We start from the raw sequence: 288,358 nt of genomic DNA, 5'->3' as shown, positions 1-288,358 counted from the left end.
TTTTATTTAATTTTTTAAATTAATTAATTTATTTATTTGAGAGCAACAGAGACAGAGAGAAAGACAGATAGAGGGACAGAGAGAGAATGGGCGCGCCAGGGCTTCCAGCCTCTGCAAACGAACTCCAGACGCGTGCGCCCCCTTGTGCATCTGGCTAACGTGGGACCTGGGGAACCAAGCCTCGAACCGGGGTCCTTAGGCTTCACAGGCAAGCGCTTAACCGCTAAGCCACCTCTCCAGCCCCTTAAGTCTTCTTAAACGGTCTCATGCACACATTTTCCCAAATAGTACCATCCTTACCCAAGCATGTGTATTACGTAGAAGACAACTTTAACTAATGGACAGAGTACAAATACATTCCCATAGGGCTGGAGAGATGACTTAGTGGTTAAGGCATTTGCCTGTGAAGCCTAAGGACCCAGGTTCGATCCCCCAGTACCCACATAAGCCAAATGTACAAGGGCTGCATATGTCTGGACTTTGTTTGCAGTGTTGGAGGCCCTGGAACACTCATTCTCTGTCAAATAAAAAAAATAAAATAAACAAATATATTCCCATCTATCCACCTTAATTTTGTACTTATTTTTTAAAATCTGACTTTTTCTACAGCTTAAAATAAGTGGGCCAGGGCTGGAGAGATGGCTTAGCGGTTAAGGTGCATACCTGCAAAACCTAAGGACCCCAGTTTGATTCTCCAGGTTCCACGTTGTTAGCCAGATGCACAAGGAGGCACATGCATCTGCAGTTCATTTGCAGTGGCTAGAGGCCCTGGTGCAACCATTCTCTCTCTCTCTCTCCTTCCTTCCCTCTCTCTGCCTCAAATAAATAAATAAAATTTGTTTTAAAAAAGTAGGCCATTAGGACATCATCTCTATTTCTGACTTTCCAATACAGTTCTTTGAAAAATATTTTAATTTTTTTCCCTTGGAGTTTGTTGTACAAGCATGAAGAACTCAGTTCAATACCCAGAACCCATGTAAAAAAAATAAATAAACAAAAAACTAGGTCTAGGTGTGATGGCGCATGCCTGTCATCCCTGTACTGGGGAGGCAGACATAGAAGCCCAGGGCTTGCTTTTGAGCCAGTCCACACTGATTGGCAATCTCTAGGCCAATAATAGAACTTGTCCCAAAAAGATGGTAGATAAAAGCCAGGCATGGTGGCGCATTCTTTAATCTCAGAACTTGGAAAGCAGAGGTAGGAGAATCACTGTGAGTTTGAGGACACTCTGAGCTGGAGCAAGACGCTTCCTCAAAAAAGCACACACACACACACACACACACACACACACACACACACACACACACAGATGGCACTCCTGAGAATGACAGCAAGGGTTATTCTCTGCCCTCCTCATGTCTGCACACAAATGTGTGTGTACTGCACACACATGTGCATCACACACACGAACACATGGCATACATATGCACCTACAATACTTTTTGAAGAGATGGGGAGGCTGCATGCATGGTAGACAATACTTGATCACTGAGCTATATTCCTAGCTCCTAAAATAGCTCATATGCATACAAAAGTATGGAATGTAATAATCTAGAACTTTAAAAGTACATACATTATTACATATATTTCATATATTCTGCTTTTTTATGTCTTGAGGTAGGGTTTTGCTCTAGCCCAGGCTGACCTGGAATTTACATATGCAGTCTCAGGGTGGTCTCAAACTTACAGCAATTCTCCAACCTCTGCCTCCCAAGTTCTGGGATTAAAAGTGTGCACCCCCATTCCTGGCCATATATATTTTTTTGTTAGAAGAAATAAAATATATAGTTGGTAACCCCTTTATCATTTCCTCCCTATGTCTCTTCCTTTCTTCTTAGGGGCAAATAAAGACCAAAAATTGGTGTATTCACTATTCAGCTCTCTCCCTGTTCTTTCCATGATCAATAATAGTAATGTATGTGTTTTTAGATATTTATTTATTTATGAAAGAGAAAGAGGCAGAGAAAAAGAGAGAATGGCTGCTCCAGGGTCTCCAGCCACTGCAAACAAACTCCAGATGCATACACCACCTTGTGTATCTGGCTTACGTGGACCCCAGAGGATTGAACTGACCTCCTTTGGCTTTGCAGGCAAACGCCTTAACTGCTAAGCCATCTCTCCAGCCCCTGTGTGTGTCTTTAAGTTACAGCTAAATGATACCTTCACACATCTGGACTTTATTTTCTCCATTCAGAGACTCTGTACACTTTAACCAGCAGAGACAGCACACTTGTGTTTATTGTGATCATTCATATGTATAAGGTTATGTCTAGCTTCTACTTGAAAATTTTTATTTACCAAAATCTTCCAGTACTTTTTCTTCTTCTTTCGTCATTTTATCTTTCTTTCTCTCTCCTTCTTCCATTCATTTGCTCTTTTTGTTGCTTTCCCCGCTGGTTTAGAGAGAGACGCACCAGTGGAGCAACATCATAGAGAGGGAAGCAGCTCCCTTTGGGGACATACTGGCTTGTGTGCAGGACTAGTAAGGATGTTGCTAGAAGCTAAGGTCAGACCTTAGCTAACAGCCAGCAGGTAAACAAAGTCCTCAGTCCCACAACCACGAGGAACTGAGTTCTGCCAACAGCTGAATGAGCAAAGAAACAGATTCTCCTTGGGCTCTAAAGGAAGGAACTCAACTCCACCCCCACGCTGACTTCTATCCATGCAGAATCCGACCCGCTGAGACGACGAGTTTGTGTTGTTTTCCACCTCTGACCTTGTGGTAATTCATTATGAAAAAATGTAAATAAGTATAAGAAGCTGGGCTGCCAAAATGACTTAGCAGCTAAGACTCTTGCCTGTGAAGCATAAGGACCCAGGTTCGATTCCCCAGAACCTATGTAAGCCAGATGCACATGGTGGCCCACGCATCTGGAGTTCATCTGCAGTGTCTAGAGGCCCTGGTGCACCTATTCTTTCTCTCTTTATCTGCCTCTTTCCCTCTGTTTTTCTCTCTTTCAAATAAATAAGTAAAAATATTTTAAAAAAATGCAAGAAGCCATAGCTAATAAACTGCATGGAAATGGGAAATTAAGTTTAGCTTGATTCCAAGGTTATGTGTGCATATGAAATAATTTATATATAATATATATGGCTTACACATATCATCAGTACATAATTTATATATAATATATTACAATTTATTTAACCAAGTTCATATTGCTTTTAATTCCGAGTATTTCTGACAATTGAACAATGTTCCTCACACTGGGTCAAAGGATAGGTACATTAATCAGTTTTAAAAATAAATATTGTCAAATCACCTTGCAAAAAATGTTCCCAGTGCAGCCCTTAGACAAGAACTGAAATTAGTAGGAAAAAGTTTTAGCAAAAAAAAAAAAAAAAGGCTGGATGTGGCTTGTTGATGTCCATTCCACTAACACACAGGACTGCAAAGAAACAAAGAACGCCTTTCTCCTTCACTTTGCTGGAAAGTCTGCAGATGTCCGTCCTAGAAGAGTCCCTCTGGCCCGTCTCCTCTATGTGCGTTGTGGGTGAATTCATGTCTTTGTGCCTTTACTTCTGGTTCATGCTATTTGACCCATGAAGTAATAAAGACTAGCAAAAAAAATAAACATCCTTGTGAGTATCATTTATGTTACATATCCATTCAAGAAGCTGGGTTACTTCAACCAAGGCCAGAGGTGCCCACGTGTACCATCAGCCTCGGATACAAATAACATTTCATTAATTTTGAATGATGGCCTTTCCAGCAGGGCCCTGGAGCCCAACTGCTGGAGAAACCACTGATGAAAGCAAGCTAACAGGGCAGCCAGCTCAAGTCTGAGGGCTCGGTGACCAACGAACACTTTACAGAAGTCAGAAAGAAATGTCCCGTCAGGGTCAATGGACACTTCCTCACAGCTCCATCAGAATAAACCTCTTCACCTTAGTAGACTTCAGGCTTTGAAAGACAAGAAGGCTTTCTTACTGGCAATAATTTTTATTTTCTTTGGTCATCTTAACTTGATTCTTTGAAAAAATATTTTATTTATATATTTTTTTGAGAGAGAGAGAATGGGTATGCCAGGGCCTCTAGCCATGGCCAACAAACTCCAGATGCATGAGGCCACCCAGTGCATCTGGCTTTATATGGGTTCTGGGGAATCGAACCTGGGTCCTTAGGCTTTGCAGGCAAGCTCCTTAACCACTTAGCCATCACTCCAGCCCCGTTAACTTTATTCTTGTATTTGGGGAGCGATCTCTCTCTCTCTCTCTGTGGTAGAAAGCTTTATATTAGAACTAACTAGGTATTTTAGTTTAGAGGAGCTGATGGATGTTGGTAACAGCTCAGTGTCCCATCAGGAGCATGTGAGGCACATACCTTCTTCACAGCGTCAGGACCTGCCGGGAAAGTGACGGGCCAGCAGCACGGAGCTTCTCCACCTGTTCGGCCTGGTGACCATCGAGCCCAGAATTCATGGTGGAAACAGCTTCTTGCCATCTACCATGTTCTTGGCTGGGTCCAAGGAAACTTAATGACACTGTGGTCATGCCTGTTTTACCATGGGGTGTACTTCGGGGAAGGTTTGGTCTACCTCAGGAGCCAAGTACATCTCAGGATACAAAGAAGGTAGGGGTGTGTGTGTGTGTGTGTGTGTGTGTGTGTGTGTGTGTGTACCTTCCGGCAGTGCCTTTATGGCCTTTAATACCTTTTCTCTGGCTTCTGCCTTGGGAGGGGCAGGGCTTCCTTCTGTACTTCCAGAACCATCTTGGTGGGAAATCTGGGAAGTGGCTGGTCTCTCCGTCCCGGCTTGCACACTATTTTGGCTGAACATGTAGATCTGATGGCATGCTTTCTCCCTCATCCACCTCCCCATGCTATTCCTTTGTATCAGAACTTCCTTTCTTATTCTGTTGTCCTGGGGATTTTAGTTTGTCCTTAGGCTGTGATTTTAATTAGTGGAGTTGTGAGACCCTTTGACTACATTGTCATGTTGTCTTTGCCCTGTACTCAACTGCTTCCTCTTACAGCTATCCTCTTTTCTGTGAAATGGAAAGATGCCTCATTAGCAAGGTTTGTATGCCAACTAGTTTTGCTTTATTTTACATAGAAAATCTGAATATAAATCTTGAATTCTGGCACACTTCAGCTTATTACAATGAATAATCGATTACACCTTCTATATTTGGAACACTTACCATGTGCTCAAAACACTCTTGAGTTTTGTTTTTGCATGCATATGTGGGGGTGGAATGTGTGTGTGCGTGTGTGCATGTTTGTGTATATGTGAATGCACATGTGGGGTGGGGCGTGTACAGGTGTGTGTGCATGTTTGCATATGTGTGGATGCACGTGTGGGGTGGGGCATGTACAGGTGTGTGTGCATGTTTGCATGTGTGTGGGTGCACGTGTGGGATGGGGCATGTATAGGTGTGTGCATGTTTGCATGTGTGTGGATGCATGTGTGCGGTGGGATGTGTACAAATGGGTGTGCATGTTTGCGTGTGTGTGGATGCACATGTGAGGTGGGGCATATACAGGTGTGTGCATGAGTACTTCACCAGAGATTGATGCCAGGTATGTATCTCCTTCAATAGCTCTCTCTTTTACTTCCTGAGGCAAGGTCTCTTATTTGAACCCAGAGATTGCTGATTCAGCCAGTCTAGCTTGCCAGCTTGTCCTGGGATCCCCTTTCTCTGCCTTCCCAGAGCTGGTGTTACAGGTGGGTAAAAAATCCACCTTTGACGGTTACATGGGTGCTGAGTATTCAAACTCTGGTCCTCAAAGCTGCACAGCAAGCACTTTATCCATGAGCCACGCGCCACCCGTCTCTCTATGCAGTACTTTTTTTCCCTCATAGTTGAGAAAATTGAGTTTTTGAGACATAAGTGCTCCGGGACCTACAGTAGTAGAATGCCACAGCTGCGATCTGCACCCTGACTTGTTCGACCAGTCTGTCCTCCTCAGCACTGTACCAAAATGTTCCTTGGCATTTCATGTTATTTGCAAGCAATACTTCCAGGAACATTTTTAATCAGAAAAATGAAACCCAGGGCTGCTCAGCTGTGGTAAAATAGAAAGAACGCTGGGAGGGAAACCAGCGAGACCGAGTCCTGGCTCCATCCTTAACTAGCTGAGCAGGTCCCCGAGCCAACCATGCCGCCAGCCACAGCCTGTGTTTTTCTCGTTGGCAAAAGCATTGGTCTTCGAAGGTCCTTAACGAAATGTGGTTTACCTCGTCTTCAATTTTTCCTGAAATGAGATAGAGTAAACTTGCCATGCCCCTATCATTTGTGACAGTCAAACTAGTATCAGATTATTCAGTTGGCACACGGCTATTTGTCCTTAAGAAAGAAAGAGAGAGAGAAAGGAAGGAAGGAAGGAAGGAAGGGAGGGAGGGAGGGAGGGAGGAAGGAAGGAAGGAAGGAAGGGAGGGAGGGAGGGAGGGAGGGAGGGAGGAAGGAGAGAGGGAGGAAGGAGGGAAGAAAGGAAGAAGAAAGAGAGACAGAGGCTGAAGAGATGGCTTAGCAGTTAAGGCATTACGTGCAAAGCCAAAGGATCCTGGTTCAATTCTCCAGGTCGCAAGTAAGCGCATGGGGGCGCATGCATCTGGAATTTGTTTGCAGTGGCTGGAGGCCCTGGTGTGCCCATTCTCTCTCTCTCTCCCTCCCTCTTTCTGTCTCTCAAAGAAATAAATTTTTTTTTAAAAAAAAGAGAAAATAAAAAGAGAGAAGCCGGGGATGGTGGTGCAAGCTTTTAATCCCAGCACTTGGGAAGCAGAGGTAGGAGGATCACCGTGAGTTCAAGGCCACCCTGAGTCTACATAGATAATTCCAGGTCAGCCTGGACCACAGTGAGACCCTACCTCAAAAAAACACACAAAAAAAAAGAAAGGAAAGAAAGGAAAGAAAGGAAAGAAGGAAGGAAGGAAGGAAGGAAGGGAGGGAGGGAGGGAGGGAGGGGAGAAAGGAGGGAGAAAAGAAGGAAGGGGAGATAGAAACGGCATTGATTAAATGTCACCTCTCTGACAGAAAACAAGCTCAGCATAATGACTCAAGTCTATAGCCTAGAAAAGTCTTGGTAGAAACAGGGTGGATATACAGGGTGGGTAGATGTCAAGGGTGGATATATTTCTCTGTCTCCAGTTTTCTCTATGTAAATTCATCAGTGACTGTGCCTGCACACATGACTCAGCATTAATCACCATCATGAACATGTTCAAGCTGCCACAGAGTAATAATCCTACCAAGTTCATCCAGATAAAGATGAGACCAGCCACGGAGAAGACTGGCTAACTCTCCCAAGCAGTTACGCTTATCACACAGCCTTTCCCTACCCTGTGTGTTATATAGGCTGAGCAGTGTCTGCCCCATCCCTAAATTCCCATGTTGCAGTTCTAATGCTCAGTACCTCAGAACGTGACCTTGTTTGGACATAGGGCCTTTAGAGATATTATTAAGGTAAAATGAGGTCATATGGGTGACTACTAATCAATTATGACTAGTGTTTTTATAAGAAGAGGAGATTATGGAATGGAGAAATAGATCAGCGATTAAGAGTACTTTCTGGGGTATAGCCACAGATATTTGTAACCTCAGTCCCTTAGGGGAGCAAAGACCCCAAAATCTCCAGAGCTCACAAGCAAACAGCAAGCTCTGAGAGCCACAAGAGACTCTGGTTCCAGTAGGAACTGAAGGAAGCATGGTAGGGCAGGAAGGTGAGTGCACCCTGATGCAGGTAAGCACATGGCATGCCACATGGGAACATACATGCATATATATCACACATACCACAACACACACACACAGAGATAGAAAGAGAGAGGGAGAGGGCTGGCGATATGGCTTAGTAGTTAAGGTGCTTGCCTGCAAAGCCAAAGGACCCAGGTTCGATTTCCTAGGACCCGTGTAAGCCAGATGCACAAGGGGGCGCATGCATCTGGAGTTCGTTTGCAGTGGCTAGAGGCCCTGGCATGTCCATTCTCTCTTTTTCTGTCTGCCTCTTTCTCTGTCTCAAATAAATAAAATATAAAGAGACAGAGAGAGATTAGAATGCAAACACGCACCTAGACTATGGGGCAACTGTAGGAAGACAGGAAGTGGACACCTACAAGCCAAGGAAAGAGGCTTCCCAAGGAAACAAACCTGTTGTTTCCTCCTCCTTGACCTTCAGTTTCTTTTTCTTAATTTATTTATTAGAGAGAGAGGGAGAGAGACAGAGAGAAAGGAAGGGACATAATGGATGCGTCAAGGCCTCCAGCCACTGAAAAACAGCTCCAGATGCATGCACCACCATGTACATCTGGCTTATGTGGGACCTGGAGATTCGAACGTGGGTCCTTAGGCTTCACAGGCAAGTGCATTAACCACTAAGCCATCTCTCCAGCCTGAGAAATAAATTTCTGTTTCATCCACCCAGTCTGGTGTTTTATGGTAGTGCTAGTAAGGTAACAGACTGTGTTTCAATTTGGGATTGTGGTAATGTTTCTGACTTTCCAGAAGGTCTTCAATTTCATTTTGTAAAACTTATTTCCTCCTTTCCTTGAGCTGGATTTCCACATCCAAAGAAGTCATGTCGGTGCATTTCCCTTCATCCATGTACTGAGGCCCAGAGATCTCACAGGTACTAGTGGTGTGGTAGTTTGAATAGATGGCTCCCAATATATTAAGTTGTTTATTTGTTTGTAGTTTGCATCTTCAGCCACCTGGCTGGAGGCAGTGTCACGGGGTGGATCTTAAGGTATGGTGGTGGGTTTCAGATTTCAATCTAAAGACATGCTAAGTGTGCCTAGCTGGAGTTCCTGAAGTGTGCTGTGTGGCTTTTGGCTTGTCTTTTCTCTCTTTCTGCTTGGTCCTGTGAAGGCAGGCCAGCTTCTTCTGCCATTTATGGAACTTCCCCTGGATCTGTAAACTTCAATAAATATCCCTTCCTCCATAACCGTGCCTGGTCTGGAAGTTCATCTCAGTGAACCTGAAGCTGTCTGCTACAAGTGGTACCTGCCTGACAAGTACCCAGCACGGTAAGTACTCTGAAGATAGCTTTCATTTCTACCCCTCCACAGCCATTGTTCACTTGTATATGTCAGTTCTTAAATGGGTTCATTTCAGAACTAATAAAACAAATCACCGGTTATGGTGGTGCATGCCTTTAAATCCCAGCACTTGGGAAGCAGAGGTAGGAGGATCATCATGAGTTCGAGGCCACCCTACATAGTGAATTCCAGGTCACCCTGGGCTAGAGTGAAACCTTACCATAAATAAATAAATAAATCACTGAATAATATATGTTCTTTTTCTTGCTCAGTTTCCCCACTCTGTGAATTATTCTCTTTATTCTCACTCCCTGTCTCAGGTAAAATGTCAGAAGCCTGGCTTTTCTCAAGCTAGGAGTTTAGGAAGTCATCTTGATCCTATCTCGTTCCTTGCCTCTTACATCTCACACATTCATTTTGTTCCCTTCTATTATGCAGGTCTTGTAGGTAGCGTCAGGCACTGGGAAGCTAGGAATGCCACACCGCTTTCTGTCTGGAAAGACAGTATTACAAAGTGCTCTCCTTCCTTTCCTTGGGCTCTTACATTCTTCCCACCACCTCTTCCACAATGGTCCCTGAGCCTTGAAGGGTGTGATAGAGAAGTCTCAGTGCTGGGCACACTCCACTTCTTCTCAGGACCTGGGTAAATTTTGAGTCACCCCAGTGGTCACTACCATCTGAAAAGAGAAGCTTCTTTAATTAAACGTGACAGTAAAGGGCCAGAATAATTGCTTAGTGGTTAAGGCACTTGCCTGCAAAGCTTAAGGATCCAGCTTTGACTTCCCAGAATCTATATAAGCCAGATGCACAAGGTGGCAAGCACATGTCTGAAGTTCCACTGCAGTGCTTAAGCGGCCCTGGCGTGCCAATTCTCTCTCTCCACCCCCCTCTCCCGCCACACACAAAGAAAAAAAATGCTAAGTGAGGGCTGGAGAGATGGCTTAGCGGTTAAGCGCTTGCCTGTGAAGCCTAAGGACCCCGGTTCGAGGCTCGGTTTCCCAGGTCCCACGTTAGCCAGATGCACAAGGGGGCGCACGAGTCTGGAGTTTGTTTGCAGAGGCCGGAAGCCCTGGCGCGCCAATTCTCTCTCTCTCCCTCTATCTGTCTTTCTTTCTGTGTCTGTCGCTCTCAAATGAATAAATAAAAACAAAAAATAAAATAAAATAAAATGCTCAGTGGGACTAGGAGCTAGAAAGATTGCTCAGTGGTTAATGTGCTTGCCTGCGAAGCCTTATGATCCAGGCTACATTCTCCAATACCCACATAAAGCCAGATGCACAGAGCAGCTGGAGTTTGCAGTGGCTAGAGGCCCTGGCATGCCCATTTTCTCTCTCTCTCTCTCTCTCTCTCTGTCTCTGCTTGCAAATAAATAAATAAAATTTTAAAGTGTCAGTAGCACCAACATATAGGCATAAATGTAAGTATTTAGAGGGTAGTTTGGCACACATAATAAATTCATTTAGCTAGATAACAGTAGTAATTCCACCTCTGGGGCCTATGACCTCCCCAGTAATAAACTTTTGATTAGGTTTTCTGTACCAGACAGAAATTCCCTCCTGTGTAATGGGGAAAGAAATCAATTTTAATTGATTTGTTTGTTTGGTTCTTTTTAGTTTCCTTTTTGAAAATTAATAGGATTATATACATATAAGAGGCATTTCCAGCAAACTGGACGCCAGTTAATGAGACCTTGTTTTACAAAAGCCACCGCCAGGGGGAATTCAACCCTCTGATCCGTGGTTGTGGACAGCAGAAAAAAAAAAAAAGCTGGCAGAGGGAAAAAAAAAATCTTCTCTGACCCAGGCAACCAGTTACAGGCAGACCAGAGGCACCAGCATGTCCCAGCAGCATGCCTGCCCCCTGAATCTTCAGAGAGGCAGGAAGGAGGAAGCAGGGGAGACAGGGCCACCACCTGGGGGACAACAGGGGGGGACTTGCCACTGCTCAGGCTGCAGCAAGATGCTTCCCTTCCAGCGGCCCCAGTGAGGCAGGAGGGGCGGCGGTGGCAGTGGTGGGTGGTGGAATGGTGCTCCAGGACACCCTGGCGTGTGACACTGCCTCCCACCAGGTCACCAGCAAGGGACCTGGGAGGTCAGTGAGCAATGACGACAGTGACAGGTGGCTGGCTCGCACTCTCCCAAGCGACAGCAAGGGCCTCAGGCCCTGGGCTTGCAGCAGCCAGGCATGGGCATGGGTGACGCCAGCCACACCGACCGGCTCTGTTGTCACGTGGGTTGACTGACCTGCCACTGTCCCTCTCAAGCAGTGAGCAAGTTAACCTGTGACGGCATCTTGATGTTGTTTCTTCTCACTGCTAAGCAAACATCTGCGTCACTGTCGCTCAACACGATGGGTTCTCCTCTTGGTTACACAGCCAGTGGGCAAGACCAGAAAGTGAAGAAATGGAGAAAGATTGATTGATTACCTGGGAGGAAAAAAAATAACAAATAGAAGCGGAGTACTGAAGCCGGGTGTGGTGGCGCACACCTTTAATCCCAGCACTTGGGAGGCAGAGGTAGGAGGATCGCCGTGAGTTCAAGGCCACCCTGAGACTCCATAGTGAATTCCAGGTCAGCCTGGGCTAGAGTGAGACCCTACCTCAAAACAAAACAAAACAATAAAACTTACCTTGAAAAAAAAGCGGAATACTGGAAGTATTCCAAAAGTCAGGCCCTCTTTAAACAAAGAAACACAGGGATGTTATTCAGTGGAGCTACACACATTTGTGTAGGAAAGCACTTTAGGGCAAGTCCTGAGCATGCTCAGTTTAAAGTATAAAGTCCCGAGCATGCTCAGTTTAAGGTGTACATTCCTGAGCAATCAGATTAAGGGGTGCTTTCCTTAGCATGTTCACTGTGAAGAGTACAGTTCTGCGCATGCTCAATTTAGGGTCAAAGTCAAGGAAAAATGCTGCATCCACTTCTGGACATGCTTAGCTCGAGATCACGGAGCACGTGTTGAAAAGTTAAATCAGCAGATAGGAAGGCTTCTTCGTAAGCTCAGCTTGCGTTAGAAAGGTGGTGTCGAGGAAAGCTCTGGGGGCATTCTTGGTTTCCATTAAAAAAAAAAAAATTCAGGGCTGGAGAGATGGCTTAGCGGTTAAGCGCTTGCCTATGAAGCCTAACGACCCCGGTTCGAGGCTCGGTTCCCCAGGTCCCACGTTAGCCAGATGCACAAGGGGGCGCACGCGTCTGGAGTTCGTTTGCAGAGGCTGGAAGCCCTGGCGCGCCCATTCTCTCTCCCTCTCTCTGTCTTTCTCTCTGTGTCTGTTGCTCTCAAATAAATAAAAATTAAAAAAAAAAAATTCAGTCGAAGCCAAAGGAGAGGACTCTTTGAAGGTTGCCCATATAGAAGTTTTCCACAAAAGCACCTGCCTCGCTCTGCACTGCATCAGAATTGGAGCAGAGTAGGTAAATACTGTGTTAATATCATCAGGGGAAAAAAAAAGGTAAGTTAGACATCGTCCACATCTTTGAAGAGTTCACAAGGTGGAAGGGACAAGGGTATCTGTGGTGGTTTGAGTCAGGGGTCCCCCATAAACTTAGGTGTTCTGCATGCTAGGTCCCCAGCCGGTGACAGTTTGGGAACTGGAGCCTCCTGGAGGGAGTGTATTCTTGGGGGCCGGCTTATGGGTGTTAAGACCCAGCTTCCCCTTGCCAGTGCTTGGCACACTGTTGGCCAGGAGGTGATGTCCACCCTTTGCTCATGCCATCGTTTCCCCTGCTATCATGGAGCTTCCCTCAAATCCATAGGCCAAAATAAACTCTTTCCTCCCACAAATTGCTCATGGTCAGGTGTTTTTCTGCCAGCAAGACAAAACTGACTACAACAGCGTCCAAGAGGTGTCCAGTGTCCAGTGCTGTCCCCAGTGTCCCCAGCGTCCAGCATGCTTACGTGGGCGGCCCAAGCTCCAAGGAGGGGCCAGATAAGCCTGCAGACGAGTCGTGATTCTCAAAGAGTAAGTATCTGTTAGGCAGGGAAAGAGCTAGGTAAAGTACAATTCTAAATCAAAGACGCAGTGTAAACAAGCCAGAGAGGAGAAAAGGAGATAGTCTATGTAGAAAACAACTCTGTGGGCTGACACATAAGGAAAAAGAGGAATCCTGAGGAGGATCACAAACCCAGAGAAGGAGGGGCTGTGGCAAAGTCCTCGGTACGTTGCAGTGTTCTGTGCGTCAGGAAATCTGGGGTCTGGTCAACTTCTATGACCTCAAATACTGATTTCATCTCTGATTTTGGTTTGATTAGGGGCCAAGTAGGATTCTAGCATTGGGTATTTACATTACATTTTGCTACCTTATTTGTATGGTAGATATTGAGATAGCCTTAAATCTGTCATATTGTGTTGAAATTGTACTTGACATCGTACCACAGGCATGTACTTATTAATCATCTATTTATAATAACTCTGTGTCTCAATTAAAACATGCTCACATCCTTTGTTCTTTTTAAAAAATATTTTATTTATTTAAGAGAGAGAGAGACAGACAAAGAGAAAGAGAATGGGTGCACCAAAGCCTCTAGCCACTGCAAATGAACTCTAGATGCATGTGTGATATATGGCATTTGGTGGGTATTGGGGAATCAAACCTGGGGTTTAAGGCTTTGCAGGCAAGTGCCTTAGCTGCTGCTGAGCCGTGTCTCCAGTCCAACATCATTCTTTCTCTCTGTGTTTCCTCTGATTATTCTCTTTGTCTGTTTACCAGTGCTGGGATCAAACTCAACTCCCTCCAATACTATGCAAGCTCTCTACCACAGAGCTACAATCTCAGCCCCTGGGTATGTTTGTATTTTGTAAGACTAGAAAGCTTATCGGAGACTTTTCTATAATGAAAAATGAGCACCTTAAGAACAAGGACAGAAATATTGTCAACATATGAATCACACCGTATTGTGAAAAAGAAAGTTGGGGCCATCTTAATGGTACCTATTATTTCTTTAATTTTTGTTTATGTGGCTAGAGAGATGGCTCACTAGCTAAGGCATTTGCCTATAAAGACTAACGACCCAAATTCGACTCCCCAGTACACATGTAAAGCCAGATGCACAAGGAAGTGCATGCATCTGGAGTTTGTTTGCAGTGGCTGGAGGTCCTGACACACCCATGCTCTCCCTCTTTCTCACTCTGCTGGCCAATAACTAAAAATTAAAATTAAAATTTTCTTTATGTGTGTGGCAATGCATGCCACAGAGCATGTGTGAAGACCAAAGTCAATTTTGAAGATAAATGTGCTCCACCTTCTTTGAGACAAGGTCTCTTGCTTAAAAGGTTTTCTTTTTATTGACAGCTTCCATAAATATAAACAATGAGCCAGGCATGGTGGCACACACTTTAATTCCAACACTTGGGAGTCAGAGGTAGGAGGATTGCTGGGAGTTCGAGGTCAGCCTGGGATTACAGTGTAAGATACAGGTCAGCCTGAGCTAGAGGGATACCCTCGGAAAAAAATATATATATATAGATAATATATATACATATGTATATGTATATATATTATATATGTGTGTGTGTGTGTATAAAATCTCCAATTATCATCCTCCCATCCCCTGCTCCAATGAATCCCTTCTAGTATTTTTAATAAATTTATTTTATTTTATATATATTATAATAAGTTATAATCTTTGATTCCCTCACCCCTGCTCCCATTTCCCTGGGGCCCTCCTCAGTGGGGCAATAGCATTCACTGCAGGTCAAGAAGGCCTCAGTCAGTCCCTGTGGGATTTGTGTGGGGGGAGCAGTGCCTCAGGAGGTCTCTTGTCACTGCAGGAAAAACATAAATAAATAAAGCCTGTCAGACTGCAAACAAATGTCAGCCAAGCTGACCCTTGAGTCTCCTGGCTCGACCACCCACTGTTGTAGGTGCTGTTGGGATCACAGACACATGTCACTTCAAGTCCAGCTGTAGGTGTGTGCTGGGGAATTGATTGAGCGTGAGCTGGCAGGCTTCATAAGCCAGCACCTTTAACTGCTGAGCTCCCAGCCCAATAGTATACTTTCTGTTATTTATTTATTTATTTTTATTGCTTTGTTTTGTCCAAGGTAGGGTCTTGCTCTAGCCCAGGCTTACCTGGAACTCACTCTGCGATCTCAGAGTAGCCTCAAATCCACGGCGATCCTCCTAGCTCTGCCTCCTGAGTTCTGGAATCAAAGTTGTACACCAACCACCATGCCCAGCTGCAATGGTACCCTTTCCGAGCACTGAGTTGGCAGAGAACTGGTGTGGAGAGGGTTGCTCTACTACCTTCAAATTCTTACTCAATCCCATAGTCCTGCCTCTTTGGAAATACTGTGGTTTGGGGGACCCTGGCTGAGTGTTCCACGCCAGTAGAGAGCACAACTCATGGTCATTCTTTGCATTCTTTTTTGTTTTGTTTTGTTTTGTTTTTTTCGAGGTAGGGTCTCACTCTAGCCCAGGCTGACCTGGAATTCACTATGGAGTCTCAGGGTGGCCTCGAACTCACTGTGATCCTCCTACCTCTGCCTCCCGAGTGCTGGGATTAAAGGCATGCGCCACCATGCCCGGCTTCTTTGCATTCTTAGTGATGTGCAAGGCTGTCTTGTTACCTCCTGGGTTGTGTGACACTTTACATTTAAATGAGGTTTCATATTTTGGTCATCTGTGTGGCAAGTTATCGGTCTGTGGCCAACCTTCCAGCCCTTCACTGGTGGCCTGCACTTGCAGGAGGAACCTTATTCAGTTATCAGTCACCGTTCTGTTCTCTTAGGTCAAATCATCCTGGTGGTATCCAAAAGAAACCCCTTTCTGCGCAAGAATCACCTTTTCTGTCGTGAATTAATAAAACAGCAAATGCAAGCTATGGCCTATAAATACATTTTGTCCTTTTATGTAGAATGCCTCCAGTGTTAGCACCTGGAAGAAGATAGTCTGTGTTATATTAGTTTTATTATTAATCTTTGCAGAGTAATAAACCAGGTTTGATTCCTTCCTGGTTAGAATTGGCTGGGGATAGTCCTGTGGGAGCTTATGGCATTAAGTTAAACCTTATGAAATTGCTATTTGTGTAGAAAGTTTGCTACGATCCAAGCTAAGAACAAGCAATACAGGCTCAGTTCTCAAAGTTTTAATTAATTCTGTCTACATCATGATGGTCTGTTACAGGTCTTTTTTTTTTCTTTTTACTAGGTAGGGTCTTACTCTAGTCCAGGCTGACCTGGAATTCACTATGTAGTCTCAGGGTGGCCTTGAACTCACGGTGATCCTCCTACCTCTGCTTCCTGAGTGCTGAGATTAAAGGTGTGTGCCACCATGCTCTGCTCTGTTACGGACTTCTTTTCCATTTTTTTATTATTAGATATGGACATTTTTGTATGAAAACATCACATGTTGGTACCATCCTTTCCCTCCTCCCTGCCCCTTTTCTGAAGAGGCCTTCCTCATTGGGGATGCCGGTCAACCCCATGGGGATTGTGGGCCACGCATTAAGGGGGCGGGATGAGCAAGAATGCTGCTCTCTAAGCTGGGCGTGGTGGCGCACGCCTTTAATCCCAGCACTGGGGAGGTAGAGGTAGGATTGCTGTGAGTTCAAGGCTACCCTGAGACTCCGTAGTGAATTCCAGGCCAGCCTGAGTTAGAGTGAGACCCTACCTTGAAAAACAAACAAAAATAAGAGTGCTTTGTTATAGATATTTTTTTAAAATTATTTTTATTTGTGAGTAGAGCCAGAAAGAGGGAGAGAAAGAACAGGTTTACCAGGGCTTCTGGACATTGCAAATGAACTCAAATTTCATGTGCCATTTTGTGAAATATTAGATATTTTGAATGAAAACATAATATAAAGTTGAAACTTGAAAAACAAGACTTACTTTTTCTCATTCTTTTCAAAAAATTATTGATTTGTGGAGGGGGGCATGCCAGGGTCTTGCTACCACAAACAAATGCCTGCCCAGCTGTATGTGGTTGGCTGGGGAATTGAACCCAGGTCTACAGGCTTTGCAAACAAGTGCCTTTAACCACTGAACCACCTTCCAAGCCCAATTTTCTTCTCAGTCTTGTTCTTTTGTGTTCAACATCAGTGCTCCCTTACTCTTAAGAAAATTGCAGGCTGTATATGGAATATCTCCAGGCATATGCCATCTATGGCCCCTTGAGATATAAACAATAATAAAAAGACACAAATATCATGTATTTGATTGAGTGTTAAAATCATCTTTAGCTCTCTCTAACAATAATTTATATTTGCAACTATTCTTTTATGGATTTTTATGATTTTTTTATAGAGATGATAATTTTATCACAGACATATATTAGCAATATTGCTATGCCTCTCTCCCTGCCTCCCTTATATTTCTGCTTTATCTGTACTGAAAGAGAGTTCTGGTAGCTTCCGTTCAGACTTTTCAGTAGGAAATGCTTCAAAATAAAAGCTTGGGATGGAGAGATGGCTCAGCAGTTAATGCACTTGCTTGCAAAATCAAAAGACCCTGGTTCAATTTCCCAGTACCCATGTAAAGCCAGATGCACAAAGTAGTGCATGCATCTGGGGTTTGTTTGCAGCAGCTGTAGGCCCTGATGCACCCATTCTCTCTGTCTCCTCTCTATCTCTCTCTCTGCTTACAAATAAATAAACAAATAAACAAAGGTATTTTTAGAAAAACCATAAAAACTAAGGGCTTTAAAAAAATTTTTTTTTTTGGTTCATTTTTATTTAAGAGTGACAGACAGAGAGAGAAAGAGGCAATGAGAGAGAGAGAATGGGCACGCCAGGGCTTCCAGCCACTGCAAATGAACTCCAGATGCGTGCGCCCCCTTGTGCATCTGGCTAACGTGGGTCCTGGGGAATCGAGCCTCGAACCGGGGTCCTTAGGCTTCACAGGCAAGTGCTTAACCACTAAGCCATCTCTCCAGCCCACTAAGGGCTTTTTTAAAAAACGCATATCTTCTAACATGGCATTTGGGTAAATTACATTTGAGATGTCAGCCCTTATAGCTAAGGTAAGCATTTGGTTTAATCATGTAAGTCAAAATGTGCTTGTATTCAAGTGTTCTTCTCGATTAGTACTCCTGGAAGAATTTAAATTATATTGACAGAAAACATCCATTTCCCCACATTTTCAAATACCAAGCAGGTTTCAGAATCTTCTCTTTGACATGCTTGTTTTTTTTTTTTTAATGCATAATTCTTTTTCTTGACAACTTCTATAGTTACAGACAATAAACCATGATATTTCCCTCCCTTCGCCCACTTTCCCCTTCACAGCTCCACTCTCCACCATATCCCCTCCCTCTTTCCATTAACCCATCTTTTAACTCGATGTCATCATCGTTTTCTCCTATTACGAGGGTCTTGTGTAGGGATTGCTAGGCACTGCGAGGTCTTGGATATCAAGGCCAATTTCTGCCTGGACAGTTGCATTGTAAGGAGTGGCACCCTTCCTCTGGCTCTTACATTCTTTCCACCACCTCTTCAGCAGTGGACCCTGAGCCTTGGAGGGTGTGATAGAGATGTTTCAGTGCTGGACACTCCTCCGTCCCTTCTTCTCAGCACTGTGTTGCCTTTTGGGTCATCCCAGTGGTCACCGCCATCTGAAAAGAGAAGCTTCTCTAACCAGAAGTGAGAGTAGCATTAACATATGAATATGAACATTAAGTGTAGTGCTTTCAGGGCAGTTTGGACATGCTTGTTTTTTTTGAGAAGAAAACAACATGTAAATCAGCCAAGGCTGCTCTTGTTTTTCCTTTATTCTTTCAGCCAGGAGCCATTACTCTTCATTTCAGGATTAAGTGCTGCAGCGCTGCCGTCTGTCGCTGAGCTCGAGGCCCTGGTTTCAGCTTGTCGCCCTGGTTCCTTGCCAGCCTGGCTGTGCAGGTAGCAGCTGGTGCTGGGAGTGCCCCTCCAGCCTGCATTCCTTGGCCACGAATTTTGCAGCCCTGTTTATCTGATGAAGACCTCCTGGTAGTGGATTGCTCATGACAGAGTCACACAGACCTTAGTGAATGATATGGAAATATACTGAATATTTTCCCTCATGGAAAGCCAACCGATGTTGACTTTCCCAGCCCCTCTAACACAGAGGCCTGGTATGGAGATCCACAGAGACTCTCCCTGGGTACCTCAAATTCCAACAGGACCCCTCTGCAAGCTCCCTGCCGTGAAGCCTGTAGGGGAGTTTTCAAAAATTACATTTTCCCCCAGTGAGCCTCGCTTCCCTTTACTATTTACTTCAATTTATTCAGGGATCCTGGGGAGTCTTCAAAAGATGGTTCCAGGAGCCCCTCAGATACCAGAATTGGGTGACTCTCAAGTAAAATAGTATAGAAATGGTATAGGAATTGCATATAACCAAAACCTATCCTCCCCTGCAGTTTAAGCCATCCGTAGATTACTTATAAGACCTAATACAGGGCAGGGGGATGGCTTCACAGTTAAGGCACTTACCTGCAAAGCCAAAGGACCCAGGTTCAATTCCCCAGGACCGACCTAAAGCGATATGCACAAGGTGGCACACGCATCTGGAGTTCGTTTGCAGTGGCTGGAGGCCCTGGTGTGCCCATATGACCTAATACGTTAATGCTATGTAATTCTTTATATGCTGTGTCGTGTGGGGCACAGTAACAAGAAAAAGGCAGATCACCATTTCTTCTGAACATATTTGACCTGTGGCTGCTTGACTCCGACCATGTGTTTGGACCGATGGTGCCTTTGATGCACACGTGCAGAGTCCCTCTTCCCTCTTGAAAACCATGGCTCTACATGCGCTAGCCGGGGTGGCTCTGTGGCCCGGCTCTCTCGTTCTTTCATGTGTTTTCATTGTGTTTTCTCAAGCCGCCTTGTCAAGTACCGGAGAGCTAGACGTTCATAGCCACCCAGACAGAGGGGCAAGCGGGCGGGAAGACCTCTGTTGCCCTAAGTAGCCCGGGACACTGGCCTGGCACGCTGGGAAGCCACGGGAGCCCGTGGGTACTCCTTTCCCTGGCTGCCCTCTGCTGGAGCTGCTGGTGAGCCAAAGCAGGGCCTGGCAGGGGCAAAGCGGGAAGAAAGGTGCTTTTCTTCTCTGTTGGAAGAGGCAGTTGGAAATCTGCGGCTTGTGGCTCCCCAGCCTAGACCTTGGGGTCCCATCGCGTGCCTTTCGTAACTGGCAACATTAAGTGCCTAGCAAGGCTCCTTACTCAGCTGTGAGCAGCAGTGCCACTCTGCCTACCCACAGGAGAGGACCAGATGACCTTGGGGTGTCCTCCTCCTCCTCCCCTGCTCTTGTTTCATCCCCACAGCCAACCAACCACGACGGCCAGCGGAACCAGGCCCTGCCTCGTCGCCAGACACCAACATGTCCCCCCTGTTCGCCAGTCCCTGGGGTGTCCACCAGCCCCACCAGCAAACCGCGATCTGCAAGGGTCTGCCCATCTGGTAAGGCGATGCAGCACATCAGCCTGAAACTCTACACCGCTTTCCTGTTTCGGGAGGTGTCAGCTGCCCAGGAGGCCCATTTGTCCTTGAGAGGAGAAGCTAACGAGTGTGACCACTCGGTGACCTCCCCCTTCTGCCATCAGTAGAGGGGACAGTCCTACCCCCCCTACCCGCTCCTCATCAGGTGGCTAGATGGCATGAAAAGAGGAAGAAAAACATGGTTATTTTTTCATTTTAAAATTATGATTATTAGGAGAGTGCTCTGTGGGAAGCAGAACCCATTAGCTGAATTCATGCCAGTATCTATGGTTAATTAATTTAGGCAGCTTTAATGCAATTTTATTCTGTAGCCTTTAAGAGCTGTTCTGGTAAATGCCCATCCCAGGAATATTAGCCCTGCTTTATGTGCGCGATGTCCTGTTAGGAGATGTGTCTAGCCCCACACTAATCCGCTCCAGACAACACAGCGATGTCTCCTCCTATCTTGAACACTGCTCAGTACGTTTGGAAGTAAGGGAAGAGTGTGCAGAGAGACAACACTGATCGTTTTTAGGTAGGTCTTGTTGGCTCCGCAAACAACTTTGACAACCAGTTTCCCCACAGGAACGAAATAATTGGCTTCCGCATTTTATTCTGCAAGTTAAACACTAGGCCTTGAATTACCAGAAGAAATAGCACAGTTAGCCAATAAACCTTTCTTCCAAAATGACAGCATTTTAATTTATTATATGCATTAACATTTATCCATGCCTACAATCTCATCAATCAATTTTCCATTTACAAAGGATGTTTCTGGAAACAACAGCAGAGGAAGGGCTTGGTTCCAAAAGCAATGTTGCGAGGAGCAGCGGGCCACCCTTCCAGATCCACGTCTAAGCCAGTTCCCCTCAACAACCCTGTGCTTCAAGTACAAACCTATGGTTTTGAAACCCACATTATGAACTGACCCCCTTGGAATGTCAGATTTTTTTAAAAGAAAATATTTGGATTTCAATATTTAAAAGGTGTACTATGTTGGTTAATATTATAGCAAACTCTGATATTATTTTAAAAATATTTATTTTAAGGCCGGACATGGTGGTGCATGCCTTTAATCCCAGCACTCAGGAGGCAGAAATAAGAGGAACGCTGTGGGTTCAAGACCACCCTGAGACTACATAGTGAATTCCAGGTCATCCTGGGCTAGAGCAAGATCTTACCTTGAAAAACAAAGCAAAACAAAAGTTACTTTACCAGTGTGACAGTCTTCTACATTGCTCCTGAGCTTTAATTTTGTTTATAGTACTACATTTCTTTCTTTTCTTTCATTTTTGGTTTTTCGAGGTAGGGTCTCACTCTAGCCCAGGCTGACCTGGAATTCACTCTGTAGTTTCAGGCTGGCCTTGAACTCACAGCGATCCTTCTACTTCTGCCTCCCGAGTGCTGGAATTAAAGGTGTGTGCCACCACGCCCGGCTAACAATATCTACTTATTTATTTGCACAGGGAGACACAAGTGTCTAGAGTTTGCAGCAGCTAGAGACCCTGGTGTGCCCCTTCTTTCTCTATCTGCTTCTTTCTTTTACATTTTCTCAAAAAAAAAAAGAAAAGAAAGAAACCTCCCATAAATGGATTAATGCTGCTTTCATGGGAATGGGTTACTGATAGCAAGAGTGGGTTCCAGGTAAGAAGGGTGACTTGGTCCGTTTCCATTGCTTGCACTTTCACCCCCACTCTCTTCTCCGGCTGGGCACCAGTAGGATGCGCTTGGACTTCCCATCCTCCAAAATGATGGGCTAAATAAACTTTATTCTTTAAAATTGTCCAGTCTGTGAGGCGATAGACTGGACAATTTTAAAGAATAAAGTTATGATGATGATGATGATATATATCATCAGAAAATGGACTTAGATGATAGAAAAGAAGATAGACATAGCCCCTTGGGGACCACAGGACTCTTCGTGACCGTGATGGTTAACCTCAGTTGTCAAGGTGACAGGATTTTGAATCATCATGCAAACAATTCTCCAGAAAGGTCTATGAGGAATTTTCTAGAGTAGGTCAATTATGGCTGGACCACCCATCTTAAATGTGGGTACAGCCATTCTGTTTTATGGGCTGGGGTTCTGGACTGCATAAAGGGAGAGAGCTGGCAGCACTCATCTCTCTGCTTCCTGATCGGGAATGAAGGGCGACCAGCTGTACCACAAGTTCGCTGCCACCCTTTCCCTACCATGATGGACCATAAGCAAGTTGGAATAAACCCTTCTTTCCTTAAATTGCTTCTGGTTAGGCGGGATTTCACAGAAAAGAGAAAAGTGCTATGGTGGTTTGATGCGGGTGTCTCCCATAAACTTACATGTTCTGAATTATAGCTCCTCAGCTGGTAGCAATTTGGGAATTGAAGCCTCCTGGAGGCAATGTATTATTGGGGACAGGCTTAAGGGTTTTATAACTAGCTTCCTCTTGTTAGTGTCTGACACACTCTCCTGTTGCTGTTGTTCACCTGATGTTGGCCAGGAGGTGATGTCCACCCTCTGCTCATGCCATCTTTTCCCTTGAGTCTATAAGCCAAAATAAACCCTTGTTGCCCACAAGCTGCTCTTGGTCAGGTGTTGTCTGCCAGCAATGTGAACCTGACTGCAACAGTAAAGTTGGTACAACAGGAGTGGGATCATTACCTCTAGAAACCTGATTCTGTGGTTTTGGCCTTTGGAACTGCTTTGCAGGAGAAATGTGGATGAATTTGAAACCTTGGCCTAAGCAATGCCTTGCAGTGCTGTAAGTACAGCTTGATGGACTATTCCAGTCAGGGTTGAAAGACCTGAATGCAGTAAGAACTATGGACTGTGAGGTTTGGTTGATGAGGGTGAGAAAGAGCTTTGCCTGGACTGGGCTAGAAACAGTTTGTGTGAGAGGCTTGCTGTTATGCCCATGTCCTGAGAATTTGTGTAGGTTTGCATGGTATAGAAATGGACTGGTGTGAGCAGAGGGATATGGCATAGAAATGAAATCTTTGGGCTGAAATTTCTGCCCTTTCATCTGCAGTTGTAGGAAAGATTATAACCTTTGAGATTGGGCCAGGTGACCTGCATTGGGACAACAGGAAGAATTTAGACTCTTTGGAAGGGGCCTGAATCCAAAAGGAGTGGCCTGTTCTTTAAAGTCTGCTTTATTCTCCTCTGGACTAACAAATGCAGGAAAGAGAGAGTCATTGAATTTGCAACACAGTCTTGTGTTTTGGAAATGGCCATGGGCAATGTGAAGCAGGATTGATGGATTACCTGTGTAGAGACCCAATGGAGTCATGAGGATGAATCATGGGTGGCAGTGTAGACCCAGTAGAAATGCCAAGACTATAAGATGGTTGCCAAGGGAAACTGTCCGTACCAGATGAAGTTTTCTGGGACTGTGAATATCCTAGCTAGAGGGGTGAAACTGCAACTCCAAAGACTCATCACTGTTTAGAACTAACTTGGAGACTCATCACTGGTTAGAGCTGTTGGACTTGGATCTAGAGTTTGATGTCTGCCCTGTTTAAATCTTGTATTGGTTGAATATTTCTTTGTTATACCCAATGCCATCTTTTGCAGTGTGAATGTTTACTCTGTGCCATTATGGGTTTTTGGACATTTTTTAATATTACACCTAGGTTAAAAGACCATGGACTATGGGTATGTTTAAGCATCTTTGGGATTGTTAAAAATTATGGGGACTTTTAAAGTTGGAATGAATGCATTGTATTTAATACCATGTATGGTTATCAGTTTATAGGACCTAGGGGCAGAATGTGGTAGTTTGATTGAGGTATCCCCCATAAACTTAAATGTTCTGAATTGTAGCTCATCAGCTGATGGCAATTTGGGAATTGAAGCCACCTGAAGGTGGTATATTTTGGAGGGCAGGCATATGGGTGTGATAACCAGCTTCCTCTTGCCAGTGTTTGACACACTCTCCTGCTGCTATTATCCATATGATATTGACCAGGAGGTGATATGCACCTTCTGTTCATGCTACCTTTTCCCCCTGATATCATGGAGATTCCTCTTGAGTCTATAACCCAAAATAAACCCCTTTTTCCCACAAGCTGCTCCTGGTCGGGTGTTTTCTGCCAGCAATGTGAAGCTGAATACAACAAGTACCTAATACAAGGACTCGTGTTTTATTTTCATTTTTTAAAATATTTTATTTATTTATTTGAGAGAGAAAGAGAATGGGCATGCTAAGGCCTCCAACTGCTGCAAATAAACTGCAGATGCATGCACCATTTTGTATATTTGGATTTATGTGGGTACCAGGGAATCGAATCTTGGTCCTTAGACATTGCAAGCTAGTGCCTTAACCACTGTGCAATCTCTCCAGCCCTGTTCTTAATATTTTTAATGGTCTATGAAAACTCAAGGTCAAGAAAAGATCACAGTGCAGCCCTGTATTCTATGTGCAAAATGCTGCCTGTACCAGATTCTAGGTATAAAATAATGATTAAGATATAGTTTAGTAACTCAGAACACTCAAAGTCTAAGGATGGAAATGAACATTGATAGTATTTGTTTTCTTGAAATTGTTTGAAACAGCAACTGCAGGCTGCAGAATACAAATATTTTACTACAAAACACCTTTTAACACTGTTGCAGTTATATTCATGTTGCTGGGTGTTGCAGTCAGGTTCACATTGCTGATAGAAATCACCCAACCATGCTGGGCGTGGTGGCCCATGCCTTTAATCCTAGCACTCAGGAGGCAGAGGTAGGAGGATTGCCGTGAGTTCAAGGCCACCCTGAGACTAGTTAATTCCAGGTCAGCATGGACCAGAGTGAGACCCTACCTCAAAAAAAAAAAAAAAAAGAAAAAAAAAAGAAAAGAAAAGAAAAGAAAAAAAGAAATCACCCAACCAAGACCCAACCAAGAGCAGCTTGGGGGAAAAAGAGGCTTATTTATTTAGGCTTACAGGCTCGAGGGGAAGCTCCACGATGGCAGGGGAAAACGATGGCATGAGCAGAGGGTGGACATCACCCCCTGACCAACATAAGGTGGACCATAGCAGCAAGAGGGTGTGCCAAACACTTGCAAGGGGAAACTGGCTATAGCACCCATAAGCCCGCCCCCAACAATACACTCCCCCCAGGAGGCTTTAATTCCCAAATCTCCATCAACTGGGGATCTACCATTCAGAACACCTAAGTTTCTGGGGGCACCTGAATCAAACCACTACACTGGGGGTGGGGGGACAGCCTAAAAGCTGCTGATGGAGGAAAGTTGATCATTCTGGCTTATAGTCTAGAGGGAAAGCTTCATGATGGCAGGGGAAACCATGGCACGAGCAGAGGCTGGGCATCACCTCTGCCACAGCAGGGGGCAAACAGCAGCAGGAGAGTGAGTGGGCTCTGGCAGGGAGTTGGTGATTACACCCGCATGCCCGCCCCCAACAACACACCTCCCCCTGCAAGACTCCACTTCCCAAATTGCCTGCAGCTAGAAATCAAGCATTCAAAATACATGTTTCTGGGGGACACACCCCCAATACAAACCACCACATATATATAGACAGATCTTGTATTTTTTTTTTAGCTAAACTTATACAAAGAGGATTTGCTTATGCAAAAATATGCTATACAGAAAACAGCTAAATGTTTTTTCATTTCAAACAACACTGATATTTCCGTGCAGATTTGTTTGTCAAATGTTAATATTTATAAGATTTTATAGCAATGAGGCCACAAAGGAAATTCTGGATACTGGGTCTTGATGGTTCAATGAGAAAAATAAGAAATGAAAGTTGGGTCTCCTTTGCTGAGCACAGCTGACTCACTGGGGTTTGTCTGATTTTACTGAGCCTTCAAACATGGAACGGAGGACTGGAGAGATGGCTCAGTGGTTAAGCCACTTTCTTGCAATGCCTAAGGACTTGAGTTTGATTCCCCAGAATCCACATAAAGCCAGACGCACATGTGTCTGGAGTTCGTTTGCAGTAGTCAGAGGTCCTGGCACACCTATTTTCTATGTCTCTCTATATGCCTCTTTCTCATGCCCACTGTCTCTCAAATAGATTGATAAAATATTTAAAAATGGAACAGAATCTTGGCTTCTCTTTCCTTCTTCATAAAATTACTCATAGGAGTCAGCATTTTCCCCAATTTCTCTGTTTAATACAATAATGGGATAATGAGTACATTCTTCTTAACCGTAAATCTTCCTTGCTAATATTTTTCACACTAAAAATATTTTTATTTATTTGTTTGCAAGCACAGACAGACAGACAGAAGAGAGTCAGACAGAATGGGTGTGCCAGGGCCTCCAGCTACTACAAATGAACTCCAGGTGCACGTGCCACTTTGTGCAGCTGGAAATCAAACTCCGCACATTAGGTTTTGTAGGCAAGCACCTTAGCCACTAATTGCTCTAGCCCATTTCACATTTTCTTGATTATCAAATAAAAAATGATTTTAGGGGCTGGAGAGATGGCTTAGCAGTCAAGACACTTGCCTGCGAAGACAAAGGATCCAGGTTCAATTCCCCAGGACCCATGTAAGCCAGCTGTATAAGATGGTGCATGTGTGTGGAGTTCGTTTGCGGAGCCTGGAGGCCCTGGTATGCCCATTCTGTCTTTCTTTCTTTCTTTTTTTTTTTTTTAATTTTATTTATTTATTTTTTATTTGAGAGCGACAGACACAGAGAGAAAGACAGATAGAGGGAGAGAGAGAGAATGGGCGCGCCAGGGCTTCCAGCCTCTGCAAACGAACTCCGGACGCGTGCGCCCCCTTGTGCATCTGGCTAATGTGGGACCTGGGGAACTGAGCCTCGAACCAGGGTCCTTAGGCTTCACAGGCAAGCGCTTAACCGCTAAGCCCTCTCTCCAGCCCCCATTCTGTCTTTCTATCTGCCTGTTTCTCTCTCTGTGTCTCTCAAATAAATAAACAAAAATTTAAAAAAAAAAACAGACTGATTTTAGAACACTTTATTTTCATAGCCATTTTACCTGCATTACTTTATTACACACATAAAAACTGTTTGGCCATGCCTTTAATCCCAGCAGTGGGAAAGCAGAGGTAGGAAAATCACCATGAGTTCGGGGCAAGCCTGTGACTACAGAGTAAGTCCCAGGTTAGCCTGGGCTAAAGTAAGGCCCTATCTCAAAAAAAAACAAACAAACAACAAAAAAAAAAACAAGCAAATCAATCAATAAGCAAAGGCCTTTGGATGTAAGTGGGACATTATGGGACACTGGAAAGAACAGACTCAGGTGAGTCTGGTTCTGCCCATCAGCTGTGTGACCTTCGCCATGTAAACTCATTTGCATCTCATCTATAAAGTGGGGGTCACTGGACATGCTTCACAAACGTGTCGTAACAGAAATGTTGTTAATCATTAGGCCCAGCCCCCAGAGTATAGTTAGATAGTAAATTTATTATTATCATTATTATTGGTCACATTTTACAAATTATGAAATGGAAAAACATATATATCAAATACTTGGACCAATAATTGAAAGTGAAGGTGTCTTATTATACAAGCAAATTGCACCTTTATTTTTTTTTAAATATTTATTGCTTTTTTAGGAAGTAGGGAAAGAGGATGAGGGAGAGAGAGAGAAATAATAAGTATGCCAGAGCCTCCTGCCACTGCAAACGAACTTGACACATGCGCCACTTTGTGTGGTTGGCTTTACGTAGGCCCTGGGAAAGTGAACCAAGGCCGACGGGCTTGGCCAGCAGGCACCTTGAACAGGTGAGCTGTCTCTCTGACCCTGCGGCCTTAGTGTTGACCAAGATTTAGTGATGCTGAGGGCAGGACAGAAAGACACCGCAGAAGCAAGGGTACAGACAAGATGCCAACACCCGCCTCAAATCCAATACTCTCTGTGTGGGGGACATTTACTGAGCACAGCCTAAGTCCAAGGCTTTCTGTGAACGGTCACACCACTGTGAACTGCAAATGGCAGACATTCATCACTCCCACAGAAGGGAGCATTGGCTGCTTGACAACATCCAGATTCAGAATATGAACTTCGCCTGGTGACATCTACATTCAATGACCAGAACACTTTTGGGAACCTATCAGAGGCTCTTGCTCACAAAGCCTGATGGCCTGGGTTCAATTCCCCAGTATACACATAAAACCACATGCTCAATGTGATGCATGCCTCTGGAGTTTGTTTGCAGTGGCTAGAGGTGCCCATTCTCTCCCTCTTAAGTAAAATATTTTCTTTCTTCTTTCTTTCTTTCTTTTTTGAGTTTTTGAGGTAGGGTCTTGCTGTAGCCTAGGAATTTACTATGTAGACTCAAGGTGGCCTCAGACTCACAGCACCTCCACAGCTGGCTTCAAATAATTCTTTTTTTTTTGGTTTTTCGAGGTAGGGTTTTGTTCTCTAGCCCAGGCTATCAAATAAATATTTTTTAAAGTAAAAATATAAAATAAAATAAAATTTGGGGACTAGAGTTCAGCAGTTAAGGCACTTGCCTGCAAAGCCTAACGACCCAGGTCTGATTTCCCAGTACACACGTCAAGCCAGATGCACAAAGTGGAGCATGTATATGGACTTTATTATAGTGGCTGGATGCCCTGGCATGCCCGCCCATTTTTTCTCTCTCTTTCTTTCTCTCTCCTTGCAAATCAATCAATAAAATATTTTTAAAAGTAAAAGGAACTTTGGCTCTCCTCTCCAGTGGTTCCATGTTCACTCACTACAGGGAAAATGTGACACCAGCGACTTTGACACGCAACGTGAAGCCTGCTCTGTTGCCTAGTCGCACAAGCGTCCTCCCGTTAACAGAGAGGCGAGCGGACACTGAACCACTGGAGACGTTCCTAACAGACATCTTTCCAGGAAAGCACAGAAAGTTTCCCTATTTTTTTTTCCCCACAGCTGTGCAGTAGGCTGTTGTGATATCACACATTCTAAACCTGAAAGTGTTCTTAATCATTCTTTGTTAATAGGATCTGCAGCAAGAAAATGAGAGGAGTCATGTCCCAGAGATTGAAAGGTAGTATTTCTGACGAGGTTAGACATAAACTGGAATTATACCCTGATGACTGGTGAGAAAAAAAAAAAAAATCAAAGCCGGGAGTGGTGGCGCACGCCTTTAATCCCAGCATTTGGGAGGCAGAGGTAGGAGGATCACCAAAAGCTCAAGGCTACCCTGAGACTACATAGTGAATTCCAGGTCAGCCTGGACTAGAGTGAGACCTTACCTCAAAAAACCAAACAAAAATGTTTAAATATCAAATTGAAGCAGTAAGCGCTTGTTTATTAGCATATCATTAGACCCTTGATGGGCATGAGTGCAAACACACACATACACACTCACACACACACACTCACACTGGCCCACGCACATGGAGACATCAAAGTGGATGTGAGATTGCTTGGAAAAAAAGGGGTTCAGCAGGAGTGGGAGAAGGAAAGAAAGTAATGAGTGGGTGAATATGATCAAAATACATTATTCAGGGCTTCAGAGATGGCTTAGCAGTTAAAGTACTTGCCTGCAAAGCGAAAGGACCCAGGTTTGATTCCCCAGTACCCATGTAAAACTGGATGCACAGAGTGGTGCATGTGTCTGGAGGTCATTTGCAGTGGCTAGAGGCCCTGGTGGGCCCATTCTCTCTTTCAATCTTTCTCTTTCTCTCTCAAATAAATAAATACATAAATAAATATTAAAAATACAAATGTGTAAAATTGGCAATAAAATAATTTTAAAAATCTGTATATATGTATTTATTTGTAAGCAGAAAGAGAGAGGAAGGGAAGGAGAGAATATGGGTGTGCTAGGGCCGCTTCCCACTGCAAATGAACTCCAGATGCATGTGCCACTTTGTGTATCTGCTAACATGGGCACTGGGGAATTGAACCTGGGTCATCAAGCCTTACAAGCAAGTGCCTTTAATGGCTAAGCTATAATCTTTAGCCCACTAATTATTTTTTTTAATCATGTCTTGGGGCTGGAGGGATGGCTTAGTATTTAAGGCACTTATCTGCAAAACCAAAGGACCCAGGCTCAATTCCCCAGGACCCATGAAAGCCAGATGCACAAGGGGGCACATGCGTCTGGAGTTCATTTGCAGTAGCTGGAGGCCCTGGAGTGCCCATTCTCTCTCTCCTTCTCTCTCTCTCTCCCCCGCTTTCTCTCTGTCAAATAAATAAATATTTAAAAATTAAAAAAAAATCATGTCTTAAAGTCTGAAACCCAATGAGACATTTGGGAAATCATTAGGGTTAGATGACATCATATGCATGGGCTCGTGACAGGAGTTTTGGCTCTACAAGAAGAGACAACAAGAGCTCACTGGTGTCTCTCCACCAAGAACACAGCAAGAAGAAAGCCATCTGCAAACTAGTAAGAGAGCTCTCATTAGAACCCAACCATGGCTCCTTCAGCCTCCAGAAATATGAGGGAAATATCTTCTTGTTTAAGTTGCCTAACCTATAGTATTTTTGTTTAATTGGAGAGAGAGAGAGAGAGAGAGAGAGAGAGAGAGAGAGAGAGAGAGAGAGAGGGAGGGAGGGAGGGAGGGAGAGAGGGAGAGAATGGGCATGCCAAAGCCTTCTGCTGCCACAAAAGAATTACAGACACATGTGCCACCTTATGCATCTGGCTTGACATGGGTACTAGGGAATTGAACCTGGATCCTTTGGCTTTGCAAGCAAATGCCTTAACTTCTAAGCCATCCCTCTAGCCCTGCAGTATTTTTTTTTTTTTTTTTTTTTTTTGGTTTTCTAAGGTAGGGTCTTACTCTAGCTCAGGCTGACCTGGAATTCACTATGTATTCTCAGGGTGCCTCGAACTCTCGGCAATCCTCCTACCTCTGCCTCCTGAGTGCTGGGATTAAAGGCATGTGCCACCACGCCCGGCTTGTAGTATTTTTTTTTTTTAATGATAGCATGAATTAACACAATCCCCAAGATTTTCTTTTATGTAGATAGAGAAGTGCCAAAATAGTGTACTGCAATTGGGGCAAAAATAAAGAAAAAAATGCCTGTACTTGTTTTATCTTATCCAGATATTTTTGTTTTTAAAATCTTGGGCACTATGGATGAGAAACTAATAAGACTGGTTATCTATTCTGTAGGGACAGAAACTTGGCAGATAAATGGTAGAGCTGGAAAGGACTCACTGATAGACATCTTTTTATACTTTTTGATGTTTAAGCTATGCTAATTTGCTAGCAGTTCAGGAAATTAAATAAATGAAATTTACCTAAAACAATAACAAAAGCATTTGATCTGGAAAAAGAAGATTATATTAAAAGAAGAAAAAGAAAGCTAATTACATTGAAAAGTGATCACTGATTAACAGAATGAATGCTGCAGAAGTTTACATTGGATGCTGGTATAATGTGAAAAAGATGAATGGGGAGAAATTGCATTAAATTGCATTTTTGGCTTTTTAATAACTTCCATGACGCTGTAGGCAGTTTCTTATCATCTGATCTTCTTTCCTTGGATCTGTAGCGGGGGTTGGGGTACCCCACATGACATAGTGATGACCACAAGATCTCAAGCACTCTCTCCATAATTCCCAGGTGGCCTTTGACGATGCAACCTTCTCCTTTAGTGCCCCTTGGCTGGTGATCTCACATTCAAGGACAGCAACTGCTGAAAAAAGACTGGTTCATTCACTTGACAGAAGCTCATGTCTCCTCTAGGGAGACAGATGTAACTCCTTTCGTGGCCTCCTTTGGTCAATTAATGAATCCAGTTGTTTTAAGGACACTGTGTGGTCTCCAAGCTGTTCTCCTAATTTGTAATTCTGATCATTTCTTTATTTTTGAGGCAGGGTTTCATGGTTTCCCTGGCTGCTTGTTCTGTAGGCAGGCTTCAATGCACAGGGATCTTCCTGTTTCGGCCTCCCAAGTGCGGGAATTATGGACATGAGCCACTTTGCCCTGTATTACTCCTTTTTTAAATTTTTTGATATTTTATTTATTTTGCAAAGAGGGAAAGAGAGAGTAAGCGTGTGTGCACACCTGCATGGGTGCACCAGGGCCTCTTGACACTGCAAATGAACTGCAGGTGCATGTGCCACTTGGGCATCTGGCTTTACATAGGCTCTGGGGAATCAAACCTGGGCTACCAGGCTTTGCAAATAAGTGCCTTTAACCAACTAGCCTCTCCAGCCCCCACCCCAATGTCATCTTGGTTTTAACATTTTTAAAAATACATATTTATTTGAGAAAGAGAAAAAGAGGCAGATAGACAGAATGGGCCTCCAGCCACTGCAAGTGAACTTCAGATGCACACTTTACATCTGGCTTTCCATGGGTACTGGGGAATCAAACTTGGGTCCTTAGGCTTTGCAGGCAAACACTTTAACTGTTCAGCCATGTCTCCAGCCCTGTTGTAACGTCTTGTGGATGTTTTCTTTCCCAGTAGTTTCAGGATAAAATTCAAATACCCAGCCAAACGTGGTGGCACACGCCTTTAATCTCAGCACTCAGGAGGCAGAGGTAGGAGGATTGCCATGAGTTCAAAGCCACCCTGAGACTACATAGTAAATTCCAGGTCAGCCTGGACTAGAGTGAGACCCTATCTTGAAAAAACAAAAAACCTAGTACATCCATTATTCAAAGATCCTGATCATCTGGCCTCTTTCTGTCTTTCTTTCCTCCCATCTATTCATTTTGGGATGTTGCACTGTAACCCCCCAAATGCCTCTTTCTAAAGTTCCTGTGCCTTTGTAAATACCATTTCAATTCCCTGGACCACACTTCTGTTTGCTCCTTTTTTAGATTTATTTATTTATTTATTTTTATTTTGGGGGCAGTGTTTTCAAGGCAGGGTCTCACTCAAGCCCAGGCTGACCTAGAATTCACTCTGTAGTCTCAAGTTGGCCTTGAACTCAAGGTGATCCTCCTGCCTCTGCCTCCCAAGTGCTGGGATGAAAGGCCTGCGCCACCATGCCTAGCTGTTTGTTCCTTTAAAAAAAAATTATTTATTTGAGAGAGAGAATGGGCACACCAGGGCCTCTAGCCATTGCAAAAGAATTCCAGATGTGTGTGCCCCCTTGTGCATCTGGCTTACGTGGGTCCTGCAGAGTCGAACCGGGATCCTTTGGCTTTGCAGGCAAACGCCTTAACCCCTACACCAATTCTCCAGACCTGTTTGTTTCTTTTGATAACACTCTCCAGGCTGAGGTGAATGTTCTTACATCAGCACCCTGTAATTATCGCGCAACACTGAGGCTCTGCGTGAGCCTTGCTCCTTCATTTCAGGCTTAAGAACTGGAAGAGATGTTGCATACTCATGTTACATTTCTGATGCTGGCATCCAGTAGGCACTTGATGGTTCGATGAATGAATAAATACACAGTCTGGCAAGTTTTAAAGACAGAAGTATTGTGGTCTCCTATGACACAATCCAAATCAAGGTTGGAGTGGAAAGGCTTGGCGGGAGGGCTTTAACTCTGTGCACTGAAGAGTTATGGAAGTGTTACTCAGCCTCAGACTGATTTGAAGAGATGAAATCTGTCAGTGCAATTCTTCATAAGTCTTTAGACTTTTTGCAACGCTTTCAATATCGGAGGTTCTTGTGGGTGTGGTTTGAAAACTCGGCCATGCATCCCCACAGCAGGCAGCACTTTGACAATCTTCTATGCCTGAACATTTCACTTCTCACCTTGTAAAGCGTGAATGACAGCTCTCAGTCCGAAGGCCTTTCATCCTTATCTCCAGAAGTGCACGTTTCTTATGCTTCATGGTAGTTACATATCTGTCAAAATCACCCCATGGGCGTGAGCCTCCAGCTGGGACCTCAGATCCGCATCTGCTCGCTGGAGGGCATGAGGGACCGCAGAGCAGACTTTCCCACTCTGTGCCTAGATTTCTTCTCAACCATGCTCTTAAGATTTGTCTGAAGTGTCAGAAAGCAACTGTAACAATTTCTATCCAGGAATATCCACTAAAGGAGCTGATTTGGGCAATTTTTAGCTGAATCAGTAAGATGTTACCAAGACAGATTTTAGAGACAGCTTCATTATCATTGACTAATTCAGTTTATCCTGAACAAAAGAGACAAAAATGGGGCTGGAGAGATGGCTTAGCGGTTGAGCGCTTGCCTTTAAGCCTAAGGACTTCGGTTCGAGGCTCGATTCCCCAGGACCCACATTAGACAGATGCACAAGGGGACACACACGTTCGTTTGCAGTGGCTGGAAGCCCTGGTGCGTCCATTCTCTCTCTCTCTCTCTCTCTGTCCTCCTGTTTCTCTCTCTGTCTGTTGCTCTCAAATAAATAAGTAAAAATAAACAAAATTTTTTTAAAAAGAGAGACAAAATGTTGTTCCATCCCCAGCTATTCTGACATGCTTGAATAAACATTTCTTCTCAATGTTTTGTCTTCATAGTGTATTAACTTTATTTTATTTTTATTTTTTGGTTTTACAAGGTTGGGTCTCACTAGCCCAGGCTGACCTAGAATTAACTATGTAGTCTCAGGCTGGCATCAAACTCACAGGATCGTCCTACTTCTGCCTCCCAAGTGCTGGGATTAAAGGTGTTCACCACCATGCCCAGCTAAAAATAAATAAAAATATTTTTAAAAACAATGATATATTTGTATACTTGAAAGAATTTGTATGTGTGTGTAAGCACAGGGCTGGGGAATCAAACCCAAGACCTTGGTCATGCAAGGCAAATGCTATATTATTGAGCTACATTTCCAGTGGATGAGACTTTCTTTATAAAACAGTAGCCGTTGCCTTCTCATTTCTGGGACAAAACACCCAACCAGAAGCAGCTTGTGGAAGGAAGGGTTTATTTTGGCTTACAATCTTCACAGGAAGTTTCAACATAATAAGGAAAACATGGTAAGAATAGGCAGCCAGGAACTGGAGAGATGGCTCAGCAGCTAAGGCACTTGCCTGCAAAGCCTAAGGACCCAGGTTCGATTCCCTAGTACCCACATAAAGCCAGATGCACAAGGTGATGCATGCATCTGGTATTTATTTGTAGTGGATGGAAGTCCTGGCATTATCTCTCTCTCTCTCTGTCCTTGCAAATAAAATAAATAAATAATTTTTTAATAAAAGAAGAGGTAGCTTGGTGTCACATCTTGTCACGTCAGCTGGGACAAAGCAACAAGAGAGAGCTGGGCTACTAGGGGAGTAATGGCTGCTGTTGTCTCGCTGGATGCATAGATTATGCCAACCAAACTGCCCTCTGAGCACTGTTTTATGTTTATGCCCATATATTAATGCTACTCTCACTTTTGGTTAGAGAAACTTCTCTTTTCAGATGGCGGTGACCACTGAGGTTCCTCAAAAGTCACCATAGAGGGAGACAGAGAAATCACCAGTGGAGATACTCAACAGTAGACACTGCAAGCCTTAAATTTGGCCAGTCAGGCCAAATGAGCCAACAAATGCAATAGTGGCATGTCTGTTACGGGGAAAACTAACTGCCCTCTAATTTGACTGGAGGACTGCTCCATGGGAGGGAATACATCCCTGATACTGAAAACCTACAACAGGGGTAGTCATGAGCCCTAGGGGTATAATGTTTGCTGGTGTCTGGCTAAGTGCATATGCTATGTTCACCAAACTGCCCAGTAAGCTCTTCTTTTAATGTTCATACCCATATATTAACGCTACTCTCACTTTTGGTTAGAGAAGCTTCTCTTTTCAGATGGCAGTGACTTTGGGATAACTCAGAAGGTACCATGGTGCTGAGAAGAAGTGATAGAGGAGTGCTCAACACTGCAATATCTCTATTACACCTTCCAAAGCTCAGGGTCCATTGGGGAAGAGGTGGCAGAAAGAATGTAAGAGCCAAAGGAAGGGTAGGACTCCTTACAATGTGCATCTCTAGACACAAAATGGCCTGGATAGCCATGACCTCACAGTGTCTGACTCTATCTACCTAAGACCATCTTAATAGGAGGAAAAGATGATGACATCAAAATAAAAGAGAGACTGATTGAGTAGGGGAGGGGATATGATAGAGAGTGGAATTTTAAAGGGGAAAGGAGGGGAGAGGGAGGGAATTACTATGGGTTATTATCTACAATTATGGAAGATGTCAATAAGAAAAAAATTTTAAAGTCACCATAGTGCTGAGAAGTGCCAGTGTTCAACACTACGTGAGCCATCTCTGTTACACCCTCCGAGGCTCAGGGTCCATTGCAGAAGAGGTGGTGGAAAGAATGTAACAGCCAAAGAAAGGGTAGGACTGCCTACAAGGCTGTCTCCCAGACACAAAATATCTTTGATATTCATGACTTCACAGTGCCTGACACTACCTACATAAGACTTTCATAATAGGAGGGAAAAATGATGACATCAAAATAGAAGAAAGACTAATTTGAAGGAAAAAGGGGTTCAATGGAAGGTGGATTTGGGAGGGGGAGAGGAGAGTGGTGGGTGGGAATTATGGTCTATTATCTATACTTATGGAACTTGTGAATAAAATGATTTTTTAAAGAGTGAGCTGGTCTAACACGAACAAGTGAGGCTGGATTATAAAATCCTAAATCCCCCCGCCCATTGACACACTTCCTCCAGCAAGGCTCCACCAGCTGGGGCCTGAGCATGAGGCTTAATTACAAGCACACGAGGCTGTGGGAAACTGTCCACATTCAAACTATCACAGAAACTCATCACCATGTGACATGAATATACACCCATGAAAAAGTAAAATAAGTAACATACAAGAAGCAGTGTTCATTGATAAGCCTAATGTGTTTGCGCTTGTTTTCATTGGTGATGAGAAACGTCACAGCCCTGAGATGAACGCAGGCTTTATGTTCGTCTCAAAAGCAGGAGACCATTTCATTACCATGCCATGAAGCTGAGAGAAAAGCTTAAATTCAACAGAATTCACTGCACTTCAGTCCTGATGTCATTTATTACATAGTTCGGGGTGAAAACAATAGGGATACTGGGGTATTTCTCCTAGTTTAGTTGTTTCACAATCACCAAATCTGCAAAGCCTCCAGATTTTCTGTCCTTGAGAAAATATTTTCTTTTCTTAAATTTAATTTACTCATTTATTTCTTGGTTTTTCAAGGTAGGCTGACTACTTTGTCTCAGGGTGGCCTTGAGCTCACGGTCATCCTCTTACCTCGACCTCTGCCTCCCAAGTGCTGGCACCAAAGGCGTGTGCCATCACACCCAGCCTGGCAGGACATGCTTTCTTAATTAAGTAATTGTTAAGCTCTTTTTGTTGCTGTTGTTTGTTTTGTTTGGAGGTAGGGTCTCATTGTAACCCAGGCTGACTTGGCATTCACAACGAACTCTCAGTGAGTTCAGGCCTTGAACTCACAGTGATCCTCCTAGCTCTCTGCCTTCCAGAGCTGGGGTTAAAGGCCTGCACCGCCACGCGTGGCCATAATGAAGCGCTTCTAAAGCAGTGGTGCTCTTGCGACCTGCTCCCTCTTTCCTTCTGCAGTCACGAAGTACAGGATGACCTAGGCTAGCTGTCCCGATGCTCTTCAGAAAGCGGCTTACCTGCTTCTTGTCATTGCCTGGACAGAACTGAAGGAAGGAGCAGGGGAAACAGCAGCCTCGTTTTTGTTAACAGAAGCTACACAACACTATGGTATTAAACGGGTAACATTTATTTATTTTTTTAAAAAGCTTTAAAAGTATATTTTATTTACTTATTTATTCATTTGAGAGAGAGAGAGAGAGAGAGAGAGAGAGAGAGAATGGGTGTGCCAGGGCTTCCAGCCACTGCAAACAAACTCCAGATGCATCCGCCCCCTTGTGCATCTGGCTTACGTGGGACCTGGAGAATTGAACTGGGATCCTTTGGCTTTGCAGGCAAACACCTTAACAGCTAAGCCATCTTTCCAGCCCAAAAGAACATTTCTCATCACAAATGAAAACAAGCGCAAACACATTAGGCTTATCAATGGACACTGCTTCTTATATGTTATGTTTAAGAGAGAAAGAGAGAATGGGTGCACCAGGGCCTCCAGCCACTGCGTATGAATTCCAGACACACGTGTCACCTGGCTTTCATGGGTCCTTTGGTATCACAGGCCAGTGCCTGAACCACTAAGCCATCTCTCCAGCCCAGTAACATTTATTTTAATGTCATGATGATGAAGGCAGGAATCTATAGCATGCTGATGAAATGTGAACTTAACAATAAAATATGGTGACCGCAGCTCTGCTTTGCCTGTTCATAACCCTCACAAATCTAAATCAATTACTAAGAAGTTTAGTATCATGCTAAGCAATGATGGAAATGTTCAAAATTGCCTGCTTCCAACATCTCATGGCATGCATGTGTCCTTTTATTGCTCAAGAGTGACATTTATTTTTATAATGCCAGTTAGAGGCAAAAAGGGTGTTCAGGAGAGGTCAAATTAGCCTCTTTCCCTCCCCTCTTTGCTTTCTTTTCTGTTTTTTTTTTCCCCCTCCAATACTGGATATTGAGCTCAGGGCCACACACATGCTAAGTAAGCACTTTATCACTGAGCTATATCCTTAGACCGCCCTTTTTCCCACTGCTTATTTTGAGATAGGGTCACACTAATTTACTCAAGCTAGCCTTAAACTAACTCCATGGCTCAGGCTGGTCTTGAACTTGGCAATCCTCCTTCCTTAGCCTCTGGGCAGCTAGGATTACAGGCCTATCGCCCAGGCCTGTGGAAAGGAACCAGTTGCCTACACATGAGTGGCAAGTGAGGCTGGAGTTGGTTTGCAGTGGCTAGAGGCCCTGGCGTGCCCACTCTATGTGGGCAGTCCTGGCAACAGGGGAATAGAGAGAGAGGAAGCAATGCGTCTAAATGCTGCTTGAGAGATTATTGCGGAATTTAGGTCTTAATGGTCAGCTTACATCAACGTGCATTGGGTGATTGTTTGTAGGCCATGGAGAAATTCTCATTTCTTTGTTAGTTTTGCTGTTTGGTTTTTTGAGGTAGGGTCTCACTCTACCCAGGCTGACCTGGAATTCCCTATGTATTCTCAGGGTGGCCTCGAACTCACGGTAATCCTCTGACCTCTGTCTCCTGAATGCAGGGATTAAAGGCGTGCGTCACCACGCCTAGCTAAAAATTCCCATCTCTGTCCAAAGCCCTCTGTGTCCAGTTTGCTGGGAGTTCTGTGCATGTGAGAAAATGAGGCGGTTCATCCCCATGGACGAGTGGGGCTCAGAGGAGCAAGACTTCATGCCAAAGCACACGTTTCAGAGCTGAAGATTTTAACCTTTGTTCTAGTCTTCTCTGCCTGTCTTGTCAGCAGGAAAACTGTCAAGGTTGATTTCAAATGAGTCATTCTTGGCAGCGTTTTTGCCCCAAAACCGCTTATCTGTCACTTCATGGGAATTTCTACTTGTCCTCCGTGGTATGCGATATTAGCTCAGACACAGCATATAATCCATTATTCCACAAAAAATAAGAAAAACACTTTATATTACAAAGTGTCTATCTTTTAGATTAAAGTAGGTAGATATATATACACAGACAAGACAGGCATAACAATTTCTCCTGAACTAGAGCTGGGCGTGGGGGCACACACCTTTGATCTGAGCATTTGGGAAGCACGGGTAGGAGGATCGCTGTGAGTTCAAGGTCACCCTGAGACTACATAGTGAATTCCATGTCAGCCTGGGCCAGAGCGAGACACCTCTTGCAAAACGAAAAAAATAAAAAATAAAAATTCTCCTGAACTGGCTAAGGCATCAGTAAACTCAGCAGTCTTACTTTTTTTCTTTCCTTTTAAAAATTATTTTATTTATTTATTCATTTACTTGAGGGGGGGGTTATATGTAGGGAAAGAGAGAATGGGTGTGCCAGGGCCTTTACCCACTGCAAAAGAATTCCATACGCGTGTGCCCCCTTGTGCAGCTGGCTTACATGGGTCCTGGGGAATCGAACCAGGGTCCTTAGGCTTCACAGGCAAATGCCTTAACTGCTAAGCCATTCACCAGCCCATTTTTATATTTTAGTTCTGAAGTCACATCTTCCAAGAGAGATTTGAAATGTTTGATCTAAAGACAACCTTAAAATGCACCAGGAACTGCATTTTCTCAGTTCTATTCATTCTAGTTTTGCATAGATGACCCACATATTTCTTGACATGTTTTTAAATACTTGCAAATCAGTATTTCCTTTTCCTCCAACAAAGCCCTTGGCCTTTTAGTTACTTGTATCTTCAAGACATAGGATTAAGTCACTGTTTTCTCCTGGTGCATGTGTATGTGATCAAATATGACCACATGTTGTAATAAGTGTTTTAATTTTGTCCTTTAATCCCAGCACTGGGGAAGCAGAGGTAGGAGGGTAGAGGTAGAGGCCTTTAGTTCAAGGCTACCCTCAGATATATAGTGAATTCCAGGTCAGCCTGGGCTAGACTGAGACCCAAACTCAAAAAAATTAAATAAAAAAAAATTAAAACAAAAAAAGTTTACATTCAGCCAGAACAAGAGCTGGGTTGAATGAGTAAGGAGTGAGAGTGATAGGAAAAAATGTGTCTCCATAAGCTCTAACCCCCCCCCACACACACACATACTTTTCCCAAAAGTTCCCAAAATGCAAAGGGCTCTGAAATGCAGTGTGTTTTAGAAACAAGCTTGGATGTCCAACATTGATATGAACCCTTATAATCCTCATTTATCTCCATGGGTAGTTTATTATGTTTAATCACAGACTGGTGCCCCAGAATCACCCGGGTGTTAGGAAAACAGGTATACTTACCACATTATTTCTGTAAAAATTAAAAATCCTTGAGGCTGGGGAGATGGCTCAGTGGTTCAAGGTGCTAGCTTGGAAAGCCAGTTGGCCTGAGTTCAATTACTCAGCATCTATGTAAAGCCAAATGCAAGACGTGGTACAAGCAGCTGGTGTTCTGTTTGCAGTGTGTATGGCACACTTACACACACACACACACACACACACACACACACACACACGTACACATAAATAAAAATAATTTTTTTAATGATTAAATTTGGGGGCTGGAGAAATGGCTTAGCAGTTAAGGCATTTGCCTGCAAAGCCAACAGACCCAGGTTCAATTCCCCAGAACCCACATAAGCCAGATGCACAAGGGGCGCATGCATCTGGAGTTTGTTTGCAGCAGCTGGAGGCCCTGAAGGGCCTATTCTCTTTGTCTCCCCCCCCCCTCTCTTTCTCTCTTTCTCTCTCCTCCCTCCCACCTGTTTTTTTCTCTCTCTCTCAAATAAGTAAAGAAAAATTAAAAAAAAATAAATGCTTAAATTTTTCAGTACATGTGGCCCTAAAGATTTTTTATAAAAATTGGTTAACTGCTCCTTTCTTAAAACACTAGAAACTTCTGAAAAATCAAAGGTGTTGGTGATGGTATCACATTAAATCTCCAATAATCCATATAGGTAGATAGTTCTCATGACATGTTGTTGTACATAACACTTAGGATAACATAGTAATAATTTGTTTTCAATCTCTCAAGTTGGACTAGACTTATAACCTTTCCAGAAAGAAATTTTGTTTGTTTGTTTTGTCAAGACAGGGTCTCACTGCAGCCCAGGCTGACCTGAAACTCATTCTGTAGCCTCAGGCTGGCCTCGAACTCACTGAAATCCTCCTACCTCTGCCTCCTGCTTGCTGGGATTAAAGGTGTGTGCCACCACATCTGGCCCTCTCGAAAACATTCTCCTGTAGGGTTATTGGTATTTACTGTGAGTACCAAGAGGTCTTAGTGGGTGAGGTGGGGGGGGGGGGAAGGGGACTTTTCCCACCTACTCTGAGGCTCTTATAATCTTTTTGCCTCCCCCCACCCCTACCCTTTCACAATGGTCCCTGAGCCTTCGTGGGTCAGATAGGGACCTGATTTAGTATTGTTTTCTCTGTAGCCTCTGAATCTGTTTTGATGACGTTTGAATGACTACAGTGTTTGTCACCATCTCCCTGGAACTGGTTTTCAGGCTAGTCCAGAGAGCTGGATTTGTGTCATCACGCAGGTAAAGTGATTTTGGGGTCCAGGCAGATGAGGTAGATGAATTAGGCAGTTGGCTCTTCAAGAATAATTCTTTTTATTTATTTACTTATTTATTATTTTTTGGTTTTTTGAGGTAGGGTCTCAGTCTAGCCCAGGCTGACCTGGAATTCACTATGTGTCTCAGGGTGGCCACGAACTCATGGTGATTCTCCTACCTCTCTGCCTCCTGAGTGCTGGGATTAAAGGTGTGTGCCACCATGCCCAGCTTATTTTATTTTTGAGACAGAGAAGGAGGAGGGAGAGAGAGAGAGAATGGGTGCACCAGGGCCTTTCAGCTGCTGTGAACAAACTCCAGATGTGTGTCCCCCTTATGCACATGTGTGACATTGTGTGCGTGCATCACTGCCTCGGGCTACATGGGACCTGGAGATTCAAACATGCATTCTTAGGCTTCACCTGCAAACGCCTCAGCTGCTAAGCCATCTCTCCAGCCCTCAAAAGCATTTTTTAATGGCTACAGAATGTCTCATAGTAAGGATGTGCCATGATTTGTTGATCTATTCCTTTATTGTAGGGAGTTCCAGTTATTTCCGATTTTTTTAAATGATGAAAGTGAAAGTGTTCAATCATCAAGACTATTGGGCCACAATGCCTCGAACAATCACTCAACATGAAAGCCTTGAATTAACTATTTTTATCTAGGATTCCAAATGGGTTTAATAGGCTTAGACACTGAGGAGAATCTGAAGGAATGAACTCCAGAGGCACACGTTTGGCTCTTCCAGGCTGGCTGAGAAAGGCAACAATGAGGCTGGGGATTGCTGAGGGTGTGGGATGGAGCCGCGGAGCACGCGAGGATTCCAAGGATGAATTTTAACTGTGTCACAGTTTAATCAACTGACAGAAGTGTTGAGCCACCGACAATGGTTTAGTTCTCCCACATTTCTGCAAAAGTAGCTGTTTTGTCACATGCTCTGTTTTCTCTTCTAATTGCTCACAGTTGCTCCTACGAAAGTAGACATGCGCTCTTTGGATTTAATTCAACGTCTGTTCAGAGCAGTGTGATAAGCTCAGAGAAGGAGACGGACAGGAATAAGGAGCAGAAACGGTTCTAAATGAATGTATGTACTATGCTTACCAAACTGCCCAGTAAGCACTTCTCTTAATATTCCTACCCTTATATTAATGCCTCTCACTTTTAGTAGAGAACCTTCTCTTTTCAGATGGCAGTGACCTTGGGATGACTCAGAAGGCATCATGGCACTGGAAAGAAATGACAGGAGTGCTCAGTACTGCAATATCTCCATCACACCTTCCAAGGCTCAGGGTTTATTGCGGATTAGGTGGCGGAAAGAATGTAAGAGCCAAAGGAAGGGTAGGACTCCTTACAACGTGCTCCTCCAGACACAAAATGACCTGGATATCCATGACCTCACCGTGCCTGACACTACCTACACAAGACCATCATAAGAGGAGGAAAAGATGATGACATCAAAATAAGTGAGACTGATTGAGAGGGGGAGGGGATATAATGGAGATTCAAAGGGGAAAGTGGGGGGAGGGAGGGTATTACCATGGGATTTTTTTTTTTATAAACATGGAAATTGTTAATAAAAAAAGATTGAAAAGAAAACGAAAAGAAATGGCACCAGAGAGTAGTTCCCCTCCCACCCCCCCCCCCTTTTTTTCAAGGTAGGGTCTCACTCTGGCTCAGGCTGACCTGGAATTCACTATGGAGTCTCAGGGTGGCCTCGAACTCACGGCGATCCTCCTACCTCTGCCTCCCGAGTGCTGGGATTAAAGGCGTGCGCCACCACACCTGGCTCTTTTTTTTTTTTTTTTTTTTTTTTTTTTTGAGGTAGGGTCTCACTCTAGCCCAGGCTGACCTGGAACTCACTATGTGTCTCAGGCTGGCCTTGAATTCAAAGTGATCCTTCTACCCCTGCCTCCCCAGTGTCAGGATTAAAGGCGTGCGCCACCAAACCCGGCTCAGTGGTTCCCCCTTTTTGAGGGGCATGTTGCAAAACATTCTGTAGATTCCTGAAACTGTAGAGAGTGCTCAACATTACATATACTATTTTTTCTATACATACCCATATATGGTAGTGTTTAGTATACTATGAACAAAAAGACCCTACCTTAAAAACTAAACCAAAAATCATCTAAACAACCAGGTGTGGTGACACACACTTTTGGTCCCAGCACTCAGGAGGCAGAAGTAGGAGGATTTTCATGAGTTCAAGACCACCCTGAGGCTATATACTGAATTCTAGGTCAGCCTGGGCTACTGTGAGGCCCTACTGTGAAAAACTAAAGGGAAAACCTGTTTGAACTTTCAAAGGGGTAATAAAAGCATAAAGGATTTAAAGGATATAGTAGATTTTTTTGTTGTTGTTTTTTGGTTTTTCAAGGAAGGGTCTCACTCTAGCTCTAGCTGACCTGGAATTCACTATGGAGTCTCAGGGTGGCCTCGAACTCATGGAGATCCTCCTACCTCTGCCTCCAGAGTGCTGGGATTAAAGGCATGCACCACCACACCTGGCTAAGGATACAGTAGTTTTAAAGTCTTTCTTAGAACTAAGATTATAAAGTAACACAGACTTAGATAGAATGTAGTATTGTCTAGAAACGTAAAGTCTGGAAGAAGGCTGTGCAACTGTCGAAGGCCGCTTTTCCTCAACTGGCCGCCATTAATCCTCCCTGACAATGTCCAGCGGCTCCCTCAGTCCGCAGCCTATCTGCCAATGACCATCTGATGAGAATCAGCACTATTGTAACAAGGCGGGCACTGTTGTAAAGCTCTAGAAGCACGAAATAAATCACAATAAAAGAGGGTAGTTGCGCTGAAAGGATGATACCTAAATTAATTAAGTTGTCAGGATGAGCTCTTGGTAAAAAGCATATTAAAGTCAAGTTCTCCTTTCTTAAAGAAGCATGCCATGTGCGAACTTGTGATTTTTTTTTTTTTACATACAAGAACAATTTTGATTTTTAAATTTATTTTATTTATTTATTAGAGAGAGAGAGAGAGAGAGAGAGAGAGAAAACTCTCACTAGGGTCTCCAGCTGCTGAAAACCAACTCCACACACAGGCACTACCTTGTGCATCTGGTTTTATGTGGGTCCTGGAGAGTTCAACCTGTGTCCTTTGGCTTTGCAAGCAAGAGCCTTAACTGCTAAGCCATCTCTCCAGCCCAACAGTTCTGATTTTTTAGCATAATATTCTTGTCCAGTTTCCCCCTAAAATGGTCCATATCTGTCATAGTATTCTCATGAGGGAAAAAAACATTATTTCCAAGACAGTCTCTTTTCTTTTGCTTTATACTTTTGAAAACTTCTTTCATAAAAGAAGATCTTTCTGATTCTTTTTTTACTTTTACACTGGCAGATGGCATTGTTAATTAATCTTTCCAATTACAGCAAAAGCAATAAAATAATTTAATCTGCAGAGAGACTTTAAGGCCACATACTATAGGATAAAAGTATATTACAAACTGGGCTTGGTGGCGCATGCCTTTAATCCCAGTACTTGGGAGGCAGAGGTAGGAGGATTGCCGTGAGTTCGAGGCCACCCTGAGACTCCATAGTGAATTCCAGGTCAGCCTGGGCTAGAGTGAGACCCTACCTCAACCCCCCCAAAAAAAGTATAAAATATCCAGGGCTGGAGAGATTGCTTAGTGGTTAAGGCACATGCCTGTGAAGCCTAAGGACCCAGGTTCAATTCTCCAGGTCCTACGTAAGCCAGATGCACATAATGGTACATGCATCTGGAGTTCGTTTGCTAGAGGCCCGGGTGTGCCCATTCTCATTCTCTCTCTCTCTCCCTCTCTATCTCTAATAGATAAATAAATAAATAAATAAATATACATCTGTTTAAAAAAGTATAAAATATCCTAATAGAGTAAATTAGGGATAATCTGCACAGCCTTTTTTATTTTGCATATTTTAATGATGGTTGTGATATTAATATAGATTTCCAAAATATAGTAAAGTTTTATGTGAATGACCAGTGTGAACACAAATTGTGATTTTTATCTAGCTTTCAGATAAAAATTATAATACATACACAAATACACACATGTATTACACTTAGTATGGGTCATATCTAATGCCCAGAGAGTTGGATCACCTTGGCATGAGTTGACCTTGATTTACATTTAAGCTACATTCTATCATACCACCAGAGAGTGATGTTTATTTATTTATTTATTTATTTTTTGAAGCAGGGTCTCACTAGCCCAGGCTGACCTGAAGTGTGTTATGCGGTCCCAAGGCTGCCCGGCTGCCTCTAACTCACAGTGATCCTCCCGTCTCTGCCTCTCAAGGGCTGGGACTAAACAAAGGTGTGCGCCACCACGCCCGGCTCCCAGAGTGCGTCTTATTGTTTGCACTGCGTGCGTGTATAGTCTGCATTTCAGAGCTGGTTTCTCGGAATCTGAAAGACTCCTCCACAGCTTGTCATGACATCGTAGGGGGCGCTCTTGCAGTGATAGAGGAGGTGCACATAGGGCAGGTGGCATGTCAGGGACACTCCCCACCATCACCGGGAAGCCAGCCAGTGGCAGGAGTCTCAGCTGGGAGTGGACCCTCCGTCCCCTGACCCTCAGGTTTTAAAACAAAGCCAACAGTATCTCTGACTGAATTTCGGGTGTACGCCATGTACTTCTTTCTTTCTTTTTTTTTTTTAATATTTTTTTATGACAGAGGGAGAGAGGGCACACCAGGTCCTACAGCCGCTGCTCTTGAACTCCAGATGCATGTGCCACCTTGTGCTCATGTGCCACCTCGCCTCACCTTTGCATGTCTGGCTTGTGTGGGACCTGAAGAGCAGGGCATGGGTCCTTAGGCTTTGCAGGCAATGCCTTAATTGCTAAGCCATCTCTCGAGCCCTGACTTACTTTTTCACATGCAACCAATTCCCAATCTCCTTGTCTCTTTACTCCCTCAGACTGATGTGTCGTTTCCACTCGGAGTCAACACCTACCTTCCTTTCCTTTAATTCTCAGCTCAAAAGTCACCTCCCCGGGGGAGCTTTCTTTGATTCTTAAGACATATTGGGGTTTGTACATTATAATACATGCTCATGATATCCAGTCCTTTTCCTTTATAGAAACTTCTCTTATGAATATATATGTATATATAATTGGTTGACTAATAGCTATGTCTCTTTGTGGATGATTCTAGCACTGTACTGGTCAGTAAATAGCACTTATTGTGCAAATAAATGTGTCAGTACGGATCCTGATTTTACTATAGAAAAAATTAGTAAGCCGATCACGGTGGCGCTTCCTCTAATCCCAACACTTGGGAGGCCGAGGTCGGAGGATCACCATGAGTTCAAGGCCAGCCTGGGTCTGCAGGGTAAGTTCCAGGTCAGCCTGGACTAGAGGGTGACCCTAGCTTGTAAACAAAAACAAAACAAAATGAAAACAGAAAATAAAACTTCAGAAAATAGAAGAGAAAAATCTCCAAAGACAGAACTTAAATACTGTTCTAGAACACAATGGTAGAATAATAGCAGAAGTGTGCAAATGAGTGTGACGTGCAGAACTCCCATCAGGAAGGGCTATCCACGCCCCTCCCGCGGAACCCGCACAGAGTTGGGCTTACTCTGACCCTCATAAACTGGCAGCAAACATGTTGCCTTGATTGTACCTGAAGCTCGCCAGGGGCCTGAGAACTTCCTCGACCACCTTCAGGGAGCCGAGTGAGAAGCTGTGCTGCAAAGAGCGCAAGTCAGATGGAGAGGCCCTGCAGAGGACGCCCATGTTGACGAGAGGGCACGGAACACTGGGTGCCAGGATGAGGGAGGGAGCCACCCAGGAAACGGTTTCTCCAACTCTCTGCGTGGGTCAGAACAGACCTGCCAACGCGTGCCCTGCCCCGCCCTCCTGATCCGCGAACCACGCACTAAACACAGCGACTATCCTAAGCCAGTGTTTGGGGGCCAGGGATGATGGATCAATAGACCACTGGACCAAAGAGTGATTTTGGAAAAGTGAGTGTGCAAAGAGAAGGAGATGAAGAGACAATGGGTGAAGGATGAGGTAAAGATGGGTGTGTCGACCACCACGGAAGCAGGAGCTCACGCAGTGGGCATGGTGAGGCTCGCTCCACAAAACCACCAGACGCTTGTAAGATGCACCCCTTACTTATGCATGGTGCAGGTCACTGTGATTTACCCCAGTGCTGGCAAGAAAGTGAAGTGGCTGGGCTGGGTGGCGCACGGCTTTAATCTCACCATTCTGGAAGCAGAGGTAGGAGGATTGCGAGAGTTTGAGGCCAGCCTGAGACTACACAGTGAATTACAATGCAGGTCAGCCAGGGCTAGAGTGAGACCCTACCTCGACAAAACACAAAATAAAACAAAAAAGAAAATGAAGAATTTTGCAGCAATCGATGTCTTTAAAAGGAAATAAATTCTCACCAGAATTTAGCGTAAGAATGTTGTAATTCTCTTGAATAAGTTGGGGACTTTTTTTTTTTTTTTTTTTTTTGGTTTTTTGAGGTAGGGTTTCACTCTAGTCCAGGCTGACCTGAAATTCACTATGCCGTCTAGGGTGGCCTCAAACTCACAGCAATCCCCTCCTACCTCTGCCTCCCAAATGCTGGGATTAAAGGTGTGCGCCACCACGCCTGGCTAACATTTGTTTTTGTTTTTGTTTTTTTTTGTAATGAGATTTGATCATAGAATGAAGGTATCACAACAATGAATGGAATGAGTGTCTTTTATTGTGAGCCAATTATTACCAGACTTTGCCAGTTTTCTTCTCTCCTCTTCTTCCTCTTCCTCCTCCTCCTCCTCATTTTCCTTCATATCACAGAAGTGACTGACATGTATTGAGCATTTATTATGCATACACAATTCAACATGTGTTTTATACCAGCCATTCACTAGTGCATATAATACCATAGCTTAGGTGTCATCTTCATTTTATGAACAAGAAAAATGGTAGGAGAACTGTATGTAAAGTTAATTCACCAGAATTGGAGAGGTAGTAAGTTGATGGAGTCAGCACTTAAACAAAGGGCCATTTCTGTGAAAGAGGGGGTGGAAAGATTCTAAGAGCCATGGGGTGGGAAGGCGCATCCAGCGGCTCGGCTCCCGGGGCCCCCAGTGACTGACAGCTGCTCTCACAGCTCATAACCCACAGCTTCATGGTGAATACCAGTAACCCCACTGAGGAGGGCCCTCCATGGAATGGGGGTGAGGAGGAGGGGAACAGGGACAATGCATGATTTGTCTGAACAACAATGTTTCTAATTAATAAAAATAAAACTTAAAAAAAAAAAAACACCACAGTGGGCTGGAGGGATGGCTTCAGCATGTGTCTGCAAAGCCAAAGGACCCAGGTTTGATTCCCCAGGACCCACATTAGCCAGATGCACAAGGGGGCACACTTGTCTGGAGTTCGTCTGCAGTGGCTGGAGGCCCTGGTGCAACCATTCTCTCTCTCCTTCCCTCCCTCTTTCTCTGATAAATAAATTAAAGATTAAAAATCATATCAATAATTTTAAAAAAGTATCCCTTCAAGATCTGTTTTTTTAAAAAAATAAAAACAGCACGTGGCTGGAGAGATGGCTTAGAGGTTAATGCACTTGCTTGCAAAGCCAAAGGACACAGGTTCAATTCCACACGACCCACATAAGCCAGATTCACAGGGGGGCACATGCATCTGGAGATCATTTGCAGTGGCTAGAGGCCCTGACATGCCCTTTCTCTCTCCCTGCCTCTTTATCTCTCTCTCTCTCAAATAAATAAAATATTTTTTAAAACCCACAAAGGGGGCTGGAGAGATCACTTAGTGGTTAAGCGCTTGCCTGTGAAGCCTAAGGACCCCAGTTCAAGGCTCCATTCCCCAGGACACAACTTAGCCAGATGCACAAGGGGGCACACATGTCTGAAGTTCATTTACAGTGGCTGGATGCCCTGGTACGCCCATTCTCTCTCTCTCTCTCTCTCTCTCTCTCTCTCTCTCTGACTCTTTCTCTGTTTGTCGCTCTCAAATAAATAAATAAAAATTTTTTTAATTAAAAAAACCACAAAGGGCTATCTTACCCAGTAGAAGACACACATTCATTTGATTTGATTCTCATAATAACAACATGAGAACGGAATCACTATTCCTGCTTTACAGATGAAGGCCTGCGCTCAGAAAGAAACCATCCTTTAATACCTGAAGTGGAGATTCAGTAATAAAATTTGTAGAAAGTGCCTGTTTGCCAAAAGCTCCTCAAACTATCAAGCTGTGAAGCCCCGTGTGCCAGCAGTAAGAACAGGGCGGCAGGCTTGTCATCCAGCTTGTGGGAGTCAGGGAGGGCTTTGTGGAATGTGTGCTGCCTTCACTGACAAGAATGGGTCTCATTATGACATACACTTTCCAGGAAATAGAACACGATGCGCAGACCCAGAGGCCCGAGGAAGAATGGGGTGGAGGAACGGCCAGCGTGGAGGGGGCTGGAGAGTTGGGAGAGGCCACGTGGGAGAAGAGGGGGCCTTGTGGGCCACTCTGAGGGAGTGGGAGCCACTGAAGTACTTAGCAGGAGAGTGGCCTAGCCAGACCTATGGCTTGGAAAAATGACTTTGGGAAAGAGAACAGTGGCAGTAATCCAGGAAGCCAAGGCTCAGAACTTCCTGCTCACAGTGAGTGGGGATGGAAAGACGTGGATGGATTTGAGCCATGTCAGGCCATAGATCTGCCAGAAGATGTTACTGATTAAATGTGAAGATGAAGAAGAAGGATGTCTGTATAGGTCACTGGTTATGTGACTCCCTGTATAGAAAGGATAGGGCTTAGAAAAGGAGAGATGGCTCAGTAGCTTAGGTGCTTGCCCGTGAAGCCTAAGTGCCTGGGTTTGATTCTCCAGTTCCCATAAAGCCAGATGCACAGGACTCTCTCTGTCAAATAAAAACATAAAATATTTGACAAAAGAAAAGGAAAGAGATGGCCTGGTGTGGTGACACACACCTTTAATCCCAGCACTTGGGTGGCAGAGGTAGGAGGATCGCCGTGAGTTCAAGGGCACCCTGAGACTACAGAGTGAATTCCAGGTCAGCCTGGACTAGAGTGAGACCCTTCCTCGAAAAACCAAAAAAAAAGAAAAGAAAAGGAAAGGAAAGAGATAGCAGATGTGGTGACGTATGCATCCCAACAATCAGGAGGCCGAGGTAGGGGTTCCTGTGAGTTTGAAATGAAGGTTTGTGCCAGTGTTGTTGAAATCATGGGCTCGTATTAGCTTACCCAAAGGAAAAGACATGCCAAGGTAGGAGAAAAGCAATGGAAAAGGCAGGGACAGATACATGAAAGAAAAGAAGGCAAGAGAAAGCAAAGAAGGAGAATTCCTGGGCAGGTGTACACCAACGTGACTTTAAAACAATTGTGCACATCCACACAAGAGCAAGTGTGATCCTGTGACGCTTCCCACCTGACACTTCATTTTTCTTCAAAAGCGAATGAAGCCACTTCATTTCACAGAAAGCCCTGTGGTATGTGCATGGCTGTATACGCACATAGAGATGTAGCACATCTTAAATGTAAAAAAGAAATTATAGGGACTGGAGAGATGGCTCAGCAATTAAGAACTTGCCTGGAAAGCCTAATAACCCGTGTTAGATTCCCCAGAACCCACATAAAGCCAGATGCACAAAGTGGTGCATGTATCTGGAGTTTGTTTGCAGTGGCTGGAGGCTGTGGAGTGCCCATTCTCTCTCTCTCTCTCTCTCTCTCTCTCTCTCTTTCTCTCTCAATCTTTCTCAATGCAAATAAACAAATAATGTACATTTGCATTACTCAACACTGGAAAGTCTCTGCAGGCTATTTCTTCCCCCATGACATATGTTTAAGTATGAAATAATCACGAAAAATACTTTTGGAATATAATATCACAAAAGCTTTGGAAAAGTGGAGAAAGAATGATGGACCAGTTGTGGTGCATGTCTTTAACCCTAGCACTCAGGAAGCAGGAGTAGGATTTCTGTGAGTTCGAGGCCAGCCTGGCACTACATAGTGAGTTCCAGGTCAGCCTGGGCTAAAGTGACACCTTATCATTAGCCCCCAACACACACACACACACACACACACACACACACACACACACACACAAATTATGAAAGTTTGGAGCCATGTTCCCTTTAGCATATAGCCATCTCCTTATCCATGACATCACAAACTTCGTGGTAAAATTCAACAGTTAGAGGCACTTGGTGCTTTTCAGAAAATTTCATCTCATTAGCCTCTAATGGGGTTATAATGAGGTGGATGATGCCAGCATCAGTGGGCTATTATACTTGGCTGCAGAAGGTGAGAAATAGCAGAGAAACAGAATGTGGAGAAAGTGGTGGAAATCCAGAAAAGGGACATGCTGCTCGTGGAGGAAGAGGTGGGGGACAGAGAAGGTTGACTTTGAAGGGCACTGGGGGGAGGGGGCTGGTGGTGGTCTGTCACTGGAGAAGAGCCCTGTGTAGGTTTCCTCACTTGAAGGACTGCGATATTGAGAGCTGAAGCGTGGGCATCTTGCAGAGGCATAGAAGGAAACTCTAGTCCTGACCACAGGGTTTGGCACAAGAACACAGTGACTATTAATATTAGGGGCTGCATGTGCCCCAAGCCATCAGACAGTCCTCTGTACATGCTGGTCACATTTCATCTTCACAACAGCTCCAATTTCCACTTCACACATAAATTATAGTGACTCATCCCATGTTAAAAGGAAATGACATACATAACTAGAATTTGAAGGGGCTATTTAACAAAGGGGGTGTTTTTAAGAGTTATGGGCAGAGTAAAGAGAACTAACAAGAAACATTGAGGCTCTAGAGACTAGCCCATGCCCATTTCTTTTTTTTTAAATTTTTTGTTCATTATTTATTTATTTATTTGAGAGTGACAGACACAGGGAGAAAGACAGATAGAGGGAGAGAGAGAGAGAATGGGCGTGCCAGGGCTCCCAGCCTCTGCAAACGAACTCCAGACGTGTGCACCCCCTTGTGCGTCTGGCTAACGTGGGACCTGGGGAACCGAGCCTCGAACCGGGGTCCTTAGGCTTCACAGGCAAGCACTTAACCGCTAAGCCATCTCTCCAGCCCCCATGCCATTTCTTAATGGGGATAATGAGAGCAAACTGGCACCATCAGAATCCCGCTGAGGGCTCACCGTAGAAGCCATGGTGGTGGAAGGGCGCTGCTGTCGCTCGGACCCTGACAAGGCAGGAAGGGAGCCAGAGGAGAGCTCCCGTCAGCTTCCCTTCTCTTTTCTCCCACCTCCTTTACAAGAGTCACTTTTCTCCACTGGGTAAACCTAACAAACATGGGGTTCCAGGTAACATAGCCCATGAATGTTCCGTCCTCTGAGGCTTATAGCAAAACGGAACTAAGCCAAGTGTGGTAGCACACGCTTCGGAGGCTGAGGTAGGAGGATCACTGTGAGTTCAAGGCCAGCCTGAGACTACATAATGAATTCCAAGTCAGCCTAAGCTGGAGCAAGATGCTACCTCAAAAAGCAAGCAACAAACAAAAAACAGATGGAAAACTGATAGAGCATGGGTTTTAAGAAAACCTAGGTTATACAACACAGCAAGACTAGGAATCAAAGTTAGGAGTGTCTGCATCCGAAATCCATGCCGCACCCACTTACCATAGATGATGAGAGATGACTTAATGCTTAAGGCACTTGCTTGCAAAACTTAAGGACGCAGGTTCAATTCCCCAGTACCCACATAAGCCAGACGCACAAGGGGTCACATGTATCTGGAATTTATTTGCAGTGGCTTACAGGCTCTGGTGTGCCCATTCTCTTTCTATCTGCCTCTCTTCCTCTTTTTCAAATAAATAGATGAATCAAATATTTTGTAAAAATCCCAGATGAAGCCAGGTGTGGTGGCACACGTCTTTAATCCTAGCACTCGAGAGGCAGGGGTAGAAGGATCGACATGAGTTCAAGGCCACCCTAAGATTACATAGTAAACTCCAGGTCAGCCCGGACTAAAGCAAGACCCTACCTCAGCCCCCTCAACCCCCCTCCCCCTGCCCCCTACTCTGTAAGACCCTCTATCAAAATAACTCGTCCTTCCGGCAGAGGCCCAGATAAAAAGGAGTGTAAGAAAAACAGCAGTGGTTTTTTTGTTGTTGTTTTTGTTGTTGTTTTGCTTGCCCTCCTTCACTCCTTGCTGACGAGAGTATCTGCCCTCCTGCTGCTATCCTTAGTTGACATTGGAACCCAGGTTCTTCAGTCTTCTGACATGGATTAAAGACCGGTGACTTCAGAAATCCTCCAGGCCTTCAATATAAGATTGGGATTGCTGAGGTATCCAGTCCAGAGGACTGCGTGTGGTTAGGAGGTTTTCAGCTTCTCTAGAAAGCCTATAGATAGCCAGGCCTGTAGTGTGGAAGCCAAGCTATTAAATCTTTGTAATATGTATTTATTCTATGGGTTTTGTTCCTTTAGTTTGGTTGCAAAGCATTAGGATTTCTCTATGACTAATAATTCAGTAGATATACATATGTCATTTGGCCTTTGATATGAAATCATGCTAAAATTCTTCTGATCAAAACCCATTAATGGGTAGTATTGATTGAGCACCTACTGGGCTTCAGATACTATTTAAAATATTTTTTTTTTATTTTTTTATATGTTTTTTTTTTAATTTTTATTTATTTGAGAGCGACAGACACAGAGAGAAAGACAGAGGGAGAGAGAGAGAATGGGCGCGCCAGGGCTTCCAGCCTCTGCAAACGAACTCCAGACGCGTGCGCCCCCTTGTGCATCTGGCTAACGTGGGACCTGGGGAACCGAGCTTCGAACCGGGGTCCTTAGGCTTCACAGGCAAGCGCTTAACCGCTAAGCCATCTCTCCAGCCCTATTTAAAATATTTTTAAAGCACTTTGCTTAATAATACCTTCAAAATAACCCAATAAAATCGGTTCTTTTTTCTTTCTTTCTTTCTTTCTAAGGCTAAGGTAAAAATCCTTTTAAGTAAGATGTCTAAGATCATCCAACAAGGAAACAGCAAAGCTTAGCTCTCACCCACGCAGTCTGGCTCCAGAACCTGGCTCTTAATTTCCATAACGTATGTCTCTCTGCTGCTCATGTGACCACAGGCTTAGCCCATCTCTACACAAGTTTCCCATTTCCCTCCACTGTGACGGGGGCAGAAACCAGCGAGCGGTTTCCCTACCTTTGTTCCTCTTTCTGGGACCAGAGACACTATGTTCGTCCGGCCACCCCCATGGCTGTTGTGGCTGGGTGAGCAGAGGTGGGTGTACCCCTTCCAGACCTGGCCCGTTAACCCTTGCGCAGCTGCTGCTGCGGTGAGCTCTCTCTTTCCCGCAGGGTGGCGAAGGCCCAGGACGCACACAAGACTGCAAACCCAGATGCTGCTCCCTATCGGAACTGGACTTTCTATGACCAGAGAGAAGCTTCTGTCAGCGTGGTACCACCCCAGGGAGTGGCTTCGTTGTTATTATTACAGCAGCTAGCGTTAACCCACGACCCGAGATGAACTATTACTATTCCTTAAACACGCCTCTGGCTCTTGCACACACCTTTCTGTAGAAATCTCACTATCTCAGGGCCGGGGAATGCAATGAAACCAGAATTTTGGGGTTTCTTGCCAATGCACCAATGTGATACAAGAATTTGGAGGTGTCCCAGGATTCTTGTGTTATGAATTCAAAGAATTGAAATCCACAGACTAGAAGGTAAAATTTAGAGAGATTTTTATTAGCTCAAGAGAAGAAATGAGGAGAGATTATGAAGAACTCCTGCCCAAGAGAAAGGGGTAAAGCCCACCTAGAGACCCAACTTGGGGTCATTTATAAGTTCTGAATGAAGGCTGAATTAATCAGCCACAGGCAGGCTTAATCTTTCCAGGAATCTGAATTCTAGGAAAGAGGGACTCATTCCTAGGACTCAGGCCATTTATGGAAAAACACATCCAGGAAACTCTTTAGGCAAGAGACCTCAGCCTGCAAGCGCAGGCTCAAGGACACTGGCTGCCTTTACTTTGGGGGCTCCTTCACCCCAAACTGCTTTATAGCTCAGTTGGCAGAGTGCTTGCCTAGGTTCAGTCCCCAGCACCATACAGACCAGGTGAGGTGGCCCTTCCGCTGTAATCCCAGCACAGGAGAGGTGGCCCCAAAACGATGAGAAATTCAAGGCATTCATCTTGCAGCTACATAGTGAGTTAGTGGCTAGCGTGTGGGATACATGAGATTCTGTCTCAAAAATGCAAAAAGAGAATTCAAAACTGGGGATACAGCTTATTGGCTAAAAACCTAATAACCAGGGTTCAACTCTTCAGCACTCACATAAAGCTAGGCACAAAATAGCAAGCCTGTAATCCCAACATGCCTATGGCCATGAGAGGCAGAACCAGGGTTAGCTGGCCTGACCTTCCCAGAGACAAACAAGAGAGGCTTTGTCTCAGACCTGGTAGAAGTGAAATGGGGTGTTAGGGGTTTGGGAATACAGTTCTGGAAACCAAACCTTTAGTTCACATCTACTTTTAGCCAAAGAATTGGATAAAATAAGACTGAGAAGGAAAATTATTAAATGATATTATATTTATTTAGGAAAGCACAAACTCAAGAGAAGGGAAATAGATAGTCCCATATGGTCTGAGAGCCTACCTAGTGGGCCTGGAAGAAACATCAAAAGAGAGTTAGGAGCCAGGCATGGTAGTGCACTCGGGAGGCAGAGGTAGGAGGATCACCGTGAGTTCAAGGCCACCCTGAGACCACGTAGTTAATTCCAAGTCAGCCTGAACCAGAGTGAGACCCTACCTCGAAAAACCAAAAAATAAATAAATAAAAAATTTAAGAGAGAGAGAGAGAGAGAGAGAGTTAGGAAGGAAAGGAAGGAAAGTACTAAGAGTTCCTGCCATGTGGAGGGCAGAAGTGGGGGAAGGGCCCATGTGGGAAGTAGGAGTCTGAGGTTCTCCCCTGGTCTAGGCCCAGCTGGGCCGAGATGACAGGGACTCTCACCAGGACCTGGATGTGAGGAGCGATGCCCTGGCCGCCCTCCCCTTGCAAGCATACTGACAACCTTACTGTCCTGGGCCTCGCCTCTGGCTCAGCTGAGTGGTCTGCGCTAGAGGCTGTCTCAGGAAGGGGTTAGCCATGACTCCATGTTCTGGGAGCTGAACTTGACCAACCACAGTGTCAGGATTAGATTTAAATTTTAGAAAATAAAATTAAATAAATAAATTTTCGGAAAGGGGACCTCCCTCCCAGGAGGAGCTCAGATTGTGGGAAAACAAGTCTAGGGAACTCCTTTAGGGAAAAGACAGCATTTTCTCTGATCTCTAACAAAGCCCAAAGATATTCCTGCTTGTTTACTTTCAGGGGTCCAGTCATCCAAACTGCCTAACAAAGCCACCTGACTCCCTCTCAGAAGGCCCATCAAGGTGGCACATGCCTTTAATTCCAGAACTTGGAGGCTGAGGTAGGAGGAGAAAGAGAGACCTTGCTTCTAAAAACCAAAGGAAATGAAAAAAAAAGACGGGTGTGGTGGCGCATTCCTTTAATCCCAGCACTCAGGAGGCAGAGGTAGGAAGATCAACGAGAGTTCGAGGCCACCCTGAGACTACAGAGTGAATTCCACGTCAGCCTGGACCAGAGTGAGACCCTACCTCAAAACAAGAACCACAACAAAAAAGGTGGAAGGAGAGAGAACCAACACCCCTTGAACCCTGAAAGTTGCCTTCTGTGCTCCACATGTCATGACATGTACACATACGTGTGCCCACGTGCACACACACACACACACACAAGAATTCTCATTCTCTGTTTTTCAATTATTCACACTCTAAAAAATTATTCAAGGTCTAAATCAAATCCATTCACCTTCAAGCCACTTCCTTCTATTCCCACCAGCTATGGAGAGAGCTCTTTCCCTCAGCTGCCTGTGACCCTTTGTCTATACCCTTGTGTGTGCTTGTTGAAGCTCCTTGTGCTCATCTTGTGTGTGTGTGTGTGTGTGTGTGTGTGTGTGTGTGTGTACAGAGAGTGTGTGTGTGTAAGTTCTTCAAGGTCAAAGATCATGTTTTTGTGTGGCTCGGAGGTAAATGGCACAGCATTGTGCCTTCGGAACTCTGAATGACTATTAATGGGGAAAATGAACACAAAGACGTATTAAGTTCAATAAAGACCACTTTCCTAAGAACAGTCCTTCATTGGTGAAGTCTGAAGGCGCATGAACTGTAATGGGCTGGATTCTGGTGTTTTATTATTCTTTTCCCCAGCATACACATTCTAACATTTCTTGACAACTGCATAGAGGAGACAGAAGGCATGCTTATCAAATTTCAGATGGCACAGGCAAGAAGTAATAAATAATGCACGAGATGACAGAATCAAAACTCGACAAGTTGGAATGAGGCAGATGACATTAAACAGGGATAATGACAAAATTAGATTTTCAAAAAATCATGCAACACCATCTCAGTATGGAAAGACATGGCCAACGCCAATTTCTAGGGGAAGAGGTTTAGGTTTTAATTGCCTGCTAGGCTGGCAGCAGCCCAGGGTGGTGCATAGGGCCCTGTTCATAGTTTGGCTGAAGGAACTGAGTGACAAACGATTTCGGCTCCAATGAGGCACAGGCATGAACTGTGGGGGCTGGGTGGCAGCCGGCTGGAAGTGATGGGGCCTCGATGCTGGGTGAAGTCCACTGTAAAGAAAGAGAACACAGGGCTGGGGAGATGGCTTAGTGGTTAAGTGCTTGCCTGTGAAGCCTAAGGACCCCGGTTCAAGGCTCCATTCCCCAGGACCCACGTTAGCCAGATGCACAAGGGGGTGCACGCATCTGGAGTTTGTTTGCAGTGGCTGGAAGCCCTGGCGTGCCCATTCTCTCTCTCTCCCTCTGCCTTTCTCTCTCCGTCTGTCGCTCTCAAATAAATAAATAAATAAAAATAAACAAAATTTAAAAAAAAGAAAGAGAACACAGTGCTCTATTTTACCCTGGGTCAAACTTCTCCTTCGGAACACTTAGAGAATTCTCTATCTGAAGACACCATTATATGTGGCTTCTGACCTTAAACTGGTGCAAAAAACCTAGGCTGGGTGTCCTCCGAATTTGGCTTAGAAATAGATCCTAGAAGGTCTTAAAGGTCCCGCTCCCAGCGTCAAGGTCAGAGCTTACCTTCACCGCAGCTCTCTCACGCCAGGAGCTAGGAGCTGCTGTGTGTATGGTAAATTCACGTCACTCTTGGAGGAAGGCAGAGAATGCATACCCTGTCATGTCCGGTTTTAGCTGGGACAACCATTCTAGGATGGCCCACATAGACTTGCTCCTAGGAACCCTTGCTTCCTAACAGATCAGAGTCTCACAAGATGGCTACTGAGCAGTGACAGTAGACCACTGAGGAAATGATCCCCTCTGGGCAATAAATAGAAGCCTAGTGCCTGGCACCAAGTGCTGGCCTGGTCCACGTGCATCAGACCATGCAAGAAGTACTGCTTGTTTTCTGGATACCAGGCAAACACCATGACCCCTAAGCTATCTCTCCAGCGCCCCTCGCTTATTTATTTATTTATTTATTTATTTATTTATTTATTTATTTATTTATGAGAGCAAGAGAGAAAGAGGCAGAGAGAGAGAGATACAGAGAGAGAGAGAGAGAGAGAGAGAGAGAGAGAGAGATATGCACAGAGAGAGAATGGGTGCACCAGGGCCTCCAGCCACTGCAAGTGAACTCCAGATGCCACCTTGTGCCTCTGGCTTATGTGGGTACTGGGGAATAGAATCTAGATCCTTAGGCTTCTCAGGCAAGTGCCTTAACCACTAAGCCACCTCTCCAGCCCTATCATGTTCACTCTTAAAAATCATATATTTTCATCAGAACTGATTGCCCAGGAAAAACTATTCTAGGAGCCTTTCTGTATTACAATTTTTAGAGCAAAAGTCCAGGTTCTTGGAGTCTCAACAGACAAGGTTCAGCCCCATGTCCCAATACACAAGGTAAAGAGGGCAGTGATGTTTAAAAATTGAAAAATGAGATTTTATCAACGTAGCCAAGCTAGGAAAGTCCAGATACAGGGGTTCATTGACCCCACATCTATCTTTGTAGAGGTATCTTTGACATGAGGTTTAAGTTTAAATATGAGAAGACTTGGCAGGGCGGGGGGGGGGGGGGGAAGGGATATGCGTATAATTAAGTAGTCCCAGCCTCGGTGTGGCTTGGTCATCTCCGTCCCAGCTCCTCAGGCTGGTTGCTTGATGGAACAGCCCCATACTGGTTATGACAGGGTTGCTCCAGCATGGAGGGGGTGCTGTAATCACATTGGAGGGTGATGTCTTCAAAACACCCCATTCCTAGAATACAAGGTCACCGCAGGTCTACATCAATGACAACAGACGTTCAGGTGCATTTTGGGAAATCTGGAAGTGGACACTGTGAAAACCATAGTAACATGGCTCACCTTTCAGCCTTGAAGGGGGGTGAGCCAGGTTAGGCATGCTGGTTTGGAGAGTGACATTCCTGGAGGGGTCAACATGCCTGGTGTTGAGGTGGGGTAAGCAGGTGACTGACCCTAGGTCAAGAGTCAGATGTTAGCAGGGATGTGGTGCACAACTTTAGTCCCAGCTTTGGGGAGGCTGAGGTAGGAGGATTGCTGTGAGTTCAAAGTCAGCCTGGTCTAGAGTGAGACACTTCTATGTCTGTCTCTGGAATTCATCTTTTCTCATGGATGGGAAGAATGTTTTTTTCTTTTTTTTTTTTTCAAGGTTGGATCTCCTTCTAGCCCAGGCTAACCTGGAATTCACCTTGTAGTCCCATGGTGGCCTTGAACTCGCAGAGATCCTCCTACCTCTGCCTCCTGAGGGCTGGGATTAAAGGTGTGTGCCTCCACACCTGAGTTTTGCATATATATATATATATATATATATATATATATATATATATTATTTATATATATAAATAAAATAACCTTGAGTTTCAGGAGCTGCAGAAGGTCATGTTTTGAAAGTCAGATAGAGATTTTCATGCCAGGAACATAGTGGATGGTACTTCTTTTTTTTTTTTCCTTTGGTTTTTCAAGAGAGAGTCTCACTCTAGGTCAGGCTGACCTGGAAGTCAATATGTAGTCTCAGTGTGGCCTCGAACTCACAGCGATCCTCCTACCTCTGTCTCCCGAGCGCTGGGATTAAAGGTGGGAGCCACCACGCCCGGCGGATGGCACTTTGTTATCAGGCACCATGGGTAGGAAAAGAGATCAAGGTATTTGTGTACAAAACAATCACACTGTGGCGGTCTCCTAACCACCAGGAAGTCCAGTGTAGGTCTGAAGAGGTGGCTCAACGGTTAGGGGCGCTTGCTTGCAAAGCTTGTTGGCCCATGATCTGGAGTTGGTTAGTACTGGCAAGAGGTCCTGGAGCGCCCATTCTCTACCTCTCTTCTTGTAAATAAATAATAAATCATTTTCTTTCTTTTTTTAAAAGTCCCGATTAGTGTAGTCGGTTCTATCTACACCATCGCTCACTCTCCAAGCCCTCCCCCACCCCATAGGGACAATGTGAGGTGTGCACCCGCGGCAGAATGCACAGTCCTAGGCCCAGGTGTGCAGAGGCGTAACCCCCCCCCCCCCACCGCCCCAGGGTCAGGGGACACTACCTCCTGCCCCGGGGCTGCCGCAAAGCCCGGGACGCCGGCGGCGGGCCGGAGTGGGAGCGCGGGCTGCGCCCCGAGCTCTGGGCATGCTCAGTGGCGCGGGCAGGGCTCCGGGGCGCGAGCCGGGCTCCCGGTGCACCACATTCATCGGCTGCCAAGCGGAGCGTCCGGGCGCTGGCAGGCGGGCAAGGCAAAGGCGAGGAGGGAGGATCCCCCCGCCCCGCCCCCGGCCACCCGCGCGTCTCCCAGGCCCCGTTACGCTGCGCAGCCATGGCCGGCCTCGGTCACCCCGCCGCCTTCGGCCGGGCCACCCACGCCGTGGTGCGGGCGCTGCCCGAGTCGCTGAGCCGCCACGCGCTCCGGCGCGCCCCGGGCGAGGAGGTGGATCTGGCCCGTGCCGAGCGGCAGCACCAGCTCTACGTGGGCGTGCTGGGCAGCAAGCTGGGGCTGCAGGTGGTGCAGCTGCCCGCCGACGAGAGCCTCCCCGACTGCGTGTTCGTGGAGGACGTGGCCGTGGTGTGCGAGGAGACCGCCCTCGTCACCCGGCCCGGGGCTCCGAGCCGGAGGAAGGAGGTAGGTGACCCGGGGTGTCGGGGGGGGGGGCGAGGATGGGGAAGGAGAAGGGACGCGGGGAGACGCGCGGCGCGGACACGCGTGGGGGGCCGGGGTGGGGAGGGATGCGCCCGGGCGCGCGCGCGAGCCTTTCCCGCGTGGAAGCCGCCCTCCGCCCTCCCCGGGCCGGTGCGCAACTTCCCGCGGCGGGCTGGGGCTGGGCTGCGCTGGGGTTGGGGGTGAGGGCGGTGTGGATGGGCGTGGGAGATCCGAGGCCGACAAGTTCATTGTTCACACCCCCTCCTGGCTGTTAGCAGGAGAACACAGACCTGGGATCTCCATGAAGTGTGGTGGCGTGGACTCGGGCAGGTGGCTGGCCACGGGTGGGGCTCGGGCTGGGGGGGACCCGTGGTCCATCGCCCCAGCTTTTGGAGTTGGTGAAAACGAACCGGCAGCGTAGACACTGCAAATGTGCATCATCGACAGCGGGACCAGAGTGGTCCTGGTTCAGGAAGGAGGATTCCCCCCCCCCACACACACACACCCCAGTTCTGCCTGCAGCTCTGAGCAAGGCGGGCCAGATGACATCAGCCGACCAGATGCCCAGCGACCTGGGAGCGTTCCGAGTTACTTTTCAGTACTGTTCAGTGACTCTTGGAGAATGTATTTAAGGAGACCAATTTTTTTTATTTTTATTTTTGTGGGTGAGCTGTGTGCCACACGCGTGTGTGAATGGGCCATGTTTAAAAGCTTTCCCTCTCTCTCTTTCTAGGATGTTGGGTGTGTGAGTTTCGTGAGCCCTGGTCGCTTTACAAATTTCATAATTTTTAAACTCATAGCAGTTAAGAAGAGCTTTTGTTGTCTTGGAATAGTGACGGCTTTAAAATACCACAGCTTGTGACGATGGCCGTGATTGTGTTAACATCATGTAGGTTAGTGGGGAGAGATAAATAGAGTGAAATTACATTTTAAAATGCCATCTGGTTGGCTTTCTCACTGCCTGGGAAGAAGCTCGAGACTCTCCTTGGCTCTTGGCACCCACTGGCATAACAAGATGCAGGTGGTTTCTTTTCTATCTGGAGGAATATTTTTCCTCCATCTTTTAGAAATGACCTCCTAGGGCTTATGATTTCAATATGCTTATTCTACAATCTTTTCACTTAGTGGAGAGAACCCTACATGGTCTAGTTTATAAGCCTGCCATTTGTTGCTCACTGAGGTAATCAGCTGCAACCCCCCTCCCCACTTAGCAGAAATCCAAGAGTAACAGGTCTCTTTCTCTTAGTTCTTGTCTTGCCTTTGCCCCACGTCTCCAGTCTTTGAAGGGGTGAGGTGCCCCCACACAACTTTAACCTGATGAGGAACGTAGCCCTGGTGTGTTCTAGGCCATATGGAAAAGCAGTATTTCACTAAAGTAAAATTTTAAGCCTTTCCTTCCTCCCTCCCTCCCTCCATCTCCTTCTTCCCTTCCTTCCTTCCTTCCTTCCTTCCTTCTTTCCATGTAGCTATCTATCTACCTATCTATTTATCATCTATTTATTTATGTGCAGGGTCACACCACAAACACTGGCTAAAACTCTTTTTTTAAATGATACTCCTTTTTTTTTTTTTTTTTTTTTTGGTTTTTCGAGGTAGGGTCTCACTCTAGCCCAGGCTGACCTGGAATTAACTATATAGTCTCAGGGTGGCCTCGAACTCACGGCGCTCCTCTTACCTCTGCCTCCCGAGTGCTGGGATTAAAGGCGTGCGCCACCACGCCCGGCTAAATGATACTCCTTTGATAAGAATAGTTATTTCCTCTTAAGACTGTCACTTGTGATTTACCCATATATATTCGTATATAACAAAATAAATTACATATTCCTGCCATAACCTTTCCAAGTTTGAGCTTTCCAATATAAAAGTGAGCAGTGTTCTTTTCCCATGGCCTAGATTTTGAGGTATTCATTTTATTTATTTATTTTGATTTTTCTGTTTTTATTATATATTTATTTGCAAGCAGAGAGGGGCGGAGAGGGGTGGGGAGGGGGAGGGAGAGGGAGAGGAAGAGAAGACAGACAGAGAGAATGGGCGTGCCAGGGCCTCCAGCCACTGCAAACAAAACTCTGAATGCATGTGCCATTTTGTGCATCTGGCTTTACATGGGTATTGGGTAATCAAACGTGGGTCCTTCGGCTTTGCAGACAAGTGCCATAACAATTGAGCCATCTCTCCCACCCCCTTTTATTTTGGTTTTTCAAGGTAGGGTCTCGCTGTAGCCCAGGCTGACCTGGAATTCACTATGGAGTCTTAGGGTGACCTGGAACTCAAGGCGATTCTCCTACCTCTGCCTCCCAAGTGCTGGGACTAAAGGTGTGCCCCACCACGCCTGGCTTAAGGTATACCTTTTCAGTATCAGAATTTGAATCCAATCTGACATAAGTTTCATGGCCCATGCTGCAGAGGTCACCTAGACCTCTTATGTTTTTTCTTTTTCTTTTTTCTGTACAGGAGCTTGAACCAAGGGCCTTGCACACAGTAGGCCAACACAGTACCACTGAGCTGCATCCTCAGTGCCAGCAGTCACATGGCATGCTGGTGAGCACATTAGGCTGGGTCTCATACCTGGCACTTCAGTTCTGTGGCCTGGGATTCTGTCCCTTGCTTTCTCACTTGAGAATGGAGCATACTAGTGCCTATTTCATAAAGCTATAACATTTTATACACACACACACACACACATATATATAATATATGCATATCATATATATTCATATTCCCACCTGAAGTTCATAGACAGGACACTTAAGCAGCTTTGACTCTTACTATTCATTTGACAATGAACGGGACATGGAAGAACAACTCCTCCAATGAGAAGAAGTCAGTGACACATTCATGTAGCTGTGGTCAGTGATGTTTCTGCCTTCCAGCAAGCTGTCTTCATGTTTTAGGGTTCCTCTTCTGCTCTGTGTGGTACTGTTCTTGGCTGGGGTCCTAGTCTGATCTCTCCCCAGAGCACTTTTGCTACTGTACTTGACCTGGGTCCCCGGGGCCTTCCAGGCAGAAGAGGCTATGGGCAGTCCATGTTGGGCACGCTGCTTCTGGCGAGCAGAGGCGCGAAGGCTTCTGCCTTGTGACATCTCTCACAGAGCCAGTTTGCAAGTGTTGAAGCTTCATGAATGAATCGGTGAATCCATGAATCTATCAACCAACTGGTCAATAAGCTGCTTGATGCTTGTTTGAACGAATGAAAGAAAGACATGCTGAGCACACACACTAATAGTAACTTCAGGTGTTTATAGTCTGTTGGTTGGTTGACTGAATGACTGGATGAATTGCTGAACAGACAAGTTTATGGTATCTTCAAGTTTTCGTGCTGGCTGGCTGGATGGATGGAAGAGAGAGTAATGCTGGACTTCAGGAGCTGATCTAAGTGAGAAATGTTGAGTGGACAAGCAAATGGTGACTTCCAGATCTTCTTTGAATTTCTGTCCATTTTCCCTTCCTGTGATGCTTGCCTCTCTAACTAAAAATCCAGAGCAGCCAAGGAATTATTTTTAAATTATCTTTACTGATCGCCCTACATCCTATCCTTTCACTGTCTATCTCCTTCTCACATTGAGGTCAAGTTGGCCAATTCATTCCAATCTGATCCTGTCCCTTCTTCGAATAAAATTCTTGAGTCCCCCCCCCCCATTCCCACCCACTGAGCATTGATGAAACCTTTGAGCTGAGCTCTGCTGGCCTTTGGAATACCAGTTTTGTCTTTGCTGCCTCACCCAGCCTCCCAACACTGCCTCTGGCCAGCTTCTTTCATTCACAAACTGCTTTTCTGTGCACAGTCTTCCTTTTCTTGGGACACCTCTCCTTCTCTTCCTTTTACCTATTGCTCCTACCAGTTCTTGGTTTACTGTCGTTGTTATTGTTGTTGTTGCTATTATTATTGTTATTATTATCTTTTTTTTTTTTAGGTAGGGTCTTGCTCTGGAATTCTTCATGTAGTCTCAGGGTGGCTTCAAATTTATGGCACTCCTCCTACCTCTGCCTTCCAAGTGCTGGGATTAAAGACGTGCGCCATCACGCCAGGTTTGGACTAACTGTTTATAAACTCTCATAGCTATCCATACCACCTTTTTTGTTTTCTTCTTTTCTCGTTTTCGTTTTCAAGGTAGGGTCTCACTCAAGCCCAGGTTGACCTGGAATTCACTCTATAATCTCAGGGTGGCCTCGAACTCACAGAAATCCTTCTACCTCTGCTTCCCAAGTGCTAGGATTAAAGTTGTGTACCACCATGCCTGGCTTTGTTCTGTTTGTTTTCCTTTTAAAAAATATTTTTGGGCTGGAGTGATGGCTTAGCAGTCGGGCACTTGCCTGTGAAACCTAAGGACCCTGGTTCGAGGCTCTATTCCCCAGGTTAGCCAGATGCACAAAGGGGCGCACGCGTCTGGAGTTCATTTGCAGTGGCTGAAGGGCCTGGAGTGCCCATTCACTTTCTCTGTCTCTTTCTCTGTCTGCCTCTTTCTCTGTCACTCTCAAAAAAATTAAAAAAAAATTTTATTTATTTATTTGCAAGGAGCAAGAGAAGAGGGACAAACAGAGTGATTGGGCATGCTAGAGCCTCCAGATACTGCAAACGAACTCCAGATGCATTCGCTACTTTGTGCATCTAACTTTACGTAGGTATTGAGGAATCAAACCCAAGTTGTTAGGCTTTTCAGGCAAGCACCTCAACTACTGAGCCATCACTTCAGTCCCCTGTATTTTTTTTTTTTTTAATATGATTTGCTGGGTGTGGTGGCACATGCCTTTAATCCCAGTACTTGGGAGGCAGAGGTAGCCATATCACGGAGAGTTCAAGGCCACCCTGAGACTGAATTACAGGTCATCCTGAGCTAGTGTGAGACCCTACCTCAGAAAACCAAACCAAAACAAAATTATGATTTATTTGACAGAGAGAAAGAAAGGCAGAGAGACAGAATCAGTATGCCAAGGCTTCTAGCCACTGCAAACAAACTCCAGATGCATGTGCCACCATGTGCATCTAGCTTATGTGGGTCCTGGGGAATCAAACTTGGGTCCTTAGGCTTCCCAGGCAAGTGCCTTAACTGTTAAGCCATCTTTCCAGCACACCCCCTGTTTGTTTTTAATAAAACTATTGAGAAGTTCCTTCTTAGTCAAAGTATTAGGTTATATAATGATTTTCCTTCTTTAAAAGAAAGAACTGAGAACCAAATTAAAGATAGTATTCTCATGAAAGTCCAGGCTTCCAGAGATTTCTAAACCTTAGATGACCTGTATATACCGGAAGCTTCAGTTTCAGTGAGGAAGCTGTATAGACAGGGAGTAGGTACAAAATATTACTTTTCTAATAACTCCGTGTCTTCAGGACTTCAAATATTTTTAATAGATTTAATACTTTGAAGACAAATAAGTCAGCCTGGAGGAACCCATGTTATTTCAAATGAATCCGCTGCATTTTTTAGGGAGAAAGGTCAACTGCTAAATGTCAGAGCCCTGCAAATAAATTATCTAAAAGCTGATTTAGGACAAGGGATAGAGGGTGAGGACCTAGGGTTTTATATGGTTTTTTTTTTTCTGTTGTTGTTTAATTTTTTTGTTTATTTTCATTTATTTATTTGAGAGTGACAGACAGAGAAAGAGGCAGAGAGAGAGGGAGAGAGAATGGGCGCGCCAGGGCCTTCAACCACTGCAAACGAACTCCAGATGCACGCACTTCCTTGTGCATCTGGCTAATGTGGGTCCTGGGGAATCGAGCCTTGAACTGGGGTCCTTAGGCTTCACAGGCAAGCACTTAACTGCTAAGCCATCTCTCCAGCCCTGTTGTTGTTGCTTATTTGTTTTGAGGTCGGGTCCCACTTTAGCCCAAGCAGACCTGGCACACACTCTGAAGGCCCAGGCTGGCCTAGGAGTCATGGCAATTGCTCTACTTCACCCTCCCGAGCGCTGGAGTAAAAGGCTTGTGTCACCACACCTGGCTAGGGTCTAGGCTTTTTTTTTTTAATTTTTATTTATTTATTTATTTGAGAGCGACAGACACAGAGAGAAAGACAGGTAGAGGGAGAGAGAGAGAATGGGCGCGCCAGGGCTTCCAGCCTCTGCAAACGAACTCCAGACGCGTGCGCCCCCTTGTGCATCTGGGACCTGGGGAACCGAGCCTCGAACCGGGGTCCTTAGGCTTCACAGGCAAGCACTTAACCTCTACGCCATCTCTCCAGCCCGGGTCTAGGCTTTTTAATGATTAAGCTTTCCGTCTCGATAACGCACGCCTGTAGCAACACGTTTAGAGTGTGTAGCGGGCGCGTGGTGGGTCTCGGGCCTCTCCACTCTTGCAGCTGGCTACCTGGGTCCCCTCGTAGGGCAACTTGTCACACCATTCTCTTCAGTTTCCTTGTAGCAGGTCTTTAATCCCTCATAAATGATTAACGGACAGAGCTTACATAAACAAAATTGTGAAATGTACCCTCTGCCCTTTTGCTCTTTTCAAAGAGCAATTTTATCCCTTTCCAGGTATGTGGGTGAATCTGTCTGGGAGAAAAAAAAAAAAACAAACATCACCCAAATGCGTGCTCTGAAAGTGATAACAGCCTTAATTACGCTCTTGCGAACATTTTCAGTTTTAGGGACCTATTTAGTAGATGACCGCTTGACCCAAGGAAATAAATCCTAGAGAAGAGAATTAGGCATTAAACATGGTGGGGGCCGGGAGGGAGTGGGGACATAAGTGGAAGGAGGAAGCAATATATAATGTATGTTTGAGTAGATGGTTCCTTCCTATAAGGGCACTTCTATAAGTAGTATAAGAGCAGACTTTCGTATTTTGGCTCTGGGTTTAGTCTCTGTTAGGAAAAGGAATGGCTGTGTTGATCCCAGGGGCAAAGTGAATATTAAGATTATTGTTGCAGTCAGGCTCACACCGCTGGCAGAAATCACCCGACCAACAGCAGCTTTTGCGGGGAAAGAAAAAAGATTTATTTTGGCTTACAGACTTGAGGGCATGCTCTATAACGGCAGGGAAAACGATGGCATGAGCAGAGGGTGGCCATCACCCCCTGATCAACATAAGGTGGGCAACAGGAACAGGAGAGTGTGCCAAACACTAGCAATGGAAGACTGGCTATAACACCCATAAACCCACCCTCAACAATACACTGCCTCCAGTAGGCATTAATTCCCAAATCATCCTCAGCTGGGAACCTAGCATTCAGAACATCTAAGTTTATGATTCAGACACACCTGATCATACGTGACAGAAAATGCAATGCATTTAGTCCAACTTTAAAAGTCCCCATAGTTTTTGTCAATCTTAATGATGTTCAAATATCCCCATAGTCCAAGGTCTTTTACCTAAGCCATAATACAAAAAAAAAAAAAAAAAAGTCCCCTCAAAGCCCCATAATGGCACAGAGTAAACATTCACACTGCAAAAGATGGCACTGAGCATAGCAAAGAAATATTCAACCAATACAAGATTTAACAGGGCAAACATCAAACTCTGTAACTCCGAGTCCAACAACTCTAATCAGTAACAAGTCTCCAAGTTCAGTAATTCTAACCAGCAACAAGTCTCTGGAATTCCAATTCCACCCCTCCAGCTAGGCTACTCACAGTCCTGGAAAACTACATTCGGGGCCAGCAGCTTTTCATAGCAGCCGTCTCGTGGTCTTGGCATCTCCACTGGGTCTCCACTGCGAACCACAGTTCATCCTCACAGCTCCTGCATGGGTCTCCATGTAGGCATCCAGCAAACCTGCTTCACACTGCCCATTGCCGTTTCCAAAACACAAGACTGTGTTGCAAACTCAATGACCCTCTCTTTCCTGAATTTCTTATACTCCACAATCCCAGGTAGTTTGCCATTTTGTTAATCCAGGGGGGAATAAAGCAAACTTTGAAGAATAGGTCACTCCTTGAGCACTCAGGCCTCTTCAAGAGACTACATTCTTCCTGTTGCCGTAGTGCAGGTCAGCTGGACAATCTTAAAGGTTGTAATCTCTCATATAATTACAGCTAAACAGACAGAAGCTTCAGCCCAAAGATTTCATTTTTTCTGTGCCATATTCCTGTGCTCACACCAGTCCATTTCTATGTAATGCAAGCCTGCACAACTTCTCAGGACACAGCCATAACAGTGAGCCTGTCACACAAACTGCTTTTAGCCCAGTCCAAGCAAAGCTCTTTGTCATCCTCACAAGCCAAACATCACAGTCCATAGTTCTTCCTACATTTAGATCTTTCAGGTCTGACCAGAATAGTCCATCAAGCTGTACTTACAGCCCTGCAAGGCATCTCTTAGGCCAAGATTTCAAATTCATCCACATTCCTCATGAAAATCAGCTCCAAAAGGGCCAAAGCCACACAATCAAGTGTGTAGCCCAATTCCACTCCTCAGTACCAATGTTACTGTTTTCAAGTTCATGTTGCTGGCAGAAATCACCTGACAAAGAGCAGCCTTTAGGAAAAAATGGTTTATTTTGGCTTAAGGTCTCGAGGGGATGCTCTATGATGACAGGGAAAATGATGTCATGAGTAGTGGGTGGACATCACGCCCTGGCCAACATAAGGTGGACAACAGGAACAGGAGAGTGTGCCAAACACTGGCATGGGGAACCTGGCTATAATACCCATAAGCCCGCCCCCAACAATACACTGCCTCCAGGAGGCATTTATTCCCAAATCTCCTTCAGCTGGGAACCTAACATTCAGAACACTTAAGTTTATGCGGGACACCTGAATCAAACCACCACCATTATGTTGAATGGTAAGAACTGTTACAGTCACCTTCTCGTTGCCAGGACAAACACCTGACTGGACCCGAAGCAGCTGATGGAAGGAGAGTTCATTTTGGCTTACAGTCTCAGTGGAAAGCTCCACGATGCCAGGGGAAAGGATGGCAGGGCCAGAGACATCACCTCTGCCACAGCTGGTGGACAACAGAAACAGGAGAGTGAGCCAAACACTGACCAGGCCATACCACCCCTAAATTCACCCCCAATAACAAACCTCCAGCAAGACTTCAAATCCCAAGTTGCCACCAGCTGGAGAACTACTGTTCAGAACACATGAATGACATATGGAGGACATCTGATACCTGATTCAAACCACTGCAATAACAATGCCACACTTAAAAAAAAAAAAATCCTAAAAGATGGCGCTGTCATTAGCCCTATTTAGAAGATAAGGAAGCCAGGCACTTGGGAAGCTTGAGGTGGGAGGATCACTGTGAGTTTGAGGCTATTCTGAGACTAGAGAAAGACTCTACCTTGAAAACAACAACAAAAAACGCCACGGGGCCGGGCGTGGTGGCGCACGCCTTTAATCCCAGCACTCGGGAGGCAGAGGTAGGAGGATCGCCGTGAGTTCGAGGCCAGCTTGGGACTAGAGAGTGAGTGTCAGCCAGGTCCTCCTGGGCTAGAGTGAGACTCTACCTCAAAAACAAATAAATACATAAAATAAAAATATAAAAGGATACAGAAACCTAAGCTCAGGTAACCAAGAGTAAGTTACTTGCCCAAAGTCACTCATAACTTGCACAGCATAGAAATGAGCTTTGCCCAAAGCTGTGAAGGTCATTATTTGCTTGAAATGCTTACTACCAGTTGTTGATACCAACAGAATGTTAAGTAGATTCAGAATAATGACTTGAGTCCCATGTACACTTAGTGACATACAGTCTAACTCGGACCTTAGCTAGGCGAATCATTTGACTTTCCTTCTGTTACAGTGCGAGTAGATTGTTTCCACTTTAGTTAAATAATAGTAATTCAGTCATTTCTGCAAACCTCTTAAATTGCCTCCACACAGTTTTTGCATAATTGTGAGTTGTTTACCAGCAAAGCATGCATTCGTGTTTTAAAATGAACACATTCCTCCAACTTCGGTTTAGCTGCTGGTGAGGAGGTGGCCGTAAGCCATCGTCAGAAATGACTCCGTCCCTGGCAGGAAGGGGCCACGCTGGAGCTGCTCCTTAGCAGCAGGCAAATGGGGTCTTGATAAACCCTCACCCCCGGTTGATGAGAATGACTCCTCCTTTTCTCCATAGCCTTGGCAATAGCATTCGGAAACTGGCATGCTTCCGAGACGGGTGCATCTCATAATATCATCTGTTTCTGTTTCCGTACAGTTGATCTTGAAAGTAAAGAATGAAATGATGAGAGGGGAGTGACGTCCATTGGCGAAAACGAGCTTTCTTTGGAGATTCTAGAGTCATTAGAGAATCATTACAGGACTAAGAAGGCAGGGATGGATCCCTTGTAATTCACGGAGGCTGGAAAATTGCTTTTTCATGTATTTGAATTCCTATTAAGCTCAGACGCCTTCGAAATTAGTTTTATTATAGTAACGGTAGGTAGCCAGCTGTTATAAAGCCAAGCGTAGAAAAATCTGCATGAGATTTTGGAGGAAACCGAGTTCTCTTTTTCCACCTTTCTGTCATAGGGAAATTATCTGTGGCTTATTATGTCACCTCAGTAGTAATTGGGGGGATGTATGTTTTAAAAAGTAGGCTGTTCATTCTTCATTTTATGGGCTGCTAAGTGAAAATCTGTAACCACTCAGAAAGCCTCATTTTCTGAACGAGGGTCTGGCTGTGTGGCCGGTGTTTGTTCCCTTTATCAAGGAGTAACCCTAAGGAGAGAGAAAACAGGGCTGGGGACTTAGTCAGTGAAGTGTTAGCCTTCCCCTCATGAGGACCTGAGTTCTAGCCCCAGATCCCACGTAAAAAAGCCAGGCATGGTGGCATGCACCAGGGAAGCAGAGACGGGGATCCCCGGGCTCACTGGCCAGCCAGCTTAGCCTGATTGATGAGCTCCAGACCACGGGAGAGAGCTTCTCCCTCCCCCCCCCCAAAAAAGAAAAAATGCATATTCGTTCTGAAGATGAAATCTGAGGTTGTCCTCTGCCCCCCCCACAACCTGCATATGTATGTGCACACACATGCAAAAAAGAGAGTAAAATAACTGAAATTTTGACTAGAGTGAAAGGTTTCGGTGACGGCTCTTACCCGGCCTCCTGGGCATTGTTCACCGGGTCATCTATAAATTATGCATTCCCCAGCCCCGAGTCTCCCGTGCTCCGTGAGGATGCTCGCGCGCCTGACCTTTCACGTTAGCTCGCTTGCTCCGCTCCCAGCGCTGTCAGGTATGACATCCGTCTGTTCTCAGGCCCTTGTCACCGGCAGCTGTTTTCCATCCAAATAGGCAACAAGCAGGAGTCATCTTGACAACAAATTCCGTTTAAAAGCGTGTGTGCATAATGCCACCCTAGTTCACTTTGTCACTGTCAAGTAATTTAATAATGCCCGTTGTCTTCCTGAAGCCCCAAATGCCTGAGCGTTCCCTGAAAGGATCAACTCACCCGATGCCTGTTAGCTGCCCGTTTCTCATGGCCTGACCCTCCAAGCAAGAATGACAAAAGTCATTAAGGATGACACTGGGTGTGGTGGTGCACCCCTTCAATCCCAGCACTGGGAGGCCCATGCAAGAGGATCTTTGGGAACTCCAGGTGTTTAGTATATGTTTGTGGCATGTGTGTCGTGTATATGGTGTGTGAACGTATGCAGTACAGTCGCGTGTGCAGATGCGAGTGCAAACACGTGTGTTTTCCTCTATTGCTCTTCTGCTTTATTTTTCTGAGATAGAGTCTCCGAACTAGAAGCTCCTTTTTTTTTCAGTTACACTGGCTGGTCAGGGAGCCCCAAGAACCTTCCTGCCTCCATACTCCTCATCACTGGGATTACAGGAATGCATGGCCACACCCAACTCTTGCCTGTGTGCTGGGGATTCAACTCAGGTCCTTGTGCGTGCACAGAAAGTGCTCTAATCCACTGACCCATTCCCTGCCCCACCCCCCAAAAATATATATATTTGGCCTGTGTGTGTGTGTGTGTGTGTGTGTGTGTGTGTATGGGATAGCATGTGTGGTGTGCAGTAGCGGCTGTCCAGCCCTCTCCACTTCTCTTAAGCATGTACTCTGTAATGTTATCACTTCCTTTTTAGATCTTTTAAAATATATTTTATTTATTTATTTGAGAGAGAGAAAACGGGTGCACCAAGGCCTCCAGCCATTGCAAATGAACTGCAGATGCATGCACCTCCTTGTGCATCTAGCTTACATGGGTCCTAGGGAATCAAACCAGGGTCCTTTCATTTTGCAGGCAAATGCCTTAACTGCTAAGCCATCTTCTCCAGTCCCTAAAGTGGTTTTTAAATTTTATTTATGTCTCTATTTGTTTATGAGAGAGAGAGAAGCAGAGAGAGAGCATGGGTGCACCAGGGCCTCTAGCCACTGCAAACAAACTCCAGATGCAAGTGTCACCTCGTGCATCTGGCTTATGTGGGTACTGGGGAATCAAACCTGGGTCCTTTGGCTTTGCAGGCAAGCGCCTTAACAGTTAAGCCATCTCTCCAGCCCTAGGATTCTTTTTTTTTCATTTTTTTTAATTAACAACTTCCAGGATTATAAAAAATATCCCATGGTAATACCCTCCCTCCTCCCACTTTCCCCTTTGAAACTCCATTCTCCATCATATCCCCTCCCCAGCTCAATCAGTCTCTCTTTTATTTTGATATCATCATCTTTTCCTCCTATTAGGATGGTCTTGTGTAGGTAGTGTCAGGCACTGTGAGGTCATGGATATCCAGGCCATTTTATGTCTGGAGGAGCACGTTGTAAGGAGTCCTACCCTTCCTTTGGCTCTTACATTCTTTCTGCCATCTCTTTCACAATAGACCCTGATCCTTGGAAGGTGTGATAGAGATATTGTAGTACTGAGCACTCCTGTCACTTCTTTCCAGCACCATGATGCCTTCTGAGTCATCCCAAGGTCACTGCCATATGAAAAGAGAAGATTCTCTACCAAAAGTGAGAGTAGCATTAATATAAGGGTATGAACATTAAGATAAGTGCTTACTGGGCAGTTTGATGATCATAGTATATACATTTAGCCAGTCAGCAGCAGACGTTACACCCCTAGGGCTCATGACTACCCCTGTTGTAGGTTTTCAGTATCAGGGGTGTATTCCCTCCCATGGAGCAGGCCTCCAGTCCAATTAGAGGGCAGTTGATTTCCACCATGACAGATGTGCCACTATTGTACCCGTTGGCTCATCTGGCCTGGCTGGCCAAATATAAGCCTTGCAGTGTCCACTGTTGCCAACTCATATATTTTTATAAGAGCTTGTAACTTGGCTTTCCAGCAACCTGGCTGGAGGAGATGCCACTGTTGATGGATCCTGGGGTCTAGACCTAAGGTGTCATTGGGAGTGGATATGATTTCCAGCCCAAAGTTATGCAGAGCAGTCTGAGCTCTGCCTGGGTCCTGCTGCCAGCTGCCAGCTCCCCGATGTTTGCTGTTGGGTCCCTTTGTGCTTGCTTGTGGTGCTGGTGGTTTGACTGTGTCTCTCTGCTTGGCTCTGTGAGAGGGAGCCATTTCTTCCACCATTGCTGGAACCTCCCTTTGGATCTCTCAGCTTCAAATAAGCTCTTCCTCCCCTAAACAGTGTCTGTTCAGAAGTTCAGCCCAGCAGTGTGGAGCTGACTATGGCAGACATGTTTTATCAAAGTTACCAAATAGCTAAGAAAAACAACTTAAAGGAGGAAATATTTATTCTGGCTCATGGTTTCAGAGGTGTTTGTCCATGGCTGACTGGCTTCATTGTTCTGGATCTGTGTTGAAGTTGAGCATCATGATGGGGAGATTGGATTTCTGATAAACATTTTTAGACTTCTGATCTTGCTGGGAAGTGGAAAGATTTAAAAACCAAAATTAAATTAAATTAAAAAAAGAAAGTGGAAAGATACGCATTCCTTCAAGGTGAAAGATGGTTACTGTGGAAGAGGGGCTGCTTCCTTTATCCACGCCATGAGTACTTATGTCAGCATCATGTCCACCAGGTCTGCTTACTTGGCTAAGTTTGTAACCTCTGCCCTGCAGCAAAGTAGGGCAACAATAAGGGTTACTGATGCTGAGGACTATTAAGCAGCAGGTGTGTCCTAGCTATTTTTTCAAGGGCCTACCATATTCCAAACACTTCTTTAGGAATCTGGAATACACAGGGAAAAAAACATAGGTATCATATGGCCCTTACATTTTAGTGGTGGGTAGAAGAGAAATGTTCAGTAAGTAAATCACGTAGCATATTAGAAGGCAGTAAGTTCTATTTCTTTTTTTTTTTTTTTTTTCGAGGTAGGGTCTCACTCTAGCCCAGGCTGACCTGAAACTCACTATGTAGTCTCAGGGTGGCCTCGAACTTATGGCGATCCTCCTGCCTCTGCCTCCCAAGTGCCCAACCCTAGGATTCTTAACTAGCACATCTTTGGTACCTCGTTGCCCACCCTGGGGTAGACTCAGTCTACTTTGGGTCTGAGATTCATTTCTTCTTTTTTATGTTTTAAATATTTTATTTATTCATTCATTTGTTTATGAGAGAGAGAGGTAGAGGGAGAGAATGGGCATGCCAGAGCCTCTAACCACTGCAGATGAACTCCAGATGCGTTCATCACTTTGTGCATTTGTTTTACACGGGTACTGGGGAATTGAACCTTGGTCCTTGGGCTTCATAAGCAAACACCTTAAGTGCTAAGCCATCTCTCTAGCCCCCATTTCTCCTCCTCCTCCTTCTCCTTCTTCTTGTTTTTGTTTTTCAAGGTAGGGTCTCACTGTAGCCCAGACTGACCTGGAATTCACTATGGAGTCTCAGGGTGGCCTCGAACTCACAGCAATCCTCCTACCTCTGCCTCCCGAGTTCTGGGATTAAAGGCGTGCGCCATCACATCTGGCTCTCTCTCTCTCTCTCTCTCTCTCTCTCTCTCTCTCTTTTTTTTCCCCCAAAAACTATTTATTTATTTCCAAGGAGTGAGAGAGACAGAGAGAGAGGAGAGACAGAGAGAGGGAGGATGAATGCATTAGTGACTCCTGCCACTGCAAGTAAACTTCAGATGCATGCACCACTTTGTGCATCTGGCTTTATGTGGGTACTAATGAATTGAACTAGGGCTATAAGGCTTTGCAAGCAAGTACCTTTAATGGCTGAGTCATCTCTCTAACCCCAAGATTCAATTCTTAGGGTCCCCTTTTAGACTCTGGAAAGGCATTCATATGTATGGATTGATTATTTATTTGAGAAAGAGAGAGGGGGCGGGAGATTTCAAAAAAAGAGGAAACTACAGAGGGAGAGAGAGAAGGGCATGCCAGGGTTTCCAGCCACTGGAAACGAACTCCAGCTGCACGTGCCACCTTGTGCATCTGGCTTATGTGGATACTGGGGAATCGAACCTGGGTCCTTAGACTTCAGGCAAGTGCCTTAACTGCTAAGCCATCTCCCCAGCCCCTGGAAAGGCATTCTATTTTGTCCTGTAAGTTATCAGTGGATTATGTGCAGGACAATGATTTTTTCTTCCTTAGCCCATAATTTGCCACATTAGCAAGTGTAACCTGATATGCTGTAGCATAAACACTACGCATGTGAATGACAGGTAAGAAAATCTTAATTTCTACTTGGTATTGAACTGCATTTATTTATTATCATTATATTATTATTTTGTTTTGTTTTGTTTTTCCAAGGTAGGGTCTCACTGTATCAAGGGTGACCTGGCATTCACTAGGTAGTCTCAGGGTGGCTTCAAACTCATGGTGGTATACCTACCTGTGCCTCCCAAGTGCTGGGATTAAAGGTATGTGCCACCACGCCCAGCAAATTATATGATTTTTAGATATCTTTTAAAAAATATTTTAATTTTCATTATTTATTTGAGAGAGAGAGAGAGGGATGGAGAGAATGGGTGCGCCAGGGCCTCTAGCCACTGCAAACAAACTCCAGATGCATGCACCACCTTGGGCATCTGGCTTACGTGGGTCCTGGGGAATCGAACCTGGGTCCTTTGGCTTTGCAGGCAAATGCCTTAACCACTGAGCCATCTCTCTAGCCCTGAAATGCATTAAAAAATTTTTTTTTTGGTTTATTTTTATTTGTTTATTTGAGAGCGACAGACAGAGAAAGAGGCAGAGAGAGAGAGAGGGAGAGAATGGGTGCTCCAGGGCTTCCAGCCACTGCAGACCAATTCTATATGCATGCTCCCCCTTGTGCATCTGGCTAATGTGGGTCCTGGGGAATCGAGCCTCGAACTGGGGTCCTTAGGCTTCATAGGCAAGCGCTTAACCGCTAAGCCATCTCTCCAGCCCTGAAATCCATGTTTATTAACAGATCTACATCTTTGCAGTAGTCAGCATGGAACCTCACACTGGAACAAATCCAGGGCCGCCCACTCTGATCGTGCACCTGTAGTCTCAGGATGAACTTTGCACACTACCAGAGGCGGCATGGTGGGAAATTCCCCGCTGTCCCCATGTCAGGGGATGCTGGTTTTAATTTTTGAAATGAACAGTTTTCTCTGAGCTTGAAGATATAGTTCTTTTCTTCTGAGATGTAGGTAGTGTTAGGATGGGAATGTAAAAGTAATAAAAGAAACATGTTGACTGAACACAAAGGCTGTTTGAGTTGAGAGAAATGCTGGGATGGATTTTTTTTCCCCTTTTGGGGGAAAAAGGTAATTAGAGGGGGCTAGTGTGCCCTGAAATACCATAATAGGGTCTCGAAAGCCACAGAGGAGGCTGCAACTGCCAAGGGACAAAGGGAACTTTTTACATTTTTGTAACTTTTCAGGGATGGGGAAAGTTTTCCTCCTCATGACAGGTCTTCGTGGGAGGAGCCAGAGAGGGACGAGATAGGACCCAAGGTCATTCCCAAGGACAAGGGTCTCCCTGACAACAGGAGCTTGTTCTCCTGTGGTTGGGGTGAGGCAGGAAGGCGCATGGATAAGAGAGTAAAATATAAATACAATGAAGGTTGCCTCTCAGCTTGGGCGCTGCCTGTGTTCTAACAGGAAGTCTGAGTAAGGAAGGGATACAGAGATTGGGAACAAGGCTGAGAGATAGCTCAGTGGTTAAACCGCATGTCTGTGAAGCCTAAAGACCCAGGTTCGATTCTCCAGGTCCCACATAAGCCAGATGCACATGGTGGCACATGCGTCTGCAGTTCATTTGCAGTGTGGCTAGAGGCCCTGGCACACCCATTCTCACTCACTATCTCTCTCTCCCTCTCTTGTCTCAAATAAATAAATAAATAAATCTTTAAAAAAAGAGATTGGGAACATACATGGTAACTGACATTCACAGGACTGGGTGGGATTGAATGAAGAAAATACTGGGCCATACTCAACCCAAGACATTACACTTGTTTCACTTAATTAACCTATCATATAAACTCGTGTCTGGCTAATGATAATTCATTATGAAATGAAGTTGAATTTGCTGAATCAATTTCAGAAGTGCTGCTCACTCAACCATTTACAGCATGGTTGATAAGTAATTTTCCCCCCCTTACGGAACATATAAAAGCCACTGAAAGCACAAAAGACCCTTAGGTCCACATGACTTTTACCCTCACCGTCATTCTCACCAGAGTGTGCCAGTTTCTGTGGTAAATGTGAATGGGCACAAGGCATGAGCTTAAAGGCGTTTTTTTTTTTTTTTTGGTTGTGTCTGTGTGTGTGTGTGTGTGTGTGTGTGTGTGCGCGCGCGCGCACATACACGTACACTGATGTACGCACTGGTGTAGACAGTTGCCCTCTCAGGTGCATGGAACAACCTCAGCTGTCATCCTGTTTCTTCAAGATGGAGACTCTCTCTCTCTCTTTCTCCTTGTAGAGCTACAGTTTTCATGAGTCCCAGTGATTTCCAGTCTCTGCTCCCCACAGGGCTGGGCTTGAAGATGTGATTGGCCACATCCAGCTATTTACTTAGGTCTCAGGCTTCCTGCTTGCAGTAAGCACGCTTACCCACTGAGCCATACCCTCTGCCTGGGCCTGAAGGTTTTCTGTTATAATCAAGTCTTGACTTGCCCAGATAATTCGTTCTTCTAAACCCTCCACAGATTCTCTTTCTTCTACTAAATGTTCAGTATCATACAAACTTAACTTTTATCTACCAAAATAATATGAAGTTATTTATCTAAATAAAAATCAAAAAAGACATACTTGTTTAAATGTGGCCTTCCTACAGTTAGGTGTGTACACAGTGAGATTACTGGCTCACTATAATAAAGACATACTTAAAAAAATTTTTAAATTTATTTGAGAGCAACAGATAGAGAGAGAAAGAGGCAAATAGAGAGAGAGAGAGAGGGAGAGAGAGACAGAGAAAGAAAGAAAGAAAGAAAGAAAGAAAGAAAGAAAGAAAGAAAGAAAGAAAGGGCACTCCAGGGCCTCCAGCCACTGCAAACGAACTCCAGATGTGTGCGCCCCTTGTGCATCTGGCTAACGTGGGTCCTGGGGAATCGAGCCTCGAACCGGGGTCCTTAGGCTTCACAGGCAAGTGCTTAACTGCTAAGCCATCTCTCCAGTCCTAGACATATATTTTTTTAAAGGTATAAATATATTTGTGGTTAACCTAGAACTTTTTATCTTGAAATTATTTCAAAAGCTAAAATTAGTGAATTGATCTTGGTACAATTGTAAAGTAATAATAATAATAATAATAATAATAATAATAGAAGACAAACACATCCATTTTCTTCTCTTAATTATTTTTTATTCATGAAGAAAGTATAAACTACAGTCTGGCTTTGGGTCATATTTCAGGTCATTTATGATATAATCAAATCTTCTAGTTTCTAGTTTCATATGAGAAATTTAAACCTGGAAAGTTATTCTAAAGGACCCATGTCATCTTTCTGTCTTTTAAAAAATAGTATTTTATTTATTTATTTCCAAGGAGAGAGAGGGAGGGAGGGAGAGAATGAAAGCTGGTGTGGTGACGCACACCTTTAATCCCAGCACTCAGGATGCAGAAGTAGGAGGATCACCATGAGTTCAAGACCACCCTGAGAGTACACAGTGATTTCCAGGTCAGCCTGGACTAGAGAGAGCCCCCACCTCAAAAAAAAAATAGTGTATAGAGGGGAGAGAGAATGAGAATGGGTGCAGCAGGGATTCTGGCCACTGCAAATGAGCTCCAGATGCGGGTGCCGCTTTGTGCGTCTGACTTTACATGCGTACTGCGGAACTGAGCCTGGGTCCTTTGGCTTTGCAAGGTGAGCGCCTAAACTGCTGAGCCGTCTCTTCAGGCCCTCGTCTTTGCTCTTGGCTTTGCATTTCTCTAACTCCCTGCATGCAATCTCAGTCCCATGAGGGGCGCTGATGTGCTCCAGTGCCTTTTCTCTGAAAACCATCATGTTGGAAAAATAGCGGGACTCTGGTCCAAAAAGTCACTGATGTCATCATTTTCCTGTTACTCTCAAACTAAGTATCTCTAAGGCTCCAGCACTCCCCCCCCCACACACACCCTTTTATTTCTTTCTTTCTTCTTCTTCTTTTTTTCTTGTTTTTGAGTAGGATCTCACTCTAGCCCAGGCTGACCTGGAATTCACTCTAGTCTCAAGGTGGCCTTAAACTCACAGCAATCCTCCTACCTCGGCCTCCTGAGTGCCGGATTAAAGGCATGCACCACCACGCCCAGCCTTTAGGTCTTTTTCATCTTCAAGTCACCTTAGATCTACATCCGGTCTACCATAGATGGCTGTTACCTTCAGGATGAGGCTCTTTGTAAAATGATCCCCTTTTAACCAAATGGCTTGTCTGTGCTCATAAGGGGGTAATGCAATCAAGACCACGGACAGATTTATTGTCATTGTAATACAATTGAGGGCCGGAGAGATGTCTCAGTGCTGAAGATGCTTGCCTGGAAATCCTAATGACCTGGGTTTGGTTCCCCAGCAACCACATAGAGCAAGACGTACAGCCAGATGCACAAGGTGTTATATGCATTTGGAGTTCATTTGCAGTGGCTCAAGACCTTACTGTACCTATTCTTTCCCTCTCTCTCTTCTCTCTCTGCTTGCAAAATAAATAAATAAAATATATTTTTAAGTTAGGAAAAAAGTCATTATTAGAACATGATAAAGACTTTGTTTCCTGAAAACTGGTGCATTTAGTTATGTGTCTCTTTATTGCTTTGGTGAATGGAATGTATTTCTTTATTTTTATTTTTATTTTTTTCTCAATTTTATTAACATTTTCCATGATTATAAAAAATATCCCATGGGAATACCCTCCCTCCTCCCCCACTTTCCCCTTTGAAATTCCAGGGGTTATAATGGGAAAAAAGTGAAAGTTTACTTGATCCCCTTTCAACCAGATTGCTCCATTCAGCTTCTTTCCATAAACTCTGGAGCGTCCTGCCTGTGGGCTAAGTGGGTTCTGAAATTCATAACTGAAATCTCGGGTTGTGGTCAGGTCAGGGGAGATGGCTTCGTGGATTTAGTGCTTGTTGTGCAAATGTTAGTAGCAGTGTTTGAATTCCCGGAGCCCACGTAAAGCCTGATGCTGTACACTGAGCGTCTGCGATGCCAGCACATCGGCCAGGAGAAGGGAGGCAGAGACAGGGGACTTTACAGAGCCCGAGGAACGGAGTGGTGAGTAAGGAGAGACCCTGCTTCAAACAAAGTGCAATGGCGTTGGGGGGGTCCCCAACATCTAAAAGTTGTCTCCGACCCCCACACATGCGAGTTGACATGCATACATCTGTATTCACACCATGAACTGCGCGCGCGCGCACACACACACACACACACACACACACACCAAATAAATAAATAAATAAAAATCTCAGACTATTTCCCATGCATATCAAGTCATGTTCAATTTCTGCTGCTTGGTTTGTGACTCCTTACAGTGATGGTTTCTTTCCTGTTTGAACCCCTGTCTATTCAGCAAGCTGGTGTCAGGCCCCTCATTCTGTGTGGCCTGGGGAGGGATGTGATTGGGGACCAGGGCCAAAGGCTTTGCAAGGAAGCACCTTTAAACCACTCAGTAACGTCCCTAGCTCCATCTTCGCATTTCAAAAATATTTTTATTTATTTATTTATTTGAGAGAGAGAGACAGAGAAAGAGGCAGATAGAGAGTGTGGGCCCACTAGGGCCTCCTGCCATTGCAGACGTACACCAGATGTATGTGCCACCTGTGTATCTGGCTTCCCCTGGGTACTAGGGAATTGAACCTGGGCTATAAGGCTTTGCAAGCAAGTGCTTTAACCACTGAACCATCTCTTCATCTTTGCTTTTTTTTTTCTTTCTCTCAAGGTAGGGTTTCACTGTAGTTCAGGCTGACCTGGAATTCACTATGTAGTCTCAAGGTGGCCTTGAACTCATGGCAATCCTCCTACCTCTGTCTTCCAAGTGCTAGGATTAAAGGTGTACGCTACCACGCCCGACCCTTCTTTGCATTTTTAAGAGTGGGTTCGCCAGCCACAGAACCCCTTGAATCCGGACACATATTTGTCTAGTTGAAGACACAAGCAGGCCTCAGGGTCCAACACTGGGATTCAGTCAGGAATGCTATTGGAATGGGAATGGAACAGAGCCTTTTTTTTTTTTTTTTTAAATTTCAGGGAATTCCACCATATCTTCCAACATAGAATGTACTGAAACATAACTATAATTTCCATTGCAGACAGATGTGGTGGTACACGCCTTTAGTCCCAGCACTTGGGAGGCAGAGATAGGGTTCCTGTGAGTTCAAGGCCACCCTGAGATGACACAGGGAATTCCAGGGTAGCCTGAGCTAGAGTGAGCCCTTACCTCAAAACAAAACAAAATGATAATAATTTCCATTTCATTCTCAGATTGTTTTTCCCAGAGGCCTGGAAGTAACTTTGATAGTCACTGAGTTCACTGTCTTTGCTAGATATTCCTTCACCACTAGACAGATGGAAATCCAGCTCATGTGCACAGCTGGCCAAAGGAAATTTAGTTTAATTCTCCAAGTAGCCAGTTTCAGCCATATTTATTGGGGACGGTATCCATTACGTATGAGACATTTGGACTGCAGTATGGGTTGGAGTAAGCACGTGTGGTTGTTTGTGGTGAGCCAGGCTGTGGAATCGGAGCACCTGAGATTCAGTGGTAAGCCCATGACTGAGTGGATTTCACTTCCTCACACATGCATTGCTGTTCCCTCTCAAATAACACTTTTTGTAAAAACATTTTTATTTATTTGTGAGCAGAGATGAGAGTAGTGTGGATGGGCACACCAGGGCCTTTAGCCACTGAAAATGAGCTCCAGATGTATGCACACGTTGTGCATCTGCCTTTATGTGGGTACTGCGGAATCAAACCTGCGTCATTAGACTTTGCAGACAAGTGCCTCAACCACTGAGCCATCTCTCCAGCCCATATGTGTGTGTGTGAATGTATATTTGAGATAGAGAAAGAGGCAGAGAGAGAGAGAGAGAGAGAGAGAGAGAGAGAGAAAGAGAGAGGGGGGGGGAGGGAGAGAATGGACAAGCCAGGGCATCCAGCCACTGCAAGCAAACTTCAGATGTATGCGCCTCCTTGGGTGTCTGGTTTACATGGGTCCTGGAGATTTGAACCTGGGTCCTTTGGCTTTTCATGCAAGCACCTTAACCACTAAGCCATCTCTCCAGCCATATATATATATATTTAAAGGAATGCTCTGAAGGCTTCATTATGGGACATTAATGATACAGACAAACAAACCATGGCTATGACAGACATGACAAATGTCATGTGTGTGTCAGAAGAGGCTTAGGATTGTGCAACTTGGAGCTGTAATTCCATGAGGGGAAATAAAAAAGGGTGATATATGATTGTCATGTCTGCGTGTGCATTTTTGTGAGCACTGAGCTGTATTACTGAAGCCCCAGTGGCTTGCAAGAACACAGAGGATTAATACTGATTCTAACTGGGCCCCAGAGAACTTCTTGGCAAGGGGGTAGGTAGGGTTGGTACAAGGCATTTCAGGTAGTGCATTTTCTTGAGAGTTAACATGGACAAACAAACAAGATATATAGCCCGTTGGCCTCGCTGTGGACTCAATTATGATTCCATACACGCTCCCTGAAACACTCTCCTACCCTGAGGTCAGCCCAATGGCTGGAAATGCCACAGCTGTAACAGCTACTAAGGAGCCCTTGGCCTGCTTTGAAACGCTCACACCCACGCTGGAGGCTTCACACACATTCAGGGCTAGGGTGTGATAAAATCAGTTTTCTAACAATGCCCTTCCTTGTGAATGATGTTTGGTGCTAATGTGGGTCATCAAAGTGCTTAGAGGAATTCTTCAGTTCCATTATTTCAATAGTGTTCCAGCCAGGAGACATTTTGTTTTGTTTTGTTTCGTTTTAATGAGTTTGCTTTCTCACAAGCAAACCTCCCTGCTGGCGATTCTTCTCTGCTTTCGCTCACGCCAGGGGCTCTGGCCAAGCTGCCTGCGGAGGAGAAAGACTATGTGAAGTTCTTCAAGCTTAGGTTTCTTCACTCCATTATCTATCTGTCTTTTCCAGATGAATTTCTGAAGTACCATAGGTTGGTCCTTAGTGGGTCTGGAGAGTTTTTTTTTAAATTTTATTTAAAAATGTTTTATTTATTTATTTATTTGAGAGAGACAATGAGTGGGCACACCAGGGCCTCTAGCCACTGTAAATGAACTCCAGACGCATGCGCCACAATGTGCATCTGGCTTTACATGCATACTGGGGACTCTAACCTGGTCCTTAGGCTTCTCAGGCAAGCGCCTTAATTGTTAAGCCGTCTCTCCAACCCTATTTTACTTTTTAAAATATTTTATTTTATCTATTTGAGAGAAAGACAGATAGAAAGAGAGAGAATGGGCCTCCTGCCACTGCAAACGAACCCTAGACGCATGTGCCGCCTTGCACATCTGCTGAGGAGATGTTTTGTTGTTGTTGTTGTTAACAAATTTGTTTATTTCCTTGAGAGAGAGAAGGGGTGTGCCAAGGCCTCTTGCCACTGCAAACAAACTCCAGGCACATGCACCACTCTGTGCATTTGGCTTTACATGGGTCCTGGGGAACTGAACCTGTGATCCAGGCTGTGCAAGCAAGTGCCTGTAATCACGGAGCCCTCTCGTCAGCTCTGCACAGTTATTTTCAAGGGACAAGTTTCAACTCATAAGTGGATCACACAGTCCCCCTAGTAGATCACGCCAGTAATTTTGTCTGTTAGCAAATGAGCTGGAGCAGATGAGAGCATCTCGGAGCATGTGTGTGACTCAAACAGGCAAAGATCCTTTTTAAAAATATATTTTATTTATTTATGAGAGAGAGAGAGTGCGCAAATGGGCGTGCCAGGGCCTCCAGCCACTGCAAACGAACTCCAGACACGTGCGCCTCCAGCCACTGCAGATGAACTTGAGACACGTGTGCCTCCCTGTGCATCTGGCTAACATGGTTCCTGGGGATTCAAACCTGGGTCCTTTGGGTTTGCAGGCGAATGCCTTAATGGCTAAGCTATCTTCTCCAGCCCAAGGCAAAGCTACTTTGATGTTATACATGCACACACATGTGTTCCCATGTGTGTTCTAGTCACAAAGTCAAGCACTTTTTTTGCATGTGAATGTTTGTAATGTGCATGCATGTGTGTGTACACATATGTGTGTAAGTGGGTGTGCATACATGTGGAGACAAGAGGTCAACATTGGGTGTTTTCCCTAGTTACTGTTCAGCGTAATTTGTTGTTTGTTGTTTTCAAGCTAGGGTTTCACTCTAGCCCAAGGTGGCCTGGAACTCACTCCGTAGCCCCAGGCTGGCTTCCAACACATGATGAGCTTCCTACCTCCACCTCCCCAGTGCTGGGATTAAAGGTGTGTGCTACCACGGCCAGCTCCACCTTAGTTATTTGAGGCAGGGTCTCTCATGAACCTGAGGCTTACATAGTTAGCTAGATGAGCTGTCCTGTAAACTCCAAGGGTCCTCCTGACTCTACCTCCACAGTGCAAGGATATTGGGTCAAGACTTACTGCCTATCCATCCTCTCCCATCAATGTAGGGTCTCACTATAGCCCAGGCTGACCTGGAATCCACTATATAGAGTCAGGGTGGCCTCGAACTCATGACGATCCTCCTACCTCTGCCTCTAGAGTGCTGGTATTAAAGACATGCGCCATCACACCTAGCTTTGTCTCTGGACCTTGTGCCTGGGCAGCAAGCACTTTACCAAATGAGTTTTCTCCCCAGACAGGCAAAGTGTATTTCTTACTGTCATCGTCAGGTGGTTTGAAACCTACTTATTGAGGAGACCAAGTCAAAACTGAAATACTAGCATTTTGTGTTTGATGGCCATTCTTTGCTGTTTGCAGCAACTGTGGAGTTTTAACATGTCAAAGCAGTTGCTTTCCACTGAGCAACTGGAAGTTTAGTTTCTGGGTAGTGGGCCTTTCATTACCTCTTAGTAAAGTCACTTATCTGTATGTGGCAAAATTCAGGGGATGGTGAGAAAGAGAAGAGTCCGTGGAAGGAGCTGTGGGCTCCTCCAGTTGAGCAGCCACTCTCACTTACCAAGGGCTCACTCAGACTAATGCCATAGAGTCTGGCCAGGCACTTAGAAGTGGTGGTGTTTATTTGTCCATCAAATTTAATGATAAAAAATATTTAAAAATATTATCACAATATTCTAGCCTAGGATGGAGGTGTTCAGAGAGCATGCCATTTACTAAAAGAGCCACAAGGAGGGCTGGAGAGATGGCTTAGCAGTTAAGTGCTTGCCTGTGAAGCCTAAGGATCCCGGTTTGAGGCTCAATTCCCCAGGACCCAAATTAGTCAGATGCACAAGGGGGCACATGCATTTGGAGTTCCTTTGCAGTGGCTGGAGGCCCTGGTACACCCATTCTCTTTCTCTCTCTCTGCCTCTTTCTCTCTCTGTCGCTCTCAAGTAAATAAATAAAAATTTTAAAAAAAGAGCCACAAGGAAGCCCAGTTTACTTCTGTCTTTCTGGTTTTGTTCTCATTCCCAGTGCTTTCCCCTTGCCTTACTCCCCAGTGATTGGTCCCCTGCATTTTTGACTCACCTTCTCCCGGGCCCTTCATCACTCAAGGCATCAAATAGTGCAAGTACATATGCATCTCACCCAATCCCAGCAGCTAGCGCTGACCCTATGTTGTCAATGTTGTCAGCTGCTTTATCCCTGGATGGTCTTGGAGCTGGTTCTTTTCTTCCTATGGGCCCACGGAAGCTGGAGGAGGACAGCTGTGCATTCAGACTGTGGTCCCACTGACCGCTGACTGCGTGGCCTTGAAAAGCTCAGCCTCACTTCCATCCTCTGGAAGGCTTGGATGGTTTGATAGCTAGGTTCTGTCAAGTGTGAGCCAGAAATGTGTGAGGAACCGAACGGCGCCACGCACACTGGCTCCTCCAAGGGTGGTCAGATTTTCTGGAGACATCACCTTTCTGCTGTTATCTGCCTTTGGAAGGGCTGTCAGTCACACCACTAAGGACGGAAGCTGTGTTTTCCTATGGCTTCTGGAAGCTGAAGACCTGCTTCCCTTAGGCTGCCTGTGGCCTGCTTACCCTGGCTCCCCCCAGAGTCCCTCCAGTAGCAGGTGGAATTCATGGCTCTTGTACTTTGTACCTCTGTGCTGAGCCCACCATGAGCTTGATAAAAGGCATCTGCTTGAGCCTCAGCTGGCACCTGGGCCAGTCATCCCACACGTGTGCTGTCCTAATGAGGGCCCTAGAAGTGGGTCATCAGCCGTCAATGGGCTCGAAAGGTACTCGGCCCTTTCTGTAGCTCCTGCTGACAGAATGAATAGAGAACCTGTCTTTAAACTTAACCATCTTGAACTGACTTTATACGGTGTCAGATGGGAACTCACCAGCATCGTTACACGTTAAATACGCTTTCCATTTTTAAGAACTGTAAAAGTTCTTACATTGCAACATGGAGCTCCACCTGGAAGTGAGACTTGCTGTTCTTTTCAGTTACCTCATCTTAGGCAACTTGCAAGTTTCAGTTCTGTGGGTTTTTAAAAAATTTTTCGAGGTAGGGTTTCCCTCTAGCCCAGGCTGACCTGGAATTCGCTATCTAGTCTTAGGATGGCCTTGAACTCAACTCACAGTGATCCTCCTGTGTGTGCCTCCCGAATGCTGGGATTAAAGGCGTGCGCCACCACACCCAGCTCACAAGTTTCAGTTTCTTTTTTTTTTTTTTAATATTTTATTTATTTATTTGAGAGCGACAGAGACAGAGAGAAAGACAGATAGAGGGAGAGAGAGAGAATGGGCGCGCCAGGGCTTCCAGCCTCTGCAAACGAACTCCAGACGCGTGCGCCCCCTTGTGCATCTGGCTAACATGGGACCTGCGGAACCGAGCCTCGAACCGGGGTCCTTAGGCTTCACAGGCAAGCGCTTAACCGCTAAGCCATCTCTCCAGCCCAAGTTTCAGTTTCTTACGAAATGTCTTTCTGCCTGCTTCCCAGGGTGTCGAAGACCAGAGTGTTCCTGCCAAGTGCTCACAGTGCTGACACTGTTTTGATAAGCAAAATGGTAATAGTAACATTGTCATCTATAGCCTGGAGAAAGCCAACCTACTGTGGATGGTATTTCTCATGGACTGGATTTGACCACTGTCCCTTGTACAGTCATTGTGACATGAAGCTCTGACCACTATTATATGGGGGAGGCTAATAACGGCTGCTCAGAAAGCTCCTATCACCTTTGAAGATTTACCAGCTACAAGGTGAACTTGAGCAAAAAGACATTAAGTATAGTTTTGTCACCTCTGAAAACCCCCTTTGTTCATTTAGCAGCCAGTTATCGCCGGGTACGGTGGCCCAAATGTGTAATCCCAGTGCTTGGAAAGTGGAGGCAAGATGATAAGCAAGGGGCTTGGCTGTCTTTGTGTAAAACTGCACTCTCTTGGGAGCTAATTCACGCCAGTCCGCTCCCATTGTATAGTATCAATCAGCTCATGGGAGTGGCCATGGCCCAGTCACCTCCCATACAGGGGATCAAGATTCCAGAATGGGAATCTTTTGTGGGATACATTCAAACCATAGTAGTAAGGTTGAGATGGGGATCCAAGCGTTTCTTCTCCAAAGCAAGAGATTTGGTGCCTCTGCCAGAGAGAAGGTGTGAAACTGTTGGGCCAGCCACTAGGGAATTTGAGCTAGCGAGATCAACTGCAAGCTTGACTCCCCAGATGCTTGCAGTCCGGTGTGTTAACGAGGACCATGCGACTGTGACAGATAGCATTTCATTTCAGCAGCTCTCCGTCTGCTAGCTCAGAAGCCTTCCCCAGCCTAGGACAGGGAGCTGCCAATGTCTGTCGCAGGGCCGTTTAGACTGGCTTCATGGTTACTGACAGAAATCTAGTCTACATGATTAGGCAACTCATGAGGAGCCTTGACCTTAACTTGTAAGCGCAGGAGAGTGGGCGCATGGGTTTGAATAGCAATGCTGGGAATGCTGAAAGGAGGCTCCTTCCCTGAAGCTAAACAGCAAGGGTTAATTTCATCCTACACCCACACCAAAAATTGCTCAGTCTCCCCACAGCTAACTCAAGGGAAATTCCATGAAAAGTTCTTGAAAGTTGGGACACTCCAGTCATCACTGTTCCAGAAATGCTGTTACCCTAACTCTGTTTAGCTGGTATGATTGACCACCCCCCCCCCCACAACACATGTCCCCGGCCAATAATACAAATAATAATACAAGCCACATTCCAAGTGAGCTGTAACTCACCTGATTTCTGTGCACTTGAGTTTTGGCTTACAATTGAGAAAGGAAGGAAGGAAGGGAGGGGAGGGGAGGGGAGAGAAGGGGAGGGGAGGAGAAGAAAAAGGAAAGGAAAGGAAAGACCAAGCTTGAACCTTGTTTCTGAATGTGAAAGGCAGGATGACATGCTGAGCTTTGGGTTCCATCCTCCCTTTGCCCCACACCTAAGTCCCTTCACTTCCGTGATGGCTTGGGTAAGTCCTCAACTCCTGATCTTCTCTCTTCAGTCCCGCACTAGGTTTGGGAGCAATATTCCCTCTCCCTGGAGGAGACTGGAATCCTGTCCCATACTCACGCTCCACGCATACTGCCTGGTTGGCCCTGACTTCGCCTCTCTATCACCATCTCATCTCCTAGCCTGAACCTCTTAGCTTCAGTTCCCTCTTGCTCCTTTTAAAGGGCTTCCCAGAGATTCCACCCCAACAGTGTGGACATTTACTTACAAAACACGAATCTCCTTCGTGTGTGGGCCCAGTTTTCAGGTTTGTAGACTCCTTCCTGTGTGCTCCACCATGTTCTAGTTAACCGTTCATCCACGGTAAGCAGCTGAAGTCGCATTTCTCGTGCACTGCGTTTCTTTTTTGCATCCTCATTCTTACCAGCTGTACCTGGGCCCAGCTCCTTGGCCAGTAGGTCGGTTGGCCAGCCTGATCATTTCTGCTGTTGGGCCTGCTCCAATATGACCCTTACTCACTTTAGATGCGATGATTGTGCCCTGGTTCATTAACTGGGCTTACGTTTTGACCTCTCTGGCTTATTTCTTGCTTGGATATCCCATACAACACCCAAAGATTGGTCCCTAAAGTTTTAGAACCTTATCTGCTAGCGCCTGACGTCATGTCTTGCCAGCCCTCTCACGCATGCTTGGTGAATGTATTGAGGTGAACACCAGCTCACTCCATGCTGGTGTACCTGCCTGTCTGGTCCCTCGGCGAGGGCTTTGACGTCAGCTTCTGTACTGACCCCTCTTCCCTTGCCCCCGGCTGGAACCCTCCCTGTCACGAGTCTTGTGCTTGGAGGCTGTTCTACTCACTGGACTCTGTTCCAACGTGTGCTTTTGGTTTTCTAAAAAAAAAATATTTTTATTTATAAGAAAAGAGAGATAGAAGAGCGACAGAAAGAATGGGCATGCCAGGACCTCCGGCCTCTGCAAACAAACTCCAGATGCACATGGCGCTTTGAACATCTGGCTTCACTTGGGTACTGGGGAATCAAACCCAGGTCATTAGGCTTTGCGGGCTAGCGCCTCAACTGCTGAGCCACCTCTCCAGTCCTGCTTTTAGCTCTTAAGAGGGCGCTAGGTTTCACCCAGGAGGTAGTTTGCGGTCAGGAGACTTGAAGGCATGAATTTAATTTTTCTTCTTTGTCCTCACCTCCTGCGGTAGTTATTAATTACATGCACCATTTTTTTTGACGTTTAATCAAGAAACTTGGAGTTCTCACTGAGCTGACTTTACTGCAATTTAGTAAAATGGCATTGACTGGTAGAAAACTAATTTTACTGTGTTTAATTAATTAAGCAGGTTAAAATATGATCACCACAGTTGTCAAAGCTGTTGGCATACATTTCCTGTGTTTGGTGATTTTCTCTTCCTCTTTTTGGGAAAAGAAAAATTGTTCACATTATTGCAATTCCATACAGTACAGAAAGCCGAGCAGAGGAAGTGATGCGAATCCTTTAGCAGAAAGGTCGCTGAGTCACTGGCGTCTGAGCTGCCATCCAGCACAGCGCATCTCTTCAGATGAGGACGCCCGTCATCCGTGTGGAATTTTTCTTCTGAAAACTTGGAATGAACGCGGGCTGTAGAGGGATGTTCCCTTGTAAACAGAAGACGGAAGGGTATGAGGAGGAAATGAATCCTTCATAGAACTCTAAAATCAAACAGACCCTCAGAGCCTCTCACACTTAGTCACTATCCTACCACTCTTTATCTTTGAGAACAGGGTGGGAGCGACTGAGAGAATAAAAACGTAAAAACAGGAGCTCTTCTGAAAAGAAAGGACTAACAAGAAAGGATAATGAAGCCAGGCATGGCGGCACGCGCCTTTAATCCCAGCACTTGGAAGGCAGAGGTAGGAGGATCACTGTGAGTTCAAGGTCAGCCTGAGACTACATAGTGAATTCCTGCTCAGCCTGGGATAGAGGGAAACCGTACCTCAAAACAAACAAACAAACAACAAAAAAAAAAAAAAAAACCAAGGCTGGAGGGATGATTTAGCAGTTAAGGCGCTTGCCTACAAAGCCTAAAGGACCTACGTTTGATTCCCCGGGACCCACAGTAGCCAGATGTACAAGGGGGCACATGCTTCTGGAGTCTGTTTGCAGTAGCTGGAGGCCCTAGTTCACCCATTCTCTCTCCCCCTCTTTCTCTGTCAAATAAATAAATAAAACATTAAGAAAAAAATTAACAGGATATGAGCCAGGCATGGTGATGCACGCCTTTAATCCCAGCACTCCAGAGGCACAGGTAGGAGGATTTCCATGAGTTCGAGGCTACCCTGAGAAAACATAGTGAATTCCAGGTCAGCCTGGACTAGAATGAAACCCTACCTCAAAAAAAAAAAAAAAAAAAACAACAACAACAACAAAAAAAAAACAGTAAATAAATAAATAAAACAGGATAATGACAGTTCCCCTCCAGGACCCAAAACCCTGGGCACTGTACAGAGTCTCCATGTCTCCTCAGGGTGATGAAAATAGCAATGACTCTAAGAACACAGCCCATCTCTTCTGGCTGACAATCGTGAAAGGAGAAAGTAGACTTGTAGCGAAGAAATCTTTCCAGTATTTCCATCAAGGCACAGTCTGGGGATGAGGAAATTCAGAGAGTAAAGACCTGTGTAACGTGTTGCATAATCCGGGCTGACTGACCCTGCAATTCCTGGTAACCTAGCTCCTGGTAACTCAGTTTGGATCTTTGGCAAAGCCTTGGAATGAAAGGAATCCACATGCAGGCTAATGCTCGAAGTTGTATCAGTGATTTTATATTCTCGTCAGACTTTGGGGGCAGGGGGTGTGAAGTTAGGGAAAAAGAAACCAGACAACCATCCTTGCCTACTGTATGACAAATGAGGACAATTATAAAATTAGGCTTAATTGAAACCACAATCAAAACTTAATTAAAACCACAATTGACCATGATGTCTGTCCTCACACTACCTCTTCTGTTTAAGATATCCCTTGTTTTCCTAGTTCTCCCATAACCTCATTTAACTTGCTGTATATCAGAATCTTATGGGCTGCTACTATTTTTTTTTTAAAGGTAGGGTCTTGTTGTAGTCCAGGCTGGTCTGAAAGTCACTCTGTAGTCTCAGGGTGGCCTTGAACTCATGGCTATCCTCCTACCTCTGCCTCCCGAGTGCTGGGATGAAAGGCGTGCGTCACCATGCCAGGCTCCATTGCTAAATTTTTGAGCCAGCCCACCAAGCCAATGATAGCTAGCCAGCCTGAATCCCTGGCTTTTGGACAGATGCCCAACTCATCAGCTTAGTTTCAGGGTTCAAGGTCAAAACAGACTTGCTTAGAGCAGCAGAGTCCACAGCCCAAGCATATTTTTGTGTTTGAGTGGACAAGCAGTGTCTCATGGGCCGCTGGCCCCTCCTGCTGTTAAACACTGAACTGCTGTGAAAGACAGAGATGAGGAGAGCGCAGTGTGATCATGTACTTGAGATTACTTGAAGGGACCTGCCTCTCCCTCCTGTTGAAACGTGGCTTGCCATCATCGTCTTCTCCTGCCCCCAGCTGACACACAAGACACAATATCTCACTACTGCTCAGAATACTAAGTAGAAAAGGGGCAAAATGGGAAGAGAGAAGAAGAAAGGAATTAGACCCAAAATTCTGTTTCTGTCCAGAAACCTCTTCACACTGACAAGCTGTAAAATTAGGAGGTCTGTGCGGAGGTTTGAGGGAGTTGGTGATGGAGGGAGGTAGTGTTGAAACACAGAGGTAAGGAACCATAAGGAAAGGGTTTGGGTCTTGGAAGGTGCCAGAAGGTGGGATCGTTTCCATCTTTAGCCCGAGTTATACTGCTGAAGGGTAGGACCAAAGGTGACCTGGCAATGGGCCAGTCAGTCCCTCAGCTTTCCCTTTCCTGAGAGCATGCTAGTCGACGTTCCAGAGAGCCATCACGGGGGCAGGACAGCTCAGTGTGAGGGTCTCAGCTTCCCACAGCCGCAGTCAGAGACACACCAGACAACAAGCGTCTGTGCGCCGGCCCTCCAGACATCTTGACTGGTATTGTTGCTTCTTTTAACCGTAGCATTAATATCTCTGAGTTTGCCGTTCTCACCAATGGTCAGAGTTGCAAGGTATTAGGATAAATTCATTATTCATATTCATACTATTCATTATTCATAGTAGAGCAAATTCATCTGGCTTTGCAATGCAACGTCATTTTGCTGCTGAGCACGCACCCTATGGGTGGGTTAGATGGGATTCTTTTCTTTTGTGTTGTCTTTATTTGCTTTTTATTTTCAAGTTTTGTGTTTTGTCTTTTTCCCTCCCTCTCTCCCTCACTTCCACAGTGCCGAGGATGGAACCTAGGGTCTCACCCATGCTAGGCAAGTACTTACCTTGAATCCATATCCTTAACCCTGTTTCTTTTTTTTTTTTTCTTTTCAAACATTTTTTTTTATTAAAAACTTCCATGATTATAAACAAGATCCCATGGTAATGTCCTCCCTTCCCCCACTTTCCCCTTTGAAACTCCACTCTCCATCATATCCCCTCCCCCTCTCAATCAGTCTCTTTTTTATTTTGATGTCATCATCTTTTCCTCCTATTATGATGGTCTTGTGTAGGTAGTGTCAGGCACTGTGAGGTCATGGATATCCAGGCCATTTTGTGTCTGGGGGGAGCACATAGTAAGGAGTCCTACCTTTCCTTTGGCTCTTACATTCTTTCTGCTACCTCTTCCACAAAAGACCCTGAGCCTTGGAAGGTGTGATAGAGATATTGCAGTACTGAGCATTCCTGTCACTTCTTTCCAGCACCATGATGACTTCTGAGTCATCCCAAAGTCACTGCCATCTGAAAAGAGAAGATTCTCTACCAAAAGTGAGAGTAGCATTAATATAAGGGTATGAACATTAAGATAAGTGCTTACTGGGCAGTTTGATAAGCATAGTATATACATTTAGCCAGACAGCAGCAAATGTTACATCCCTAGGGCTCATGACTACACCTGTTGTAGGTTTTTAGTATCAGGGGTGTATTCTGTCCTATGGAGCAGGCCTCCAGTCCAATTAGAGAGGAGTTGGTTTCCACCATGACAGATGTGCCAGTATTGCACCCGTGGGCTAATTTGGGTTGGCTGGCCAAATATAAGGCTTGCTGTGTTCACTGGCGACTTCTCTCTCTCTCACTGAACTGCACACAGAGTGGCTTTTCCCAGTTTTCTGTCAGCTGGTCCACATGGAGGAGCTCAGTTCCAGCAGGATTTCTTTGCAGCCCAAGTATGTGAAGTCTTCAGCAATTCTTTTTTTTAAATAATATTTTATTTAGTTATTTGAGAGAGAAAGAGAGAGAGGAAGTAGTTAGAGAGAAAGAGAGAATGGGCATGCCAGGGCCTCTGACGACTGCAAACAAACTCCATACACATGCAACCCCTTTATGTGGGTCCCAGGGAATCGAACCTGAATCCGTGGGCTTCCAAGGCAAATACCTTAACTGCTAAACCATTTGCCCAGCCCCTTAACCCTGTTTCTTGACTTAAAAATAATCTTATTGCCAGGCATAGTGGCTCACAGTAATGATCCTAGTACTTGGGAGGATCAGGGGTTCAACGCCATCCTCACCTACGTAGTGAGTTTGAGGGCCGGCCACCTTTGTCTTAGGTGGGAATTGGAACTGCAGATGCATGCGCCACTTTGTGCACAGCCTTCACATTGGTGTTGGGCACTGAACTCGGGTCAGCAGGCTTGCAGAAAAAGCACCTTTGACTGCTTGCAGAGTTAAGGTACCTCCCCAGCTTCTCCTTTCCTCTTCTCTAAATTTTCTTCCTACAGCATCTGTGACTTTTTCAGTCCCCAGCCTCTAGCACTGAGCAATCAGACTCACAGCCAGTGTGCAGTGAATTCTGGGTGAACTGAGCAGGCTGTGCTCACCATAGTCTAACCGTCACTGTTTTCTTGGGGCCTGTGGTGGTTTAATTCAGGTGTCCCCCTTAAACTTAGGTGTTCTGAATGCCAATCTCCCCAGCTGATGGCAATTGGAAATTAAAGCCTCCTGGAGGCAGTGTATTGTTGGGGGTGGGCTTATGGGTATTAAAGCCAGTTTCCCCATGCCAGTGTTTGGCACAGTCTCCTGTTGCTATGGTCTACCTGATGTTGACCAGGGGGTGATGTCCACCCTCTGCTCATGCCATTGTTTCCCCTGCCATCCTGGAGCTTGCCCTCAAGCCTGTAAGCCAAAATAAACCTCTTTTCCCCACAAGCTGCTCTTAGTTGGGTGATTTCTACCAGCAACGAGGACCTGACTGCAACAGGGCCATTCTGTGGGGCTGTTTTGTAGGGACAACTCTGGAGAAGGGAGATGAGCACAAGACTTGAGGTCAGGACATCTGAGTTCATTAAGCCCCACTTTGGTGTTTATGAGCATGTGGCTTTGGGCGAATCTCCCCCTGAAGCCTCAGTTTTCTCAAATGTAAGAGGCTCTGCTACCCAAGACTTTAATGAAGATGAAGTCGAATTGGGCACTGGAGAGATGGCTCAGCAGTTAAGGGCGCTTACTTGAAGTAGAAGGGAGATGTCTTTGTGATATTAGAACACGATTCATAAGAAAAATATTAAGCCAGCTATCATAGTTCACGCCTTTAATTCCAGCACTCGAGAGGCTGAGCTAGAAAGATCGCCATGAATTCAAGGTCCAGACTAGGCTACAGAGTGAGATCGAGGTCGGCCAGGCCACAGAGAGACTGCTTAAAAAAAATAAATAAATAAAAAACATCATCAAACCCATCCTATGGGATTTCGGAAAGCCACGCTTCTTAGACGTGCTCCCAGAAAACCCTCTCTTCTGCTCAGTCTTGATCTGTGGCCAGCATGTCACACAGAGCAAGGCTGTGCGTGCTCTTGGGAGGAAGGCAAACATGGAAAACCTGGTTCAATGCCAGACATGGAGTGGCCGCCCTGTGCGTGACAGCTGCCGTCTCTGTGGTCACCACTGTCATCTTTAAGATGATGTAACACCTCCTCAGCGGGCTCGGAGGAGAGGAGTTGGGAGGTCCGAGAAGCGCAGGGAGTCTTCACCCATATGCCAGGGCTAACACCCTCTGTCCTTGAAGTGGCACTTTATTTCTTGTCATCTCTCAGTGCTGTCCCCTTTCCCGCCTGCTTTGAGGAGTCTCTGAGCTCGGGAAGGCGAGCATTGCTCTCTGGGCACATGCTTCCGTCTGTCCTCAGCGTGGGTCGGTCCGTGGGGTTTCTGCCGAGGTCAGCGAACATTCATCTCGGGACAGACCCGTGCTTTCTTCAGAAGCTGGGCCGGAGATGGAAACATTTCAAACACCTCATGCCATTGAGCCTTGTTACTGTGTGAGGAAAGCTTTTAGCTTCATATGCATTCTCTCTCGTTCCCTTTCTTCGAAATTTTCCAGCCCTTCTGCTTCTCCCTGGCTTCAGATGTGCTCAGCAGGGCCCTGCCGGCTTCCCTTGGAAGAAATGTATTTCCGAGTGTAGTTGGACATCAGTGTTTTTTGGGCTCTGCCCAGATTCTTGACAGAGGAGGTAGTGTTGAAGGGGGTTGGTGGTGTCTAGACGGTAAAATCAGAAACTGTAATTTATGTTGCATTACAGACGTCTACTTCCCGGATTGGAAAAAGGAAACTGGCTTTTATCTAAGGAAGTTAACAGTAAAACCCAAACCCCCCAGGGTACTTCTGACCTATGAAAAGTTGAATAGCTTTGCATAACATTCTCCTGCCCCATCAAAGTCCAGAATTATTGAGTCTGCATAGAGTCGGAGATGAGAAATGAACTTCCACATTTCAGGAGACAGCGCACAGACCCATAGACCCATCCTTCCCAGCTGTTCACCTCTGGTTAGACCCCCTCCACGCCCATAGCCACTGCACATGACTTTCAGAGGGATAATTGGAAAGTTGGAGGGGTGAGATTACAACAGCAAAAGAGTATGGAGTTGTTTAGAACTTGAAAAAAAAGATTTAAGATCTGACAGAGGAACAAAAGAGAAAAATTAATTGACTTAGACAAAAAAAAAAAAATCCTTATTGGGCTAGAGGGATGGCTTAGCAGTTAAGCCGCTAGCTTGTAAAGCTAAAGGACCCAGGTTCGATTCCTCAGGACACATGTAAACCAAGGTGCACAAGGTGCACAAGGTGCACAAGGTGGCACATGCTTCTGGAGTTCATTTGTAGCATCTGAAGGTCATGGCGTGCCCATTCTCTCTGTCTGCCTCTTTCTGTTTCTCTCTGCCCCCCACCCCGCCTCTTTCTCTCTCAAATATAAATAACATTAAAAAATGCTTATAAATAAAAGTTTAAAAAAATTTAAAAGGGCTGGAGATTAAGCCGGGCATGATGGCACATACCTTTAATCCCAGCACTTGGGAGGCAAAGGTAGGAGGATTGTCATGAGTTCGAGGCCACCCTGAAACTACATAGTGAATTCCAGGTCAGCCTGGGGTACGGTGAGACCTTATCTCAAAAACAAAAACAAATAGTAAACAAACAAACAAAAAAAACCAATTAGCTACATGTAAGATATTTTATTATGGCTCATTGGAATTAAGCCATCTATTGAAAAACAGAATAAAAAAGTCATATTTCTGACTGATTTTTAAAAAGGTAGGCTGGGCTGGAGAGATGGCTTAGCGGTTGAGTGCTTGCCTGTGAAGCCTAAGGACCCCGGTTCAAGGCTCAATTCCCCAGGACCCACGTTAGCCAGATGCACAAGGGGGCGCATGCGTCTGGAGTTCGTTTGCAATGGCTGAAGGCCCTGGCATACCCATTCTCTCTCTCTCTCTCTTCCTCTTTCTCTGTCTGTCACTCTCAAATAAATAAATAATTTTAAAAAATTTTAAAAAGGCAGGCTGGAGAGATGGCTTAGTGGTTAAGGCGTTTGCCTGCAAAGCCAAAGGACCTTGGTTAGATTCCCCAGGACCCACGTAAGCCAGATACATAAGGTGGCACATATGTCTGGAATTCATTTGCAATGGCTGAAGGCCCTGGCATGCCCATTCTCTGTCTCTCTTTCTCTCTCTCTCTCTCCTTGTGTCTTTCTCTCTCATAAGTAAATAAATAAATAAAGGCTGGAAAGATCTCCAAGCACTTAAGGCATTTTCCTGCAAAGCCTAAGGACCTAGGTTCAATTCCTCAGAACCCATGTAAGCCAGATACACATGGTGGTGCATGCGTCTGGAGTTTGTTTGCAATGGCTAGAAGCCCTGATTTGCCCATTCTCCCTCCCTCCCTCCATCCCTCCCTCCCTTCCTCCCTCTCTTTCTCTCTCTCTCTGTCTCATAAATAAATCACTAATTATTTAATTAATAAAAAGCATCATTTTGACTAGGAACAGTATAATAAGTTTTTAAGAATTCCAATCACACAACAGTATTTTACATTTCTTTTTAGATTATTTAATGCTCCTAAGTACCAGGTTGTTGATAATCAGCACTGTGTAAAATAATGAAAAGATAAAATCTCAGGCTAGCAGATAACAACATTTAAGAATGCTTTTCTCATGAGGCCTCTCCAACCAGAGATTGCCAAGTTCCCCTTCCCAGAACTCACATAAAAAAGCTGAGCATGGCCACTCATGTCCTTAACCCCAGTCCACAGTGGGTGGGGACTGGAGAATCACTGGGGCTCTGGGTTGAAGGAGAGAACCCACCTCAAGGAAAAACCCAGGTGAGAAGTATGAGAAGGAAACCTGATGTTCTCCTTTGTGTATATCTGCATGCACACACACACATACACCACACACATGCAAAAATAGAGAGATAAAATCTTTACAAGCTAGGCAAAATTAAGTGGAACTAAATAGTTTTAAAGCCTAGGAAGGCTTGTTTTGTTTTGACCTGGGTAACTGTCCAGGTCCTCAGTTAGAACTCGGAGTTTCTTTTAGGAAAGTCTGAACGCCTCTGAGTTGAACCATAAATATCTTCCAGGCAGTGCACTCCCAGCTGCTTTAGAACATGTGCGTTTAAATTGCTATTGGCTTGTTAGCGTTATGCATTCAATTCATACTTTCTACTACTCTTGGAAAATTATCTCTTAAGCCAGATGTGGTGGTGCACACCTGTAGTCCCAGTACTTGGGAGGTTAAGGCAGGAAGGCTCATCATGAGCTGAGTCCAGACTGGACTGCACAGTAAGACTCAGGAAGAGATCAAAGAAAAACAAGCAAACAAAAAACTTAGAGGAAAAGAAATCCTCCAGTTTAACTCATTATTGAGGAATTGTCTTGTTCCTACTGAGTACTATGTTCCTAGTTTACATTGTGTTTATAAGTTTTCAGCAGATTTTTCCAAAGTCCTGATAGTCATTGGGTGGACAGTATTTGAATGATGCATTCAGTTGTTTCTAAATCTTACGTAAAAAGCACTTTTTCATATGTTGCAGACTACTGAAATTTTGTTCAAAAACCACACAGCTTCCAATATCAGGATCAATAGGAAACACAAGGTATGGTGTGGTAGTGGCTAAATATTCATGATGAATTTGATATGCATAAGTCTCTGTAGCAGCTTTGTAGCCCTTTGATAGAAGGACTTAAAGACCTGCTGGGCGTGGTGACGCACGCCTTTAATCCCAGCACTTGGGAGGCAGAGGTAGGAGGATCGCCGTGAGTTCAAGGCCACCCTGAGACTACAGAGTTAATTCCAGGTCAGCCTGGACCAGAGTGAGACCCCCCTACCTCAAAAAAGCAAAAAAAAAAAAAAAAAAAAAAAGAAGGACTTAAAGACCAGAACTGTGTCGAGCACTTGGGAGGCTGAAGTCACGTGCTTACGTGCCATTGTAGGTTGGAGTGTGCCAATCACTGGCTACCCAGGGTGCTGTTCAGAGTTATTCTGCAGTTGCGTAATTTTATCACAGTTCTAAAATGTGGGGGATATTGTGGGAAATTCTCAATTGTCTGTACAGAGGATGCTTTAGTAACCAGCTGTATTTGTAACTTTATTTATTTGGCAGATAAAGAGGGAGGGAGAGAGAGAGAGAGAGAAAATGGGTGCACCAAGGCTCCCAGCCACTGCAAACAAACTCCAGGCACGTGTGCCCTCTTGTGCTTCTGGCTAACACGGGTCCTGAGGAATCAAACATAGGTCCTTTGGCTTTGCAGGCAAATGCCTTAACTGCTAAGCCATCCCTCCAGTCCTGAGTTACTTTTTCGTTGCTGAGATGAAATGCCTGACCAAATCAACTTGAAGGCTGAGTTTATTTTGACTCATAGTTTGGGGGTACAGTCAGTCATGGTGGTAGGAGGGTGAGGCAGTTAGTCACAATTAATCTGCAGTCAGGAGGCAGAGAGATATGAAGGTTGGTGCTAAGCTCCTTTTTCTTCAGTCTGGGACCCCAGTACATGGAAGGATGCTGTCCACAGTTAGGAAAGTTCTTCCTGCCAGGTCTTGACACTCCCTCACCAATAGGCCCAGAGGTTTGTCTCCTAGGTGATTCTAAATCCTATTAAGGTGACAATCAGCGTTAACCGTCACTCCAACATGAGCTGAAATGGTAGTCTTCCACCACTGCTAATTATGATATAATGTAAAGATAGGGAAACTGCAGAATGAACAATTTTTGACAAAAAACAAAGTCACCATTAATTAAGCACTTACTGATAGATTGCTAAGCAATCTATTGATGGCCAGATGAATTTGATATTGTTACCCCAAGTTTTCAGATGAGCAAGTTTGAATTCCAAGAAATCCAGTAGCTTGTCAAAGCTCATAAACTTAGTATAGACTAGATTTTGTTATTATTATGTATATATTAAACTTCAGTCTGTCTTAAATCTCTTTTTATTTGCCCTCATTGCTAATTCCTCATAAGAAGTATAATTTTGGACTCTCTTTGCTCAGTAGAGCTTTCCAGATATTAACATATTAAAATTTGAGTTTTATAAACAAACAAAACCTAAAATTTGAGTGCTTACAGACGTGCCTCAGTACGACCTGCCTGGATGTGTCCACTGGATGGTTCATATAGGGTTGATGGACATTCAAACAAAGGGGAGATCAGACTTTCTGCTGTTTCTGTCGTCGGTTAAATTTCAGGAACAGGAGTAAGGACTTGTCGACTGGAGTTATTCTTTTTTTGTGTATGATTTCCAAAGTAGCACAGGCTTATCTTAAGCAAATTATAGAAATATATGACTTAGAATCTGAAAACAAGCCAACCCATGTAAAAGCCCGCTGCAAACACCTCCATCCATCCATAATCATCTTTCCCTGTGCTGGCCTTTCCATGGTCTATTAGTAACTATTCACAACCTTAGCAGCTTAAAATAAGTCCACGAGTCCGTGACTTGAGCTGGCCTTCATGGAGTTAGCACGTCTCTGCTTTGCCCAGAGTCAGCTGGGGTGACTCAGAGAGGAATCAAATAATTATTTACATATCTGGCATCCCTGGAAGATCCCAGGAATGCTCAAGTCACTAGAAGCTGGCATGTAGAGCCTGTCCAGGCCTCTCTCCCTCTCCACCTCTCTGAAGACTCACTGTGTGGTCTCTCCTGAGCTACAAGCCTCCCCATGTGGCTCAGAGTATGGAAGGGAGGAAGTTATAGACCCTTTTCTAAGCAACTCAAGAATCATACAGCATCAACCTTATTACATTTTTTAATTAAAAAAATTTTAATATATTTTATTTTTATTTATTTGGCAGAGAGAATGAGAGAGAGAGAGAGAATGGGCATGCCAGGGCCTCCAGTCACTGCAAACAAACTCCAGACACATGCCCCACCTTGTTCATCTGGCTAATGTGGGTTCTGGGGAATTGACCCTGGCTCCTTTGGCTTTGTAAGCAAGTGCCTTTACCACTAAGCAATCCATCCAGCCCATTTTTAAATTTTTTAATATTTTTATTTATTTATTTTGAGAAAGGGACAGGAAGAAGGTGAGAGAATGAGCATGCCAGGGCCTCTAGCCACTGCAAACTCCAGATGTATGTGCCACCATGTGCATCTGGCTTTACATGAATACTGGGGAATCGGACCTGGATCCTTAGGCTTTGCAAGCCTTAAACACTGAACCATCTTTCAAGCCCCTTACTACATACATACATACATACATACATACATACATACATACATACATACATATTTGCAAGGAGAGAGAAAGGGAGGAAGGGAAAGGGAGAAAGAAAGAATGGGCATGACAGGATCTCTAGCCACTGCAAATGAACTCCAGACACATGTCCCACTTTCTACATCTGATTTTCCATGGGGATTGGGGAACAGAATAGGTCACTAGGCTTTGCAGCCAAGTGTCTTAATGACTGAAACATCTCTCCAGGCCCCCTGACTACATTTTTTGTTTTTGTTTTTGTTTTTCGAGGTAGGGTCTTGCTCTAGCTCAGGCTGACCTGGAATTCACTATGTAGTCTCAGCATGGCCTCAACTCACGGTGATTCTCCTACCTCTGCTTCGCAAGTGTTGGGATTGAAGGCATGTGCCACCATGCCCGGATCTGACTATGTTTTTGTGAGCTATGAAGGCCAGCCCATTTTTCAAGAGAAACAGAATTAGTTTTTACTTTTCTGTGGCAGCATTTGAAAACATCTGAACTAATTTTAAAACTGCTGCAGTACCTGTGAATTTTTTGATATATTTTTTCCTTTTGATATTTAAAATTTTTATTTATTTATTTATTCATCTGACATGTGCCTCTTAGTGTCCTTATTTTTTTTAATTTTTTGTCTATTTTTTATTTATTTGAGAGCAACAGACAGAGAGAGAAAGAGGCAGGGAGAGAGAAAATGGGCATGCCAGGGCCTCCAGCCACTGCAAACGAACTCCAGATGCATGCGCCCCCTTGTGCATCTGGCTAACGTGGGTCCTGGGGAATAGAGCCTCGAACCAGGGTCCTTAGGCTTCAAAGGCAAGTGCCTTAACCACTAAGCCATCTCTCCAGCCCCTATCTCACTTTTCTAATCAGCCATCCCTAGCACTTGCCCTCTCAGAAAGCTGAACCAGGCATGCTGGCAAACTATCACAATGCCAGCTGTGGTGGTTTGAATACGAGATGTCCCCACATAGACTCATGTGTTTGGACATTTGGTCACCAGCTGGTGGCACAGTTTGGGAAGTGTGTAGAGCCTTTAGGAGTTGGAACCTTGCTGGAGGAAGTGTGTGTCTGGAGGAGGCAGGTCTTGAAGTTTTCTTGCTGGAGGAAGTGTGTGTCTGGAGGCGGGTCTTGAAGTTTTCTTGCTGGAGGAAGTGTGTGTCTGGAGGAGGCAGGTCTTGAAGTTTTTTTGCTGGAGGAAGTGTGTGTCTGGAGGAGGCAGGTCTTGAAGTTTTCTTGCTGGAGGAAGTGTGTGTCTGGAGGCAGGTATTGAAGTTTTCTTGCTGGAGAAAGTGTGTGTCTGGAGGCAGGTCTTGAAGTTTTCTGCACTCCCTTCCTGTCCCTTATCTCTTCCTGCCTATGGATGTGGGGATCAGGTTCCCTGTTCTTGTCACGCTGAACTCCACCTTCTAGAACTGTAAGCCAAAACAAGCCCTTTCCTTCCTTAAGTTGCTTCTGGTCAGGTGTTTGTTCATAGCAACAATAAAGTAACTGATACACCTCTTTCTCTGTCAGATAAATAAATTAATAAAAATAAAATATAAAAAAAGATGTTCTGAAATATTTATTCACTTAGAGACAGTCTCAACAAGTAGCCAGGCCAGCACGTGCTGATGTAAGCTCCTCAAATTCCGACCCCACCAGCTCCCTGCCGTTCCTTCCCCTGGTCCTGCAGCCCTGAGCTCCTGCAGTTCCTTGATGTTCCACCTCTGCATCCCAGCTCTCCTGGGCACCTTGCTGTTCCATGAAAAATAAGTGGCACAGAGGAGATATTTTAAAGAACACCAGAATTGAATACTTGTATGTGTATCTGTGTCTACATTGCAGGGAAAGAGGTTCGGTGTGTGCTCCCAAACCAGTTTTGTTACATGAATTGCCACCATGCACCATAAAATGTCAGTGCCATTGAATAGATCCCATGGCTTCCCGTTATCTTCTCTGAACCAATAAGTAAAAACTGGAGTGGAGAATTAATGAAGGTGGGGCTGTTATTTGCTTTGGTTGTTTCTGGTTCGTGGCATCAGTGCAAGTCTGGATCTCTTCATGCTCCCAATTTGCTTGCACCACGCCCTGCCTTCTGCTAAAATAGAATTAAAGTGAAAAGTCTTGTTGCTTTTCTAAATGCCTTACATGCTAAACATGTGAATTAACATTAAGCAGTTGAAGCTGGAGTACAGAGGACAAGCCATCAATTAAACTAAAAATCACTTATGTTTGTTTCTGGAAGATGTCACGTGATGTTTTCCTGAGAGGAGCTGCGTTCTTCATTATGTTTGGTTTACAATAATATTAAAATGGCTGCATTTCCTGAGTGTGGTTCAGTTGTGCTCTTAAGAGATGCAGTGTTCTTTCATCATTCCCGGCAAAGTGGAATCCACTCTGAACACTGGCAGTGAATAATCCACACAAAATAAAATGGTTTTGACAGTATTTCAAGACGCTGATAATAATAGGAATTACAATATTTCTGTGTTTTATCCTTTAGACATCTTGGAACCATAGTTTTGAGGGTGGGGTGGGGGTTGTGTTCCTTGATTTCCCGTGGGCTGGTGGGGGCACTGCTTGCAGCCCTTGGGAAGGGAGGGGAGCTGAAGGGGGCGCACCTGCAAAGGGCCACCTGCGTGGTGGCGGTGGAGCCTGCGCTCAGTCCGTCATCATCCAGGACTCCCGAGCAGGGCGGTACTGTGTCACAGTCCAGAGATAGACTTCGTAAACTCTCTCCACTCGTGACCCCAGAGGTACAGTGTAGTAGACAGCTCCAAAGTCACTGGGATGAACTTCCAAATCAGGCACAGTTATGGAGGAAGGGATATTTGTTGAAGCTTACAGATCCAGGGGAAGTTCCATAATGGCAGAAGCGAGGCTGCTTTCCCAGTTCCATACTGAGGGAGAAAAGCTGCCACCTGTAGCCAGGCGTGGTGGCACACGCCTTTAATCCCACACTCGGGGGGCAGAGGTAGGAGGATTGCTGTGAGTTCGAGGCCACCCTGAGACTACATAGTGAATTGCAGATCAGCCTGGGCCAGAGTGAGACCCTGCCTGGAAAAACCAAAATAAATAATAAATAAAAGCTACCACCTGCCACACATGCACACACTCAGACTCCAGGCAAAGCTCAGGCACTCTGCATATCTCTAGGTTGGCATTCCAAATCCACCACTGCACCTTAGGGCTGGACCCTAGGATCCACCCACAGTGACACCTCCTCCAGCAAGGTGGTTTCAGATCTAAATTACAAACTTTAATAAAATCGTAATACATATTGGAAGCCATCCATTCAAACTGACACATATAGGTATGTAAAAATATGTATATAGGGCTGGAGAGATGGCTTAGCTGCTAAGGCACTTACCTGCAAAGTCTAAACACCCAGGTTCGACTCCCCAGATCCCATGTAAGCCAGATGCTCAAGGTGCAGATGTGTACAAGGTCACACATGTGCACAAGGTGGCACACACATCTGGAGTTGGATTGCAGTGGCTAGAGGCCATGGTGCACAAATTCTCTTGTTCTCTCTCTCCCTTTCTCGTTCTTGCTCTCCCATAAAAAAAAAAAATAGGCATACAAATCAAAATTTACTAATAATAAATCACAAGAAAATTAAAACAATTCTTTGGTATACATGTAATTTTATCATTTATTAAAGATGAAAGCAAATTTGCATGCTCATGAGATAGATTGCTTATTTATTTTTACATAAATGATTTAATCGTGGCTGAAAATTTTTTTGGCAAAGCCGTGAGTTTATTTGGCTTAATGACAGAGCATGAATGAAGAGCTATTTATAGGAATATGAGAGTCTCCCCCTCCCATGCACACCAAACAGCTGTGATCTAAGGAAAGATTGAGTAGGTAGCAGATAAACCGATCCCGTAGAACTGGCTGAAAAGCCGGGCATGGTGGTGCACGCCTTTGATCCCATCTCTCCAGAAGGGGAGGTAGAAGGATGGCTGTGAGTTCGAGGCCACCCTGAGATTCCATAGTGAATTCCAGGTCAGCCTGGGCTAGAGTGAGACCTTATCTCAAACAAACAAAAACAAAAATTCCATAGGGAGGTCACAGTTCTGGCAAATTTTTCTAACTCTGCAGTCACCTCACATTTCTCAAAGCTCTTATAAAGATACTTTTTGTTTTTACTTTTGGTGTTTTAAGGTAGGGACTCACTGTAGCTCAGGCTGACCTGGAATTCACTATGTAGTCTCAGGGTGGCCTCAAACTCACAGCGATCCTCCTACTTCTACCTCCCAAGTGCTGGGATTAAAGGTGCGTGCCATCATGCCAAGCTTAAAGATAATGGTAGTTAGGAATAAACAAAATCTGTAACTATAAAGCACATTATGTTTGAATTAACACAGGCAGTATCTGCTGGGGCTGGTGACAAGTACCTGAGGCTCTGAGAAATTGTAGCATTTTCTGAGGACCCTACCACCTGCACTGGTTTGAAAACTAAGCTCAGATGAGAACTGCAGGGCACTGTGACATCATTTGTAGCGTCTAGCTTGACTCTTCTGACTTTTTGGTTTTTTTTGAGGTAGGGTCTCACTCTAGCTCAGGCTGACCTGGAATTCACTATGCAGTCTCAGGGTGGCCTCGAACTCATAGTGATCCTCCTACCTCTGCCTCCCGAGTACTGGGATTAAAGGCATGTGCCACCACACCCGGCAAACTTTTAAAAAAATATTTATTTATTTGACAGAGAAAGAGGGAGAGAGAGAGAGAGAATGGGTGCGCCAGGGACTCCAGCCACTGCAAACGAACTCCAGACACGTGTGCCCCCATGTGCATCTGGCTAACATAGATCCTGGGTAATTGAACCTGGGTCCTTTGGCTTTGCAGGCAAGCACCTTAACCATTGAGCAATCCCTCCAGCCCCAAACTTTATTTTTAAATATAAGATGTTGCAATCAGGTTCACATTACTGGAAGAAATCACCCGACCAAGAGTAGCTTGTGGGAGAAAATAATAAACTGAGCAGAGGGTAGACATCACCTTCTGGCCAACATCAGGTGGACAAAAGCAATAGGAGAGTGTGCCGAACACTGGCAAGGGGGAGCTGGCTATAACACCCATAGGCCCGCCCCCAACAATACACTGCCTCCAGGAGGCGTTAATTTCCAAATCTCCATCAGCTGGGAACCTAGCACTCAGAACACCCAAGTTTTTGGGGTACATCTGAATCAAACCACCACATTCTGCCCCTGGCCCCCATAAGCTAATAACCATCTGTGGTATAAAATGCAATGCATTTGGTCCAACTTCCAAAGTTCCCACATTTTTTAATCAGTCATAATGATGTTCAAACATCACCATAATTCAAGGTCTTTTAATTGAGCTGTACCAAAAAAATCCCCCCCAGATCCCATAATGGCATGGAATGAACATTCACACTGCAAAAGATGGCATTGGACATAGCAAAGAAATATTCAACCAATACAAGATTTAGAACAGGGCAAATATTAAACTCTGTAGCTCCAAGTCCAACAACTCTTGTCAGTGACAAATCTATAAGTCTGATAATTCTAACCATCAACAAGTCTCTGGGGTTCCAATTCCATCCCTCTAGCTAGGCTACTCACAGTCCTGGAAGACTTCATCCAGGCTGGCAGCTCTCCTTGGCAGCCATCTCATGGTCCCAGAATCTCCACTGGGTCTCCACTGCAACCCACGGTGCATCCTCACAGCTCCACTGGGTCCCCATGCAGACAACCAGCAAACCTGCTCCACACTGCCCATGGTGGTTTCCAAAAGAGAAGACTGCATTGCAAATTCAAATACCCTTTCTTTGCTCCTCAGTACCAGGTAGGGTGCCAATTTGTTAATCCAGGGGGGAATAAAGCAGACTTTGGACATTCCTTGAGCACTCAGGCCTTTTCAAGAGTCTACATTCTGCCTGTTGCCCCAGTGCAGGTCAGCTGGCCCAATCTCAAGGGTTGTAATCTTGTATAATTGCAGCTGAATGGGCAGAAGTTTCAGCCCAAAGATTTCATTTCTGTGCCACATCCCTCTGCTCATATCAGTCCATTTCTATGCAAAGAAATCCTGTACAACTTCTCAGGACATGGGCATAACAGCAAGCTTCTCACATAAACTGCTTCTAGCCCAGTCCAAGCAAAACTCTTTCTCACCCTCATAAGCCAAACCTCATAGTCCATATTTCTTACTACATTCAGGTCTTTCAGCTCTGACCAGAATAGTCCATCAAGCTGTACTTACAGCACTGCAACACATCTCTTAGGCCAAGATTTCAAATCCTTCCACATGTCTCTCAAAAATCAGCTCCAACAGGCCAAAGCCACACAGTCAAGTCTCTAGCAGCAATGCCACTCCTGGTACCATTTTACCGTTGCAGTCAGGTTCATGTTGCTGGCAGAAATCACCAAACCAAGAGCAGCTTGTGGGAAAAGAGGTTTATTTTGGCTTACAGACTCGAGGGGAAGCTTCATAATGGCAGGGGCAAACGATGGCATGAGCAGAGAATGGACATCACCCCCTGACCAATATAAGATGGACGACAGGAACAGGAGAGTGTGTCCAACACTGGCAAGGGGAAACTGGCTATAACACCCATAAGCCTGCTCCCAACAATACACTCCCTCTAGGAGGTGTTAGTTCCCAAATCTCCATCAGCTGGGAACCTAGCATTCAGAACACCTAAGTGTATGTGAGACACTTGAATCAACCTACCACATAAAGCTATAGGCAAATGCATTGAAGGAATATTGCTTAAACCTCAGTTCATCAGATTTATGCACATGGAGGGGTCCACTCAACAGTCAAGGCATGAAATATGTTTCTAAATACTTTATCGGCAGAAGAAAGGAATTTCCAGTTATTCAACATATAAGAAAGAGTTTTAGTTTAAGGAATAACTTGATCCCCTACAATCTTCAGAACTAAGACAGGCATGGTTGCTCGTGTCTGTAATTTCAGCATTCAGGAGACTGAGGTCGGATGATCTTTGTGAGTGTAAGGCCAGCTAGGCCATGAGTTCCAGGTCAGCCTGGGCTAAAGTGAGACCCTGCCTCAAAAAAAAAGAAAAAAAATCCCCAAAGCTCTTATCTTCTGATTTTCAGACAAGGAAGGTGACCAGTGGCCTCTCTACTCTGCTCTCCCAGATGTCCTTCGAAAGTCTGCTGTCCTCACCAGCCCTCACCAGGGTCTGAGCCTTCTTTTTCGGTAGTTCTAAACTTCTAGCATCTGCCTTCATAGCTGGTTTCGCTTCCCCATGATGCTGTCTCCAGCCGTGTGGCCACAGTTCTCTATTTTTATCATCCGTACTTCATGGAAGCGTTCCCTGTCCTGTGGGGCTCTGGTTCTCGGGCACTAAACGCTTGGTCATCCTGAATAAAAGCTCTGCTGTCTTGGCTGTCCAGGCCAGCAGACGTAAACAGACACCCTGCTGGCTCCTCGTGATATCTGGACTTCCCTGTCTTCCCTCTGCTCCAGGAAGCTGGTGGAGCACAGCCTGTTCCCATGGCCTACTTATGTATCGGTTCAGTGACCTTGGCCACAACCTTATGCTGCTTAAGTAGCATCCATGTCCAACCCAACCTCTGCCCATGTGATAACATCCCTCCTCTGAGCCTTGGTTCTGAGGTCTGGCAAGGCAGATGGTAACCTGGAAGACTCTGAGTGACACAAACTACTGTGTTCTTAATTTTATTTATTTATTTGCAAGCAGAGAGAGATGGAATGGAGTGTGCGGGGAAATGGGCTCAACAGAGCCTCTAACCACTGCAAACAAACTTCAGATGCATGCACCACAACACACAGGTCATTAGGGTTTTTGTTGTTGTTTATTGTTTGTTTTGTTTTTTAATAATTTATTTTTATTTATTTATTTGACAAAGGAAAAGAGGCAGAGGGAGAGAGAGAGAGAATGGGTGCGCCAGGGCTTCCAGCCACTGCAAACGAACTCCAGATGCATGTGTCACCTTGTGCATCTGGCTTACATGGCTACTGGGGAAGTGAACCAAGGTCCTTTGGCTTTGAAGGCAAGCACCTTAACCACTAAGCCACCTCAGCAGCCCCTGCTTGTGTTCTTAATACTGATAGACAACTTAGCGGTCATTAGCCATGACTGAGCTGGTTAGCACCATACCCCAGTACCTTCTCTAACCAGTAAGACTGGGATATGGGTTGGTGCCGTGAATAGTAATGTAAGAGTCGGGCCTGTGAACATCAGAGTATACCTTTCTCGCCTGTGTTTAGCTTTCAGTGTTAGATGTTTGACACATGAAAAACTGGAAGGCCACCCCCCTTACTTGTGATATCTCTGGGAGACAGTATTAGAAAACACACACATGTTTATGAGGTAGGAGACATACAAAATGTACTCAAATAGCATCAGCCTTACTATGACTTTTCTATCCGCCCTACTTTTTCTCACCCATATTTCTGTCACAGCCTTAGAGAGAAACAATATTTGTACTGTGTTGGTGTGTGTTTTCTGGAGCAGTTGACAGTCATGTAAACACGCCCAGTTTAACAATCAAGCAAGAAGGTCAGTGACTGTTCGGGTCTGTCCCTGTGAGCTGGCCCTGTGTGAACTGGCAAGTCACAAGCATTTTGCACATGCCGTTTCAATATAGAGCTCTCGGGGCTGTAAAAGTCCCACTCGAATCCAAGTTACCATATGAACCAGTTGGAATAAAAACCCTAAACAAAGTTCTGTGACTGGCTTGTTCCTTCTTCCAAGCAGGCTCCTTAAAGTGTCACATAAAAGAAAATTTCAGAAAATGAACAGGTTTTCAGACACATCCTTGAACAGAATGCCCTCTTCTCTAAGTTGTTTTCATTGTCCCATCTTTATTTTTATTTTTATTTTTTTTCTGACACTCACTTGCACCGAAAAAAAAGAAAATCTGCCAGAATTAGAACGATGAGAGATCTGTATCCCAAGGAACTGAGGAGGGCTTACTTTAGAACCAGACGCTTGTGTTGTATTTTCTGTGAATGGTGGTTGTCTTAAGAGTGAAGCAGAAACAGATGCTGAAATTAACCTTTGACTTTGAGGAAGTTACTTCACTTCTCTGAGCTTTATTTACCTCAGCTATAAAATAAGATCACCCTTAGGTTAATAAAGAAAGTTAGAAGTTTAGCCCAAGTTGGTGTGTCAGGAAAATGTAATGTTTCCCAAAATTTATTTAGTGTGTGTCTGTATAGTGAGTGAGTGTGTGTGTGTGTGTGTGCGCGCACACACATGTGCATGCCATATAGACAGCGCAGAGGCCAGAGGGAAGCATGGTGCCTCCTTCTCTATTTCTCTTCCACTGTATTTCCTGACCTGGAATTCACTCTGTAGACTTGAGCTTGCCTTGACCTCACGCTGATCCTCCTCCACCTCTGCCCCCTGACGGCCAGGATTAAAGGCAGAGAGAGCTTGGAGCTACCACTTTAAAGTTGGGGGGCTGACAAGTGAGTCCTAGAAATCCTTCTGTCTTCACCCCACCCCCCCAATCACTGCGTGGGTGCAGGTATGTGTGGTAATGCCAAGCTTTTTATGTGGGTACTCGAGATCAGGCACGGCTTCCTCATGCTTTCACAGCAAGCACACTCACCCTCTGAGCCGTCTCCCTTCAGCACTTTTAAGATCTTAGATAAACCAGACTTAATGGTACAGACCTGTATTCCCAGCACTTGTGAGCCTGAGGCAGGAAGATCACAAGTTTGAGGTCAGCCTGGGCTACATGGAGAGGTCTAAATCAGCCTGGGCTACATGGGGAGGTCCAAATCAGCCTGGGCTACAGTTGAAACACTTTCTCTAAAATAAATAAATAATAGCCTGACATCTTTTTGTTGTTGTTGGTTTTGTTTATTTGAGGGAGAGTCTCATAACTCCATATATGGCACAAGCTGACCTCGATGCCTCAGCGCTGGCCTAACACAAAATAGTTACTCAATAACGACTTTTAAGTGAATTTCTGTTTGTTTGTTTGTTTGTTTGTTTGTTTGTTTGTTTCAGGTAAAAGAAACTGAAAGCCAGGAAGTTAAGTTAGCATCTTTAACTAGGGTCATTGATCTAACACAATGTGGATGCAAGATTTGAACCTAGGCAACTTAATCCATAATTCATAAAACCACAACTTATCTTCACCTTAAGAATCAAACAAGCCGGGCATGGTGGCGCACGCTTTCAATTCCAGCTCTAGGGAGGCAGAGGTAGGAGGATCGCCATTAGTTTGAGACGACCTTGAAACTACATAGTGAATTCCAGGTTAGCCTGAGCTAGAGTGAAACCCTACCTCGAAAAAACAAAACAAAACAAAACAAAGAAAAGAATCAAACAAAATAGCTAGCCAATCAAAATTAAGTATATTTTGAAGGAAAATATTAAACTAGCCATGGAAGACTGTAAACTTTCTCATCCTTATTTAGGATTTAGGTTCTTGCAAAGAAGCATTTAATTGGTGGAAACCTCTGGGAGGATGTAGAATCAATCTTGTAATGATGGTGATAAGGCTTGGAAAGTGGCTGCTTAGCTGAACATTCTGAGGTTTCTACATAAGGTTGCATTTTTTTAATATGCTTAATGCTTTATGTTTTTGTTAACCAGGTTGCTGATTGCAAGTAGGCGCCTGCCGTAGCCCAGCCATCTCTCCAGCCCTCAAGTTGCTCATTACAAACCAGGAGAGGACAACTCTGATGCAACCATCAAAGAAATAAAAACATCTGGAAGAGGGCTGGAGAGATGGCTTAGCGGTTAAGGCACTTGCCTGCGAAGCCTGAGGAGCCAGGTTCAACTTTCCAGTTCTCACTTAAGCCAGATGCACAAAGGTGAAGCAAGCACAAGGTCACACATGCCCACTAGGTGGCACAAGCATCTGGAGGCCAATTGCAGTGGCTGAGGCCCTGGCACACCAATTCTCTCTCTCTGTCTCTTACTCTAAAATAGTAATAGTGATAATAATAATGATGATGATGATGATGATGATGATGATGGTGGCCAGTCTGTTGGCCATGCCTCAAAAACAATTTAAAAATATGTCTGAAAGATCGTGTGACTAGCTTTAGACCCTGGGAAGGCAGTTTGGAGGTTAGATTATAACTTCATTCTCTCTTCTTTCTCTTGTGCTAGAAATTGAACCCAGGCACTCACACCTATGTTACTAATGAGCTGCACCCCCAGCCCCAAGAAAGTTTCTAGCTTATAAATGGATGAGTGGAAGTCTAGAAAGAAAAATAAGAAGTGATGGATTATCTTTGAAAAGTGCAAATCTGAAACTACGATCCTGACGTGAGGTTTGATTTCAACATAAAAGAATGACACTGTGAAATGTAACACCTCGTTACATCCAGCAGTTAATGTGACATGACAGCTCACCTGAGAGTGAACTGCAAAGAAATGTTTAATTTAAAAAATGATACTTATGATCTCAGTAATTGAAATACTGAAGACTTTTTAGCAGAGCAGAAATGTTTCAATAAAAATGCTACATTCTGTCCCACAGTCTGTAACAATTGATTCGTGACTGATAATTTTATTAATTGTTTATGTAAATAACGTTCTGCATGTTTATATTTAATTGTTTATATAACTAATATCCTATGTGCTTATATTTTTTCTTGTTTTATGTTGATATGCTATAAAGGAAAACCAAACATGCATCCTCTCTACTTTATAACTTTTTTGTATGATTATAAAACTTAACTACATGGTCATTAGAGGGAATTTGAAAGATGTAATTATTTTTTCAAACTTGAAATCTTAAAGCCTAGAGATTTCCATTAGAGAGGTATCATATATGCCTTTATGAAGTACTTTAGGAACTCAAAAAATTAAGTGGTGCTTTATAATTGCATACCCTCATGAACTAAAAGGCGAGATGATGGACTCTATTTTCATATTTAAGAAAATGGAAATGCTAAGGAAAGAAAATAAAGGGATGGGGTTTTTTGTGGGGGGTTGTTCAAGATAGGGTCTGGCTCTAGCCCAGACTGACCTGAGATTCACTATGCAGTCTCAGAGTGGCCTCAAACTCACAGCTATCCTCCTACTTCTGCCTCCCAAGTGCTGGGATTCAAGGTGTGCACCACCATGACTGGCTTAAATCAATGGATTTTTAAAACATCTACAAAGAGGGCTGAAGAAGTGGCTCAGCTGTCAAGGTGCTTGCCTGCAAAACCTAACAAGCTGAGTTTGATTCCCCTGTAAAGCCAGGTGCACAAAGTGGTACATGTATCTGGAGTTCGTTTGCAGTGGCTAGGTGCCCTGGTATGCCCATTCTCTCTCTCTTTGTATCTCTGTCTAAATAAATAAATAAATAAATAAATAAATAAATAAATAAATAAAAATATTTAAAAATAAAACTACCTCCAGAGAGCTCCTCCTCATGTTGTGGTGGAAAGGAACACCATAGTTCATGTCTATGTAGAAGAACATGGCTACCCAACGATAGGTGAGGCTATAGCACTCATACTGTCCCAAAGTCATCTCAATGCCAATGTTAATCAACAATATATATATATATACATACACATACATACATACACACACACACACACACACACACGCACACACACACACATATATTTGGTATTTTGAAGTAGTGTCTCACTTTAGCCCAGGCTGACCTGGAATCAACTATATTTTTTATCTTTGGTTTTTTTTTTTAATTTTTATTTATTTATTTGAGAGCGACAGACACAGAGAGAGACAGATAGAGAGAGAGAATGGGCGCGCCAGGGCTTCCAGCCTCTGCAAACGAACTCCAGACGCGTGCGCCCCCTTGTGCATCTGGCTAACGTGGGACCTGGGGAACTGAGCCTCGAACCGGGGTCCTTAGGCTTCACAGGCAAGCGCTTAACCGCTAAGCCATCTCTCCAGCCCATCAACTATATTTTTAAAACATTCATCCCAATTGCTTTTGTTGGTAGATTCTAACAATTGAAATAATATTTTAAAAAATAGCACCATTTCTCCATAATCTGTTCAAATAGAAGCAAAAAGAACACATCCTAACTCCATATAAGGAGCTAGGATTATTGTAATAACAAGGCCATATTAAACCATTATAAAGAAAGCCTAATGGCCAATGTTTTCCATGAACATGAATTTAAAAAAAAACACTCAAAGTATTATCAAATTGAATCCAAAATTATATAAAAAAGTTATAAACTATGGCTGGTGACATTTATTTCAAGTATATGAGGCTGATTTTGCATTTCAAAATCAACATAATCCCTCTTGTCAGTAGGCAAAAAGAAGAAACATATTATGATCAAACAATACATAAAGAAAACTATTTGACAAAACACCCATTGATGATTACAAAACAGACAAAATTGCACAAAAAAAAAACAACCCTCTCAGCCAGCTAAAACAGGGAGGGACTTTTTTTTAAAAAAGATTTTTATTTATTTATTTGAGAGAGAAAGATGTAGATAGAGAGAGAATGGGCACACCAGGGCCTCTAGCCACCGCAAACAAACTCCAGACACATGAAACACCATGTGCATCTATCTGGCTGACCTGGGTACTAGGGTTTCGAGCCTGTGTCCTTAGGCTTGGCAGACAAGCGCCTTAACTACTAAACCATCTCTCCATCCCTAGAAAGAACTTCTTGACTTGATAAAGAACATGTGCTGGGACTGGAGAGATGGCTTAGTGGATAAAGACCTGACTGCCCAGGGTTCAATTCCCAGTCCTCATATAAAGCAGATGCACCAAATGGCACATGCTTCTGGAGTACAGTGGTAGAAGGCCCTAGTGCTCCCTTACATCTCCTCTCTCTCTCTCTCTCTCTCTCTCTCTCTCTCTCTCTCTCTCTCTCTCTCTCACACACACACACACACACACACACACACACACACACACATAAGGAAATAAGTGTTTTTAAAGAGAAAAGAAAGAACATGTACCAAAAATCCTATAGCTAACACAGACTTCAGGATACACAAACTAAATGCTTGCTCTTTAAGTCAGGGTCAAGACACAGCTGGTGCTGAAACATCCCAGCTACCACCATAAGATGAAGAAAACAAACTGAAATGTATAGGAAGGAAGAAAAACTCAACTGCCTTTTGTCTGCAAGTGACATGATTTTCTCCATAAGAAAGTCTCAAAGGATGAGCAAAGGAGGTAAATGAATGAATGGATGGATAAGGTGAGCCTCTAAGAAGTACTAAGGACACATGGCAAAGTCTCAGGACACAACGTTCGCACACAGGGCTTGGCTGTTTTCCTGTACTCCAGCAACAGAGATTTGGAATTTGAAATTAAAACAAAACAGACAAATAATAAAAAAAGAAGGCAGGCAGGCCAGCAAGAAAGGAAGCAGGGGAGGGAGAACATGCCTAGATATAAACCTAATAAAAATAAGTACATGACCTATATGTGTGGAAAACTACAAAATTCTGATGAAATAAAAGAAAACCTAAGTAAGTGGAGTGTCCATATTCATGAATTAATAGTCTCGAGGTTGCTAGAATGCTAATTATTCTCTACCTGTTGCATAGACTCATTAATTCCAGATCAAAATTGTAGCCAGCTATTTTGTAGATACCAACAAAACGATTCTAAAATAAACATGGAAAGAGAAAACAAAATCTAAAGTAGCTGACATAGTTCTGAGGAAGTTGAGACTCATACTGCCTCAGTTTAACTTACATAATGTCACAGTAATCAGTACAATGTGGTCCTGGTTAAAAAAAAATAGCACACAGATAAGTCAAAAGAACAGAATTAAAATCCAAGAAATAGAGCCATTCAAATATAGAAGACTGATGTTAGGCAGGGATTTTTAGAAGTCTTTTATTTTATTTTGGGCTCCCATAGCAAAGTCCTAGACTAGGGCATTTTAACAGTGGTAAAAATTTCCACAGGTCTGAGGTTCTAAGTTCGAGATATAGGTGCCAGCCTGTGCTAGCTTCTGGAGAGGGCTGTCTCCTGCTTCTAGACAGCGCCTTCACCCTGCAGGCTCACATGGCCCTGCCTCCACATTGATGCACAGATAGACTGTTGCAGTCAGGTTCACATTGCTGGTAGAAATCACCCAACCAAGAGAAGCTTCTGGGAAAAAGGTTTATTTTGGCTTACTGGCTCGAGGTGAAGCTCCATGATGGCAGGGGAAAACAAAGGCATGAGCAGAGGGTGGACATCACCCCCTGGCCAACATAAGGTGGACAATAGCAACAGGAGAGTGTGCCAAACACTGGCATGGGGAAACTGGCAGTAACACCCATAAGCCCATCCCCAACAATACGCTCCTTCCAGTAGGCATTAATTCCCAAATCTCCATCAGCTGGGAACCTAGCATTCAGGATGCCTAAGTTTATGGGGGACACCTGAATCAAACCACCGCATAGATCAAGTTCTCAGTGCCTCTTCCTATAAAGGTACCAGTCCCATCATAAGGACCACTTTCCATGGCCTTGTCTACAGCTGCTTATCTGCAAAAAGCCCCACCTCTGATGTTGGAATTGGCAGGGATACAGTCAGTCCATAAAATCAGAAACTGGAGAAAGGGCAATCTTTTCCACACATGATTCCATAGCAATAGAATATCCACAAATGCAGATCTTACATCTCACATCAATGTAAATATATTCACTCAAAATGGATCAAAGTCCAATGTGAAAACCAAAGCTCTAAGACATCTTGGAGAAAACGTAGAAGAAACTCTAGGTGGTCTTGGGTTGGGTAACAAATGTTTACATACAACACCAAAAGCATGATTCAAGAAAGAAAAATGTTATAACTCAGCCTTTGTTAAAATTAAAAACTTCTGCTCCATAAAATAAACTGTTAAACAAATCAAAGACAAGCCACAGATTGGGGGAAAATTGCAAAATACATATTTGTAGAGGATTTCTTTTTTAAAAACATATGTTTAAATTTATTTGCAAGCAGAGAGATAAAAAGAGAAAAGAAACAGAGAATGGGCACCAGAGCCTCCAGCCACTGCAGACAACTCCAGAGGGATGTACCACTTTGTGCATCTGGCTTTTACTTGGGGACTGAGGACTTGAACCCAGGTTGTTAAGCTTTGCAAGCAAGCGCTTTAGCCTCTGAGCCGTCTCTCATGAAATACAAAGGTGGAAAGAAAAACCTAAAATGTGGTCAACTACAAACTAAAATAAAATAGCATTACTGTTGCAGTCAGGTTCACATTGCTGGTAGAAATCACCCAACCAAGAGCAGCTTGTGGGGAAAAAAAAGAGGTTGATTTTGGCCTATAGGCTCGAGGGGAAGCCCCACGATGGCAGAGGAAAACGACAGCGTGAGCAGAGGGTGGACGTCACCCCCTGGCCAATATCAGGTGGACAACAGGAACAGAGAGTGTGCCAAATATTGGCATGGGAAACCTGTCTGGAACTCCCATAAGCACACCCCCAACGATACAATCTCCTGGAGGTGTTATTTCCCAAATCTCCATCAGTTGGGAACCTAGCATTCAGAACACCTATGTTTGTGAGGGACACCTGATCAAACCAGCACAACTCACCTATTAACACAGCTAAAATTGAAAAAAAAAATGTCCATCTCACTTGCTTGGGAAGGATCCAGAACAACCGTAATTCTCATAGTAGTTGAAATGTAAAACGGTACAGCCATTTTGGCAACCAGTATGGTCTTACCATATAATCTAAAGCCATGAGGCTGGCTATTTATGCAAATGAATTGAAAGCTTATCTCCACACAGAAATCTACATGTAAATGTATCTAGGGGCTAGAGAGTTAGTTCAGTGGTCAAGGCGCTGGTGGTCTCTCCCCCCGCCCTCTCTGCTCGCAAATAAATAAATAAAAATATTTATTTTATTTTTTTAAAGTTGGGTATAATGGTATGCTTGAATCCCAGCTCTGGGGAGGCACATAGGCAGATCTCTGTACTTGGTAGCCAGTGAGAGAACCTGTGTCAGAAAAGGTGGACAGCACCAGGGGAAAAGCACCTGAGGTTGTCCTTTGGCCTCCACATGCTGAAGCCCACCCACACCTGCATACACTCTTGCACCAGAACACACACACACACACTACACACACACACACACACACACACACACACACACACACACACGCACGTGCACGCACCACATCCATCACAATGTGTGAAACAATGTTACTGAAGGCAGGGAATTAAAAAGCTGCTGACTTGGGCTGGAGAGATGGCTTAGCAGTTAAAGCACTTGCCTGTGAAGCCTACGGACCCAGGTTTGATTCCCCAGTACCCACATAAGCCAGATGTATGAGGTGGCACAGGCATCTGGAATTCACTTACAGTGGCTGGAGGCCCTGGTACACCCATTCTCTCTATCTGCCTCTTCTCTCTCTCAAATAAATAAATAAAGTACTTTTTTATAAAAAGCTGCTGACTTAAGTAACTTTGGAAATAAGCCAAATTAACACTTCCCAAATATTAAGCTCTTTTCTTTTGATGGGGGGAGGGATTCTTCAAGGTAGGGTTTCGTTCTAGCCCAGGCTGACCTGGAATTCACTATGTAGTTTCAGGCTGGCCTCAAACTCACAGTGATCCTCCTACCCCTGCCTCCTGAGTGCTGGGATGAAAGTCGTGTGCCATCATAACCAGCTGTTCTCTCTCAATGAAGTTCCCCTTGGAGTCAGGTTAGCGCCTCTGCTCTGTGACTTGTGTGCTGGAGTTGACAGTTGAGGAAATGGGTGGCAGTGGTGGAGATGAGGCTTCTCACGTTGGACTGGAGTTTACAGACGAGCAAGAAAGCCTGCAGTGATCCTTGAGGCAGTGGATCAGAGTTGGAGAGATCAATAGGAATCCATGCTTAGACTCATTCAGATGCAGATGTTACATGTGGAACTATTTATAGAATTCTTATATGAATTCGTATAGCTAAGTAATCATACATGTGTGTATATCTATTTCTGATGTACTGTTTGTTTTTTTGAGATTTTTTTTCATTCTAGCTCAGGCTGATCTATGTCTCACTATATAGTCCAAGGCTATCCTTTTAACTCATAGCAATCTTCCTACCTCAGTTTCCTGTGTTGGGATTAAAGGTGTGTACTACCACTGTCCTGCCATGCTTGGTCTTGTGTAGATATATTTCTGTTTTATTTTTATTCATTCATTTATTTATTTTTTGGTTTTTTGAGGTAAGGCCTCTCTCTAGCCCAGGCTGACCTGGAATTCACTATGTAGTCTCAGGGTGGCCTCGAACTCTTGGAGATCGTCCTATCTCTGCTTCCTGAGTGCTGGGATTAAAGGCGTGTGCCACCACACCCGGCTTACTTTTATTTTTTAAAAATATTTTATTTATTTATCTATTTATTTGTTGGAGAGAAAGAGGAAGATAGAGAGAGAGGATGGGAGTACTAGGGTCTCCAGCCACTGCACACTCCAGACGCACGCACCCCCTTGTGCAGCTGGCTTACGTGGGTACTGGGGAATCAAACCTTGGTCCGTAGGCTTGGCAGGTAAGTCCCTTAAGCTCTAAGCCATCTCTCCAGCCCTCTCTTTTATTGTTGCCTGTATATATGTGTGTGGTGTGTGTGCATGTGTTATGCATGTTAGTATGTGCAGGTGCATATGTGTACTATCTCAAGTGTACATATGTGCATTGCATGTGCAGTGGGGTGCAGAGGTCAATATTGAGTGTCTCTGTCTGTCACTCTCCACCTTGGTGGTTTGTCTTTTTTGTTGTTGTTTTTTTCGAGGTAGGGTCTCACTCTGGCTCAGGCTGACCTGGAACTCACTATGTACTCTCAGGGTGGCCTTGAACTCATGGTGATCCTCCTACCTCTGTCTCCCAAGTGCTGAGATTAAAGGCGTGCACCACCACACCCGAATTCCACCTCATTTTTTGAGATAGGATCTCCTCTTGCATATGAAGTTCACTGATTTGGCTAGTCTCATTGGCCAGCAAGCCCTTGGAACCGTCCTGTCTCTGCCTTTCCACTCTGTAATTCCAGGTGAACTTGGCTTTTCCGTGGGCTCTGAGTATCTGAAGTTGGTTTCTTTTCTTTTCTTTTCTTTTCTTTTTTTCTTTTTTTTTTTTTTTTTTTTAGAGGTTTGGTTTTGTTTATTTGGGACATCTCTTTTTTAAAAAAAATTTTATTAGCATTTTCCATGATTATAAAAAAAATCCCATGGTAATTCCCTCCCTCCCCCCCACACTTTCCCCTTTGAAATTCCATTCTCCATCATATTTCCTCCCCATCACAATCATTGTACTTACATATATACAATACCAACCTATTAAGTACCCTCCTCCCTTCCTTTCTCTTCCGTTTATGTCTCCTTTTTAACTTACTGGCCTCTGCTACTAAGTATTTTCATTCTCACGCAGAAGCCCAATCATCTGTGGCTAGGATCCACATACGAGGGAGAACATGTGGCGCTTGGCTTTCTGGGCCTCTGTTACCTCACTTAGTATAATCCTTTCCAGTTGAAGTCGGTTTCTAGTGCTTATATGCCAAGCACCTAGCCCACCCTCTATATATGTCTTTATCCTGTCAGCTGAAGGAGCTTCAGTGTAAAATCACTCCAGTAATAATGAGTGCACCTGGCCGGGTCCTGACTTCTAATACTGTTCTCTAATGAGAGGAACTGGGACTCCTTGGAGAAATGGCTGACTGGAGAGCCAGAGCAGGAAATATCCATGATGATCTGGAGTCTTATAGTTCCAGGAAGTAAAGAAATAGTAAGCAAACAGAAACCACACCCAGAGGTAGAGTCTGTCAGAGGGATACGGGAGCCAGTTGACAGAGCTCCCAATAGCCAAAGATGCAGCAAACATGTTTGTGGACTATAACCTAAAAGTAAAAAATAAATATCTGTGAGGCTCACTTGATGTAAATGAGTGAATAATACACACATGGTAGTTAAAGAAAAATCTCCTGCGCCTAAAGTTTTAGACTAATTTATATTGATACTCTACCTGCAGGCAGGTAGACCCAGAGGCCCTTCACGCCCTAAGAGTGGGGTGTATGTAGTGATGTCTTCCAAATGGACACTGTGGAAAAGGGAGCCAAAGAGAGGGAAATGACTTTGTAGGAGAGGAACAGTCAAAAAGTCTCAGCCAGGTGATCAAGGTCAGCATTCGTAGGCACAAGTCACGCTGGTAATATGTGCTGTGTTGCAATGTGCTGAAATTTCTTCTTCACTGCTTTCCAGACCCTAAACCCTCAGTAATCAGGAGAAAAACCTCAGGCAGATACAGTGAGGGACATTCTAAAACTAAAAGTTTGATCAGCATGCCTTGAAACTGCCAAGGTTATCATAATAAGGGAACTCTGAAAACTTGTTACAGCCAAGAGGAGCTTTAGGGAGTTATTTATGAATAATGCGTTGTCAGGTCCGGGATTTCGTTCTTCTTTGTCTGTTAGTTGATCAAAAGCAATGTAGAGAGGGCTGGAGAGATGGCTTAGTGGTTAAGCACTTGCCTGTGAAGCCTAAGGACCACAGTTCGAGGCTCAATTCCCCAGGACCCATGTTAGCCAGATGCACAAAGGGGTGCACACACCTGGAGCACTTAACTGCTAATCCATCTCTCCAGCCCAAGGGTTATTTATTTATTTTTTTTATTGTGTCACCAATACTTGTTTCTGCTGTCAGTCCTGAAGATGAGAACATCACACAGCTCCAGGAGGTGGTAGTTGTGAGAAATTCAGTGTGCGTGGTCTTCCCCACGAAACTCTGCATGGGTTAATCACAGATCCTTCCAGCTGGTGTGTTCAGCAGGGGATGGCTCTGCCGAATCAGTAACTGGTCTATCAGAGACATGACTGCTGGCTTAAGTGACCCAACAGGCTAGGGTGTTTGAGCACTTGCTCCCTGGATGTTGGTGCCATTTGCAGAGGTTTTCAGGAGACAGGGCCTATGTGGAGGAAGTGGGTGGCCCCGGAGTTAACACGGAATTTGACAGTCCATCTCAGCCTCCTGTCGGTCCCAGGGGTGAGCAGCTGGCTTCATGCTCGTCTTGCCACAGGCTGAGAGCCCCTCCCTCCACCATGCCTTCCCCACTGCGATGGGGAGACATGAGTCAAAACAAGTCCCGAATCCCTCAAGTTGTTTGCTATCCAGTATTTGACCGCAACCAAGAGAAAACTGACTGCTATGCTTTCCCTTCAGTCAAAAGCCGTCAACCCAAATGCATGTGAGAAGAATTCAGTGACAGAGCCTCGTAGGGGAGGCATGACTGGCTGCTCCTGGTGTGGCCTGTGGTCAGAATTCCATGCCTTCGTTGTCCACGGATGTTGGATGGAGATAGAGACCCTGGCATGGCATGGATGGCAAGTGTGTGGTTACAGTGCCCCTGTCAGGGTACAGATGCAGGGTCTCCCAAGATCTGGGATTAAAGAAAGGCGTGCGCCACCATGCCCGGCTTATTTATTTGAGAAGAGAGACAGAGACAGAGGCTGATAGGTAGGTAGAGAGAGAGAGAGAGAATGAGGATGCCAGGGCTGTTAGCCACTACAAACGAACTCCAGATGCATGCGCCATCTGTGCATCAGGCTTTACGTGGGTAATGGGGAATTGAACCTGTGTCCTTTGCCAGCAAGCGCCTTAATGGCTAAGTCATCTCTCCAGCTATGAGAAGGACTTTTTTTTTTTTTTTTTGGTTTTTCGAGGTAGGGTCCCACTCTAGCTCAGGCTGACCTGGAATTTACTATGTATTCTCAGGGTGGCCTTGAACTCGCGGCAATCCTCCTAACTCGGCCTCCTGAGTGCTGGGATTAAAGGCGTGCACCACCACACATGGCTAAGAAGGACATTTCTAACATGTACAGAGAAGCAATACTTTCCAGGCAGCTTAAGTAAGAGTTTACAAAATAGAAACTTTCTGTCAATGCTTCTGGAAACTTGTACACTTAACTGAAATATGTCAATGAGCTATTAAACCTCTATAAGATGTGAAGCCTTCTCCTAGTATTTGGTTCCTAAATTATATTCCACCAACCAATGGCATTTTACTTTCTGTTCTTATAAATTATAAGCCCCAGATGCATCAAGTTATGTAATGCAAACCATATTAAAAGAAAGTTGTTTTTAAAAGAACTTCATAAATTTCTTGTTATACTGAGATTTCTTGGTCTTGTTTTAATGGGGCAGAAAACAAAAATAACCTTCATGTTTTCACTTTTTGCTACTCTACAGGGAGACCCTGAATTGTTAGGACAAAAAGGAAAAAATGTTTTTCTTGGGCCAATTTTATTATTAATTATTATTATTATTATTATTATTATTTTGCTAGAGTTGGCCCAGTCGCCATGATAAGCCTACTGCTGAACCAATTGTATGTGTTTCTGTTTCGTCCTGGGTCTTATCCGCTCACAGGAGCAGCGAGCTTCCTGACAGATGAGGTTCAGAGAGATGCAGTGGCTGTTTCAGACGTCTATTCTCGTGTTTTTAAAGATTTCGCTGTTATGTCCATCCCTAATCAAACTGTCTGAAAGCTTATCACCTGCCACCATTTCCTACAGCCTTTCCCCAGATCAACCATTATTTGTAGTCATTAGAGATGGCTCAGAGGTTAAGGTGCTTGCCTGCAAAGCCTAACAACATGGGTTTGATTCCCCAGTACCCACATGAAGCCAAATGTACCAAGTAGTGTGGGCATGCTTCTGGAGTCGGTTTGCAGTGGCTGGAGGCCCTAGTGGGCCCATTCTCTCCCTCTCTCTCTCTCTCTTTTTCTCTCTGCTCTCTCCTCTCTCTGTGTCTTTCTGCTTGAAAATGAATAAAATAGAATGATACGTGACCCATAATTGTTATGTATATATGTGGCCTCTAAATATATCTAATAGTTACCTTTCTAAAGTCTCTCTGAGGGCTGGAGATACATGGCTCAGTGGTAGAGTGCTTGCCTTACATGCAAACGGTTCTGGGTTCCCTCCCCAGTGCCAGAAAGTTGGGGGGCAGGAGGGAAGAAGAGACACTTTTTTTCTTGTTTTGGTTTTTCAAGATGTAGGGTCTCACTCTGGCCCAGGCTGACCTGGAATTCACTATGTAATCTCAGGGTGGCTTCGAACTCACCGTGATCCACCTACCTCTGCCTCCTGAGTGCTAGAGAGACATTTTTTAAGACAACCCTTGAAAGAAGACGAGCTTGACAATGAGTTATTTTTGTTTGTTTGGTTGGTTGGGTTTTTTTGTTTTTGTTCTTTTGTTTTTCTAGGTAGGCCTCACTCTAGCTCAGGCTGACCTAGTCTCAGAGTGGCCTCGAACTCACGGCGATCCACCTACCTCTGCCTCCCGAGTCCTGGGATTAAAGGCATGCACCACCACGCCTGGCGAGTTATCTTTTTCTTTCAAGTTTGAATATTTTTCAGTTATTTTGCAGTTGAGCCTTATAATTCCTAAGACATACAGCTTATGCAATGCAAGAAATTAAACGAGTACCATGACTGTTTGATGTCCGCCTTAGCCGATGCCGCCAGAAGATGTCACTGATGACAGGAGACGTTGTACGCAGGGAGACTGACACGGAGGAGTGCGTGCGGAGCTGTCAGAGGTCCCGAGGGGAAGGTGGGCTTCACAGGCCAGCTGTGGTTTTCAGCAAAGGGAGTGTTGTTCGGATTCTCAGAAAATACGATTGGACCGCACAGCCGACTGAGCCGAGGGCGAGGCCTGCCAGCCCGGGGGGAGGGCGGCGAGGGAATGGAAGCCGGCCTGCGCACAGAGGCAGCGCGAGAATTCCTAGAGTGCAAATCTCTTGAACCCACTCGCTCCTGTGAATGGGGCTCTTGACCACAGCCAGGCCTCTGCCCCTCCCACAGCTGGCAGACTCACCCAGCCCTGCCAAGAGGTGACGGTCTTCAGCCAGAACCAGCCCCTGGCTGCATGCTGTGCTCCCAGCCCAGTCAGCTTGATTCTGAGGGCCTCAGATTTCATCTCCGGGTGCCAAGAGAGTCCCTTCAATAAATCAGATTTGTGATCGTTTCATAGTTGGTGGGTTACATCCATAAGAACTGCATTCTAAAGAAAATAATAAAATGCACCGTAAACCTTGCATGATGTTTCAAGTAGGACTACGCTACCCAGTGAGAGCTCCTGAGAAAGCCTTGGTTAGAAAACCCCAGCTGAGGGCTGGTGAGATGGCTCAGCTGTTAAAGTGTTTGGCTGCAAAGCCTAACTGCCCAGGTTCGATTCCCAGTACCCATGTAAGCCAGATGTACAAAGTGGCATGTGTATCTGGAGTTCATTTGCAGTGGCTAGAGGCCCTGGCGTGCCCATTCTCACTCTCTCTCATCTCTCTCTTTATGTGTATCTCTCTGCTTGCAAATAAAGTAAAGAAAGAAAAGAGAAAAAAAAAGAGAACCTGAGATGAGGGGCTGGAGAGATGTCTCAGTGCTTAAAGCCTGATAGTCAAGGTTAGATTCCCCCCAACTCACAAAGTGGCACATGTATCTGGATATTGTTGGCAGTGGCAAGAGACCCTGTCATTCCTATTCTCTCTGTCTTCTTTCTCTCTCTCTCTCTCTTTGTCTCCTTGAAAATAAAATGTTTTAAGTTAAAAAAAAAGTGTGGAGCCGGGCGTGGTGGCGCACACCTTTAATCCCAGCACTCGGGAGGCAGAGGTAGGAGGATTGCCATGAGTTCAAGGCCACCCTGAGATGACAGAGTTAATTCCAGGTCAGCCTGGACCAAAGTGAGACTCTACCTCGAAAAACCAAAAAAAAAAAAAAAAAAAAGTGTGGGGGTACCCTAGCTGACTTGTCCAATCCACTCCCCATCTGGCCATAGCGTTCTACATTCTCTTCCAGAAACTAGAGATGCCTGATGTTTCACCTAAACATTAAATGTAATTAGATGCATGAACATTTCTCTGCAGATAAGCCAATCAAATACAATTTTCAGAAGGATTAAAGGCATGGACCACCACACCTAGCACCACATAGGATTTTTAAAAAATTATTTAGTAATGTCAGGTGTGTGGCACACAGTTCTAATCCCAGCACTGGGAAAGCAGAGGTAGGAGGACCGTTGTGAGTTCAAGGCCAGCCGGAGACTACAGAGTGAGTTCCAGGTTAGCCTGGGCTAGAGTGAGAGCCTATCTCAAAAAAAGTATTTACTATTTTTTAAAATTTATTTATTAATTTGGAAGGAAAAAGAGAATGGGCATGCCAGGGCCTCCAGCCATATCCAATGAACTCCAGACGCATGTGCTACTTTGTGCATCTGGCTTACATGGTGACTAAGGAATCGAACCTTGGTCATTAGGCTTTGCACACAAGTGCCTTAACTGCTGAGCCATCTCTCCAACCCTATTTATTATTTAAAATTCTAATTTGTTTTTTGAGGTAGGGTCTCACTCTAGCCCAGGCTGACCTGGAATTCACTATGTAGTCTGGGGGTGGCCTTGAACTCACAGTGTTCCTCCTACCTCTGCCTCCCAAATGCTGGGATTAAAGGTGTGCACCACCACACCCAGCTAATTATTTCAATTTAAATTAAATTACTGGGGCTGGAGAGATTGCTTAGCGGTTAAGGTATTTGCCTGCAGAGGCAAAGGACCTTGGTTCGATTCCCCAGGACCCATATAAGCCAGATGCACGAGGTGGCACATGCATCTGGAGTTCGTTTCCAGTGGCTAAAGGCCCTGGCGCTCCCGTTCTCTCTCCCCCTCTCTCTGCCTCTTTCTATCTCTCTCAAATGAATAAATAAAAATAAAGTAAAAAAAAATTAAATTACTAATTATTTTAAATTAAGTTACTTGTTATTTTAAATTAAATTGTGTATTTAATTGTTTTGAGTTATACATTTCTTACCTTTTGACAAGTACTAGGATAGGTATGTACCTCAGTAGTCAAGCACTTGCCTGGCATGTGTGAGCCTCTAGGTTTGATTTGCAGTGCCATAAAAGAAAAGAGGGGAAGGGAAGAGAGGGACAAAAGAAAGAAGAAATATATTGGGCTGAAGAGATGGCTTAGCGGTTAAGCACTTGCCTGTCAAGCCTAAGGACCCCGGTTCGAGGCTCAGTTCCCCAGGTCCCACGTTAGCCAGATGCACAAGGGGGCACACGCATCTGGAGTTAGTTTGCAGAGGCTGGAAGCCCTGGCGCGCCCATTCTCTCTCTCTCCCTCTGTCTGTCTTTCTCTCTGTGTCTGTCGCTCTCAAATAAATAAATAAAAATTTTAAAAAAAGATATTGCACAAATTCTGGTGTTGAACAGTTTAAAGAAAAGCAATGGAGCACTTATATACTTATTATATAGATTAAATCATCAGAACTTTGAAGCCCCTATGAACCTATTCTGAATCACATTCTTCCCCACAAAGGTGGCTCTTCCTCTGCATTTGATTGGCAATACATTCTTGTTTTTCATTTTAATTTAGTCACCTATGTATTTTTCCCAAATGACATAATATTTAGTCTTACTAGTTTTTGAACATTACACCATCATTCCTTATGTGTTTTTATGTGATTTGTTTGGGTTAACATGACTGTGTATGATATCCCAGTGTTTGAACATGTCCATTTTATTCATTGTACTGCTGATTTAGTTTTGGCTTGTTTCTAGTTTGTTGCTAATATATATCATCCTATGATTAATAGACTTTCACATGTCTCTTAAACCACATGGCGATATATCTGGAAATGGAGCTGGGCTGAGAGATTTTCAGACGTAGTAATATATGCCAAAATGTCTTCCAGCATGGTTCCGTTGTAAACATATTCTCCAATACTCCAAATTACTTGATTGTAGTTTTTTCCAGTGTAATTATAATGAAATGCTATCTCTTTGCGGTTTTCATCTTTATTTCTCAGGTCATATGAGCTCCTCATACATTTGTGGGCTGTTTGGGTTTTCGTTCATTTACAAATACTGTTTGAGTATTTCCCATATGCCAAGGGACACTTTGGGTCTTCCCTTATTTGAGATTTCTAAAGCTATCACTTGCCCGTTTTTCTATCATGTTATTTTTCTTCTTCAAAGGAGTTTTTAGTATGTTCTAGAAGCCTCTTTTTTACATTTAAGGCTTCACTTCCATTTGGAATATATTCTTGCATATTATGAAGAAGGGATTCAATTTCTTTCTTTTCCCCACGTCAAGAACAAAGTCTTATGACACCATTTTGAACGTTCTGTCCTTTGCCCAGAGAGCTACAATGCTCTCTCTGTCCTGAGTCATGTCCTATGTAGTGTGTGTATTCTCTCTCTGTGTGTGTGTGTGTGTGTGTGTGTGTATTTCTAAGTTCTTCTTTTTCATTGTTCTGTTTCTCTCCTTTTGTCAGTTCCTCTGAGCCATTGTATTAATTATCTATCATAAGATGAAAAGAGTAATAAGTACTATTTGAAAGTTAAATGTTTGGCATCTAATACATGTTAAGCACTCTATCTATAGACAGAGAGAGGGAGGACAGATATAGCGAGACACAGAGAGGGAGACAGAGAGAATATGGGCACACCATGGCCTCCTGCCACTGCAAATGAACTCCAGAAGCATGCATCTGGCTTTATGCGGGTACTGGGGCATCGATTCCTAGGTCATCGGGCTTTGCAAGCAAGGACCCTTAACCAATGAGCCATCGGTCCTGTCCTGGAACACATTTTAATACTTAAAATTCTGTAGAGAATTAGTAAATATTTGTTTTCGACATTTTAAAAATACATATATTTATTTATTTGAGAGAGAGAAAGAGGCAGAGAGAGGGAGAGAATGGGAACACCAGGGCATCGAGTCACTGCAAACAAACTCCAGATGCATGCGCCCCCTTGTATGTCTCACTTATGTGGAGAGTTGAACCAGGATCCTTTAGCTTTTCAGGCAAACTCCTTAGCTGCAAAGCGATCTCTCCAGCCCAGAGAGTTAGTAAATCTTGAATAAAAATAGCACTTTTTTTGTTTGTTTGGTTTGGTTTTCTGAAGTAGGGTTTCACTATAGCTCAGGCTGACCTGGAATTCACTATGTAGTCTCAGGGTGGCCTCGAACTCACGGCAATCCTACCTCTGCCTCCCAAGTGCTAGGATTAAAGGCATGCACCACCACGCCCAGCTTAAGATGAGTATTTTTTCATTAGGCGTGATGCTGCACACCTGTGATGGCAGCTTGTGCGAGACAAAGGCCAAAGGATCAAGAACTCAAGGCTGCTCTGCCTACTTTGCTAGTGTGAGTCTCACCTGGGATCCAGGAGACCCCATCCCAAAAGAAAAGGAAAGCCCCACCCCAAACACACTTTTGCATTGATCTGAATTACTGAGGCTTTCTAGAGATGGAAAACATCTGTTGCAGTCAGCTTTTCCTTCCTGAAACAAACATCCAAGCAGAAGTGGCTTATGGGGCCAAAGGGTTTATTCAGGCTGACAGATTCAGGGGAACTCCCTCATGGCTCCCTCTCATAGATCCAAGCAGAGAGACCCCACCAACAGCCAGCACCACCACCAAACCACCAGAGCTCAGACTGCTGTCCATATACCTTAGAGCTAGGCTCAAGATCTGCCCCCAAACACACCTTAGGGTCAGACTCCAAGATCCGCCCTTAGTGACATATCTCTCTGCCCTACTGGAGACTCAAGATTCAAGCCTAAGTCTATGGGGCCATACATTTAAGCCATTACAACATCTAAACTTTCAAGCAATGACTTTTTCCTTTGCTGGGGCTCAGAAGACAGTATTTTTTTAAATACATATATATTTATATTATTGAAAGAAAGACAAAGAGAAACACAGACTCCAGACACATGTGTCACTCTGTGCATTTGGCTTTACATGGGTACTAGGAAATCAAATCCTGGGCTGTCAGGATTTGCATGCAAGTGCCTTTAACTGCTGATCCATCTCTCCAGGCCCTGGAAAACAGTGTCTTAAAGTATAGGACTCAGGCATGCTGAGTACTTCAAACTAAAGGATATTGGAAAGTCTCAGAGGCAAAGTCTCTCTGGCCTCCTGTCTCCCCCAACCTCCCTCTCCCTTTGAGTCATAGAAACTTTCTTTGTCCTGGTGGATCATAGGAACTAGAGCTCCTATCACCAAAGTATCAAAGTCAGCTATGAATCCTTGCTACCTCACCCCTCATTTTCCCTTAAAGATTGCTGTGCCCAGGGCTGGATACATGGCTCAATGGTTAAGTGTGCTTCCTGCACAAACACAGGGCCCTAGGAGCCCTGAAACTGCCCAAGTTTGAATCTCCAGCTCTCATGTAAAAAGCTGGGCATGGCCCCACGTGCCTGTAAGCCCAGTCCTCCAGTGGGGAGCAGAGACCAGGGAATCGCCTATGCTCAGAAAAACCCCCACAAGCACCAGCACTGATAAGTGACTCTGGCTCCACATACAATGGCAGGGAGACAGGTGGAGCCAGACACTGGATGTCCTGATGTAGCCACTGCAGGTGAGCACCCCGCACACCCCCCACGGCAGGTGAGCGCTTGGGGCTCTGCAAAGGAGCATACATGTGCATCTCTCTCCCTCTCTCTCTCTCTCTCTCACACACACACACACACCCAATCCCTCTCTCTCACACACAAACACACACACGCACATGCCCTTCCCCACTGCCAAAAGAAGATTGCTATACCCAGAGGAAGGAATGGTGTTCCAGGAAGCTGTGAAGAGTCTGGAGAGACAGGCTGTGCTGGGTCTCTCCTCATACTCTTGTCATACCTTTTTTTAAAAATTAATTAATTAATTAATTAATCAATTAATTAATTAATTTGAGAGCGACAGACACAGAGAGAAAGACAGATAGAGGGAGAGAGAGAGAATGGGCGCGCCAGGGCTTCCAGCCTCTGCAAACGAACTCCAGACGCATGTGCGCCCCCTTGTGCATCTGGCTAACGTGGGTCTTGGGGAACCGAGCCTCGAACCGGGGTCCTTAGGCTTCACAGGCAAGTGCTTAACCACTAAGCCATCTCTCCAGCCCTCTTGTCATACCTTTTTATAAATAGTTTTATTTATTTATTTACAAGCAGAGAAAGAGAGAGAGGTTGGAGGCCTCTTGCCACTGCAAATAGACTCCAGACACATCTGCCACCTGTACATCTGGTTTCCCGTGGCTTCTGGGGGATGGTGCCCCGGCCGCCAGGCTTTGCAAACCGCTGCCTTTCACTGCTCAGTCATCTTTACAGCCCCGTCGCACCTTCTTGCACAGTCTTATTGTCACGTAGCTGTCCGTCCTTCATTCAACCTAAGCATAAAGGGTTTTCCCCGGTTCTTTGGGTCCTCATTTTGGGGCTCCTGTGTCACGGCAAACATGGATGAGATCAGTGTGTTGTTAACGCCTTTCTCTTAATCTGTGTTATGTTATGGAACATTACTGGGACCTGGTGATGGTTGAGGGGTGATGTATAAGCCTTCCCGCCCCTCACCATGCACCAGAGCGTGCAGGAAGACAGGAAAGAGCAGCGCGCCATCCCCATTCAGCATCGCTCAAAAGGTTGAGTGAAAAAGGCTGCATGAATGCGTGTGTGTGTTTAAAGTCGGGAACGACTCATTTTACGAAAATAACATGGAAAATGAATGTAAAACGGAAAAGCTCCCAGCTGGAAGGGCTCCTGAGCAGGTTGTCCCAAGACAGTGTTTTGATAACTTGTTTCTTTTTTCAGCGTTGAGTTGGGGAGAGATGGAGCAGATTGGGAAAGACAGTCAGGGATAACGATCCCGAGAGCCTGTTTCCCACATCTTCTTTCTGTGGCGCAGTTTACTTATGAACGACCTCCAGTTCCTTATCAAAGCAACCCATTTGTTTGATGAAGGAGAGGGAAATGCCACATTTTAACTGTTACTGAAAGAAATGTTCTGTGCTCTGTTGGTCTTGGACTTCCACGAAATACTCCATTCCAGATGTTAAATTGTTTTTTCAGAAGCTTTGTTAAAGTGCCAGAGCATTCGATTTGCGAAGGCATTTCCAAACCCCAGCTGATTATCACAACATGCAGGAATCCAAACGTCCAAAGCTCAATTTCGGCTCTGCATTAAGTATATCAGCAGCTGAAAAAAAAAAAAAAAAGTGCAAAGGCACAGGTTCACAGGACTGGGACCCAGTGTCCTTATATGGTAAAACTGTAAGTACATTTCCTTTGCCCCTGGTAAGCAGAGATTCCATTCAAATATTCAAAGTATATGCAACCCTGATTGTATGAAAAGTCCTTAGAACTAAATAAGGTCATAGCGAGCTGATAAGTTCTATTATATGATTAAATACATGAAAGACTTTTTATTCTCATTTATTTATTTGAAAGCAGAGAAAGAGAGAGAGAATGTTTGCACCAGAGTCTCTTGCCTCAGCAAACAATCTACAGATTCATGTACCACTTTGTGCGTCTGGCTTTCTTTGGGCATGGGGGACTCAAACCTTGGGCCTATAGGCGTTGCAATCACCCTTAACTGCTAAGCTATCTTCCTAGTGAACTAGGGGCTGTTTTATTTTGACGGTGTATCATATGTGGCCACATTGGCTTTGAACTTCTGCTTAGTCCTCCTGTCTCAGCCTCCCAAGTACTAGAGTGGCGGCAAGCCTGTACCCCCCATGCCTGATCTTCCTTTTTTGTACCAGTGTATTCACAGTGATGGATTTGTTTCACATTTACTATATATATATATATATATGTATATATATATATATATAATTTTTTGAGGTAGAGTCTCACTCTAGCTGTGCAATCTCAGGGTGGCTTTGAACTCATGGCGATCCTTCCTACCTCTGCCTCCTGAGTGCTGGGATTAAAGGCATGAGCCACCATGCCTGGCTACCCTAGTTATATTATGGGTCCTAGAACACATCAACAGAATAACCTACTATCAAAATATTATATATATAGTTACACTCTTCTTTTTTTTTTTTTAAATTTATTTATTTATTTATTTGAGAGCGACAGACACAGAGAGAAAGAGGGAGAGGGAGAGAATGGGCGCACCAGGGCTTCCAGCCTCTGCAAACGAACTCCAGACGCGTGCGCCCCCTTGTGCATCTGGCTAACGTGGGACCTGGGGAACCGAGCCTCGAACCGGGGTCCTTAGGCTTCACAGGCAAGCGCTTAACCACTAAGTCATCTCTCCAGCCCAGTTACACTCTTCTTAAGAAGTTTCACTGTTGCCTAGGAACCAGGTACTGTACTTTCGTGAGGATGAAGAGAAAGGAGATCGTCTTATCTTGTTGAGGGCAGAAAGAGGTGAGAGTTGATGGAGGCAAGAGGGAATTTTTGCGTTATGCCACACCTACTGGAAGTACAGGAGCAGGGAGGAGTTTTTAGGTAAGGAACGAATAAGGCCAAGTTCATGACAGAAATGATGGAGAAATAGCAATCACGGGAGCTGGTCTTGTCTGAGGTCAGGGCTCAATTTTTTTTATTTTTTATATTTTTAGTTTTTTTCAAATTTTTCTTTTTTCTTTTTCTTTCTTTTCTTTTTTTTTTTTTTTTTTTTTTTTTTTTTTTTGAGGTAGGGTCTCACTCTAGCCCAGGCTGACCTGGAATTCACTATGCAGTCTCAGGGTGGCCTCGAACTCACGGTGATCCGCCTATCTCTGCCTCCCGAGGGCTGGGATTAAAGGCGTACGCCACCACGCCCGGCTTCAAATTTTTCTTTACAACTTCCATGAATATAAAAAATATCCTATGGTAATGCCCTCCCTCCCCCCCCCCACTTTCCCCTTTGAAACTCCACTGTCCATCATATCCCCTCCCCATCTCAATCAGTCTCTCTTTTATTTTGATGTCATCATCTTTTCCTCCTATTATGATGGTCTTGTGTAGGTAGTGTCAGGTGCTGTGAGGTCTGGGATATCCAGGCCATTTTGTGTCTGGAGGAGCACATTGTAAGGAGTCCTACCCTTCCTTTGGCTCTTACATTCTTTCCTCCACCTCTTCACCCTGAGCCTTGGAAGGTGTGATAGAGACGGTTCAGTGCTGAGCACTCTGGTCACTTCTTTCCAGCACCATGGTGCAGGGCTCATTTTGCTGTGCAATGAGGGACTAAGGGGAGGAGGCCTGTGAGCGAGGTGAAGTCCTGTGCTCCGACCACAGACTGGTCATGGCCCCGCTCTCCGCAGCGCCTGGCAGTTACCGCTAGAGCATCTAGCACGGCACGGTGAACCTGGCCCTCAGCGAATTCTTGTTGTCAGGTTACGTTGAACTATGATGATAATTTATAGCAAATGTATCTATCTCAGGCTTAGTTTTTTTCAAATGTTTTAAATTTTAAGAAACAATTTCCTGGGCTGGAGAGATGGCTTAGCGGTTAAGCGCTTGCCTGTGAAGCCTAAGGACCCCGGTTCGAGGCTCGGTTCCCCAGGTCCCACGTTAGCCAGATGCACAAGGGGGCGCACGCGTCTGGAGTTCGTTTGCAGAGGCTGGAAGCCCTGGCGCGCCCATTCTCTCTCTCTCCCTCTATCTGTCTTTCTCTCTGTGTCTGTCGCTCTCAAATAAATAAATAAAAAATTAAAAAAAAAAAAAAGAAACAATTTCCTGCCAGTGGTCCTATGCCTAGAACTTGGGGCATGCAGGAATTAAAAAAGAAAAGAATCAGGGCTGGGGAAGTGGCTCGGTGAATAAAGTGCTTGCTGTGTTTATGTGTGTAAAGGGTAAGTGCGGTGGCACACGCCTGCCACCCAAGAGCCAGAGAATGCCCGGGGTGCTAGTTGAGCCTAATCAGTGGGCTCTAAGTTCAGTAGGAGTTCCTGCCTCAAAAGGAAATAAAGCAAAAACCAAAAATAAGGTGGAGAGTAACTGGGGAAGACACCTGTCTTTGGCCTCTGGCCTCCACATGCGCACACCCCAGAGCAGTCCTCTTTCTCTCTTAGGGTGCCCGGGGCACACTCTGCAGTGGTGGGATCTTTCTGAAAGAAGCCCTAATGATAAGAGTGTAGAAAGTTCCTCATTCAGGGGTGCTGGGCACCCTGATGTCTTCCCTGCTGCCCCCCTTGATTAACTTCCACAGGGCCAAGGCTGAAGTGTCCGATGATATTTCTGTGGTTTCTTAGGATTCCCGCTTTTCCGAGCAGAAGCTGGTGTGACCAGCGCTGTGACAGCGGTCCCCGGAGACCTTCAGCACGCCAGTGAGACGCCACCTCCGCCTGCAGAGGGCTCCGCACCTGTCATCAGGGCCCCTCGTGGGAGCTGCCCACGTCTCTTTCACGGTCGTTTCATTTAAGACCCGGTAGAATTCCCTGCATGCTGTCCTGGCTTCAGGAGCCAGAAAGATGTACGTGGAATTGACCATGTTTGCTAAGGTTTGGGGACCCAGGAATGAAAGACAACCCTGGCTGACAAATAAGCCCCTGCAACGTAGCGAGGCCAGTGGACAAGGCCCGCCATGCGTGGTAAGGACTAAGGCGTCAGTCCCCCGTCCCTGGACGTCATGCTTTGTTAGGTGGGTCTGTTGTGGTTCTGGTAGGAATTCTTTTCGTTACCTTCCTTGACCTAATTTCTAGGTTTCCTTTTCTTCTGCCTTCCTCGAAGCTACCAACTTCAGTGATTCAAGATGCATCTTTAATTCATTCAGTTCATCACAACTCATTACTTTTTCTCAGACTTTTCCCTCGAATGGTTTATTATTCATGGACGACAGTGCCCAAATGATTTCACATGTCCTACGGTGAATTCTGTGATGTTGCGATAACTTGTGGGCAAAAAAGACCAAGAGTGGTTGCTGTAGGTCCCTGCCAAGTTAGTCACTGGGCTTGTGGAAAATGTGCTTGGGTAGAGCTGGCTCTCATGACATCACCTCAGCCCATGGATGAGCGATGCCGTCCTCAGCGGCAAGGACCCCTTTCATGGGGACTCTGCTCTGGCACAGGGCCTCCCTGCCCCCCTCCCGCTCCCATCACCAGAGCTCTTGGTCCTTGGTGGTGCTTGTTCTCCAAGATTACCACACCAGAAGCGATCTTCACAGCATTAGACACTATTCTACAGTACATGCCACCTGTTTTGGGAGCAAGGAACCAAATACGTGCTGTGAGACTCAGTAGTCCTTCGTCGAGGAGACCATGCTTGAGCTGGGTCGAGAACTATCTGTGGGAGGTGAGGTGGAGAAAGGCAAAGGCTGTTGTCATCAGCACGTGAAGAAGAGAGGTTTAACAGAATAGTTAAACATCCGATGTGACCAGAACGTCACAGGAGAAAACCTGGGACGTTAGACTGTGCAGGCCATGGCCGTGTTTAAGGATGAAGTAACGGAAGTTGTTGCATTTGGACTGTGGTGTGATCAGACCGTGTTCTGTGAAAAGATCTCTACTTTGGATCGGTAGGTCAAAACACCCGACTCTGAGAAGCTGTTTAAGGGCATCTGCAGGAGTTCACAACAGAAGTGCTCGAGTCAGGACCAGCAGTGACTGTGGGCATAGAGGGGAGCAGAGGGAGGCTCAAAGGCGGCTTAGACTGTCAGCTGCACGAGGACCGCGTGTCCTCTTCCACAGCCCATGAGGCTGCTTTTATTTTTTACTTCTAGCAGTTACCTTCTCATTGCTGAGCTAAAACACCCACCAGAAATAGCTTGTGGAAGGAAGCTAAGGGTTTATTTTGGTTCAGTGTTTCAAGGGGAAGTTGCATCATGGAGAGGAGAACAGGCCCAGTCACATCAGCTGGGAGGAAGCAGCAAGTGTGAGTTAGCTCTGGACACTCAGTAGGGCTGGACTAATACCTCAAGAGCCACCCCTGGCAACCCACCTCCTCCAGCAAGGCTCCAGCAACTGGGGATTAAGTCCCAGGCTTCACCTCAAGCGCATGAGGCTATGGGGAGCGTTTTGAACTCAAACCACCACGCTACTGGTGTTTGCAGCTGCTTGCTGGCAAGACCCCTGGTCCTCTCCACTTTTCTGCTTGGACGGGATCATCCAATGTAACAGGCACATTCATTGCTTCCACTCCTAGCGGAAACAGAATTGCCAACAGGGAAGCACATAGAGAAACTAAACTGAGGGCTGGAGAGCTGGCTCGGTGGTTAAGGCACTTGTCTGCAAAGCCGGAAGACCTGGGTTCAATTCCCTAGTACCCACATAAAGCCAGATTGCACAAGGTGGTGCCTGCATCTGGACTTTGCTTGGAGTGGTTAGAGGTCCTAGTGCACACCTGGTTATTCTCTCTCTCTCTCTCTCGCTCTCTCTCTCTCACACACACACACACAAGTAAATAAATTAGTTAAATATTTAAAAATAAAACTGAACTGAAGGGCCTCACTCATTAGTACTCGTCAGTTCTCTTCCAGGAGCTGTTGCATTCTGTTTGTTCACTTAGGCGATCATGGAAGAACTGCCATCTTTTTAGCACGTGTGTTTAGTGTGCTTCATTTCACAACGCAAGGAGGGGGCTGGACAGATAGCCCAGTGTTTAAAGGCACTTGATTGCGAAACCTGAAGGTCTGCGCTCAATTCCCCAGTATGCAGGTAAAGCCAGATGCACAAAGTGGCACGTGCATCTGGAGTGTGTTTGCAGCGGCTAGAGGCCTTGGTGCACTTATTCTCAATTTGTCTCTGTCTGTCTCTTTTCTCTGTCTCTCTCTGCTTGCAAAATAAAATAAAATAAACAAAAAAAGGGCTGGAAGAATTGCTTAGTGGTTAAGGCATTTGCTTGCAAAGCCAAAGGGCCCAGGTTCAATTCCCCAGGACCCATGTTAGCCAGATGCGCAAGGGGACGCACGCATCTGGAGTTCGTTTGCAGTGGCTTGAGGCCCTGGCATGCCCATTCTCTCCCTCTACCTCCCTCTTTCTGTCTCTCTGTTAAATAAATAAATAACAGAATGGCTGACAATATATTAAAAGGGGAAACACAAATTTTAAATTATTATTATTATTGTTGTTGTTGTTTTTGAGGTAGGGTCTCACTCTAGCCCAATCTAATTTGGAATTCACTATGTAGTCTTAGGGTGGCCTTGAACTCATGGCAGTCCTCCTTCCTGTGCCTCCCAAGTGCTGAAATTAAAGGCATGCGCCACCACACCCAGAAAAAATATTTTTTAATATATTTTATTTATTTATTTGCAAAGCAGAGAGACAGACAGAGAGAATGGGTACGCCAGGGCCTCCAGCTGCTGCAAACAAACTCCAGACACTTGTTCCACTTAGTGCATCTGGCTTTACATAGGTACTGGGGATTCGAACCCTTACAGGCAAGCATCTTAACCACTGAGCATCTCTCCAGCTTCTGAAATTATGTAGGATTGTGTATAGACCTGGAGAACAGTTTGAAAACAAATACCCCCCCCCCAAAAAATACAAAGGTTATCTTTTGGGAAGATGTAACCTTTTAGCTTATCTTTATTTTTTTAAAATATTTTATTACCAATGGCAAGAAAAAGGAAAGAAAGCAAAAGGTGGGAGGGGGTAGACAGAGGAGATGAAATCAAGTGGCCTGAAGCAGAGCCTTTTCACAGGGAAAACTCCTCTTTGGAGCATGCATTTGTCAAGGGCAAAAGAAATTAGGAAGTATGTCTTTGTCTAATACTGAAAAAGATGGATTAGGTTTCATGAATTATTTTTTGTTGTAGCTGTTGAAATTGCAAGAAAGGATGAAATGCAGTGACTCGAATATCCCATTTTAAACCAGAAAAATTCAGATTATAAATCCCAGCCTACTTTAGAAAAGTGATGAGTTCCAGCTAATGACTTAAAATTCCATGTGGCTAGTTCTCCCATTCTAAAGTAGGAGAAATAATATTTGCCCTTAAAAAGGATGTTAGAGACAAGTCATGTGTACGTAGGCAAAATTGTTCACCTCTTGAACTTTATGTAAACCTAACATAGGAGTCACATACCTCACATAATATTTATCAATGTTAAATGTACAAATAATTATTTAGCACAATCTTACAAAGTCCTTGGGTCAAAATTATGAAAAAAAAAAAAAAAAACCCTAACAATTAGTTCTTTCAGCTGCAGGTTTCAAAAAGCCTCCTTTCAGATTTAAATTGAACACACAACCATGATGTTTAGTGCTTACAAACACAGAGATGTCCCCTGTGGAAATCTCCGATTAGTGGCAGCCGTTGTCTGTCTAATTAGGTGTAAATGATCATCTAAGAAATTCTATCAGTGGCTATAAAAGCACGATATTTATAATCCAAGCATATTTCCAGATGCCAACGAGTTGCTGGAAGGCTGCTAGTTTAACTTTCCGCCCTGATAGAGTTTTAAAGAGGTCAGGGTACGTTTTACCACAGTGTCTAGCAATGCGAGTTTATTCAGACCACTTGGCAGGCATTCCTGCACACTCAGGCTAAATCCATGAATCACTGCCGTTGGCCTACTCCATGCTCAGTTGCTAAGAGATTCTTTTTTTTTCAAGCACACTAAGGTTTTATTCTGCAGGGTCTGTAGACGGGGTAAAATGTATTAAATCTGAAAAGTGTCTCCTCTTTCCTAAATTAGTAGTTAAAACTTTACCTAGAGGCTTCATTGGGGGCAGCAAGCAAGTTTACATGCAGCGAGGGGAAAAAACACAAGGCAATGGTCAGATTTGTGTTTGTTCCTCTTGTTTTCAAACGAGGATTTCCTTTACTTTTTCTTAAATAAGGTCTCGTCATCCTTTTTATCTTCATTTACAAAGAAACTTAGAAAGATCTTTGTAACAGCATACTGTTTTAAATCTTTGATATAGTAGGTTTTTTAATGTCAAAAAATAAACTATTCTAAGGAGGTAATTTTTCAGCGGTTGGTTCTTTATACATATTAGTAGTTAGTCAGAATATGGTGTACTTGTCAAAATTGCTGAGAGGAGATTTGAAGTGTACTTGCCACAAATAAATGTAAGTATGTGAGGTCATGTATATATTAATTAACTTGATATAGCCATTCTATAACATATTCTAAAACATGGTATATGCCACAAACATAATTTCTGTCTGTCAAGTTTGGAAAAAAAAATAAAGCTTAAGAAATAGTGTATGTATTTATTTATTTATTTTAGTTTTTATTGAGGCAGGGTCTCACTCTAACCCAGGCTGACCTAGAACTCACTCTGTAGTCTCAGGATGGCCTCGAACTCACAGCGATCTTCCTACCTCTGCCTCCTGAGTGCTGGGATTGAAGACATGCACCACCATGCCTGGCTGTGAATATTTTTAAATGCTAAGTAGTTCTTCTTCTTCTTTTTTTAAAAAAAAATTGGTGATGCCTTCACATTGTGTGTTTTCCATCACTTATCCTCACTTATTAGTGTTTCATTTGGATGATAATCTGGAATATAAATTTTAAAACAGAGCTGAGTATGATGTGTCTTAACTTAAAAAACAAGATATTTGGGAACTAGGAATGTGACTCCTTGGCTGAACACTTACCTCGCATGCGGCCCAGCAACAACCCCCCCTCTGCCCCCCCACATACACACACACTAAGATGTGTTTTAAATAGTAGAATTTGGATCTAATGATGAAATAAGTGTCTCTTCTTGATTCCTTACTTTCCCAAGGAAAGTTTTATTTCATAACTGCCTCATGGAGACAATATAAGTAGGAATTTTCAAGATAGACTGTGGGCTGGAGTCAGACAAGCCTGGCTACTCCCAAGTTGTGGATTATTCTTCAAGGTGTGACCACTTAGGCCCTTTTTGGGGCACACTGCCCCAGGTAGTTACAGGATTCAAACGAGGGATCACAGTAGCCCTGGCACCAAAGGACTCTGGGATAAATGCCAGTTCTTAGCTTTTCACAAACTGTCAGTCGAATATCAACACGCTGTTAACTACTTGCAACCAAGCCCTGTTTGTTTTAAGTTGGCAACATAAGCGTTTGGTTTTCCTTCATGCTCCAACCAAGATGTCTGGGGGAATGGTGAGGCCATTCCCCCATCATCAGAGGGCCCTGGGATGGGGGGACATGGAGAAGCCTCGAACCTTGGCCTTCCTTCTCACAGAGAAACAAAATGTTGTGACGCTTAGGTTCTGATGTCCCTGCTTTCTTGGAGGCTTTGTCTTTCATAGGGACGACCCTACCTTCTCCGAAGACTTCTGTCCCTAGTCACGACCCCAAGCTGCGTTGTTCAGTACAAAGCAGGGCCACCTTCTGGAGACGTAAGATCTAGGCAAGGCCAATTATGGTGCGGGGAAGGGACGTTGCCTTGGGTTCAGTCCAGCTGCTGTCGACCCACAGCATTATTTTTTAAGACTTTACACCAAGATTGCAGGAAAATAAGGAGTGACCCTGTTTACACTCAAGCTTCCGGACACCTGTGTTTGTTGAAAGGCAGTAGCTCCATGTCTGTACCAACAACTGCATGATGCACGCCCTGTTCACAACCAGGTGCCGAATTTTGGCAGTCACTTTTAGTATGGGGATAAACAGGATCTGTTCCTCAGGTGTTTGACTTTCCCTCTGTTACCACAGATGCAGCTTAAACCTTATCTCTTTTCGGTAATCTTTGTTATGTTAGATGGTAGACTAAATGGGATTGTGTCCGTTTGGACTGTGTAATTAAACTGAGAATTGCTAGTGTATTTACTCTGGGAATGATGTGAAGTGTCAATTAGAATTGATAAAGAATCTGGCCTCTGGGCTGGAGTGATAGCTTAGCGGTTAAGGCACTTGCCTGAAAAACCAAAGGGCCCCAGTTTGAATCCCCAAGACCCACATAAGCCAAATGCACAAGGTGGTACATGCATCTGGAGTTCGTTTGCAGCAGTTGGAGGCCCTGGTACACCATTCTCTTTCTCTCTATCTGCCCCCCCTAAAATATATAAACAAAATGTTAAAAAAAATAACCTGGGGCTGGAGAGATGGCTTAGCGGTTAAGCACTTGCCTGTGAAGCCTGAGGACCCCGGTTCGAAGCTCGATTCCCCAGGACCCACATTATCCAGATGTACAAGGGGGCGCACACGTCTGGAGTTCGTTTGCAGTGGCTGGAGGCCCTGGAGCGCCCATTCTCTCTCTCTCTCCCTCCCTCCCTCCTTCTCTCTGTCTGTCGCTCTCAAATAAATAAATAAAAATAACCAAAACAAAATTTTAAAAAATAAGAATAATCTGGCTTCTCAGAGAAAAGGAAAAGCTTCATTAGCTCAGCAGTGGTCATGACAAAAGGAACAGACTCTTTCTTGTCAAGAGAGGGAGGAAGAGGAAGCCAGGAGGATGGCTCAGTTGGAGGAGTATCTGCCTCACAAGCATGAGGACCTGAGTTTGATCCTCCGAACCCTCATTTTTAAAAAAAAGGCGCAGCTGGAGAGATGGCTCAGCAGTTAAGATGCTTGTCTGCAAAGCCTAAGGACCCAGGTTTGATTCCCCAGGACCCACTTAAGCCAGCTGCACAGTGGTGCATGTACTTGGGGCTCCTCTGCAGTGGCTGAAGGCACTGGGGTGTCCTTTCTCTCTCTGACTCTCTCTCAGCTTGCAGGTAAATAAATAAATTTAAAAAAAAAGAATTGGGGTTTTCTTAAAAAAAAATAAATAAACACTGGGCTTGGTGCTGCACAAGTATAACCCCAGTAGTGGGGAGGGGGGACAGACAGATCCCTGGTGCTTGCTGGACAACCAGTCTAGCCTAATCAGTGACCTCCAGGCCAGTGATAAACCTTGTCGAAGAAGAAGAGGGAGAAGGAGAAGGAGAAGGAGAAGGAGAAGGAGAGGAGGAGGAGGAGGAGGAGGAGAAGGAGAGGAAGAGGAAGAGGAAGAAGAAGAAGAAGAAGAAGAAGAAGAAGAAGAAGAAGAAGAAGAAGAAGAAGAAGAAGAAGAAGAAAAGGTGGAAGAGGAAGAGGAAGAAGAAGAGGAGGAGGAGGAGGAAGAAAAACAGTGGACAGAAGGTTCCCAAGGTAGTCCTTTGGTCCCCATACATATGCAAACCCACAGACACACAAAAGAAAGGCTAAAGATGAAGGATGAGATGTAACTTGTAAGTTGTAGTATTGATATGAATTTCCCTGGTAAGGTTCATTTGTAAATTACAGTACCTACAACGTAAAGGAAAATTCCATAATTTTAGAGTTTAAAGATTTTCTTGAAACACATTAAAAATTAGTTAATTTGGGGCTGGAGAGATGGCTTAGCAGTTAAGGTGCTTGCCTGTGAAGCCTAAGGACCAATGTTTGACTCTCCAGATCCCATGTAAGCCAGACGCACAAGGTGGTACAGGTGGGTGAGGTTGCACATGCATGCAAGATGGCACACTCCTCTGGAGTGCGATGGCAGTGGCTGGAGACCCTGGCATGCCAGTTATCACCCTCCCCATAAAAAATTGCCAAAAACAAGTTATTTTTTTTTTTAATTGTAAGTTTTCTATTTGCAAGAAGGAAGAGAGAGCTTAAAAATAAAGCACATGGGTGCATCAGGGACCCTTGCCATTACAAACGAACTCCAGGTGCATGTGCCACTTTATACATCTGGTATTATATAGATACTGGGGAAATGAACCTAGGCTGTCAGGATTTGCCAGCAAGCACCTTTAACAATCTCTCCAGCCCTAAATACTAATGAATTATTTTTTCAGTATGGGAATTGCTCCACAACACCCAGTTGAGGCCCCACTTTTTTGAGACAGGGTTCCACTTTGTTCCTCAAACTAGACTTGACCTCACTGTGAAGCCAGGATTGGAGTTGAATTTATAATCCTCCTGCCTTGGTCTTCGTGGTAGCTGGGATTACAGGCCCAGCTTTCTAGTCACATTTTTTTTAAACTTACTAAAAGTAGCAGAAGGAGGCATAATTATGATATAAAGGATAGACATTGTTTTGTATTAACTAGAGTGTTTCATTGTCAGAAATTCCATTGTCAGGCTCTCTTAGGGCAGATTACAGGGTTAGTCATTCTCTGGCAAAAACAAAGCAGTGCCAAACCCAAAGGCAAGAAATTTGGGTTTAATGGCTAAAGAAATGATGGTCCCTTAAGTTCAGAAAACCAGTATAAAGTGACTTAAACTGTGTGGGGCGGGGGCGATTCAGTGATAGCACTATATGAAACAACCAAAAAAGAGGGAAGGAGGAGGGAGAAAGCGAACTCCCCTCACTTTCTAAATCGTGGCTCAGAAATGTGCCATAAAACACCGAGAATGGAAAAGCCATCACGTAGAATATGAAGAAATGCTTGAGCCTACAATACCATCGAGCTCCTGGATTCCCTTTCAGCAGACAGGCTCCGAATTCCCACAAGAGTCTGGAAAAATCAAGTGCCATTTCTTTCTGTCTGGAGTTGCAGGGAGTGTTAGTGTTTGGAGCAGGGCTCAATCCGGGTCAGGCTGTTCTGCGATGACACAAGCTGATGTTGGAACAGGGGATCTGTTGAAGAGATTGTGGAGAAAGTGTTTCCCGAGACAGCCTGGGATGGCCGTTTGATGGCAGACAGCTCTGGTAAGGACGGATGAGGCTCGGCAAGTGCCTTCTAGACTGTGGTTGGTTGTTGAAAGTTTGTCATCTGCAGTCCTTGGGCAAAATTCACTGACAGCCAGCCAATGTGGCTCCCTCTAAGAAAGGGATCCTGAAACGGACGTTGGTGAATGAATGAGCACTCCCTGTGAATCACAATGTTGAGCTGAACTTCCTGGAGTAGCTTTGTGAGTTACAATATGTAGTTTTGAAAGGAAAATTTCAGGCTCTGCATGTATTTCAAATGTTCACAAAGTGTGTTAAGAACCACTAGTTCCTTGACCTATTAAAAGTAGCAGAAGGAAGAAATAATTGTGATTTTTCTAAGATGTAGAAATTATTTTGTGTTCAGGAATTTTATTTATCAGGAGTTTTATTGTTGACAAATACATGGTTAAAATGTGACGAGTAAATTTTGCCCAGAGTACAGCATGTATCCATTTGTAAGTAATCACCCAGGGGAAAATATACTTCACATGTTCTTCAGAGTAGGTTATTTTTCTAGCAAACAACTTGATATAAAAGAGACAGAAACATTCATTCATTTTAACAGCTATGTTAAATTACAGATTAACAGCCCAAAATAAAATCTGAACTGATTTAATGCATAATTCAGCATGAGAGGGAAAATAGATCTTCTTGCAACTGAGTATAGACATAAGTTTTTCCTTGTGAAAATAACTTATTTTCCCCTTAATAAGGTTAGGCCTTGCCTGTGTGGTAGGCACTCTCAAGAACCCTTTGTTCAGCAGTGTTGAATGTTACTGTTGACTAAGGAGCAACTTGGGGGTTGAAAAGTAAATCAGGGTTTTGACTGTTTTTATAGGAAAGAGCTAAGAGTTCCAATTGAAAAATTGCAAAGACTCCATCCAGGCTACGGTGCCTGGAAATGAGATTTTTCATAAAGAGGAGAGCTTGGGGATGTTGAGGGGACCTTTACAAAAAAGGAGCCTTGAAGTACATTTCAAGTGCAGTGCTTCTCACACGTTTTGAATGGTTGTTCTCAGATTTTTCTTGGATGATATTCTTTTTCTTTTTCTTTTTTTTTTTTTTTCCTGTTTGATTTGGTCAACCTAGAAGTTTATATGCCCAAGGGAAAATGTCCCTCAGACTTGCTGTCATTAATCACCAGATCAAACACTAGCAGCCCCTAAGGGGATAGCAGTGTCCCCAGACCCTAGCCAACACATACACAGATATCTTCTTATCACCTGCAACAGGCACCCCTCCAAGTGCGTGTGCAGCTCCTCTGAGAGTGAGTATCGATGGGGGTTAAACTAATGTTTTTAAAGCAAAAAAATAAAAAAGGAGAGAGAAAATACTGAGAATATTTTTATTAGTTAATAGTATTTTCTAGAAATGAAACTTCAGGTCATCTGCATTTGTCAGAAAATCCTTATATCACTTTTGTTATTTGTAACTGAAATGACGGAAGCCAGAAGAAAATATCAAACTAATCTGAGGTCGAAAAAGCATAAGAAGTTCATGTATGCTTTCTTTAAAAAAAAAAAAAATGTTTTGCCTATAAAAACCTCATGCTGAGAGATGAACAGCCCAGGAGCTGGAAAAAGAAGAAAAAGCCCACCACAAGTCAGGCTTTTTATGTTGGGTCTGGGGCTGAATCCCGGAGCGGTCAGCACACCTGGGTGCATGACCCTGAAGGGGCTGGGCTTGAACGCGCGCACCTGAGAAAGTCCAGCTCCGCAGCAGCCACTGACTAATGGCAGGGTGAATAGGAACGAGGGACATTTCCCTCGCAGTATCCTGTCTGTGCTGGTTAAACTATCCTTGCTGGATTGATTTAATTATTCTCTAGTGATTCCAGAAAATTAATACATCCAGGTTAAAAAAAGAACTTATCAATAACGAAAGATTTGACTTTTCATAAGCTTGTAGTTTCCATTATAAAATTTCTTCTTTGGAGGGCTCTAGACATTTAGATAAAGGGCAATTGTTATAATTTTCTTGCTACCAGTATATTATGATAGGTCCTTTATTATTTCTAGTAGTACCAAAATTTACTGATGAACAAGTGTTAGTCTATTATACTCAGATTGTTTTCGGGTTTTTTTTTTCTTTTGTGTGTGTGTGTGTGTGTGTGTGTGTGTGTGTGTGTGTGTATGGTTATCATGGTAGGGACTCACTCTATCCCAGGCTGACCTGGAATTCACTATGTAATCTCAGGGTGCCCTTGAACTCACAGTGGTCCTCCTACCTCAGCTGCTGAGTGCAGGAGGCATGCACCACCACACCCTTGTTTTGAGCCCGGTGTTCCGGTTGTATAGAATTGTATAGATAATGCTTTAAAACCCCAGACATCTGCTGACCACCTAATTGAAGGAAGTAGTCACACCATGAGTACATATCAAATCTCTAATTACATTTTTATGTGCTTTACATGTGTGTACCATCATGGTACAGGAGGGATAACAGCAAGCTAGAGTGATACATAAAAGACAAGGTCCGATCAATCAGAAACATACACAAAGGAATAAAACCCGAGTACTTACTACCAGGTCGAGCCAGGCACTGTGCTGTGTACAGATCTGCGCACTGTTGCAGGCAAGTCATCACTCCTGCTCTTGGCTTTCTCAATGGCTTGTGGAGTGGGCCTAGTAAATCTGTGAAGACCCAGAGATGTGCGGAGATCAGTTAGTGTTGGGCGAAGCAAGTAATTGCAGAGTTAGAGGAGACAGGCTCTCAAGGAAGCAGCATAACCCTTTTAGATGGTAACTTTTCTTCAAGCAGTGTCCATACTGCTTGTCACTGCTTAGTTAAAAAGGAACGAATGCCCACTGTGGTCACTCACGTCTTTAATCCCAGCACTCAGGAGGCAGAGCTAGGAGGATAGCTGTGAGTTCGGGGCCAGCCTGAGATTACATAGTAATTTCCAGGTCAGCTTGAGCTAAAGTGAGACCCTACCTCAAAAAAAAAAAAAAAAAAAAGTGAACCAGGAGACCACCTGGGGGCTCATAATTATTCTTGGCTCCACCCCATTTCTTCTTGGATTTAAACCTAAAGTTCTTATGAGTACCCCCAAAACCAGCTGGGGTCACTGGGTCCCTTTACCTGTTCCTTTTCCCATTATTACACATTGATCAAACATTTTTCTGCTTCTGAGGCCACGGTTTTTGCCCTGAAGCTCCCATAACATTATACCAGGCCTTCCCCACACTGACCAGTACTCTGGCACCAGTGGGCACATTGAGGTTCATTTCAAGCCTGACACTGGCTGGAGTTAACTTCACATCCCGTAAGGTCAGTTCTCAGTCCCTCAAGATGGACCCCCTCCCCACTTCAGATGCCCGTCTAGGGCCTCTTTAGTGTCTGAATGACCAGCCATAAGTTGAAGGATTGCAACATCCCCATACTTGTGTTTGATAATTTGCTAGACTGGCTCACAGGACTTGGGAAAACTATGGACTTACATTTACCAATTTATTATCGAGGTCAAAACTTTTTTGTTTGTTTGTTTGTTTGTTGTTTTTTGAGGTAGAGTCTTGCTGTAGTCCATGCTGACCTGGAGTTCACTCTGTAGTTTCAGGGTGTCCTCAAACTCAGTAAACCTCCTACCTCTGCCTCCGAGTGCTATGATTAAAGTCATGTGCACTACCATGCCTGACCCCTTCAAGGTCACAACTTAAAAAGAGCTGGAGGGAAGAGGAATAAAGGGCAAGGTATAAAAATAGGCAGCTTTCCCATTCCTCTGGGTGTTTCACCTTTCCAACACTCAGAGTAACTTGGACACTCATCAAATCTCATTGTTCAATATTTTTTTGTTCAATATTTTTTAATAATAAGTTTTAATTCTCATCTGTCCGTTTCTCTTTCTCTCTCTCTCTTTCAAGTAAATAAATAGAAATCACATTTGCACAGAGAATGTAAGAGGTGGGAGCCTTTGCATTTTTCTTTCTGTTTCATTAAGGGAGACCATTGTGATGGACCTCAGTTACTTTCCATCTTGCCTTTTGTTGTTGTGGTTAAACCCCAGATACACGTGCCACCTTGTGCAACATACATAGGTCCTGGGGAATCAGCCTGGATTCTTTGGCTTTGCAGGCAAGTGCCTTAACCACTAAGCCATATCTCCAGCCCCCCCTTCCTTTTATTTATTTATTTTTCTGAGGTAGAGTCTTGTTCTAGCCCAGGCAGACCTGGAATTAGTCTCAGGCTGGCCTGGAGCTCACAGCGATCCTCCTGCTTCAGACTCCTGAGTGCTGCGATTAAAGGCGTGCAACCCCACACACCCAACCCCATCTTGTTTTGTTTTTGTTTTGCTTAGTTTTATTTTGTTTTTAAAAGAGGTCTCTCACTGAACTTGGAGCTCATCAATTCAGCTAGACAAGCTAGCAGCCAGCCCCACAGATCTGCCTGTCTTGTCTTTCCTGGCACTGGGATTATAGGCACACACACATACCACCATGTCCAGTTTTTATGTGGGTGCTGGGAGTTCAAATGCAGGCCTTCACATATATGCAGCAAGCACTCTATCCACTGAGCCTATAAAGATGCATCTTTTATTTTGTTAGATCATCTATGATGTCAAGTTCAGTTACACAGCAGAGGGCACTTGCCTGAGACAGCCAGAGCAGAACATCACTCTGCATCCAGTCTTTTGAGCCTGAGCTTTCTGACTGACTCCATGCTTGTAGGACTCCAGTGGTTCCCAGGTCTCCGCTCCTCTATGGAACTGGGGTTACTGGCCTTACTCAGCTGTTTATATGGGATCTGGAGTTTAGATCTCTGGTGGTCTTAGGCCCCCACAGGCCTCATGCTTGTGTAAGAAGTGTACTTAGCCACTAAGCCATTGTTCCAGCCCCATCACAACAGTTTTTAATGTACATTCTACAGATGAAGAAATTGATATGATCAGTATAAGTAACTTGCCCATTCAGCCAGCAAGTCAGAGCAAGGATTTGGACCAACCTGTTATTTCAGAACAGATAAACTTAACCATTTTTTGCTGCACAGCCTCAGGGACTGTCTATTCGAATTCCTTTTTAGTGAATCCTGGGCCAGTGAGACCTTAAACAGGCTGTCTATCAGTCAGAAAACCAACTACTCTTTATTGAAAGTTAAAAATAGCTATATCAGGATCATGGCAAGGGTGACACCTTTTCTTTTTGTCATTTTTCAGGGAACTATTGCTTGTCCTGGTGGTTCAATGATTCTAGGATTTTCCCAAGGGCTATATTCAGATCAGTTCTAGAGGAGACACCTATGGCTTCTAACAGTGACATTCTCTTTTAAAAATGTCATTTTATACTTACCAGGGACCCTAGTGATTCCACATAACATGTATAAGTGGAACCAGGAAGGGAAAACAAACAAATTTAATATATTAGTTCTGCTCATGATTCCAGTTTCATTTTCTCCAGGAAAACAATGACTGTGAACTAAAGTCACTTTTTATAATTGCTTTTCATTCCGCTGTTTAGGTTATTTTTGTATTTTCATAGTTTGTACCATTATTTTCTATTTAGCTTGCATTTATAAGGCCGGTGCCAAAGAGATGATTTATTATACTTTTATGTTTTATTTTTATTTATTTATTTATTTGACAGAGAGAGAGAGAGAAAAAAAAGCATGCCAGGGCCTCCAGCCATTACAAATGAACTCCAGATGTGTGCACCCTCTTATGCACCTGGCTTACGTGGGTCCTGGGGAATCAAACCTGGGTCTTTTGGCTCTTCAGGCAAATGCCTTAACAGCTAAGCCATCCCTCCATCCCTATTATGATTATTATGATTTTTAACTATAGTAGGTCTGGAATGGGGGTAAAGTGTTTGTCAACCTTATACAAGTCCCTGGGTTCATTCTCAGCATTTCAAGAATAAAAATTAGACACAATTCAAGTACCAGCAACGATGGCTAAGGCTGAGCGTGCTGGGTGCCAGGTTCTGTAGTGAGGCCACAGCACGCTCTGTTCTATCCCGTTATCACAGCGCCCGGTGAGAAAGTCCCAGTCTCCGCTTTCGAGACAAGTGACCAAAATGCTGGAGAAGCTGAGCAATAAATAGCACGAGGTCACAAAATTAGTAATAAAACGGTCGATTTTAGTGTAAAAATGAGGGCTTTCCAATTCTCACAACCAGGAGTCCTGGTCGCCTGGGTAGAATTCCACCCTCATGGCCTGACAGACAGTACAGGAGATGGGGTCCAAACATACAGGTTTCGGGCTGGAGAGATGGCTTAGCGGTTAAGCGCTTGCCTGTGAAGCCTAAGGACCCCAGTTCGAGGCTCGGTTCCCCAGGTCCCACGTTAGGCAGATGCACAAGGGGGCGCACGCGTCTGGAGTTCGTTAGCAGTGGCTGGAAGCCCTGGCGCGCCCATTCTCTCCCTCTCTCTCTCTCTCTCTCTGTCTCTTTCTCTCTCTGTCACACTCAAATATATAAATAAAAATGAACAAACATACAGGTTTCCCAGGACAGAATTCTTTGAGGAAGAGGTTGGCACATTTTCCAACCTGATGATATTCTTTAACTTTTAAAACATATTTTTATTTATTTATTTGAGAGAGAGAGGGGGAAGGGGGAGAGAGAGAAAGGGCGTGGCAGGGCCTCCCGCTGCTTCGCGTGATCCGCAGAGGCGCGCACCACTTTGTGCATCTGCGTTGTCATGGACATTGGGAAGTTGAGCCTGGGCTGTCAGGCTTTATAGACAAGTGTCTTTAACCACTGAACCACCTCTCCAGCCCCGATATTCTTTTCTTTGATTTTTTAAAAAATATTTTTTAATCATTTATTTATTTGAGAAAGAGAGGAAAGGGGCAGATTAAATATATATTTTTTTATTTTATATTTAATTCTTTATTTGACAGAGAAAGAGAGAGAGAGAGAATGGGCATGGCAGGGCCTCCAGCCATTGCAAACAAACTCCAGATGTGTGCACCCCGTTATGCACCTGGCTTACGTGGGTCCTGGGAAATTGGACCTGGGTCCTTTGGCTTTGCAGGCAAATGCCTTAACAGCTAAGACATCCCTCCAGCCCTATTATTTTTTTTAATTTTTTAATTTTATTTTATTTCTTTCTTTCTTTCTTTATTTATTTTTTTAATTTTTATTAACATTTTCCATGATTATAAAATATATCCCATGGTAATTCCCTCCTTCTTTATTATTTTTAACTATAGTATAATATATTATTATATATTATATGCTACATGTATATCTATACATATATATCTATACATATATATATGTGTATATATATATATATATATATATATATATATATAGAGAGAGAGAGAGAGAGAGAGAGAGAGAAAACGAGTGTATCAGGGCCTCTAGCCATTGAAAATGAGTTCCAGATATATGCACCACCTTGTGCATCTGGCTCATGTAGGTCCTGGGGAATGGAATGGTCTTTAGAGTTTGCAGGCATGTACCCTAACTGCGAAGCCATCTCTCCAGCCCCTTTCTTTGATTCTTGGTGGGTGTGTGGTATGCATACACGTGTGGAAGCCTGAGGTCAACACCCACTGTCTTCCTCAGTCACAACGCTCACTTTTTGAGACAGTCTCTCACGGAACCTGGAGCTCACGGAGTCAGCGAGACTACACTAGCCCTTCTGTCCCTGCTTCTCCACCATGTGTTATGCGCATGAACTGTTACATCCAGCATTTTACATGGGTGCTGGGGGTCTGAACTCAGGTCCTCAAGCACTTTACTCACTAAGCCATCTTCCCAGTGCCCCAGCTGGATGATATTCTTTAGATGAGGGAGCAATTCTAAAACCAAGTTATTGAAGAATATGCTAATCAGCCTGTAGTTTAGTACCTGGCTTGCTAATCTTCGATTTTCAGTTTTATTTTTTGCAATTATATGTAATGTATTTTGATCATGACCCCTTCTCATTATATTCTCTTGTCTCTCTTTTCCCCTCGCCCTCCCAAATCCTTTAATGTCTTCTAAAATGATTCTAGTTTTCTTTACCAGGGCCAGATGGATTGTTATTCCTCAGACCATTCTGAATTTGTTTTGGCTTCAAGTAAAACAGCCCCTCGCCTTGCACACGCCTTTAATCCTAGCACTTGGGAGGCAGAGATAGGAGATCTCTGTGAGTTTGAGGCTACCCTGAGACTACAGAACCTTGGGCTAAAGCGAGACCCTGCCTTGAGCAAACAGCCCCCTCATGGCTCTGGTGTGGTCCTGTGTTCCTTAGATGCTTTGCCCTGCACCAAGGAGGCTGAGTCTTTCAGTAAAGGTCCTCTGACAAGCCCAGGCTTTCCTGCAAAGGGTCTTAAGCAGTTACTGAAGAGGGGGAGAAAGAATCAGCTTGATTAACTATGTTTCTGGGTGTCTGAAGCCTAAGGACCCGGTTCGAGGCTCGATTACCCAGGATCAACATTAGTCAGATGCACAAGGGAGCACCCATGTCTGGAGTTCCTTTGCAGTGGCTGGAGGCCCTGGCACACCCATTCTCTCTCTCTCTCTCTCTCTCTTTCCATATATATACACAAAAATTTTACTTGCTTATTAATCACTTTACTATAGGTCTGTCTCCTAGAGTCTAGAGCTAGATTGTCATGTGGCTACAAATGGTGTCCTTGGCTAGCTTCAGATCCCTACTCAAGAACAGCCATGTCAGGGCATGACATTTGCAGTCATGTTTAAATAAAACTTCAAGTTTTGCTACTCCTTCCTGTGGCAACATTGCCCAGGTCACAGAAGTACTTGCTAAACCGTTCAGTTATTTGTTGTTTGCTGGTTGAGGAACAAGTTGGTTCTCATTGTTTCATGAGAGAAAATAGTCACTTGAATTCTGAGAAATGACATCATGTTGTCATCGAGGTTGTCAGGGAGGCAGAGTACACTGTATGGGTTTGAGCAATTCACTTCTGGCCATGAAAGATTAGTGGCCACAGGAATTTCCCCTTTGCTGTAAACATTTAGAACATAGGCCAAATAAATGAGACAACAGTGTTCAGACAGGGTCCACCAGGAAGCATGGGACTGTGATTTGTGAGAAAAGGGAAGCCGCTAAAGGGAGGTCCGTAACTGTGGGCGCTTACTGTGAGGAGCCGTTTCCAGGCCAGAGCAGAAGGATGGGGAACAGGACAGTCCCTTTCTAGTGACAGAGACGCGGAGAAAGATGAGTAATCAGGGGAGGCAAAAACGATGCTATGGGCTGGAGAGATGGCTTAGCGGTTAAGCGCTTGCCTGTGAAGCCTAAGGACCCCGGTTCGAGGCTCAGTTCCCCAGGTCCCACGTTAGCCAGATGCACAAGGGGGCACACGCGTCTGGAGTTCGTTTGCAGTGGCTGGAAGCCCTGGCGCACCCATTCTCTCTCTCTCCCTCTATCTGTCTTTCTCTCTGTGTCTGTCACTCTCAAATAAATAAATAAATAAATAAATAAATAAATAAATAAATAAATAAATAAATAAATAAATAAAAAACGATGCTATGTTTCCTGGAAAGAGAGAACTGCTATACTAGAGAGGTAGGAAGTATGGCCAGCAGCAGGTTTGGGGACTCGACAGTTCTTGTTATGGAAACCGAACATAAATGAGGTCATCGAGGAGGAGGGCCTGAAAGGACGCTCTTCTCGGGTGCATGTGCCACCCCTGAGGAGCATGGACAGGACAGTGTTGGGGATGCGACTCAGGAGAGCGGCTCGTTGTCTGTGCACCTGCCGTGTCTTGATTAGCACACTTCTTTTTTAATTTTTTTACATTTTGTTTATTTATTTATTTGAGAGCAACAGATAGACAGAGAAAGATGCAGAGAGAGAGAGAGAATGGGCGTGCCACGGCCTCCAGCCACTGCAAATGACCTCCAGGTGCGTGTGCCACCTTGTGCATCTGATTTCCATGGGTCCTGGGGAATCGAGCTTCAAACCGGGGCCCTTAGGCTTCACAGGCAAGCGTTTAACCACTAAGCCATCTCTCCAGCCCTGACTAATACACTTCTAATAACATAATGGAAAAGACCGTACTCCGGTTTAGAAAGCAGAAAGAGTAACCGGAACTTAGTACCCTATCTGTGGAACTAAGGATTACTTTATTGTTTTGTTGTAATTTTTTATTCATTTATTTGCAAGTAGAGAGACGACAAGAAGGAGAGAGAGAAAGAGAGAATGGGCATGTTAGGGCCTCTTGCCACTACAAATGAACTCCAGATGTGTGGGCTACTTTGTGCATCTGGCTTTACATTGGTACTGGGGAGTTGAACTCATGCTCTCAAGCTTGGCAAGCATGCACCTTAACTGCTGAGCTATCTCCCCAGTCCTGTTTTTATTTTTATTTTTTTAAGTCAGGGTCTCCTGTAGCCCTGACTGGCCCCGTACTCACTATATAGCCTAGGGCAACCATGCCTCCAACTCCCAAGTACTGAGATTGTAGTTCCCACCATCGTGCCAGGGTCCTGGGTTGTTTCTTTTTAAATATTTTATCCATTTTTTATTTATTTTAAATATTTTATCCATATTTGAGAGCAACAGACAGACAGAGAAAGAGGGAGAGAGAGAGAGAGAGAAAGAGAGAATGGGCACACGAGGGCCTCCAGCCACTGCAAACGAACTCCAGACGCGTGCGCCCCCTTGTGCATCTGGCTAACATGGGTCCTGGGGAATCGATCCTTGAACCAGGGTCCTTAGGCTTCACAGGCAAGCACTTAACCGCTAAGCCAGACAGCTCCAGGGTCCTGGATTTTTAAAAACATTTTTACTTTATTTAAAAAAATTTTTATGATAGCAACATTCATTCATATATACAATGTAATCTGATCATCATTCCCTCCTACCACACTTCTCTGTCCTCCCTTCCGTCCTTCCTCCACTGAACCTCTTCTTCCAACTAGTCTCTCTTCTATTTTGGTGTCATCATTTTTTTTCCCCCTATTATGCAGCTCTTGTGTAGATAGTAGCCGGAGCCACTGTGAGGTCAGGGTTGCAGTAGTCACTTAATGTCTGCAAGGCAGCATTGCAAAGCATGCCTCCCCACCCTTTGGCTCTCACGTTCTTCCTGCCACCTCTTCCGCAGTATTCCCCAAGCCTTGGAGGGCGTGATTCCTTTTAACAAGTGGAAATCCTGGCAAATCGAATGCTCAGGGTGATTGCAGACAGCCTTGACATACAGCTAGCTGGCGACTTTGAACTTGCTTCAGATGAGTCTTAGTTTGTCTATCTGTGAAACCAGGGGCTATATAATTCTCTCTTTTTTCTAAATTTTTTATTTATTTATTTGAGAGCGACAGACACAGAGAGAAAGACAGATAGAGGGAGAGAGAGAGAATGGGCACGCCAGGGCTTCCAGCCTCTGCAAACGAACTCCAGACGTGTGCGCCCCCTTGTGCATCTGGCTAATGTGGGACCTGGGGAACCGAGCCTCGAACCGGGGTCCTTAGGCTTCACAGGCAAGCGCTTAACCGCTAAGCCATCTCTCCAACCCTATATAATTCTCTTTAAAAAAAAAAAAAAAGGAACCTTCCAACTATTAACTACTCCATGCTCCCCTCAGTTCAGTAAAGAAGCCATAGTGGAAGTCATCTGGTCACAGGTAATGAAGAAATCAACTAGATTTGGTACACCTTGCATTTAGAGAATAGTTAGGGGCTGGAGGGATGGCTTGCAGTTAAGGCATTTGCCTGCAAGGCCAAAAGACCCAGGTTCAATTCTCCAGGACCCATGTTAGCCAGATACACAAGGGGGTGCATGCATCTGGCGTTCATTTGCAGTGGCTGGAGACCCTGGCGTGCCCATTCTCTCTCTCTCCTTCTTTCTCTGTCAAATAAATAAATAAAATATTTTTTAAAAAGAATAGTTAGAAATTTAGAAACGATAAAGAGAAGAACGTTTTTGAAATTCGCTCGTGGCGACTTTTTAAATGTGCACGTGTGTATGTGTGTGTTTGTGTGTATGCATGAGTATCTGTATGTGTGAGGGCATACATTTGTGACCGTACATGCATGATTGCACATGCATGGAGAAGCCAGACAGCAGCCTTCGACCTCGTTCCTCAGGAGCACCACCGCCCATTCTGCTGGGTCAGGATCTCTCACTGGCCTGGAGACTGTCAATTAGGCTGGACTGGCTGGCCCGCAAACCCCAGAAATCCTCCCCATTTCTACCTCTTCAGGATTCTGCCGCCATGCTGGGCATTTTTACGTAAGTTCTGGGGATCAAACTCAGACCCTTAATTTGTAAAGCAGGCATTTTCCTGACTAAGCCATCTTCTCAACCTGAAACTTTTTTCAAAAAAAATTATTTATTTATTTTAGAGAGAGTATGGAGGGAATGTTGTGTCAGGGCCTCTAGCCACTGCAAACAAACTCCAGATGCATGCACCGCCTTGTGCATCTGGCTTTATGTGGATCCTGGGAAATTGAACCTGGGTCCTTAGGCTTCACAGACAAGTGCCTTAAGTGCTAAGCCATCTCTTGAGCCCTGAAACTTTAAAAATTTCTTTTCTTTTCCTTTCCTTTTCTTTTCTTTTTTTTAATTTTCAAGATAGGGTCTTACACTAGTTCAGACTGACCTGGAATTCACTGTTTAGTCTCAGAGTGGCCTCGAACTCATGGCGACCCTCCTACCTCTGCCCCGAGTGCTGGGATTAAAGGCGAGTTGCCACCATGCCTGGCTTAAAATTTTTAAAATTTCAATCATGCTTTATTCTCTTTACCTGTCACTATAAATTCTCTGCAGGGTTTCAAGTAAACATTTGATGACTTAGTCATCTTCTGTTATTATGCTTGGCTTACTGATGTCACAGAGCATTAACTGGGCCTTGCTTCCTTTTCAAGAGAGCTTTAATATACTAAGATTTGCGCGCATTAAAAGGAATCCCAGCCGGGCGTGGTGGTGCATGCCTTTAATCCCAGCACTCGGGAGGCAGAGGTAGGAGGATCACCTTGAGTACGAGGCCACCCTGAGACTACAAATCCAGGTCAGCCTGAGCTAGCAGGAGACCCTACCTCGGGAAAAAAAAAAAAAAGGTATCTCAGGCTCCATGGACAGTATACTAACATACTCTTCCTACTTTCTGTAGCAGAGTTCAGCCCACTGCCCATTATACTACAGAATTTTTTATTAATTAAGACATGCTAAGTATACAAGCTAAGATTTGCATTTGTCATATTTGGGAAGAAACTATGAAGAGACTGAAAATAACCTTCTTTGGGCTGGAGAGCTGGCTTAGTGGTTAAGGCCTTTGCCTGCTAAGCCTAAAGACCCAGGTTCAATTCCCCAGTACCCACATAAGCCAGATGCACATGGTAGCGCATGCTTCTGGAGTTCATTAGCAGTGGCTGGAAGCCCTGGTGCACCCAGTCTCTCTTTGAATCTGTCTCTTTCTCTCTCTCTCTCTTTCAAATAAATAAATATATTTAAAAAAAGAAAAAAGAAAGAAAATAACCTTCTTCTAATAGCCTACTTAAAACTTACAGATGTGCCTAACAGAAAAGATTTCCATCACTCTCATTCATTTCTTTTTTTTTTTTTTTTTTTTTTTTTTTTGGTGTTTCGAGGTAAGGGTCTCACTCTTGGCCAGGCTGACCTGGAATCAACTCTGTCATCTCAGGGTGGCCTTGAACCCATGGCAATCCTCCTGCCTCTGCCTCCCGAGTGCTGGGATTAAAGGCGTGCGCCACCGTGCCTGGCTCGTTCATTTCTTTTATCCCTTTTTGCTATTAAAATTTTCCCACACACTTGCACAAATTGAATAAAATTCTTTCATTGACATTCTTTGTAAATGACAATATGGGAAATGTGGTTGAAAAAAGTTGAATATAGTCCAATAAATCACCTATAAAAACCAGACTAATTACTTTATTATATGGTGTTCACATGTGCTTCAAATGCTAAACACTTTTTACTATCTTTAAATACGTTTTTAGTGTTCTATGGTCAGAAATTAGAAATCAGATTTAAATGCTGCTGTTGTTTATATTATATATTATATATTTTCCAAAGCTTCAGGTATAGTGGTTTTCAAGTATCAATTAAAAGGAAGAAGATTTGTCAACTTGTTTGGAAAAATTAAATCTTTAATTCTCAAATAAATCCAAAGTTATACTGTCCATTGCTGTAGGTGTGAGGGTTCTATGATGTGCATGTGTGTGTTCACATGCACGTGTGCAAAAGTATAAAAGAGAGAAGGAAAGAGAATTGTTTTGCTTCCCAAAATGATCTTTTAGGGAAAATCTTTCAGATTGTGAATTTCCTTGATTTAAGTTTTTCTTATCAATAGCAATTACTTTAAAAAAAAAAATCTAAGGGCTGGAGGGATGGCTTAGAGCAAAGGCATTTGCCTGTGAAGCCAAAGGACCCAGGTTCCATTCCTCAGTATCCACATAAGCCAGATGATAGGGTGTGCATGCACTTGGAGTTTGTTTACAGTGGCTGAAGGCCTTGGCATGCCCATTCTCTCTTTTTGCCTCTTACTCTCTCTGTCTCTCTCTCTCTCTCTCTCTCAAATAAATAAAATAAAGGAATAAAAATTTAAAAAAAAATCTAAGACCATTAATTCTGCATTATGTAGAAACTTCTAACAATGGACCTGTCCAGGTAATCTCGTGGAGGGTCATGGTCCTTTCTTATGTCTTCACATGCCAAGACATACTTATTCTGTGGCCTTCGGGTTTGCTTATGTGGCGACTGGTTCCATAGTTTGGTCATAGGGCTGGGTAAACCTCAGCCAATATAAAACTTTAACTGAGGCCAGGCGTGGTGGCACATGCCTTTAATCCCAGCACTTAGGAGGCAGAAGTTGGAGGATTGCCGTGAGTTTGAAGCCACACTGAGGCTATGTAGTAAATTCCAGGTCAGCCTGAGCTAGAATGAAACCCTACCTCAAAAATCAGAAAACATTCTACTCAGCGGTAAAGAAAAATGAAGTTATGAAATTTGCAGAAAAATGGATGGACCTGGAAAGTATTATACTAAGTCAGGTAACCCAGGCCCAGAAAGCCAAGCGCCACATGTTCTCTCTCATATGTGGATCCTAGCTACAGATGACTGGGCTTCTGCGTGAGAATGAAAATACTTAGTAGCAGAGGCCAGTAAATTGAAAAGGAGACATAAAGGGTGGAGAAAGGAAGGGAGGAGGATACTTAATAGGTTGATATTGTATATATGTAATTACAATGATTGTAATGGAGAGGTAATATGATGGAGAATGGAATTTCAAATGGGAAAGTGTGGGGGTGGGGAAGGAGGGAATTACCATGGGATATATTTTATAATCATGGAAAATGTTAATAAAAATTAAAAAAAAATCAGAAAACAAAAAAACTTTAAATGAAATCTGAACATGTGTGCTTATTGTTAGAAGATAATTTATGTTTTTATTAATTTATTTATTAGAAAGAATGGACTCGCCAGGGCCTCTAGGCACTGCAAATGAACCTCAGATACATGTGCCACCATTTGCTGATGCTTTATAGGTACTGAGGAACTGGGTCCTTAGGCTTTGCCGGCAAGTAAGTGCCTTAACCGCTAAGCCATCTCCCTGGCCCTTAGAAAATAATTTAAACATATGTGTACATGTAATGAATACATTATGTTCAAGCATTTTAAGTATAAGAACAACTTGTTAATTTTCTTAACCATTGCTTTTTATCTCAGAACCATTTCTAGTTCATCACAATAAAGTAAGAGGACTTGTGTTCAAATTCTCCTATGATGGGACTGTTACGTAAACCTAGTTGGAACTTGATCTCTTGAATTTTTTTTTTTTTTTTTTTTCCGAGGTAGAGTGTCTCTCTAGCCCAGGCTGACCTGGAATTCACTATGTAGACTCAAGCTGGCCTCGAACTCACAGCAATCCTCCTACCTTAGCCTCTGAGTGCTGATATTAAAGACATGTACCACCACATCTGGCCTTGATCTCTTGATCTTTTTGCCACTAAGCTTAATCTCTTCTGTTTTTGACACTTTATAAATCTGCAAGCTTAATATCCTGGGATAGGGTTTTTTCATTTAACTGTACAGTCCAGAAACTTATGACACATACATCTGCAAGTAGCTCTGATATGTACTAGAGATAAGACGTATTTGTTAAAGTGATGGAGTGTTTTTCTGCTTCTGGTGGACTGTGAAGTTGCCGTCATTCAGTGTTCTTTGCATTGGAGCATCGACTCGGTTTTATTTGTGTTGAATCGTTATTGTTGCCTCACCATTAACTATGACCTGACACATGGTTGCAGAGTTGCCTTTGATGTGTTTCTCACTGAGGTGTCTTAGAGACGAAGCTGCAGGAAAAACTTTCACTGCACTTAACCTTAGTTGCTCTAAAAAGATAGACACCAATATTTTCCTAATCACAAAGTAATCCAGGGAGTGACTTTTCTTCTATCCAGCTTAATTTTGTGGATGAAAAACTTCCCTGGGCACATTGGCAAGTTTTAAATTTTTCCTCAACCAGTTGCCCAATGGAAAGAAAAACTACTCCACTTGTATCCACTGGGAGACAGTCAGGAAAGAGACAGGCATTTGGTGCCCTGAATCTGGGGAGACCTAACCTTTCCTCCAAGGCACTAAAGTGGATAATATAGTAGAAAAAAATACAAGAACATAATTGATCTCTATTTGATAACAGAATTTGAAAATGAAGACATCTGTTTCCCTCAACCTTAGGATTCTTGTAATTTTTTTCTTTTTTATCCTACACTTGCCGGTGGTGGTAAGCTAATTACCAGATGGGCAAGGGAAATAATGTATTAATTCTTTGAAAAGTGCCTACCTCCATAGGATATCCATTCTGCTTCATGTATGTTTGGCACTTAATGCCGTGGCTTAACTTGCCATTTGCGACAGACAGCTAATTAGTTATGCCGGTGAAAAGCGCACTTTTATAGCATCTAATCCATTGTGTATGACTGTTTGCTCTGAGAGACTATAAAGATTTATAAGGTTCAATTTTGAATGTGAGAATAAATGAAGGGAAGGGAAGCCCGAGTCCCTGCGGTCTGAGGGGAAACCCTTGCTTCCTAACTCCCATGAATAGCACTGTTGTCTGGCACCATTCGTATGGGAGAACCAGGACCTTGCCACTCCATATTTAGGCTTGTTTTTATTTTTAAGGAATGTTGGAAAATTGTGGAAATGAATGTTTCTTCTATTCTTTTTTTTCCCCCTTAATACCTCATGGATCCTGACCTTTTCCTTTAAAGTGGCTTAGTATGTGTTCCCCTGAAAATTGGTCATTGACCCCAGAACAAGTTTGATTTTCTTTTTCCATGATCTCCTCTAAAGAATTCTGTTCCTAGCATACTAAACTGGATTACAACCTCACTGAATGCGTGCTTTGAATTCTGCGCAACCTTGGAATAAAGGACGGAGTACAGAGTGAGATCGGGCAAGCTGGTATAAAAGCAAGGAATGCGGCTGTGTGGTTGAGGGGATCAACGTCTCCTAGTAGGGTTATTAGCAATTTAATGCAATATGCTTATTCAAGCACAATAATGGCTCCCGTTGAAATGTCTGTTCCGCTCTTTTTCCCATACACTTTGGAATGAGTAGAATGTGACGGTTGAGCCTTCCACAGCCTTCATGAATTTTAAAGCCTCTTTAGTTATAAAATGGGATACATGGCATGTCATCCGTATGGACAAGGAGCTGGTAGCATTATCGGGTACAATGGGATATCAGGTGTCTCCCAGATAACCACGGCTCAGGTTGTCCAGGTGCATTTTGGGCCAGTCGCACGTGTACATAGAGGTCTCTCTCTCACCATCATTTGCTCATCCAAAGTTCATACCACTGGGCTGGAGCGATGGCTTGGCAGTTATGACGCTTGCCTGCGATGCCTAAGGAACTTGGTTTGATTTGCCAGGACCCATCTAAGCCAGATGCACATGGTAGCACATGTGTCTGGAGTTCGTTTGCAGTGGCTGGAGATCCTGGCATGCCCATGCTATCTGCCTCTCTCTCTCCAATCAATAAATAAAATATTTTTTTAAAGAAACTTCATATCATCACAGAAGAGAAGCCTTTACCAATGTCTCCAAACAAGTTCTGTCTTGGCAACTAACCATTTCTATTTTACTTTGACTTTTACTGATTCATACATAGAGAAGAAAACAACTGTGAATTGAGATATAATGTTGCATTTTCAAATTCTAATATGCATCGTAATTGAGCCTCCATTATTTCCTCTTATTTCAACATCTTATGAAGCCGTTATCACATTCTGTTACCTCCTTAAAAGTCTGAACTTTTTGTGGGGGCTGAGTCTTGAGACAGTATAAAATTCACTCTAAGGAAATTACACATATTTAGAATCACATAAGACAGTTTTCAAACATAATTTTTCCAAATTAATCCCATTTTAAATAGCATGAATTCATATTTAAATAGCTTTATATTAATGCCATGCTTCATTTGAATATGAAATGTGCATATTTATAGTATAATTTTATAGTAGTGTCACCAAATTGATAAGAATGTCTACACATTTATGTGCTGGGTTATTAATGTGGAATGTATTTGTATTTGGATGCTATAACAAATATTTCTAGTGTTGGGTTTTTTTTGTTTTTTTTTTTTTTACTTAACTGTACTTCCTAATTTTACTATATTGAATGTGTGGAACGGGATGCCCTATCTTTTTCATTTCATGTCCAGAATTTTTTTTTTTTTTACTTCTTACATAGTTGATATGTAGAACAATTGTGACAGTGTGGAAATCATGGGTGTTTGGTTGATCACCCAAGCGCAAATGATTCCTGCAAGACAGCTTCAAGTGCCCACTCTCCCATATCTAGAGTTACACTAGTATTTGGATGTTTAGAATAATACAAAGTCTATGGACAAGCTGTGAGCTCTATGCATAGATCTGTCTTGGGAACAGAGGTCATTAGTATAGCTGTAGAGAGTGAATGAAAATTTAAATGTGCAGGCGATAGGTCCCTGAGTGTCTCTTATCTCAGCACACATCAGCCATTATCCCCCAAACAAACTTAAATCTTTCCATTTGTGCTTATTTCCTTTTACTCTTTAAACAGATCGGATTGCAAAAAACTGCAGAGATGGCTCAGCAGTTAAATGTGCTTCCTCCACAAGACCAGAAGGGGCCTGAGTCTGTGTGAGTTCACATCTCCAGATCCCACATAAAACAGCTAGGCAAGATCACAAACACCTTACCCCTGGTTCTGCAGGGAAGCAAAGACCTGAGAACCTACAGAGCTTCCTAACTCCAGAATTAGTAAAGGGAGACTCCAGCACAAAACAAGACCAGGCAGAAAAGCAATAGAGCAGTTCGCCCAGCGTTCCACTCCCTCCTCTGCAGGCAAGGAATGGGGCACCACAAGGATACATGCACATGTACATGTATAAACCACACACGCCACATTGTGCATGCTCACATGCACACACACGTGTGTGCACACACACACATGCAACATTTTTTAAATTGTTGCAATCTTAGTTGCTTTTTAAATAATATTTTGTTACTTACCTATTTATTTGAGTATGTAGAGGTGTGTGTGTGTGTGTGTGGACACACTCATGTCACAGTGCACTTTTGAATGTCAGTGGACAGACAGACAACCTGGTTGTTTCTCTTCTCCTTCCACCTTTTTTGTTTTTTGAAGTTTTTACTGACGTCTTCCATACACAGTGTACCTTAACCAGAACCCTCACCACCCTTCTTTACCGTCCCTCCCCTATTCATTCTCAACTAAATTCCCCTCCTCTATTTTGATGTCACTTTTTTTTTTTTTTCGCCCTCGTATTATGCAGGTCTTTTACAGGAAGCGATGGCCACTAGATCATTAACACCACAGCATTGCCAAGGCTGCTCTTCTTGGACTCTACCTTCTTTCCAACACCTCTTTCAAGATGGTCCCTGAGCCTTGGACGGTGTCATAGAAATGTCTCAGTTAGTGGTGAACACTCCACTGACCCTTCTTCTCAGCATGTTGATGAGCTTTGAGTCTCCCCAGTAGTCACCATCATCTGAAGAGAGAAGCTTCTCTCGCCAAAATTGAGAGCAGCATTAATATATGGGCATAAATATCAATGTTTACAAGGCAATTTGGATCCTCTACCCGCTTTTGAGACAGGGTATCTATTGCCACTACTGTTCACGAGCTTCCCGCTCTGCTCACTGAGGCTCCAGGCACCTGCCCCACTGTGTGTCATGCTTTATTTTGCGTGCGTGCGTGCGTGCATGCGTGCATGCGTGCGTGCGTGCATGTGTGTTTTGAGGTAAAGTCTCACTCTAGCCCAGGCTGACCTAGAATTCCCTATGTAGTCTCAGGGTGGCCTCAAACTCAGGGCAATCCTCCTACCTCTGCTCCCGAGTGCTGGGATTAAAGGCGGGTGCCACCATACTTGGCTGCTTAATGTTTTAAACTGCTAAATTTGCCTTCTTGTTGTTAAAGCATTCTCTTAGCTTCTCTTTGGATGGAGATATATACGTGTGTGTGTGTGTGTGTGTGTGTGTGTGTGTGTGTGTGTGTGTGTGTTGAGGTAGGGTTTCACTCTAGTCTAAGCCGACCTGGAATTCACTCTGTAGTCTCAGGGTGGCCTCAAACTCACTGCAATCCTCCTACCTATGCTCCCGAGTGCTGGGACTAAAGGCGTGCGCCGCCACCTTGACTTGTCTCTGGGTTTTATGAGGATAGTCTTCAGTTCCCTAAGAGATGCTAGATGACACGAAGCACAAAGAGGTTGTATGTTAATTGTGCTCTGCAGACCTGAAGGAGTTAATCTGCTTCTCTGTCCCTATCCAAGAGACCCTGAAGCAACAAGGAAATCTGGCCTAATTATAGAATGTCAATAAGAGCAACTCGGGTCAAGTGTTTGCGTAATGCGAAACCGCATTTGGCTTTGACAGCACAGACAGAACTGCTCGTTGAGGACTAACTTCATGATCTGAAGATCAATTTATGTGCTGAGAAATTTAGTTGAGAAACATCAAAATTCTTTACAGATCATGACCACTATCAAAGTAAGCAGCTTTACCAGTAGCTCTTGGGTTTTGTTAAACTGTAAGCTGTGTACATTTTACAACGAGCTCGTTGCCATTGTGAAAGGGAACAACGCATCTGAGCCGTAGTAAATCTGCTTGACAGACAATGGATTCCAGCCAGTGCAGCCGTGGTTCAAGGAAAGGACAATAAAGAGGGGCAGTGACATGGGTGGGAATCAGTCTCATCATGCTGTGCCTTGTGAGAAGTGTCTGGAGATGGTGTTAAGGTTAGAGAACAATGAGGGTGACTTAAAACAAGGTATGAAATCCCTTTTTGTGTTATACTGATAGTGGTTATTCTTCAAATGTTTTATTTAAAAATTAGTGAACTTGACATATGCTTTTTATATTATTCAGTCATTTATTTATTTATTTACTTACTCATTTGACAGAAAGAGAGAATGGGCAGGCCAGGGCCTCCAGCCATTGCAAAGGAACTCCACACGTGTGCTCCCCCCCCCCCGCCCCCGTGCATCCGGCTAATGTGGGTCCTGGGGAATCAAACTGGGATTCTTTGGCTTTGCAGGTAAACACCTTAACTGCTAAGCCATCCCTCCAGCCCCTCTGGACACACACTTTTAATCTCAGAACTCAGGAGGCAGAGGTAGGAGGATTGCTGTGAGTTCGAGGCCAGCCTGAGACTATATAATGAATTCCAGGTCAGCCTGGACCAGAGTGAGACTCTACCAAAAAAAAAAAAAAAAGAAAGAAAGAAAGAAAGAAAGAAAGAAAAAAATTAGTGAGCTGAATGAGACATCTCTGTCACACCTCCAGGGCTCAGGTACATCACAGAAGAGGTTGCAGAATGAATGTAAAAGCCAAAGGAAGGGGAGGAGTGTTTTGCATTACTGCCTTCTGGACACAAAGTGGCTGTGGTATTCATGTCGTCATGGTGGCTGACACTACTTACACAAGACCCGCGTAATAGGAGGGAAAAGCAATGACCTCAAAATAGAAGAGCAACTAGTTGGGAAGAAGCAGTGATTCAGTGGAAGGGGGATAGAGAGAGGGGAAAAGAGAGTGGTTGGAGGGATTATGATCATGGCCTATTGTATTCATGTATGGAGTTGGTCAATAAGTTAAAAACACATCAAAATCAATATTTCAGAAGAAAACAATAAATAAAACCTAGTTAATATTTAGTGATAAATCAGAAGCAGAAATTGGGTGGTTTTTTTTTCCTTTTTTTAAGGAAGAGACTCTACAATGGCAAGAAGCTTATCATGTTTTTCAAAGTAATTTGGAAAGGCAGAGCTCATTAGCACAACAATAATGAGTTTTTCTTGGTAAAACATTGACTGGAAAGTTCCTATTAGGAAAATATTATTGAACTGTTCCATCCTCAGACCAGCTGAAGGTGCCCAGATTTGATAAAAGACGAAGTTATTCACTATTTTTGTTACTGCCACGTTAGCGAACATGGACAACTTTCAAGGAAAATTTCTTGAGCAGGGTGTGTGCGTGCGTGCGTGCATGCGTGCGTGCGTGCGTGTGTTTCTTGGAATCAAATTCAGCGTCCTGTGCATGCTAAGCAGTTGCTCTACCACTGAGCCACACTCTAGCCATTTTATATTGCCATTTAGAAATAGTTCCCTGCTCAATATCCACAAGCTACAAATGCTTAGGTAATTTTTTTTTTTTTTAACTAACACGTTTGAAATAAACATTAGGCTGTGATAAAATGTGAGTGTTTACAAAACGATTTGCCATGTTCCATCCTGGAGTCAGGAGGCAACTTCTCAGTTTCTGTGCCCTCTACCCCGTAGCGGGTGCCATCCACAGCCACTCTATTGAAGGCTTTCATCGCAACACACACACAAAGAGGTCCAGTCCTAGGAAGGGGGAAAAACAAGCACTAACGTTCTAAAAATAAACAAATAAACGCTCCTGCCCTTCCGGAAACCATCCTGCACATCATGGTTGGCCCCTGGGCGGTCAGAAAACACCAGCTCACACCGGTTGTGGTTGTGGAAAAGATTTGTTTGGGTCTGTGAAAATTAGCAAGTATAATATTTTTAAAGAAAGGCAGCCAGCTTTGGTCATTTTTTTTTTTAAACACATGTAGCAATTGTGGAGAATGGTCTCATGAAGGGTGTCTTAGTTCAAGACCTTCACCTCCCTGAATATGTGACTAAGAGCATGTCCAAGTCACCGCCCCAGGATGCGAAGCTAAGTGGTGGGAATGAATTTTGGATTAGCTCAACCAAAATGTGTTGGAAAGTTCCACAACCTACTGCTTTGGCCTACTCTGTCAATTATCGATCCTCTTAAGGAACTTTATCTGTGTCTGGTTTAAGCAATCACAACTTCAGAATTGATGTTCCTAAAAGAATAAAACTTAAGCTGGGTGTGGTGGCGCACACCTTTAATCCCAGCACTCGGGAGGCAGAGGTAGGAGGACCACTGTGAGTTCAAGGCCATCCTGAGACACCCAGTTTTAGTATCTTTCTATGTCATTCACATAGTGAATTCTGGGTCAGCCTGGGCTAGAGAGAAACCCTACCTCGAAAAAAAAAAATGAATAAAACTGGTTATAGCTTATACACAACTTAGTTTGAAAAGAAAATGTACAGGCAATCGGCAAGAAGTAGCTCTTGAAGACTTCAGCTCTCTGTAACCTCTACAAAGTTCATTAGAGTCCATCTGTTGGTGTCAAGACCTTTCACGAAGATTTGTCCTTGCAGTCATAATGAGCGCAACCCTTTCTGCCTAACTGGGCTTCCCCACGGGTTGTTGCAAACGCCCCCCCCCCACCAGCTCACAATGGTGGTGAATGGGCAATGCCTCTAGAGTGTGTTCCTTAGACTATGACTTTTGAAAGGAAGAGACAAAGCATGTTTTCACACTGCACATCTTTTATTTTTAAAAATCCTTTAGGCTGGAGAGATGGCTTAGCGGTTAAGGTGCCTGCCTGCGAAGCCTAAAGACTCATGTTCGATTCTCTAGGTCCCATGTAAGCCAGGTGCACAAAGTGACGCAAGCGTACAAGGTCTCATGTGTGCACAAGAGGGCACACGCATCTGGAGTTTGACTGCAGTGGCTGGAGGCCCTGGCACACCAGTTCTCTCTCTCTCTCTCTCTCTCTCTCTCTCTCTCTCTGTTTCTATCACTTGCATAAAAAAAAAAAAGAAAGCTAGTCTGTTGGTCTTGCCTCAAAAAAAAAAAAAAAATTTGCCAAGCATGGTGGTACACGCCTTTAATCCCAGCACTTGGGAGGCAGAGGTAGGAAAATTGCTATGAGTTCAAAGCCACCGTGAAACTAAATAGTGAATTCAAGGTCAACTTGGGCTAGAGCAAGACCTTATTTCGAAAAACATATACATTTACATTCATTTATTTATTATTTATTATATATATATTTTTATTTTATTTGCAAACAGAGAGACGAGAGGATGGGGCACCAGGGCCTCTAGCCACTGCATACAAGTACAGACACATGTGCCACTTTTTGCATCTGGCTTTATGTGGGTACTGGGGAATTGAACCCAGGTTGTTAGGTTTTGCAGGCAAGTAAGTACCTTAACTGCTGAGCCCCAGCTCACCACACTGTGCCAGATGCACAAAGTGGCACATGCGTCTGGAGTTGATTTGCAGCAGCTGAGGGCCCTGGTGCACTCGCCCATTCCTCCTGTCTATTTCTCTTCTAGCTCTCTCTGCTTGCAAATGAATAAATAAAAATATTTCTAGGGCTGGAGAGATGGCTTAGCGGTTAAGCACTTGCCTGTCAAGCCTAAGGACCCCGGTTCGAGGCTCGGTTCCCCAGGTCCCACATTAGCCAGATGCACAAGGGGGCGCACGCGTCTGGAGTTCGTTTGCAGAGGCTGGAAGCCCTGGCGCGCCCATTCTCTCTCTCTCCCTCTATCTGTCTTTCTCTGTGTCTGTCGCTCTCAAATAAATAAATAAATAAATAAATAAATAAATAAATAAATTTTAAAAAATATTTCTAAAACACATGCCAGATTCACCCATTTATCTTCATCCACTGTCTCTACTCTTGCGCAGAGTACCATAACCCCCTGCAAACGGTGCAGCTGCCCCTCAACTCCTTTCCCTTGCATGTCTCCCAGAGTGCTTACCACGAAGCGACTACTCAGAAGTATCTTTGCAAAATAACATGTGCCACTCTTCTCCCTCAAACTCTCCAGTGCCTGCCCTTCCCACAACACCCAGCAGCCCAGCCCTGTCCCCCGCTTTACTGAGTCACTGTCCTCCGCCCCCTTTGTCACCCCCCCAACTTGCCGTGGCTGGCTTGGTTATCTAGGATTGGCTAAACAGATTGAAACAACACAGACTCATTTTCTCTTGGTCCTGGAGGTGAAAAATCTAAAATCAAGGTGTCCACAGGGCTGGTGCCTTTTAAAAAAATATTTGTTTGTTTTATGACAGAGGAAAACAAAATGGGAATGAGCACACCAGGACCTCCAGTCATTGTGAAAAACGAGATGCATGCAGCACCTTGTGCATCTGCCTTACGTGGGTACTGAGCAATTGAACCTGGATCCTTAGGCTTCACAAGCAGGCACCTTTAACCACTGAGCCATCTCTCCAGCCCAGGGCTGGTGTCTTTTGAGACACCTCTCTTTATGTATGGCCACCTTCCACTTGGGTTGAAAGCCTGCCAGCCAGGTTTAATTCCCCAGTGCACACATCTAGCCAGATGCATAAAGTGGTGTGTGTGTGTCTGGAGTTCTTTTGCAGTGGCAAGAGGCCATGGTGTGCCCATACTTTCTTTCTCCCCTCCCCCATCTCAAATAAATACACAAATAAAAGGGGTTTTTTGGTTTTGGGTTTTTTTTTTTTTCAAGATAGGGTCTCACTGTAGCCCGGGCTGATCTGGAATTCACTATGGAGTCTCAGGGTGGCCTCGAACTCACAGCAATCCTCCTACCTCTGCCTCCTGAGTGCGGGGATTAAAGGCATGCGCCACCACGCCCGGCTCACAAATAAAATATTTTTTAAGAAAACAGATGACCATCTTCCCTGTGCCTTCAGTAGTCTTCCACCTTTGTATTTGTGCTTTTACCTCTCATTATAGGACACCAGAATTTGGGTTAGGGCCACCCTAATGGCCTCAGTTTAAACTAAGTATCATTTTAAAGACTCTGTAAACGCAGTCACATTCTGAAGTACTGGGAGTTTTGAACATGTGAACTTGGCAGGAACACCATTCATGCTCTCTTATATTAGCTCCACACTGTCTGCCTTTCTTTTCCTTGAACTAGTTAAACTTGTTTCTGCCTGAGACCTTTTGTACCAGCTTTTGGCGGAACATTCTTCTGACTGACAAAAGGGTTTGCCCTTTTGGTTACTCTGGCTTTGGCACAAATGTCTCATTTTCAGAAAGGTTATTCCTCCCTGGTGTGGTGGCTCACACCTTTAATTCCAGCACTTGGGAGCCAGAGGGAGGAGGATCATTGTGAGTTCGAGGCCAGCCTGGAACTACATAGTGAATCCCAGGTCAGCCTGGGCTAGAGTGAGACCCTACCTTGAAAACCCAAAATAAATAAATAAATAGAAAGAAAGACTATTCTTGACCTCCCAGCCCATACTAACCACCGACTCATTTTTTTCAAAGCTCCTGAATTAAGTCTCTATATAGCACTTGTAAGAATCTGATATTTTTTTTCTGTGTAGTATCTCTCCATTACCCTGTTAGAATAGACACACGGTTTTTCATCCTTCATTGGCATATTCCTATGGCCTAGAATAGCACCAAGTGTATTGAAAACACTGAGTAGACGTCTGTTAGCTACTGGATAAGTAAGTGATGGGGCAGTGATTGCTGCGACAGATCAGGGCAGAGTTGCTTTCTCACTGGGAAAAAATACAATGAACCTACTCACCTTTGGCATGCCAGGAGAGTTGTTTGAAGAAGTCACCACTCCTTGTGATTATACCCTGGCTAAAAGCTTTAATATATTTTTGTCTTGTACATTGTAGGTGGGTTTTTTTTAGGTTTTTTGTGGTTGTTGTTGTTGTTGCTTTTGGTTCTTTTGTTTGTTTGTTCATTTTTATTTATTTGAGAGCAACAGAGAGAGAGAGAGAGAGAGAGAGAGAGAGAGAATGGGCGCGCCAGGGCCTCCAGCCACTGCAAATGAACTCCAGATGCGTGTGCCCTCTTGTGCATCTGGCTAACGTGGGTCCTGCAGAATCGAGCCTCGGACTGGGGTCCTTAGGCTTCACAGGCAAGTGCTTAACCGCTAAGCCATCTCTCCAGCCCCATTGTGTTTTTTAAAAAATATAATTTCTAGAAATTATGTTTGGCTTGCAAAGTTGTCCAGCTGATCTTTCAAGAAACATAGAGCCTGCCGGCCCCTAGATCTTGGCTTTGAAGGGTGTTTCAGGCAAGGTAGCAGCACAAAGAAGGAATATCTAACTGGACCAGGACCTGCAGTTAGGGTGGAAGCAGCAATGTATAGTAATGAAGCTGAGGCAGAAGGATTGCCATGAATTTAAGGCCAAGCTGGACTAAGCTACAGTATGAATCACTATCTCAAAAAAACAAAAGAAAAAAACAAAATAAAAAACTGTGTGTATGTGTATGTGTGTGTAGGAAGTTGTCTGGGGTAGCTGAAGGCCTACAATATATTAATTGTGTACTGAACACACAAAATATTTCTCATAAGTTAATTCTGTTTGCCCTTCTATTATAAATGGCAGTGGGCAACTTCTCTGAATTCACAGAAAATTATGAGCATTTTGAGTGCTATATTTGGTGCTTATTTTGGATGGCATGCACAGCGAAGTTTTATGGTTCTTGACTTTCAGGAAAATTAGTTTTAAAATTTTAGACACTTGTCAGTTTCCTGGTTTTTAACATACTAAATTTTGCAGGCCTTTTGGCAGCTAACACTTATTTTCATTTGGTATTTGGTGGTAAATCCCATTTTTATGTGTCCTCTGCAGACAGAATGTCAGTGACTCTTGGGTACTCAATACACACATTGTGCCATTATCATCGACAAGGGACTGAAACGCTTGAATGAGTGTGTTATTTGTCAAGAGAGCTGACAAGACCAGTGGAGTTCCTGTCTTGTTCTCCGTGTAAAAAGCTAAACATTGCTTTCAGCCTTCTTCCAGGAACTGTCTTGCCATGAGGCCTTTATGAAAGAGCTCTGAATGTCTGGAGCCTTGTCAATGTGTCCTCGCCTGAGAATGAGTGGCTCTTTCTACATGCTCTCCAGAGTGGTTTTTTAGAAAAATATTTTGTTTTTATCTATTTATTTGAGAGAGAGAGAAAGAGAGAGAATGGGCGCACTGGGGCCTCCAGCCACTCCAAACGAACTCCAGACGCATGCGCCCCCTTGTGTGCACCTGGCTAACGTGGGTCCTGGGGGATCGAACCTGGGTCCTTTGGCTTTGCAGGCAAATGCCTTAACTACTAAGCCACCTTTCCAGCCCTGTATCTGCAGTTCTTTATCTATAGGATAAAACAGTGCTTGATCTACAGAACTAAGGAGGCCAGTCCTTCCAGGTTCATTCAGTGTTGCAAATCCAGCCTTATGGCTAGAAGTAAGATTTGATGGATGTTTATACCATCCACTGTCACAGGCATCGTCAGCAAAATCTCCTTACATACTGTGTCATTTCTGTTGCAGTAAGTCATGATATATATATCCACAGAAAGGAGAACTCCTTCTATTAATAATTGTTTCTGTGGAGCTGAAGAGATGGCTTAACAGTTAAGGTGTTTGCCTACAAAGCCAAAGGACCTAAGTTTCATTACCCAGGACCAATGTGAGCCCAATGCACAAGGTGGCGCACGTGTCTGGCGTTCGTTTGCTAGAGGTCCTGGTGTACCCATTCTCTCTCTCTTTTTCTCTGTCTCTGCCTGCAACTTTCTCTCTCTCTCAAATAAACAAAAATAAAATACTTAAAATAATAATAATTGTTTCTACAACTGAAGTTAATGAGTTTCAGGAGTCTGGTTTTCTGTTATTGACTTTGAGAATTGTCGGTTTTGTCAGATAAGGAAATGAGCTTATTGCTTTGAGCTGCAGATAATGGAAAACTCAAGACAAAATTGGTTAAGAAATGAGCATTCTGGCCTGGTGTGATGGTGGTGCATGCCTTTAATCCCAGCACTCAGGAAGCAAAGGTAAGAGGATTGCTATAAGCTCGAGGCCACCCTGAGAGACTACGTAGTGAATTCCAGGTCAGCCTGAGCTAGAGCAAGGCCCTACCTCAAAAAACAAAAAAAGAAAGAAAGAAAGAAGGAAGGAAGGAAGGGAGGGAGGAAAGGAAGGAAGGAAGGAAGGAAAGAAGGAAGGAAGGAAGGAAGGAAGGAAGGAAGGAAGGAAGGAAGGAAGGAAGGAAGAAAGAAAAAGAAAGAAAGAAAGAAAGAAAGAAAGAAAGAAAGAAAGAAAGAAAGAAAGAAAGAAAGAAAGAAAGAAAGAAAGGAGCATTCTCTGGGCTGGAGATATGGCTTAGCTGTTAAGGCATTTACCTGCAAAGCCAAAGGACCCAGGTTCGATTCCCCAGGACCCGCATAAGCCAGACGCACAAGGGGGTGCATTCATCTGGAGTTCATTTGCAGTGGTAGGAGGCTTTGCCATACCCATTCTCTCTCTCTCTCTCTCTCCCTCACTCATAAATAAATAAAAATAAAAACTATTAAAAAGAAGGAAATGTGCATTCTCAGGTGCCAGGGCTCCAGGGCTGGTAGATTCCGCCCCTTACTCGCGTCCCTGAGGAGGTGCATTCTTTCTGCCTCCCCACCTTGCCCAGTGGAGCCTGCGCCAGGTCAGGCCCCTCTTCCCTACAGCCCCGGGTCCTGAGGAAGGTGAGGGTTTGTGTTGCTTTTTATGGCTTTAGAAACAGTTCCACACATTTCCCCTCCGGGGCCAAAACTAGGTCACTTGGAAGAGAGATGAAACGGACATGACCGGCTTAGACCGGGAGGCACCTGAGGGATGAAGCGATGACTCAGTAACACACTCAGACCCAACCCACTTCGCACAGTGTTTAGCACTTAAAAAGACGTCGGTAAATATCACCGAACAACTGTGATGGTGGAATTGTGAAGAATACTAATAATAAAAGGTTCCGAATTGAATTGTGGGTGGCTGATTGACAGAGCAGATGCCTCAGATCCCGTCTGAACCTGCTCAGCGGAGAGGCCCCTCCACAGTGCTGGGACACGGCTCAGCTCCTCCAGGAGAGCACGGTGCCTCCCTCCTTACAGGAAGGGACTCGGGTACAGAATCTGAAGGGGGACTGAGGTCAAAGAATGTCTTGATCCTAAGTCTCAGCGCTAGCATAGTACTCATGATGGCAAAGGGACTACCTTTCTCAGAGGAATGGCCCTGAGAATAGGGTTGGGAACGGCATATACAACATTGATGAAATCAACTGTAGTATATGTGTATTACTCAGTGTTAGCAATTACACAAGACTTCATGTGTGTTCTCATAGAAGACCCATTAGCAACCTTAGAGAACTGTGTGAAGGCTACTCAAAAAAAAAAAAAAAAATAGAAGTTTAAGTTAATGTTAAGTTGACATACTTTGTATGTTCTAGATGCTGTTTTTGTTTTTTTTCCAGCACAACGCTTCTGTTTGTTTCTGGGGGCTCTCATACTTCTGGAATTTTTAAATTCATTTTGGGTTTTATCCCATCTTTCCTCTATCCATATACCCAGCTTTTTACTTCTGATTGGATTTGGTTGAACACCAGAATACTTTACCCATGAATAACCAACTGGGGTGTTTTCAGTAAAATCCATGGCAGAAAAATACAATTACACATTTGTGAATCCCAAATCTTGTTTTGAGACACTTAGAAATTTAGAACAGGAAATGAACTCATTTTAAGTCCTCCTCCCCCGCCTCAAATTACTAATATAGGAATAAAGATGCTAAATCTTCTGATTAATTTTTAGTACTTTTCACTGGAAATAAATCAGTAAGCGTAGGAATCCAAGAAATCAATCCGGGAAAATGTGATGGATATATAACAGTCTCTGGGAAATGTTTTAAAAGATCTTACTCATATAATAGTTATTTTTATAAAAATTTAGTAAGAGAGAAAATGAACTGTTTATCCAACTCTCATACACGTTAGCCATTCTATAAATACCAGGAGTTCCCAGAATAATCATAAGATTAATGACATTTACTTAACTCTAACTACTTGAAATTTTCGATGATAAATAGGTTCCAGGTCTATAAACCATTTGCCTAATATGCAAGCCCTTCATTAATTGCTGAGATACTGAGGCGAGCTGTATATAAACTTAGAATCATAGAGGAACCCCCTTCATTTCTAAGGTAAATGACCTGCCAACAGGATTAGATAACTACTATTATTAACATTTTGGTCTCAACATAAATGCTACTTCCTGGAAAAGCCCTTCCTTATTTCTTAAGAGCTTATTTCTCTCACAGGAAGTGGTTCATGCATTGTATTATAATGTACAACTGTTTATGGCATGTGTGGTTGAATTTCTGTCACTACAAAGGCACTATGCAGATGGCAGGGGTTATATCTACTGTTTGATGGCCATTGATCACAGCCTAGAATAATGTCTATCTGTCAACAAACATTCATTATTTACTGATTGAGTGAAAATGAGATAGTAAGATTGGGGTGACCCAAGGCACACTTTTGGTTTTTATTACTATTTACATATACAGTTTTGTTATTTTTGACTTGGATGAACATGTGTAAGATTTATGACCATATTACAACTTGTTTTCTGCATTTTTAAAAAGAGTACCTCCAATTAAGTTAGGCTCACCCGAGTAATTTTCTTTTTTTTTTAATTATTTTTATTTATTTATTTGCAAGCACAGAGGGATAGAAGAGAGGAAGACAAAGAGTGGATGCACTAGGGCCTCCAGCCACTGCAGATGGATCCAGGTGCATGCACTGCATGGTGCATTTGGCTTTACATGGGCACCGGGGAATCAAATTCAGGTTGATAGACTTTGCAGGCAAGTGCCTTAACCTCTGAGCCATCTCTTCAGCCCATCAGGGTTAGTTTCTCTCCTGATTAACTTCTCAGCTGACTAGCCATCTTAACTGCATCAGTAAAATATCTTTGCTTGCACCATGGAGGTGAGCTTGTCATGGGAGTGGTAGTCACATTCCATTTACAGGCCCATTCCACACTCAAGGGGAGAAGCTTACAGTGTGCTTTTATGCATGTGTGAAAGTGCACATACACAAAATCTTAAAATCCACCTGCTGTCCTTTCCAACATGGAGAAAGCTCTTCTCTTCCTTCAGGTTGTTTTGGGGTCTGCCCAGTGTCTTGGTTTGGAGTGGATCTGCATGTCCGCCTGCTTTTGTAACTCTAGTCCTAGCTGACCTAGAACTCGCGCTGGACCTCATTCTGGCCTCAGATGCAAGGCAAGCCTCCCACTTCACCCTCCTGAGTGCTGGGATTATAGGTGTGAGCCACCACACCCAGATGCTATGAGACTTTTATTAAAGAATCTATCCTGTCTCATTTGTTATTCAGTAAATAGAAACAAGGTTTATACTTGCTTCATCAGGAAATGAGGATTTAGCATTCTTAGTTGTAGGGCATATAGGAAAACCGTATAAATATTGCTGTTATCATTATTAATTTCCTCCTAAAAACTTTATCCTGAAAGTAAGCTATAGAAGAGGGTTCCAACACGCACATAGACTCCACATATACATACTACACATATGTAGCACATGTGGAAAAGCTAAGAACTGAACCACTGAACAAACTGATGCATCCCAAGATTGACAGGTGGTGGTTAATATGCAGGCCCTCCTCAGTAAATGTTCTAGTGTAGTTTGTACATTCTATCCATATCGCTTGATGTTTTTATATATATACACATTTTAATATTATATTTATTTATTTGAGGGAGAGAGAGGAAAAGACAGATAGAGAGAAAGAGAATGGGTGTGCCAGTGCCTCCAGTCACTGTGAACAAACTCCAGATGTGTGCGCCCCCTTGTGCATCTGGCTTATGTGGGTCCTGGAGAATTGAACAGGGGTCCCTAGGCTTCCCAGGCAAGCGCCTTAACCACTAAGCAATTTCCCCCAGCCCTACCTGATGCTTTTAATCACTGTATAACTTATCATATTAAGGCCAAAATATGTGGAAACATCATTTGCCTTTTATATGACAAGATCATGGAATCCACAGTCCCCTTGACATAGTATCTTATAATACCTAGGGGACTTAAATGAACAGAAGGTGTGAGCTCCAATTCTGGTGTGGGTGCATTCTGGTGATTCCCACAGGAAAACACTTCCACATTGCGGTGGATATGCGATGGGGAAGGGCTCACAAGACTGAACTCAGCAAGTCAAGCAGTCAACCTCAGTTTACCTATAAGCACAATGAATACCCTAATGTTTACCCTTCCTACCTTTTAGAGTTACTGCAAACATCACAATAAATACACCATTTTTTAATTGCTATGTATTCATAAGTTATATCTGCCCCCACAAAATTGCTAACTTCACCGTGCAAGGGTTGTGGCTTTTTCCACCCAATCTCTATAGGATGAGAGAAGCATATTGACATCATCTTATAAATATATGCTGAATAGAGATGCTGATCACATGAGATAAAAAGGAGCATTGACGTAAAAGTAGCCAAATGTACTAGACTAAGTGGCCAAAAATGTGCTGACGATCAGAGATTAAAGTGGCATGGAGAAATGAAATGTGGCCTCTTGAATGTGACCAGAGATGACAAAGTGTGGGCAGCTTTGATGCTTCAGCAAGTTCCAAGCCAGCTGTGCCTTGACGTGCTGGAGGCATTACATCAGCTCCCTGAGTGGCCCACATGGCACGCTGAACCCTGGAAGACACAACAAAGTCAGCAGCAAGAGGGAGAAAGGAAACCAGCTCCCACCCACAAAGCCGGGTTGCCTCTGCTCAGCTCTGGCTAGGCTGACGGCCTCATGCTAAAAGCTCCGTGTAACATGTGGACACGTAAAAAGACTTGGAAAATGTAAATGGGCACAGTCAGCTTTCCGTTACTGTAACAAATACCTGAGATAATCAACTTGCAATGAGAAAAGGTTCATCTTGGCTTGTGGCCCATGGTCCTTGGACCTTATTGTTTGGGGCCTGTGATGAGGCAGTCCATTATGGTGGGAGTGGGTGGCAGAATAAAACCTCTCGCTCTGCAGCTTGGAAGTGAAGCAGAGGCAGGGGTAGGGGCTTAGGAGCTCCCAGCATCCAAACTATAACCAGTGGCGATATTGGCGACAGCACAGCTTTTAGCCCATGGCAGAACTGTGGTGGAGAGAGACATGGTCCTCACAGGCAGGCCAGCTCAGGCCCAGTTTAGCAGCCCACCGAGAAGAGATGAAGGGAAATGTGGGGCCACACGCTGGGTGCGTCACATCACTCCCACTACTGTCCTTCGAGAAGGTCTGAGGCTAGGACCAGCAAGGGAAGCCCTAGCAGGATTCTCCCTGAGTGTTGGGGAGGTGACTTCCCAGAGGGCAGAGCTCCATGGAAAGGAAACCTGGGCAGGAGAAGCTGACGACCCCAGGGGCCTGACAGACACCTCCCTAGTCCTAGCTTAGAACAGACTCGTGGACAGCCAAGAATGTCCAGTGGCTGAAGTGAGTGCCTTACAGGCCTCACAACCCAACTCTACCCTTCCTTGTCCTCTGAATAAAAATTTTAAAAAAGGGCTGGAGAGATGGCTTAGCGGTTAAGCGCTTGCCTGTGAAGCCTAAGGACCCCGGTTCGAGGCTCGATTCCCCAGGACCCACGTAAGCCAGATGCACAAGGGGGCGCACGCATCTGGAGTTCGTTTGCAGAGGCTGGAAGCCCTGGCGCGCCCATTCTCTCTCTCTCCCTCTATCTGTCTTTCTCTCTGTGTCTGTCGCTCTCAAATAAATAAAGAAAAAATATTAAAAAAAAAAAAAGTTAGGCCTGGGCTGGAGAGATAGCTTAGCAGTTAAGGCATTTGCCTGCAAAGCCAAAGAACTCAGGTTCCATTCCCTAGGACCCATGTTAGCCAGATGCACAAGGCAATGCATGCCTCTGGAGTTTGTTTGCAGTGGCTAGACGCCCTGATGCACCCATTCTTTCTCCCTGTCTGCCTCTCTCTCTCTCTCTCTCTCTTTCTCTCTGTCAAATAAATAAATAAAAATATTGAAAAAAAAAAGTTAGGCTTGTAGTCAGACAAACCAAGAACTGAGTTACTTTAGAGCAAATCACTATCACCAGTTGTGTGTTTTGAGCACGGTGTGCCAGGCACACAGCTGGGTATGTTACATGTAATATTTGTGACTTACAGAATTCCTGCTAGACAGAAAACATTACTCCATTTACACATCTGGAAACCGAGGCTCAGAGAGGTCCCTTTATCCCAAGTCATGTGGCTGCTATGAGATCATGATGCTTTTCCCTCATGAGGACTGGGGAGTGAAATGAGGAGACAAGGTGACGATGCCTGTGTGACAGAATACAAGAGGGCACAGAAGTGAGAGGCCTCCAGAGAACACGGCAGGAGGGATGTGACAGCAGAGGACGGGGTGGAGTGGTGTGGAGCTGTCTTCTCCAGGCATGGCCGTTGTACTCTTTCGAACAGATGTGATTACGCTCACAAAACTTGCACAAGATTGGGCCCACTGGCTTCCCATCATGGAGCTGGGAGGGCTTCACAAGGCCCCGCCCCTCTCTAAGGATCTGTGGTTAGTTAATTGCTGCTGGGCCTTAAAGGGAGGCCCGTTTTCTTCGGGAGTGTAGCCATTGGTGAGCTGTCCGTGTTCCTGTAAATGAGACCACATCTATGCAGTTAAACTCACTGGGCACAAACAAAACAAAACAAAACAAAACTGCATGTGGAGGTCAAAGTTTGGCTACTTGGGAAGAGGAAGTGGATTTGTGGGAGAGGGACGAAAGAGTATGGGGGATGAGGAAAGAAAGAAGGAGAGAAGTGAGAACCGTAAATGAAAATGGGAGGAAAGTGGAATGGGAGCAGGTAAGATGAGAGATGGTATTGAGGAAGAGGAGTTGTTTAGCTGACCTGGTCCTTCAGGCTGAGGGGCGATGCACTCGTGGCCCACTCGTTCCGTGTGGTCTGGCCGCATGCTCTTCTGTGCAGTAGTGTGTTTGTTCAGTTTGTTAAGACAGAGTTGCTCGGCGTAGCCCAGGCTGGCCTGGGATTCCAGATGTAGCTTAAGCTAACCTAGAACTCCCAATTATCCTGCCTCAACCACCAGAGCACTTAGATTAAAGACACGAGTCACCATGCCCAGCTTCTGGAGCACTCCTACTCTTGTGGGACACGTTAGCAGACAGACCCACTTCCCACTTGAGATATCTACAGAAAGCAGAAAACGCATGAGAACGCACCTGAGCCTGGCAGCTTCCTGGAGCTAGAAGGAAACAAAATCAGAACGATTTAAATTTAAATATATCTTCGGTGTAGTGCCCGAACTCTCTGTCGGCTTCAAAGACTGCTATTCTATTTCACGGGGAGAGCAGATGTGCTCTGCCATAGAGTGATAACACACAGGAAACTTGTCTCCATGTAAGAAAAAGCAACTGCTTTTGTTTTGTTTTGTTTTTATTTGAGAGAGAGAGGCAAATAGAGACGGAGAGAATGGGAGCACCAGGGCTTCTAGCCACTGCAAATGAACTCCAAACGCATGTGCCACCTTGTGTATCTGGCTTACATGGGTCCTGAGGAATAGAACCTGGGTCCTTAGGCATCACAGGCAAGTGCCTTAACCTTGCTAAGCCATCTCTCCAGCCCAGCAACAGCTATTTTGCTTGCAGCTCAGAGTCATAGCATCAGTGTCTATCACTGTGGGCACACTTGCTGATGTTTTAGAAAATAACAGAAATTACCCAGTATTGTATTGCACAATTTCAGTTGTATGTGCTAAAAGCTACACGTGAGTTTATTATTCATCACAAGGAGCCTAAGAAGTTGGTAATATTATGAAAAATACACATGTTAAACATGAGCAGACTAAGGCTTAGACCATTAGAACAGCAACCTAAGATCACTTGACAAATAAGTAACAGAGCAGGGATTTGAACCCCAAGCCTTTGATCATAATTCATATGATTTCATGGGAATGTGTAACCCCAATGACTACATTTTTTTTGACACTCCAGAAAGGGGGGAGAAAAGGAAGTAAGAAAGGAAGGTATGCACTGGATTAAATGGATGCAGCAGAGCTGGTCTGAAGCTACTGTGACCATTATGGGAATCTGAGGTAAAGGGTGGGAAGAGAAGAGATAGAGCAAAGATAAATGGGAATATAAAGTAAAGACAAAATAAACTCAAAATTCATGTTGTATAAAAAAAAAAAATGAAGGGCTGGAGAGATGGCTTAGCGGTTAAGCGCTTGCCTGTGAAGCCTAAGGACCCCGGTTCGAGGCTCGGTTCCCCAGGTCCCACGTTAGCCAGATGCACAAGGGGGCGCATGCGTCTGGAGTTCGTTTGCAGAGACTGGAAGCCCTGGCGCGCCCATTCTCTCTCTCTCCCTCTATCTGTCTTTCTCTCTGTGTCTGTCGCTCTCAAATAAATAAATAAATAAATAAAAATTTTAAAAAAAAAATGAAGAAAGCAGGACGTGGTGGTGCACGCCTTTAATCCCAGCACTCGGGAGGCAAAGGTAGAAGGATTGCCAAGAGTTTGAGGGCACCCTGAGATTATATAGTGAATTCCAGGTCAGCCTGGACCACAGTGAGACTCTACCTCAAAAAAAAAAAAAAACAAAAAAAAAAGGAATGAAATATCTTATAAACCTTGAGGATAGCATTTAAAAATAATACACTCCATGGTTAATTAATTAAAGTGTTTCTCTAACTTAATATTTTTATTATTTTATCTATTTATTTATGTATTTACTTTGGGGTTTTGAGGTAGGGTTTTGCTCTAGCCCAGGCTGACCTGGAATTCACTATATAGTCTCAGAGTGGCTTCCAACTCACAGTGATCCTCCTACCTCTGCCTCCCCAGTGCTGGGATTAAAGGGGTGCACCACCACGTAACTTATTTATTTTTTATGTCAAATTTCATGGGCTAAAGGGGCCCATTCATTTCAGCCTTTGGAATGAAGACCGTGTGTTCCAACGGTTTCTCTGAGTAACATAGTTCTTCTGCAGAGTGAGCGTCTCTTTGAAAGGTGGGTGTGTTATTTGGTCATTTTATTCCCTCTTGAAAGCTAATTAATTCACCATTAACCATCACCTTAACCACAGAATGAGCAGTTGGGTTTTTTGTTTTTTTTTTTTTTGAAGGTTCTTGGGGTTCTTGGTTTAGATCTTTTCCTACAAAAGTTCCCACTTCCTTCATTAGGTTTAAGGTCCTGATGACCTGAATAGCCAGCTTGCTTTGGGGCAGTGTTTTGGGGTACTGCTGGGCCTGCTTGCTTTGGGGCAGTGTTTCGGGGTACTGTTGTGCACCTCTCTGGCCAAACCTCTGTGCCAAAAGAATGTTCTTCTCAGTGGACAGCTTGCAGGGCTCAGCTCTTTTTTCTTTTCTAGAAATTTTCCTGCGGGTGGCATTGCCAACTTAATGCTATATGTCCCCCTGAACCTTGTAAAAATGGTTCAATTGATGTCTAAAATTTTTTAAAATGTTATCTACACATTTAACACAAAGTAATGTAATACCATGGATAGCTAAGTTATGGATCAATCCCAATGACTGTTTCTACAGATGTAAATTGAATATTTAAAACAAAAAAGTACTGCCCTTATACAAAGCCAGGTTCTTTTTGTTTTGCTTTTCTGAAGGAGAGTCTCTCTGTATCCCGGGCTGACCTGGAACTCACTGTGTATCCTAGGCTGGCCTTGAACTCATGGTGATCCTCCTCCCGCAGTCTGCCAAGGACTGGTATTGAAGGTGTGCACCAGCACAATATGGCTGCAGCCAAGTTCTCTTCATGTCACTGCAGCTGTTTGAACTTTGAAGAAACAATGAACATTTTATCCCCTAAAACAAAAGAAAGGCATACAGTGTGAAAAAAGTGTTTCTGAAACTAGTGTATAATAGCTCCTCTATTTCTGCTCTTTAACTCTTAAAGAGTTGAATAAAGTTCCTAAGATGCAATATCCTTAACAAATAAAATGTTCAGACCCAAATACATATTGCTGCTGAGTTCCCAGGTATGTTTAAAAAGTTAAGGTCCAGGGCTGGAGAGATAGTTTAGCAGTTAAGACGTTTGCCTGCCAAAGTCAAAGGATCCCAGTTCAATTCTCTAGGAGGACCCACGTAAGCCAGATGCATAAGGGGGCACATGTGTCTGGAGTTCATTAGCAGTGGCTGGAAGCCCTGGCATGCCCATTCTTTCTCTCTCTCTCTCAAATAAATAAATTAATTAATTAGCTGGGCGTGGTGGTGCATGCCTTTAATCTCAGCACTCAGGAGGCAGAGGTAGGAGGATTGCCATGAGTTCGAGGCCACCCTGAGACTCCATAGTGAATTCCAGGTCAGCCTGGGCTCGAGTGAGACCCTACCTCGAAAAAATAAATTAATTAATTAAATTTTTTCAAAAAGTTAAGGTCTAGTCCGGCGTGGTGGCGTAAGCCGTTAATGGCAGCACTCAGGAGGAAGAAGTAGGAGGGTCGCCATAAGTTTGAGGACAGCCTGTGACTATATAGTGAACTCCAGGTCAGCCTGAGCTGGAGCAAGACCCTACCTTAAAAAGCCAAACTAATGATCATAATAATGATGATAATGTTAAGGAGTGATAAGTACAGCAATATAAGGTGAGTGGTCCAAACATGTAACATTCTTGTGGTCTCTCTGTAAGCCTGTGAACTTTACCTCGAACCATAGCAGAGATGTCAAAAGCACACTGGCTTCTTAGTGGCCCAACAACTCAGTCAGTGTTTTCCTCCCTCGTTACGCTATAACAACGACTCTGCTTCCCACTCCATAGGAAAACTGCCTCTGCGGTTAAAAGAAATCACTGGGTGTATTTAGTGCATTACGACCGTTTTGTCCATGGAAATAATTTTTATTGTTCTGAGTCACTCTGGCTTGTGGAATTTTAACCCAAGTTCCAGAACAGCAAAGATGATGTATTTATTCTACTCTGTATCCTCTTTAGTGTTTTTCAGTGCATGAATGCCAGCCTTGTTGTCCAAGAATTTCCATATTTTTATTACTTTGGAAGTGACCACTACAGTGCTGTCTCACCATTGACAGCCCTGTGTACTTGGCATACTATATTTTGGCAGAAATACCTGGTTCACCCAGTGTGATGTGATCTCTTGTTTTTCTTAGACCTATTCATGTCTTCTCAATGGATGTGTCACTTGAAATGTTGTACAGACCTTAGAAAAATACTTAAATTGTTTCTGTGGAGCTTCTTGAAAGACTTGAATTAAGTTATAAGCTTGAGAGGGTGCTTCCCATATTTTTTTTTCTCATGCAAAAGTAAGTCGTGGGCTGGAGAAATGGCTCAGCAGTTATAAGGCGCTTGCCGGCAAAGCCTAACCACTCAGGTTCAAGTCCCCAAGACTCATCTAAAGCCAGACACACAAAGTGGCACATGGATCTGGAGTTCATTTGCATTAACTAGATGCCTTGGTGTGCCCATGCTCTGCCCCTCTCTCCTCCCTCTCTCTTTCTCCTTGCAAATACATAAATAAATACTTTAAAAATTAAGTTTCTTTTTTTTTTTTTTTCCGAGGTAGAGTTTCACTGTAGCTCAGGCTGACCTAGAATTCACTATATAGTCTCAGGGTGGCTTCCAACTCATAGCGATCCTCCTACCTCTGCCTCCCAAGTGCTGGGATTAAAGGCATACACCACCATGCCCAGCCTAAAAATTAAGTTTCATCACACTGGTAACACATGCCTATATCAGTGTTCAGGGGTAGAGATAGGAGGATCATGAGTTCAAATCCAGCCTGAACTACCTAGTGAGAAAAATAAAATAAAACAATTTTTAAAAAGTAAAGTATGGGGCTGGAGGGATGGCTTAACCGTTAAGGCATTTGCCTGCAAAGCCAAAGGACCCAGGTTCAATTCCCCAGGACCCACGTTAACCAGATGCACAAGGGTGCACATGCATCTGGATTCATTTGCAGTGGCTGGAGGCCCTGATGCACCCATTCATTCTCTTTCTCTCCCTCTCTTTGTCAAATAAATGAATAAATAAAAATCTTAAAAAGTGTTTTTAAAAAAAGTAAAGTCTCACTAGACAAATGTCCTATTTCAGCCAAGTATCTGTTTTCTTACACAAACCGTAGACAGACATGTCCAAACAAGGGTGCATGGGCTACATGCATCCCAGGAGAGCTGGGAATGCCGCATGACACGTGTCGATGACAGGGTCCTGTCCCAGTGTGAAAAGATGGGACACCCTTCCTGGAACCAGAGAGTCCCCTGCACTGGTTTGCCAGTATTCTTTGGTTTGATTGTAATGACTGTGCATTTGTATCACCTCCAGGGCCCAGGTATCAATTTCAATAACAGCTTGCATTTGTTTACTGAGAAGCATTGAAAACACTACATTTTAGAAAATATTTGAATGGAAACCAGTGACCGTCCCATTGGTTGAAATGTCAGCTTACTAGTTACCAATAGGCCTTTCATTATTGCTCTCCGTGTACGTATGTCATTCTCACGGACTGAGTTAGATTTGAAATTAAATCTTGTACTTCTTGGCAAGGATAAGAGAGGTAGGTACCTTCTCCCCCAAACTCCCAACCCGAAGCAGGACAGAGAAGGAAAGCATTGAGTTCAGGCCCTCAGAGTCCAGGGCAAGATTCATCGTGGCAGAAGAAACTGGCTCGCTTCCTCACACATCCACAGTGGGGTCAGAACAGAACAGCCAGAACTCAGGCTAGCTCAGAACGAACCCCAGGACCCACCTCAGTGACCACACACCTCTGAAGTAGGAAGCTTAATCTTAGTCAAAAATACGTAAGACAGCTGGGCGTGGTGGCGCACGCCTTTAATCCCAGCACTTGGGAGGTAGAGGTTGGAGGATTGCCGTGAGTTCGAGGCCACCCTGAGACTCCATAGTGAATTCCAGGTCAGCCTGGGCTAGAATGAGACCCTACCTTGAAAAACCAAAATAAAATAAAATAAAATAAAAATATGTAGGACTACAGGTGACGTTTGTATTCAAGCCGCCACATGATTTATGCACTAAACAGTCAGCCTCCTACAGTGTCCTACCTAGCCATCCTTCTACACAGCAAAAAAGACACAGTGGTATTGACTTAACCTGAGATTAGAAGGGAACTCAATAAGTTAATTTTTTTTTCCAGTTTTTTGAGACAGGCCTCACTGTAGCCCAGGCTGGCCTGAAGTTCATAGTAATCCTACTGTCTCAGCCTCCCATGGGCATGAGCCAACACTTGGCTTTTTTTGTGGGGAGGGGTTCAAGTTAGGGTTTCACTCTAGCCAAAGCCGACCTGGAATTCACAGTGTGGTCTCAGGGTGCTTACAGTGATCCTCCTGCCTCTGCCTCCCAAGCTGGGATTAAAGGCATGTACCACCATGCCCGGCTCCCACTTGGTTCTTTGAACAGGTAATTTCTAACAGGTAGTTTCTTTTCTTATTCACAGTCATGACTGGCCCTGCCATATCTTGCATATGTTCCTGTATTTACAAGGGTGTATAAGTGTGTGTGCGTGCACGTATGTGTGTCTCTTTGTCTTTTGTGTCCACATGGCATACATGTGCATAATTGGGAATATGATTTTCAGAAGCTTTAGATAATTGGTTTGTATTGGTCACTTTTCTCATTACTGACTAATGCAAATTAGAGAAGAAGTGTTTTTGTTTTGTTTCGTTTTCAGTTTGTAATTCGAGGCTAACAGTCTCTAGTGGAGAAGAAGGCCTGGCCGCAGGAGCTGAAGGCCAATAGACGCTCAGCCCCACAGAGCAACGAGCGCTGCTGTTCAGCTGCATCGCTCCTCTCCACCCGGGGCCTCAGGTCCCAAGGCCGGTGACACTCACAGTTAAGGCGGCCTTCTCTCCTCAACTAGCCTCATCAAAGTAATCTGGGCTGGAGAGATGGCTTAGTGGTTAAGCGCTTGCCTGTGAAGCCTAACGACCCCGGTTCGAGGCTCGGTTCCCCAAGTCCCACGTTAGCCAGATGCACAAGGGGGCGCACGCATCTGGAGTTCGTTTGCAGAGGCTGGAAGCCCTGGTGCGCCCATTCTCTCTCTCTCCCTCTATCTGTCTTTCTGTGTCTGTCTCTCTCAAATAAATAAATAAATAAATAAATAAATAAATAAATAAATAAATAAATAAATAAATAAAAATCCATTTAAAAATAATCCTTCACAGGTACACCCAGAGATCTGTTTCCATGAGGATGCCAAATCCTGCCAAGTTGGCAATAGAGTATAACCATCATAGTTTTCTCAGTAGGATATGGAAGATAATTCATCTGAATCCTTTGATTTTCAACAGGTTGACATGATGAAAGAGGCTTTAGAAAAACTTCAGCTCAACATAGTAGAGATGAAGGATGAAAACGCAACCTTAGATGGTGGAGACGTCTTATTCACAGGTATCGTCACATATTTGTCTATCCAAAATAGTTATAGTACCTGACCCATGTTTAATTGTTTTATTCATTTATTTTTTTATTATCAAATGAATACATGCTAAATTCAGGGAATTGGAAAAATTGGATTTTCTGTAGAAAATCACAGTAAGAAAAAAAGAACTCACATGGGCCGGGCATGGTCTTTAATCCCAGCACTCAAGAAGGGAGGCTGAGGTAGGAAGATCTCTAAATTCAAGGCCATCCTGGGACTGCAGAGTGTGTTCCAGGTCAGTATGAGCTAGAGTGAGACCCTACCTCAAAACAAAGAAAACAAGACAAAACAAATGAGTGGCCTTCTGTTCAAAGATATCACTTTAGTATTTGGATACATTCCATTCCAAATACACACACACACACACACACACACACACACACACATATATATATAATAAATGTGTACCATTTTGTTCTATAACTGAGTTTATAGGTTGCATAGTATTCTATTGTGTGGCCATATATCTGCTGTGTATCTGTAAGATTCATTATTCTAGATTAGCTTCATTTATAAATAATTTTCATTCCAGGCAGGAAGATGAATTCAAATTATTTTCTTTGCAAATCAACTTGGCTTAAAGACAGAGGAATAGCAGCAGAACTCCGTATAATACAAATGCTAATATTATTATTCATCTAAGCAAAATAAGTTCTTACAACCAGTGTAAGATATCTAGTAAAGAAGTAGTAAGCGGTGGTGCACACCTTTAATCCCAGCACTCGGGGGTGGGGGCAGAGGTAGGAGGGTCGCCATGAGTTTGAGGCCACCCTGAGACTACATAGTGAATTCCAGGTCAGCCTGGGCTAGAGTGAGACCGTACCTCAAAAAAAAAAAAAAAAAAAAAAACCAGAAGTAGTAGTAAGTGTAGCATTTAGCCTTTCTACTCCTTTATGATGATATGATTATTATGTAAAAATCTTGACTCCTAGATTCATTCTAGTTAGATAATTGCTGCTAGTAACTTAACTTTATAGTAAGGGTGTGTTTTCTTCTAAATGTCAGAGGATTTCCCCAGTGTAGCCTACATAGCAGGGGCTGGTCCTTAGGGACATGGGAAAGTAGCCTTTCACGACCCAATGAAAGCACAAAACTTGGAAGTCTAAGCCTCTAGCTGGTGTGAATTTATATTGAATCATATACGTGCAAGGTATGGCCATCTTTGTTTTCAAAGGTGTTTCATATTTCTTCCACTTAGATAGAATGAATGTTTCTGGTAAAGGGGGGAGTCTTTTCTGTAGCATTTTAGGGTTCCTTGTTTGGTGTCCCATGCCCGTGGGTGGGGCCATTATTTTTGTCACCTCCAGGAGGCACTACTCACACCTGGGTGGTGTGAATAGCGTCCTGAGGAGCTATGCCCGGCACGGTCCTGCCGCCTGGCATGGTGGCCCTGCCCTGGAGCGGGGTCTGTAAGCCCAGCCCTCTGGGAAGCAGGGTAGTGGGCTGCATTCTTAGCTGTGTTGTGTTCAAGGCTAAGCAGACTTCCTTTGCATCTGCCCAGTAAGTTCTCTGGAGAATAGTCTCTGCATCTCCCATCGATGGCACTTTCATTCTTTTTGACAGACCCTAAAAACGGCGTAGTTCTCTTAGAAATGGGCTCTTGGGGAAAGCTGATGTGTAACGCACACTTCCTTATAATACTATTCTTTTTTTTTTTTCAACCAGAATATAGACCTATAATGAATGATCTATTGCAAGCAGGTAATATTATCCTTTGAGGTGTTGTTTAAACAAGGTTCGCTCACAGTTGTTTTTAGTTGCCTTAATAGCTAAAATGCACACTCTGAATTCGCCACATGAGGGCCCAGCTTATGTCACAAATCCTCCTGTGGACAATGCTCTTTCCACAGCATTTCAAATCTGATGTCTTTGCCCCAAAATGTGAGGCTTACCTTTGATGCCATCTGTATATCTTTTTGCTCATTATATTAAATACCTTTATATCTTAATAGTTACTTTATTCAAAATAAGCAGAGATGATGTTAAGATATGGACCTCCTTCATACCCTGATGGCTGGTCCTGCTACTTCCAACTCTAGAATGTCTTTCCTTCTTTCTTCTTCCTTCTTTGCTTCTCTCCCTTCTTTCCTTCTTTCCTTCCTTCCTTCCTTGTGATAAAGCTTATAACATTTGTCATTTTCATTGTTTTGTTTTTTTCCAGGTAGGGTTTCACTCTAGTTCAGGCTGACCTGGAATTCACTATGTAGTCTCAGGTGGTCTTGAACTCACAGTGATCCTTCTACCTCTGCCTCCCAACTGCTGGATTAAAGGCATGCTCCACTGCACCCAGCTCATTTTCATCATTTTAAGAGTGTAATTTATGGAGCCTCAGTTACATGCACACTGTGGATTACCACTCAGGTTTTGGGTTAGGCTGAAATTGGTAAATCAAATCTGCACAACTTTCCAGGTGATCTCTGACCTCTTCGTTCTGCGAGTGAAAGCTTCATTAATAATTCATCAGGAAATGGATAGAAAAGGAGCTACTTGTCAATTCTACTTGCTGCTGGAAAGTCAGGCAGGCAGCTACTGGCAAAAGTTTTCATCCAATTTCCCCTGACTAGACAGCATCCACTAACCTCTACTTACTTACATTGATGCATGTTTACTTACTTTTGTAAAATGCAAAAGTACACACATCTTAGTTATAAAAAGCATATGTATAGTTTAAAGACCACTTCAGTGCCCACCCCTGACATAAAATTGAATTCTGTGGTCCCTTTGCCCCAGTCTCTCTAGCTCCAGCCTCAGTAAACCACTGCCCTGAATTTTGTGCTAATCAATTTCTGGTGTTTTGTTGAGGTTTAGCTCAGTTTATGCATTCCTAATATGCTATTTAATTTTTTCTTGCCTTATTGCTTTATCTTGCCAGAGGCTCCTATGCAAATTCTTATGTGATTTTCTACTTTTTTTTTTTTTTTTTGAGGTAGGGTTTCACTCTAGCCCAGGCTGACCTGGAGTTCAATATGGAGTCTCAGAGTGGCCTTGAACTCACGGCGATCCTCCTACCTCTGCCTCCCAAGTGCTGGGTGACTCTCTACTTGTGATCTACGTTGGTATATGTTGCTGGAGTTCATTTTCACTACTGCGTAGTGCCCTGTGCTGGGAATGCACCGCGATGTGTTTGGTCATCTTACTGGCAATACACACAGTGAATGTTTCTGGATTTTATTTTTTTTTTCTAATATTCTCTTCAGTGCTGCTTTCTTCTTTTCTGTGTGTCTTCTGGGTCATGCACAAGGGTTTCTATAAGACCAACACTTGGAAATGAATTCCAGGTTACAGGATAAACTCTCACTTTGCCCCAGTGAAACAACTATATGATTTTCTTATTTAATCTGTCGGTGTGGTTAATGGCATTAATTGGTTTTCAGACCAGTCTTGCATCTGTGGGAGGGCACTGAGCTTGATCGTTGTCCTCTATCTTATAGAGTGTTAGTTTTAGTTTGCTAATATATTATTAAAACTGTGGGGCGAGGGAGAAGGCTCAGTGGTTAAAGTCTATTGCTTGCAAAGCCTGCTTGCCCAGGTTTGATTCCCCAATACTCACATAAAGCTGGATGCACAAAGTGGAGCTTGTGTCTGGAGTTTCTTTGCAGTGGCAGGAAGACCCGGCATGCCCATATTCTCTCTCTCTTCCTTCCTTCCCCTCTCCTTTCAAATATATAAAAGATTTATTTAAGTAAGTAAGTAAGAAAGAAAGAAAGGAAGAAAGAAAGAAGGAAGGAAGGAAGGAAGACAGGAAAGCCTTTATTTCCATGGCCTAATTCCTTTTCATTCTTGTTAATCTCATGGTGTTCTATGGTAAAAATGTTACATGAATCTCATAAAAATGTACACATGGACATTTCTCACTTTTCACTGTTCTGGAATCAGTGCTATTTGTATTGTATATCTCTTGAGCTTTGGTAAGACACATCCATAACATTTCCTGGTGCTCTTTTTTTATTAAAATATTTATTTTTATTTATTAGAGACAGAGAGAGAGGGAGAGAAAGATAGAGAGGGAGAATAGGCACACCACAGCCTCTGGCCACTGCAAACTCCAGATGCATGCACCACCATGTGCATCTGGCTCACGTGAGACCCAGAGAATCAAACCTGGGTCCTTAGGCTTCACAGACAAGCACCTTAACCACTAAGCTATCTCCTAGCCCCCTCCTGGTGCTTTTTTTGTGGGGACATTTTAGACTGACTCGATTTGTTTAATGATTATGTAATTAGTTAAGCTTTCCAGAGTCCATTTAGTGAGTTCTGTTTTATATGATATTATCAGTTTTATCTAATTATTTAAGACCTTCTTAATATGCTTTTAAACTTCACAGCAACTATAGCTGGGTTCCTATTTCATTTGTGATACTTGTACCTGCCTGCCTTTCTCTATCCCCTCTAAAAGTCTGTCAGTTTTGGTAATCATTTTAGAGGACCAAACATTGCCTTTAGTGAACCCCTTCTCTTGAATGTCTCCTTTCTGTTTATCCCCTTCCTTCTTTTAAATTTGTCTTTATTTTGTTCTTTTTTTCTACATCTTAAGTTGAAGTTTGATCTCTCAGCTTAAAACTTGATGAATATAATTTTTTCCTCATCTTTAACATATAGACTAATGTAATCTATAGAACTTCCCTGCCTAGTACTTTAGCAAAAAATCCTAGGGCGTTTTCTGCTTGTTTGCTTTTGTGTTTTTGAGGTAAGTGTCTCGTTTAGCCCAGACTGGCCTGGAACTCACTATGTAGCTAAGGATGATCTTGAACTCTTGATCATCCTTCCTCTCCTTCCAAAATGCTGAGAATCCTTGTTTTTTTTTTTTTTTTTAAATTTAATTTATTAGTTTTCTTTTCAGTAAATACAGGCAGTTTGGTACCATTATTTAGCATTATTTAGAATCCTTGTTTTGATAGGAGTGTTTCTGTTATGACTTAGTTCTGAATGTCTCCTAATTTCCATTATGATTTAATCACTGACTCAGTAGTGGATAATATGCATGTGTTTGTCTTTGAACTTTCCCATTGTTGTAAGTCACTAGAGCCCATCCATCGTTCCACCATTGCTCCATCAGTGCGTGTGGAAAGACTGCAGCACTTAGCCTGTCTTTCCTTTAGGAATTACGTTTCAGGTAGGCCAAATACTCTTGTTCATTTTAGACTTCCAGCTAGTAAATGCAGATCCCTAGTAAAATAATGAATCTGTGAGTGATCACGAAAGCTTAATGGAAAACTTTATAGTGAATTAGGCGAGTACCACTTGACCATCCCAGCCCTACCTCTGAAAATGTGACTCAGTCATGTGACTCAGCCTTGTTCCTCATGTGAGGCAGTAAGAACATAGCATTCCTCTGAGGTAGACCTAGCTAAAAGAAAGAAAATACAAACAGAAAGAAAGAAAAGAAAAGAGAGAAAACTCCATTAGCCATCTACTTGAAAGTCTCAGTAAGTCACTGCTATGCTGACCAAGTCAGTGAGCTCCAGGCTTAGGGGGAGAGTCTTTCTCAAAAACCAGATAAAGTCAGGAGTATTGGCTCACGCCTTCAATCTTAGCATTCGGGAGGCAGAGGTAGGAGGATCTCTGAGTCTGAGACCAGTCTGAGCCCGAGACTACATAGTGAATTCTAGGTCAGCCTGGGCTACAGTAAGACCCTACTCGAAAACAAACAAACAAAAAATCAGGTGAAGCTGGGTATGGTGGCACTCAGGAGACAGTTAGGAGGATCACTGTGAGTCTGAGGCCATTCTGAGCCTGAGAATACAAAGTGAATTCCAGGTTAGCCTGTACCTGAGTGGGATACTACCTTGAAAAACCAAAAAAAAATAAAAATCAGGTGAGGTCTAAGAGATGGTTCAGCAGTTAAGGTGCTGGCCTGCAATGCCTAATGACCCAGGATCAAGTCCCCAGTACCCATGTAAAGCAGCCAGGTGCACAAAGTGGTGCACACATCTGGAATTTGTTTGCAGCAGTTGGAGGCCTTGACACACCCATTCATTCTCTCTTCTCTCTCTCTCTCTCTCTCCCTCCCTCCCTCCCTCTCTTTTTGTCTCCTTGCAAGTAAATAAAATACATATATTTTTTAAATCAGATGAAAAGCAATGGAGGAAGATATCCACATCGATGACCTTTGGCCTACATACCACATACATAGATACACACATATGTGCATAGACATACACACTTCAGTCCTAGCATTTTAGTTGCTTCCATCAAAAAAGTCATTGTGGCAGTCCTTGCTGGTAAAAAGCCCCGGACCAAGAGCATGAATGTCGCCGTTACAGTCCACTTCGTGTAGCCGGCAGAAAACACTCGACCAAGAGCAGCTTGTGGGAGGAAAGGGTTTATTTTGTTTCACAGACTCAAAGCAAAACATGATGACAGGAGAAGTCAATGACATGAGCAGAGGGTGGACATCATCTCGTGGCTAACATCAAATGGATAACAGCAGCAGGAGGGTGTGCCAAACACTGGCAAGGAGAAGATGGCCATAACACCCATAAGCCTGCCCCCAACAATACACTGCCTTCAGGAGGTTCCAATTCCCAAGTTGCCACCAGCTGGGGACCTAGTCACTCAGAACACACAAGTTTATGGGGGACACCTAAATCAAGCCACCACAGTCACTTAGAGGATCTTGTCCACAGTCGTGCCAGAAACAGAAGTGCACCTTCCTTCTCACTTCCCTGTGTACTTTGCTAGCCTGCTATTGTAGTTACCTTCTCATTGCTAGGACAAAACACGCCACCAAAAGCAGCTGTGAGGAAAGTGTTTCTTTCTGGCTTATAGTCTGAAGGGAAGCTCTCTCATGGCAGTAAAACAATGGCAGAACAGAGGCTAGACTTCACATCTTGCCACAATAGGTGGAAGACAGAAAAAAAAAAACAAAAACTGAGCAGACAGGGGCTAGAGAGGTGGTTCAAAAGTTAAAAGTGCTGGGCTGGAGAGATGGCTTAGCGGTTAAGCGCTTGCCTGTGAAGCCTAAGGACCCCGGTTCGAGGCTCGGTTCCCCAGGTCCCACGTTAGCCAGATGCACAAGGGGGCGCACGCGTCTGGAGTTCGTTTGCAGAGGCTGGAAGCCCTGGCGTGCCCATTCTCTCTCTCTTCCTCCATCTGTCTTTCTCTCTGTGTCTGTCGCTCTCAAATAAATAAATAAATAAATAAATAATTTAAAAAAAAAGTTAAAAGTGCTTTCTTGCAACTACCAGGTTTGCTGGTCCAGGTTTGATTCCCTAGTACCCATGTAAAGCCAGATGCACAAAGTGGCGCCTGTATCTAGAGTTCATTTTCAGTGGTAGGAGGCCCTGGCTCACCCATTCCCTCTCTGTCTTTCATTCTCTCTTTGATTAATAAAGAAATTTTTAAAAATATTTCATTATTTATTTATTCGAGACAGAGAGAGAGAGAGAATGTGCACCCCAGGGCCCCTACCTACTGCATACTAACTCCAGATACATGTGCCATCATGTGTATCTGGCTTACGTGGGATCTGGAGAATTGAACCTGAGTCCTTAGGGTTCTCAGGTAAGCACCCTAACCACTAAGCCATCCCTCTAGCCCTAAATAATTTTTTTAAATTAAAAAAAGAATGAGTTGGGCTGAATAGATGGCTAAGTGGTTAAGGCACTTGCCTGCAAAGCCTAAGGACCAAGGTTTGATTCCCCAGTACCTATATAAACCAGATGCACAAGATGGTGCATGCATCTGGAATTCATTTGCAGTGCATAGAGGCCCTGGCATGCTCATTCTCTCTCTCCAATAAATAAATGAAATATTTCTTAAAACTATTTTTAAAACAGAGTGAGTTGAGCTCTGGCAAGGGGAAAGCTGGTCTATAACACCCCAAAGTTGACCCCAAGTAACAACACATCTCCTCCAGGAGGCTCCACCTTCCCTATTTGCCCGGCAGGGGACCAAGCATTTTAAACACATGAGCTTATGGGGACACCTGATTCAAACCACCACTCATACCTTATTTTTACAAAGTGGAAATTATCTGCATGCCTCTTCATGAGTATGTTAGCACTTGGTTAATGGATGATTTTCTTAGAAAATGTTTATAAATGTTTATAAATTTATATGGAAAAATTAATAAAACTACTGTTTGCAAAGCCTGACAGCCTGGGGTTGACTCCCCAGTACCCACATGCCAGCTGGGCCAAGTGGTGCGTCTGCAGGTTCTTTGTAGTAGCAAGAGGCCTCTGCCCGCCTGTGCTCACTCTCATACATGTTCTTTCTCTCTCTCCCTCCCTCCATCTCTCTCTCCCTCTTTCCCTGTCTTCTGGTTTGCAAATAAATAAATAAAAATGGTTAAAAAAAAGAATTACTGAACTTTATTTCTTAATTTTAGCTGACTTTTAAAAAACAAAATAGTAGGTTGGTCCAAGGAAAGACCTTTCCCTAACTTCAATTTTGATTTTTATATCATAAGTTTTCTTATTGACAACACAGTTATATCATTGCCCATGCCCCTGGGGGGGGGGGAACCTCAACCTTTTGAGGCTTTGAAATCCATTATTTATGTCATTTGACCTATGCCATTTACCCCTTTTATAAAGTATGAAGATTAAAAATATAGCATTTATAAATTCTCCCAGTAATTCCTGTACAGACTAGCTTCTAATTCTTTGCCATGATACTCAAAGAGCAAAAATAGGCTGATTTCTCTGACTGAATGCTTTTCTCCACATTTAGTGTGGAATTTTTTCAAAGAATTAAGAGATGAGAATCCCTTCATTTACGTGCAGCCTAACTCTGTCTACTATTGCTCTTTCTTCGCCTGTATCTCTTTTTTTAATTTTTTTTGTCTTTTTTTTTTTTTTTTTTTTTTTTTTTTTGGTTTTTCGAGGTGGGGTCTCACTCTAGCCCAAGCTGACCTGGAATTCACTCTGTAGTCTCAGGGTGGCCTCGAACTCACAGTGATTCTCCTACCTCTGCCTCCGAGTGCTGGGATTAAAGGCGTGCGCCACCATGCCCGGCTTCTTTTTTAAAAAATTTTTTAAATATATTTCTTGTTTAGTTTCAAGCAGAGAGATACAGAGAGAGAGAGAGAGAAAGTTCTGACACATCAAGGCCTCTAGTCAATGCAGACGAACTCCAGACACATGTGCCATCATGTGCATCTGCCTTATGTGGGTACTAGAGAATTGAACCTGGGTCCTTATGTTTAGCAGGCAAGTGCCTTAACTGCTAAGCCATCTCTCTAGCCCTTTAAAAAAATATTATTTATTGAGCTGGGCATGGTGGCGCACGCCTTTAATCCCAGCACTCGGGAGGCAGAGGTAGGAGGATCTCCGAGAGTTCAAGGCCACCCTGAGACTACATAGTGAATTCCAGGTCAGCCTGAGCCAGAGTGAGACCCTACCTCGAAAAACCAAAAAAAATAAATAAATAAAATAAATATATATATATATATTATTTATTTGCAATCAGAGAGAGACAGAGAAAAAGAGAGAAAGCATAGGAAACATATTCTATTTTGTTGACTTATTTATTTGAGAGAGAGAGAAAGAGGTGATAGAAAGAGGGAGAATGGGTGTTCCAGGGCCTCTAGCCACTGCAAATGAACTTCAAAAGCATGTGCCACCTTATGCATCTGGCTTACATGGATACAGGAGAATTGAACCTGAGTCCTCAGGCTTCACAGACAAGCACTTTAACCATTAAGTAATCTTTCCATTCTTCTTCACCTGTATCTTAAAGACCATTTTTATGTAATGTTTGCTTTTGGAGTAGAAAATTTTAGGACTTCAGAAAACTCAAGTAAAAAAAGAACGTTCTGTTCTTCTAAACTTTCCCACTTGGCAGATAAATGGTTTTTTTTTTATTAACTTTTTAACTTTACTATTTATTTGTTTAAGAGAGAGAGAATGGTCATACCAGGGTCTCTAGCCACTGTTAATGAACTTCAGACTCATGCATTACCATACACATCTGGCTTATGTGGGTACTGGGGAATTGAACCTAGGTCCTTAGGCTTTGCAGGCAAGACCACTAAGCCATCTCTCCATCCTTTTTTAAAAACGTTTTGTTGACAACTTCCTTACATATAGACAATCTACCATGATTATAACCCCCTCCATCATCCCTCTAGTTCCCCCCTCCCAAATTTCCCCTCCACTGAATCTTTTCATTCCAGCTAGTCTCTCTTCTACGTCAATGTCAATGTCATCGTGTGCCCCTCCTATTATGCAGTTCCTGTGTAGATAACATTAGCCATTGTGGACTCCGGAACATCAAGGCCTCTGTGTGTGTGGAAGACAATGCTGTACGCACTCCTCCTCCTCTGACGCATTCTTTCTGCCCTCCCTTCTGTGTGTCTTGGTGTTTGGGTTTGAAATAAGTAGTTGTGTAAAGGCAATGCCCTTAGACAACAGACCTGAAGTTCAGTCAGCACTGAATTCATTTTCCCCAGATGGTTTCCGCAGTCCTTACATGATCTTTACAAGAAAAGGCACTGGACTTCCTTTAAAATACCTAGAATTAGTCCTTTGGGAAGGGTAAGAGGCATCATTGCTAACACATCATTGCTATTACTTCATTTCTTCTATTTTGATGTCTTATTTTTTTTTGCCCTACTCCATCATTCATGACAAGTTGACGTTCTTTATATTTGCATAGCATGCCTGATATGTGTAGTTTTTTGAGATAGGGTCTCACTCTAGCCCAGGCTGACCTGGAATTCACTATGTAGTCTCAAGTTAAATTCTTTCCACCACTTTTGCCATGGTCCCTGAGCCCTGCCGCGTGTGATAACGATATCTCATTTGTACTGAGAGCTCCACTGTCACTTCTTCTTATCACTTTGACAAGTTTCAAGTCTCCCAAGCAGTCACCATCAAAAATCTTATGTTTAAGGGTGGTCATCTGAAATCACATTTTATAGAGGGGCCTGGGTCTGTTTGATGGAGCTCTCTGTGGAGGAGAGAACTGGGTGATACTTTTGAGTTCATTATTTATAGATAAAACTGTGCACAGTCCCCAGAGCCGCCCACTCACTATGTTCCATGACATTTATTATAGGCAGAGAATTCTTTGTGGGCCTTTCCAAAAGGACAAATCAACGAGGTGCTGAAATCCTGGCCGACACTTTTAAGGTAGGTGAAGGATAATGTATGCCTGCCTCACAGTAATTGCTTAATAAATATTCATAGGCCCATTGAATCGCCGTGTCATGAGTGATGGTGTACATATTCCACCGGCTTTCCAAAATTATTCCTAGCATGTGTACATTTGCTAGTCTTAATGACTCTCAAAGTCAGATTTCTCAATAGTTGGGATTCATTGATTTGCCACAGACGAAGTTAGCGTGCCTCCTGCCCGTGGGTCACCGCACACACACCTAGCCGTGTTCTTAGCACGATCACCCTTCAGAACAGAGTCTGGGGCAGGGGGTGTGACTCAGTGCTGGAGGCTTGCCCAGTGCGTATGAAGCCCCCCGAGTTCAATCCCAGTACTGCAAACACAAAACAAAGAGGATAAAAAAGATTTCTTAAAAACAAAGCCTGTGACTGGGGAAATGGATCCGTTTTTAAGAGCACTTACCACATAAGCATGAGGGTCTCTCAGGCCAGAGACCACCAAGTTCAACTACCCAGAATTTGGGTTAGAATCTGGGCATGGCCACGTATGTCTGTGTGCCTGTCACTCGCGTTCAGGGGAAGGCAGAAGCATTAGAAGACCACTGGGCTCAATGACAGCCAACAACTCAGGTTTGAGGGACAAACGCCCTCTCAGGGAAAGAAATACATGAAGAGTTCTAGGAAAAGGACGCCTGACATTGTCCTCTGGCCTCTGCGTTCACATAGATAGGACATGCACATCCACACACACGTGCATACACCAGACATCCCCACACTGCACGTGCGAACACCACACATCACATATACGGCATCATACTCACACCACATGCACACAAAGGTCTGGAGACCCAGTAGAGTTTGATATACAACATGATTTTTTGAATTATAGTCACGGGGTCCTCTGTAGATGGGTGCCTACAATGCACGGGAAATCGTGTTGAGTACCCCACATGGCAGACTTCAAGGTCCCTTTACAACAGTACTCAGGCTCACCAGACATCTCTCCCCAGAGGGGTATGAGGCTCTGGCTGATCCAGTTTATGTGGGAACTCCAAGCCACCACCCCATGGGACAAGCATCTAGCAAAACTGTCGTGGACACACACCTCTGAAAGGAGGCGACTTTGTTCTTAAACATGCTCTTCATTTAGCTGGCAATACCCATATTCGCGACTTGCAGTTTTTCTTCCAGAGATTCAAGGACTTCAAGCCTGAGGAGCAAACACTGGGGCTAGAAAAACAGTCGCGTTGGTAGAGGGCTTGCCTTACAAGCATGAGACCTTGAGTTCAAGTCCCAGAACGCACACTAAAAATGCTACATGTGTTGGCATGCAGCTGGGGAAGGGGCGTTGGAAGCAGGAGGGTCCCTAGGGCCAGCCAGTTTCGACTAGTTGGTAAGCTCCAGGCCAGTGAGAGAGCCTGTCCCACCAAAAGACGGACGGCAGGCTTAAGGAATAGGACCCAAGGTTGTCCTACACATGCGTGTGTGTGCACAGGTTTATGTGCACACAAACACATGCATGCACACACATGCAAGGAGCAAACACAGGTCAGGCCAGTTTTGAATCAGTTTTGTCTTCACTCTGCAATGACAGCCTGCTTATGTTTCTGTCCATCTGCCAGGACTATGCAGTCTCCACAGTTCCCGTGGCCGATTCTTTGCATCTGAAGAGTTTCTGCAGTATGGCCGGGCCTAACCTGATTGCAATTGGGTCCAGTGAGCCCGCACAGAAGGCTCTCAAGGTGAGCACAGCGCTGGGCCCCTCTGCGCAGCAGATGGGAGACAGAGGAGGGGCTGCCGGGTGGGGAGGGGAGCGGACGGACACTTCAGCTGGCCGGGATGTGCGCCGCCAGGACTTGGCATTCACTACGACCGACGTGTAGAAAGAGCTCTTCGTTTGTAAATCATTCTTGCTCACACACCTTCAGTGCCAGGATTTCAAATAACAGATAGCAGATTCATTACAGATAGAGATCCTTACCATGGGAGTTGCTACACAGGGCTTATTGGAATGTTCTTGTTCTTTTGTTGCTTTTAAAAATATTTATTTATGTATTTATTTGAGACAGAGAGAGAGAGAGAGAGGCAGATAGAGAGGAAGAACAGGTGCGCCAGGGCCTCCAGCCACTGCAAACAAACTCCAGATGCATGTGCCCACCTTGTGCATCTGGCTTATGTGGGTCCTGAGGCATCGAATCTGGGTCCTTAGGCTTTGCAGGCAAGCGCCTTAGCCACGAAGACATCTTTCCAACCCTTATTCTTCTGGTTTATTGCAACTGTTTCATCAGAGTCTTCTAGAAAGCTGTGGTTGAGAAGTCCCTGAAAAGCTGGTTTTCTTCATTCTCATTTGGTTTTGTCGGGTGGTTGGTTGATGGTTTGGTTTTGTTTTTCCAGTGGTGAGGAATAACCCAAGGTCTTGTGCATGTCAGGCAAGCACTGCACCAAATGAGCTACATCCTCAGCCCCTTCTTTTGTATTTGGAATGATGAGATTTTAGGACAGGAAATATTCTCGTTTTCTGTGTGAGCTAGGAAAGCGCAAACGATGGCTTGCCCGCCCAGCTCACAGAGTTAGACCTGGAGTGGAAGCCATCAGTGACGGCGACGGCTTTCCACGGCCACCATGGCGCTCCCTCCCAACACGCTCTGTGAACACGGGCATGGGGGACAGGGACTTGCTCCCTGTTGAGCTCCTTCCTGTGTGCCCATCATGGGCTGAGCAAACACCTGACGAGGGGATAAGTAAATGAATGGTGCGGTGGTGTCTCCTTTTTGCTGTAAGCTACAGATCACCCTGGGTCACGAAGCCGAGGGTGTCCTTGACTTCATCCCCTTTCTCTGAGGTGGCCCTGCATGTCCACGTGGGTAGCTTATTCTTGGATCAAAACCAGACACTCCTTTTAGACAATGACAGCAGTTTCCTCAGCGAAACCGGTGCAGTTCCTGCCTTGAGCTCAGTTCCTCTGCATGATCTGCATCTCCTTCAGCGAGCGGGGCTGGCCTTGCTTTTTCCCTAACTGTTTCTTTGACAGCATTCAGGGGTTTTTAACAGTTGTTGTGCGTGCTCTCTCTGAATTTATACAGTGGCCCTTTCTTAGTTTTCTTTAGAATATATCTTTGTTCTGCCTCATCTGGAAAACTGGGCCAGCTTTCTATGTATAAGAAAGATAATATTGAGAAAGAAAACATTTGATGAAGGGTGCCACGCAGGGAATCGAGGAGGATGGCATTTTGCCATGGGGAGCAGTAGCAATGTCCATCCTCGACGACGGAGTCAGTGTGCACGTATCTGTGTAATTAGTTAGAAGGAAAAGAGAGAATTGAGCTGCCCTATACCATGATTTTGCGGTCAAGAAAGTAGAAACTGCAGTTCCTTCTGCCATTTGAGATACAGGAAACAAGCCACCTATCTAATGGCTCTGCAATTTAGCAGGACCCTGACTCAGTCTGGAGAAACTAACCTGTTAACAACAACAATAACTATACATACGTGTATATGTGTGTGTGTGTGTGTGTGTGTGTGTGTGTACATACATGCACAGTGGTTCATATACTGTATTGTGTGAAAAACATCATAATTGCTATTCAGTTCAGAGGAAAAGAGGGAAGTTTCTTAAGGGCTAGTCAGAGAAATCCTCCAGGAGAAAATGGAGTAGGTATGAGTCTAAAAGAATAGGCAGCATTTGGCAGGGCAAAATTTAGTGAGAGAGTGTTCCACATGGGGGCATAATTTAAGCAAAAATTGAGCAAAGTATGTTTGTGTGATATGAGCAAAACAGCTCAGCTAATGAGATACTTTCTTGTGAAATTCTGGATGCGGCACGTGAGGTCTAAAGAAGTGAGAATTGGGGCTGGAGAGATAGCTTGGCAGTTAAGGCACTTGCCTGCAAAGGCTAGTGATCCAAGTTCAGTTCACCAGGACCCACCTAAAGCCAGATGCAAAAGGTGGCGTGTGCATCTGGAGTTCCTCTGCAGCATCTAGAGGCCCTGGCACGCCCCCTTCTCTCTGTCTGTCTCTCTTCTATCTATCTCTGCTTGCAAATAAATAAAATAAAATTTTAAAAAAGAAGAAGTCAGAGGGGCTGGAGGGATGGCTTAGCAGTTAAGGCATTTGCCTCAAAGCCACAATGACCCAGGTTCTATTCCCTAGCACCCACGTTAGCCAGATGCATAAGAGGACGCATGCATCTGGAATTCATTTGCAGTGGCTGGAGGCCCTGGTGCGCCCATTCTCTCTCTCTCTCTCTCTCTTTCTCTGTAAAATAAATTAATTAATAAGTAAAAATAAAATATTTAAAAAATATTTTTAGAAAGAAGTCAGAATTTAGAAGCACTGGAGTCAAGGTTATCACTGTGCAGCAAGAGTCTGAGTACACACGGGTCTCTGAGCAGAAAGACCCTCCGAGATGCTGGGCCAACGTTCCACTTCCTTGAAAAGTCAGAAAAATGAAAAGTGAAGGGGCTGGAGAGATGGCTTAGCGGTTAAGCGCTTGCCTGTGAAGCCTAAGGACCCCGGTTTGAGGCTCAATTCCCCAGGGCCCACGTTAGCCAGATGCACAAGGGGGCACATGCATCTGGAGTTCGTTTTCAGAGGCTGGAAGCCCTGGCGTGCTCATTCTCTTTCTCTTTCTCTCTCTGTCTGTCATTTTCAAATAAATAAAAATAAAAATAAACTGTTTAAAAAAAATGAAAAGTGAAGACTGCAGTCTGAAAAGAAGACCACCAATAACCTAGTGAAAAGTCAAATTCAAGTCCCACCGTGCGCCTCAGTATCGTGTACACCCTTTCTTCACTCGTCCTTCCTGTCCCAATGATGAGACCTGTGAGCCTGATCTCTTGGGAGAATCCATGAGGACCAGATAACTTTAGTACTAATGATGTTCATCCTCCATTGAAACCTTCTGTGTGAGAAGCTATAAATAACCCTCGCTAACTAGAAGGACATTCATTGAAGGTCATATTTTCCATCAGCAAATGTGCTGCCTAAACCTTGGACCCATGGAGTTGATGAGTCTCCACATACCATGTTTCTAACATAAAAGAAAAAGTCCTTTTTTTTTTTTTTCGAGAGCAGGAGGACCAATAGAAGTAGAGAATAATGAGATCCCCTCAGGGAGCAGCTTCAGATCAGAAATAAGGAAGGTTGGTGACTTTCACATTTAGGTAAACTGGAGTCAGTATTTATTCAAGAACAGTTTGGCTCCTTTATTAGCACTATCCATAAACCTGATAATAGGGCAAGTCTCACTACTAACATGGAGATATAAACACTGACATAGGCAAGTAAGAAGATGGATAAAAACAGTTCATCATCTACAAAGAATGGGAAAATTATTGGCTTTCCTGTTCTCATTTTGCAGGTGACAATACTGAGATGTAATGTAATAAACAGTTGGAGTAGACTCTTATGCTCCAAACCTGATTTCTTAAACCTTGATTCTTGTCATGGTTTCCCATTATATTAGTCAGCTCTCTGCTACTAAAGCAAAAATCTGAAATAAACCAACTTAAAGATATAAAAGCCTTATTTTGGCTCACGGTTTCAGTGGTTCCAGCACATGGTCACTTGCTCACATTGCCTTGGGCCTGTGGCCGGACAGAACATCATGGAGGGGAGAACACACCGGAGCAAGGCTGCTCACTTACGAGTGTGGAAGCAAAGAGAGAGAAGGGGCTGGGACCCAGTGTCCCCATCAAGAACATGTTCCCAAAATGACTTAGCATTCCTTCACTAGGCTCTACCTCCTAAAGGTTTCCCCACCTCCCAACAGTACATCCAAGCACACGAGCCCTTGAGAGCACGCAGATACAAACCATAGCACCCAGCCCACTCAATACCTATTCTTTTCTAATTATTTTACCAGGGATTGGTTCTGCTGAATTTTCTCTCCCCTTCTTCCCTTCCTCCTCTTCTTTTCTCAGTCAACCCCCCTCCCCCATACTTCCTAAATTTTTTGCCTACATCCAGGTTTTGATTGGCTTTGGGAAAACCATGAATTTGGTTTCAGATATCTGTTTTGTCCTTGCAAACCTTGATGTTTCAGCTCTTACCTTGGTAAAGAAACCCTTACCACTTAGACACTTTTTTTTTTCCTTAAGAGCAAATTATTTAAACAAGGGTGAAGTTTGCCTTCCCATGAAAGCTTGATCACCTACCACGTCTCTCACTCCTCAGTGAGCACATGTTTCTTGAGTCTGAAATCACTTTTTTATATTTTCATGTAAAGCTGAGGCCACAAAGGTTTCTGGGTAGTCTTACTTGAAATGCTTCACTGTGGACATCAGGACACCCTTCGTTAATGAAGTAGGTTCTTAGGGAGATGGACATCAGCATAGCTGTCCAGTTGAAATGGCACTGGGATCTTGGCTTGGACTCCCAAAATCTCCCCAATCCTTGCAATGTCCACCAAAAGAATTCAGGCAAGATTCACATGGCATGGTGGAAAAGACGGGTAGAGTCCGTTAGTTAGTTTACTCGATGCTGGGACAAAATACCCAGCCAAATGCAACATAAGGCCGGGCAGGGTTTGGCTTGTAGTTCTAGGGGGCACATTCCATCGGGAAGGGAAACATGACCAGCCAGCTCGTCACACTGCAACAAGAGTCAGGAAGCAGACAGCAAGTAGGAAGCAGGCTATGAAACCTCCAGGCTCGCCTCCAGTGACCTGATTCCTCCTCAAGGCTCTGCCTTCTGAAGATTCTGCAGCATTCCCAAACAATGGGACCGATTGGGGCCCAAACATAGGACCCTATGGCAGACATCTTATATTGAAACCGCAAGTAGAATACGCTCTCAAGGGATGAAAGCAAGGAGTGGCCAAATAGGCCACGGCCCCCCATCTATATTCTAGGCAGGCTTTGTATTATTTTCTAAAATCGCAAGACCAGTCAGCTTTTCCTGAGGGACTTTGTCTTCTCCAGGTGAGCCAACCAAGTCATGAAGTCCTTTGCTACTTAACACCCGTCTATAGATTTGTCATCAGTCTCAGCTTAGCTGGCAGGAATCATGTATGTCCTTCAATGATATTTTTCATTGCATAGACTGGAGAAGGTGGAGGGAAATTATTTATTTATTTATTTATTTATTTATTTATTTATTTATTTATTTGCAAGCAGAGGAGAGAGACAGAGAGAATGGGCACACCAGAGCCTCTAGCCACTGCAAATGAACTCCAGATGCATGTGACACTTTGTGTACCCAGCTTTACATGACTACTAGGGAATCAAACACAGGTCCTTAGGCTTTGCAGGCAAATGAACTGCTGACCATCTCTCCAGCCCTGAATTTTTTTTTTAATTTAAGTGACCTGTATGGTTCCTGTGTGTAATCTCTGGATAAGGTTCAGGCAATTTCCTTTGGAGTATAAGTTGGAGAAGGAGATGAGAGCCTATAGAGGAAAGTAAAGGTGGCGTACCTTCAGCAGAGCTAGCTGCCCTTTTGGCCATAGAACCTGCCTTCAAACTTCCTAAAGCTTCTGCGTGGGTCCCTGTTTGATGGCCCGACCTATGGACTGTGGACTGCTCCCAGTAAAACCAGGATTTGAGCCCCATATTTGGTGGAACTGTTTTTTGACAGTCAGGTCGCCTCTGCCTCAGCAGATTGTAGCATGTGCATTCGGTACCAGAAAGGTACATGTAGACTCAGTGTAGATTGTAAGCGCCAAAGCATGGCTTGAGGCTACTAATTCAGCCAGCTGTGCTGAGGTTCCAGGAGGCAGATATCAGGTCTCTGTGGTATCTGTAAGGGGAACAGTTTCAGAACCAGCTCAGCATTCCCGATCTTTTTTTTTTTTTTTTAACAGAGGAACTGCCATCAGTGAACTAAATTACATCTGGAAGTGTCCTTTTGAGTCAGGAAAACCATGCTTTGGGGTAGGAAGTAAAGTAGTTGGCTTGAGAGTGAAGCATCAGTGTAAGGATATTTTAGAGGTGTCAATTAGCAAGACTTGGTAACACAAAAGATGAGCATCTTTAAGCCAATATACAGCCTTTGGATTCTAACAAGGAAGGTAATTAGGTGTGAAGTTTAGACAAGCAAAGGGGAGCCCAACATAAATTTGAGAGAATCTTCTATTATGGGAGCAGTGGCAGCTCATTTTCTAATCTACTCCAGCCAGCCACCCTTGGGCCACTGAGACCTGCTGTCTTGATAAAGCACCCCATGAGTTGATGGATTTGACCCAAAGCCTGTGTGCAAATTTGCCTGTGTTTGATGACACAATTTAAAGAGTCTGTCGCATTGTGGTGTCACCAAAACTGAAGTCCTGAGTGAAATAGAGAGGCCTTAATTTATTAAAGGCTTTGTGATATTCTTGTTCCCCACCCAAAAAAGGGAGATATCAGTCATCATTACCCTTTAAGGGCCTACTCAGAGGCTCAGCTATTAGTCCATTTCTGGGAAGCCAAAGCCAGTAGGACCTTTTAGTCCCAGAAAGGTCTGAAGCTGTTTTCTTGTGTTGGGAGTCAGAAGGGGCTGCATGGATTAGACAGGATCAGCTAAAAGAGGCCTGTGCCCCCTCGAGTGGAAGTGAATCCCAGCCACAAAACCTGGGTTTGGTGGTGCATGCCTGTAGGGCTGTCACTCAGAGACTCAGGAGCTGGAGGCAGGAGCATCAGGAGTTCAAGTCAAGGTGGAGGACAGTCTGGGCTGCACGAGCCCTGTCTCAAGAAATAAAAATTTAACACAGGCATGGCGGTGTGCATCTTTAATCCCAACATCAGAAGGCAGAGGTGGGAGGATCACTGGAGTTTGAGGCCAGCCTGGAACTACAGAGTTAGTTCCAGGTCAGCCTGAATTAGAGTGAAACCCCACCTTGAAAACAGGGAAAAAAAAAAAAAAAACACATTTAACAACTCATTCCTAAGTGTAGTGCTTGGGGTTATAACTGAGCTTTGGATTTAGGAATTCGGTATCTTCTCTCAGTGAGGAAATTCGTTTATACAACGTGATTCAGGACCTTCTTTAAGGAAGAACAGAAAAGCAGATTATATGCATAGTGTGAAATCACTTTATTTTATTTTTTATCTTTTGGTTTTTCAAGGTAGAGTCTTGCTGTAGCCTAAGCTGACCTGGAATTCACTACATGGTCTCAAACTATGTAGTGACTTGCAACAGTCCTCCTACCCCTGCCTTCTGAGTGCTGGGCCTGAAGGCCACCATGCCCAGCTGCTTTTTATAGTTAAATCATTTATGTCACTAGCTAGAGCCTGCCTAAAAATATGAGAACTGTCTCTAAAACCTTGGGGAATATAAATTGTTGGTTCCAACTACATATACCAGGCCATTCAAAAGCAAAATATATTTTTATATATATATATATATATATATATATATATATATATATATATATATATATTGATATTCAGAAGCTACTAGGATATTAAAAAGAAAGGCATCCTTAAGATCCAAGACTTTTTTTTAAAATTTTTATTTATTTATTTGAGAGCGACAGACACAGAGAGAAAGACAGATAGAGGGAGAGAGAGAGAGAATGGGCGCGCCAGGGCTTCCAACCTCTGCAAACGAACTCCAGACACGTGCGCCCCCTTGTGCATCTGGCTAACGTGGGACCTGGGGAACTGAGCCTCGAACCGGGGTCCTTAGGCTTCACAGGCAAGCGCTTAACCGCTACGCCATCTCTCCAGCCCAAGATCCAAGACTTTGAACCACGGAGATCTAGAAGATATTTAGGCTGCTAAAGTACAAGGCCTAGAAACCACTGGATTATAAGAATAACAGCTTTATGGTAACATGAAGGTCTTGTCCGATTAGATACACTCCTTTAGGTTTTTAACAGCCAGCACTGGGGCATTATGAGGTGACTGACAGGGAGTTAAAAGCCCATAATAGAGGAATTTACTGGTTGGAGACCAAAGTTCTACCTGAGATTCAGTCCAGAGAAAATATTTTTCATGATTTAGACAAACATGAGAGCTCACTATAGCTGTCGTGATGGTGATGGTGATGGTCCCAGCCAGCATTGATGGGGTGGGTTGATGGGGAGGCCTCTAAGAGCTGAATCACTCCCTTCCTGTTTGGAGGAAATGATCATGGTTATTACTAGGGGGATGAAGATAATTTGAACCTCCATTTTTTTAAATTATTTTATTTATTTATTTGAGAGCGACAGACACAGAGAGAAAGACAGATAGAGGGAGAGTGAAAGAATGGGCGCGCCAGGGCTTCCAGCCTCTGCAAACGAACTCCAGACGCATGCGCCCCCTTGTGCATCTAGCTAACGTGGGACCTGGGGAACCGAGCCTTGAACCGGGGTCCTTAGGCTTCTCAGGCAAGCGCTTAACCGCTAAGCCATCTCTCCAGCCCTGAACCTCCATTTTTGCTCATATATCTCTGCCTAGCAATGGGAGTGGGGATTCTAGCCTTACACAGAATGTGTGGGCACAAAGTAAAAACAAAAAACAAAGGTAAAGTGAATTGTTTGGCCCCAGGACTTCCATTGGCGCCCACAATCAAACAAAAGTTATGGGCAGTTGTCCAGAGTATGAGGTAAGAACAGAGTGGGAAGCCCCAATATCAAGGAGAAAAGTTATGGCCCTACATGCAATGAATCCATTTACCCATTGATGGTGAGGGTTGAGCCAGATGCCAACTGGAGCTGAGGTCTTTTTATCCAGAGCATTGTGGCTATGGTCTGGGAGTCTTTGGGGACAGTAAGATCTCCAGTGCCCTATCTTTCATATTTTGGGCAAGGAGTCTTGAGACAATGTGCAATATTTGGGCAATTTTTTTTTTCCAGTGGTCCTGGTATTTGTCAGCTTCTGTGCCCTAAGAGGAAGCAGGAGACTTTAGGTCATCCAGTAAGGCTACAAGAAGCTCTGCATGCATATTCATTCTCTCTCTCTCTCTTTCCTGTAGCCTTCTTTGCCCTCTCTGTTCCTTCTCTATATCTCAATTAGAGAAAACAGAATTTGTATGACATCGTGGGTGTCTGGGGTCCGAATGACTATTTGTGTAATTTCCTTCTGATTTCAGGAGCATATTGAGTCAGGGATCCATCCCAGAGAAGTATCCTTCAGAGGTGAAAGACCCAGTTAGGGTGCATTTTTCTTAAACAGCATTCTTTAGTCACTCTAAAAAGTCAGTTGGGATTTCTTCAGGCCCATAATCAATCGATTTCCATGATTTGCTGGCTTTACTTCATTGCTCTCATCAAGCACATGGGCAGTGAAGTGGCATCGTCACATGCTGTACTAGGTGTCCACATCCCACGTCAGGGACTGCTTCCATGGACTGCTTCAAGCCCTGCAAGATAGTTAGGATCTGAAGTGTCTCATGCATCTCCACATTGTTATCCCCTAGTATCACTCTAGTCCTCTTGGAATCCGTTAGGGTCTGTCCCATGGTAACATCGACATCTGGGATGGTTTATAGTGATTGTCAACCCAAGAGGGACCTGGCACCATCCGAAGGATGACTCAGGTTAGGTTAGGTTCTGGGATCATCTTGACCATGTTCATTGAGGGGAGAAGACCTACCCTCAGTGGAGGCGGTTCTGTTGCAGTGGCTGGGGTCCTGGATTGTATGGGAAGGAGAGAGCTGGCTGCACACCAGCATTCCCCACTCTGCTTCCCCAGGGTGCTGAACGTGACCAGCTGCCCTCAGGCTCCTGCTGCGATGCCCTCTCCACCCATGATGAACTGTAACCTCATGTAAGCTGACGTAAACCCTTCATCCCTTAAACTGTTTTTTTTTTTTTTTTCCTCAGTAAAGAGAGGTAACTGATACAACACCCTTCCAAGAAAGCTTGTAAATTTGGGAGACATGTGGAAAACCCTCAGGATTATCAGAGAAACTACCCAAATCCTGCTTGATTTGCTTAAGGTCTCGCATGGAGAAAGGCTGTTGGGCATTAACAGGTCCATATTCCCCCAACAAATTCTTAACAGGGGCACAACCAAGTAGATGGACTTAAAAAATCAAAAGATCCTGGATATAGGGGCACTGGACTTTCCCAGCAGGTGGCGATGTAGCTAAAGGTTTCTGTTCTCCAGATTTATTAGGAGGAAGAGCACACCCCCATGGAGGTGGTCAGTGTTTATGAAGGTCAGCTGTGTGTCTGGTCTACATGGAGGTGGTCAGTGTTTATGAAGGTCAGCTGTGTGTCTGGTCTACATGGAGGTGATCATGTTTATGAAGGTCAGCTGTGTGTCTGGTCTACATGGAGGTGGTCAGTGTTTATGAAGGTCAGCTGTGTGTCTTGTCTACATGGAGGTGGTCAGTGTTTATGAAGGTCAGCTTTGCGTCTGGTCTACATGGAGGTGGCCGGTGTTTATGAAGGTCAGTTTTGTGTCTGGTCTACATGGAGGTGGTCAGTCTTTATGAAGCTCAGCTTTGTGTCTGGTCTACATGGAGGTGGTCAGTGTTAATGAAGGTCAGATGTGTGTCTTGTCTACATGGAGGTGGTCAGTGTTTATGAAGGTCAGCTGTGTGTCTGGTCTACATGGAGGTGGTCAGTGTTTATGAAGGTCAGCTGTGTGTCTGGTCTACATGGAGGTGGTCAGTGTTTATGAAGGTCAGCTGTGTGTCTGGTCTACATGGAGGTGGTCAGTGCTTATGAAGGTCAGTTTTGTGTCTGGTCTACATGGAGGTGGTCATGTTTATGAAGGTCAGCTGTGTGTCTGGTCTACATGGAGGTTGTCAGTGTTTATGAAGGTCAGCTGTGTGTCTGGTCAACATGGAGGTGGTCAGTGCTTATGAAGGTCAGCTTTGCGTCTGGTCAACATGGAGGTGGTCAGTGTTTATGAAGGTCAGCTGTGTGTCTGGTCTACATGGACGTGGTCAGTGTTTATGAAGGTCAGCTCTGTGTCTGGTCTACATGGAGGTGGTACATTGAGGTGGTCAGTTTATGAAGGTCAGCTTTGCGTCTGGTCTACATGGAGGTGGTCGGTGTTTATGAAGGTCAGCTTTGCGTCTGGTCTACATGGAGGTGGTCAGTCTTTATGAAGGTCAGCTGTGTGTCTGGTCTACATTGTTTGCATAAATCTCAATCTTCTCTTGAAGCAAAGAACGTTTGTAAATACCACTTTCCTAGTTGCTTACAAATGAGTTGTAAAATAGTATTGTAATTAAAAATACTGTTATTTTTAGACCATCTTCTTTCCCTCCATAATACATTGTGGACACGTGTTTTTATAGGAACACTAATCCTTGTTTTTTATAAAGTTTGTGTGTCATATTTATCCCAGTTACAAAGGATATATCAAAGAGTCAAGTCAGTAGGAAATAAAGGGCGGGCTATCCATCTGAAAGAGAAAGGATAGAGAGTTCATAGAGAAGGTGTCCCTTTTCAGTTGAGCCTCATTAACAACTGGGTCACCTTTCACCAGGGAGCCTAGGACCTGGAGAGATGGCACAGTGGAGCCAAGTTCCACATGTGTTCCTTCACAGGTGCCTCTAGTCCCTGGTACAGGTATGATTGCCCCTCTCAAGGGCAACGTGAATTTCCTCCCTGCGAGAAACTGGAGACACTGAACTGAAGCCCCTGCTGAGCATAGTGTTCTAGAAGCAGAGTTAATTTGAACAAAGTTTTAAAAATATTTAATACCGAATCTGATGCCAGAAATACTATTGTTTAATTAAAATTGGTCTGTCGGATACTCTGCCCTTTTGCTAATTTTTCTCCCCCAGTTCCATCATTCCCTTCAGGGTCCTGGCAAGGAAAGAGAGAGAAAGTGAATGAGTGAATCTGAGCATGCCAGGGCATCTTGCCACTTCAAACAAACTGCAGATGCATGTGCCACTTTGTGCATCTGGCTTTATGTGGGTACTGGGGTATCAAACCCGGAAATTGAACTCAGGAAAGCAGCACCTTTAACCACTGTGCCATCTCTCCAGGTCCTAATTTTTTAATTAAGGAAAAATGAAAGACATTATCAAAAGTAAGTTTGTACCATCTCTCTCTCACAACCCATTCTTTTTAAGATCTATATCAAAATCAATCACTTTCCCTTCCTAGAACTTGGATTAATTACATGATGTCTGTCACAGGACAGATTGTTATATCTGCCCTCTGGATGGACTCACAGTAACTCTCAGTAATGACTTTTTCAAAGATTATTTTTACTTATTTATTTGCAAGCAGAGAGAGATAGAAGAGAAGCAGACAGAATGGGCACGCCAGGGCCTCCAGCCATTGCAAACGAACTCCAGACGCATGCGCCACTTTGTGCATCTGAGCTATATGTAGGTCTTGGGGAATTGAACCTAGATTGTTAGGTTTTGCAGACAGGTTCCTTGACTGCTGAGCCATTTCTGCAGCCCATCAGTAATGATTTTTAACTCAATCTCCTTGGTGACATTCATTCCATCAACCAACTGGGAGAGAGGAAAAGGAGGAAAGACAAAGGGAGAGAGAAGAAAGACCAAGAAGGAGCTAAGGAAAATTCAGGAGAGGGGCAGGGAGAGGAACACAAGGGAAAGGGATGGGTGGTGACTTAGCGAAAACTTCTCCAAAACTAGTCAGATGAAGAAGCTGCTGGCCCAGCCTGGAAGGATCAAAGGACTGACCGATTAGAGGCTCTGCCATCTGCTGGCCTGGCCAGGCAGCCAGAGTACCATTCTCACCTTGCCAACCCAGTGAGGACACAGTCGTTTCCCCCTTTGCACATCTATCTACAATGCTGTTTGATTCTTTCCTTGTGGCACCGGAATAGGGGGTGTCTGAAAGCGACGGAGACGTTCTCACACCTAGGAGTTAGGGTGCCAGATGGTCACAGTTACACAAAACTTCTCTTAGGTCGGTGGCCTCCAAATTCTTGCTTTATGAATTTCAAAGAATGGAATCCACAGACCAGAGAGGGTAGAGTTTAGAATGATTTTCTTACAGAGCTTAAGAGAAGGAGGCAGAGCTCCTGCTGTAAGGCAGAAGAGGCTCCGCAGAAATGGGAAAGCCACCTTGTGTCTCCCCTCCCTTCCTTCCTTCCTTCCTTCCTCCCTCCCTCCCTCCCTCCCTCCCTCCCTCCCTCCCTCCCTCCCTCCCTCCCTTCCTTCCTTCCTTCCTTCCTTCCTTCCTTTCTGTCTCTCTCTCTCTTTCATGGATAATTCTATTTTTAACCAGGTATGATAATTTATCCTGCCTCTCAAGTTGAAGACCAACCTGGGTTACATCGTGAGACTCTATCTCAGAAAGAAAAGAGAGGGAGAGAGAGAGAATGAAAGGATTCTGTTCTTTTCTATCACAATAAATTATTATCTTAAATTAGACAGCTTTAGGAGAGCACCACTCCATTTTTCACTTCTTTGTTGTGTAAATGAGCTGAAACACCGTAAGTGGAATTCCAATGGGCTGTAACTTGAAATTAAAATGCTTACAGTGCACCTCAATGGACATGCCTTGTAGGGGTCTGATCTACTTCCTGAAACAACCAGCACATTTGTCAGCTTCCTAGAACGGGACAAGAGCTGTGGCAGCTGGTCTCTCCTTGAATGACTAACTCTGTGACACAGATCCTTCGTACAGCAGTGCCTGTCATTTTGACTCAACTTCAACATTGATTTTTATGTCCAAAAATGTCCATTTTTTTTGAGGGGGAGAGGTAGGGTTTCACTCCAGTCCAGACTGACCTGGAATTCACTATGTAGTCTCAGGGTGGCCCCGAACTCACGGCGTTCCTCCTACCTCTGCCTCCCAAGTACTGGGATTAAAGGTGTGAGCCACCACGCCTAGCTTGTCCATGTTATTTTATAGATGGTCATATTAACACAACAACAACAAAGATGGAGAACCCAATAATGTGTTTGGATTTTGCGTGTCTTTTTATTGCCTGGAATTCCCTCTAATGACAAGTGCAGCAGCAATCGCAAAACCCAAATGCCAGGGTGAGAATTAACTTTTATTAACAGGATGATTGAAATGGAAAAATAAAGACGTGGCATGTTTCGCTGTCATCCCAGAGCATCATAGCGTGTAGCCACAAGACTTTCCGTTTTGGGTCTGTGCTGTGAGAGGCATCCTGGCAAACCTGCTGTAGGTTTAATTTAGTCCCATTATCTGGATGTCTGTTCTGGTTGTAACCATCAGGTCCAGAAACGAATGATATTTTTTAGCCTTGCATGCCTATATTAAGAAATTAAAACACAAAACCAAATAGCTTCCAAGTTTATACCAACTGTTTATATTCCTTTTCTTGGCAGCAGTACCTTATCTGACAGTATTCCCAGAGCTGTATGCCAACAAGGCTGGGATGGCCAAAATAAAATGCTTTGGCATGATAAGGCAATAAATAATTGGAAGCTGTGAGACCCAAACAGCCATGTTGAATCTTAGCACTAGTTCCAAGGCAGGAAGGCAAGGCTGGCCAAGTGGGACAAAGGGAATAGTAATGGTCACATTTGTTTTCTTCTGGGATTTCAAGAAAATGACAGAGGAAAAAAAAACAAAGGAAGAAATGGTATTGAAAAATGTTATGAGTCCAGCCCATTGTACAATGGGACATCAAAGTGTATTCTGTTGATCCTATGTGACATTATAGGAAGAATTCAAATATCTATTGATGGTCAGGGAAATAGCCATATCGAGTGGTCTTGCAATACAAAACTATTGAGTTAAAAAAAAAAAAAAAGGCGGGCGTGGTGGTACACACCTTTAATCCCAGCACTCAGGAAGCAGAGGTAGGAGGATTGCTGAGTTCAAGGCCAAGCTGAGACTACAGAGTGAGTTCTAGGTCAGCCTGGGCTAGAGTGAGATCCTATCTCAAAACAAAACAAACAAAAGAACTTTTTTTAAGTCATGACTAGGCAGCTGGAGAGATGGCTGCGCAGTTAAGGCACTTGCCTGCAAAGCCTAATGACCCATGTTCAACTCTCCAGACCCCACACAAGCACATGTGCGTGTGCACAAGATGACACAAGTGTGAAGTCACACATGCACACAAGGTGACACACGTGTCTGGAGTTTGATTACAGTGGCTGGAGGCCCTGGCGCACCAGTTCTCTCACTCGCTCTCACTTTTGCTGTCTCGCATTAAAAAAAAAAAATAGCTGGGCGTGGTGGCACACGCCTTTAATCCCAGCACTCGAGAGGCAGAGGTAGGAGGATTGCCGAGAGTTCAAGGCCACCCTGAGATGACAGAGTTAATTCCAGGTCAGCCTGGACCAGAGTGAGACCCTACCTCAAAAAACCAAAAAAAAAAAAAAAAAAAAAAGGCCAGTTTGTTGGGCTTGCCTCAAAAAATACTCTTTTTTTTAAAAAAAAGGTCATGACTGGAGAGATAGCTCAGTGGAGCAAGCATGAAGATTAGAGTTCGGACCCCCCAGCAATGCGGGTGTTGGATGTAGGTGGTGATGGAGGCTGCCCATAATCTCAACACTCAGGAGGTGGAGGTGGGATTCCTGGGGTAGCCAGAATAGAGATGAGTTTGCGAGCTCTGGGATCAAGTGAGAGACCCTCCATGAATAAGGAGGAAAGCAATCAAGGAAGAGAGACACCCACCATCAGCCTCTGGCCTCCACATGTATGTGCACATGCCCATCTCCCCACACATACATACACATGCATGTGCAAAAAAAAAAAAAAAAGGAAATGTCTGTCAGTGACCTCAGGTTATGGTTCCTAGTGAGAGATGTGGCATTCTGAAAACACTGTCTTTAAGCTGTCTTGGAAAATTCTGTATTTCTGGGTCTTGGATAGAGCCCAGGCCCCACAGCTGACTCTGATGTTCTGACCAAATCAGAACTATTGGTACCAAGAGTACCCACAACTTCCAAGGGCACCTATCTTAGAGTTCCAAGTAATGTGCCACTAAGGAAGCCAACCTCTGAGTCATCTGGGTGCAGGATAACCCATTCCAGTTCATAGCAATAAAAAAAGGAGACAGTGTCCAAATTAAAGCCATAGAAGACTGGTTATCCCTGACCTTAGTTCCTGCCTAACAGTCAACATAGCTGAAACTTGAAACTGAATGCCAAACTGAGTAATAATTTAGATTCCATTATTCAATCCATTTGACATGCTAAAATTCCTTCTTAAAATATTCCAACTTACCAAAACTCACTAATGTTATCATTTTCTGAGAACAGGAAACTTGCCTGTGACTCATGTTTTGATAACCACTCCCCCAACACACACACACACACACAGTGAAAGAGACCCATGCAACAACCGGGTGTGATTTTGATGTACTGTATGAAAAAGAAAAGTTAAACTTTGATGGTGGAGAGGATTTTTCTTTTTAAATAGTCATGTTAATTCCGTGAAAGCATCCTAGCTGTCCACTGAGCCATTATGAGGGCAAAGCAGGGACCTTAGAATCCACATTCATGAACTGTCGCTCTGGCCCCCCTGCGTGACCCTATGTCCTGTACTCAGTCTATTCTTGAAAACTAACAGGGTTGAATCAGCCTCACTAAAAAATGAGAAACTTCTTTCCCACCGGACATTTCACAAGGACCGGTAAGGTGAAGCCCATTAAACGCAGGAAAGTAGCATCCACAGGACAAAAAACGCGGACAATAAGAGTTATTCCAAAGAGGGTCCACTGTAGACTCAACTACTGTGATCTTGCCTTTGTGGAGGCGGCGAGGGCAGACTTGTGCTAAGAACATCAGTGTGCCCGTTTGGCGGAAGAAAGCCACGATTTCCACCATATTCCATGTTCTTTAAGGAAGTACCAATTCCATATGGGACCATTAACTTGTAAGCAAGCTCCTTTAACTGCTGAGCTTTCTCTCCAGCTCAAATATTGTTTCTGATCTTTTTTGTGTGTGCTTGTTTTTGAAGCAGGACCTCACCCTTTAGCTCAGGCTGACCTGGAACTCACTCTATAACCCAGGCTGGCCTCAACTTATAGTGGTCCTCCAACCTCAGCCTCTGAAGTACTGGGGCTAAAGGTATGCACTACCACACCGAAGTTAGGTTGTGTGCTGACAAACAGATCCTGTTCTAACCTATATGTGGAAATGTGATGAGGAAAAGAAATCTGTTAATAAGAGATGTTGGAAGTAATCTCTTCTGTAAAAACACTATTTAAAAGGAAATTGAGTAGCTGGAGAGATGGTTTAGTGGTTAAGGCGCTTGCCTGCAAAGCCTAAGGACCCATATTCAACTTTCCAGTTCCCAAATAAGCCAGATACACAAAGGTGAGGCAAGCACAAGGTCGCACATGCCCACTAGGTGGTACAAGCATCTGAAGTTTGATTTCAGTGGCTGAGGCCCTGGTGCACCAAGTCTCTCTCTCTCTCTAAAACAAAAACTAAAAATTAAAAAGGGCAATTGAATAGAGATCAAGATAGAACACAAAGCCTGGGCTTCTTGGTCTTCCTGTAACAATATTAACTGATCAGCAACTATATGAAAGATACCAGCCCAAGCACAGAGAAACTGTGATGCATCAGAAACCATCTCTGCACTCAGTTCCAACTTTATTAGAGAAGCTAGACACAACATTAAAATATAAACGGTGGGGCTGGTGAGGTAGCTCCGCAGTTAAGACATTTGCCTGAAAAGTCTAATGACCTGAGAACCCACAAAAAGACAGATGGATCTGGAGTTGGTTTGCAGAGTCTGGAGGCTCCTGCTGGATCCATTCTCCCCTCCCACCACTGGGCATGCCCAGCACTCGGGAAGCAGAAGTAGAAGGATCGCTGTGAGTCTGAGGCCTGTCTGAGACTACACAGTGATTTCCAGGTCAGCCCGGGATACAGCAAGACCGTACCTTGCAAAATCAAAACACATTTTATACATATATATAAATGTATAATTCACACACACACACACACACACACACACACACACACATCACATATATGTATGTATACAGACACACACACACATCTGGAGATATGGTTTAATGGTTAAGGCACATGCCTGCTAAACCCAAGGACCCAGGTTCGATTCTCCAGGACCCATGTAAGCCAGATGCACATGGTGGCGCACGCATCTGGAGTTTGTCTGCAGTGGCTAGAGGCTCTGGGGCACCCATACTCTCTGTCTCTGTGTGTGTGTGTGTGTGTGTGTTTATGTGTGTCTCTAAAATAAATAAAGGCATTTTTTTTAAAGGAAAGAAAGAAAAAGGAGAGGCATCCATGAGGATACACGTAGAATAGAGAGCAAGGCCAGCTCCAAGGTTAAGGCCAAGCCCTGGTCCGGACCCCTTACAGTTCATTCACATAGGTCGTCAACAGCACCTCTCAAGTTCAGAGGCCGCAGAGCTCCCGTCACGCATATTCTGTTCTGGGACGAGCAGACCTGGGGGGGAAGGGTTTTCTGTTTTCCTCTGCCAGCTGGCTTGTTTCATATGTTCATCTGAACCCCTCTCTCCCCCAGTGCCAGCCTCTGCTGCCACAGCAGGAGACCCAAGTCAGGGTCCTAATGGACATAAATCACAGGCCAGCCCAAAAGAAAAGTGACCATGACAAACAGGACAGTCTGGGCCTGTATATGTTTATAACCAAGAGACAGTAATAGTGTGCAGGCGGAGAGAAGTTAGTTCCAAGACAGAAGTTGGAAGTGGACTAATGTATTATGCCTTGGCCAAAGGAATTCGATTTTTTTCCCCTTATCTACAGGCTGTGGAAAGCCACAAAAATGTGTGAGTCTCTCTCTCTCTCTCTCTCTCTCTCTCTCTCTCTCTCTGTGTGTGTGTGTGTGTGTGTGTGTGTGTGTGTGTGTGTGTGTGTTGTATTTTGTGAGAAGGTTTTAGTTGGCAGTCCAGGCTGGCCTCAAACTCAACCCTCCTGTCAGGAACCCCCAAATTCTGGGACTCGAAGTGAGGGTCACCACACCCTGCAGCTTAGCAGAAGACTGTGTATAATTAGAAAGGCCGTGCACTGTAATGATTTCACAGGAATCAGATTAGAAGTAATACTGGTGAGATGCCATCGTTTGGTTCAGGAATCGGAAGGTCTGCAGTGGGAGGATGGCCAGGCCAGGACAGAAGGTAAGCCAGCTAGAGACAGAACCAAGCATCGTGACGACGGGACTTTGAAATAAGACGGGATGACCAGGGCAACAGCGACCGATAATGACAGAACTCCCGTGCTGCGCCAGGCACTGTCCTGGGCCCTGGGTGTGGGCAGGGGTTGTGGGTCAGGGGGAGGACCATGATGAACGAAATGATTTCAGGAATACCTGCAGGCCGAGGTGCCCTTCGGGGACGTTTTGGAAAAGAATTCGGACTCTCCCTGTCACTGTGAGCCCTGTTTCCCCCATCTCGTACAAAGGAGCAAGGCATCAAAAATGATAGGCAAAATATATTACTGCATCTCACTGACCTAGATTCATGTTTTGGGAAGCAAGCGATACTCAGACATGTCCAGCGGACAGCCGCCCTGGAGGACAGCCAGTGTCTAAGCTTGTAAGGACTGGCAGGGCTGGCTTCCTCGCCAGTTTCCATTGGCAGCGGCGGACTCGGCACTCTTCCAAATGCGGAGTCTCTGTCCTTGACGCTTTTCTGTCTCTTTTCCTTTTAATCATTCCCTAGTCACACTCAGAATCCACCCAAAGAGAAATCATTTTAATCACATTTACATTCATGGGCTCCATCTCTAGTAGCCTCTGGTTTCTGTTGTTGTTGCCTCCCCCCCCCCCCCAAGCTTGAATCAGTTTGGCAAAAGATGGGGTGGGGGATGGTGCCTGTCTCGTAGACTGAACTTGGACATCACGGCATTGACCCCCTGATCCTCCGGCCTTGCCAACACCAGCACCTCTGGTGAGGAAGGGATTAAGAACTATGTCAGTTGAGTTTTGGGTTTCTGTTTCTCTGTGGAAATCTGTGGATTAAATGCCCGTCGTGTTCATGTCTCTCCCATTGCTCTGGCAGAAGGCTAACAAAACATGTGGTGAAACACAGACACTAAATTTGCAGTGACATTTTAATTGTGAAGTTTTCTCCAGCCCCTGGGTGGAACGTCCCCACCGTGTGACACCGAAAAGGACTTGGGGCATCTGTAGAAATAATGACATACAACAGAAGCAAATGAAGAGTAAATTTGCTACCATACTCCCACAAAACCACCCACGAGTATCTTCCTGTTTTTAATAGTCACTTGTTATTTCTCCTTGTTTTCATTTTTCAAAATGTCCCACTAGTTCAGCAATCTTTTAATTTTTTTAAACATTTATTTTATTGTTTTATTTAGAGAGAGTGAGAGCAAGAGAAAGACAGAGAGAGTGAGAGAATTGGCACACCAGGGCCTCAACTACTGAAATCGAACTCCCAATGCCTGCGCCACCTAGTGGGCATGTGGGACCTTGCACTTGCCTCACCTTTGTGCATGTGGCTTATGTGGGATCTGGAGAGCCAAACATGGGTCCTTAGGCTACTCAGACAAGCGCCTTAACCACTAAGCCATCTCTCCAGCCCTAAATTTTATTTATTTATTTGCAAGCAGAAAGAGATAGAAGAGAAACAAGCAGCTACTGCAAATGAACTCTAGATGTATGTGGCACTTTGTGCATCTGGCTTTACATGGTTACTGGGGAATCTAACCTGGGGTCATTAGGCTTTGCAGGAAGGTGCATTAACCACTAAACCATCTCTCCAGCTCAGTTCAGCAATCTTTTAAGACCTTGTTTCTGTATGATGGCTCCTGCATGGTCAGGTCCCTGTATGACTCATAAAACTATCTATAGATGATATAAAAGGTAGCTTTGGAGATATGTTCTTTCATCTCTCTTTGCAGTGGGATCAAGTTCAAGGCTGTGGTCACATAGCCATGGTGACTCACAGTTACAGAGACTGAAAACAAAAACTAGAACTCACTGAAAGGTATTAAAGGTATTGCCTGATAAATATATTTTGTCATTGTTTCCTTTTTATCCACACCCAGTAAGTGATAAGAGCTCAAATAAGAGCTCAAGAGGTCAGCTATTAATTGTTGCACTATCTGGAGTAGTAATAATATCATTTAGGTGAAAGGATGGTGCTGCTTTATTTTAATTTGAATAGTTTGTTAGTGGTTCTCAAATTTCATGAATCCAAGAATCAAACTGAAAGAATTAGAGAAATAAAAAGCACTTGTAAATACACGTGAGGATTACCATGAGAGTTTTTTCTTTGTGTGTGTGTGTGTGTGTGTGTGAGAGAGAGAGAGAGAGAGAGGTGTCAGGTACACATGTGTGGAGACCAGAGGATGACATCAGGTGTCTTCCTCCATCACTGTCCCCTTTATTTTACTGAAGCAAGGTCTCCAACCTGAACCAGAATGTTTAGATTCAGCTAGTCTACCTATCCAGCTTGCCTCACAGACTCTCTGTCTCGTGGGCACTGGGATCACAGGAGAGCTGTCATGTGCACCCAGCATTTACATGGGTGCCAGGGATCTGAACTCCAGTCCTTTCACCGGCATAACAAGCACTTTATCCACCGAGCATCTCCCCAGTGCTCCCCATGAGCAATTCTGATTCAACAAGACCTAGATGGAGACACTGCAGGATTCTGGGGCAGGCAACCCATAGGCCGTACCCGTAAGGAATACTGGCTCTGCCAGGACTCACCAGACGTCAGTCCCTACATTAGCATTTGAGGACAGGAGGAGGAGAGCACTCCTCAGAGTAAATTGCTATGTCTTTGAACAAAAGAATGCCACTTAGAACCATCGGAGTAATATCATATTGAGTAAAATAACTGGCACTTTAAAGAAATAACTCCCTATGAAGGAAAACCGTGCATCATTCCTCCCCTAGATTACAGAAATATAGACGCTTATGAAGTGCTATCCCTTTCTCTAAGAAGCTATGCCTTTTCAGGGGGGAGTCCTTTCAGAATGGAAAAATAATTGTCAAGTCTTCCACATAGCGCCCGTCTCTCTGCTGATAACAGCTGCCCATTCACATAAATGTATCTGCAGTGAGTTCTTATGGGGCTAATTTTCATTAGCCACAGCAACTGAATGCAAAAGTCTGCCTTCCTGCCCAGATCTGGAGTTCTGTGGCCTGAAAAACAAACCTGATACTAAGTTCTACATTCAGGAAAATTTAAGGAAGAGAGAAATCTAAATGACTATTTGGATAAGAAGGTTGTCTGGGCCCATCCCTGAATTTGTTGGGGAGAATTGGAGAAGCTTTTCTGGACCAACACTGATTAAAGTCAAGGATTCAGTAACCAGTGTGATTGTGCAAAAGGGCCAGCTGGCGGCCTGCCCACGCCCCTCGCTGGAGAGCAACGCAGCGAGTGTGTCTAAGGGGGATCTGCAGGAGACTGGAAGGAACTGAAAAGTTGTTGAAATGCTGAACTGTGGGATTAAAGGTCATTCATTCCTTTAGCATTCAGCAAGTATGGATTGAGCACCTCTCACGTGCCAAGCAGGAATGTAAGGCCCTTCACAGGGCCTCCCTTTGAATAATCGTCTGTCTCTGATGTGACTTGGATACCTTAACTCAATTGAATTCAGTGGTTAAAAGATGCAAAAAAAAACAAAAGGCAGGGGACAAAAGAACCTGGCATGGTGACACACACCTTTAATCCCAGCACTTGGGGAGCCGAGGTAGAAGGAGTACTGTGAGTTCAAGGCCAGCCTGAGACTATGCAGTGAATTCCAGGTCAGCCTGGACTAGAGCAAGACCCTGCCTTGAAAAGCCAAAAAGGGAGGGAGGGGAGTGGGGAGGAGTCAAACAAAGGTCAAATATATATAGTAAGAGACTAAGGGTGCAGTTCAGTGTTAGAAACCATGTGTTGCCTATGAGAAAACCGGAGTCCAATCCTCAACACACACACACACACACACACACACACACACACACACACACACAGTAGGGGAAGGGGAAAAAAATTACTCAATAAGGCAATTGATGACATCCACCTAGTTTCGTTCAATTGAACCTGGGTTGTTAGTAAGTGCCTTCAGCAGTTAAAGTCCCTTGCTTGCAAAGCCCGATGACCTAGGTTGGATTCTCCAGCACTAACATAAAGCTAGATGTTCAAAGGGGTGCATGTGTCTGAAGTTAATTTACAATGGCAGGAAACCCTAGTGCACCCATACTCTTTGTCTCTGTTTCTCTCTCTCTCAAACAAATATGTAATATACATACATACATATATATATATATATATATATATATATATGTTTGGTTTTTCAAGGCAGGGTCTCACTCAGTCCAGGCTTATTTGGAATTCACTAACATAGTGAAACTACAAGTCTCAGGATGGTCTCAAACTCAAATCAATTCTGCTACCTCAACCTCCCAAGTGCTGGGATTAAAAGTGTGTGCCACCATGTTTGACTTAATTTAAAAGAAAAAAAAAAGTGTCTTTAACTGCTGAGACCCATCTCCCTAGTCCAAACCTTGAGTTTTTTTGGTTTTTTGGTTTTTCAAGGTAGGGTCTCACTTAAGCCCAGGCTGACCTGGAATTCACTATGTAGTCTCAGGGTGGCCCTGGGATTAAAGGATTGTGCCACCATGCCTGGCTTTAACTTTGAGTTTTAAATAAGCACATTGTCACTTGGAATCAAAACCATATTTTCTAGCACTGGAGGGTATAGCTCAGTGGCAGAGCATTTGTCTACCATGTGCAAGACCCTGGGTTCAATCCCAAGTATCATCAAAAAGGAAAAGAGATACTGATATTTTTGCCCATCAGTTAAAAGTCTCTGTGGCTGGAGGCCAGGCATCTGTACTTTTCAGAAGCTCTTCAGATGATCTGGAACCCACTGGCCTAGGGCATGTTCCTATGGCCTCCACATGCACACGCACAAGGCACACACATCTGCACACATGGCCATACAACACACACACCACCACTACCTCTATCACCACACCATGTACATGCACACACAGAAAGAACAGCAGAGGGCTGGAGAGATGGCTTAGCGGTTAAGCTCTTGCCTGTGAAGCCTAAGGACCCTGGTTCAAGGCTCGATTCCCCAAGACCCACATCAGCCAGATGCACAAGGGGACGCACGCGTCTGGAGTTCATTTGCAGTGGCTGGAGGCCCTGGCGCGCCCATTCTCCTCTCTCCCTCCCTCCTTCCCTCCCTCCCTCCCTCCCTCCCTCTCTCTCTCTCTCTCTCTCTCTCTCTCTCTCTCTCTCTCTGCCTTTCTCTCTCTGTCACTCTCAAATAAATAAATAAATAAAATACTTTTTTAAAAAAAGAAGAGCACTGTTAACAATATCCTCACTGGAAAGTTAATTTCATTTTCTTTATTCTTCTGATTGTGTTTTCTCCTGTTTCTCAAAAGCATCTGCTCTCCTCTGAAATAGGAATGAGTCGGATGATTTTGTTTTTCCTAAAACAGTGCTCCTCAACCAGAAACACCTTTGCCCCTCAGGAGACATTTTCAGTTGTCAGAATATCAAGGGAGGGGGTTGGAGGGTGCTCCTGGCATGCAGTGGGCAGAGGAGAAAGAGCTAAATCCTCAAAGAACAGGGCAGGACAGGACAGGACAGGACAGCGCTCACAAGAATCTCCCAGACGGAGATGTCAGTGGTGCGGGAGAAACTCGACCTAAAATATGAATGAGGTCGGTCAACTTCTCAGAGAAGTTCCGACCTCTGAGAGCGACAGGGACGGTGCTGAGCCCCGATGCGCTTCGGGACAGCAGTGGCTCTGAACACGGGGTGGCCTATGCCAGCAGAAGTGCTTTTCCAGAAAGCGCTCGAACAGAAGTGTGACAAAAGTAAGTGCTTGACCAGAAGTGTGACAACGCTTGAGAGAGACGGAGCTGGGGGACTGTGAGCTGGAATAGTCACGCACCCCTTCAGGGGCGTGCGCAGTGAGGGTGCACATGCAGGTGTGAGGAGAGGTCTGAAGAACCCGACTCAAACGTCTGACATTGCTTACCTATGGGGAAAGAAAGGAGAAAAGGGAACACAGGAGGTGGTGGGGAGGAAGGAAAACTTTAGCTATTGTTAAGTTAATTTTAGTGAGATTAATTTCCATGCAGTAAAATTCGCATTTTGATTTTTGTTGTTGTTGTTTTGTTCTTCGAGGTAGGGTCTCATCTCACTGTAGCCCAGGCTCACCTGGCATTCTCTATGTAGTCTCAGGGTGGCCTTGAACTCATGGCGATCCTCCTACCTCTGTCCTTCTCTCCCCCCACTTCCCGCCCCCCCAGTGCTGGGATTTAAGGCGTGCACCACCACACCCAGCGGCATTTTGATTTTTTGGAGGTATCACATAGTCTGTAGCACAGGCTAGCTTTGAGCACATGGTTATCCTCCTGCCTCAGCCTCCTGAGGGCTGAGATCATAGATGAGAGCCCAGCCTGATATTCTCTGATCTTAAATATACAGTTTGATAAGTATGCAATTGTGTTGAGTCCAATAGGTCTTTAACTTTCCACATGGGAAATTTTCACAAAAAGCTTATTTTGTAGTAGTTGTTTCATTTGAAGAACTATTTGAAGTTGTATAATCATACTTTGCCTCAATTTACAAAAATAATCTACCAAGATGTATAAACTATGGTAAATGGCAACTAAAAATATGAGGGAAAGTTGATGTAAAATAAGAAATAAGAACAAGGATTTAAACTGGAGCCAAGTTAAAGAAGGCAGATCATCATTCCCATTTTATTTGTTTGTTTTGATTTATTTATTTATTTATTTATTTATTTGAGAGAGAGAGAAAGAGGCAGTTATATATAGAGAGAGATAGAGAATGGGTGCACCAGGGCCTCCAGCCACTGCAAACAAATTCCAGACACATGTGCCACCTTGTGCATCTGCTTACGTGGGTCCTGGGGAATCAAACCTGGGTTCTTTCTCTCCAGCCCTCATTTTATTTATTTTTTAAAAGGTATTTTCATGTATTTATGTGAGGGAGGGAGTATGGGCGTGTCAGGGTCTTTGGGCACCGCAAATGGGTCCTGGGGAAACGAGCCTCGAACTGGGGTCCTTAGGCTTCACAGGCAAGCGCTTAACCACTAAGCCATCTCTCCAGCCCTCATTTGACTTTTTATCACAACACGACTGGTCTTTTTTTTTTTTTCAAGGTAGGGTCTCACTCTCGCCCAGGCTGACCTGAAATTCACTATGGAGTCTCAGGGAGGCCTCGAACTCACAGTGAACTCACTCACTCTGCCTCCCGAGTTCTGGGATTAAAGGCATGTGCCACCACACCCGGCTGACTGATCTTTTAAGTGTCCAGTCAGTCACTGTGAAAGGGAATGCCAGTTGCTTGTCTTAGAGATTTGAAAGCTTTAAAGTGTCGAGGCTCCTATTGAGCAAGCCCGTTTGTGATCCTTTCTCCCAACCGCACATATGCTTTACACCATCTGTGTATCTCATAAACTTGTGGAAACTCAATCCCCTAACACTTCCTGCCTATAGAAAGCAAAAGTTCCGCAAGGCAAATTTCAAAGCTGACATTGATAAAACTTGAAGGGCAACGTAGAGTAACTTTCTGTGGCAGACCAACTTATCCTGACATGCAAGAGCCAAGCCTCATAAAACGGCAAAGCCTCATGAATAGGTCATTGGTTTACTGGTATCAGTCAGCTCCTACCAGCTTGTCAGAGCTGATTATAAAACTTGGGAGGCTCTTGCAAGCTAGTCTATTAAACATAGCCATTATTAACAATTTTTTGTGGCCGTGTTGGTAAACACCTGGAATTCCAGCACATGGAAGACAGAGCTGGTTCTTGAGTTAGGGGCCAGCCTGGCTATCTAGTTGGAAACTCTGTCTCAAAAAAGAAAAAGATTTAGGGCTGGAAAGGTGGCTTAGCAGTTAAGGTACTTGCCTGCAAAGCCAAAGGACCCAGGTTCAATTCCCCAGGACCCATGTGAATCAGATGCACCTGGTGGCACATGCATCTGGGGTTTGTTTTCAGTGGCTGAAGGCCCTGGAGCACCCACTTATTCTCTCTCTTCCCCTCTCTATCTCATAAATAAATAAATAAATAAACAAACAAACAAAATATTTTTAAAAATTAAACTTTGTACACTGAGATTTAAGTTATGTTAAAAATTAAGGCAATAGGCTGGGAGATAGGAGGATCGCCATGAGTTCAAGGCCACCCTGAGACTACATAGTGAATTCCAGGTCAGCCTGAGCCAGAGTGAGACCCTACCTCGAAAAACCAAAACAAAAGGTAATAAATATTCAAAACCCACAACTTCCCATTGCATTACTATCTTACCATTAGCTGGGCTCTGAGACGTATCTTTGTGTCAGTAATATTATTAAACACTGTAATATCACATGGATAGCTCAAAATGGGATTTTTACACAGTCCTGGGCATATAGGTACATAAAATAGCTATACAAATCAGACTTTCCTATGATAAATTATTAAGAGCTGGAGAGGTAGCTCCATGAGTAAAGTGTCTGAGTCAGTTCCAGGGAGGCAAAGGCAGGGAGATCCTGGGGCTCACTGGCCAGCCAGTCTAGCCTGCCTGAGATCCTGTCTCAAAAAGAGGTGGACAGGGCTAGAGAGATGGCTTAGCAGTTAAGGCGCTTACCTGCAAAGCCTAAGGACACAGGTTCGATTCCCCAGAACCCACATAAGTCAGATGTACAGGGTGGCACATGCGTCTGGATTTCATTTACAGTGGCTGGAGGCCTTGATATACACATTCTTTCTCCCTCTCTCTCTCTCTTTCTCTTTCTGTCTCTCTCTCCCTTCCTTCCTAGTAAATAGATAAAAATTAAAAATATTTTTTAAGAAGCCGGGCATGGTGGTGCACGCCTTTAATCCCAGCCCTCAGAAGGCAGAGGTAGGAGGATTGCCGTGAGTTTGAGGCCACCCTGAGACTCCATAGTGAATTCCAGGTCAGCCTGGGCTAGAGTGAGGCCCTACCTCAAAAAACCAAAAAAAGAAAAAAAATTTTAAGGGCTGGAGAAATGGCAAAGCAGTTGAGGCGTTTGCCCACAAAACCAAAGGACACACGTTTGCTTCCCCAAGACCCACGTAAGCCAGATGCACAAGGGGCACGTGCATCTGGAGTTTGTTTGCAATGCTAGAGGCCCTAGTGTGCCCATTCTCTCTCTGTCTCTCTTCTCTCTCTCTCTCAATTGCTGCTTGCAAATAAATAAATAAATTTTTTTAAAAAATTTTAAAGAGGAAGACAGCATTTCTAAGGATAACACTAGAGATTGTCCTCCGTCCTCCACACACAGAAACATGCGTACACATATACATCCACACATGTGCCTAGAGTTAGTTTGCAGCAGAAGGAGGCCCTGGCACATCCAAAATCTTTCTCCTTCCTTCCTTCCTTCCTTTCCTCCTCCTCCTCCTCCTCCTCCCCTTCTTCTTCTCTCTCTCTCTCTCTCTCTCTCTCATAAATAAATACAAATATTTTCACAAATGCTAGGTCCAAACACATATGCTTGCAGTACCAGCTACTGAGTTCAAGACCAGCCTCAGCCACATAGCAAGATCCCATTTTTAAAAAAGCATTAAAAAATGTGTTCTGTTTTTAGACATTGCACTGAAGGAGAAATGATGCAATGCTTTTCCAGGATTCAAAACCTACTGCGTAATTCAGCAAAGTCGCCGCTGCAGACAACTTAAATTCCAGTCGATGTCATCATGGTTTCACTTGTCTTACTCATTAGCATAAACAAAACTGTGAACCAGAAGCTATGCTGGGACCACTCTCTGTCACTTGCAGCTTGAGGCAGGCCTCAGATTCTCAGACCCTGTGAAAACCAACAAAAGCATTCTGTGACAAGCAGTCGTAAGATAAAATTTCCAGTGAATGGGTGATTATGATTATTTGTAAATTGTATGTGACTCGGCCTTTCTCTCAATAAGAACACTTGTGGATATAATATATTCTGCATGCATTTTTCCTAATTAATCAGCACACTACCACCTGAATAACTAGGACACTGAAGAGACACTTTAGAACTTTATTCCTAGCCACTGAAATTAAGAATGCAGCTGTGGGGGCTGGAGATATGGCTTAGTGGTTAAAGTGTTTACCTGCAAAGCCAGAGGATTCCAGCTCGACTCTCCAGGACCCATGTAAGCCAGATGCACAAGGTGGCGCATGCACCTGGAGTTCGTTTTCAGTGGCTGGTGGCCCTGGTGTGCCCATTCTCTCCCTCCCTCCATCCCTCTCTCTCCCCTTTCTCAAATAAGTAAATAAATAAAATATGTATTTTAAAAAAGAGGTGTAATTTTAAAAAAAGAATGCAGCTATGTAGAATTATATAACTGGGAGTCCCAATGATGGTTTTCTTTACTGTGTTCCAAGAAAAAAAATACAGAATGCTTTTCACTGGGCAGAAGCTCTTCCCTAAGAGCCCCTGGTAACCCTTGCACTGCCAAGCAGTCTGGATAGAAGACTTTGACCCAGAATGAAGCAGTCATAATTACTGCAAAAGAGAAAACCTGGCACATGCACTAGTGATGAAAGGACCAAAGAGACTGTTCTCATCTGGGGAAGAAACATTCATCCTCCAGTGAGGGGTCAGGATGGCAGAGCTGGCCCAGGGCATCACTGCAAATTGTGGGCTCCGTTACCTGCCTCCGAATTGCTGCTGTGCTATTCTAGAGCTCAGAATTCTGCTCAACTCTCTCTCTTTAACCGTCCCAAGCCTTTGCTCTTTCCTCTAGTTAAAAAAAGAAAGGCTGCAGGCTGGAGTGATGGCTTAGAGGTTAAGTGCTTGCCTATGAAGCCTAAGGACCCTGGTTTGAGGCTCAATTCCCCAGGACCCACGTTAGCCAGATGTACAAGGGGCGCACACATCTGGAGTTCATTTGCAGTGGCTGGAGGCCCTGGTATGCCCATTTTCTCTTTCTCTTTCTCTCTCTCTCTCTCTCTCTCTCTCTCTCTCTCTCTCTGCTTCTTTCTCTCTCTGTCACTCTCAAAGAAATAAATAAAAATAAACAAAAAAATCTAAAAAAAGAAAGGCTGGGAAGCTAATTCAGCTGTTAAAGGTGGTACTTGCAAAGCCTGTTTACCTGGGTTTGAGTCCTCAGTACCCACGCAAAGCCAGATGTGCAATGTGGTACATGCATCTAGAGCTCGTTTGCAGTGGCAACAGGCCCTAGTGCGCCCATATGCATATTCTCCCCACCACTCCCCATCTCTCTCTCTCTGTCTCTTTGCAAACTAAATAAAAAAATTTGAAAACTGGACATGGTGGCACACGCCTTTAATCCCAGCACTCAGGAAGCTACCCTAAGACTACATAGAGAATTCCAGGTCAGCCTGGACCACAGTGAGACCCTACCTCGAAATACAATCAGCAGCTAGCTCCAAGGAAACTGCTTTAGCTACCTTCACATTACTGAGACAAAACACGCAGCCATAGGCAGCTGATGACAGACAAAGGGCTTACTTTGGCCTACGGTCTTGAGGGGAAGCTTCAACATTATAACAGAGAAATAACGGTAGAGCAGAGGCTGGTCGTCACATCTTGCCACAGCAGTTGGCAGAAAGCAGTAAGAGTAACCTGAGCTAACCCTGGCAAGTGGGAGACAACTAAACCTCAAGGCTCACAACCAGCCTTATTTTTTTCCTCCCAGCAAGGCTCCACCTCCCAAATGGCCACCACCTGGGGACCAAGTATTCAAAACCTGAGGGAGGGGCAGAGAATCTGATTTAAACCACCACACAAAAAAAAAAAAACAAACATGTAAACCCAGTCACAAACTCAGATGGCTTGAAATGTCAGTCATTCTCTGTACAATATGCATTCACATGCAAACATTTGAAAAATATATGCATATCAAATGAATTCTGCCATAGGAAGAATTGACCCACAGGCTGCCAGTGAGTGAAGTGTGAGTCAGGGATTTCAAGATGAAAGCATTGTAGTCTGTGTTGGGATAGACATGGGCATTTGAAGACAGACACGCCTGAGCTGGAAAACTGGATGACCTGTGTAAGTGTGTGACCTTGGACACATTACTGAACATCCCTGCATTTCAGTTTCCTCATTTGTGAAGATGGAAACTATGCCACCCAATACACAGAGATGCCGTGAAAAATGAAGAGGAAGAAGAGGTGAATGCATCAATAAGTAGAATTTCAGTGTTCCAGTTGTTTGCTGCTGATAAATGGTCCAAGGGAACCTTGAAGATCAGCTAACCTGGGGCTGGAGAGATGGCTCAGCAGTTAAGGTGCTTGCCTGCAAACCTAACGACTTTGGTTTGATTTCCCAGTACTCACAAAAAGCCAGATGCAGCGGCCAGACACCCTGGCATGCTCATTCATATTCTCATTCTCTCTCCCCCTCTCTCTCTCTTTCTCTTTCCCCTTACACATAAATAAGTTATTTTAAAAATAAAGCCAACTCCAAATTAAAAAAAAAAAAACAAGAATTTTAATCTTTGATGGTGGAGTTTAGGGTACCAGGATGGTTGATCTTCATTAACAACTTGATGGTATCACCAATGAAACTTACCTCTAGGTGTGTCTATTACGGTGTTTCCAGAAAGATTTTACTGAAGAAAGACTCATCCTAACTGTGGACAGCACTATTTCATAAGCTGAGACCCCGACAAAAGTAAAAGGAGAAAGCGAGCTGTGGGGGTTTGAGTCAGGCGTCCCCCATACACTTAGGGGTTCTGAATGCTAGGTTCCCAGCTGATGGAGATTTGGGAACTAACAGCCCCTAGAGGCAGTGTATTGTTGGGGGTGGGCTTATAGGTGTTATAGCCAGTGTCCTCTTGTCAGTGTTTGGCACACTCTCCTGTTCCTGTTGTCCACCTGATGTTGGCCAGGGTATGATATCCAACCTCTGCGCATGCCATTGTTTTCCCTGCCATCATGGAGCTTCCTCTCAGGTGTGTAAGCCAAAATAAACCCTTTTTTCCCCAAAAAAACTGCTCTTGGTCAGGTGATTTCTGCCAGCAATACAAACCTGACTGCAAAAATATATAGTTGGGGGGCTGGAGAGATGGCTTAGCGGTTAAGTGCTTGCCTGTGAAGCCTAAGGACCCCGGTTCGAGGCTCGGTTCCCCAGGACCCAGTTAGCCAGAGGCACAAGGGGGCACATGCGTCTGGAGTTTGTTTGCAGTGGCTGGAGGTCACTGGCGTGCCCGTTCTCTCTATCTGCCTCTTTCTTCTCTGTCACTCTCAAATAAAAAAAATAAAAAATTTTAAAAATTAAAAAAAATATATATATATATATATGTAGTTGGTACTGAGGAGAGGGATTGCTGTTAGACACCTGACTGTGTGGCTTTTGGACCTGATTGTCAAGAGGAATGTGGAAGGCTTTGAAACCTTGGTTTAAGAGATGCCATGCAGTGCTGTAAGTACAGCTTGATGGACTATTCTGGTCAGAGGTGAAAGACCTGAATGCAGTAAGAACTATGGACTGTGAGGTTTGGCTTATGAGGGTGAGAAAAAGCTTTGCCTGGACTGGCCTAGAAGCAGTTTGTGTGAGAGGCTTGCTGTTATGGCCATGTCCTGAGAAGTTGTGCAGGGTTGCACTGCATAGAAATGGACTGGTGTGAGCTGAGGGATACGGCACAGAATGAAACATTTGGGCTGAAGCTTCTACCCATTCAGCTGCAATTATATGAGAGATTACAACCTTTGAGATTGGGCCCACTAACCTGCATGGGGCAACAGGAAGAAGGTAGACTCTTTTGAAGGGGCCTAAGTGCTCAAGGAGTGTCCTGTTCTTCAAAGTCTGCTTTATTACCCCCCCCCCAGATTAATAAATTAGCACCCTATGTGGTATTGTGGAGTATAAGAAATGCAGGAAAGAGAGAGAGGGTCACTGAGTTTGCAACACAGTCTTGTGTTTTGGAAACGGCCATGGGCAGTGTGAGGCAGGTTTGCAGGATGCCTGCATGGAGACCCAATAGAGCCATGAGAACGAACTGTGGGTTGCAGTAGAGACCCAGTGGAGATGCTGGGACCATGAGATGTCTGATAAGGAAAGCTGCTGGCCCCAGATGAAGTTTTCCAGGACTGTGAGTAGCCTAGCTGGAGGGGCAGAATTGGAACTCCAGAGGCTTTTTATTGGTTAGAATTATCAGACTTAGAAATTTGCCACTGGCTAGAGTTGTTGGACTTAGTACTACAGAGTTTGATGTTTGCCCTGGTTGTTTTAAATCTTGTATTTGCTAAATATTTCTTTGCTATGCCCAATGTCATCTTTTGTTGTGTGACTGTTCTGTGCCATTATGGGTTTTGGGGGGTATTTTTTTTGGTATTTTGGCTTAGTTAAAAGACCTTGGATTATGGGGATGTTGAACATCATTAGAATTGACCAAAACTATGGGGACTTTTAAAGTTGGACTGACTGCATTGCATTTTGCATCATGAATGGTTATCAGTTTATGGGGGCCAGGGGCAGAATATAATGGCTTGATTCCAGTGTCCCCCATAAACTCAGGTATTCTGACTGTTAGGTTCCCAGCTGATGGAGATTTGGGAATTAATGCTTCTTGGAGGCAGTGTATTATTAGGGGCAGGCTTAGGGGTATTATGGCCAGTTTCCCCATGCCAGTGTTTGGCACACTCTCCTGTTCCTGTTGTCCACCTGATGTTGGCCACGGGCTGATGCCCACCCTCTGCTCATGCCATCCTTTCCCCTGCCATCGTGGAGCTTCTTCCCCTTGAGTCTGTAAGCCAAAATAAACCTTTGTTCCCACAACCTACTCTTGGTCGGGTGATTTCTGCCGGCAGTGCGACCTGACTGCGAGACAAGCTTAGTGCCAGTGCTGGTCTCTGCCTCCCGACTGCAGAAGCAATGTGACCGGCTGCCTCGTGCTCCTGCGCTGTGACGTCTCCGTCATGATGCTCTGTGCATTCAGGCTGGGAGACAAAATAAGGCCTTCTTTTTCCGTAAGTTGCTTTCGTCAGGTACTTTGTTGTGGGTCCCTGGATCCTTGGGGCCGCGGTTCCCCAGAGCGTGGAGAGCAGGGTCCTGGGTGAGCGAAGGGATGTGCACCCAAGAGATGGCCTGAGAGAGCAGTTCCATTTATTCAACAGGGAAATGGGTTTATAAGCAGCTGAGAGCGGGAAGAGGGTCCTGAGAGGATTGGCAGGTTCAAAGGTTGCTAGCTGATGCCTAGGGACGTTCATTCCAGCAAGTAGGGAGAGAGTCAGGTGCAGCACATAGGGAGAAAGTGGGTGGCGGGGGGATGGGCTATGGGAAGGTGCTGGCTGATGAGGCGTTTCCTAGGCAACTGGCCAAAGGTCACAGGGCTGTGGGCAAAGCCTAAGTACAGGTATGCCGGGCTTGGAGAAGGAGTGGCCTCCTGGAGTCCAGGGGTCCTTAGCTGTGCCTGGAAGCTCAGACCCATCTCCTGAAGGCTCCAGCCTGTGCCTGGCAGTGCCCGACGCTTCGTCACAGCAAAGAAAAAAGTAACTAATCTAGGTACCAAAGAGCATGGTGGTGCAGATGTCTGAGAAAACATAGCCAGGTCGTGGCCTCAACAGCCAAGGAGGCAGCTGGGAGGTTGCCTTCTTCTGCAGAGCTAGTCTTGAAGAATTCACTGGGGTCAGACAAGAAGCAGGCGAATGTTTCTTCTCTGTGCCCCTGAAACGAAGCGCTATCCAGGGATGTCACTCACCGGAGATGTTCCACCTGTGTGATTCCTGCTTCCTGACCTTCCACTGCAAGCCACTGGTTTTGATGACTGTTGCAGTCAGGTTTGCATTGCTGGAAGAAATCACCCCACCAAGAGCAGCTTGGGGGGTCGGAGAGGTTTATTTTGGCTTACAGGCTCGAGAAGGAAGCTCCACGATGGCAGGGGGAAACGATGGCATGAGCAGAGGGTGGACATCACCCCCTGGCCAACATAAGCAGACAACAGGAACAAGAGAGTGTGCCAAACACTGGCATGGGGAAACTGGCTGTAGCACCTATGAGTCTGCCCCCAACAATACACTGCCTCCAGAAGGTGTTAATTTCCAACTGCCATCAGCTGGGGAACCTAACCTCCAGAACACGTAAGTTTATGGGGTACACCTGAATCAACGACCCACCTCCTGTGACTTGTGGTGATCCTTTGCATGATATAGTGAGTCCTTCCTCTACATATTTGTGAGGTCCATATGATTTCAGTGAATGCCACAGCATCAAATATGAGAGAGAATTGGGGAAGAAAATGGCAGCTGGTCCTGAAGAGAGTACTTATGGCTGAAATTTTGCACAGATATTAGTAAGAGGCGAAAAACCTCATTCTCGGGATTTTTTTTTTTAATTCTAGAGCATACTTTTCCATAAGTACACTTCTTTATGTTTATTTATTTGAAAGTGACAGAGAAAGAAGCAGAGAGAGACAGAGAGAAAGAGAGAGAATGGGCACGCCAGGGCCTCCAGCCGCTGCAAGCGAACTCCAGATGCATTGTGCCCCTTGTGCATCTGGCTAACGTGGGTCCTGGGGAACCGAGCCTTGAACTGGGGTCCTTAGGCTTCACAGGCAAGCGCTTAACCGCTAAGCCAGCTCTCCAGTCCCGTTCTAAGGATTTGTATGACTCATCCTTGCAGAGAGGAGGCTTGAAAGTCAGCACTGGGCTCTAGGTACCGTTCAGCAGTAGAGCACTTGTCTAGCATGGGCAAGGCCCTTGATTCCATCCCTAGAAAGAAAGAAATTAAAGACAAGGCTCCCAAAAAGATGTTCATTCAGAGTTCATCTATGAAAGACAATAAAATATGAATATAGGATATCAGTTCTATAATGTCATCCACAGGCATATTGGCTCAGCCTCAAAAGAATTCCCAAGGCTTGGTGCACATTGTCAAGCTCTCAATAAATTCCTGATGGATGGTAAATAAGTAAAGAATATTCTTCCACAGCCAGCAGCAATGAGAAGTGTGCTTGTGTGGAGCATATCTCAATGGACTCTATAATTAGTTGCCTTAATATTGATTTAGTTTTAATGCATTGAGATGGATAGGATGGATAGGAAGATCAATCATGAGGGAGCCAAAATATGCTTGGAATATTTCCTAAATATCAGTAAATACCTGTTTATATTTTTGCTTCAGTATTTGACTAATTTCTTTTTTTTTTTTTTATTTTTTTTTTTAAATTTTTTTATTTATTTATTTGAGAGCGACAGACACAGAGAGAAAGACAGATAGAGGGAGAGAGAGAGAATGGGCGCGCCAGGGCTTCCAGCCTCTGCAAACGAACTCCAGACGCGTGCGCCCCCTTGTGCATCTGGCTAACGTGGGACCTGGGGAACCGAGCCTCGAACCGGGGTCCTTAGGCTTCACAGGCAAGCGCTTAACCGCTAAGCCATCTCTCCAGCCCTTTGACTAATTTCTAAGTTGCTCTGTCCAACAACATAGCCCAGGTTGGTTTTTTTTTTTTTTTTCTTTAATGTAATTACTGTAATACAAAGAAAGCATGAGTAAGAAGCAGAAGAATGAAGCTGCCTTCCAGTCCCCTTTTGATGAGAAAATTCCCAGAAATGTTGGGAACTGCCGGACGTGCCTGGCTAATGCAACAAACCATGCAGTTTCCTTCGGGCTGAGAGCCAGTGTTCCCACTCTGTTTTATGACAACTCCACTCTGGGAGCAACCATTTCCTCCAAAGCAGCAGCTGTTCAATAGACCACGAGGACAGTGGACACCATGGTCCACGTGATTCTCAGAACCATTTCCTCTCTACAGCTGTGTGCCTTCTTGGTTGAGAAGGTACCTGTGAGGGCTGGGAAGATGGCTCAGTGGTTAAAGGAGCTTACTTGTAAAGCCCGCAGGCCTGGGTTTGATTCCCCAGTACCTATGTAAGGCCAGATGCACAATGTGGCTCATGTGTCTGGAGTTTGTTTGCAGTGGCAAGAGACCCTAGAACATTCATATACTCACTTCCTCTCCCCCGCGCTTTCTGTCTCTCATAAGTAAATATTTTTGGTACCTGTGAGAAAACATGAAACCAACTTTCTTTTTTTTTTTAAATTTTTATTTATTTGAGAGCGACAGATACAGAGAGAAAGACAGGTAGAGGGAGAGAGAATGGGCGTGCCAGGGCTTCCAGCCTCTGCAGACGAACTCCAGACACGTGCACCCCCTTGTGCATCTGGCTAACGTGGGACCTGGGGAACCGAGCCTCGAACCAGGGTCCGTAGGCTTCACAGGCAAGCGCTTAACCGCTAAGCCATCTCTCCAGCCCTCTTTTTTTTTTTTTTTTAAGGTAGTATCTTGCTTTATCCCAGGCTGATGACCTGGAATTCACTACGTAGTCTCCGGTGGCCTCAAACAAATGGCGGTCTTCCTACCTCTGCCGACCAATGCTGGGATTGAAGGCGTGCACCACTGCGACAGGCCTGGCTTTCGTTTTATTAATGGAATCCCTTTCCCATGCCTGTCCTGCCTTAACTCACAGCTCATCATCTCTTGAAGGCAGCACTGAAGCGTCTTTGCGTCTGTTCCCACCTAGTAACACTCCTGGGCCAGCTCAGAGAGGCAGTCATAAGGATTGCTGAACTGTACTGAACACCAATGGCACCCAGCCCCTGCTGCACAATCGTTAATTGGATTACACACGTAGGGTGATTCCATGGGCCCAAGTCAAAGAGATGGGCGGGGGAAATGGCTCAGTGGATAAAAAGGCTTTCTGAGCAAGCTTGATGACCAGAATGTGGGTCCCCGGGACCCACCTAAAGCCTGATTCAGTGGTGTGCTCGTTTGTGATCCTAATGCCCTTATAGCAATGGGAGGTGGAGTTAGGAGAATCCCGATGCTCCTGGACCAGCTAATCTGGAGTTTGCAGCAGCAAAACAAGAGAAGCCCCTTTCTCACGCAAGGTGGAAGGCAGGGAATGACACCGTAAGGTTGTCTTCTGACCTCTACAGATGCAGCACAGCACATGGGTGCCCTGTGTACACACACACACACACACACACACACACACACACACACACTCATACATTAAAAAAAAAAAAATCAGAAAAGATACTTGGAATAGTAACTTGACTTCTCAAATCTTCTCCCCAAACTCTACAATGCTTCTGTGGATTTTTCGCCATTGAGTCTGAGGCTTCAGTGGATACAGAGGAATCTCGGCTGGAATTTGCTGACGTATAGAGGGGGATCGGGCGGTGCCTTCTGCTTCCCTTCTGGCGCGGGCCACAGTGAGAAAGCAGGAAATACAGTCCGTAGGGTTAAAGGAACACTTTACAGAAAGCTCTGGCACAAAATCACCTCCTCCATACTTTTTAAGGAGAAAAAAAAAAGTAACAACAGAACCAAACAGCTCCACAGCTGCATTCTTGGCATATTTGAAATGATGCTCATCTTTTCGCAAAGGCTCTGAGTTTCCACAAAGGGACAGAAACCCTGATGGCTGAGCTTTCTAAGGCTTAGACCCTAGGAGCCTGGGTTCTTTGAAGTGATGTCCTGCCAGGTATGACATGTGGGCTCAAATGTTGGAGAGATATGTCCCCTGAATATTGAGCTCACTGCATTGTATACGCACATACATATATCCCCTGAGCCCAGCTATAAATAAATGGCAAGCTGTGTTATTCAGACAATAAGCAACATGTAAGAAAAGCTCGTTCTTCATCCAAAATGACAAAACTCTTTGTTCTTAGAATAAGCACCTTTATCCTGCCCACGAAAAAGTATTCCCTGTTTATTATCTGCAGTTACATTTTCAAATCCCTTTCATTTAAGAAGACTACGCCTGATGGAGCTTTTGTATTTTTTTTCCAGTTAAGTGGAACCACTCACTCGTCCACACGCAGCCTGTTCATTATTAAAAGTCATTTCTTCCAGCAGCCTATTTTTTTTTCCTAATTTGTCTCAAAGTGATAACCAAGGGGTCTTGATAAATTAATTGGAAAGCTTCTCCTGAGGTAGCCTTCATGGTTAAGGCATTTATTTTAAGAATAATTCACGGTAGAATTTATCAGTAAATTACTTCGCATATTCTCAGCATACAATTACTTCCCCACTAAGAAGATTAAATTCCCTTTTTTTCCCCAATAATGAATGAAAAAAAAAATGAAATGAAACTGTCTTCAAACATTTCTAGCTTGGTTACCTGCCCTTGTGTCAGTAATTCAGGAACATCCCCAACAGAAACTATAATTTATAAGGCCCAGCAAAGGGAGATAGCTAAAGTGTGAGCAAACGCAGAGATTAGGATTTCAAACAAATACCATCCACTGAAAAACAATTCAAGCGGGAGTCATGGAGGGAGAGGATTGTTCACACCAGGAGGTGAGAGTGGGGGCAGGGGAGGAGCCAGGAAGGAGAGTCAGCCTGTTATTGCAGAGGAACTTGGCATCTGCTGACATAGGCATAACCTTGGAGATCTGAGTCTGTTCCATCACTGGCAAACAAAAAGTCAGCGCTGATAACAGCCCTGGGTAAGGCTTGCTCCGGAATGCACTGACATTCCATGCTCCAGCCTCACCGTCACCTCCGGACATGCAGACAGGTGGGGGATTTGCCTAGAGGACATGGGAAGGGAGGCCAGAGGTGTGGTCTAGCTTCCTTTTCTTTCCATGCATCTTGCGATGTATCTTGCAATGAGTCATCTATATTCAAAAAACTCAACTGCAAACCCAGGTGGCAATTATGTGTTACTTGTAAATGGTGAGAACACCTAGCCTGACTGCCTTGGGCCAGTGGACTGCTCACAGTTCTCCCAAGCAAGCAGAGATTCTTCAGTGACTCCATGTTATGCGCCTGAGAGGAGGCAGATTGACCAGAAAAGCAATTACTGCAAAGTTCCACAGACCTCAACTATAAACTTAGTAGGGCGTTTAAAAGACAGCCACTGTAAACCATGAAGACATCAGTCTTCCCATTGTGTTATTGAACTGTTCTGTTAAAAGGGGGGTCACAGGGGCTGGAGAGGCCTCAGGGGTTCAGCTATTAAAGCACTTGCCTGCAAAGCCTAATGACCCAAGTTCCAGTTCCCCAGTGCCCATGTAAAGCCAGATGCCCAAGTAGCACGTGCACCTGGAGTTCGTTTGCAGTAACTGGAGGCCCTGGCATGCCCATTCTCTCTCTCTCTCTCTCTCTTCTCTCTCTCTCTCTCTCTCTCTCTCTCTCTCTCTCTCTCTCTCTGCTTGGAAATAAATAAATAAATAAATATTAGTATAGAGGACACAGGCCAGAAACGTAGCTCAGAGGTAGAGCAATTGCCTGGCATACATGGGCCCTGGGTTCCAACCCCAGCACCAAAACATTAACTAAATAACTAATTAATCAAAGTAACATAGGGAATTATGACAGACATTTATGTCTGCAGTTTGGTGTATCCAAAAGTTTGTTTTCAAGCCAGGTGTGGTGGCACACACCTTTAATCCCAGCATTTGGGAGGCAGAGCTAGGAGGATCGCCATGAGTTCAAGGCCACCCTGAATTCCAGGTCAGCCTGGACTAGAGCAAGACCTTACCTCAGAAAAACCAAAAAGAAAAAAGAACAAAGGTTGATTTCTTTCCATTGTTTGTTTGAATGCCTTTTGGTGTGCTGCGAACTCTCCCAGGTCCCACCCTGATTACCTTGCTTTCTCATTTAGAGTTAGAACCATAGAGAATACCACCCTCTGGGTGGCTATAAGAAAAAGTGACCTCATTGATTTTAGCCAAGTTTCCCCTTAAGTAATGAATTGTATTTCTGATTCTGGGTATAGACTGTATCATACAAGCGTTAACATGTGTGACCTATGTGATTGATCACATGGTTACCACAGCATATCCCAGAGGTTCCCTGTAGCCTTTGAAAGAGCAAGGTAAGGAAATGAGTCAGTTAATTACAAATATATTTTGATCCTATTCCATATGACAAGTGATTTACAAGAAAACACAGAGGGAAGGAACTCACTATATGTTTAATATGTGCCAGAACCTTTGCTAAGCATTTTACATACAGTCACTGTTTTGGTTCTTAAAATAATTTTCAAAGTTAGGGGCTGGAAAGATGGCTTAGTGGCTAAGGCGTTTGCCTGCAAAGTCAAAGGATTCCAGTTCAATTCTCCAAGACCCACATAAGCCAGATGCACAAGAGGGTGCACGCATCTGGAGTTCGTTTACAGTGGTTAGAGGCCCTGGCGCACCCGTTCTCTTCCTCTCTCTCTCTCTCTCTCTCTCTCTCCTTCTCTCTCTCAAATAAGTATTGTTACTTATCCCATTTTACAGCTAAAGAAACTGAGGATCAAGAGCTTAAGTGACCTCCCCAAGGTCACATGACCCCTGATCCCAGGCTCTGTCTCTCGAAGATCACCTGACTAGGCCCAGCTTCTGTCTGCTACCATTATTCCTGGGCCTGTGTTGCCGTCAGGTCCGCATTGCTGGTAGAAATCACCCAACCAAAAGCAGCTTGTGGGAAAAAGAGGATTTATTTTGGCTTACAGATTCGAGGGGAAACTCCATGATGGCAGGGGAAAACAATGGCATGAGCAGAGGGTGGACATCACTTCTGGCCAGCATAAGATGGACAATAGCAACAGGAGAGTGTGCCAAACACTGACATGGGGAAACTGGCTTTAGCACCCATAAGCCTGGCCTCAACAATACACTGCCTCCAGGTGCTGTTACTTCCCAAAGCTCCATCAACTGGGAACATAGCATTCAGAATGCCTAAGTTTATGGGGGACACCTGAATCAAACCACCACAGCCTGTATTCAGAAGAAGAGAAAGAAGCCTGCTAAACACTCTCATATTCAAATTTCCCATTTTCAAAAGTCTGGAAGGTTTATTGTAAGATGCCTGTGCTGAATGATGTAGGTACACAGAAAGGGAGGACAAACCCCAAGAGATTCCAAAGGTGGGTCTCGCATGGTTTGGAAAGTAAGGGCCAACCACCAACACACCCACACCCACCCCCCCACACACACACACACCCACAATGAAATGCAGTCTTAAGAATGAAGTGATGTCATGTGCAGGAACTTGGATGGAAATGGAGACCATCCCATTAAGCAAAATAATCCAGGCCCAGAAAGTAAATATCCCATGTTTTCCCTCATGTGCAGAATCTAGACTAAAAGAAAAACAAACTTGCAAGCAGAGGGGAGGACTCTTTGGGAAGAAGAAGGACAAGCAGGAATGGGGACAAAGGAACAGGGAAGGCGAATAAGATCAAAGTACGTGTGTGTGTGTGTGTGTGTGTGTGTGTGTGTGTGTGTGTGTGTGCATATATGTATGTATGTATGTATGTATATACATGAATGTCATAATGAAACCCATCATTTGTTACAATATACTAATAAAAATAAATTAATCTGGAGGCTTGGAAAGATTACTCAGTCGTTAAAGTACTTGCCTGCAATGCCTAACAACCCAGGTTTAATTCCCTAATGCCCATGTAAAGCCAGACGCACAGTGGCACATGCATCTGGAGTTTGTTTGCAGCAGCTGGAGGCCCTGGATCACCCATTCTCTCTCCGTATCTCTCTTCTTTCTATCTCTTTTTATTTGCAAATAAATAAAAATATTTTTAGGGGCTGGGGGGGGATGGCTTAGCGGTTAAGGCATTTGCCTACAAAGCCAAAGCACCCAGGTTTGATTCCCCAGGACCCACGTCAGCCAGATGCACAAAGTGGTGCATGCATCTGGAGTTCATTTGTAGTGGCTGGAGGCCCTAGCATGCCCATTCTTTCTCTCTCTCTTCTCTCTCCCTTGTTCTCCCTCTCTCAGTAAAATATTTTTAAAATTTTTTAAATAAATTATTTAATCTACCTGCATGACCTTGAGCTAAGTATTTGACCTCTCGTGTCTGTTTATTTTTAATATTTATTTATCTGAGAAAGTCAGAGAGAGAGAATGGATACACCAGGGCCTCCAGCTACTGCAAACGAACTCCAGACGCATGTGCCAATGCGCCAACTTGTGCATCTGGCTCACATAGGTCCTGGGGAATCGAACATGGGTCATTAGGCTTTGCAGGCAAGAGCATTAGCCACTGAGTCATCTTTCCAGCCTTCAGGTCTGGTTTTTCATCTATGAAATAGAAATTTTGGAGACGAGAGACTAGATAATGAATGTAAAATGTTTAGCCTGACGCTGTTCTCTATTCGTCTTGCAATACACTTGTGGTGTAGTCCTTTGAAATACTGGGCCGCATTCTCTTCGTCTTTGTATCCTTCCTCCTTTCATACCACGGCTAGGCTCATCCACATTCCAGATATTTCCTTCTATTTGCAGGACCATTATCCATTATCATTACCATTATCAGGTTACTCCTGGCCCCTCTCCACCCTCAATGAACTCCACACTAGGAGAGCTGAATGAGCTACCTGACTGGTGGGTCACATTCTCTTGGGAGTGCACAGGGTTCCCAATCTCTCTTCTGTACCGCAAGTCTCAGTGACTGGGGGCAACTCTGGCAGAAGAAGCACGTTTTGGGGCTGGGCAAATGGCACAGTAGTTAAAGGTACTTGCTTGCAGAGGCTGGCAGCCCAGGTTCAAGTCCCTGTAAAGTACCCATGTAAAGCCAGATGAACAAAGTGGCGCATGCATCTGAAATTGGTTTGCAGCAACAAGAGTCCCTGGCAAGCACACACACGTATACACATACACATACATTCTCTCTCCCTCTCTCTCTCTCTCTCTCTCTCTCTCTCTCAAGTACAGAAAGATATTAAAATAAATATATATGCAAGCACATCTCATTACAAACACTGAAGGATAAAGGAGACCTGGCTGTACAGTCAACTAGACGCAGACTGGAAAATATCACATCATGGCATTACATATCTGCAGATCCCTTATAGCAGGTGGAGAATGATAAGGAATGGAAATGTTCCTAACGTGGGCCAGACCCTACGTCCAACCCCCAGCACAAAAGAAGAATGGAAATAGTTTCTGTGACTAAGCCCAAAATGAATGTTGCCTTTGTCTTCTGGATGTTTGAAAGTCTGGGCAGCTCTGTTTTGACTGTGTTGAGGAAGTAGGAATGAGGTACTAATGTTTTTAATTTTGTGCAGAGTTCATTTTTGTGGTTCTTAAAGTTATTTTATGATAAGATAGTAATGAAATGCTTCATTCAAAAAGCAGGCCAGCTAAGTTAGTTTTTTCTCCAAGTGTACTCCAGGACTCTGCCTCAGAATTTTCTGGAAGGCTTCTAAAATACAAATTCCTATACCTTAACCCCAAATCTGCCAAGCAGATTCCCTCACAGCAATGCCTAGAAATAAGAGTTGGTTATGTTGGTTTTTTTTCATTCTTTTTTTAGTTATAAGGCATCACCTACAAACAAAGAGGTAATACGCAGAAGAGCAAATTGTATGTGTGTGTACATACGTGCGTATGTTTATGACAAAATCTGATTCCTGAGCATTCCAAGTACTGCAGAGACTATCTTGACTCAAGACCAGGGCAGTCCAAGTTAAGTCCTGGCTTAACCCAGCCAGGACTACCATCAAAATCCACACTGGACCTTTTATATAAAATGGGAACATTTTGTATCTTATTTACAGGACTTATGATTAAAAATTAAAATAGGGGACTAGAGAGATGGCTTAAAGTGGTTAAAGTGCTTGCCTGAAAAGCCTGAGACCCATGTTCGTCTCTCCAGGTCCCATGTAAGCCAGATGTACGAGGCGACGCAAGCACGCAAGGTCGTACATGCACACTAGGTGGCGCACACGTCTGGAGTTGTATTGCAGTGGCTGGAGGCCCTGGCGCGCCACTTCTCTCTCTCCCTCTCTCTCAAAAAAACAATTGCAAAAAAATTCAACAGGGCTTAGTGGTTAAAGGTAGTTGCTTGCAAAGCCTGCTGGCCTAGGTTCGATTCCTGATGCCCATGTGAAGTTAGACACGCAACGTAGCACATGTCTCTGGGGTTCATTTCAAGTACAAGAAACCCTGGCACACCCATATTCATTCATAGTCTGTCTCTGTAATAAATAAACAATAATTTTAAAAATTAAGGTAATAGGCAGTTTTCAAACCTTAAAAATAGAAACAAACCCATACTTAAAAAAGAACCAGAGCCAGGCATGGTGGTAGACACCTTTAATCCCAGCACTTGGGAGACAGAGGTAGGAGGATTGCTATGAGTTTGAGGCTAGCTTGGAACTACAGAATGAGCTCCATGTCAACCTGGGCTAGAGTGAGACCCCTCGGAAGTGGGTCGGGGGAGGACTTTTTAAAAAAAGGGCAAGGAGCCGGGCGTGGTGGCGCACGCCTTTAATCCCAGCACTCGGGAGGCAGAGGTAGGAGGATCGCTATGAGTTCGAGGCCACCCTGAGAATACAGAGCGAATTCCAGGTCAGCCTGAGCTAGCGTGAAACTCCACCTCAAAAAACAAACAAAGAAAAAGGGCAAGGATCTTACAGTTCTTAGAAAGACTCATAGCTTAATCAGGTTTCTCTTTCCTGGTTCTGAGTGACTGGAGGGGATAGTCATGAACGTGAACTTGAACCACAGACCAACCTGAGACATCACGCGCAAGCCCGTACCGTATCTCCACCACCTTCCCTCTGTGGAAAAGCGGGGTGAAACTCTTCGTGGATATTATCCATGTTTGTTTTGGGGGTTTGTTGTCGTTGTTTTCTAGATCATGCAGCAGATGAGTGACCATCGCTATGACAAGCTAACGGTGCCTGATGACATGGCGGCCAACTGTATATACCTGAATATTCCCAGCAAAGGGCACGTCCTGCTGCACCGGACACCTGAGGAGTACCCCGAGAGTGCAAAGGTGAAAGAACCCCGTCTGGCCTGTGGCCTCCTGGAACAAGTGACAAGCGGGGCTTCCGTGTCCTCTGTGCATAGCACGGCACTGGGAAAGCACGGAGGGCAACGCGGCACATGGGGGCCTCTTATGTAGCTTACTTTTCCTTCACATCATCAGCCACCGTTCTGGGCGCGGGAATTAAGGTGGCGCTGCTTGCATCAAGCTTTCTCAGATAAGAGCTCCGGGAACCGGCTGTCGTAGCTCAGGAGCCCGAGCGCTTGACCAGCGAGCGTGAAAACCTTGGGCTTGAGTCCCAGTGCTGCCGAAAGGGGACATGGCGGTACACGCCTGTAATCACAGCACGTGGGTGGTAGTTCACAGTCATCCTCAGCTTGAGAGCAAGTTTGAGGCCAGCCTGGGCTACATGAAAGCCTGTCTCAAGATCGATAAGGCGTCTGGGGAGGCTAACTCAGTCAGCAGAGTGCTTGTCTTGCAAGCGTGGGGACCTGCGTTTGGTTCCCCCAGTTCCCATGTAAATACCAGAGATGCTGGCGTGTGCCTTTAATCCCAGTGCTGGAGAGGCAGAGGCAAGAGGATCCCCGGAGCTCGCTAACCAGCTAGTCTAGCCTAAATGATGAGCTCCTGGCCCATGAGAGACCCTGTCTTGGAAAGAGGTGGACAACTGGCCTGGAGGAATGGCTCAGTGTTAAGGCACCTGCCTACAAAACCTAAGTCTGAGTCCCCCAGTACCCAAAGTATAGCCAGAAGTATAAAGTGGCACATGCATCTGGAGTCTGTTTGCAGCAGATGGAGGCTCTGGTGTGCCCATTCTCTCTCTCTCTTGATCTCTCTCTCTCTGTCTGCTTGCAAAGAAATGAATAAAAATATTTTTTTTAAAAGGTGGCCATCATACCTGAGGATGACACCCAAGGATGATCTCTGGCCTCCACAGACGTGCACATGCATGTGCACATGTACATGCAAACACATGTACACACACACACATATGAACACACATACATATGAAAAGTCAATAGGAGCCAGGCGTGGTGGTGCACGCCTTTAATCCCAGCACTTGGGAGGCAGAGGTAGGAAGATTACTGTGAGTTCGAGGCCACCCTGAGACTCCATAGTGAATTCCAGGTCAGCCTGGGCTAGAGTGAGACCCTGCCTTGGAAAACAAAAAAAAAAAAAAAAAAAAAAGAAAGAAAGAAAAAGTAAATAGGAACTCCAACCACCCAGACCAGTGCCGCAGCTCGGAGCAAAGGAACCTTCCTACTGCCTCTACCCCTAGACATCCACGTCCGCGGCCCTGTGCTTAGCGCGCTCATCATCTGTCTGACGAGCCATGGTTACTGTTCTGCGGTCACTGACTTCTTCAGGCAGAGGAGCCTGGATGATGCCTCCGAGATGGGTGCCCACTGTCAGGCAGTGAGAGGATGGAGCAGGACGTATGGTATGCTGAATCATGAGCTGCTGTCGCCAAGAGGCCTGCATTTGTGTTCCAACAAGGGTGTCGTCCTTGGATCTGGAAAGTTTTGTCCTGGCCTAAGAAATATCTCCCTTATGCAGGGCACTCTGCCAGTCCCAGTCCTGGCCATGCACCTCCAGATTTTTTCCCATTTCAGCCTACCTGCCATAGGTAACAGAATTGACCATAGATTTCAAATGTAACTTCTTTAAACAAAGAAAAAACCAAACATATTTTATTGCTCTCTTGGCTGTTCATCTGTCAGGTGCCTGCTTCGGCAAGCCCCTTTTGTCTCAGCCCAGATGGGCGGTGATCGGGGGGTGGGGGAAACCCTACTCCCACGTGGGCTTCCTAAACCCCCTCCTGCCTTCCACATGGCAGAAACTCTCTGCACTTGCTTCTCTTTCTTTCCCTTAATCTAATAAAGTCTCTCTAAATCTTAAAAAAAATACTTTATTTATTTACTTATTTAGAGAGAGAGAGAGAGAGAGAGAATGGGCACACCAGGGTCTTTAGCCACTGCACATGAACTCCAGACATATATGCCACCCTGTGCATCTGGCTTACGTGGGTCCTGGGAAACTGAACCTAGGTCCTAGGCTTTGCAGACAAGCCTCTTACCTGCCAAGCCATCTCTGCAGCCCTCAAGGGTAACTTCCAGGCATTGTGTCGCCTGCACCTCTGCCCAGAGGAACGTGGCATTTATGCATTATAAGCAAGACAGACGAGCTCTTAGTAGACATTGATCTTTTATGTCCCATGCTTTGAAAACATCACAGAAGCATATGCCACTGTGTGAATAGAAACTACTACATGGTGGCTAGGTTTACCCTGTCACTGGGCTCACTCTCACAGAAAAAAAAAAAAAAGGGAAAAAAGGAGAAAATGCATAGCTAATTGTACTTTATGTCTATGGCAGAAAATGTGATGCTATGGGAGGCGCAGGGCTCCTGGTCTCAGAAACAGACTTCTTAGATGAGAGTAGCTCTTTCGCTCTTAGGCACTCACCGTGGAAGAAGCACAGGTCCTGGCCTGGGGAGATGGCTCAGCCAGGAAAGTGCTCGTCTCATGAGCATAAAGACATGAGTTTGATTTCTAGAACCCACATAAAAATGCCAGGTAGGCGGCTGGAGAGATGGCTTAGCAATTAAGTCATGTGAAGCTTAAGGACCCAGGTTCGATTCCCCAGTGCCTATGTCAGCCAGATACACAAGGGGATGCGTGCATCTGGAGTTCGTTTGCAGTGGCTGGAGGCCCTGGTGCACCCATTCTCTACCCTCTTCTCTCTCTCTCTCTCTTCCTCAGATAAATAAACTTCAAAAAAAAAAAAAAAAAAGCCAGGTGCGGTGACACGCACTTGCAATCCCAGTGCTGGGGAGGCAAAGGAAGTAGAGAACGCATGGAGCACGCAAGCCTCTCATTCCCCGAGAGACCTTGTCTCAAGAGGCTGCAGCATTCTGAAGAAGGTTGTCCTCTGACTTCGTGCATACACATGCGTGCACACTGAGCACGCATGTGCACACACACACACACACACACACACACACACACACACTCACACAAAATGCAGTTAGGTCCTGGGCCTCCAAGCCAGAATTCACAATGGGGACAAACTCCCAGTTCACAGCACCCACTTTGAGGACTGCGTTTCCTTAGAACACAGCGCTCACCTGGCAACCGGATCTCATTAACTGCTTCCCGGTTCCACGGTGAGTGACTCCACGGTAAGAGTAACGTCAGTCATCCTTCGGCTGAGCAAGGCGCATTTGGGACCGGACGCTGTGCAAGCCTGCACTCAGTATGATCATATTCGGTCCCTGCAACAGCCCTCTCAGCTTAGTATCATTATCCCAGCCTTAGCGACAAGTAAACAGACCTCTGAGGGACTGTCACTTAGCCGATGTCATAGTAGCAAGCCTACAGAAATGAGTCTGGAGTCCAACTGGCTTTGTGCTCCAACCAGTGTACTGGATTGTAAGGGAACACAGTGTTTTCTAAAGAAGCATGCGGGGGGTTGTTTTCGAGTAGCATTGTCAAGCGATCTTGTTTTGTTTTGTTTTGTTTTTAAATATGTTTTGTTTGATCACAGAATGAAATCTGTGGACTGTTAATTAGATGTTTTGACACAAGTTGTCCATCACCACGGAGAGGTGCTGTAACATTCACACCTATCATTTAAACACGGTATGACCTGCATTATACACTTAGCTTACATTCTGTCAGCTTCCTCCAGAGGAGCTGCTAGGGAGAGAATCGTTAGAGTGGAGAGGGCTGTAAAGTGCAGATAGAGAGTGATGTTCAGACTGAACATACAGCCAGACATTTTTTTTTTCCAGGTAGCAGCTTACTCTGGCCCAGGCTGACTGGAATTCACTATGTAGTCTCAGGGTGGCCTTGAACTCACGGCGATCCTCCTACCTCTGCCTCCTGAGTGCTGGGATTAAAGGCGTGCACCACCACGCCCAGCATAGCCAGACTTTTGATCGCCACTGAATCTAGCTAGCAAAGACAGTGACCCAGAAAAGACCTAACGGTCACATCCAAGACACATCTTTTCTTTTGAAGTTTGCAAACAAAGAGATAGATAGATAAAGAGAGATAGAGAGAATAGGCATGCCATGGCCTCCAGCCTGTGCAAACAGATTCCAGATGCATATGCCACTTTGTGCATCTGGTTTTACATTGGTACTGGGGAATTGAACCTGGATCATAGTCTTTGCAGGCAAGTGCCTTAACCGCTGAGCCAACTCTTCAGCCCCCATACACATCTTGGGCTCTAGGGTGAGAGCATAGAGCAGGTGGTTAGTCCGTTGCAACAAGCTCTGGTATCTGCGTATCTTGAGGATCCAGGGATACGAAGAATAGAAGCACAAACTGAATTAATTCTCTGCACAGAGGGTGGCGGGGAGTGGTAAAACGTAATCCTTCTTTTCTCCTTTCCCCTCAATTCCCACTGCCCAACAGGTTTATGAGAAACTGAAAGACTACCTGCTGATCCCCGTGAGCAATTCTGAACTGGAGAAGGTGGATGGGCTGCTCACCTGCTCCTCGGTTTTTATTAACAAGAAGGTCGACTCCTGAGCGGCGGGAGCCCCTTCCTTGCAGCCAGCAAGATGGCCCGGCCCCGGCTGACGACTTCGTACCCACTCTTGTTTTTCCTTGACAATCTACTACGCCACTGCGCTACTAACTGTCCTTTACAGAACTCTAATTGTTTTGTTTTCTGTACCCTCCTTCCCCTCACGGTGGCTCCTAACCTGTGGATCTGCGAAATGAACTAAGCAACCTAGAGAACATAGAACTAATGAATCATTGAGATGTGATTAATAATAGTGTGGAAACACTCATCTTGGTGTCTGTGTCGTTAGTGGGAAAATCATTTAGTTGCAACATATGGGAAGAATGTCTTCTTGATCGGTCAGATAAGCTCTGGCTTGTTTTCTTTGTATCATAGATCAGTTCCCCATCCATGAATTCTCCTCTCTTACCTCTCCTATCTTCTACACCCTGAAGAGAGTTTTTTTCCTGCCACTTCCTTATGCCTTTCCCACTTCTACCACAGCCACCTTGACCTTGGGTAAAAAGATCCAGGGCCCTGCATCCCGGATACCTTCCTGCAGGTCTGTCTGTGATCTGTGATCCTCTTTCTCCCCTGCCTCACGACCATGTCTTCTGCCATCACCACTGGCCCTCCCTCCCCCAGAAGGAGGAATGCGGTCTCCTCAGCAGAGCTGGGTCCCAACATCACAGTGCTGGGGTGGAGGAGTGCGAAGTACACAGAGGCAGATCCTGACAAGGTTTGCTCCAGAGATCCAAATTCCAGAAGTAGTAGGGCACCGCACCTAAAGGTAAAAACACAGCCCCAGTTGGATGATAAGGAATACTAGATGGAAGTAAAGAAATGCCCTGGGGGTACACACCATCTTAGAAAGTTTCTGAGTCACATGCCATGAATTTTGCCTCATTATTACAGAAACTTGGAAGAAAGCCTCTCTCCGTTTCTTCTCGCTCCAGCTTTCCCCCTGCCTTAACTCGCCTCATTTACACCCTCCTGCCCTTTGCAATCATCTGAGTCTACAAAGTCATTTCCGCCAAGAGAGACTTAGCACTTTAGAATGATTACTGATGGTCCAGAGAGAGGCCCCCGAAGCCGCCCCCATAGTGAAGCATCATGATTGGAAAATAGTGCCCAAAGCCAGCCTCACACAATAGATGAGTCCACTTTGAAATATTTACTGTGGAATTCAATTAAAACTCCTCTCTTCCCCGGCCTCCAGATTGCACAAACTTCCCGCCACACAGGTCACTTACAAAGAACAATGCTCCCATGAAGGGCGATCTCATTCTTCTTCTAAAGCTGCGAGAAGCAAGCCAGGGAAGTGGTCCTTTGCTGGGCGTGGTGACTGAAGGCATGGCATCCCGCTTCTGAGTCATTGCCATTGTTCCTGTATTGCTCGGAACTCGTTTTGAGATTTAAAATCAGGGAGACACAGAAAAGTCCTGTCAAACCTCTGTGTTTGTGATCAAAGTTCCCTATGTTGGTGATCAGGAGAGAACTGATTTCGCTCATTTCATTGCCCCTCGTCAGATGGGGCTGAGAAATCCCGGGAAGTCAAGGCGTTCTTAACCACTGTCTGTTTGTGACACTTACTTGGGAAGGGTGAGAAACTCCTATCTTCCCGTTTGTCCGACTTCACAAAATTCATATCACACTCAAATATCTAACTCTGAACATCCTGCGAATGAACCTACCTTGGTCACTGTCATATTTCAAAACACCTCACCACAGGTGAATAATGGGTTTTTTTACCAGAAAGAACGCCTGTTTAGCCACACGCCCACGTTAGTAGAGAAGAATTGTTCTCAGCAATTGTGGTTGCCCTTTTTGAGTTAAAGTTGGCCCTGCATTAATTACCCAAAGCAGAAATGCTCCCTGTGACAGCTCACCATCTCACAAACAGCCACAGACAAAACAGCCCCCCAGCTAGCTAGGCTAACCAACATATAATTTTCAATATCATTCCTTCTATTATCCCAGACTAAAGAATGTTCTCTATTATGTTTAGTCAATTACAAGTGAAGAGATTTTTTTTTTCTTTGTAACAATTTGTCCTATCATGGATGTGGTGGTTGTTTTTTTTTTTTTTTTCCTTCATTTTCTCCTTCCTTGGCGTTTTCTTTCTCTTGTTTCCTTGTTTGTCTTGAGACATCACCTAGAATCCCCATATTACTCCATTTTACTCCACACTGCTGTGCTGCAAACAAGGCAGTGTCTTTTGGACTCCTGGTGAGATATGATGTGAAAACCTGAAGTACTTGCAACAGTCATATTACTTCTCTGATGTCATCAACATAATGCTCTCCTTGAAAAGGAAAGACACCAATTACATAGGTTTCTGTCCTCCTCTCTTGTCCACTATAGATTACAAAGATGGGAAAACTGACAAAAACAACTTTATACCATTATAAAGACACGAGGAATTATATTTAAGTTAGTACAAGTTGATTCAGAATGACTTGGTTCGGTTTAATGAAAGGAAGATATAGAGCGATACATTATTTAGTATTAGTCTTCAAGTGTGATGGATTGCTGTAGAAATCAGTGGCAGGTCTCTAATGTGTAATAATTGCTCTTTAAGCTGCTGTGAACCGATGACTAAGGCTCTCTCTTCATCTCTAAGACGGGAAAATAGTCTAAAGATGTATAACATGACTTATGTAGGGTTGCATGTTAGTCTTTGTAATTACTCACTCTTGAACACGCTACAGAACTCAAACATGGGTCCGACATGGTGTTAGATTTGTGTGGGGTTTTGTCCCGCCCTTTGTCTTCCAGCCAGTGTATGGTTATCCACTCTGTGTGCCAAAACCAGTCATGCCTTCCACCACCCATTTAGTCTAGAGGAGTTCTGCACTGATTTGAGTCTCTTGCTGCTTGAGCCTATGTGTCACATCAGTCACGATGGAATAAAGTGAGCTGTACTGTGCTTAACGGTGTCTGTCTCGCTCGCTCGCTCGCTCGCTGTCTCTTTTTCAGTAGCAACTACCATAGGGGATAAAGTCATCATTTCTTTACTCTTAGATATAGGATATTTACCTCTTGTCCTATAGGCTCTGAAATTGGAAATCCTATACCAGTAAGTTAAGTGCCATCAAGGCCTGGGATACAGGGGTCCCCGAGGTGACAAGTCAGAGCCAAAGCACTAGCCAAGTGCGGCTCTTAACGCTGGTCAGGAGAGCTGAGTCCCCATGAGCTGCGTCCGGTGAGCGCCGGCCCTACAGCTGAGCCACGGTCCCTGCCTCATGGGATTCAGTTGTGGGGGGGCAGGCTTTTTCTTTGCTCAGAGTAGTGAGAGGAGATATGATCAAAGTACATGGCACACTTTAGGAAAATGTCCTTATGAAACCATTATGTACAATGAACATGCACCAATAAAACCTTTTTAAAGGAAGCATTTTTTTTAGGCGATTTAAAGGGTTAGCTGCGTGGTGTGTGTGTGTGTGTGTGTGTGTGTGTGTGTGTGTGTGTGTGTGTTGTGTATGTGGTGTGTGTGGTGTATATGTATGGTGTGTGTGGTGTATATGTATGGTGTGTGTGTTGTGTGTGTGTTGTGCGTGTGTGTATGAGTGTGTGTGTGTTGTGTGTATGTGGTGTGTGTGGTATATATGTATGGTGTGTGTGTGGTGTGCGTGTGTGTGTGGTGTGTGTGTGTTGGTGTAGAGGGGGCAGCAACATGGTGCACATGTGGAGGTCAGAACACCCCAGGAGTTTTGCTGTCCTTCTGCCTCTTGTTTCTTGGAGCAGGACCCCCTGTTCTTTGTGCTGCCTGGGCACCAGGCTGGCCCATGAGCTCCCCGGTGCTCCTGGCTCCGCCTTCCGTTGCCGTGGGTGCGCTGAGATCACAGGCATGCACCCCGTGTGTCCACTGGCATCGTGTGGGTGCTGAGGAAGCCCCTTAACCACTGTGCCCTGAGGGCTGGTTTCTGTAAAGATTCTTTAAATTTCTGACAACTTCTTTGCCATCTGAAAGGGCTGCCTGTTTATTATAAAAATCATAACCCCTTATAGGGACAAAATCCAAGCAATAAAAAAATACTATAACGAAGTAAAGAAAAAATTGCCCAAATTTTCATCACCAAGAAATAACCACTATGAACATTTAAGAACACATTTATGGAAGTCAATATACAGATGGAATGGCTTTACATCATCATGCTATTCTAGCGTCTGCTTCCTTTGCTTAGCAATATATTATGGGCATCTTTCCATCTCAGTATTAAGACAGATCTACGTTGTCAGTTTTAACAACCCCAGATATTCCACAATATAGTGATTGAACAGTTTTCTTTTAAAAAAAAATATTTATTTATTTACTTATTTATTTGAGAGAGAGAAAGAGGCAGATAGAAAAGGGTGCTCGGGGCCTCCAGCCACTGCAAATGAACTCTAGACACATGCACCCCCTTGTGCATCTGGCTTACGTGGGTCCTGGGGAGTTGAACCTGGGTCCTTTGGCTTTGCAGGCAAGTGCCTTAACTGCTAAGCCATCTCTCCAGCCCTGAACAGCTCCTTCTAAATTACAATCTTATGTCACAGATCGCCAGTGTGCCCATATTACTATTACCCAGGGGAATCTTCAAGTAACATGTGCTGTTCATAGCATTCACACAGCCCATAGTTAAGTTTATTTTGATGTACTCTGTTTTAAAAATATTTTTATTTATTTATTTGAGAGAGACAGAGAGGAGGAGAGGATGGGTATTCGAGGGCCTGCTATCACTGCAAATGAAGCTCATGGGCCATTTTGTGCATCTGGCTTGGCTACTGGGCTTTGCAAGCAAGTGTCTCTAACCACTGAGAAATCTCCCTGGCCCCTGATGTACTCTTACCGCTGAATGGCATGATTGCCTGATTCACGGAGCAGCACCAAGCTCTTTGGAGAGGTCACTGAGCTAATCACACCTTCTCAGTTGGTGCTAATGTACTGATGAGTTAGTCTTTATTCAACTTGGCACTGACATTGGCCACAGAACTAAAACTTGTCCAGTGCCAAGTGCCTTCTGTACAAACCTGTTCTTGGCCCAACTGGAAATAGAGCCCTACACAGGGTGCCAGAGTCTGGTGCCCCTCAATCAGGAACAAGGGTGAATGAAGGCTTTATGGCAGAGGATCCCCAACTGATCTTCCTTTTCAAAAAAAAAATTAATGCCCTCTCGTGACAAGCTGCAGCTTTGGGAAAAGGGAATTTTTCCAAAGAAAGAATGCTGGTCAGGGCTAGAGAGGCAGCTCAGTGGTTTAGGCGCCTGCCTGCGAAGCCTAAGGACCCAAGTTTGATTCTCCAGGTCCCACATAAGCCAGATGCACCTGGTGGCACATGCATCTAGAGTTTGTTTGCAGTGGCTAGAGGCCCTGGCACACCCATTCTCATTCTCTGTCTCTCTCTCTCTCTCTCTCTCTCTGTCTGTCTATCTCTAATAAATAAATAAATAAAAATAAATCTTAAAAAAAAAAAAGAAAGAAAGAATGCTGGTCAAAAATAGCAATTTGAAAGCAACAAGCACAGCCAGGCCCTGGGGGTGCAGCACCTGACTTTTGAGAGCTCGCTGATCGGAAGGGACGGGGAAGGAAGACTGAAGCAGTGGACATATATCTGGATGAAACACAGGTAAGGTAAGGACTATCAAACAGCAATGCTGTGGAGCTTCCCAAGCGTGGGAGAACTGGCAGAGGAATCCAGGTTTGATGCGGGCTTAGGACAGCTCTGGGGCTGGAGGGATGGCTCAGTGGTTAAAAGTACTCACTTGAAAAGCCTGACAGCCTGGATTCAATTCCCCAGTGCCCAAACAACACCGGATGCACATGATGGTGTGGGCATCTGGAATTAGCTTGCAGTGGCTTGAGGCCCTGGAGCGTGCGCGCGCACACACACACACACCCTCTCTCTGTTTATCTATCTATCATCTCCCTATCTCTCTCTCTCAAATAAATAGTTTTTTTTTTTTAAAAAGGAAAGATGGCTTAACAGTTAAGGTGCTTGCCTGTGAAGCCAAAGGACCCAGGTTTGATTCTCTAGTACCCACATGAGCCAGATGCACAAGGCAGTATAGGAAAAGGGTAACTTGAAGGTATTAGCAACCAAGAATAACTGTTCAGCAAGCCTATTAACTAATTGGCTTATTAAAACTCTTTTAAAAATATTTTTATTTATTTATTTGAGACAGACAGAAAAAGGCAGACAGAGAAAGTGAGAAAAAATATGTATGAACCAGAGCCTCTTGCAGCTACAAACGAACTCTAGATGCATGCACCGCTTTGTGCATCGGGCTTTATGTGGCCTGGGGAACTGAACCCAAGCCATCAGACTTTGCAAGCAAGCCCTCCAACTACTGAACCATCTCTCTAGCCCCTGCTCTAACCTTTGTTTTTGTTTTTCAGTGTTTTTATATTTTATTTATTTATTTGCAAGCAGAGAGAGAAGAGAAGCAGAGAATGGGTTCACCCGAGCCTCTTGCCACTGCAAATGAAAACTCAAGATGCATGTGGCATTTTGTACATTTGGCTCTATGTGGGTACTAGGGAACTGAACTAGGGTTGCTAGGCTTTGCAGGCAAGCGCCTTAACCGCTGAGCAATCTCCCCAGACCCTAGAACTCTTTGTTTTTGTTGTTTGTTTTCTTTTTTTGAGGCAGGGTCACACTAAGTTTGTTTGCTGTGGCTGGAGGCCCATTCTTTCTACCTGCCTCTCTCTTTCTCTCTCTCTCCCCCCACTCAAATAAATAAGATGATTTTAAAAGAAAAGAATAAAAGACAAGGTATAATGAAAAGACTATAGGTAGGGAGGTCATAAACCCTAGGAGGAAAACAACTACTGTTATCTGGCTAAGTGGATACATTATGCCACCAAACTGTCCTCAAAACACTCATGATTGTAACCAGGTACTAATGCTACGCTCACATTTGGTTAGAGAAACTTCTCTTTGCAGATGGCCGTGACCACCGAGGTGACTCAAAACTCATCAAAGTGCTGAGAAAAAAGGACAGTGGAGTGTTCAGCACTAAGTGAGATCTCTATCACACTCTCCAGAGACCATTAAGAAAGACGTGACAGAACGTAAGAGCCAAAATAAGGGGCAAAGTGCTTACAATACTGTCTACCAGATACAAAGTGGACTTGGTATTCATGACATCACATGACTGATGCTACCTACACAAGGCCCATATAATAAGAAGGAAAAAATGATGACATCAAAAAAAGAGAGAGAGAGAGAAATTAGTTGGAAAGAAGGGATTCAGATTCAGTGAAGGAGGGATTTGGGAGGGGGAAAGAGAGTGGTAGGAGGGAATTATGATCATAGGATATTGTTTATGATAATTGTCAATAAAGAAGCTAGAGAAAAGACAGGGCACTCAGAACAGAGCTTGGACAAGCAAGCGAATCTTCTTGGCTAAACAGGGTAAACAAGAGCTCAGGAAGATAACGCAGGTTGGAATGTTGTGGTCCTGCCCACTAAATTCAGGAACTTGGACCACATTTGGCAGGCTTTTAGGGTTCTCCCAGGACATCTGGATCACAGGATGGAGTGTAGCCTGACAGTATTTTATAGGACAATTGGGACAGTTAGGAACTGAGAAAGATCAGTGTTTCTCTGTGTTTAATTTCTTAACCATCTCTTTTTATCATCAAAGTGGAGCCTGAAATCCAAGCAATTAACTCTCCCTCTATTTGCTCTCATAACAAAAAAAAAAAAAAAAAAAAAAAAAAAGCCTGCAAGATTAATAGCACCTTCTCCTTCCAACTCCAAAGGGACATTTTCAACACAAATAAGATAAAAGAGCCGAAGGGTTCTCTGGAAGAACGGTATAATGTAAATATCATTATCATCATCATTATCCTCATTAACTTCTATCACTGCACGTTTGGATCCCATCAAAATGTCAACTTCTATTTGCAACATCAATCACCCACTCCAGAAATAACTCAGGACTTTCATCGCCAACTCTTCCAAGCTAGCCTGACAGCTTCCACAGCGAGCCCACAGGTGTCCGGGCTCACGGATGTGGTTGCTCTGTACGCGTATTGCATTAGGAAACTGTTGGCAAATTAGAAGGCCCTGTCTCCCTGTTCTCCCCACTTATTCAGACAGTAAAAGCCGGGTTACTCTTAGTACGTGATATCTGGGTTGTCAGCATTTAGAGAATATGTAAGTGCCTAATATGTTACTGGCAGTATAAATAAATAAAAGATTTAAAGGAGATGCCAAAAAAAAAAAAAAAAAAAACTCTTGGCAAAATGTTGCCTGGTCTGGCTGGTGACCTGGCACCTAAAAGCAGTGATGTGACTCCAGGTGTTGGGAAGCCCCTTCTATTTATAAATAGGGACTTTAATCACCTAGTTATGAATACAGAGAGAGAGCTCGGGTGAGTTAATGCAAACCTAAGGAGATAGGCTTTCCCCCTCCCATCCTTAAATTTGTTTTCTGGTTTGAAGGAAAAATGACAAATAAAAATGTTATATATTTAAGATGTGCGATGTGGTGTGTTCATATAAATTTAGTGCATGCAGCACTTAATGGAGTCACCATTTTCTTTGCGCATGTGCATGTGTGTGGAGTGTTTACGATCTCTCTTCTTTGCCAATTTCAAGTCTACAATACAGTATTTTTAAAAATATATATTTCATTTATTTATGTGCAAAGAAAGTGAAACAGAGAGAGATAGACAGACAGACAGAATGGATGCACCAGGGCCTCCTAGCCATTGCAACAAATTCCGGATATAGGTGTCACTTTGTGCATCTGGCTTTATGTAAGTACTGGAAAATCGAACCCAGGCTCAATTAAGTTGGGCTTTGCAGACAAGTGCTTTAACTACTGAGCCATCTTGCCAGCCTCCCATACAGTATTTTTAGCTGTCATCTATGGCTACAGATTAGATCTCCAGACCTTATTCATCTTTCATAACTAAAGCTTTGTACCCTAACACCATTCATTGAGCCCTCAACCACGTCTCTTTTTAAAGTAAATTTTAAGTCCTGGTTCATGGAAATGGAAGTTCATTGATGAAGATTTGGGGGTAAACCCTCAGAGGACAACTCCTCAAAATTAACTTAGAATATTATATGCAGTGTGAAATCCCCTCTGTCCCAGGAAGGTACAATGACTGCGTATTTCATGTGGATGCCAGAAAGTTCAAGATACAAACAAGTTCTCATTCCAAGCAACAGTCTAGCTTTGTGGAAATGTTAGCTTTTCTACTTCTGGAAACAGCTCGTGGAATAAACACTGATTCACACATCCAGGGGCTTAAAATTCCAGGGCAGGATGTGAAGAGTCATCTGCTTTGTTTACAAGGGCTCTAGATGAGTGGAGGAGCCCCTAGAGCTACTGCTAAGACAAAAAACCAAGGCCTTCTTTCTCTAAGCTTGATAATAGTGAGAAGACAGGAGAAATGACGTCACCAGGACCAGATGGTAACCAGGACTGGGAATGTGGCTCATGCCCGTAATCCTGGCACTTATGAAACTAAGGCAGGATAATTGCCACTTGCCTGTTATACATGAGGCTCTGGGTTCAATCCCCGGTACTAAGAAAGAAAAGGAGATGATAATAAAAGGAAGTTCAGAAGGAAACAGAATTTATTGTCACTCAGTTCAAAGGAAAATATTTAATGAAGGTCTGTTTCAGAAATGTAAGTGTTGAGGGTACTAGCAAGGACTGGATGAGAGCACCAGAAAATAATTCTTAACAGTGCTCCCAGGCCCAGAGGACAGGACAGAAAATTGTGCCACTGGATATGGGGCAGAGGACGGACCTCAGCCCTAGCCAGAGACCAGACTCGTAAGCAGAGAGGAAATGTCCCAACCTCCCTCTCTTCTTTCTTTTCTAAACATTTTTATTTATTTATTTATGAGACAGAGAGAGAATGGGCATGCCAGGACTGCTAGCGACTGCAAGCAAACTGCAGACACATGTGCCACCTTGTGCATCTGGCTTCCATGGTTTCCAGAGAATCGAACTCGGGTCCTTAGGCTTTGCAGGCAAGCGCTTTAACCGCCAAGCCATCCCTCTAGCCCAGCCTCCCTCTCTTCTAAGTCTCGCATCTGCTGCTCATTCCTTTGGCTGAAAACTACTAGAAGATGCTACTGAAGCAGCTAGAGAAATGGCTTGACCGGCAAAGAGCTTGCCTGACAAGAATGGGGACTCGAGCTCACACCTCAGAAGCCGCATTAAGAGGTCAGGCATAGAGGCACATGTTTGCAACCCTCGGCTGAGCACGCAGAGAAAGGTAGATCCCTGGTGCTCACAGGCCAGCCAATGGAGCCTCATGGGCAAGCTCCAAGCCACAGATAGATTATACCTCAAAAAAAAAAAAAAGTAGCCCAGTGTAGTGGCACAGGCCTTTAATCCCAGCACTTGGGAGGCAGAGGTAGGAAGATCACCACAAGTTCAGGGCCACCCTGAGACTGAATTCCAGGTTAGCCTGAGCTGGAGTGAGACCCTACCTTGAAGACCCCCCCCCAAAAAAAAAGTGGACAGTGTTTCTGAAGATATGACCCAAGCTTGTCCTCAGGCCTCCACATACACACGTGAACACTCACACACACACACACGTGAACACACACACACACATGAACACACACACAAAGGTGCCACTGAGGCAACCCAGGTGGTGCCTGCAGCAGGGTCAGCCTCCAGAAACAAAGAGCTACTAGAGAAGAAGGATCTGCAGAGGTCAGACAGTGTCCACACAACGGCTGTACAAAAATGAACTTAAGGCTAGAGAGATGGCTTAGCAGTTAAGGTGTTTGCCTGCAAAGCCAAAGGACCTAGGTTCAATTCCCCAGGACACACATGAGCCAGATGCACAAGGTGGCGTATGCGTCTGGAGTTCATTTGCAGTGGCTGGAGGCCCTGGGGTGCCCATTCTCTCTGTCTCTGTCTGTCTGTCTGTCTCTCTCTCTCTCTCTCTCTCTCTCCCTCTCTCTCTTTCTCTCCCTTTTACTCTGTCAAATAAATAAATAGAAATAAAATAAAATATTATTTAGAGGGTTGGACACGTGGCTTAGCAGTTAAGGTGTTTGCCTGTGAAGCCTAAGAACTCATGTTTGAATCTCCAGGTCCCACATAGCCAGACACCCAGGGCCACCAGCAAACAATGTGAGCCAGGTGCCACAAGTGGGTGCACATGTCTGGAGTTCCTCACGGCAGGCTGAAGGTCCTTGTGCACGCATTCTTTCTCTCTGTGACTCTGTCTCTCTCTCTGTCTCTCTCTCTCTCTCTCTCTCAAAAATAAAAATAAAATATTTAGAAAAAAATTAAAAATGGGCTTAGCCTGTCAGGCCAGGGGACATCACCAGTGCTATCTCACAAGGTTGGCGTTTAAATCCTTGATTCTTGGCAAGTCTCACAGGCGTGTGCAGGTTCTGTGGTCCGGTTCTCCTTTCCCTTGTATCAGAAAATGATCGGAGCAGAACCAGGTCCAGATCCTGAGCATGCGCAGCCTGAGGATGAAAGCTCCCTGCATTCCAAACCCACGAGCCCTGCACCCCTTTAGTAAGCACTCTGTTGACTCTAAAATTAGAACTGTCGTTTTGGCACCTGCCATCCAAACTATGAGTTGCCTATTTGCAGCCGTGCCCATGACCTTATGGTGGAACAAAGTTGTGCAAGATTCTTTCCATTTGTTCAACTCACCCACCTGCCTGGGTCCTGGCTTTTTGGATTTTAGGTGATGGTAATAGTTTAAACTAAGAGGAACAGGGCTGAGGAGATAGCTCCATAATGACTTGTCCATCCTGGGAGAGCATGAGGGCCTGAGAAGCTTGAGAGACTGCTCCAGTTTGATACCCAGTACCCCACATAAATATGTGATTGCACATGCCAGCAACTCTCCCATCCCGTGGGGGAGCAGCGCCCCAAGAATCACCAGAGCTTGCAAAAATAAAAATTGGCAAGAAGGCTCTTCGTTGCCCACCGGAATAGATGGCAAGGCCCTATTGCTGAAGATACCACACGCTGGGGCAGCGGGTGGCTGAGAAAGCAAGCTGGAGCTGAGCTGGACACCTCCTCCCTGCTGACTCGCTGTCAGGATGCTGGAAAAACTTACGCAGCCTGTTGGGGGAGAAAAGTCATAAATGGCCTTAACTAGTGGTGGACCCTGCAAGCTTTCAGGCTGGGCAGCCAGGCCAAATGTGCCAACTGGTGCAATGATGGCTGATCTATTATGGGGAAAACCAACTACTCTGTGATTGAACTTGAGGTTTGCTCCATGAGAGGGACCTTCAGCCTGGTAGTGAAAGCCCTATGACTTGGGAGGTCAAAAGCCTGAGGGAGGAAGCCACTACTGTTGCCTGGCTAAATGGATACACTATGCCCACCAAACTGCCCTCTAAATACTCACGTTTATGCCCACACATTAACGCTACTCTCACTCTCAGTTAGAGAAGCTTCTCGTTTCAGAAGGCAATGACGGCTGGAGTGACTCAAAACTTACCAAAGTGCTGAGAAGTCACAGTGGAGTGCTCAGCACTGAGACATCTCTATCACACTCTCCAAGGCTCAGGGACCATTGCAGCAGAGGTGGCGGAAAGAATGTAAGAGCCACAGGAAGGGTAGAAATGCCTACAATATTGTCTTCCAGATTCCAAAGTAGCCTAAATATTCATGACCTCCCATTGGCTGAAGTTATGTACCCAAGACCCACATAATAGGAAGGGGAAAAATGATGATATCGAAATAGAAGAGAGACTAGTTGGAAAGAATAAGGAATTCAGAAGAGGGGGAGTTGGGAGGAGGGAGAGAGGCAGGAAGAGAGAATGATCATAGTATATTGTCTATATCTATGGATATTGTCAGTAAAAAAGGTTTTTAAAAAATTCTGGGGCTCGGGCTGGAGAGACGGCTTAGTGGTTAAGCGCTTGCCTATGAAGCCTAAGGACCCCAGTTCAAGGCTTGATTCCCCAGGACCCACGTTAGCCAGATACACAAGGGGCGCATGTGTCTGGAGTTCGTTTGCAGTGGCTGAAAGCCCTGGCGCGCCCATTCTCTCTCTCTCTACCTGCCTCTTTCTCTCTCTGTCTCTCTCTGTGTCTGCCACTCTCAAATAAATAAAAATAAACAAAACAAACCTCTGGGGCTGGAGAGCTGGCTTAGCAGTTAAGGCATCTTGCCTGTGAAGTCTAAGAACTCACGTTCAAATCTACAGGTCCCACATAGCCACACACACAGTGACACAAGCGTGCAATATTGCACTTGTGCATAAGGAGGTGCACACGTCTAGAGTTCATTCGCAGCATACCAAAGGTCCTAGCAGGTCCACTCTCTCTCTCTCCCTCTCTCTGCTTCTTTCTCTCTCTCTCTCTCTCCTCTCTCTCTCTCTCTCAAAAATAAATAAACATTTTTATAAAAAGGTTTTTTTTTTAATTGTCAAGCTCTGGAATCAGTAGGAGATTCAGCCTCAAATAAAACAGAAGACCAAAAGAACAGGACAGCTGCTGCTCTGCTCCAGCCACCTCAGGTGAGTGCAGCCTGTCCCAGGTGAGCACAGGGGGCCCCACCCTGGCATGATCTCCCCATCCTGTCCTCTAAAATCAATAAAGTATTTTTTAAATTTTTATTTATTTATTTATTTGAGAGCATGAAAGAAACAGAGAGAGAGAGAGAATGGGTGTACCAGAGCCTCCAGCCACTGTGAATGAACTCCAGATGCATGCACCACATTATGCATCTGGCTTACTTGGGTCCTGGGGAATCGAACCAAGGTCCTTTGGTTTTGCAGGCAAACACCTTAACTGCTAAGCCATATCTCCAGCCCCAAATAAAATATTTTTTTTTTAAAGAAAACAAGCCAGGCGTGGTGGCGCATGCCTTTAATCCCAGCACTCGGGAAGCTGAGGCAGGAGGATCGCCGTGAGTTTGAGGCCACCCTGAGTCTACATAGTTAATTCCAGGTCAGCCTGGACCAGAATGAGACCCTACCTTGAAAAACTGAAAAAAGAAGAAAAAAAAAACCTAAATGAGATGGCTCTTTCCTTCCTTGGGGTGTTCATGAAGAGACAGAAGGACCATGAGCAACAACCGTAGTGGGGATTCCATCCAGCCACCTCTACAGGGTAGGTTGTTCCTTTGTAGTGTTGTTCACCTGAGTGACTTCCCTTATGTCGCCACCCACTCCCAGACAGGTGTCACTGGCCTCATGCAGCAAATGATGGCACCAAAGCTTTCACTTCCTGCCTGCAGCATGAGGACCTGTGGGCCAACTGCTGAGGGGAACTAGAAAGATGACTTCTAGAAAAAAAAAAAAAAAAAAAGATCAACATTGAGGGCTGGGGAATCAGTTAGTCAGTAAAGTACTTGTCTTACCAACATCTGAATTTGATCTCCATAAAATGTTGGGTGTGTTGGGCTGGAAAGATGGCTCAGTGGTTAAGGCACTTGCCTGCAAAGCCTAGCGACCCAGGGGTTCAATTCCTCAGTTCCCACATTAAGCCAGATGCACAAATTGACGCATGCACCTGGAGTTCATTTACAGTAGCTGAAGACCCTGATGTGCTCTCTCTCTCTCTCTCTCTCTCTCTCCCCCTCTCTCTCTCTCTTTCTTTTTCTCTCTCTCTTCCTCTCATTCTTACAAATAAATAAAAATAAAAATTGTGTTTTTAAATGTTGGGTGTGACAGTATGCATGTGTAATCCCAGAGCTAAGGAAGTGGAGACAGGAGAATCCTTGGAGCTTCCTACCAGTGTAGCCTAATTGGTGAGCTCCAGGCCAGGGAAAGACCCTGTCTGTCAGAGAGATAGGACAGCATTCCTGAGTGATGACGCCCAAGGTTGTCCTTTGAGCTCCACCTGCATGTGTACACAAGTGCACATGCATCCATGTGTATCCATGTACATATAAATATGCGTGCATGTATGCATGCCCACCCATGACCACATAAAGAAACAATACATAAAGACAATAACAATAGTCATGGGCTGGAGAGATGGCTTAGCGGTTAAGCACTTGCCTGTGAAGCCTAAGGACCCCGGTTCAAGGCTCAACTGCTTAGGACCCACGTTAACCAGATGCACAAGGGGGCGCACGCATCTGGAGTTCATTTGCAGTGGCTGGAGGCCCTGGCGTGCCCATTCTCTGTCCCTCTCTCTTTCTGCCCCTTTCTCTCTGTCTGTCACTCTTAAATAAATAAAAATAATTTAAAAAAAATAACAGTAGTCATGCATGTCTACAGTAGGAGAAGAAAGTTCATTGAAGAAAACCTCCTAGGGGAAGCTCGGTGATAGAGAGCTTGCCTGGAGCATGTATGGCCTGTGTTTGATCCTCAACACTGGGAAAGAGGAAAAGGACAGAGGGAGGGAGGGAGGGAAGAAAGGAGGGATGGAGGGAGGAAGAAGCAAGCTACTAAAGCATGATAGGGTCAGTGAGCATGTGGTATTTGAACCAAGACCCACACCTTTCCTCCCCACTCCCGGGTCAGTGGGACAGAACTCCACTGCAGCCAGACAGACACAAGAGCAAGGTTTTCTTGGCAACCCCCCCCCAGGCCCCCAACTGAAGTCTTTCTTCCTGAGACGGGCCGAGGTGTCACACAGCTCATCCTGGCCTCTGTGCATCCGTTGCTGAGAGTAAGTTTCAAGCAAGTGTGGTCAGGAGGAGGGGGGCCCCCCAAGTAGGACAGAGACTCCACTTGGAAAGCAGGACACCAGTAAGAGGAAGGAGGCTCAGAACGCCCTTGACGTGCAAGCCAAAGCAGACCCGAGTCTTCTGCCGCCCTCCACCTAGCACTCAGCAGCCAAAACAAAGGTGTCACTCAGAAAGAAGTGAGCCATCTCCCCGCCCACCTGCCCACAGTTTGCTCAGGAAGGAGATGCGTGCTGTCCAAGGGCTCCAAATCCTTCTCCAAACAACTGACATCATTGGCAATTGCGTGAACAGCAGTCAAACTATCTGTTTGCAGACCGTGGAAGCTTTATCCAGAAAATCCTAAGGAACACACTAAAGAGTATTAAAACTAAGAAATGAGTTTAGCATATTAGAGTGCACGATCAATATTTTAAATTGTCAGCTGTGTTTCTCTGCACTTACCATGAGCAATCGATAAGATATTAAGAAAACAATCCTATTTAGAAAAAAATCAGAAGGAATAAAACATGAACCAATTTAATAAAGGCACTAAGCTTATTCTCTGAGAATTGCAAGACATTGTGGAAATAAATTAAAGAACTCAATGAATGGAGTCTCTCATGTCTGTGCACTGGGAGGCTTAATATTGTTAAGCTGTATCACACAAATTGACAAGTAACTTCAATAGAATCTATATTAGAAAAGCAGCTGGTTTCTTCCTATGAATTGACAAGCTAATGCTATAATTTTTAGAGACTTGTAAAAATTTGTATAAGGGACTCTTAGTAGCCAAAACACTATAGAAAAAGAAAAAAAGAAGCCGGGCATGGTGATGCATGCCTTTAATCTCAGCACTCGGAAGGCAGAGGTAAGAGGATCACTGTGAGTTCGAAGCCATGCAGAGACTACATATTAGTTTCAGGTTAGCCTGGGCTAGTGTGAAACCCTACCTTGAAAAACCAAAAAGAAAAAACAAAGAAGAAGAAAAAAGTTGGAGGACTCATATAAACCTTTTTCTTTTTTTTTTCCAAGGTAGGGTCTCTTTCTAGCCCAGGCTGACCTAGAATTCACTATATATTCTCAGGTGGCTTCGAACTCATGGTGATCCTCCTACCTCTGCCTCCCAAGTGCTGGGATTAAAGGCGTGCGCCACAATGCCCGGCTAAATCCATTTTCAAAAATGACAGTAATTGGGCTGGAGAGATGGCTTAGCAGTTAAACACTTGCCTGTGAAGCTTAAGGACCCCAGTTCGAGGCTCGGTTCCCCAGGTCCCACGTTAGCCAGATGCACAAGGGGGCGCACATGTCTGGAGTTCATTTGCAGAGGCTGGAAGCCCTGGCGCGTCCATTCTCTCTCTCCCCCTCTATCTGTCCTTCTCTCTGTGTCTGTCACTCTCAAATAAATAAATAAATAATTTTTAAAAAAGAAGAAAAAAAAATAAAAATGACAGTAATTAAGACAGTGTGGCATTTGTATGAGAATGGACCATAGATGACAGGTACAGAGATGAGAGCTTGGAAATCAGTCCATATGACTAAGGTCAATTTACTTTTAACAAGGCTACCAAGGCTGTTCGTTGTGGGAGGGAAATAATTGATCTTCTCAAGCACTGCCTTTATCACAACCTGATCCTCATGTGCAAAAGTGCGGAGCAAGACCCTTCCCTCGTTCCGTAGATGACCTCAACATAGATCAAAATTCTAAATGTAAGTACCAAAATGTAAAACTCTAAAGAAAATGCAGTGGTAAAAGCCTGATTATCTTGGGTTTGTCACTAGGTTTTTACATATAACACCCAGGAACAAAGCAACACAAGGAAAAACAAACTGAACTTTAGTAAACATGAGAATTTTGGGGCTTCAAAGGATACCATAAAGGGAGTGAAAATACAACCCCTCAAATTGGAGAGCGTACTTGAAAACCATGTATCAGAGAAAGGATTTGTATCTATAACACATAAAGAACTTGCATGACTTGATAATAACAAGACAGCTTGAAAATGGGCAAGAGGTCTGCAGAAATGTTTCTCCAGAGAAGGAGTACTTGTGGCCAGTAGTCACAGGGAAAGATGCATGACATCATTCGTCATGAGTGATGTAGAAATGGAAATCACAATGAAATGCCATTTCACATCCACTTGTTGTTAGTTACAATCAACAGTTAGGAAACAAGTATTTCCAAGGATGTGGAGAAATAGAAATCAAGCCCTTGACACACTCCTGATGGACATATAAAATGTAGCCAATTTTTGAAAACAGTCTGGTGGTTCCTCAAAACTTGAAATATTGAGCTATCCTACTACCCAGCAATTCTTCAGCAAAGAAATGAAAGCCAAAAGAGAGAAAGAGATAGAACTGAGAACATATCTCTGTACAAAAACTTGTACATAAATTTTTAACAGAATTACTGAAAATAAAGCATATGAAATCATCCCAATATAGTGTAACAGTTACCTTCAGGTCTCTGGGAGAAAACACCTGACCGGAAGCAGGTTATGGAAGGAAAAGGTTTTACTCAACTTACAGTTTTAAAAGGAAATATCATCATAGTGGGGAAATCATGGCAGAGCAGGCAGCTGGGAAATCACACTGGTCCTGTCAGCTGGGAGGAAGCAGGGAGTGAGCACTGGGACTGGAGAGATTGTTCAGTGGTTAAGGCATTTGCCTGCAAAGCCTGAAGACCCAGATTCAATTCCCCAGTACCCACATAAAGCCAGATGCACAAAGTGGTGCATGCATCTACTTGCCTGAGTGAGTGAGCATTGAACATCCAGTGGACTGTACTAATCCTTAAGGACCACCCCCAACGACACACTTCCTCCAGCAAGGCTCCACCTCTCAAAGGCCCCACGACCTTCCCAACTTGCCACTAGCTGGGGTTCAAGTATACAAAACCTATGAAGCTGTAGGGGCATTTCACATTCAAACATGCATACTAACTGAAAAATGGATAAAGTGCCTGTACAATGACACAGTTATGAGTAGACCTCAAAAAGGCTTACTAAGGCTGGGCATCGTGGTCCACACCTTTAATCCCAGCACTCGGGAGCTGAGGTAGGAGGAACACTGTGAGTTCAAAGTCAGCCTGGGACTACAGAGTGAATTCCAGGTCGGCCTGGGCTAGAGTGAGACCCTATCTAAAACACCAAAACCCAAAACAAAACAAAACGTCATGCTAAGTGAAAGAAGCAAGTCATCAATAAATACATAAGTAAAAATGCCACACACACATTATGGTTCCATTCACCTAAAATGCCCAGAATAGGCAAATCTGTAGAAACAGAAAGTAGATGAGGAGTTGCTTGGGAATAGGGAAAGGATGAGGTGGGTGCTAGCTACATGATAGGGGAGTTTCTGCTTGAGATTATGGAATGTTTGAAAGTCAACCATGCTGATGACTACACAGATCTGAAAAAAATGGGTGAAATCATTGAATTGCATACTCTATGTGAGTATACGTGGGTATAAAAAATACACCTTGACTAAATTAATTTTTTGATGTGTTATTTATTTGAGAACAATAGAAAGATAAAGAGGCAGACAGAAAGACTGGATGCACCAGGGCCTCCAGCCAATGCAAATGAACTCCAGATGCATGTGCATCTGGCTTATGTGGTATCTGGGGATTCAAACCTGGGTACCTAAGCTTCAAAGGCAAATGCCTTAACTGCTAAGCCATCTCTCCAGCCCTGACTAAATTATTTTAATGTCACTCATACTGTGGTTGGGAACAAGCAATGAGAGGATTCATAGAGAAGTGCTTGGCACTCTGCGCAGCGTTGTACAATGTCGCCTCTTCTTGAGTGAATAGGATTAATCAGCTTTTCACTGGCACCTGCCATTCCTGAAACTACCTGAGCCTCCAATTAGAATCCCTTTCCTCCCATGATAAGAACACATTGACAGAGTCCAGCTCTGGAAACAGTTCTACATAATCACTTGTGGTGTGCTTCTTGCCCTTACAAGCAAGACAAAAAAATAAAAAGAAAAAAGAAAGAAAAGAAAATTCCTCTTATGCTTTCCAAAAACTCACATGCATATAATTACCATCCATTCCGCCTTCCTCATGTATCCCACGTGGCTCTAAGAAGAACTTCCTAACTCTTGACCCTCCCTTTCGCTCATGTTCTCAAGCCCAGCATTAGCATCACTAGGTCCCTCTGAGCTGGGGAATGTCCACTGGAATAAGCAAGAGTTGATGAGGGGAAATTCGCTACAAGTGGTGCCTTTGAAGACAGTGTGGACAGGCTGGTCCTAGGCCAGGCGGGGCTCTGGGTGAAGTATCCATGTGGTATCTCTACCTAGGAGAAGGAGGGATACAGTCACATGCCACATTCACTTCTGGTGACACTTTCCTGGCATTACATGACCTAGCCCACTCTACTCTCCAAATGCAGCCTCCTCTCCACCACACACACACACACACACGCGCGCACACTCCTTCCTTTCTCAGCCAGCTTTGGACCACAGCCCACCCTCCATTTGCATTGCAAGCAGCTGATGATTTCTTGGTCCTTTGTGTTTGTTTGTTTGTTTGTTTCTGAGGTAGGGTCTCCCTCTAGCTCAGGCTGACCTGGGATTCACCATGTAGTCTCAGGCGGGCCTCGAACTCACACTGATCCTACTACCTCTGCCTCCCTAGTGCACTTTAAAAAAATTATTATTATTATTTTAAACTTTTTTTTATTGATTTATTTGAGAGCGACAGACACAGAGAGAAAGACAGATAGAGGGAGAGAGAGAATGGGCGCGCCAGGGCCTCCAGCCTCTGCAAACGAACTCCAGACGCGTGCGCCCCCTTGTGCATCTGGCTAACGTGGGACCTGGGGAACCGAGCCTCGAACCGGGGTCCTTAGGCTTCACAGGCAAGCGCTTAACTGCTAAGCCATCTCTCCAGCCCAAATTATTATTATTTTAAGCACTATTTAATGGTTATATCTCTGCTCTTCTCTCCTGTACTTCTCTTCCCCTGTCATAACTCTCTAGTGCCAGGACCTGTTAGGGGATTTTTTTTCCTTTAACCCCCAGTGCTCTATGTCCAGCCTGCCTCGATGGGCAAAGTCACACAGCTAGTGAGCGTAAACCCAAGCCTCTCCCCCATTCTGTTGGGCAGCAGAGCCCTTGTCCTCGGCATTATTGTCTGTTGCATGATGAAAGCGGGTGCAGAAGCATTTTCAAAGTGTCTAAAATATTCCCCACTTATACCCCAGAGGCGGCCCTTGACTTTTCCTCAAAGACCATCTGAGCCACCACGCTTGCGCGCGGGCATGCTTGCAAAAACATCGCGGTGCCGCAGCGCCCTCAGGTGGTCACCTGTGTTTTTACAGCCAGTCTTTGGAAGTGGAGAAGTGAGTGGGGAGAAGAATGGGGTCTCTCCTCGTTGGGGTGGGTTGCGTGGACTCGTGGGGCCTTTGGACATTGTGAGTAAACTAAGCTTCCTTAGGACCAGGCTACAGACCCGCCACACAACTTGGTAAACCACTTCCAGGCCAAGTTGGACAGATCCTCAGTATTCCCCATTTTGATGTAACCAGAATTGGGACCAAAGTCCTCGTAGAGTTGTTTAAGATTCACGCACTACAGAATTTGGGAAATCAAAGGCCTCCTAACCAGAAACGCTGCCCCTACACCCGCTGCCCTCATCTCCTGGCACATGCCTGCCTGTCCTCCTTAGTGTACTAGATGTTTTAGACTACGGGTTTCTTCCATTCAGGGGGAAGAAAAATCACTGAACCCTGGGATCCAGCTGAGAGAGAGTGATGTTTGAATTCTCTCTCTCTCCCCTTAGTATACATATATATTATTTTATTTACTTGCAAGCAGAGAAAGATAGAAGAGAGACAGAAAGAATGGGTGCTCTGAAGCCAATTGCCACGGCAAAGGAACTCCAGATACATGCCCCACTTTGCACATCTGGCTTTAAGTTGGGGTACTGAGGAATCTACACGGGTCGTTAGGCTTTGTAAGCAAGCGCCTTAATTGCTGAGCCATCTCTCCAGCCCTGCAACATCTTAATTCTTATTGCTTATTCACTATGTAGTCCAGACTGGCCTCAAACTCATGGCAATCTTCCTGCCTCAGCCTCCCAAGTGCGGCCACTGAGGCGTGAGGCAGCCCGTGCTTGGCAGCCCAGCCTGGGAGACACATCCAATGACCACCCCGCCTGGCGGGAGCCCCTATCAGCCACAGGAATATGCCCAGCCTGGTCTCCCACCACACAGTGGAGGATGAGGGCAGAAACAAGACCTGACACAGTAAGCAGAGCTAATGGATGTCAGAACCACACAAAAATTAGCAGATGGGGGCTGGGGAGATGGCTTAGTGGTTAAGCGCTTGCCTGTGAAGCCTAAGGACCCCGGTTCGAGGCTCGGTTCCCCAGGTCCCACCTTAGCCAGATGCACAAGGGGGCGCACGCGTCTAGAGTTCGTTTGCAGAGGCTGGAAGCCCTGGCGCGCCCATTCTCTCTCTCTCCCTCTATCTAGCTTTCTCTCTGTCTCTGTCGCTCTCAAATAAATAAATAAAATATTTTTAAAAAATTAGCAGATGGAAAAACACAATGTGTGGCTCAATATAAAGAAAAAAATAGTAGCGGGCTGGAGAGATGGCTTAGCGGTTAAGACATTTGCCTGCAAAGCCAAAAGATCCCAGTTCGACTCTCCAGGACCCACGTAAGCCAGATGCACAAGGAGGTGCATGCATCTGGAGTTCGTCTGCAGTGGTTGGCGGCCCCGGCGTGCCCATTCTCTCTCTCTCTCTCTCTCTCTCTCTTTCTCTCTCTCAAATAAATAAATTAATTAAATATTTTTAAAAAATAGTAGCAACTTTGTTGTATACTCGCATCCTTTACAGAGGGCAGTGGCCACCTTGATTAAGGGCTGTGCGGGTCATTGTACACTCAACGCTGAGCTTCATGTCCAACAAAGCAGATGCTCAAAACATTATTGGTGGCCCATGGATGACAGGATCTGTCGGTGAATGTGAGAACAGAGCCAGCTTATCAAAAGTATGCCAGCCTTGCTTTATACATGGTGCTCACTGAAAATCACTTACCTTGGTCAGGATCTAACATTTCACCAATTGGCACCGTGACATTCTTTTCAGGAAGACTTGCGTTTTATGGTTTTAAAAAAAAATGCCAGTGCTGGAGAGATGACTTAGCTGATAAGGCTTTGTCTATGAAGCTAAAGGACCCAGGTTCCATTCTCCAGGACCCACATAAGACAGAGGCACAGGGTGGTACTTGCGTCTGGAGTTCGTTTGCAGAGGCTGAGGCCCTGGCATGCCCATTCTCTCTCTCTCTTTCTTTCTCTCTTTCTCTCTTTCTCTCTCTCTTTCTCTCTCTCTCTCTCTCTCTCTCTCTCTCTCTCTCTCCCTCCCTCCCTCCCTCCCTTCCTCTCTCTCTCTCTCTCTCCCTCCCTCCCTCTCTCTTTCTTTAAAATAAGTACAATAAATAAATAAGCTTAAATTCCAGCCACATTTATTGTCTGGAGACCCAGACATTGTCAAAACCAACAGGATACACGCAGGCAGTGCGCAATTGCTGCTGTCTGTGGGCGCTTCCGAAAGCACGTAGGGCCCTTCCAAGGGAGGGGGAAACTGATTAGATAGAGACCGTCACACTCAGCGAGCCAGGCAGGCAGGAACTGTGCCCTAATGCTGTGAGACAGGCTTTCAGGACAATTTTGAGAAGGATGCCAAGTCCCAAGCCAATGTCACCATGATGCCCTGCACCAGGTGTCTGCTGCCGAGGAGTCAAGAAAGAGAAGCCCATCTTTTGGCTTTCTGTGCCTCTGGTTCACTGTGAGAAGCACGAAGGTGGCTCCTGAGTGACAAGGAGCCGGCAGGGGTGGGCATTCACAGAGCACAGGGACCTCAACTCACCCACCGAGCACACCCCCAGCCAGTCACCTCTTCAGCCAACTTCCGAGATAGCACAGGTGGCGAGGCAGGCAAGGGCTCTCTCTCTGTTGCTAGCTAGCGGCCATCACAGAGGTGGTGCCAAACCCACCCACCATCGATTCCCAACATTGATAATAGCATCGTGATAGGCAGTTGAAACAGTCACGTGTTCTTGTCTCATGTGAATGTAGCTATATCAGTAACTGTCCCCTTGACAATCCTTTGGTAAAATGTCCCCGGGGAAGTGGGGAAATAGTTCTGTCTGTAAAATGCTTGAGGACCTGGAAACACTGCTTTTGTGATTCATTTCATAGTTGCAAAAAAAAAAAACTGCATGCACATTAAAAGAATATGCCAGGCTTCTTGTTTTAATTTCTACATTGGGTTCACTTGACACTTGCAGAAGAGATGCAAAATAGTACACCGAGCTCTATTATGTCCCTCTTCCCATTCCACAAGTGTCGACATCTTACATGCCACAGGGTAATTATTACCAATGGCAGACTGGAAGGGCTGAATACAAACAAAGGGTATAATTTTAAACATATTTATGTATCTATGTGACAATGTCAAAACCTGTTACTTTGTATGGATGCTAATTAAGAGGAATGAAAACATAATGAGAAATTAACATTGATACACTGTTGCTAACTAAACCCCAGATCTCCTTTGATTGTTTTCCAGGAATGTCCTTCTTCTACTCCAGGATCTCACGTTGCATTTCCCTGCAGCTTTTCTCTTATCTCTTCCACTCTGTAACAGTGCCTCCATCATCTGTGAATTTGACACTTGTGAAAAAGTACTGGCCAATCCTTTTTTTAAAAAATTTCAAAAATAAATAAATAAAATAAATAAATAAAAATTTCAGTGTGCATGTGTGTGTGGTGTACGCACATGTGTGTACAAATGCATACACGCTGCGTGTACTTGTGCGAAGGCAAGGACATGCAGAGGAGGATGTCAGATGTCCTTGTCTATAGAAAAAAGAAAAGCTGGGCGTGGTGACGCACATCTTCAATCCCAGCACTTGGGAGGCAGAGCTCGTGAGTTCAAGGTCAGCCTGGCCTAGAGTGAGACCCTACCTCAAAAAAGAAAAGCTGTTTTAGTTCCTCAACATAGGGTCGCCTGGCTTTTGACATGGGTGCTGGGGATCAAACTCAGGTCCCGATGTTTGCACAGCAAGCAATCTTATCCACTAATCCATCTTCCCAACCCTTGTCAATGCTTTTGGAGAATGTGTCTGAATCTTGGTTTGTGCTATCCAGCCTGTGAGTTCAAAGCCAGCCTGGGCAACTTAGTGAGACCCTGTTTCAAAATAAAAATTAAAACAAAAAGGAGGGTTGGTGTATCAGTGGTAAAGTGCTTGCCTACTGTATGCCAAACCCTGAGTTCAATCCTCAGTATTGAACAAACTAAAAATTAGGTTTTTCCATTGTTTTCTTATGATTGGAATTATGTCAAACTTTTGGCAAGAAGATCACAGAATTGATACTGTGTTCTTCCTACTGGACCAAGGAGTTCATGGTACTGATACTGGTATAGCTTAGTGCTAGAGATATTTGCACTGGACACTTGGAGAACTTAGTATCTTCCAAGATTCTCTACTATAAGCCTACTCGGCCCATTTGTAGTTGGTGAGTAATATAGGTGTATTTTTTTCCAAATCTATTACTTGAAATTGACTACAGCTCCCTCTCTCTCTCTCTCTCTCTCTCTCTCTCTCTCTCTCTCTCTCTCTTTCTCTCTCTTGCTCTCACTCTCGCTCTTAAAGATAGAGTCTCACTCTAGCCTAGGCTGACCTGGAACTCATTGTATATTCTAGGCTGGCCTCAAGCTCACAGCAATCCTCCTCCCTCTGCCTCCCACGCTGAGGTTAAAGGTGTATGCCGCCTCACCCAGCGTTGATTACAGCTCCTAACCTCTGCATGTGTTTGATTTCCTTATGTAATGTTGTGGTTAGCTCAGTAGGTCACAGTACTCTGACCCCAAAGTGTGTTGGGGTTGTTGGTTTTACTGCTGCCTTGTAAGTTTTCAATGAGTATGGGTGGAAAGTTTCTCAATGAGTCACAACCACCAAGTGTACTTACTGTATGAGTCTAATTTGAGTCTTGATTCAAGTAAGCCAATTATAAAAGGACATGAATAAGGCAAACATGCAGAATTTAACATAGATTGGATATTGAATGGTATGGCAAAATTGTTTTTATTTTTGAGGGTGTGATAATGATCATTATAGTAAAATTATCCTTTTCTCATAGAAATCAAATGTATAGTGAGGTATTTATAGGTAAAATTATATGATGACAGGAATTTGTTTCAAATATTTCAGAATAAAAAGGTTAGTCAAGACAGAAGACACAAGAATGAAAGATGTTGGGCTGGAGAGATGGCTCAGCGGTTAAGGGGCTTGTCTGCAAAGCCTGATAGCCTGGGTTCAATTCCCCAGTACCCATGTAAAGCCATCTGTGGCGCATGCATCAGGAGTTCATTTGCAATGGCAAAGTCCTGGTATGCCCATGCTGTCTCTCACTCTCTGAGACTACCTCTTTCTCTCTGTCTTAAATAAATATTTAAAAAAAAACAATGAAAACTGTTGATCATTATTGAGGCCAGTGGTGGCCACTTGCGGTCCATTATAGTTTTAAAACTCATTATAGTTTTAAAAAGTTCTAATTCTCAAGATAAAAGATAAAAATTACAGTTTTTGCCCAGCATGGTAGCACACACCTTTAATCCAGCATTTGGGAGGCTGAAGTAGAAAAATTACTGTGAGTTCGAGGCCAGCCTGAGACTTCATAGTGAATTCCAGGTCAGCCTGCGCTAGAGTGAGACCCTACCCTGAAAAACAAACAAACAAAGAAGTTATGGTTTCTTTTTTTTTTTTTTTAATTTTTTATTTATTTATTTGAGAGCGACAGACACAGAGAGAAAGACAGATAGAGGGAGAGAGAGAGAATGGGTGCGCCAGGGCTTCCAGCCTCTGCAAACGAACTCCAGACGCGTGCGCCCCCTTGTGCATCTGGCTAACGTGGGACCTAGGGAACCGAGCCTCGAACCGGGGTCCTTAGGCTTCACAGGCAAGCGCTTAACTGCTAAGCCATCTCTCCAGCCCTGGTTTCTTTATTTAAAAATTATCTGATTATCTCAGTTAGGTGCCTAGCCCAATGCCACACTTGTATTTTACGAGTCAGTCAGCTTTTCCATCCTGGTGACTGTGGCAGTGTGAATGAATGCCCCCAGTAGATTCAGGAATTTAACTGAAGCTTGCAACTTAGTGTTACTGTGGGTGAATCTTAGGCCCAGCCCTCAGATGTGGGAGCGGATCTGAATTCCAGTCTAAGACATGCTTGAGCTCTGCCAGGGGTCCCTGGGGTGTGCTTGCTCATGGGTGGTGGCCGTCTTTGCTCTCTGCTTGGATCTGTGTAAAGGGGGTGTTGCAGTCAGGTTCACATTGCTGGTGGAAACCACCAACCAAGAGCAGCTTGTGTGGGGGGAGAGTTTTATTTTGGCTTACAGTCTCAATGTGGAAGCACCATGATGGGAGGGGGAAATGATGGCATGAGCAGAGGGTGGACATCACCCCCTGGCCAACATCAGGTAGACAATAGCAACAGGAGAGTGTGCCAAACACTGGCTTGGGAAAACTGGCTATAAAACCCATAAGTCTGCCCCCAACAATACACTGCCTCCAGGAGGCATTGATTTCCAATTGCCATCCGCTGGGGAACCTAACATCCAGAACACCTGACTCAAACCACCACAGGGGGCCAGCTTCTTCCGCCACTGCGGAACTTCCCCTGGATCTGCAAGCTTCAAATCCTTCCCATTCTTCCTACAAACTGCGTCTGGTCGGGAGGTTCATCCCAGCAACGTGAAGCTGACCGCGACAGTAACAAACGCCTGAGAAACAATCTGAAAGAAGATGGAGATTGCTTCTGGCTCATGGTTTCAGAGATTCAGCCCAGGGTCACTTGGCTGCAATGTACCTGGGCCACAGTGAGGTAAGACAGGGGTCATGTGGAAGAGCCGAGCTGCTTGCCTAGACATAGGAAGGAGTCAAGGACAAGATATACGTGAAGCCTAAGGACCCCGGTTTGAGGCTCGGTTCCCCAGGTCCCACGTTAGCCAGATGCACAAGGGGGCGCACGCGTCTGGAGTTCGTTTGCAGTGGCTGGAAGCCCTGGCGCGCCCATTCTCTCTCTCTCTCCCTCTATCTGTCTTTCTCTCTGTGTCTGTTGCTCTCAAATAAATAAATAAAAAATGAACAAAAAAAAAATTAAAAAAAAAAAAAAGATATACACTACTAAATTGTGCCCCAGGTGACCTATGTCCTCCAGCGAGGGCCCACCTCTTACTGCCCCATTCAGACTGAGCCCATCAAGGAATTAACCCATTGATGGACTTACCACTGCCGGAGCTCCAATTCACCACTCAATAGCACCATGAGCAAGACACCAGGCTTTCCATGCATGAGCTTTGCCTGTGTGACATTTCATACTAAAATCATAACAATCATTATCCTACTCTCAGTGGTTCAAAGTGCATTGCCTACTGGATCCGGGTCTGGAAGACACGGCCCTCTCAGAAGTTCAAATCCAAGGGATCACATGTAGAATAGATGACATACAGGCTTAAAGACCAACCTTGTACCTACTGGCAATTGGAACCTGAGGTTTAGCAAGAACACTTCGGTGCTGGGCCAAGGTAACAGCACCCTCCCCTCATCATGGGACTGGGGTCTGCCAGAGCAGGGGCTTATAACAGATGAGCGTGCCCCCAAGTGCAGAAAGGGAGGCGCCGAGCCAAACTCCCAGCTTGTCTCCCCAAACCCACCAAACAGAAAAGCGATTTTGCCATAAACCGGACTTGGCCAAGGTCTGTTCTCTCCCTCAGGCTGCCTAGATCATTACAGAGTGACGAGTTCCTTCCAGAAGGACAGCTGGTCACCCTGTCATCTATTCTGTTCTGAAAGGCTACGTCCTTCCTGGTGTTTACCACAAGCGGAAGCTGTGTTCTGGTCTTGACACCTCCAGGCCTCGAAGTCATTCCTTCCATTCACCGACTCACCTGACGCCTCCTCACCACCAGCTGCAGGCTGAGCGCAGCGGCCGGTGCCTCGGGGCTGGCATTTCCCTAAGCATGTCCCTCGTTACCCATACACAGTCGTGTGCCATTGAAGGCTTCGGTATTCTTGAACTTCAGTGTCATTAAGTATCCCATGGCCCAACAACAATAAATGGAAACCCTGATCAGTGTGTGTGTTTAAAGGGCCATTCCACTTGCATGACTCATATACCATTAAGTCAACACTCAGTTTTGCTTTAAACGTTTAGTCGGTTACATAAATACCAAACGGTTGGCTCTGAACTTGTGTTAGGTTAAGGTTTGTTTTTCTTGTTCTGTAGAACCTGGATTCTTGGATTGTCCATTGCCAGGGCAGACTGCCATCTCCTTCCTTTGACCTCTACCTTTTGACCTCTAGCTGTGTGTGTGCGCGCGTGCATGTGTGTATGTGTGTGTGTGTGTGTGTGTGTGTGTGTGTGTGTGTGTGTGTGTGTGTTAGCATCCCGAGCCTGCAAATAAGTCACCTTTCCTGCTTCCTCGGCATCTTGAATCAATTCCAGTTATCCGCTGGGTCACAGTCTTCGTGTTTATGTTTGTGCTCTGGAATGCCCGATGAGGTTTCCCACTCTGGAATCCTCTGGGGTGCCCAGGGCAGAAAGTATTGCACTGGGCGGAGGGGGGGAGAGGGTGCAAGGAGTGGGGAGAAGGCTTTCTGACCCAGCTGTGAGGCAGGTGTTTAGGCGATCCTGGTAGGTAGACTGTGTTCCCATCCTCCTCGCCGTAGCCCTTTATCCTCCCATCTGTGCTTTAATGACTGTTTCTCTGTCTTTCTCCCTCCCTGGTCTGTGCAGCTTGCCCACGCAAAAGCCCTCTCCTGTTCTTGGGGTCTGCTCCCTGTGAGAAGAGGCGAGCAGGAAGACAGGTCAGCTGCGAGACAGGAGGCCGGCCGGCGGCGCGCATCGTCCCTGCATGCTGACGCCCTCCCTGGAAAGATGCTCCCGCACGTTTCCTCTCTTGTTCCCATTCCATTCACACCACTCACTCAGGAGGCCATTTCCTGACAACCTCCCTAACCATGTCACCGTACAGGAACATACACTCTCTCCCCTTCCCAACCTTCTTGGTCTATTCTTATTTTCTTATTTTAGCTGTTGATTGATTGACCCCCCCCCACTATGATGTATGTGGTAAGTTCCTAACAAGTGCTAATTGAATGAATAAATGGAGAATGAGTGAGGTAGGAAGTCTCACCTCATATTTACCAGATATGTATTACATTACATATATAGATATAGATATAGATATATAGATATAGATAGATATATAGATATATATATATATCTATATATATATAGATGTATATATAGATATATATATACATCTATATCTATATATATATATGATTTATTTGTTTATTTGTAAGCAGAGAGATACAGAAAGAGAGAGAGAGGATGGGCATGCCAGGGCCTCTAGCCACCGTAAACAAACTCCAGATGCATGTGCCACTTTGTGTGTCTGGCTTATGTGGATACTGGGGAATTGAACCCGGGTCACTGGCCTTCTCAGGCAAGTGCCTTAACCACTGAGCCATCTGTCCAGCCTTCACCTCATTTTAATTGATACTTTAAAATTATTCAGAACCCTGGTGTTACATTTGAATTTGAAATGTCCCCCACCGGCTCATGTGTGGTGTGCTTGGTGCCTACCTGGTGGTGCTGGTTTTGGAATGTGGTGGAACTTTAGTAGGTCAGGCCCAGGTGAAGAAAGCAGAGCCTTATGAGGTTATACCTGGTGCCAGGCCTGTCTCCCTCCATCTCTTTTGGCTTCCTGCCTGCTACTGAATGCAGAACCTTCTCCATCCCTTGTTCTCACCACCATAATGTTCTTCCCAAGCACACGGGACTAAGGGACCAGTGTGTGAACCCTCTGAAACCGTGAGCCAAAGTAAATCTTTGCTCCTTTAAGATGTTTTATTTGAAGTTTGTTGTTGTTGTTGTTGTTGTTGTTGTTGTTGTTTTTTAGTTTTCCAAGGTAGGGTCTCACTGTAGCCAAGGCTGACCTGGAATTCATTATGTAGTCTCAGGGTGGCCTTGAACTCATGGTGATACCACCGACCTATGCCTCCTGAGTGCTGGGATTAAAGGCATGCACCACTACGTCTGGCTTAAAGTTTTTTATTTACTTATTTTTGAGAAACGGGGGGGGGGGGGGCAGATAGAGAAAGGGATAGACAAAGAGAGGAAAATGGGTGTGCCAGGCCTCTAGCCTCTGCAAACAAGCTCCAGACATATGCGCCTCCTGGTGTATCTGGCTTCCGTGGGTCCTGGGGATTCGAACCTGGGCCCTTTGACTTTATAGGCAAATTCCTTAACCATCTCTCCAGACTTTAAAGACCTTTATATTAGGTATTTGGTCACAGTGGTGAGAAAAGCAATTCACCTAGGCTGTTAGTTATTTTCTTATTTCCATGACAAAATGCCTGACAATAATCAGTTTAAGGAAGGAAGGTTTTCCTTTTTATCCCCCATCTTACACTTTGAGGTGGCAGTCCATGGCAGCAGGGGCATGACACGGTGGGTCACGTTGCCTCTGCATCCAGTAACTAGAGAGCAGTGAGTGCCAGCTCTCTCCCTTAATGCGGGTGGAAGGGTGCTATCCACAAGTGAGGTAGATCTTCCCCCCTCCATTAACCTAATTAAGGTGACCTCTCACTGGGGGGCTGAGGAGACAGTCCAGCAGTTAAAGATGCTGGGGTGTAAAACCCACTGGCCCGGGCTCAATTTCACAGCCATGGACATAAAGCCAGAAGGGAATTTATTTTCAAAGGTGAGACACTAGAATCCCCCCCCCCACACACACACACAGGTGTGCAAATAAGTAAGTAAATAAATGAAGATTGTCCCTCACGGGCATGCTCAGAGGCTCATCTTCTAGGCGATTCTAGTCCTTCAGTTGACAGTGAATATAACCTCACACCTGGGAAACAGGAAGCTGTTCTGGGTCCTTTTGAACATGTCCCAGGCCGGCAGGGCCCAAAAATATCCGGACAGGGAGAACAGGTGGAACAGGCGAGGGGAGTGAGAAATGTGTCAAACATCAGCCTCTTGTCCTTCAGCATGCTAAGGTAGAAGAAGAGTGTTAGGATTGTGGGGGGGCCCTGAGAGGAGGAGCCCTTCCAGAGAGTGTCAGCTACATCCTCTGTGTTCAGTGAAGGACAAACAGACCTTTTGTTTTCTTTTCAATCTTTTAAAATATTTTATTTGAAAGAGAGAGAGAGAATGGGAAGGCCAGGGACTCCAGCCATCGCATACGAACTCCAGACACATGTGTTACTTTGTGCATCTGGCTTATGTGGGTCCTGGGGAATCGAGCCGGGGTTCTTTGGCTTTGCAGGCAAGCACCTTAACTGAGAGACCAAATATAACCATTTTTAAAAAATTTTCAGGCCTGACTTAGATAGAGAACTAGCTGGCCAATGTGCTGACCTTTTGCTTCTGTAAACTTTGCTTGCTTAATTGCTGCCTTTCCCCCTAAAGTTTCTGAGGAATCTCCACTTCAAGGGCATTGCAGAAACACTCCACTGTGGGAGGTGAGGGGGTCTCCAGCCTCCGACCACCTGCTTAGATAAGAAACTGAGGAATCTCCACTTCAAGGACAATGGAGATGACTTCATCTGCCTGGAGTGCCCCTAGCTCCTGCCCCCAACTTTGCCCGCTGAAACCCCAAGCCAATCAGAACTGTTTAAATCAACCAGTCATGTATCTATCCCCTACTTCTTTGTTCGAATTCCTATATGAACCCCTTCCCCCAAAAGAAAGGGGCTCTCTCCCTCACTACCGCTGTGCCAGACTGTGGGGACGGAGCCCAGGCCTAGGCTTGCAATAAAGACACCTGCTGCTTTTGCATTCGAGTGTCTCGGCGTCTGTGGCAGTTCTCTGGGTGACTCCTGGGTGACCGGGGGACTTGGCTCCTGGTCAGGGGTCTTGACACAACATAACCATTAAGCCAGATCTCCAGCATGCAAACAGAGCTTCTGAAGGGACAGTGGGAAACAAGGCTTGCCCCTATACCATTGGCGTGTAAGCATCGATGGGGTTTGCTGTGGGTCTGTGACCAGGCATAAGGAGACGTCGGAGGGCCTAGCCACATGACTTGCTTTGGGGTTGTCTGTTTGAGGTGGAATCTCACTGTAGCCCAGGCTGACTGGTCACATTGACTGAGTGTGGCAGTTGATACAGAGCTCAGAGAAAGAGATGTTTGGCTGAGGACCGCCAACACAAGAAGACAGTGACACCCTTGTTTTAGTCAACAGTTGACGTGCTCCGGGCTTGGATAACTGAGTTTACTGTCATTTCCTTGCAGATGTCCACAGGTTGTGCGGCAGCCTTCTACGTCATTAATTCACCGTGGCTAGCACTGGGGCTATAAATCTGAGAAGCTGCACTTGGAAATATTTGCCAGGTCACAGAGGGCATGAAACACTTGTTTCCAGCGTTAGACAAACTAAAGCACAGGTCACAGGTCAATGACAGAACCATTTAATGCCTAAATTGGCTTAAGGAAGCCAAATGATCCAGAAATCCTGTGGGCAGCTTTCCACCTTCCTAGTCGATTTCACGCCTGAGAAGATAACGGAATGTGTGCCCGTGTGGGTCCAGCCCTCCAACAAAACAAGGCCAAGCACGTTCTGAAATCTTCTAAAGCGCGCGTCTCTGGGGGGAGCTATTGAGCCAGCTCACATAGCCTTCAGTCTGTCTCGACGACTGAGTTCAAACTACCTCAGCTGGTTTTCTGACTTTTAAGCCCAGGTTATGAGGTAACAGTAGAAAAACTCATACCCTGCTTCCTTAATACTTCGGTTTTTAAAAATTATCATTGAGGGCTGGAGAAATGGCTTAGTGGTTAAGGTGCTTGCCTGTGAAGCCTAAGAGCCCAGGTTCGATTCTCCAGGACCCCTGTAAGCCAGATGCACAAGGTGGCACATGCATGTGGGGTTTATTTGTAGTGGCTGGAGGCCCTGACGTGCCCATTCTCTCTCAGTCTGCCTCTTTCTCTCACTCTCTCTCAAATCAATAATTAAAATACTTCTAAAGAACAACGTTATTATTGAATTTATCTTTAAGCATACTGTTTCTCTGTGCAGTAAACTCATCGGTGGGCTGGCTGGGAGGTTAACGTGGTGACAGACATAAAACAATATCAACTGAGGAAAAGACATGGATTTGTAACCGTAATAAGCTATCATCTGGGACTGGGAGGTGGCTCAGCAGGTAAGAGCAAGAGAGCCTGAGGTTGGGCCCCAGCCCCCAGGTAAAAGGCCGGCGCGGCAACACGCTGCACGTCAGAGCTGTCGGGGCAGAGCACGGACAATATCTGGTGCTGAAAAACAACAGGTCCTGGTTCAGAGAGAGACTCCATCTCAAGGAAACAGAGCAGAAAAGGGATCGAGGACATTCAGTGTTCTAGGCTGACCTATGCATGTGTGCACACACGTGTGTGTACACTGCACACATGCAGACACACAAGCAAGTTGTGTGACCACAGAGAGACACATTTCCAAACGTGATGTTACCACTAGAGAAATATCCAGGCCCTAAGATGTAAAACAAGGACATGGGCCCACCACGGTCTTTGATTGTTGAATGGTTTGAAGCCAGTTCTGGCTGATCCCACCTTGCCTAGGAGCATTGCCATGAACAATCTCTGTGTCTTCTAGCCTAGTACTTTCAGGATCCCTGAAGGATCAGAAGGGAGCTTCCTATAAGGTATAGAGCCAGAAGGCTGAACAAAGACCCAGAGCACAAGTCTTTCTGCCGAGAGAATGATCAGTCTGCCTGCAAGCCATGGGCAAGACTCACACAAGCTCTCTCTGCGACTATGCAATTAAGCACTCGGGGCTCACTCTGTTTCACTACTTGACCCCTTGAGCTGTTTCTACAACTCCCAAAGGGATGAACAACTCACATCTAGTCTTCTGAGCTGGGAGAAGATGCTCAGGGCACACAGGAACAAAATCAGAGAGCGCAGAATGGGCATGGGTGTAAGGAATGGAGAAGTAAAAGCACAGAGTTCAGTCTTTCAAATGTGATCCTGGCGCACACTGGACGGAGATTTGTGCAATTGTGTGCTCCTGTTCATGTGGCTGCTGCTGCTGCTTTTTTTTTTTTTTCCTTT

General features: G+C 44.6%; 1 protein-coding gene and 1 long non-coding RNA gene across 3 annotated transcripts; one reads left to right on the top strand and one right to left on the bottom strand.

Moving 5' to 3' along the window:
• Positions 1-58,539: 58,539 nt before the first annotated feature.
• LOC123455947 lies at positions 58,540-61,186 on the bottom strand. Its single transcript, XR_006634241.1, has 3 exons — positions 61,098-61,186; positions 60,591-60,701; positions 58,540-58,839 (listed from the first exon to the last, which is right to left on the bottom strand). It is a non-coding gene; the product is annotated as an uncharacterized LOC123455947 (long non-coding RNA).
• Positions 61,187-62,032: 846 nt separating this feature from the next.
• Positions 62,033-256,591, top strand: Ddah1 (dimethylarginine dimethylaminohydrolase 1). 2 transcript variants are annotated; one of them, XM_004653656.2, is made up of 6 exons: positions 62,033-62,350; positions 190,539-190,638; positions 201,671-201,744; positions 203,352-203,471; positions 249,014-249,157; positions 253,569-256,591. In XM_004653656.2, the coding sequence occupies exons 1-6, from the start codon at positions 62,048-62,050 to the stop codon at positions 253,683-253,685; spliced, it is 858 nt and encodes a 285-aa protein (XP_004653713.1). In that variant the 5' UTR covers positions 62,033-62,047; the 3' UTR covers positions 253,686-256,591. The 2 variants fall into 2 exon arrangements, with proteins under 2 accessions (XP_004653713.1, XP_044994347.1); XM_045138412.1 differs by lacking the exon at positions 62,033-62,350 and adding an exon at positions 147,141-147,255.
• Positions 256,592-288,358: the final 31,767 nt, after the last annotated feature.

This window comes from Jaculus jaculus, chromosome 19, assembly GCF_020740685.1.
Source record: "Jaculus jaculus isolate mJacJac1 chromosome 19, mJacJac1.mat.Y.cur, whole genome shotgun sequence".
Classification (NCBI taxonomy): Eukaryota; Metazoa; Chordata; class Mammalia; order Rodentia; family Dipodidae; genus Jaculus; species Jaculus jaculus.
Note: the sequence above shows the minus strand (reverse complement) of the source record. Positions and strands in the feature narration are given on the sequence as shown.

Coding starts and splice junctions, on each gene's coding strand:
- Ddah1 (XM_004653656.2), top strand. CDS start 62,048: ATGGCCGGCCTCGGTCACCCCGCCGCCTTCGGCCGGGCCACCCACGCC. Junction 201,745..203,351: donor TCCTGGCCGACACTTTTAAG/GTAGGTGAAGGA, acceptor TCCATCTGCCAG/GACTATGCAGTCTCCACAGT. Junction 203,472..249,013: donor CCGCACAGAAGGCTCTCAAG/GTGAGCACAGCG, acceptor GTTGTTTTCTAG/ATCATGCAGCAGATGAGTGA.